The sequence below is a fragment of the Misgurnus anguillicaudatus genome, chromosome 22, assembly GCF_027580225.2.
Source record: "Misgurnus anguillicaudatus chromosome 22, ASM2758022v2, whole genome shotgun sequence".
In the NCBI taxonomy this organism is placed as follows: Eukaryota; Metazoa; Chordata; class Actinopteri; order Cypriniformes; family Cobitidae; genus Misgurnus; species Misgurnus anguillicaudatus.
This window is the reverse complement of record NC_073358.2, coordinates 9,857,907-10,108,877: the sequence shown is the minus strand read 5'-3', so window position 1 is coordinate 10,108,877 and position 250,971 is coordinate 9,857,907. Positions and strand designations below refer to the sequence as shown.

General features: G+C 37.7%; 10 protein-coding genes across 15 annotated transcripts; 3 read left to right on the top strand and 7 right to left on the bottom strand.

Moving 5' to 3' along the window:
* The first annotated feature begins 18,254 nt into the window (after positions 1-18,254).
* mtif3 (mitochondrial translational initiation factor 3) lies at positions 18,255-21,579 on the top strand. Its single transcript, XM_055200837.2, has 3 exons — positions 18,255-18,731; positions 19,399-19,547; positions 20,917-21,579. Exons 1-3 carry the CDS (start codon positions 18,284-18,286, stop codon positions 21,130-21,132), a joined length of 813 nt encoding a protein of 270 aa, XP_055056812.2. The 5' UTR covers positions 18,255-18,283; the 3' UTR covers positions 21,133-21,579.
* On the bottom strand, positions 20,773-28,405 carry gtf3aa (general transcription factor IIIAa). The gene is made up of 8 exons (XM_073860313.1): positions 28,178-28,405; positions 27,643-27,840; positions 25,469-25,557; positions 25,299-25,372; positions 25,131-25,210; positions 24,810-25,040; positions 21,632-21,682; positions 20,773-21,548 (listed from the first exon to the last, which is right to left on the bottom strand). The coding sequence occupies exons 1-8, from the start codon at positions 28,292-28,294 to the stop codon at positions 21,225-21,227; spliced, it is 1,164 nt and encodes a 387-aa protein (XP_073716414.1). The 5' UTR covers positions 28,295-28,405; the 3' UTR covers positions 20,773-21,224.
* Positions 28,406-33,270: 4,865 nt separating this feature from the next.
* Positions 33,271-45,593, bottom strand: wasf3a (WASP family member 3a). Its single transcript, XM_055200826.2, has 9 exons — positions 45,456-45,593; positions 43,740-43,888; positions 39,845-39,979; positions 39,353-39,506; positions 39,141-39,258; positions 36,833-37,008; positions 36,452-36,706; positions 35,959-36,215; positions 33,271-34,339 (listed from the first exon to the last, which is right to left on the bottom strand). The coding sequence occupies exons 2-9, from the start codon at positions 43,870-43,872 to the stop codon at positions 34,182-34,184; spliced, it is 1,386 nt and encodes a 461-aa protein (XP_055056801.2). The 5' UTR covers positions 43,873-43,888; positions 45,456-45,593; the 3' UTR covers positions 33,271-34,181.
* An 851-nt stretch (positions 45,594-46,444) lies between these two features.
* On the bottom strand, positions 46,445-62,628 carry rnf167 (ring finger protein 167). Its single transcript, XM_055200827.2, has 10 exons — positions 62,383-62,628; positions 57,668-57,780; positions 57,329-57,406; positions 57,072-57,212; positions 56,772-56,859; positions 55,032-55,122; positions 53,427-53,532; positions 50,249-50,342; positions 48,110-48,190; positions 46,445-47,992 (listed from the first exon to the last, which is right to left on the bottom strand). Exons 2-10 carry the CDS (start codon positions 57,755-57,757, stop codon positions 47,556-47,558), a joined length of 1,206 nt encoding a protein of 401 aa, XP_055056802.1. The 5' UTR covers positions 57,758-57,780; positions 62,383-62,628; the 3' UTR covers positions 46,445-47,555.
* Positions 62,629-63,517: 889 nt separating this feature from the next.
* On the bottom strand, positions 63,518-70,212 carry spag7 (sperm associated antigen 7). The gene is made up of 7 exons (XM_055200825.2): positions 70,057-70,212; positions 69,182-69,249; positions 68,853-68,941; positions 64,628-64,712; positions 64,425-64,514; positions 64,169-64,325; positions 63,518-64,080 (listed from the first exon to the last, which is right to left on the bottom strand). The coding sequence occupies exons 1-7, from the start codon at positions 70,139-70,141 to the stop codon at positions 63,962-63,964; spliced, it is 693 nt and encodes a 230-aa protein (XP_055056800.1). The 5' UTR covers positions 70,142-70,212; the 3' UTR covers positions 63,518-63,961.
* A 669-nt stretch (positions 70,213-70,881) lies between these two features.
* slc25a11 (solute carrier family 25 member 11) lies at positions 70,882-79,115 on the bottom strand. The gene is made up of 8 exons (XM_055200824.2): positions 78,901-79,115; positions 76,987-77,139; positions 76,551-76,757; positions 76,325-76,415; positions 73,231-73,321; positions 72,994-73,093; positions 72,773-72,824; positions 70,882-71,751 (listed from the first exon to the last, which is right to left on the bottom strand). The coding sequence occupies exons 1-8, from the start codon at positions 78,975-78,977 to the stop codon at positions 71,596-71,598; spliced, it is 927 nt and encodes a 308-aa protein (XP_055056799.1). The 5' UTR covers positions 78,978-79,115; the 3' UTR covers positions 70,882-71,595.
* Positions 79,116-81,700: 2,585 nt separating this feature from the next.
* On the bottom strand, positions 81,701-140,081 carry LOC129441075 (voltage-gated potassium channel subunit beta-3). Of its 3 annotated transcripts, none has more exons than XM_073860933.1 (14): positions 139,293-140,081; positions 109,170-109,213; positions 106,697-106,734; positions 106,490-106,569; positions 103,532-103,576; positions 102,824-102,868; positions 95,831-95,874; positions 95,668-95,754; positions 95,492-95,577; positions 95,288-95,408; positions 91,596-91,690; positions 90,864-90,984; positions 89,328-89,416; positions 81,701-87,898 (listed from the first exon to the last, which is right to left on the bottom strand). In XM_073860933.1, exons 1-14 carry the CDS (start codon positions 139,580-139,582, stop codon positions 87,809-87,811), a joined length of 1,275 nt encoding a protein of 424 aa, XP_073717034.1. In that variant the 5' UTR covers positions 139,583-140,081; the 3' UTR covers positions 81,701-87,808. The 3 variants fall into 3 exon arrangements, with proteins under 3 accessions (XP_073717034.1, XP_055056793.1, XP_055056791.1); XM_055200818.2 differs by lacking the exon at positions 139,293-140,081 and adding an exon at positions 126,428-127,596; XM_055200816.2 differs by lacking the exon at positions 139,293-140,081 and adding an exon at positions 126,428-127,768 and having other exon boundaries at positions 95,492-95,754.
* Positions 140,082-148,650: 8,569 nt separating this feature from the next.
* On the bottom strand, positions 148,651-202,708 carry kif1ca (kinesin family member 1C, a). Its single transcript, XM_073860932.1, has 24 exons — positions 202,186-202,708; positions 187,234-187,364; positions 183,001-183,077; positions 181,316-181,495; positions 181,076-181,141; positions 180,744-180,922; positions 178,267-178,378; positions 177,019-177,096; positions 176,871-176,936; positions 171,379-171,457; positions 169,255-169,333; positions 169,029-169,177; positions 168,612-168,772; positions 166,243-166,322; positions 165,827-165,902; positions 165,655-165,734; positions 164,997-165,091; positions 156,487-156,570; positions 156,113-156,293; positions 155,954-156,026; positions 155,661-155,759; positions 152,295-152,465; positions 151,814-152,185; positions 148,651-151,267 (listed from the first exon to the last, which is right to left on the bottom strand). The coding sequence occupies exons 2-24, from the start codon at positions 187,334-187,336 to the stop codon at positions 150,380-150,382; spliced, it is 3,528 nt and encodes a 1,175-aa protein (XP_073717033.1). The 5' UTR covers positions 187,337-187,364; positions 202,186-202,708; the 3' UTR covers positions 148,651-150,379.
* Positions 202,709-203,016: 308 nt separating this feature from the next.
* Positions 203,017-206,380, top strand: LOC129441077 (uncharacterized). 2 transcript variants are annotated; one of them, XM_055200823.2, is made up of 6 exons: positions 203,017-203,219; positions 203,301-203,393; positions 203,508-203,571; positions 203,803-203,966; positions 204,071-204,167; positions 205,822-206,380. In XM_055200823.2, the coding sequence occupies exons 1-6, from the start codon at positions 203,197-203,199 to the stop codon at positions 206,020-206,022; spliced, it is 642 nt and encodes a 213-aa protein (XP_055056798.2). In that variant the 5' UTR covers positions 203,017-203,196; the 3' UTR covers positions 206,023-206,380. The 2 variants fall into 2 exon arrangements, with proteins under 2 accessions (XP_055056798.2, XP_055056797.2); XM_055200822.2 differs by having other exon boundaries at positions 203,023-203,219; positions 203,505-203,571.
* A 614-nt stretch (positions 206,381-206,994) lies between these two features.
* On the top strand, positions 206,995-210,733 carry tnfsf13 (TNF superfamily member 13). 3 transcript variants are annotated; one of them, XM_055200819.2, is made up of 6 exons: positions 206,995-207,418; positions 207,972-208,077; positions 208,151-208,201; positions 210,174-210,292; positions 210,362-210,500; positions 210,611-210,733. In XM_055200819.2, exons 1-6 carry the CDS (start codon positions 207,218-207,220, stop codon positions 210,718-210,720), a joined length of 726 nt encoding a protein of 241 aa, XP_055056794.2. In that variant the 5' UTR covers positions 206,995-207,217; the 3' UTR covers positions 210,721-210,733. The 3 variants fall into 3 exon arrangements, with proteins under 3 accessions (XP_055056794.2, XP_055056795.2, XP_055056796.2); XM_055200820.2 differs by having other exon boundaries at positions 206,996-207,418; positions 208,154-208,201; XM_055200821.2 differs by lacking the exon at positions 207,972-208,077 and having other exon boundaries at positions 206,997-207,422.
* The last annotated feature ends 40,238 nt before the right edge of the window (positions 210,734-250,971 follow it).

The window sequence follows — 250,971 nt, the reverse complement described above, 5'->3', positions numbered from 1 at the left end:
CCTTATTTTGAATTTGCGCCCCTCGGATGAGCAGTCACGAGCCGCCACTGTGGATCTGTGATCCTGAAGCAGGGTTCCCACGGGTCCTTGAAATCCTTGAAAGTTTGTGAATCTGGGGGAAATAATTCAAGGCCCTGGAAAGTTTTTGAAAATATACATACATTGATACGGGTCATTGAAAGTGCTTGAATCTATTTTATGCAAGAAGTTTTCTGGGAAAAAAATCCATATTATTCCTTGTGTAGTGTAGGATAATATCATCAAATGTCTAGCCTTTTAAGCACACATGCTAAAATGTTCGCTATAAATGCTTATATCTTCTGTATGTGAATGTTAATTCATACCAAAATGCTTTTTTGCATAGTTGTGTTTGACACATCAAAACGTCTTGGGTTATGTATGTAACTGTTGTTCCCTGAGAAGGGAACGAGACGCTGCATCTCCCTTGCCATACTTCCTGCATCCCTGTAACGCCGTCTTTGGCAATATTTCAGATAGTGATATACTTCCTGGCTCCTGCGTTACCCCGTCTTTGTTGTTAAGCCTCATCATTGGTTGAATTTAATATACACATTCAGACGCACTTACCCCTGGAAGTGTCCCCAAAGTGTCACCGCAGTGAAGCACCGCAAGTTCCTTTGGAAGGGAACTGTAACAATGTATCTTAAAAAGTAACACAATGTAACCTTGCTTTCACTTGAAATGTGTCCCCAAATTTAGTCCTTGAATTTGAGGGTATTGGACCTGGAAAGTCCTTGAAAGGTCCTTGAATTTGAAATTAACTAAGGTGTGGGAACCCTGCTGAAGGGGTCTGACTGTATATTAGGGATGTGCAAATTGATGCTGCAGTATCGATAAATCAATGCCTAGAAGTTAATCGTTAGTGTTCCTGTGTGTTTGACAATACACATTGATCTGTCTGCAACTGCGTAGGCCGAGTGATGTGCCATTCAACAGGCGCATTTGTGTGCACACAAACACTTTCAGCATCATGGCTGAAAGGAAGCGCAGCATGGTGTGGTGTTACTTTTCAGACACAGAAAAAAATAATGCAACACAGAAGTATAAAGGTCACTTAAAGGGATAGTTCGGCCAAAAATGATATTAAACCCATGATTTACTCACCCCAAAGCCATCCGAAATGCATATGTCTAATAGCCTGGGTTTCCCAATGCTGCCTTGTGCGCGAATTTATTCACGCTGCAAGTTTAGCATGGAAACTATGGCCCCCTTTTGCCCCTGAAATAGGGAACCAATCACAGAACGGGGAGGGGGCAGCAAGACGATGACTACGTCTATGCGACACACTGAAGCAGTTTGTTATTTGTTACAAACCAACAAACCAACAGACGCAAAGTTACATTTCAATGCAGCCTTAGACAGTGTTTTAAGTAGTTTTGAACGCAAGTTTATTTAAAAAAGAGCAACTTTTGGCATTAAACACTTTCATATCCAAGAACGATGTTTGTATATGGCAAGACGTGATAACCACAAAGTTTTATAGGACCAACCTGCTAGGCATCGTCGTCAACAAAGTACAATTAACTTATAAATGGTAAGTTGTATTTATTAATATCATATTGTCATTATGCCTGTACTGTGGTTGCCACTAAATTGTGTTGCTTTTCAATATCAATATACAGCTACCGGTTTAGTTGCATAGCTTTCAGCTGTGTGCACACGCACCAATAAAAAGTTGTTTACGTTTGAATTGATGACGCTCTACATACGTCATCTGGTATAATTGAAACGATTGGCTATGAGCTACGTACAGATGCATTTGATAGACATTCGTAGCGCCCAATAAACGGCTCTGGGCATTCGTAAACCATGCCTCAAAATCGAGAAAATGAGCATAGGGTTCCCAGACCACGTCTCATTCTCTATGAGACTGGTCTGGTGTTAGCCAGGCTATATGTCCATCATTTTTCAGATGAACACGTTTTCAGTTGTTTTAGAAAATGTCTTATATCTTCCAGCTGTTAAACAGTAAAGTTACGGGGTCCAGCTCCTTAAAGACTAAAAAAATGTGCATACATCCTTCCCCAAAGAAATCCAAACGGCTCCAGGATGATAAACAAAGGTCTTCTGAGGGTAATACGCGTGTTGTTGTTGTAGAAATGTCCATATTTAAAACTTTATAAACGAAAATAACTAGCTTTTGGTAGCGCCGCCATCTTCATCTCCTCTGTATTCAGGAGGGAGTATTAGTGTAGTGTACACACTTGTCTTAGTGACGTATGACAAATGCGGAGGGCAGGGGCACAAAGCAGCAGTGAAACCTCCATAAACTGCGTACGCTCTCATCTTGAATGCGGACACGACTAAGATGGCGGCGCTACCGGATGGCGGCTATCGACTAAGGCGCTATCAAAAAACTGAAGGACACAGTAATATTTCATTAATGAAATGAAGTTTATTGGATGAACAGAAAATATGCATCAAAATGAAATTAGACAGGTGCATAAATTTGGGCACCCTTGCCATTTTGTTGATTTGAATACCTGTAACCATTAGCACTGATTAATTGGAACATAAGAAAAGGTATTTAAGGTGGCCAATTGCAAGTTGTTGTTCTCTTTGACTTTCCTCTGACGAGTGGCAACATGGAGGCCTCAAAACAACTCTCAAAGAAAACAAAGATTGTTCAACATTATGGTGTAGGGGAAGGCTACAAAAAGTTTTCGCAGAGATATAAGCTGTCAGTGTCCACTGTGAGGAATAGTGAGGAAATGGAAGACCCCAGGCACAGTTCTTGTTAAGACCAGAAGTGGCAGGCCACGTAAAGTATTTGAGAGGCAAAGCCGAAGAATGGTGAGAACGGTCAAAAACAGCCCACAGACCACCTCCAAAGACATAACATCAACTTGCTGCAGATGGTGTCACTGTAAACAGTCCAACAATTCAGCGCACTTTGATGTGAAAGAAGTCTTTTCTGCACACACGCCACAAACGGAATCGCTTGAGGTATGCAAACACACATTTGGACAAGCCAGCTTCATTTTGAAATAAGGTGCTGTGGACTGATGAAACAAAGATTGAGTTATTTGGTCATAACAGGGGGTGGCAAAAGAACACAGCGTTCCAAGAAAAACATTTGCTACCCACAGTAAAATTTGGTGGAGGTTCCATCATGCTCTGGGGCTGTGTGGCCATTGCCAGTATACCAGGAATCTGGTTAAAGTTGAGGGTTGCAGGGATTCCACTCAATATCAGCAGATTCTTGAGAATAATGGTGAGGAATCAGTCACAAAGTTGAAGTTGAAGACAACAACCCAAAACACTGCTCAAAATCTACTCGGGCATTTATGCAGAACAAGTACATTCTGATATGATCTGGAATGGCCATCCCAGTCCCCAGACCTGAATATCATTGAACATCTGTGGGGTGATTTGAAGCGGCTGTCCATGCTTGAAAAACCATCAAACCTAACTGAACTGGAGATGTTTGTAAGGAGGAATCATCGAAAATACATTCATCCAGAATCCAGACACTCATTACAGGTTATATGAAGCGTCTATAGGCTGTTATTTCTGCTAAAGTAGGCTCTACTAAATACTGATTTTTCTGTTGGGGTGCCAAAATGTATGCACCTAATTTCGTTTTGATGCATATTGCACATTTTCTATTAATCCAATAAACCTAATTTCACTACTGAAATATTACAGTGTCCTTCAGTTATTTGATAGATCAAAATGAAATTGCTCACCCAAACATGTATAAATGAAAATTATGGGAATTATCAGGGGTGCCCAAACTTTTGCATACAACTGTAATTCCAAATTAAGGCTTAAGAGAACAAGTCTAGTATCATTTGCTTGGTTTGACAAGATCCATTGTATAAACTTCAAATTGCTTCATGCAATTAAATGCAGCTAGGGTTAAAATGTTAAATTCACTCGATTTTAAATGGTTTTATGTAAAATCGTCATAACATTCAAATCTAATGCTTTGGTCCAGTGGGCGATTAATATGTTAGAATCGTTTTTGTTCAGCTTTAATGTGACACCAGAGCAGCACTTTGGTTTTAAAATGCAGTTTTGTTAAGTAGCAGGTCAGTCCTGTTGACTGAGAGTTGCATTTGGGAAGTTTAAATAGAGTTGTTTAAAAAGTATTATTAGAGAATGGTTACACAACACATAGCTCACAAGAGTCCCAACATTAGCAAAGCACTCATATCAGTGAGTCATAAAGAATGAGCAGTCCCTATGTACTTGACTACACATGTACACACACGTAAGCACACACACACACACGTATACACACACACACACACACAGTCAGGCATACATGGTTTATGGAGACAATTCCATAGACGCAATGCATTTAAAACTGTAAAAACTGTTTATTCTATTCCGGTAACCTACCCCAGTCCCTAACCCCAACCATCACAAAAACCTGTTGGCGGCCTTTAATCTATGAGAAAGTACCATTTAGTATGTTTTAAGCTGTTCAGTTTAGCATTATAAACATGTCATTTATACACTATTCATGTCCACGTAAACCACATACAGTGGTGTGAAAAAGGGTTTGCCCCCTCCAGATTTCTTATGTTTTTGCATATTTTTCACACTTTAACATTTCAGATCACCGAACAAAATTAATTATTAGTCAGAAATAACACAAGTGAACACAACATGCAGTTTTTAAATGAAGGGTTTTTTTATTATGAAGGGAAAACAAAATCCAAAACTACATGGCCCTGTGTGTAAATGTGCTTGCCCTCTAAAACCTAATAACTGGTCACTTGCAATGAGTCTGTTAAAGTGCTGTAAAGGATTTTTGGCTCACTCATCTTTGTAAAATTGTTGTAATTCAGCCACATTGGAGGGTTTTCGATCATGAACCACCTTTTTAAGGTCATGCCACAGCATCTCAATAGGATTGAGGTCAGGACTTTGACTAGGCCACTCCAAAGTCTTAATTTTGTTTTTCTTCAGCCATTTGGAGGTGGACTTTCTGGTGTGTTTTGGATCATTGTCCTGCCGCAGAACCCAAGGTCGCTTCAGCTTGGAGGACAGGTTTGGTATTTTGCACTTGGGGCCCTGTTTTCGGATTGTTTGTGGTGGGATGGAACGGTTTTGGCTGAAGTTTCGACATATGCGGCTGCCCCGAGAATTTGCAGATGTTTGTTGTTTCAGCACCCACCTCTACAATGGATGTATAGGTGCACTGGAACAATCCTTCCTAAAATGCATTAACCTTTCGTTTACAAAGACGTGAATCTCGCCGAGTGGTCAGGGGTTTTCACTGATATGCTCACACAAAAATCGCTGCAAAAGATGCTTTCCAACGCCTCACACCCGTATATTGTTACGTTGAGAGCTTGAATAATAGACACTCCAGCCCAGTTGGTGGCGATAATCCGCCTTTGCCAATTGCAAGAATACAAACAAAATTCCCGGCGCGGAGTAATACCGTACCTCACAGCACATCTAATTCAAGTCAATGGAGTTGGCAAAAACTACGTTAAAACCTGTTGGAGTGCGTATTTTGCAGCGATTTTTGTGTGGGCGTGTCGGTGAACACTCCTGGCCACTCGGTGAGTTTCACGTCTTTGTAAACGAAAGTTCAATGCATTTTAGGAAGGATCGCTCCTGTGCACCTATACATCCATTGTAGAGGTGGAAGGTGAAACAACAAACACCCGAACACTCTCGGGGCAGCCACACATGTCCAAACCTCAGTCAAAACCATTCTATTTCATCATAAACAATCTGAAAACAGGGCTTTAAGTGTAAAATACGGAACTTGTCCTTTAAGGTCACGAACAGATGGCCGGATGTCACGGAGTGACTTTAAGCCGGCGAAACCAAAATGGCGGAAATAGTTCCACCCGGACCAAATTCACTGTAACACCTGGCTGGTTCCGGCCGACTCTGGGCAACACAAATCAAGCGCTACTGTGATCAGGTGTGCTTAGTAAGCGTGGCGACTGGTGATTGGGCATTGTAAAGAAGAGGAGGCACATAAATAAGACGTCAGGAAAACCAAAAGGGAGAGTTTATTCCGGCAAGCATTGTGGGTGAGACGGAAGTGGTCGGTGTGTTTTGGAGAGACGTGTCGATGTGGATTTGCAGGCTGGGCAAAAACAAGATGGAGAATTGGGCTGAAATAGAGACGAAGCTAAGTGTTAAATCCTTTATTCATTCCGAAGTGATTGTTATTGATGTGACTGTGTACGTTGGAAGGACACAGGAAACGGATCTAAGGGGAGAAATTAGCACCGAAGCATTTGGTATACGCGAGAACTCGGTTGCATGGGACATCTGCGAGAAAGAGGGAAGTACCCAGTAGTTAAAGGGACAGTGTGTTACATTGTGATTCGTTCTGCTGTTGCCTTGCCATTTGCATGAGTGCTAACACTGTTACTTCAGTTTATCTTTGTTTATTGAAAAGTGTTGGAACCGATTGAGAAGAGGAAGGAGGGGCTCAAGGATCGTGGCCTCGACGTTTACATATGGTTGTCCTCTGCCCCAGTCATTCGACTATTTCAGGACTACAGGCCCGGCCAAACGTTGTGACGCTGACCCTATATCACTGTGAGTGTGGGGAGTGCTGTGAGTCTTTTTGAAGTGTGTACACTTGGAAAATTTAGTCCTGTGCTGTTGTCAGTGTCTTCAGTGATAACCTCTTAGGCTGAAGAAAGAGCCCTGTGATAGCAGAGTGGATTGGTGACGTTGGGAGGCTGCTTTATACACGTAGACGACTGAGACCTGTTGACCTCTTTCCCCACCTGGTGGTGGCATTTCGACTGTACCAAGTAAGTATTTGTGTGAACATTGTGTTTAATACCGAAGAGCTTGTGATTACCTGCTGTGTGGGAAAAGTGTACTTGCTGTCTGTGTGTATAACTATACACTTGTGAGTGAGTGTTTCCAGATGTTAGCCCATGTCCAATTTTCTTGCCCCGCTGTCTGAAGGGAAGGAGATTTGAAGCGGTCAGTCTCATTTTGGCAGTACGTTGTATGACACGAACCCGTACCTCAACCTACCTACCTTTGAGGTACCAACAGTGGACATGCTAGTCCAAATACGGCAGCAGCATCGGCCTGTGCCTCCATCTGCCCCTTTCCTGCCTGAAACAAAGAGGTGTTGTATCTCTCCCTGTATGTTTACTGGAGTGTTATTATTGTTGAAGGAAATTTGTGTGTTCTCTGCTGCCAGTCTGCAGATCTGAGCCAAGGGCTCTGTGTCGTCGTGGGACTGTTCCACTGCCTGCTGGGAAGTCAACGGCTAAGTGTTCATCAGAAGTCTGTCCTAGTGAGGAAGACTAGAAGTTTGCTGTGTGCCTACACGTCTTCTCCAACCACCTGAGCCTTGAAGGGCTAAAGCCCTGTGCCTGCCCACTTGTCCGTAAGTCAAACGCATTCAAAGCCAAGAGCCCAGTGTACTCGCCTGTATACCTCCCTGTACGCCCAAAGCCAAGAGCCTAGTGTACTCACCTGTATACTTACCTGTACGCCCAAAGCCAAGAGCCCAGTGTACTCACCTGTATACCCCTACTGCCCAAAGCCAAGAGCCCAGTGTAGTCACCTGTATACTTACCTGTACGCCCAAAGCCAAGAGCCCAGTGTACTCACCTGTATACCTCCCTGTACGCCCAAAGCCAAGAGCCCAGTGTACTCACCTGTATACTTACCTGTATGCCCAAAGCCAAGAGCCCAGTGTACTCACCTGTATACTTACCTGTACGCCCAAAGCCAAGAGCCCAGTGTACTCACCTGTATACTTACCTGTACGCCCAAAGCCAAGAGCCCAGTGTACTCACCTGTATACTTACCTGTACGCCCAAAGCCAAGAGCCCAGTGTACTCACCTGTATACCTCCCTGTACACCCCATTCCAAGAGCCCAGTGTACTCACCTGTATACCTCCCTGTACGCCTAAAGCTCCAAGCCCAGTGTACTCACTAAGGAAGATTTACCTGCTGGTCCCCGTGAGAGTCAGAAGCGACTCCGATCCCAATTCACAAGTTCCAGAACCCTACTTATTTTTTAGAACCCTTCCCCTCCCCTCACTCTTCTTTTAATTTAATACATTTTGTTATATTTTATCCCTTCTCTTCTGTTTGGTCATTGGGGCATTTTGGGACCTCCTCGGGGTGGAAACTGAGGGAGGAGCGTGACTCACGAGAGAGGTGGTCCGCTCCGACCTGTGACACGGACATTGTCCTTCAGGATTTTTTTGGTAGACAGCAGAATTCATAGTTCCATTTATCACAGCAAGTCTTCCAGGTCCTGAAGCAGCAAAACAGCTCCAGACCATCACACTACCAGCACCATATTTTACTGTTGGTATGATATTCTTTTTCTGAAATGCTGTTACTTTTATGCCAGACATTATGGGACACATACCTTCCAAAAAGTTTAACTTTTGTCTTGTCAGTCCACAGCGTATTTTCCCAAAAGTCTTGGGGATCATCAAGATGGTTCGTAGCAAAACTGAGACGAGTCTTTTTTTTGCTCAGCAGTGTTTTTTTGCCTAGCCTCTTTCTTATGGTGGAGTCATGAACATTGACCTTAACTTGAGGCAAGTAAGGCCTGCAGTTCTTCGGATGTTGTTGTGATGTCTTTTGTGACCTCTTGGATGAGGCGACGTTGCACTCTTGGGGTAATTTTGGTCAACCGATGACTCCTGGGAAGGTTCTCCACTGTTCCATGTTTTTGCCATTTGTGGATAATGGCTCCCACTTTAGTACCAAAGCTTTAGAAATTGCTTTATAACCTTTCCCAGACTGATAGATCTCAATTACTTATTTTCTTATGTGTTTCTGAATATTTTTGGATCTCTGCATAATGTGTAGCTTTTGAGAATCTTTTGGTCTACTTCACTTTGTCAGGCAGGTCCTATTTAAGTGATTTCTTAATTGCGAAACAGGTGTGGCAAAAATCAGGTATGGGTGTAGCTAAAGAAACTGAACTCAGGTATGAAAAACCACAGTTAAGTTGTGTTTTAACCGAGGGGGCACTTTTTCACTAAGGGCCATGTAGTTTAATAATAAAAAACATCACTTAAAAACTGCTTAATGTGTTCACTTGTGTTATCTTTAATATTGAAATTTGTTTGATTATCTGAAACATGAAAGTGTGACAAACATGCAAAAACATGAGAAATCTAGAGGGGGGGCAACACTTTCACACCACTATATACCAACCCACGCACAGTCACACACACACACACACACACACAAACAATCAGATACACAGAGACACATACAGGATCAGTACTTCACTATCTTATTGCAGAGTGTGATGCAAAAATAGTGAAATGACTTTCCTTGTATTTGACGTCACCTGTTGTTTACTTTTGACATTACACTTATTTATAGCAGACTTTTTATATGAATTAGTCTACTAATGAGGAAGCATTTACCCTTAAGGAAGCACAGTGTATAAAGCTTTGTTTATAAGTTGTAGGAGTACGGATGCTAGAAGAGAACAGCATGGAAGGGGAGAGGGTTTTAAAATAGTAAATTGTTAGCTGTGTTAAAGTCAAACTGAGAAAGGTTAAGTATTAGTCACATGATGCTGTCATTTCGAAATCTATTTAGCGATTAGCTATTTTCATGTTGACTTTAAAGCTGTATCCTAACAGGGGTTTAGTCAGTTTTGGAATGGTTGTGTCATTGATCCAGATATTTAATCATGTTGCTCTGTTTATACTGTAATGTGTATCAATAAATACATTTTAATAAGATTGAAAACTAAAATATATGCATTGTAAAAAATGTAATTATTTTTTTAAGTTGCTGTGCAAGTCATTTCATTTTTATGCAATAGGCAGATGCTTTTATCCAAAGCAACTTATAGTACAGTCTTCCCTGGGTTCGAACCCAAGACATTTTTGCGCTGCTATTAAAATGTTCTACCACTGAGCTATACAGGAGCATTTCAACTTGCTATTTTAAATTTTGCCTAGTAAAGAGTTATAACTTAGAAATACTTGTTGATTGTTTAACTGGATTTGATATGTGTAACGTTGGAAGAAGGCAGGTAGAGTTAACAGACCCATACGCAGGCAAACTTTAACTTAAACCTTAAACTAGATACAAAGAAACCAAGGAACACAAAAAATAACAGGAACTAAACCAACCACACATGACAACGACTGACAAAGGACAACTGAAACACTGGGGCTATTTATACGCAAGGGTAAATGAGGTACACCTGGGAAACAATAACACAGAGACCAATGAAACGAAACAAATACAAAAGACTACAAAACATGGATGACAATACAGAACTTCAAAATAAGAGACTCCAGACAGAGCTGTGACAATATAACATAAAAAATATTTGTTGATATAACTTTGAATCACATAATATTTTACAGTGTGGAGAATTCTTAATACCTGTGTTCTATATTGTTGTAACACATAAAAAAGGTGCTGCGTAATATAACTTTTAAAACAAGTTATATGCTTGTGTTTTATTTTAACCTCCTAAGAACCGAGCTTTGGTTTGTCTTTTTTTTATTTCTTCCAGCTCTTTTGGGTAGGAAGAACCAATAAATATAATAACCAAATATTTTTCTTTGAACATGAAACAGTGTAATTGTCTATGTTTGTGTACCACAGGTTCCAGTTACACAGAATTAAGTATTATGGTTAAAAAAAAGTGATGTACGAGGTTAAGGACATGTCTGAAAGACCTTCCAAAATATGCTCATTTATTTGCAATTGCATGTTGGTTTTATCATACTGATGTCTGTAAATTTGAACTTTGAATTACTTACAATGTTGGTGTGATATAATTACTAATACCACAAAATATTACAGAATGTATAATATCTGAAAGAACAGTTTTATTACTACAAAAGATGAACAATAATTTATCAATTAAAACAGTATATATTAAATATATTATAAATTAAAATAACATACTGGAAATATTTTTTATTTCACAGATTTAAATAAAGTTATGATTTTTTTATCTATTTTAAAATTGCATCACAAATTAATTTGTGATGGACTGGCCACCAGTAGGGTATTTTTCATCCTTTAGTTATATATTAATTATTGCAAATTGTATTCCAGTGCTGGTAATAAATGAATATCAACAAAAAATATTTTTAAATGGTTACTTTATTACAGAAATATTTTTCTTCATGCTGTAAGGATTAACCTCATTTTAACCCTCATTTGGGGTCTTGTGGTTGCTGGTTTCCACTCGTTGTGAATACAGAATTAACTAGATAATAAGCACTATTACTGAATCTGTATTAGGATTCAATGGATGGGTAATTAGATTAATTAAATACTTCGTTTTTACATCTTGTGCTTGACAGACCTATAATCAAAGAAGTGGTCGAATATAAAAAAGCATTAATGGAGAAACATTATTTAAGGTTAATCTTTTTAAAAGCTTAGTTTTTATCATTAACCAAAATAATGAAATACAAGCAGTTTTTGCAACAATATCTTGCATGTGCTATAAACATAAAAATGCATAACCAATTGTAAATTCTATATTTACATATGTTTTGTTTTTCCGTCTGTCTCTTGTACGCATTTACTGTAAAGCTGCTTTACAACTTCTATAAAGCGCTATAGATATAGCTGAATTGGTCTGTTCTGTATGTAACTGAAATACATTGCCGTGAATGTTGCTGCGTCGCCCCCTGTTGATGCGTAAAAGCAACCGCTATTTCCAACACATGAATCTGACCCATAAGCTCTCCTGTGCTCTAATGTCATTTTAAATTATAGGGGAAAAAGGTCCAACATCCCTGAATCCGCCGCGTCAGAGCGCTAACAGCACTGAAATACACACTTGACAGTTCTCATCCACATATACTGCAGCAAAGATATCTGATAGCATCTGCAATATACTTGTGTGTGGATGTGTGCGTCAGTATGCATGTGTGTGTGTTTGTGTGAGCGCATAACTGCACAAGAAGGCGGCGCGCGTGTGCATGTGTTTGTCTGTCAGTCTTTGCACAAGCACTTGAAGAAGAGAGAAATGTGATTGGCCATTAGAAACATAAAAGGGAAACAAGGGCAGTAATGAATTTGGGGAAAATGAAGCGTAATGGCAGTGGCATTACTCGTGTTCCATATAACAAATTATTTGAAATTTGACAAGCACACCAATTTAACTCCTTATGTCCACCGGGAGCTCCTGTGCGCTTCGCCATAGCGAGACAATTTCGCCTCATTTTCCTATTTATAACAATAGCACCAGCCATTAAGACAAATTAATGTCATTATCAAGTCCCTATGAAAATGACAACTACCGGCGTTTCGAGCAGCTTTAGTGGCCATTCACCATAATGAAATCCGCTGTACGGCTGCTGAAAAGAAACACTCCAAGTAATTATTTTCTAGTAGCTTGTTTGTCCGCCGGCCGCTCGTTTGCTTTCAGCTCAATTATCGGTGCGCGCGATGGCGCGGAGGCGCGGAGAGCGCGGCGCGGGCCGCTGAGCGAGAGGCCTAATTGGCCAATTACCGTCCCGTTCCAGAGCTTTTAGCGAGCGCTGAGTGGGGAGAGCGAGCACGCGGCCCGGGGCTCTCCACACGCCCGCAGGTACGCACACACGCGCGCACTCGGACCTCTTACCTACACACAGACCTCCGAAACGCGCACGTATGTCAAAGTGCGTTTCGAAAATAACATTACTGTTTTCTCTAAGCTGGTTTTAACTGGTTTTTCGTGGTGGGTCAGCTGGTCTTCTGACCAGAAGGCAAAGCCAATTTAAAACCAGCCTGCTAAACCAGTTTAACCAACCAGTTTAGGCCGGTTTTAGATGTTTTTTAACAGGGTTGTAAAAGTAATGTTATTAAAGATGATATTTAAATGTATGCTTGTTAGTTGGGCTGTAAATTTCAGATCTACAAAAACACACGTGAACACATTTTTGTGTAAATCCTGTGTGAAAAAGTTTTTTTGTAAGAGTTGGAAAGATGAAATTACACACTTTTGGGTTGAACCCAGGAAACACACACCGATAAAATATAGCTTTTGTAAAGTCGCTTTGGATAAAAGCGTGCCAAATGCGTAAATGTAATTCTAGTATGCATGTTACAGAACAGTACATGAAGTGTTTAAATAGAAGTAATGGAGGAGTGTTAGAATATGGAGTCATGAAGTAAGTGGTGTTCATGTTTTTTGTTAGCAATCTGACAAATCTATAACTCAAAGTAGCCTAACTAGTCTAGAACTGTTACGTCCTAACATCAAGCACTCACCCCCTCTTTATTAACTCCTTCTGTCACTGATACATGTTATATTCACATAATTATTTATTTGTTTACCAACCATTTTCTCTCATCCTCTCACGCTCTCTCTCTCGATCAGAGAGCGTGTGTTAATTAATCACTCTTTCAGATCATTCGCTGTCTAAAGTGGCTCCAGAAGCAGAAGCCATTAGGTAGAAAGCCCCGCTATCTGCATCTCCACACACACACAGGCCCACATTTATTAAAGTGAAATTCATCCTGTAATTACCCGCCTCCACATTGCCCCACGTTTGCCACTCACCTCCATCATCAACACCTGCCCGATGCGACACCTCGTGCCATTTCCCATCATGCCACAGGGCCAATTAGACCTCGCGGACCAAACAGCCGCCGAGAGCCGGCTAATTATGTTAATACAAAAAAAATCACTCCCACTGAACAAGGATCATTATGTAAAAATAACAGCTAATGAAACATTACCTTTGATTTTATTTGGATTAAAACAGTTAGAGGGACACTGGAGCGACGGGGTAAATCACAGCGTGTCGAAAGTGCGACGCTGGTGGGCGGCACAAGATAAAAACATCTTTTGTTTTTTTTATTTCAGGATACATAACTGAAAAAAGTGAAAACATACCAAATGCCAAACATTCACCTAAAAAAAAAAAAAAACAAACTAGACATTTGCATCTAGACAGATCACTCAGACCAGGGGTGTCCACTCCTGCTCCTGGAGGGCCGGTGTCTCTGCAGAGTTTTATTCCAACCCTAATCAAACACACCTGATCCAGCTAATCAAGGTCTTACTAGGCAGACTAGATACTTTGAGGCAGGTGTGTTGAGGGAAGTTTTAGCTAAACTCTGCAGGACACAGGCCCTCCAGGACCGACTTTGGACACCCCTGACTCAGACTAATGAGGGCTGCATCCGAAAACTCAAGGCAGTGACTCGTTGCCTCGCTGCCTCATGAGGAAATGACTTCAGAGTAGGGTGGCCATTTGTGCCAGTTCCGCCGGACACGTCCCGAACATGTGTTCAGGTGCGTTCTCCGAAAGTCGCGTTGCTTAGACCGCATACATCATCGAGGTTCTCACATTTCAGTTAAAATACATTAGAAAATTAAGATTTATTTCTTTTAAGACATACAATCATTGTAGTTTCATTCTTACCTTGAAATGTAACGGTTGCTTTTCTGAAATTAAACCCGAAATATTAAACATTGGTGACGTATGCGGTCGACCAACGCGACTTCCGGAGAACGAACTCCAAAAACATGTTTGGGACGTGTCCGGCAGAACTGGCACGAATGGCCACCCTACTTCGGAGGCATGAAGGCAGCTCAGAGAAAGACTTTCAGACACACTTCAAAGGCAGCATGTTTGAAATATAAACAGAGAGCGCCTTTGTGATAACTAATCACATATTTGAAAACTACGACTACTAATCACATATTTGAAATGCAATTAAAAGGTGTAAAATCTACCTTTATTTACACTAATTTTTGCTCCAGTCGCTTCATTGGCCGCCATTTTATTTTTTCGAACTCGACCAGGCTCGACCAATCACATTCTTATTGTACGCCCACAAATAGGTATCTCAGGAGACAGGAAGTAAACCTAACATTGAATTCGGACATGCCTTGATGCCTTCCTGCCTTGGAAAGCTGCCTCAGAAGGCAGAAATTGTGAGTTTTCGGATGCAGCCGTAGCCTACTTATAGACGGTTTCATCGGACGCACGTGCGATGATGTGATACTGGTCGGAACTTTACTTCCGGTTTCAGTTTTTTTAATGGTCTGACTTGCTAAACTGAACTCTTGAACAAATACCTCGTCGAAAATATCAAATGTTTTGGTTTCCTATGTAATCTACGTATTGTTTATTTTGCTTGTAAATAAACTATTTTTAAAGTACTTTGTTGTTATTTATTCTTAGCGGAGTTTACCGAAAGTTATGTGAGGACCACGCAAGTCGCTTGTTTATGTTGTTACTGCTGAAACTGTCTATAAGGCTGTGACGTATTTAACGTTAAAATCATAAACACACCGCAAAAAGCCACATAATGAGGTGTTATTTATGTCCGAAGTTCAAAACCTTATCCATGAACAATACGAATGCTAGCCTTGGATATCTTAAGAAGTGAATCTCTTTAGCTTTAGACATGTCACTCAAGCCACTGTTTATAGTTCAACAAAGACATGCTCCATGAAAAGCCTTCTTTACACAACACCTACAAAGATAAACCTCAAAAAGAAGACACTGTTCAGCCTAGTCAGTCTTATTCATTGAGAAGGTGTGACCACCACGCAGGGTGACCATTAGAAGAAACAGTATCTTGCACTAATGAGCAAACTAGTCGGTTTATAAATGCTCTTTCTGCGAGCGCATCTTTCTCTGGGCGCAGTCAACCGTGTACAATCATCCACCTGCTGCCTACAGACCGCACGTTTTTGTCAGCCATCTCCTTTGCAGCGAAAGTTCTTTCTCCAAACGATCGGGGTTCGCGCCCTAAGGTCTCGCATTCTGAATGGACTGGAAGTTCATCATTATGCACTTTAGCTTTGTTTAATTTTGTCCCGGGATGATGGCCTCGCAACTTCTAAAGTTAGTTTTATTTCATTTTGTATCACATTTTAAGGTGAAAGTAGATGATGTAATAAACAAATAAAACAATTAAATGTATTTTTTTACCTTATAGTTACAGCTTCATGGCGTCATTAAACCCCTAATAAATAAAGAACAGTCCCATTACTGTTCTCCTTTATATTTCCTCTCATTTTGTCTTTTCTTTATATCCCTGTCTTCTCTTTGAAACTCAAACCATGTCGATGTGAACACACACCAGTCGCCTCCGCCGTGACCTGTGACCTCACTCTCTTTGCACTTCCTGTGCCGAGCTCTCTGATGGAGGAGCGCTGTCGGTGCACCTGCGTGCGGATGGGCAGGTGACAGAGGAATTCTGGACTCTTTTAGAAACGTAGCAGCTTTTCCCTGACACGAAGGTTAAAGCCATTGAGAACAGCAAAAGATTAGAGGCTCTTTGTAGCAGTCAGAGTTAAACAAATTAATCTATTGCTGCTCAGCTGACTGTAAAATCTCTAGAATTACTGTTTCTATGCAGCTACGGCCCGGGTCGACCCACGCTGCCTTTCCCACAATGTCTAAAACACATATTAGAAAGCCTTTACAAAGTTTTTGTCTGCTTTTTAGGATTAGGTATATTGAAAGAGCTTAATTGTGTGGGTTTTTAAAGACGTTTGCAAAATGCATGAGTAAATAAAAATTGTCCGTATTGTTTCTTTGAACATTACTTATGTTGGCTTTAATTTAGTTAATTGCTACATAATGCCAGTGTGGAAAAGAAACACAATGGGAATAAATAAAAATAACTTTTTGTGATTGTGTCTGGATTTTTATTCAAATAGAGATTTGGGAAACAGCAAGCTTTATATCTATAGGACACAGTATAAAGAGAAGCGGTGAGCTTTATGGTGGAGGTCAAATTGTGTCAACTCGAGTTAAACACAGACGAGTGCACTGAAACTGACCCACGTGATCTCTAAATTCAATCTTAATATAGATGTCATGCGATTCAAAATGACTACATTTATTTATTTATCATTACAAAACAAACGGAATTAGAACATTTTTCAATATTTTTTAATTCTGACCTGATCTCCTGAAAACGTACTTTATTGATTTCTAGGCTAAATAATCAGGGAAACTTTAAAAAATATACACTCATAATATTTATCCAGTATTATAATAACACTATATGACCAGTTAGTATAAAAACTAATAAAACAAATCTTAATAAAATAGTGATGGGAAGGATCAGATCGTCCTATTTTGTATATTTTTTTCTTTTTTATTAACATTATGCCAGTAACAATTGACATTTGAGAACATATTATACAATAATAAGAACAAACACTCTGTTATGAGGGATTTATAATAATAACAAAATAATAAAAATAAATAATAATAATAATAAATAAAGAAAGGGGGTAGGAAAGTTCATCAAAAGATTTTATCTCAAATTACAGGTGATTCAAAACCTTATTTAAAATCTGGTATGATTTAACTGTTTTTTTGTTTTTCTTTAATTTACATAGGGATTCAGTTAAACTTTTTAATTCGGAGCAAAACCTATTTTGGATATATTCATAGATATTGGATATATTGCGCAACAAATGCGTCGGCTGTGGATGACGTCATTTGCGTGCGTCGGGGTTTTTTCTGAAAAGTCTTTTGACTTCACATTGCAGGATTGTTTATTTTCAAAGCTACAATTCATATGGGATTGGTTTTGATTTTATTGTCGAAACCTTTTGACTGATATTGCTTCGCATATTTTGTCTTCATAAGCTGTTCCGTTTTTTCTTTAACGTAAGTATCTGTGTTCAGTTTGCTGTTTATGCATAAATTCAGTTTGATTCAAGTTCAAAGACAGCAAAATAATAATTTAATGTTTTTATTAGATGTTACTGTATATGATTCCAATGGCACATTGTTTATTCACACGGATGTTATCTCATACGTAGATATTGTGTATTAATAGTCACAAATTAGTCTCACAACGTCAAAATCATGTTTAGGTTTAAAAACGATAATTTATATTTTTCTATTATTTGGCATTGTAAATAAATTAAATATATAACACGATTATAAAGTGCATCTTTTTATTCATATGGATATGAAGTGTATTTACTAGTCATTTGATCAATGATAGCAAATCCCAGAAAGGTTTTACTTATTTGCATTGACCAAACAGATGGAATGACCAATATAATAAAATCAATGACTTCTAAGAAAACGTGACGTAGGGGAATTCGAGCAATATTTTTGTGAGAAAATGGTTATGCAAAAAAAGGTTTTTGTAATTTTGTAAAACAAATTAATATATGTATAATGTATGTTATGGTATAGACACAATGTTACTAAAAATATTAGCCTGTTTGGGTAAATATTGCATATTTTGTATTCTTAGTTGTTCATTTTTTTCCTCAGTGCACATTTGCAGTAATTATGTATCTAAATTATAGTAAATGATAAATCCATATTAAATGACAGTCATCATAAACACCTGCCACTGTCTTTAACGATGTCTTTAGGTTTCCTGAGGTTTATTTTGGGTCGTGTTCCTCTTCGACCCATCAGCCACATCATCTTCCCTTCATCGGCTGTCAGACCTGCATGGAGTCATCATCACGCGCTCTCACCCTTGCTGCGCGTCTCCTTCTGCACAGATGCTGAAAATCTCGATGTGGCCGATCACCCGAAGGAAACGAAAAAGCTGGACCCACGAGCACGGGTGACTTTTGGCAGTGTGGGTAGAAAGATCAATCAGCGCCACATACGATTATTGGGTGAGGAGGGTGAGGAACTGGGCACGCTGCACCGTGCCGAAGTGATTCGAATGATGGACGAAACGGGACTGAAGCTTGTCGCGGTTAACGACAATTCTGATCCTCCGGTATACAGACTGATGAGAGGCAAACAGATTCATGAAGAGCAGCTAAAACTCAGAGAGATGCAGAAAGCGAAGACGGGTAAAGAAATACACACACGCTTCAGATCCTGTTTCATAAAGGAATACAAATTATTTTATTACTGGAATACAAATGATTGGATATTTTACAGAGGAAGTTTTGAGAAAGGACCGGTCGTTTTAGTGATCATCTTTAAAGGTGCAGTGTGTAATTTTTTTAGAAGGATATCTTGACAGAAATGCAAAATAATATACAAAACTATATTATCAGTGGTGTATAAAGACCTTTCATAATGAACTGTTATGTGTTTATTACCTTAGAACGAGACCTTTTTATCTACATACAAAGAGGGTCCCCTTACATGGAAGTCGCCATTTTGTGCCGACATTTTTCTACAGAAGCCCTTAACGGACAGTTTTTTACTAAGTTGTCTCCGACGATGATGTGTTTGTCCAGTGGCAGCTACGGTAGCCTCTTTCTGTGTTTCAAAAGCAATGGACTAAGCAGTTGGTTGTAATTCGCAACCTCACCGCTAGATCCTGCTAAAATTTACACACTGCACCTTTAATTCATTTTAGATTGGAATGTTGCCGTTTTTAAAACTAATGGAGAAATGTTAACTTTTTTATATATAAAATATTTTTAATGTTCAGTTTAACGTCATTCATCTTATGTGGTAAACTTCACCTTCCTATATACCACTTTGATGATGTTTATGTATTTGCAGGTCCTGTCCAATCAAAGGAGCTGAATTTCTCCTCTGATATTTCCCAGCATGATTTGGACACTAAACTGCGTCAGGTTGTCAGCTGGTTGGAGAAGAAGAATCACGTCAGACTCACAATCAAAGCGAGAAGTGGCAGCGAAACACCGCTGGTATGACATCAATTCACAATGGTTTCTACTTTATAGATATAAACAGTATATACAGTTGTTGCTACGTACATATTTTGAGACGTTGAGTCATTATTTGAAGAGTTTGGTTCCAAAACGCAATAAACGGCATTTTGGAAAAAAAAAATGAGTTACTGCCAAAATCAGTATTATATCAGGTCAGTAGTTAAAAGTAAATTCTTAATTTTACGCAAAATCCAATATCCGCTGTGTTATTCTGTCATCCCTTTTTTCACAAAATGCGATAAACGCCACACCTCCTTTTTTACAGAACACAATAAATCCGCTCCAGAAATTACAGCGTACCATTCACGCAATGTAAACAAACAATGGCCGAGCGCTGAGTACATAGAGTCCTAGTTTTCCTCATCTACTTTGTACTTCGTGATCAACAAACAAAACAAAATAATACTTTAATGGCATTGATAAACCTGTGATGTTTTTCTGTGACAGGAAAGAAACGTAAGCCATCAACATCTAATAATATCCGCGAGATGCACTCGGGAGACGGGTGCTTGTTCTCCCGACAGCATCATGCTAACACATTGACCGAAGGGGATCTTATGAAAAACTTTCCATTATTTTACTCAAAGTCCACGAAAATCGAGCAGGACCAAAACAATTTAACTGTTACAGCTGATCGCTGTGAAAAATGCTAAGCGACGACGTCAAGTATAACCGCAGCAATGACAGTGTTCTTAATATGACAAAGTGTTTTTATTAATGCCATTAATGCTTATTTTTTTATCAGTGTGTACAACTGTTCAACTAAATGAATATAAAATGACAAAGATGAATGCACATTTAATTGAATAGATTTCTAGCATTTTGAAAAAAAAAACTCATGGATTTATTGCATTTTGTGGAAAAAAGAATTCGTTTTTATAATAAATCTTTGAAAATCAAGTTATGGATTTGAATTTTTTATGTTTTTATAACCTAAAGATGCTATGTGTAAGTTTGTAACAGAAAATAGTGGTTTTCATCTTGTCACTTTCTTGGTATAGAAAACATGTTTTTACCGAAATTTGTCAAAATGGATTTATTGCATTTTGGAACCAAACTCTTCATTTACACTACAGACTAACCAAAAGAAATTGGTAGGGAGTAATTGCTCAAAATCCATCCATCAACATAAGCAGCAACAAAAATATGAGATTACTAAATGTAGAGGTTGACTTTAATAAAAAAAATCTAAACACATAAGTGGCAGCAATTTTTTTGTATTTATTAACCAAATAAATACTGTTAAATGGTTCTTTGAAACCTAACACTGAACAACTACACAATAGTATTCGTGGTATAAACAAACAGTTTAAATTTTGTTATATTTGTTCATTTCCTTCAACAGGATAAAGTGCTGACACAGATGGTAGAGAAGATATCATTGCCGGTCGGTTTCGTATCTAAACCCACCGTTGTCCGTGGAGGACGGGCTGCCATGTGTGTCCTTCGCCTCGCCTCTGCCAAAGAACTGCGACAGAAAGCGACTGAGACTTCAAACAAGCAAGACTTGGAGAAACCAAAAACACCTTTAACCTCAACGACAGAGAAATCAAAAGACTGAAAATGTTTAAATAAAAGTTTCATATTTTGCAAAGGTATGATCCTTTTAACTGGCAAAGAATTTGTATTGGGTCGAAATAAAGACGTCGGAGTCTATAACAAGAACGGCTCCAAAAAGTGGACCACCGGACGTGCAGTGTCACTGAACTCAGAACAGATGGATTTTGATTGGTTGACAACACTCTTAGATGTAAGCGGCTGTAAATCACAACTTTTTGATTCTGTGAGGTCTGATTTTTGGGTTGTATGACTTTCGGATGCGGGCGTATCTAAATCACGAACTATTTGAAGATCTAGTGACTGTCCAGCCTGTGACAATGATGTCTCGCCTGATTCTAACGTTTGCGTTGAATGTTTCTTGTCTGGTTTGTGACCACTTAGACGGGACGCCAGAGAGCGTTTTGGGTGGGGCTTTTTCTGAAAGACAATAAAGAGATTTCGTTAAAAACATTTTGGCAATGATCAGATCAATATAGCAGCGTAAATTATTATATTCATACCTGTTTCTTCTTTTCAGGATCATGAACAACAGTATGGCGCAGTAAACTTTGCTGAGGGTGAAAATGTGCCAAAACTTAGTAAAGCGACAGTTTTTACGCCAAACCAGTTTATGCATTAAAAATGTGAGCAAAGTTTCAAAAATCTTCATTCTCCTATTTAATGTAAGCTTTCAAGCAGACCCGGACAGTAACGGAGTACATTTACTTGAGTACAGTACTTAAGTACAATTTTGAGGGATCTGTACTTTACTCGAGTATCATTTTTGGGGAGTACTCATGACTTTACTCAAGTACATTTGAGAGGCAAATATTGTACTCTTTACTCCACGATATTTCTATCCATAACTGTAAGTACCTGTTACTTCTAAAAAAAAACGAAAAAAAGAAAAGTCTCAGAAACCCTCAATTTGTTGTTTCCCTTTTCTCAAACGTGATTGGATTGTGCAGGCGCCACTGATTGGGATAGCCTATCAGCAATCATCTTTAGCTTTCACCCAAAGTCACCATAGTCAGATTTAGATAAGAGACGAAACCATGGAGGTAACGATGGATGAAGACAATCAGGTCCATTCCGGGAATTTGCCAAGTTACCCGTGGCCCCACCTCGCCATTCTATTCAATTTAGAGTGAACGAAGCGAGATGTGTGTCTCCTCTTCCTGATTGGTGTCAGATTTGACCTCAGAGCTCTATCATTTGCTGTACAGCTGTCAATCATCTCACGTGTTTCAATGTGCACTATGGCAGTAGTAATGCAATATTTTAAAACGTACTCTTGATACTCAAGTATGTTTAAAAACAAGTAACTTTTTACTTGAGTAGACATCTGACTGCAGTACTTTTACTTGTACTTGAGTAAAATTTAACAAGTGGTATCTGTACTCTTACTCAAGTAATGAAGCTGTGTACTCTGTCCGCCTCTGCTTTCAAGTCTCAACACCAGACCATACCCATTGTTTTAAAGAAACAGTCTCTGTCATACTGAATGGTCAATGCAGTCTTAAAGGAACACGCCAACTTTTTGGGACTTTGGCTTGTTCACCGTATCCCCCAGAGTTAGATAAGTCCATGCTTACCTTTTTCATCTCTGTGCATCCCGTAAATGTTGGCGTTATTTTGTCACTTATTGAAAGCAGTATGCTAGCTGGAGCCATTTACTTCCAGTCTTTGTGCTAAGCTAGGCTAGCGGTGGGTGCGTCAGACAGTGTTGCGGCATGCAAGGAGATGAAAAAGGTATGCATGGACTCATCTAAAGCAGGTCGCACACCGACCACGCAGCTCAGCGTCAAGTCACGTCTAGGACAATTCGGAGGTATCGTAAACCGGCTTCGTCAGATAACGTCTACTTCAAAATGCAAAATATATGTTAGCAGCCAATATTAATCGTTAATGTTTTGTTACAAATATGATGTTATTTAATGTTAAACTATGTGAGTGGCGCGACAGGGATTTGAGCAACTTCCTGAGTCGTAGCTGGGCGGCGCCACCTGTCTGCGCCGGTGTGTGAGTATACTCATAGAAAGCAATGTGTTCAAGTTTTTTAGAACGGCACTGAGCTGTGCGGCCGGTGTGCGACCCCCTTAACTCTGGGGGATACGAGGAAAGGGCTAGAATCCCAAAAGGTCGGAGTGTTCCTTTAAATATATGACCAACAGTACTTCACTTTAACATTTATTTGGCTGGCAAATCTATTAATTCCTGTACAAAGTCTTGTTTTAACACCAATAAAAGTATTAAAATCATTCAGTAAAATAGTATTACCTTGTCTCACACCACCAGCTGAGTCAGATATTATCCATACTTTACAATACATTTTATAAGGTCTATGCATATGTTAAATAATATTAAAGGGATAGTTTAGCCAAAAATAAAAATTACCCCATGATTTACTCACTCTCGCCGTCCTCAATGTATATGTTTATTTATTCACATGAACACAATTGGAGTTATATAAGAAAATGTTCTGGCTAGCTTTTTAATGGTAGTAAATGGTGCTTCTGATTTGAAGTCCAAAAAGTGTACTATAAAGTATTTTAGTAGAGTGCGTTTCCAGCATAGGACGAGACTTAGTGGAGATGAGACGGGAGAAAAGAGACACTACGTCCTACGTTGAAAACGCGTTGGTCGTTACCAGAAGCTAGTTACTTATTTTAGTTTATAAAGTTTTAAATATTGCCCTCAAAAGGCCTTTATTAACCCCCTAGAGCCATGAGGATTAAGTCTATGAAGGATGGATGGACTTTTTGGCCTTCAAATCAGAAGCACCATTTACTACCATTATAAAGCTTGGAACAGCCAGGACATTTTCTAGTATAACTCCGATTGTGTCTGAAAAAGGATAATCTCACATACATTGACGATGGCTTGAGGGTGAGTTAATCATAGTGTAATTTCCATTTTTTTTGTTTTTATAAAGATTAATAAAGAGATTTAATATGTGTCATGTAGGGCAGTGGTTCTCAAACTGGGGGCCGGGGCCCCCAGGGGGGCCGCGAGATGGTGCCAGGGGGGCCCCAGTTTTATGACATTTCATAAAATACATTAATTTATCATGAATTCTGTGTAATTAAACCTAAAAAAATATAAGGCTACTAACCAACAGAATTACTTTGTATACTTTAATATGTTTTGTCTTATTAAAATGTTACGTTTTAGAACAAATTTGTTATAAAAAAAAAATTTGGGGGGCCGCGAAGGAATGCACCATATACAAGGGGGGCCGCACGCTGAAAAAGTTTGAGAACCACTGATGTAGGGACCGAAAATTCTTTCCCCAAACGGTTGCAACAAAACCAAATGCACACAATTATCGACAATGTCATTTTATTGAAACAGTATAGTAGAATTGGTCCTCAAAGAAATTACAGGAATAGACAAACTTGTTTATCATTTCTATATTTTTGGCCATATTTTGTAGAAAACACCTTTAATGTAAAGCTACTAGCAAAGGAATGACACTTAAAGGAAAAGTTCACCCCAAAATCAAAATTATATTATTCGCCCTCGAGCCATATTAGGTATTTATGACTTTCATTTTTCAGTCAAACACAATCAGAGTTATATTAGATAGTATCCTGTCTCTTTTCAGCTTCATAATGGCATTGGATAGTGCCCCATTTCTGAAGCTCCAAAAAGTGCATCCATCAAAAAATGAGTTTGCTCTTTAAGCTGAATATTTACCTTCATTGAAAAGGATTTGCCACAGTCAGGGTGGGGGCAGACGAACGACCGCTGCTCTTCGTGAAATGACAAAATGTGACTTTGGAGGTTAAAGGCAGTCGTGTACGAGCGCGTGCATCCTTGTCTGGGACAGTGGAACACCAGACGCTCTCCAGTGTGAACTTGCTGATGTTGCCGCAAGAACCAGATGTCCCGAAACGTTTTCTTACACTCGTCACACTGTATCCTGACTAAATACACAAACATAAATACTCTCATTCTGTCACTGTATGAGGTCACATACAAATCTAAGATGTCTATCTCCTAAAACCTCATGCTTACCTTATGAATTTTCGTGTGTTTCGTCATCTCTGTCCAGGTCTTTGCCACAAACGTGCAGCCCTCGGACGTACACGAATAACCTGCAAAGTTGATGCATTTTTTTAAGCTGTAGATAGATATACTATAAAAGTGTCAACTGCAGTATGCAAAAACAAGCAAAACATTTACCCTGGTGCACTTTCTCATGCCGCTTCAGTTTACCAGACTGTGAAAAGCGTCTTTCGCAACCTTCATACGAACATCTGCAGTATGTAGAGTACATCAGACAAAGAAAATCAGACGTTCTGATCTGTGTGCTAATGTGAATTAATAAGCAAAGTAACCGTAAATAGTCTTACTGGTACGGCAAGAGGAGGGTGTGCGTACACTCGTGAGTCTTCAGCTGGTTATTTTTCTTGAACGTTTTGCCACATCCTTCATATGTACACTGAAAGAATAAATTTAAGACAATCATTTACATGTAACCCTTACAAAAACATTACATGGTGTTGGTACCATGATATATTGACGGTATCAGTATTGAATGATAAATCATGCATCATGCAATATGGCAAGCCAATGTCCTCAACTGCTGTGTTAAATAGCTAATAACATTATTTGCTGCTTGTTAAATCAATGACAGGTAAGGATTAGTCCATTTTCTTAAAAAGAAAAATCCAGATAATTTACTCACCACCATGTCATCCAAAATGTCGATGTCTTTCTTTGTTCAGTCGAAAAGAAATTATGTTTTTTTGAGGAAAACATTCCAGGATTTTTCTTATTTTAATGGACCTTAATGGACCCCAACACTCTGTTTTTTTCAACAGAGTTTCAAAGGACTCTAAACCAGGGTTTCCCGCAGCATATTTCAGTTAAGGCGGCCCGCCTAAGCTTGGAAACCCTACCGCCTTAACAAGATCGTCCAAAAAAAATTTGCTGCAAAAGGCCGTCAAGTGCATCTCGGAGAATAGCGCGTACGCGCATCAAACCGAGAGCGGGGACGCGCGCCACACGGCCGAAATGAGAAAGACTTGGTCTGGACAGTCACTGTCTGGAGGATAACTTGCCAGTTGATAAAACATCTCATAGAATAGCGCAGACGCGCTACACACCGCGAGCGTGCACACGCACCACACGGCCGAAATGAGAAAGACGTGGTCAGGACCGTCACTGTCTGGAGGATAACTAGCCAGTTGATAAAACATCTCATAGAATAGCGCAGTAGTTAGCTACTGTAAGTTAAAGTAAGTTAGCTGGTGAATTTGTTGTTTGAGCAACCTGCTAGGGTTTCAAGTGCCTGTTGATTAGATATAATTGTTGAGTGCTCTTGCTCACTTTATTTATGTGCATTATTTACATGCTACAGTTACACTCCTTTAAGATAATGTAATTAATAGCGCAAAAATTTAAAAAACTGATTATTTCCTATCTATCATCGTTCGCCAAACGTTCTACAACATCTGCTTTCGATTGTGTTTATTAACCCTTTAGTGTCACTTCATCATGCAGCTATTCCTGTTTGAGGTAAAAACATTTAATTCATTTATAATCTAGTATGTGTTCATTTTTTGTCATAGTTTCTTCAAAATGAAGTTTTATATGAGTGTTTTAAAAATAAATATTTTATTTTTTATTTTATAAAAATATTTTAATTTTCATCATGACGCATACGCCCCGCCTATTTTATGTAAACGTTCCTAAACGAGGCATTAGGGTCTTATCTAGTGGAACAATTGTCATCTTTGACAAGAAAAATAAAAAATATGCACTTTTAAACCACAACTTCTCGTCTATCTCTGGTCCTGTGATGCGCCAGCGCGAACTCACGCAATACGTCATCACGTCAAGAGGTCACGGATTACATATGTGAAACTTCGCCCTAGTGTTTACAAGTGTGGAGAAAGAGGACCGTTCCGACATTGTTGTATGTGGAATGATACTAATTAATGTCTTTGTGTCCGTTTATTGTTTAAAATGGTCCACAAATATGCGTTTCACATATGTAACACGTGACCTGTCTACATCACTACGCAATTACGTAAGGTCGCGCTGGCCCACCACAGGACCGGAGACAGACGAGAAGTTGTGGTTTAAAAGTGCATATTTTTTATTTTCTTGTCGAAAATGACAACAGTTTCACTACATAAGACCCTTATGCCTCGTTTGGGAACGCTTAGAGTCCTTTGAAACTCCGTTGAAAAAAACTGTTAAGTGTTAAGTGTTGGGGTCCATTGAAGTCCATTAAAATGAGAAAAATCCTGGAATGTTTTCCTCAAAAAAAACATAATTTCTTCTCGACTGAACAAAGAAAGACATGAACATTTTGGATGACATCGTGGTGACTAAATTATTTGGATTTTTTAAAGAAAATTGACTAATCCTTTAAGGGGCGGGGCATTCTCGTTCCAGAGAGGATCTGATTGGTCAAGCTTCTGTGTTAAGTCCTCAGTTTAGTAGTCAGAGGAGAAAAAACGCATGACAATTTGTGTTACCTATTTTTAATATTGTGAATGTGTTAACATTTACTTACTACGTATTGTTTTGTCTCTTGTCTGTGAATACGTGAAATGTGCTTCTTCAAGTTGGTGTTTGTGGTGAATCCTGCATTGCATCCTTCCTCTGCGCATTTGTAAGGTCTTTCTCCGGTGTGTGTCAGCGTATGACGAGCAAGGTGATGACTCGTACAGAATGATTTACTGCAACCACTGAACTCGCAATGAAAAGGTCTCTGCAAAACAAAGTATTAGGTCAAAACGTGACGAACTGCAAAGCAATGCATAACATGTCAAAAATATACATATATTTTAATAAAATGAATAACAATGTATGACGTTGACGTCAAAACCTGTCAAACTCCAAAACAATGCATAATGTCATAACGTAAACGTACCAAAATGTATCGCGTTTTAAAATGATATGCTGTCAAACACAAGCGACATTGTCTGTTTGATGTAACTATTGCACATTCAGATAATAAAGGATTGAGTAGTAAAACGTGAATCTGTCATTTGTGATGCAAGTTATCACGCAGTTCATTCTCACGCGTGCCTGGCCTAGTAACTCACCACTCCTGTATGTTTACATAGATGCGCTTCTAGTTTCCATACTTTGTTGTACGCCGCGTGACAGTCAGGAAAAGAGCATATAAACGATCCGCTAGGCTTATTATTCGTTTCATCCATTGTCAAATCTACACATTGAATAAAAACCTGAGCCTGAAGGATCACATGTGCGATGCGGCAGCAATGGATGCCCGGTGACGTCACTCTCTACGCGTGCAGTTATGGAACGCCGACGAGGCCAAAAGCCTTTGAACAATGAAGCGTCCTATTTCAAAGGCAGGAAGGACTGTGCATGTTGCATTTTACATATGTATGTTTAAGGCTGGTTCATTTAGCCTTAAACAGCAATGCTATAAAACTGAATTAAAATTTCCGTCTTTGTTTTAAAAAGACATATAAAACTGAATTTAAATTTCCGTCTTTGTTTTAAAAAGACAGAAACCTGTCTGCTGTGTCCTGATTATGGAGGACGAAAAATGACTTAAGTGTATGTAAATAAATAAATGAATAAATACATAAATGGAGGACGAAAAAGGACTTAAATGTATATAAAGAAATAGATGAATAAATACATAAATAAATAAATAAATAAATGTAGAAATACACTTTTAAATAAAAAGGTATAAATAAATAAAAAATTAAATGCAGGAATAAATAAATGTAGAAATACATGAATAAATAAATACATACATAAATAAGTAATTATTTAAATGCATAAATACATGAATTAATAAATACATAAATAAATATAGAAATAAATGTAGTGGTGCAAAAATAATACGATTAAAAGTTGATACTTTTGACAAAACATTTTTTTTATGTCTGCATTTAATTAATTACTTATTTATATCTGCATTTATGTATTTATTCCTTTATTTATTTCTGCATTTCTACATTTATTTATTTATTTCTGCATTTATTTATTCATTCCTTTATTTATTTCTGTATTTCTATATTTATTTATTTTTTCTGCATTTAATTAATTACATATTTATTCCTGCATTTATTTTTTATTTATTTATTTCTACATTTATTTATGCATTTATTTATTTCTTTATTTATTTATTATAATTTAAGTAATTTTATCAGGCGTAACAAATTAAGTTAAACCATTTTAACTTGTTTTTATCAGTTATGTCAACTAATCACAAGTGAAAACATTACAACAACATTAAAATATTACATTGAATTGACTTGACAAAACAAGTTGTCTTAACTTTATGCATTTTTTAACAGTGTAAGCATCTTATGTGTTTTTATTAGGCTACTTTAACTCATTCAAATAAATTAAGTGATTTCAACGTTTTTATAAGTTACAGCAACCTCAAAATATAAACTAGTAAGTTGAAAGGCCACAACTTTAATAGATCGATGTCAATCATAATACACAGAGATTAATAAGAAACAGGGCAATCCCAAAGATCACTCTAGGTTTATTTTTGTCACTATCATTGTCATTGGTTAACATCCAGCTAATACAATCCAATAATATACCACAGGAAGCACACAACCGGTGTTGCTCCTGAATACCTTCAGTGCTTTGACAGAGTAACAGTACCTGGTTGATAACACAGGAGTAAATCAAGAATTGGATATATTCCTCAACTGGATTCCCAATATGTCTCCATCATTAACTTCACCACCCTTATGCATCCCAGTTCTGCACCACCACCTCAAGCATATAGGTGCAGGAGAATTTAGGGGGATTGTTGGAAGCTTACTGAGAGGCACTGTAAACATGCGACTGAAGAGTAGACCCTCATCCCTCTGCAAGGACCACAGGGGCTGGGATAATCACATTAGCGAAGATGGGAAATAGACAGTGGCGTGAAAGCCTGGAGTGCAATGGCACGACTAATCCAGTTACTGCCGGGAGAGAAAAGAGCGACGCTGGTTCTCCGCAGAGGCTGAGAAAAACTCTGCTTTCCCAGGAGTGAGTTCACCTGTATGGTAACACAGAAAAGTTGGCTCTTTTGATGCCTATTACAAGCAGAAAATTGGCACTTGGCACGTACCACCGCACCATACCAACTCATCGTGCCACCCTCCCCGACACCCTGTATTTTGTCAATGCATAAACAAAACAATGGAGAGACATTCCATGAGATTCTCTTTAATTCCCCGATGGTGAAGACATCCCCCCAGTGGGACTCTTGTATGTGGAAAGAAAAAGGGAGGGGCACAATTGCTAAAACACAGGATCAGATCTGTTTATGGCTCCTGGTCCCGAGTTCAACCTTATTACAAACATAAAGAAAGTTTGGGACAATAGGATGCACTCTGTAAAACAAATATCCTTCCTAATAAACTGGCAGATGGACTGTTTTAGAATGACAAGACATTTCACGGGTCAACAGGTTGGGATTTAGTGCCTGTATTTCCTCCTTCATCTCTAGTGCCCGGAATAAGGATGCCTTGGTGTCCCTGACAACGGTGGGAAAACAAAATGTCAGATCTTATCAGTCAAGTCTTTAATCCCTTTAGTTCATTCTGCGTGTCTCTTGTCTCAGTGTACTGCTGTATTGGTGTAGGGATTAAGCTGAGTGGTTAAACAGTGATTTAATGAACTCTGCATGGCTGGATGTCACACTTAAACCGCTATCGCAAACAAATAGGGTCGATGGGAAATTTTCTGGGCCATGTGGAAACAGGTATGAGAGCTTTTGAGGGTTTGGGTTTTCTAATTCTACTAAAAAACTATTTTGAATGCATGAAAATAGAAGAGTCAGAGTGTGAGAAAAAAATCTTCTCTGGATAAAACAGATGGACCACCAGGTGCTGAGTGTATGACACAGACAGAAAAGAAAACAACACAAGAAAGAAATGCATCCACTACTAGAATGATTTTTTTTTTAAATAAACAACACTGTGCTACAATATTACATTACGCATGAATGTAAAATTAAACAACAGTGAAAATAATCTTTTATGTAAGAAGGACCAATTGACAATAAACACAATGAGAAGTGGAATTTTAAACACAAATAAAATTTGACATTTGACATATCGACTTCTTTGCAGGCATTTGGCTATGGAAACGTTTTTTTAAATTTCCTTTGGTGTGTAAGTGTGTATTAGTACATGTTAACGATATACAAAAGATACAAACCCCAAAGTAAACAATGACGCGAGTTATCGTCTCCAACGTAAATCTCTTTTCTTGGACTACAACAAAGACACAGATTGTAGGAAACAGTTTACTTCCTGGGATTGGTGATGTAGACAAGACCGACATTATCATAATTCCTCCCGCTTCGGACTCAGCCTGTAAGTTAACTCCTGTTAGCATTGTATTGTGAGCGAATCTTTCAAACATGGTAACGAGCGTCAAATTTCCGGAGGTATTCCGGCCAATCACAACATACAGATTAGGTGGCCAATCAGGGACATGGAGCTTTTCAAATTCATGCGTTTCAGGAAGAGAGAGAAATCTGGAGCTACAAAAGGAAGTGCTAAGGATTTTGGGCCCCATGAAAAGAATCTTGACAGGGCCCCCAACACAGCTGAGACTTTTTTCATATTAATTTACATAAAATCATGCGCTTTTATGGTATTTTGACTACCAATGGGGTGAGCAAATTTTTCTTGAATTTAGTGTTTAAGAAAAATGTTCAAGATTTTTTGCTTACTCCATTGGCAAATTTTTTTTTGCTTGTTTTATGCACAAAATCCCTTAAATGTAATATTTTTGGTCTAAAAACTAGACTTATTTTCTTGGGTCGTTTTGCTCCTCATGAAAAAGCATTTTTATTTAAGAAATTTTAGAAATTTTTACTGAAAACAAGACAAAAATACTAAGAATTTTTTCTTGAAAATAATTTTTTGCAGTGTGGTAATTATCTTTAACACTAGAACGAACAAGGCGTCATTTTGACCGTTTGAAATTTGCATAGTCAATAACTTTGTCTAAATAAATCACGTGCATAAATAAACGTGCTTACTTGTCGAAAAGTGCCGTAGGCTACGATCATTGTCACGAACGGGCGGTCCACTAACAATTTAGGCCTACTTACAAACCCACCTTTTCTTGTGAAAAATTGGGTAATATAATGTCGACCCTTTGCCTCTTTCACTTCTTATTTTTTTCTCTTTACGTTTTTGACTTCCAGATTTTTGAGGCATATTCACTTCCTTGTCAGTCAAGTTGATATTCTGCCAGCACTATAAGTGAAGTCAAGCTGTGTTGCCTGGATTATACAATTTGGGCGGACTGAACCATTTTATGACAATTGAGGGGGGGGGGAAGGGGCCCACAGACGTTTGTGTTTCCTAAACAAGTAAATTTTTTTGATACCAGGAAACAGCAAATAGAATAATTTAAAGTTAGTAATTTTTTACTATTAAATTTTTTTAGCACCACAATTTTGGGGGCTTCTCTGGGCCCCCTCTTACTCGTGTGCCCCGAGAATCATCCTTGTTTACCCCCCCCCCCTTACAGCACCCCTGACGGTATGTGAAAAATTATGTGTTTTTAACCATAAACAATGCGAACATATTGTATTATACTAAATACACAAAATACAATTTTTTAAGCAATTAAATAGGTGCTCTTTAAAAGGTTGTAATGCCTCCCATAGTTTTCAAGTTTCAGATCAGCAAGATCTCTGATAATGGATATCTAAACACACTTGACTTTGTCCTAAAGAACCAGCTATAATATAAGCAAAGCCACTTATTTATGCTACGCCAAAATATATTTATTTATAAATATTTAATAAACTGTATATTTGGCTTGTGTTGGTAGTAATATTAAAACTTTACATATCTGTGTCATTTTCTATCTCTTTAAACATATACAAAATATACAAAGAGGATGACCCAGTGACCATTTGCCATCACTGTCAATGAAATTGTATGATTGAGGTCTGCATATGTTCAAATTTTCTGTATCGACTTCTCTTGTGTGCTGTTTTTGATGTAAATGTATGTATGACCCGTGTGTTTAAAGTGACACATGTTTGCATTTGGCAACTTTAATCCAAAACGTTTTAAAGTAGTTATGTTGAGTTATCAAAGACAACAAATATTATTATGTAAGCTTGACGAAATGTGTTGTGGGTGTACAGGTGGCCTGAAAATAACATCTTGTCTAGGAATTTCAGGTGTTTAAATTGTTTTATTAGACAGGAAAAGAGAAAATGTCAAACACAACATACTTCTCTGGCTCATAAAAAAGCAAACACTTAGTACTGACGAACAAAGACAAAACTGATTTAAGGTTAATAAATAATTATCAATTACATAACCAGATCACATCATGATTGTGCTATGGTTTTATAAAATGATGACAAGAAATGTAGGGCGGGACTTAATTTTGTTCACCGAGAACTGATTGGATGGTTGGAAGTTCGGTCACGTTGCTAATGGCTAATCGCTGCGATCTTTACAAGAAGTAAAGAGAGATCTTTCGAGGACGGAAGAAGATGAACATTTTTGATTAAAGATTACGAGGGCACATGAATTAAAAAAATAAATAATGAATGATACATCATTTATATAAACACTACAATATAACATATAAAAATAAGAATAGTACATTTTGATTTCATGGCGGCTTTGAATCATAAAAGCTCTTTTAAATTTGAATGAGTTTTCTAAATTATTTAAGTTTTCTATACTCAGGGGTTGCAGATTTGAAGTAAATAATTTTGCAGATAATTTGACATTATGTCACTCTGGCTAAAGAGTGACAGTACATACAAATTATAAATTTTTATCAGTATATACATGTGTTCCCTCTGAATCAAACCTTGTGACCATTGCTAACCAATGCTCTATCAGTTGAGCTACATTTAAAAGATCAGCCTTTAAAATACCAGCTTCCTGCAATATGGCCATTTGGCCCTTTTAGTACACCATACAGATGGTCACTTAGTCTGTTCGTAGCTCCTCTTTCTATTGCATAAACATGTATTGTCAATGTGTGGGAGAACCTGCATTTATATTAAAGATAAAGTTTTCTGTCTGTTATTTACACACAGTTTGCATTGGTAAAATAAAACAATTGTCAGTCAGACCAGTCGTGCTCATCGAGGTCCGAGTCGCCATCTGAGTCACTGTAATCTACGGCAATGCGACGAGACAGAATCATGGCCACATCGTTCCCCACCGGCTCTCTTTCAGCCCAATGTTTCTGCTGTTCCTGAACCTTTTTCAACTGGATACCTGATTACAAAAAAAATTATAACACATCACACTCTTGTTTGATATTGAAGACATACAATGAGCATCAATGATTACATTTAATTATTGTACAAAAGTGGATAAAGGTTACTGACACCAGCAAGTCAGAAAAAAGCCAAATAGTCAAAATAGGAGTAAGGGGGCGTGCACACCAAAGCTTTTACGCCCGTGGCCGGCGCATGTTTTTAATTGTTTCCAATGGAAGCTTGGCATTTTTCAAATAAGCCAGCAGTTAGCGTTTATTTTTTTCATGCTGAAAGCCGGTGCTCAGCGTTTTTTCGGCACTCAGCTCTGAGTGCCTAGAGTTGAAAGAGATTAAATTTTGGGTAAAAAACGCTCCGCTCGTGAATGTCAGTTCTCACACAGTCGTCCAATCACAGTAGAGGAGGGGTGGGACAAGTATCACAACAACCAACCAGCTCACAGCTCAAGTATGATAGCTACTAAAGCTAAAGAAAGCTGGGGCTCAGCTGAAAAACAGCTGGCATTCGGCGTTTAAAAAAGCTTTAGTGTGTCCCGCCCCTAACTGCAGAAGCACAGAATCATAAGTTCAGCTCGTCAATGTCAGTTCTCACACGCCCGTCCAATCAGAGTGGAGAAGGGGCGGGACAAATATCACAACAACCAACCGGCGCATTGTACAACCAAAGCGCACATCTGAAGATAGCTGGCAGTCGGCAGTCTGAGGCCGGAAGTGGGCGGAGTAGCAGTGTGGGCCTGCTTAATTCAATTGATTTTTATTTTATTTATTTTTTAGTTTGAATTTTGTATTTTAATTAATCATATTTATTTGGAACAGGTACAGCTAGTGTGTTATGCTTTTGCTATTTGAGAGGGAAAAACACTTTATTAAAATGAATAATTGTTGTTTTTTCACTCCACTATGGAATTGTTCTTTGAGAAACTATGAAAAGTTTTTTTTTAGTTGTGAATTTGAGTGTTAAAAATGCTTTTTTCAATTAATCAAATGTTCAAATCCTCAAGCTTTGTTTTTATTATTATTATACTATTTTTATTTAAGATTTGTGTTCAATTTATATTGTTAATCATTTATAACACAACAAAACAAATAATGATAAATGAAGAGTTTCGTTGCAAAACGAGATAACTCTGTTTTTTCAGAAATCTTGTTTTTTGGTTGTGCATTCCAATCAATATCAATTCAACTGCAGTTGGTTTGTTTTGATTTAAACCTTCATAACTTAAAATACAGCTAAGTAGCACCATAAAACAAAATAATAACATGATAACATAATAATAAACATGTTTTGACAAAAATGTAAAAAAATGGATTCATCTCGTTTTGCAACAAAACTCTTCAAATATAGATAATAAACTATGCATTTAACTTTAAAATATACTTTCAATTAAATATTTTTTAATAAATTGCTTGATAGTAACGGGGATTCACGACATGTCATGATGTATGGTTCAGCGTTTCTGCAGTTGGTTCGTATTAAAATAGTCTGTTGCTTGTACATCATTATTCAAAATGGCAAAGTCTTTCAATGATTTGCTAAACACATTGTACACTAAAAATTAATAAATCAGCAAAGAAGTCACGTGTTTAAATGTTTATATGTACAAAACACATCCCTTACCCATTCTTATTGCAGAGAGGAGGTCACTGCGACCGTCAGTAGCAGGTTGCACGGTCAGTGTATTTGTATGTGAAGGTACAGGAGGAGCTGGAGGCGGTGATAGACCTTCAGAAGGAGGGGCAGGTGGAAAAGGATAACGTACGGTTGTGGCGATTGGTCTGGGAGGAGGTGGAGCTGGACCTGCAGGAGGTGCAGGTGGAATAATGGGACCCACCGGAGGAGACAGTGGCCCTGAACTGGCGTAACACTCCATAAGACTAAAGAAGAGACAGACAGTGAGAAACAAGGATCTTATGTATGGAAATGTTTCCATATGCTTCAACACGCGCATGTGTATCCAAGTGAACAAAAAACACTGAAATAACTCTCTGGAGGCGTTGCAAACATTGGTGCTTAGTGTTGTTACTTTCCTAAAGGGACTTTGACAGCTCAAGGGAAAACTTTGTGAGACCGATCCTATTTGTTTACAAAAGCAGAGAAACACATTTTTTACCCATAATCTGATGGAGGGAGAGTGATGTTTCCATTGACTCCATGTTCAGAAGGCAGATGCTGTTGAGTAGCCGGGTGTGTTTGATCGAGCGGATTCACAGCTGAACCTGTACACAACCCGACAGCACCACCGATGCTATGGTACTCATGCTCGATGGAGGACGCCGCAGTCTCCACCCATGGATTGGTATGACCAGGCCGCGATCCAGCGTGACTTACTGGAACTGGATAGCCAAGGTTGGGTGGATCATGTGATCTGTTATAAAGAAGGAAAGATGATGTAGTAATCTAACATTTTAAGGTACCTCCCAGCGTGTTACCAAATACAAAATGTTATTTTTGCCCGGATTCAATAAAAGTAAAGTGTAGCATATAAACAAACCTTCCCTCTATAGACAGCACACCATCAGATGATTTGACTCTGTGATGATGATGACGATGATTCGGACGCAGCTCTTTATCATGCCCCATCATGATCCATTCCTGTCTACGGTTATTAGGTTTACGCACATTTTTAATCTCTCGTGGCAGCGTCCCATCGACACAACGTTTCTGTTCCTGTGTAATGATAATAACAGACTGAGGTGAAGTAATACTGTATTGTCCCGCATATAAGACAACATTTTTTTCACTTAAAGGGACACTCCACTTTTTTTTGAAAATATGCTAATTTTCCATCTACCCTAGAGTTAAACATTTGATTTTTACCGTTTTAGTATCCATTCAGTAGCCTGGGTGCCAGCCGAATTTAGCTCCGCCGACAACATTGTAGGCTTGGGGAAATTCGGTCTGGACCAATCAAATTGTCAAGGGAGGGCTTTATACAATGATGGACAGATGATCAACAGTAACGTAATCAACCATGTCACCAAAGAGCGCTTGTGTTGAATCCATTTACAACAACGATGGCTACCGCTGGAGAATTGAGATATGAATATTCTGTCATCGAGTCTGTTTTAGAAGTTATCGACAGCGCATTGATTTTAAAAGAGGAACAGAGAAACGCGTTCAATACATTTGTTGTTGATGTTTTTGCCGTCCCTCACTTGGGTATCGGCAAAAGTTTAATTTATCAGCTGTCTCCGATGGTCGCTAAGAAGATGGAACACAATGAAAATGGGCAACTCGGCGTGCACAACAACGTGAATATAACTAACGTCGTTGCCAGCTCCTTTTCGAAAGCCCGTGGATGAAGTTCATCTAACTTACAAATGGTAAGAGATAGTCTGACTGTATGACTTAGTAAATAACTCACAATGTTGTGATATGAATGAAATGTTATAAACATAGTAGGTGTCGATGTACGTTCGCTAACTTAGTATAATCATAATGTTAGTGTCATTGTAGCGAAATAACTAGCAGTTCGGTCAGGCTGCAAAAGACGCCATTTCAACATATGTCGCACACTGGGTTGCTCTGATTGGTTATAGGTCTATCCAATTGAGTGCAGAGGCATTTTTTGTCCTGGTTCGGTTTAAACACGCTCTATAATCACAGACCAACGGAGCGGTTTCAGACTCAAATTCTGACTAGAATTGAATATGACAACGTCAGGCTATCCATTCAGCCGATTACCACTTTTAGCATAGCTTAGCATAATCCATAGAATCTCATTAGACCATTAGCATCGTGCTCAAAAATGACCAAAGAGTTTCAATATTTTTCCTATTTAAAACTTGACTCTTCTGTAGTTACATTGTGTACTAAGACCGACGGAAAATTAAAAAGTTGCATTTTTTAGGCAGATGAGGCTAGGAACTATACTCTCATTCTGGTGTAATAATCAAGGACTTTGCTGCCGTAACATGGCTATGATATTACACAGCAGCCAAAAATAGTCCCCTTAGTATCTTTCAATAGCAGGGGACCATTTTCAGGCACTACACAATACCATTGCGCCTCCTGCAGCCATGTTACTACAGCAAAGTCCTTGATTATTGTGCCAGAATGAGAGTATAGTTCCTAGCCATATCTCCCTAGAAAATCGCAACTTTTAATTTTCTGTTGGTCTTAGTACACAATGTAACTACAGAAGAGTCAAATTTTTAATAGGAAAAATATTGAAACTCTTTGGTTATCTTTTAGCGTGATGCTAATGGTCTAATCAGATTCAATGAATTGTGCTAAGCTATGCTAAAAGTGGTACTGCCAGACCAGGAGATCGGCTGAATGGATTCTAAAACAGTAAGAATCAAATGTTTAACTCTAGGGGAGCTGGAAAATGAGCATATTTTCAAAAAAAGTGGTGTCCATTAAAGAGCTGAACTGAAACTGCAAGCCATTGAGGTCCACTAAAGTCCACTATATGGAAAAGAAATCTGGAATGTTTTGAAAGTGGAGTATTCCTTTAACGAATGTGGGGAACCAAACTGGTCCCCTTTGACTTATGAAAACTATTTTCAAAGTTTCTTTAAAAAAGAAAATAGTATTTTTCCAAAAGGTACACTTTGAAATGTAGAGATCAACTTACTACTTACTAAGGATGAGGAGCATCAAAGTTCACTTTCAATCTTTGACATGATCCTACTCAGTCAGTATTAAAGATATCAAGGTTATATTTTCACAGAATGTTCTTTACATTATGTAGGATAATTTTAATGTAGTAAAAAATCACTCTAGCACGGTGATACATGTAGACTTCATTTACAAATCTTGAATTCAAAATTTGTAGAGCAAACATGTCATTTTACCCTCTGTTTTTGCTTCTCTTTTCTCTTGTCCTCTGTGTCCTGAAGCATTTTTTCCTTCCACAGGTCAAAGAAGTACGAGGGATCCGTGTAGAACTTCAGTCCATCAATGTTGTCATCCCTACGAAGGGCAACATAAAACAATATGCAACTTAACATTCAGTTGTACCGCTTTATATTACCTGTCTTAAAATGTTTAAGATAAAAGCAGACACCTGTAGGCAGTGAGGATGTCGAGGGGTGGGGGTCTATCACAGCTGTCATAAATCTCTGCCATGGGCTTTGGAACGCTGCTCTTTGTCACCACCTGTTGGTCCTGAACGGTAGAGCTCTTAAAAGCTTTGCACATGTTAATGTCCTGGAGGGAAACTGGGTGTGTATGTGTGAGAGAGAGAGTGAGAGAGAGAGAGAGAGAGTGAGAGAGAGAGACAGAGAATCATTTTAATTCTACGTTTTAGATACAAAGGTGTTTTTGTCTGGGATGTGTCAGAAATATTCTTTGTTATAATTAACCTGTCCCTGACAAAACAATGACACTGATATATGTTTAGATATGTCAGAGCGAGATGTTTTAAACTAAAACATACATTTTAGTCAGTTTTTTTATTGGTCCATTTAATGCACCATTCATGTATGTTCATGCATGTTTGCCTACATATAGTACAGTTTTGAAATACAGGTACGTGACACGCAACATTCAACCTGACCTTCCTCCACACTGGAGTCTAGTTGAGTGACTTTGATAGCGAGTCGATTGATGCGGTCCTGTAGGCCATTAGCGCGCACATAAAAGGTGTTGGCTTCATTGAAGAGTTCACTGAACACATCCTCTGCATGTTTACCTTGTACATGAGAAAGACAAAAGATCAGAGATAAATCCTTCTCTTTAACTTCATTCTCTTTCATTTTAATCTCTCTCTCTCTCTATGGGGACAGATTGTACAGCTCTATATTTGTGCAGCAGCTATATATATACCTTTAAACACAAGCTTCTCACTCACTAAATTACATTTCAGACTGAAATATACTTGCAAAATGCTAAATAGAGAATGCAAAAGTTAAATACAACTACAATGCCTTTATAAACACAACAATGAAAAGGTGGATGAGGAGGAAGAGTATGAGGAAGAGATGGTGGACGAGGAGGAAGAGTATGAGGAAGAGATGATTGATGAAGAGGAAGAGAACGAAGAAGAGTATGAGGAAGAGATGGTGGATGAGGAGAAAGAGAATGAGGACAAGAAGGTGGATGAAGAGGAAGAGTATGAGGAAGAGCTGGTGGACGAGGAGGAAGAGTATGAGGAAGAGATGATGGATTAAGAGGAAGAGTATGAGAAAGAGATGGTGGATGAGGAGAAAGAGAATGAGGACGAGAAGGTGGATGAAGAGGAAGAGTATGAGGAAGAAATGGTGGACGAGGAGGAAGAGTATGAGGAAGAGATGGTGGATTAAGAGGAAGAGTATGAGAAAGAGATGGTGGATGAGGAGAAAGCGTATGAAAAAGAGATGGTGGATGAGAAGAAAGAGTATTAGGAAGAGATGGTGGATGAGGAAGAAGAGTATGAACAAGAGGTGGTGGATGAGGAGGAAGAGTATGAACAAGAGGTGGTGGATGAGGAGGAAGAGTATGAGGAAGAGATAGTGGATGAGGAGGAAGAGTATGAGGACAAGATGGTGGATGAGGAGGAAGAGTATGAGGACAAGATGGTGGATGAGGAGGAAGAGTATGAGGAAGAGACAGTGGATGAGGAGGAAGTAAATGTGGAAGAGTTGGTGGATGAGGAGGAAGAGTATAAAGAAGAGACGGTGGATGAGGAAGAAGAGTATGAAGAAGGAGATGGTGGATGGGAAGGAAGAGTATGTAGAAGAGACGATGGATGAGGAGGAAGAGTATGAAGAAGAGACAGCGGATGAGGAGGAAGTATATGAGGAAGAGATGGTGGATGCGGAGGAAGAGTATGAAGAAGAGATGGTGGTTGAGGAGGAAGAGTATGAAGAAGAGATGGTGGATTAGGAGGAAGAGAATAAGGAAGAGAATGAGGAAGAAATGGTGGATGAGGAGGAAGAGTATGAAGAAGAGATGGTGGATGAGTAGGAAGAGAATAAGGAAGAGATGGTGGATGAGGAGGAAGAGTATGAAGAAGAGATGGTGGATGAGGAGGAAGAGAATAAGAAACAGATGGTGGATGAGCAGGAAGAGTATGAGTAAGAGATGGTGGAGGTGAAGGAAGAGTATGAAGAAGAGACAGTGGATGAGGAGGAAGAGTATGAAGAAGGAGATGGTGGATGGGAAGGAAGAGTATGAGAAGAGAAGGTGAATGCGGTGGAAGAGTATGAAGAAGAGACGGTGGATGATGAGGAAGAGTATAATGAAGAGATGGTGGAAGAGGAGGAAGAGTATTAAGAAGAGATGGTGTATGAGGAGGATGAGAATAAGAAAGAGATGGTGGATGAGGATGAAGATGAAGAGTATGAAGAAGAGACGGTGGATGAGGCGGAAGAGTATGAAGAAGAGACGGTGGATGAGGAAGAAGAGTATGAAGACGGAGTTGGTGGATGAGGAAGAAGAGTATGAAGAAGAGATGGTGGATGGGAAGGAAGAGTATGAAGAAGAGACGGTGGATGAGGAGGAAGAGTATGAGAAGAGATGGTGAATGGGGAGGAAGAGTATGAAGAAGAGACAGTGGATAAGGAGGAAGAGTATGAGTAAGAGATGACAGATGGGAAGGAAGAGTATGAGAAGAGACGGTGAATGTGGTGAGGAAGAGTATGAAGAAGAGACAGTGGATGAGGAGGAAGAGTATGAAGAAGGAGATGGTGGATGGGAAGGAAGAGTATGAGAAGAGATGGTGGATGCGGAGGAAGAGTATGAAGAAGAGATGGTGGAGGAAGAGGAAGAGTATAAAGAAGAGATGGTGGATGAGGAGGAAGAGTATGAAGAAGGAGATGGTGGATGGGAAGGAAAAGTATGAGAAGAGATGGTGGATGCGGAGGAAGAGTATGAAGAAGAGATGGTGGATGAAGAGGAAGAGTATAAAGAAGAGACGGTGGATGAGGAGGAAGAGTATGAGGAAGAGATGGTGGATGCGGAGGAAGAATTTGAAGAAGAGATGGTGGATGAAGAGTATAGAGAAGAGATGGTGGATGAGGAGGAAGAGAATGATGAAGATATGGTGGATGCGGAGGAAGAGTATAAAGAAGAGATGGTGGATGAGGAGGAAGAGTATGAAGAAGAGATGGTGGATGAGGAGGAAGAGTATGAAGAAGAGACAGTGGATGAGGAGGAAGTATATGAGGAAGAGATGGTGGATGCGGAGGACGAGGACGAGTATGAAGAAGAGATGGTGGATGAGGAGGAAGAGTATAAAGAAGACATGGTGGATGAGGAGGAAGAGAATAAGGAAAAGAATGAGGAAGAAATGGTGGATGGGAAGGAAGAGTATGAAGAAGAGACGGTGGATGAGGAGGAAAAGTATGAAGAAGAGACGGTGAATGAGGAAGAAGAGTATGAAGAAGGAGTTGGTGGATGAGGAAGAAGAGTATGAAGAAGAGGTGTTGGATGGGAGGGAAGAGTATAAAGAAGAGACGGTGGATGAGGAGGAAGAGTATGAGGAAGAAATGGTGGATGAGGAGGAAGAGTATGAAGAAGAGATGGTGGAGCGGGAGGAAGAGAATGAGGAAGAAATGGTGGATGAGGAGGAAGAGAATAAGGAAGAGAATGAGGAAAAAATGGGGGATAAGGAGGAAGAGTATGAAGAAGAGATGGTGGATGAGGAGGAAGAGAATAAGGAAGAGATGGTGGATGAGGAGGAAGAGTATGAAGAAGAAATGGTGGATGAGAAGGAAGAGTATGAGAAGAGATGGTGGATGAGGATGAAGAGTATGAGGAAGAGATGGTGGATGGGAAGGAAGAGTATGAAGAAGAGACGGTGGATGAGGAGGAAGAGTATGAATAAGAAATGGTGGATGAGGAGGAAGAGAATAAGAAAGAGATGGTGGATGAGGATGAAGAGTATGAGGAAGAGATGGTGGATGAGGAGGAAGAGTATGAAGAAGAGACAGTGGATGAGGAGGAAGAGTATGAAGAAGGAGATGGTGGATGGGAAGGAAGAGTATGAGAAGAGACGTGGATGAGGAGGAAGAGTATAAAGAAGAGATGGTGGAAGAGTATGAAGAGTATGAAAAAGAGATGGTGTATGAGGAGGATGAGAATAAGAAAGAGATGGTGGATGAGGATGAAGAGTATGAGGAAGAGATGGTGGATGGGAAGCAAGAGTATGAAGAAGAGCCGGTGGATGAGGAGGAAGAGTATAAAGAAGAGATTGTGGATGAGGAGGAAGAAAATAAGGAAGAGATGGTGGATGCGGAGGAAGAATATGAAGAAGAGATGGTGGATGAGTAGGAAGAGAATAAGGAAGAGATGGTGGATGAGGAGAAAGAGTATGAGGACAAATTGGTGGATGAGGATCCTAATATATATCTTGATCAAATCATATATGTCCAAATATAAATAATTCTGTATATACATTTTCAGTTACATGCTGACATTTTTTTTATTTCTGTATGGAAGTCTTTATTCTTGTTTTCTCATATAGGTCTTACTGAGACTGCTGAGTTGTCGTATAATAGTTGAAAGGGTGTTGTTGGACACACACTCCAGCTCATTGCTGATGTTTTCAGGTAAAGATCCTTTACACAGGTTCTGTGGTTCAATGTTTCTCTTTATCATCGGCATGACTTCGCCTGAGCTCCTGTAAACAAACATATAAACCCATGACTGCAGAAGTAAAAAGTTTGCTGTTTGGGTGCATGCTAACATCATTTGGGTACAATGATGATTAGCAGAACTAAATTCTACTGTGTTTCCAGATAGAAGTTCAGTATGTATTGCATTTCTCTTTTTTTAATATAGTTCTTGTTGGGCAACTTTTGTGGCTTCTAAATTTACACATAACATAAGTAAATAATCCTGAATGAAATCCTGTGAGAGGCAAAACGATGAGAGAGATGCAACAGAAAATGGAGAGTTCAGATGTAAAAGCCTTTAAAGGTCACATTCTTCATGATCCCATTTTTTAAGCCCTAGTTAGTGTGTAATGTTGCTATGATAGCATAAATAATTATGCTTCTCAAATAGTTATATTGTGCTATACACACTAACTGTGCCCTCTTGGGTAAATGGGTACAGTATAGAGTATATCACAGGGTGTAGAAGTATATTGATCTTTTTTTAACTATTACAATCATCACATTTGAGATACAATCTTGCAGAGAGGTTATGGTTGGAGCTAAACTCTGCCACACTTGACAAAGAGCTTTGTTCATGCCTACCTGACACAATTTAAACTGTTAAATCTATTATCTGAATAAATGATCAAAAACCATTCTCAACCCTGCCTAACCATTGTGGATTCGGAAGGGAATAGTTGAGACTTTCCCAAATAATCCTGGCCACTGGGAATCACAGGTGGCCAGTCCATCACAGGGGTTACATATATTTTATTTTTTTTAGGATTACTTCAAAGCTTACATGTTATGTTGGTTTTATCCTGTACTATTCACACACATGCTAGGTGACTTTCTGTCACCAGAAGATTACGTATAGGCGGAGTTTCTCTCAGGATTAAGTTATTAGAAACACACATACAGAGAGAGCACTGTGATCTGTTTTACAGCAGATCTCTTAGTCACACTATCTCTCATAAGACATCTGACATAACTCACATCTGTCTTATTTTAACGTTAACGTTTGAGGTTTTCATCTATTGTATAAATTAAACAGGTTATGTTTCAGGATATGTTGAGAGGAAGTGTAACCGGTCTCTGTTAGGAACCAATCAGCAGGCAGGAATGTGGAAAGCTTTATTAGAGCAAAAGGAAATCAATGTTTTTCATTTCATTATGAACTACACTGCAGAAACACACTGTCAGTCCTGTCATAGCCTACTAACGATATGTTAAATAAATAAATGAGGAGGAACGTTCTGGTCCAATTTTGAAACACTGCATGTTGGTAAGAAGATAGGATAAAAAAATAAACTAAAATAGTAAGTCATAGTCATTTTTCTATTTTGTATTAAGTACAATAAAGTAGCACGTAAGTAAAAAAAATAAGATTAATATTTAGTACTGTGGTAAAGTTAGGCTGCATAAGGAAACCAAGGGCACCAAACTCTAAAACGCAGATTTACAATTAATTATATTCACTACACAGTATAAGAGTTTATTATAAAAGACCGTTAATCTCTTAACCTCGGACCTAAACTAAAAAACAATGTAGACGGTTTTTCAAATGTATATCAAAACACTTTTGCTTACCAGAAGTCGCTTAAATGCAGAAGATGATACGCACCGTCGCTCTCCTCTGCCGTTATTGATGTGTACTAGGGTGGGATTACAATGTTGATGGACAGGCCCGTGAACCAATCAGATTTCAACAATCGGGATTTTATTCTCGGATTATAATGGTGAGAACCAATAAGATTTATGCATTACAGTAAACACGCAGTTACAGGGTTACATTATATAGAAATTGATAAAAAAAATACGGATGGTTGATAAAAGTGTTATGAAGGTAAGTACAAACGTGTGTTTTCTGACTAGTTTTGTACTAGCTGGATTTTAACTTTTGTCAATTTTTTCGTGAATTCTGTGACTTTTATTTTGTAAACTAAAACTTTTAACATTTTATACTTCTAATTTAAGCAAATAAAAGCAATACAATCACAATGGCAAACATGAAGGCATCTATAACAAAACTGTGGACTTGTCCTCCTAGTGGGTTTATTTCATAAATGTTGAGTCAGGATGTATTGTCATATTTTGTTACAATGCAATCTGTTACATATGTTACATTATCTGTTCTCTGATTATTTTTGTCTCTACCCATCGACATGTAATACAAAAAACCATATAAAAATCCATGTGGTAGATTACCTGCTATTTAATTTGATCTACTTAAAATGTCTTGATACACAAATGTTATAAACAATAATATTACTTTACCCAGTATATTTTCTCAACTGGTCCTGTGATTTACACTCATAACTGTCTCATAACAGATGTCAAATCTTTGTTTTGGTCTGGGCTGAATTTTCTGACTCCTCCTCCTCATAGTCCCATAATAACACAGACATTCAGATCAATATCTCAATGTCATTCAGATGAAGGGCAGAACTAAATGTTAACAAAGGTTTTGGTACATACAAGCTCTTGTGTGGAAGAATTGTAATTTTGTTTCTTTTTTTTAACAACAAGGTTTCAACTCTGAGGCAAAAATGAACAAAATACAACAAATGGACACGGTAAAGAGGTAAAATTGACTTTATGGCACAAAGTGCATCAATAGTACAGTCTTAAATCAATCTTGAATAAAGTCTATTAGTATGTAGAACTCAATGAATACATATAGCTGATTTACATGATGAATGGGGGAAAAATAGGCACAGGTTCTTTTAGTTCATACAAAAAAGTTTTCTTATTTACTTGTGATGAAACATAAAATCAAACATGACTGTAAAAAATGAATAGAAGAAGTATAACATTGCCATTAAGTCTATACACTGTCAGTGTGTGAATAAAGCAAAGTAAAAGCAGCTAGTATGGTAAACGTCTATATGAAACATAGTGTGACGGTCTGTGACTTTGTTGGTGAGGATCTGACTAATGCACAAGTTAATAAAAAAGACCATTAAAATTAATTGGTTAAACTCAGACGTCTGCAGTGGTCTTTGTGTGATTTCTTTATGTACAGGAAATAAAACTCTGGACTTACAAATTGGTAGCCTGTCCATATTGCACTTAATGGTGACCAGAAAAACCACCAACTTAAAGGAATGGCTCACCAAAAAAAAAAAAAAAGAAATCTAAGCTTATTACTCACATCAACATTGCTATTTAAGTGGATTTACTGATTTCCGCTTCTCAACATTTTGCCGTGCTTCTGCATATTCAAACTAGACATGTCACATTATGGTAGGTATTAAAACAATGATACCAAACATTATTGGTTGGTCCCGTGTAGGATCGAGACAATGCCGATGTTTAAATAGCAAAAACGTAAGGGCAAAAAATGTCTCCCTTTGTGTTTGAGATTTGAAACAACATGATTGTGACTAAATAACTGCGTATTAGATTAATATTGCGTTACACCTCTATTTGAACATGGGCTCAATTTTGGAAAAATACTTCAATGTGAAACTATAAATTTGTTGCACATCTGCAATGTAGTGTCGCTCACACAGTCACACTAGCTACCTAAAAAGTATTACGGGTCACAGTGATATCGGAGCTGGGCGTTAATTTGAACTGATTCAGCTCCTAACTGCGTAAAACATTTATTTGTTGCGAAAAAACACAACCCAGTAACACCCAGAGCGGCCGAGATAAAGGGTTTAATCAATTCCTCCCCAATACCTCTTAAACTTCCACAGCACCTCTTCCAATAAGCTCTGTGGTGTCATTATCTGTTGGGTGACCCTCCTCATTCTCGGTACCTTTGTCTGTGTCCTCTATAGGCGAGTAGTATCCATCATAGCCCACGACGGGCAAGTCGTGCTGCGGGGTCTGCTGCAGGCACTGTGCAGCGGTCGCTACAGTGGAGGAGTAATTGGGAGGCGGGGTGGGGGTGGAGGAAGAGGAAGGGGACCCAGGGTAAGAGGGACGAAGCAGGGGCGTGCGTTCAGAATCTGCCTCGCTTATTGTTCCTTCCTCTTCAGCTTGCCGTGGCGCCGTCTCTTCTTCGGAATCTGAGGATTCGGAGTACTCCGGGTTGGAACGGGTTACCCTCTGCTTACACACGGGGCAGGTTTTCTTCGTTTTGGTAAGCCAGGGGTCCACACACCTGCAGTGGTAAGCTAAAGGATGGGAGCAAAATAATGAATTGATAAAAATCTGTAAACATCAACAGAAAAATAAGTAAAAACAAATGTCACATGTGATCAAATAGACAGAAGGTCCAGTCGCTCGGTTACCGTGTGAACACGGCAGAACTCTCAATTTGTCCCCTTCTTCATATTCATCCAGGCAAATGGCACAAACGTCATAGTTATCACCTGAGAAAACACGGTCCAAAAAACAACGACAAAGAAGAATCAATCAGAATTTGTTAGTTATAATCTATAATATACTTAAAGGACACCTATTATGCTCAGTTTAACAAGAGCTAATACAAGTCTCAGGTGTGCCCAAAACATGTCTGTAAGGTTTTAGCTCAAAATACCACACAGATAATTTATTATAGCATGTCCAAAATCCTCCTATTTGGGTGGGAGCAAAAAAAGGTTGTTTCATGGGTGTACCTTAAAATGCAAATGAGCTACAGCTCCTTACTCCCTTACCAACAGACAGTGAGCACTTTTAGTTCAAATAGAACTGAACTGTGTCAATACAGTCTGAGACAATAGTATCTCACTATTGATATATGGCTGAAAGCGTACAACTCGCTGAGAATGGAAACTATGGTAATGCAGGACTGTCAGTCAGTGGCTGTGGGCGGGGCTTTACCAGTGTGACATCACATAAACAAGAGAATCAAAACGACATGCCTAATGAGACTGGTTTGGTTTAATGGGGTTTAAAAAAGGAGTGGATTTTTTTATTGTAAGGAGGTTGTGCCCACACATTGCCAACACACATCTATGTCTAAACACCTTGTGAAAAGAAGATTTTGCATAATAGGTGCTCTTTAATTGCACAACTTTCACAGCAGTTGTGTTGTACACACAAAGAAGCAGCAAAAACTCAAGCTGTCCATTTTTGGACACATGTATTGGTTTACATACAAACAAAAATGATTTTTATGCAACTGTGAGCACTTATTTGATTAATTTCCTTTAAATATGTAATGCATGGGTCTCATAACATTAATATGAATCATAGACTGTAAAAAAAAGATGGACGATGCCCGTTCGCTCTTCCATTGGTGAAAAGTGAAGGCGCCAGTGTCCCGATACGGCGCTGACATTTTTGGTCTCGAGTCGGCGCAGTAGCGATTTCGGGACCAGTCCTGCGCAGTAGTGAGTAGGAAAGGGCGATTTATAGTCGTGCGTAGGTTCTACGCCGTAGCTAGGCTATCCGTAGCCTGTGCGTAGCTCTGCGTATCCTGACGCGCACCTCACAAAAAATTTAACAGCGTCAGATCTACGCGGACCGCAAGCGCTGTGATTGGTCCACCAGAACCCCTCCCGTCAGGTAAAAAAAACTGCTTCATAGGTATTTCCGTTTGTGTAAAGAATATAATAACCGGTCCGTGCATGAAGGCGCCGGCATGGCGCGTTCACTTGCATTGCATTGTTAACTAGAATGCACCTCATCATAAATGAATAAAACTCAGCGTAGGCCTATATGTCTCATACATTTGCATTAAATATCTTTGCTGCATTTGTTCTAGAACAGACAAGGGTACCTGCCTTGGCCGGTGCGTCTTTTACGCATTCTGAAGGTGCCCGTTTTTCCCATTAGTTTTATCGTGTTGCAGTCTATTAGGCAGCATTCCGCAAAAGATGGGCTTAGATTTGGAAATACATTACATCTACATGATGATCATCCTCTGTCTTTATTATTGTTAGCACTGCCTCAAACTAAAGCGCAGTCTCTTTGGAGATGTCATTTTCTTAAATGAGCCGCGGCAATTTTCAAATGAGCTTCACAAATGCCTTTATTTTCCCCTTGTACCTAAACCATTTCGTAACTAAGCAGCATTTGTCCTCCGATTTGGCGCCGCGTTTGCGGGACTCATGTTTTGCGCTGTAGGGGATTTAAAAAAAGTGTTGTGAGCTGTGTGTGTGTGTGAGCCAGAGACAGAGAGCGCAGAGAGATGCGACAGAGTTGCGAAATTGCAGGCTCGAAATGGTTATTTTAAATAGCGTAGCACATTTTAAACTAATAGGCCTATCGGTTAACCGGTTTCAACCGGCTAATGAGGCTCGGTGGCCGGTAAAGAAAATGTTTCGTTTTCGCCATCCCTAGTATGTAGGTTTTGCAAATCTTTAACATGTACTAATACACACTTAAACACCAAAGAAAATTTTAAAACGTGAATCGGACAATAGGTGCTCTTTAAAATGTAACCAGGACATTACTGATTTAAAGCATTGTTTGCCGTGGCTCACCTTTAACAAACTTGTGAGTGGGAATCTTCTTCAGCTGCTCCTTGGAGAGTCTGTTTTTCCGGAGTCTCTTCCTGTGCTGAACACACCTCACAATCTAAACAACACAAACATTATCAGTCCCATTGAATATACAGCCTGCAGTATTTAGACACACACTTCTAATGAATCTGCCAATTTCAGCAACTCGGGTCAAAATTTATCTCCCAAATGCATTCTAAAGAAATCTGTGCTTTCAACTTCACTGAAACAGTTTGTTAAGGGGACTTTCTGTGCCAAAATGACAGCACTCTTGTGAACAAAGTGAGGTCCATGTAGTAATGATTTCAAAGCTTGGTCTTCATGCACCCAAACTGCACAACTTTAGAATGAACCAGAACTATGAGCCAGACCTCATCGCCCAAATTCATAGCTTGACCTCGCTGTATACACAGAAGCCACCGAGACAGGTTTGTCATTCTGTGCCATGAATGTCATTCAATGGCAACCACGATCACCTATTATGAACCTGCATTGCCTTACAAAAGTGAATATATCAAACTGTATCAATGAGCTCGTTTACATGCACACCAATAATGCGGTTATAATGGGATTTTGGCAATACTGTGATTATACTTTACCTCATGTAAACGCAATGCTTCGATAAAAATAATGCGATTAAGCTCATAATCGCAGTAAGTATCGCATTAAAAGAGGTGGCGTACGTCGTTTTTAATCACAGCATGCGTCCATGTAAACACTTTAATCGCATTTATACCGCACTACCTGAAGTGCGCGCGTGTTTTAGTCACGCACCTTAACCACAAAATTTTAAACTTGACATTAGGAAGTTTTACATGAACTCTGCCAACACGACTCGCTGTCAGCAGTCTGCCTTCATTCAGAAACAGCTAAAAATACCACGACAGCAGTGTATAAAACCTTTAAGGGACATTATAACGATAATTATAACGATAAATATATTAGTGACCACATCATAATGATAACTTCATGCTAATTCGCTCAACGAGCGCGGCATTACCCTATATTGGATATTTCTTTTAATAAAAACTTTTTTGCAATTGTTTACATGTCACTGAATATGTACATATGCTGTTCTTGTTGCATTTACACAGCGGGAAACCAGCAGATGTCCTCGACCCTAGAAAGCAACGAATGAGCTTTCTACTGCATTTTAAGTGCGCGTGCACTTAAAGTTCAAATAGATTTGATTGGCTGTCAATGGTTTATCGTTCATCATGTGCCAAAATCGCTATCGTTATAGTTGTTGTGTGAACTCTGCTATTATCTATAATATAAAACGATTTTTAAAACTATATTTTTATATCGTTTTAATGTGAACGCCCTTTACAGGCACTGTCATATTTATATCTTCATCACGGCACCGGATAATGAAATCTATAACAATGTGTTTGTCATTTAACATAAGTAAATTAAATCAGTGGACCATATATGTGAGTTCATCATTTGTGCTCTGCATTGGGCTATGTGTGAATAATCAGAAAATAAAAACTGCATGTAAACCGGAGTGAAGAGGTTAGCTCCAGTCATGTAAACATCTTACTGCGATTAAGACCTTACTCGCATTATTGGAAATAATCGCATTATTGGTGTGCATGTAAACGAGCTGAATGTTCTGAGAAAAAGGTGTGATTTATAATGAGGTCTCTTATATAACAAAGTTGTGATGACATTTCCAACATGCTTCAGTGAACCGAGCACAGAAAATAACAGTGTGTGACATATGACATATTTCTATAAACAAAGACATTATACATAATAATTTCACTAATTTAAAGCTTGTTTAAACTAATCTGGCCCATTCAAAGAAGTAGAAATATGTTACATGGACTAAACTATATCTAACTACTAGGGATGCTCCGATCGATCGGCCGCAGATCGGTAACTTATCGGCCGATAACGGCATTAAATGACTCGATCGGTCCTCGTTAAATTTGCCGATCTCGTGAACCGATCTTTCTGTTTACTTTTGTCTGTCATGATATGGCTCCTCAATGCGGCTGCACGTAGAGACCATTTTTACGCAGTGAGAGCATTTTTATAACCCGTGGCTGATGAGCGACGTGTAGATTTGCATTTCTCTCTTTGCCTTTACAGAGATATGTGTATTTTCTATGAGGACGCTGTCCGGTCCTAACATCGCGACCCGTCTTCACATCCCCATCAAACAGCGTATACAACACATATCTATCGCGGACAATTGCATCCTGTCAAAAGTTTATTATTTGTATGCGTTTTAAAGTTTTGAGCGTTTAAACTTTAATTTTCCTCAAAGCTGCTCTCGTCTGCATACAGCCGCCGCGCGCACACACAGCAGCCTGTCATCAGTGCACGTGAACAGAGCGATCTCTTTACAGAGATATGTGTATTTTAGCGAGGACGCGGTCCGGTCCTAATATCGCGACCCGTCTTCACATCCCTATCAAACAGCGTATACAACACATATCTATCGCGGACAATTGCATCCTCATGTCCAAAGTTTATTATTTGCATGCGTTTTAAAGTTTTGAGCGTTTAAACTTTAATTTTCCTCACAGCTGCTCTTGTCTGCATACACCCGCCGCGCGCACACACAGCAGCCTGTCATCAGTGCACGTGAACAGAGCGATCTCTGTCAAGTCTTAAAGCTACAGTAACCTAATTAATCTCTCAATAAAATCACTCTCTGCTCTTGACTAAAGAACTGTTGTACTTCATACGAATGCGTGTATATTTAATTCATACAGTAAAGACTGTTAACTGTTTTATTTTCATTAGTTTTTACAGACATAAGCCTTTTTGAAGGCATATTAAATTTCTCTTTGCAGAAGAAATATTTGTTGTGCTAATTTATTTGATTCTCTATTAAAACAATAATATACCTAATTACTGCAAGTAATATAACAAAGGCAACATCTGTGGTTTTACTTTATCTAGAAAAAATGTTAAAAGTTACAGTCATCAAAGAGCTTGCATATTAGCTTGAAAATCGGTATCGGCATTGGTATCGGCCGATCACGAAGACAACAAATCGGTGATCGGTATCGGCCTGCAAAAATCCTGATCGGAGCATCCCTACTAACTACAAAACATAATTGTTACTTAAAAACTAAAATAATGCTCAAGACTTCCATTTCAATAATTTGCACACGAATTAATGCACATAAGTACATGTACTGACCAGTATAATAACCATGACGAGGATGATCATGCCCACCACTCCGGTGAAGGGAATGAGATAATACGAGATAGGGAAGGAGAACTCTGGTTTGAGAATCACGTAAGCCCTGCAGCGGAGAGAAAGCCCTGAAAATGCTCATCATGTACTTTAAAGGACACCTATTATGCCTATTTTATAAGATGTAATACAAGTCTCAGGTGTGCCTAGAATGTGCCTGTGAAGTTTTAACTGAAAATACCCAACACATCATTTATTAAAGCATGTCCAAAATACCCCTATGTGGGGAGCAAAAAGCACTGCTACAGCTCCTTACTACCTTACCAACAGACAGTGAGCAACTTTCGGCTAAAATACATCTGTTTCCTGTGAATACAGTCTGAGACAATAATATATTTAGCTGCATTAGCGCAACAAAATGCTAACAAATTCAAATTAACAATTCAGTAGCTATGGGTGGGGCTTTATCAGTGTGACATCACATTAAAGGACAAGTTTGGTATATTACACTTAAAGCCCTGTTTTCAGAATGTTTATGATGAAATAGAACGGTTTTGACTGAAATTTGGACATATGATGCTGGCCCGAGAATTTTCGGGTGTTTGTTCTATCACCTCCCACCTCTACAATGGCTGTATAGGTGCACTGGAACAATCCTTGCTAAAATGCATTAAACCTTTGTTTACAAAGACGTGAAACTCACTGAGTGGTCAGGGGTGTTCACTGATATGCTCACACAAAAATCGCCGCAAAAGACGCTCTCCAACAGGTTTTATCATAGTTTTTGTCCAACTCCATTGATTTGTATTAGATGTGCTGTGAGGTACGATATAACTCCGAGCCGGGAACGTTGTTTGTATTCTTGCAATTGGCAAAGGCGGATTATCGCCACCAACTGGGCTGGTGCATCTATTATTCAAGCTCTCAACGGAAGAATGTACAAGTGTGAGGCGTTTGGAAAAATAGGTCCACAAGTTTACAACGAATGCTAAAACACCTGTTGGAAAGTATCTTTTGCAGCGATTTTTGTGTGAGCATATCAGTGAACACCCCTGACCACTCGGTGAGTTTCACGTCTTTGTAAACAAAAGTTTTATGCATTTTAGGAAGGATTGTTTCAGTGCACCTATGCAGCCATTGTTGAGGTGGGAGGCGATAGAACAAACACCCGAAAACTCCCGGGCCAGCACCACACGTCCAAATCCCAGTCAAAACCACTCCACCTCATCACAAACAATCTAAAAACAGGGCTCCAAGTGCAAAACACCGAACCTGTCCCTTAACAAGAAAATCAAAACAGCATTTCCAATACGACTGCTTTGGTTTAATGGGGATTAAAAAAGAATGAGAAGCTGGATTATTTTTATTATAGGGTTGTTGTGTTCACACACTGCCAACATACATTTATGTACAAACACCTTGTAAAAATTTATTTTGCATAATAGGTGCCCTTTAACTGAATTTAAATGTAACTTATACACCACCAGCTGGAGACTTGTATCCTCAAAAGTAATGATTTCGTAAACTATTGTAATATAAATTGTGTCCGTGAATTTATTTCTTTATTATAAATTCTTTTTGTTGTGTAAGAGTGCATGTTATTCTCACCCTTTCTCTGGCATGATAAAGGTGTGCAGTATTTCAGAGGCGTAGAAGCTCGTGAACACAGAGGGAATATGGATCTCATCAGCAATAGTGTCTAAAAAAAAAAAAACATCAGACATTGCTGGTCAAATGCTTGCTACGTGTATGAAATCTCTGCAGAATTCAAACATGTGACTCTACAGCCCTATTTACACAGAGATTCCAGAAAATATGCAGATAATGTTTCGGGGATTTGTCCCGGAATGTGTGATTTTGGTTTATTTACACTGCCAGTGATTTCCTAGATCTGTGCAACCCCACACACATCCCCAAAAAATAGTATAAGGACACGTGACATCGTGGTGTATTGTAAATATAATTGTGCACTTGGTGGATTTTTTTGCATCTTAAAATGTCCACCGTGTAGATTTTAAACAGTGTCTAGCAGTGAGATTGCAAACAACGGCTCAGTCCACACCTCACCGCTCCCCTTTGAAATGCATAGAGAAGCTACAGTAGCCACCACAGGACAAACATATCATCATCTGAGACAAAGTAGTAACAAAACGCACTCTATAGAGCAGTTTGTCCGTTTAGGGCTACTGTAGAAACATGGGGCTGCGAAACGGCGACTTACATGTAAGGGACCCGAGATGTATGTAAAAAACGGCTCATTCTAATCTAATAAAAACGATACAGTTCATTTTGTAAGGTCTTTATACAGCACTGATAATAGTTATGTATATTATATTGCATTTCTGTCAAGAGATCCTTTTAAAAGGAACTCAATGCACCTTTAAATTTGCTTATGATCCGCGATTTCTCTTAAGAGACCACACTTTCGATCATAAACTAGTGCATTGCCTACTGCTCCATAAAAGGGTCAGTTCATCACAGAATTAAAATTTTGTCATTAATTACCCTCGCGTTGTTCACACAAGGGGCATTTTGGGACTGATTCCAATAATGTTACTAAGATCCCATTCTGGAATCAATTACGAGACATGTTTGCACAAAATTTTGCCCTGTGGAAATTTTCCAGGATCAACATGGTGTGTGGTAGGGGTTTAGTTCTCCACCACCCTAAATCTGCTGCTTATCTGTATTCATTCATTCATTAAAGCAACACTATGTAGTTTTTCAACCTTTAAATAATGTCTCTAAAATTATTTCAGTGATATAACAACTCTTAAAGGCGGAGTCCATGATGTTTGAAAGCCAATGTTGATATTTGAAATCACCTAAACAAACACGCCCCTACCCCAATAGAATCTGGACCTTCTGTTGATAGACCCGCCCCACACATACGCAACCCGGCATTTGATTTGATTGGCTATAAGTGTGTTTTGGTAGTCGGCCCGTCTTCTTTTCCAAAGCGTTTTTCAAACATCGTGGACTCCGCCTTTAACTGGACAAATTCTACTGCTGCTGCAACCTGAGCAGCCTCCTAGCTGCTACAAGCACACTCGGAAAGTCGAGGTGGAGGGTAGAGCACACAGCCCCGCCCCTCCCCCTGCCTGCAGAAGAGTGTCTGATACCAGGCACTGTTGCACTATTCAACCACATGGGGGAGCCGTAAGTCATTTTACATGGAAACTACATAGTGTTGCTTTAAATATTTTATTCATCACTCATCTCCATGAGTAAATCCCACAGATGTGCCTCACAGTCTAATGTACAGATTCAGTGTGTGCAAGCTTATGACTTTTTAACAAACATAAATGAAACAAACAAAACATCAATGCAAGTGTGTGCATCTCTTACCATTGCTATAGTTCATACTAAGCAGTGAATTCGAGTTCACGTTGTGCACAATGGCTGCACTAAAACCAGCCTGCTGTGCGTGTAGTACCTAAACAGTAGATAAACATGAACTTTAATCACTCCATTTGTTATTCATTACATATTCTGCAGTCAAATATACATGACTTTTATAACACATGAAAGGTCATAATTACCATTTGACCGTCTGATTTGACTTTTTTATGTCAGGTTTCAATCATTTCTATGAACTATAGCTATATTTTTAGTTTTTAATAATGGAAAATATGGTAAAACATTAACCTTGATATCAAAGTTACATTCAAAGCGGCGAATGAGGACGATGTAATGTGTAGTGCTGTTAGGATCTGAGGGTGTTGGGGATACAGGAGGAGGATCTATGGGGGTACAGGCGTTGTGAGGTTGAGCTTCAATGAGCACACCCTGAGAGAGATAGCGAGAAAGAGAGAGGGACAAAGAAATATTGATATATAAATTGCACTCTCTTTATAATTTAAATAATAAAAAAAAACAATCATCTAATTGGAGACAATCATTACCTTAACTCCATCCGTTGGGAGAGAAGGACCAAAGAGAGCAGGCATATCTTCAAACAGCATTGAGGCATTACTGTAATGCTGCATGGATCAACACAGAGGAGATCAGCATCCAATGGGCAGACAAATCAAAAATCCAAGAAAAATCCAAAATTAACCTTATAAATTTTTTAACCCATTCAAATCATCTGTCCCAGTGTCCCCGCCCCCATGAAAATATATTGAAGGGCTTTAAAAGTTATAGGGTACTTTAACACTGTGCTTTCTGTCTTTTCATGTCAAAACAAATGTTTTCCACTATAAAAAGATGAAAACTATTAAACTCAGAAAACAGCTACTTACAGCGTAGATATACGCATGTCCAGGAGAGGGCATCAGAGTGCAGAAGACGACAAAGACCAATACACCCAGTCCAGTCCCCATATACACCATTATAATTTATACTGGCTGAAGACCTACACACAAGAAAAAGCATGTTTTACAAAATGTATCACTAATTACAAAAACAAACAACTTCTTGAGACAAATGATCAATATATTTCATGCATTTAAATCATAAATGTAGAAAGCAAGGGATAATCCCTTGTCTATATCTGTATTACAAATTAGCAAGTGTAACTTACATTTTTATTGTTATTTAATACATTTGACTGTCTTTAGCTGCGAAACCCTACAGATGCATGCAATCTTTTTTTGGCACACACCTCTAAAAAAATCCACTTCTTTGGACAAGACAAATCTTCTTTGGCAAAATCACTAAAGATGAAACTAAAAATATTGCAAAAAATAAAAGTGATTAAAAATTAAACCCGAGGCCGACCCGAGCGGGTTTGGGTCTAAAAGTATCACAGGTGCTACTACGGACACAGTTTGGGTATAATATTAGCGGCATCGGCTCTCTGGTAATTTAAAATTAATATGTTTTGGGTAAACGGACCGAAGTCGAACACCCAAACTATTATAAGGGTTGTCTCGGGTCGGGTCTTTCTTGAAAAAAAATTATTTATGCATGTCATTTAAAAAGTGATTCGGTTCGGGTACATTCCTTTGGACCCGGAAAGACTTCTAGTCCAATTCCTTACAAGGGACACGAGTCACCCTATTCATCTTCCATGCACCTAGAGCACTGCTTCCCAATCCTGGTTCTCGAGTACCCCCCTCCCAGAAAGTTTTAGATGTCTTCTTATTTAACACACCTGATTCAACACGTCAGCCTCCTTCCAGAATGGTTAACACGTCTCCCTAACAAACTGATGAGTTGAATCAGGTGTGTTAAATAAGGAGAAATCTAAAACATTCTGGGAGGGGGTACTTGAGGACCAGGATAGAGGGTATGTGACGTGACGTCACCTTCAGCAAAAGTGCCTGCGGTTACGCCCACTGAGTGGCAAAAGACAGAGCGGCAGCATTTGTGTACAGTGTGAATGTGAAATCAGCAAAAACACGGGGAAAACGTTTCTAAATGGGAAACAGCTGTTGTGCGATAGACTTTACTAACAGATTAACAAGAATTTGGAGCTATCGTTTTACAGACTGCCAAAAAACACCGAAAGGAGAAGTAAATTGATGATTCATGCCAACGTCCACAGACCACAGGTGGGTTGACAAGTTGTTAGGGTCACTATCAAGCAGAGGTTTTACTTTCTACTTAAAAGTATTTTTTTAAGTATTTGTATTTTATTCGTGTTTCTCTTTGAAAAACATACATTCCAAAGCATATTATAATAATTTTTACTCTATTACATTTCATAAATACAAGTTTTAGTTTTACATTTAATATTTAACTACATTAACGTACCTTTACTCAAGTAAAATTACACAATTTTAATGTAATTAGGTATTAAATAAATTTTAAAGCAACACTATGTATTTTTTTTTTACCTTTAAAGTCGCAATGAAATTGAAATGAAAAACTATATATATTTTTTTTATATTGTGGTATTATTAACAAATGACTTATCTGTCAGCTTAATAATTTTTTTTAAATTCGTGTGTGCTCATAATTTTTAATCAAAAATGCAAATCTCCTCCCCTCCTAAAAACGATCTCTCTTCACTTCCGGTCAAAAGTATGGCAGGTGGGCGGGGTCCGGGAGAAGATCGCAGCGATTAGCAATTAGCAACACGACACAACTTCAAACGATCCAATCAGATCTCGATGGACAAATTCAAATCCAGCCCTGCCTTATTTCATCTCAAAAGCCATTTCATTCGGATATACGTCACCACGGGGAAAATAAGGCAATCGCTACTTCCGTTTCATGGCGACTTTAAATAATGTCTCTAAAATTATTTCAGTGATAGAACAACTTTAAACTGGACAAATTGTACTGTTGCTGCAACCTGAGCAGCCTCCTAGCTGCTACAAGCACACTCTGAAAGTGGCGGTGGAGGGTAGAGCACACAGCCCCGCCCCTCCCCCTCCCTGCAGAAGAGTGTCTGATATCAGGCACGGTTGCGCTTTTCAACCACATGGGGGAGCTGTAAGTCATTTTTACATGGAAACTACATAGTGTTGCTTTAATATGCAATATTAAAGAATACACAATATGATTCTATGCTTTAGAATGTAGTGAAGTAAATTTTTCCCAATACAAATACCCTAATAAAGCACAGATGCTTGGAAAATGTAACAATGTAACTAAGTATTGTCCACCTCTGATATCAAGTCCAACTAAATTCAATTTAAGCTGATAATAGTCAGTTTTACTGGCATTTTCGCAGCAGCGTGTATGAAAACCAGCCATTTTGTTGCACGTTTGGCACTCAACAGGGCGAGTTCCAGCGTGGTCACGTGGAAAAGTGACGTCAATACATACCCTCTATTGGGAAGCATTGACTTAGAGGACTTTGCTGAAAAATTGACTTGCCATTTAGCGGATTCTGCCAACAAAACCGTATTTTTAAATGGCCTAAGGCCAGGATTAAGCAGATTTGAACTTAGCATTTGATGAACATACACATCAAGAGCATTCGGTTAATATCAAGAAGTCATTTTTGACAGAGGTGGCGTTTAGTGGGTTTTGCATCTAAGCTCTTTATTTATTTATTATGTGTTAATGTTTTCATGTTTCTAAGGCTTTTTTAGTATGTCTGGAGAACGGATGAAATTAACCATGACTCTTATAAGCACAACCGATTTCAATTCTTGCTAAACTGAGGAAACTGTTATTTCAATGACTCATGAGCCCCTTTAAGGAAGTGAAACTAACCAGTAGTGTTGAACAATAAACCGATTTTGGAAAGGTGCCGCAAAACCCTACTTTTAAGAATGATACTTTTCCTCATTTTATTAGTAGACACTTTAAGAATGACTGCCTACAAATAAGAGCCGTATTTCCTGTTTTTGATAAGTCATGTGACAACATATACTGTATTTGGCAACACTTTAATAACAATGACTTAATAATGAACAGGACTTCTACAGTATTTATTGATCTTTGCTAACCTTAAAATCTATATAGCATAATATATAAATATATATATTTTAAAGGAGTCATAGCGTGCATAGCTGCTGGGGTGTGTCACAGTATTAAACATGTTCAGATGAGATTTCCATCAGCTGAACAGACACCGACAAGTCTGATTTTGTATACCGAATACTGTCATGTCAAACTGTCTGATATTTTTACTCTCCTCCAATCATAATACAAAAGTTACCTTCCTGAACATTGAATAAATCAGACTCAAAAGATTCAAATGCTTATAATCGGTCATAACATTTCTATTCATAAATCTACAATTGTGGTACTGCAAACACCAGCCGGTGAATGTTATCAATAATAAAGTAAATACAGTTTATCTTTTATCTAGGGCAAACAAACGCTGGTTAATAAAAGTTTAATTTTAAATTCAAAGTGAGTTTGAATTTCTATAACTGTTGTTGGGTTTTCATAAAAATAGTATTGAACCACAAACTAAGCATCTGTTTTAAAGTAAGGGGGAAATCCAGGTTTTTATTTCTGTAACAAAGTAAGTTTATCACTTTTATATCGTAATGGCTTATTTATTTTGTTAATAATGAATAATGGTAATTATTATTAAAAAGTGTAAAATTAGTTTATTAATCTGTGGTAAAATTTCCTCAGCACATCCGTGAAGACTCGTCTTTGTTTTTTATGTTTTGACATTCAAAGATGTTTTACTATTTAAAAGCTGCACAAACGGTTTTAAATCAAGGCTTAAAATATCAAAATCTAAAAATAAATATTAGTAGTAAAACTTTGTAGTAGTGTGTAGCTTTTGCACTTTTAAAAGTACACTGCTACAGGTGAATGGTGTAATTTAGTAACTTATTTAGCTATAATTGAAAAATCTAATTGAGTAAATATTTATGTTTTTAATCAGATTAGTCAATTAACCATAAAAAAATTGGTTGATTAATTGATTATGAAAATAATCATTAGTTGCAGGCAGCCCTACATTTAAACACAATATAAATAAATTAAACACCACACAAATGTGGATTTGTAGATGCTAAACAGCAAATGTTATGTATACATCATTGAATACTTTCCCATTGTAACACATAATATATTTCCAAAACACATATTAACTACCACAATACTGTGTGTTAGTGTTGACTGCACCTGTCAAGTTATTTTTTTGGCAGAAAGTGCATGTTCATTAATATTTTTGCCACAATTAATGTAAACAAAAAGGCAAAAAAAACGTAAATTTGATGTTAAATCGATGTTATTATTATCTTTGCTGGCGCTGACGCAGCACGCACGTTAACCTCATAAACCAGCTAAACAAGTAGTGTTATCTAACAATCCGTGTCGCTATACAATTCACAAATAAAACTTCACGATAACTAATAATAATTAGCTTTCGTATGAAATTTGTAACGTTAAGTTATCTGACAGACAAAAATAAACCCCCAATCCATTACATGAACCCATAATCCTATCTTAAAAAACAATGCTTTCCGTTCTCAACTTTATCACATGGTTACTGAAACGACCAACACGAACCAAAATAGCTTAAATGCCACGGTGTCGTGTGTTTTGTAATGCAGAAATGTGATTTAAGTGTTTTGTAATTGTCTTTACTTACTGTACACAGGAAAGTCTGCTAGCTGGATTAGCACTTGTGATGCTAGTCTCGTAAATTACCCGCGTCTCGCTTTATTACAAGCGTGCTCACTGTATCACGGCGATTAGTTTCCTTAAAGTTCCTTCCCGTAACGTATCGATCTGTATCGGAAACCGCTCACTGTGATGGTCTGATTTGGCCCTTCCTGAAATAACGACCATCTGTTTGTTTACGGTTCTGTGAGGACGGCGAAAATCGCGAGAATAGCTGTTATCGCGATGCCACGCGTGAGCCATCTAGAGGTTCATGATGGAACTGCAAATCATATAGGGATTTTTTTTTAAAAAACAACGTTAAAAAATATTACAAATTGAAATGAATATATTAAAAATATAATATAATACAAATGCTTCAGTTAACACACAATAAAATTGATAAAGGTTAAAGAGATAGTTTACCCAAAAATAAAAATTCTGTCATCATTTACTCATCCACATGTTGTTTTAAAACCTGTATAAATCTCTTTTTTCTGATGAACACAAAAGATGATATTTTAAGAAATAATGGTAAACACACAGCATATAGTGTCCATTGAATGGTAGACACACAATAGTGTCCATTGACTTCCATAGTAGGAATACTATTATAAACATATGATGGAATTTAATGGGTACCGTCAACTGTGCGCTTTCCATCATTTATCAAAATATTTTCTTCATAATTCATCACAATACTTCTAAAATATTTTTCCTACTATGGAAGTCAATGGACACTATGCTGTGTGTTTACCATCATTTCTCAAAATATCTTTTGTTTTCATCAGAAAAAAGAAATGAATACAGGTTTAGAACATCATGAGGATGAGTAAATTATGACAGAATTTTCATTTTTGGGTGAACTATCCCTTTAAGGATACAAAAAGATGGGAACTTTCTAAGTCTTCAAGTCAATTCAGATTTTAAATTAACAATTTTCACAGGTTTTATTTCGTCCCAATGGTTTTCCGATATTACTGTGACCCAAATTAAGGGAAACCTATTAAACAATACAACAAAATATTATATAAGCAGATACAGCCCAAATCTGCAAAACGACACTCGTGAACACCCGCACATAACACACAATAGTCTTCAAATTTATTTAAAACAAACATCGATTAAATGAAACTGCTAGTTTATTGAAACAATTTCACAATTTAAAATGCACAAGACACGGATTAAAATAGCAATGGAGTTACATCATAACTACCACAGTTATGGGAAGACAATAAATATCTTGACAATAGAAAACAACGCCAATATCAACAAAACTAAAACATTCTAATTAAGAATTGCATTTAAACATAAAACTAGTAGAAACCAGGCCAAAATACAGGGGAATTCATACAACTGCAAACCCTAAATTTCTATATATGCTAATAATAATCTCTACATGAAGGATAGAGTCAAAAGCCTTATACACAGTGGACGTATACAGTTATACAGTTATGTGCATAATTATTCACCTTTACCAGACACCCCAGGTAAAGTTTTGTTCATGTAAAACACTGTCGAGTTAATCTTCAACAGTGTGGTCTCTATGACACACACGCACACCTCATTCACACATTGCTGCTACTGCCCGCTGCGTCTTCTTCATCTTTCTTTAGCCGTTTTTTGGCTCTGATTTCGTTCATGGCTTCCTCGATGGAGCGGGTGTCCCTTTTATTGGCCACAGGAACTATAGGGATAAGAGTAAACAAATGAGATGAAAAGTGAAGGCAAATTTACGCCTGAGTGGAAGTGAAGACCGGATGTTAAATACGCACCACAGCCGTATGTGCTGTTCGCTTGAAGCGTGTGTGCAGCGTCTTTAGCGGCAGATGTACCAATCAGATGGCTGTATTTGTCTCTGTAGTTTGAATTGGGTGAGGCAGGCCTTTTCTGAGCATGACTGGCTGATTCCATCTCCAATGCAGCTTGCTCCTGTGGAAAGAGCCAAAAAAAGTATTATAATCGAAGAGCTCAGAACCAATACGCTCTGACATTTTTTCTTAAAAATTAGGATTTTTATCAGACTCTCACCTTAAGCCTGCGTCTCTCTTCGGCTTTCTGTGGATTCCACTCCTCGCCTTTACGATACGCCTCCAGTTCCTCATCTAATGGTGCAAACTCCTTCATAACCAGACACACACAATCAAACTTCCAATAAATCAATAATACAAAGGAAAAATACAGCATGCTTAAACAGTAAACTTGTTTACTTCTGGCAGGAAGTAGCCCGTTACCTTTTTAAACAGCATGACGTATCTGCTTTCTTCTTCCTCACCAAATGAGAAAGATGTCAAGCCAGCCACCTCTGCCACATCATGCCTAGGACAGATGAAGAGGTTAGCATGAATTGTACAATTAATATAAAAAAGGAATAAGTGGAAAAGTGAAGTGTGTCATTTTGCACTATTAGCAGCAACACAGAGCTTGCATCCACTTCTCTGTGCATTAGGGATGGCACGATTATCAATATAATATTGAACCGTTTGGTACGACCTCAACAGTCAAATACATGCATATAAATTGTGGTTTTCTGGTTTATGTGTCCAAATCCATCTGTTTAATCATTCCTTGCGCATCTGTTTGTGTGTGCCTTCCCGCAATATCAAGTCACTATGGGCTACAGACGGCTAACTGTGCTTGCGATGCGTGTGCCAGATTTCACACACTGCCATGGTAAGCGGAGAAGAGAGACACCAATGCAAGGTTGCACGGCTGTCTTTATTTATTTATTCTTTATGCCATTCAAGCATCTATGGCTATATTCATGGCGAGAACCAGCTAATCTATAAACTGATTCGGGGAGGGGCAATTTGGTATCTCTAATTCACCCAACTTGCATGTTTTTTGCCTGTGGAAGGAAACCGGAGTAAACCCACGCTGACACAGGAAGAACATGCAAAAATCAGGGTATGTATTAAACCGTGGACCATGTATTGTTGCAAAAGTATTTTTATCAGGGCTTTGAACCAGATTTTTTCCCAATTGGTTCGTTCCGAACAGAAACAGTATTTTAACGCTTCCGGTTTTCGGTTCAACCCTAAAATTTATGTTCCTGAACCGGTTAGAACAAAAAAATAAAGTTTCAATACCGGTTAATAACGTTCCACGGCAGCTGTCGGACAGACAAATAAATAGGCTGATCATTAAGACATTAAACTTAAATTATTAGTCTACATAATTTTCTGTAAGTCTCTATCCTGTCATCATACATTAAAAAGGCTACATTATGTAAGCGGCATAACTATAATTCTGACATGCCTACATTTGTTGAGTGCACTTAAACACGAGCACACACACAGACGGAGGGGGAATTCCAAACGGCGCTTCGGGAAGAAGATGCAGCATAAACAGTCGTTCCACATAAAGTGAAAATTACGTTGTTTTTCAGTGCTTTATTCGCCAAATGTATTTTAATGGACTACAGTATGCGACACAGTAGCGCAACTCTCTCTCAAGTTTATACATCAAGAGTTCTGATCTTTGAAGGGCAAAGGGATAATCACGTTTGATTGGAGTTAAACCAGACACATTCAACCGCATGTGCGTCTGTGCGTACAGAAAATTGCTCACTTTATCACCTTTTTGTGGTTAAATTGTTTAAAATCACTTAAGTGTTAACATTTGCAAGCCTTTGAAACATGTGCAAATGATCAACTTTCACCCTATTTAAATTTGCGTATTAATCCGTGAATCGCATGCGAGCCGAACCGTGGGTCATAATCTGTACAGATCACGGATTAACTGGGATTCCGTTACACCACTAATTACTATTAAAAAAAAAAGATCTTGAGATACTTGGTAGCCTACAATATTTACCTCTTATGATTGAGCATTAGAGACTTGGACTTGAGTAGGCAACTTGCTGTGAAGTGAACTTCACATAGTATTGCACAGAAATCTCGTCGAAGAACGAAACAAATACCGGTATTAACCGGTTACCATTATTTTAAATAAACTATTCTGCTCCCAAACATATATTTTTGAAAGTTTCTGGTTTCGTTTCTGTTCTTGCAAAACATCAAAAGTTTTTGGTTTTCGTTCCTTGAACCGGTTCAAAGCCTTGATTTTTATTGAGAAAACAACACACATATTTTCAACTTTTTTGGGGGGTCAATGGCATTTCATGCATTCTGACTTATTAATACAGTTGGTTTCCTCATGTTAGACAAATGCAAAAGGTCAAAAAAAGCAGTTAGACGTGTTACAGTATTTCTGTGCTGAATGTACTTCGCCAGGGTTCGACAAGTTTCAGAAAGTTTTTTTCCAAATACGGTCCAGCTGAAGTTTCATAGCATATAGCTTACCCCTATAAGCTTTATGGCCATTTTCCCCGGAAAACCACGCCCACACGTCAATCAGCGGGAGAGCAAGAACCATATTTGTTTCGAATCAAGACTCAACAATGGCACGAAAGAAGAAGTGTGTTTTTGGATGTAAGGAGAAGAAAGCCAGCATTATGGAAACAATGGATATAGTTTGTTTATCCGGGGTGGCATCGATGTTTTGCGTGTGTGTTTGTTTAATGCTGGATTTCATTGAAAAGTCCCAACCAGGTCATGAGTTGCATGCGGTAAGTAAGACTTTTTGTGTTTTGTTGGAAATAGGCGCGTAAGTGCATATATATAAACAACACAAACATGTAGTGAATCATAAGTTATTCAGTTAGTGTTGTATAAAGTGTTGACTCGAAACTCACTCCTCCTGCAGTTCGTTACTCCTCCTTCCAATTTTTTTCATACGTTATTGGAAAGAATCGGTAAAGCTAATCTGCCTATAAATCAGATGAAACTAAATACTATTCGGCAGGGCCGTGCACAGACATTTTGAGGGGCAGTGGCCCAAACCAAAAAGGGGGCACAATTTATATGGTTTTAACAATATGATGTGTTATAGATTAGTATAAAATAATATAAGTGATTATAATGGAAAATAGACTTTATAACAAGATTTAGAGTGTGACAAAACTTCTTAATATTCTATATGATTTACATGCTGAAGCTTTGAATCCATGTTTGCAATTTTAAACAGCTTTTGAAGCCTCCCTTTCAACTCTTTTTTTAAAAACATTGTTTTTTATTTTTCGTCGACAAAGTGTGCCAACAACAGCAAATGTGGTGTTATTTATATTAGATCTCATCGGGTACATTACACATTAGACAATCACTGTAATTCTAAAAATGTTTTCTAAGTTGTTAGCACTTTAAGAAGACCGAGAGCAAATCATTACCCACAGAAGTACGAAAACATAGGAAAGCCGAGAGAGAGGTCATCCATATTTTTATTTTTGCTGCTTGTTTTCTCATGATCTCGAGATAACAAAAATTGTTTTCTCTATCCAGACATAATAATCCAAATGCCATAATGTAATTTCCTGTCCATAATATTTCATTTATTTTGAAGTGGACTGCTGATGCATAAGTCTTCGCCGTTACCACGCGTAGCTAATCGCCGATAGACTTAATAAATAAATAAAGTTTGATGTTCGTGAATTTAGGGACCATCTCTAAAGTGCACTGTACACGTTTCTATCTTCAATAGTATTTAACAGTTTATTTGAATAAATATAAAACATCTAAAAAAAAAGTGTGCATTATAGTTGACAACCACGAACACTTTACAGTTGGTTTTGTGACTGTTTGTTGAATTTAAGTTATTCCATTTTAATGCTGTTTAAAGTAGAAACGTATATGGGGTTACTTTAAAGACGGTCCCTAAATTCACCGCGCTATCAAATGGTCAATTATTGGCAAATCTGTTTCATCTTGAGCAAATCCCTGATCTAAGTAAAATCTAATTTGTTCATCCATGCTAATTTAGCTAAATATGCTTTTGGTGTCTAAAAATTATGTTCTATTGAGTACACGTAAGCTTTAATCACATCACAAGAATACAACTTTTGTTATGTCGAGATCACGAGAAAATTAAGTAGTGATCACGAAAATACAATCAAGCAAAAATAAATATAGAACACGACCTCTCTCGGCTTCAAACTACCAAATTACTAATTGAGCAGCTCAACAACTGAGGTAATGTAATGAATCTACCTGTTAATACAACAAACTGTCGTCTTCGCCCTTCAAAGAGTGGACACAGAATGTGGGAGATGCTGCGGAGCGGGTGGGAAATCACGAAGTGGATTACCAGAAACAGTGGATCTTTAGACGAGCGGTAACAGAACACTTTGACTGGGGTTGGCGAGAGGGGCACCTCAGCCGATTAGGGCAGAAGGGCAGTTGCTCTAGCCACCTGGCCACCCCCCTGTGCACGGCCCTGCTATTCGGACCTATAAAGGATGGAACTACTCTGTAGGTACTCCAGATTAACATCAGATACGCAGAAACAGCGTGTGTTATGGACACACTATAACTCTAACAATTTTTAACTCTAACAACAATTTTTCTGGAGGACACTGAATTAAATAAAATAAAAAATGAGATCGGTAATAGACGTTGAACTTACAGTATGCTTCGCTCAATCTTGCCCATAGGGTCATACTTCTTCTTCTGCATTGTGCTGTCCTGAATGAAGTCTGACACCTCCTTCTCCATCTAAAAAGGCATACTTCTTTTCATAAATGAAAGCTTACTATGTCAAATTATCTTATAATAAACTACTTTCCGATTTAATTAAATTCAGAGCGAGAGTATAAACTTTTCTACAATTATCACATGTAAACACATTGGGAATATTCAGGAAGAGACATAAATGAAACAACACAGCATTACTCCAAATTGATACATTCTCCCTTCTGTACTGTAAAACAAAGTGGGAGGGAGAGAAAGTCGAACCTTTTTCCGAAACTCTGCTTTTTTTCTCTTCTCATGCTCCTCCATCTTCTTCAGCCTGGCTGCTTGTTCTGTATTATAAAAGGTAAGTCAAGAGTGAACACTATCCATTCCTAACAGCCACAACATGTTATTAATCTTAAGTTTTCAATTTATTGTCACATTATTGACACGGGTCACATCATTTCACTCAATGAGTGAACATTTTGTGTGGATAACAGACAGTCCTAGCAGCAGCAATGCAGTTTGAAGAGTGTGACATATAGCTGATGTATCGCATATAAAGGTATGGAAAGGTATGGGAATAAAATATATTGATTGAAAGAAGAAGAAAAATCATCATATTGTATTCAGAATTGTATTCTTTATAATAAGCTTATTTTATTGCAGCACTACATTTGTTGCTGAATATTTAAATTTGGGGTTAATACTTATTTTGAAGTTTTTATTATAAAATAATATTCATTGCGCCTTTAGCTGTATAAAAGACAAATCAACAAACCAGCTGTGACGTCATGGGGGTTTTTAACAGCAAATGATCAGCTAAATTACGATTATTAAATAATTTATTTATTATTAAATTAAATTGCCCGATGTCCAATTAACACCATACTTTGTTTTGTATAAAACTGTATAATGCTATGCTCTGTTTCTTATGTTCTTTTACTAAAAAAAAAAAATCAGCTAAATTACGAATATGCATGCACGCATTTATTACTTCTCGTGTGGTGATTGGTTGTTTTCATTACACATTTTGTGCCGCAGGGGGCGCTCGGATAATCGTCACGTTTCACTTAAACATCTACGCGCCTGCCCGAATTCACATTCAAAACCGCAATGCGTTGTATTTGTTGGTTTTAAAGTTAGGATTTATCTACCTTTGGCTTTCCGCCTGCTTTCCTGGTTGTGAACGGTTGGTGGTTTTTCCATCGAGCTCAAGATCGAGCCCAGGAGGTCCGCCATCTTTGGACTGACTGAACCTCACCGGAAATTCACTCCTCAAATTGCATTGTGGGAAATGTCGTCAGACCGCCACCAAAATGACGTCATCACGACGTCCCATGGACATATTCACTATAAAACATTATTTATTGACCGCGTTTAATTCTCAGACTGTCAGAGGACGTATTAATAATAACGAAACAAAAAATAAGTGACAATGATCATGTTTAGAGCCACAGAATATAAGTAGGCAAGCCTGTATGAAGGTGTTTGTTTTATAAAATATTAATAACAACACTTTTACCTTGAAGTCATTTTAACTATGTACATCTCGGCTCACTTTTGTGCTCAGAATAACAAAAACTCCACAAACCTGCATATCAGGAAATATTACCCATAAATATATTAAAATATTGTGCTTTGGATATAGATAATTTATTAATTTTTACTTTTCAGATTTCTTTAAAAAAATATTTGTTTGGTTTCATTAATCTCTCAATATTCTCAATGTTTGGTCAATTGTCTACTTAAGGCAAATTTAATATTTATAAAAAAAAGAGTAAAGGGTAGGTTTTATTTAAACCCTAAATTTTTAAATCATTCTGTAATTAAGAATAGGAACACTGTGAGATGGTTCAGCCATGGGATTTATGAACTATGTACTATGATGGTTTTGTGATTCATCAACATCAGTTATGCTGAAATTAACAGCTTTTGATACACCTGTTTGTTTCCAGTTATTATTATATCACCAAAGATCATAAAGTTCTTAATCTCAATCTTTAATACAACAATTAGGAAGAGCCTTGGCCTTTACACTCTTAATTTTCTTTAATATACCGCATTGACCTGTTCATTGTGCTCAACACTGGAAAACATTAACAATTATTTACTGGAAAGCCTCTGTCCTCTATGGGAGAACATACAGTATATTGGATTTGCCGATTTAAGGGTCTACAGAGCTAAATAAGAGTCTACAGTTTGTAATGGGAAATCTTTTGGACCTCCATCCATATCTGACCATACATTCATCTGGCAATGTATAAAACATTTGGTTCAAACCAAGTGGTTGTAACAGTTCAAATCAAAAAAGAATTAAAGACATGTTTCATGATTCAATCATTAATCTTGGTTCAGCTGAAAAACTTTAAAGCTTTTAAGGAAAAGGTTGGGAAGTGGAATTATATAAATAATTCTTTAAAAACAAAATGAGGTTTACAACTGGTGTGAATGATCCTCCCTCACACCATGAAGACAGAAGGGCCAGTTTATGGTTTAGGTCGGTCAGTTACAGTCTGTAATACAGGAGTCCATCACAGTTGCCACCACGACAGTGCACCTGAGCCAGTGTGTATTACCACAAACTCTACTAAAGATGTGAAGTAAAACAGCACAAGGAGAAATGACGTTTGCAGACGAGCATACACGCTGGCTCTGTAGAAATGGATCCTTCTTGTGCCATCCACGGGTGGCTCCTATGAATCGAGGAAATAGATCTTGTAGAACTTGTTCATCTGCTCCAGGAAGATGAAGGTCAGGACTGTGTGTGGCCCCAGGCGAGCGTAATATGGAGTGAAACCCTTCCACAGGCTGAAGAATCCTTCATTCCTGATGACTTTCACCAACACATCCTACACAGAAACAGAGAGAGACGTGAAGAAAACTGATAATACACAATGTTGAACAATATGCAGACTATAAAAAATGAAGTACTCGGATACAAAACCAGCTAAACGCCAATACCGTTAAAAAATTAGATATTGGGTCTCATTCTCTAAGCATGCGTACACATAAATTTGTGCGTACGGATGTTTCCACGAACAAATCGCGATTCAACAAAAACTCGTATCAAAAGGTCCTCTAAATGTATGCAAAAATTTAAGAAAACCTAAAACCACTCATACGCAATAATCATGTACTCCATAATAAAATACTAGGCTACAATTATAATGTTTAATAATGTGTATGATAATGTTGATTATGATGAAATTTACATGATTAGATTTGATAATATTTTCTGTATTATATATTATTATACATGATCTATATTATCTGAGTAAATTAAGGTTGGGGGCGTACATCGTGACTGTAACGTCACAGTTGATGTTATGTTGAGATTGGCCTGTTTTTTGCGTGCACAAGGTTTACATGAGGAGGAGGAAACGATGACCTTTGAGACTCACGATACGTCATTACCACGTACAGAACTCCTATTATTAATCTATGCCTAGGTAAATACATTTTACATTCTACGGCACCTTTAAACATTCGTACGCCAAATCAGTCTCATCGCTTAGCAAACAGTACAGGCACTTCAGTGGGATCAACAGTAAAAATGCACAATATTTGCCCAATAATATTAATAAAAAGCATTTTAGATGATTGTATTGTATCATATTTACACATGGCCCAAAACTATAATTCAGAGGTGTTGATAACTCATTACAGATGGCAAAAGAGTTTTACAACACCAAATGTCAGTGCAAATGAAGTACATTTACAAATGTCTATGGGCCTTCTCTAAGGTAGGAGGTTTGAAACTTAATCCCCATGTAAGTGTGACGGCTCTGAAAGGTCACAACTCAGCTGTCTGAGATCAGTTTCTTAAAATGGTCAGTATCGGGAAAGTGGAGAACGTTAAAAAGAACATACCAATCCATTCTTGTACTCAGGTTTGCCGTCAATCATTCTCATGTTCTGAATTCTTTCGAAAAGAGAAATACATTAGCATTAATAACTTTTACTGCTGTATATTGGCCATTTGTGACATCAGTATGCATTAGTGACAGGCCAATACCTTGAATGCACTTTAAGTTCATTTGGGTAAAAGCATCTACCGAATGATTAAATGTAAATGAGAACGTTAAGGGTACCTGGTCTTTACAATGTCAACTGGCATGGATGCAGCTGTGGTGACCAGTCCACTGATCATACTGGCACAGAAATGACACAAGATATCATCTCTGAAATAACCTGCACATACACAGAGAGAGAGTGTAAATCAACAAAACTGATTTAATCATTAGTGTAAAGCAGCGGACATGTGAGCTGGATTTTACAACAGGCCTGATACAGCAAGACTAACTGATAAGATAAAAGAGAGTGCGTACCAGTGTCCAGGAGACCTTGTTTGGACTGGGAGTATGAAGCAAGTTGTGCTGCGTTCACTACAACGGCTCTGGCCATGGTGGGTATGCAACCCTTGATCAGAAACAAACACAGTTTCACAATCCTACACACAGAACAGAATGTGCACAGGACTTTACAGTGCCTTATCGTAACAAACTTGTGTATACAAATAAAACCGCACACATAAAATCGTAATAAATCTCATATCACACATAAACTAAAACAAGTTTATATGTTTATTTAACATCAGAAGTGAATAAAGCGTGTAAGCTAACACAGCAAGGTCATGTGACCACACCATTAGAACATCATAGGGCTGTAACGGATCACAAAACTCACAGTTCGGATCACATTATGGTTTTTGAGGCATTTTTCGAATTAGCAAAAAAAAGATTTTCAAAAATCTAATAACAAATAAAGAAATTACAAAACATTTATAAAAAATTACAAAGTTGCACATTAAGTAAGGTCTAAAATTAGCATTAGGTACAGAAATCGAATTAAATGAATAATAACACTGTCTTTATTGAACAAATGTAATATTATTATTATTTTTAGGGCCACAGAAATGATTTACTCTCTCTTGGGTTGTTTGATTAACATTAATGACACAGACTTAAGTAGGTTAAATGAGGTTATTGTCTCTTTAAGAACAAATAAGCACAGAATGGTTTCTGACTCTATAATTCACTTAAGACATAAACAAATGTTTTTATTAAAAAAAAGAATACTGTGAGCTAATTTTGTCAAGAACCGAAAGATTTTATGTTGGCTTAATTTTTGAAATGCGTCTCTCCGTATATGCACTACTGAGTGCACTTAAACATGTGCACACGCAGGCGGAGGGCGAATACTAAACGGCACTTCAGAAAGAAGATGCAGCATAAACGGTCGGACCGGACACATTTAAAGGCGGAGTCCATGATGTTTGAAAGCCAATGTTGATATTTGAAATCACCTAAACAAACACGCCCCTACCCCAATAGAATCTGGACCTTCTGTTGATAGACCCGCCCCACACATACGCAACCCGGCATTTGATTTGATTTGATTGGCTATAAGTGTGTTTTGGTAGTCGGCCCGTCTCCTTTTCCAAACTGTTTTTCAAACATCGTGGACTCCGCCTTTAACCGCATGTGCGTACAGAAAATCTGCTCCCTTTAGCGCCTTTCTGCGGTTAAATTGTTAGAAACATGTGCAAATGATAAGCTTTCCCTATTTAAATTTGAATATTAATCCGCGAATAGCATGTGAGCCGAACCGCAAGTCAACAACTGCGATCCGTCACAGCACTGGAACATCAGTATACTAATGTTGCGTACTCGCAAACTATTTGTGAGAAATAGTGTGCAGCATGCAATTATTGTATAATCCAACTACTCTTATATTATGATCCATACTCTGTGATTTTAAAACACAAACCAGTGCACATTTACTTTGGTATTTAAATGATGTCATACCATGGACTACTATTGTTTAACTCTTTCCCCGCCAGCATTTTAAAAAAAGTTGCCAGCCAGTCCCAGCATTTTTTATGATTAGTCCCTTTCACACATACAGCCTTTACTGGTAAATTGCAGTTAACAGGTAAACCTTTCCGGTAAATCAGTGCTCCCAATTTACCAGTAAGAAAGGTTGTAAGATTACCAGTAATTTACCGGTAAGCGCTATGTGTGAACGAAAAATATAGGATTACCGGCATTTAGAACGGACGACGTCAGACCACGCTGACAGTTTCGGGGCAATCATAATGTTTTAATACAGATGACGCGTTTACCCCCGCACTGTTCCCAGTTTCCACACACACGCTGCTTAAAAGTCGAGCACACCTGAAGTTTACGTCCACATTTCTTTACCAAAGTTGTTTAAAACAGCTTACCACATACTTGCCGAATTGCCGACGTCCTTAGTACGCCCTCTGTGAAGCCTAAAGTGCAAACAGTACTATTGTTTAAAACGCATTTTCGGTTTGACGTCGCCTCATGCAATGTTGTTTGGTCATGAGCAACTTCGCGACTGTCAGAGTTTACCACAGACGTGAAAACAACAAAATATGGACCGTGGATATGAACGACGTGGATTGTTTACAAATACAACTCGCCGCGCGCCACAGGTACTTCCGCTTTCTCAACGAATTTACCGGTATTTTGATACTGATGTGTGAATGATGTCTTACTGGTAAAAAGACGGAATGTCACTGTGTGTTTGAACAAAACATTTTTGTATTTACTGGTAAATTCATTCTGGTAAATTCATGGTAATTTATCAGAATTACTGTGTGAGAGGCTATTTTCACAAAAGTTCCGGAAAACTTTTTTCTTTAAATATATAAACATACAATATATCAAACGAAAAAACAGACCCTCTGCTTTCAAACAACAAACATTGGTTTGTTCTCTTTTTATTACCTCTCAAATATGGGTAGGTTTCTTAAAAAATACCACATTTTGAGCAAAACGCTAAAATAATTGCATGTTGTAAAGCAGTGGTTTTCAAACTGGGGGCCGCAAGATGTTGCCAGGGGGGCCCTAGTTTTATGACATTTTATTAAATACATTAGTTTATCATGAATTCTGTGTAATTAAACCTAAAAAAATTGGCTACTAACCAAAAGCACTACTTTTTTGTATAATTTAATGTTTTTTTTTTTTATTAAAATGTTGAGTTTTATAACAGTTTTTTGTCACAAATTTTCTTTGGGGGGGCCGCGAAGGAATGCACGTACACAAGGGGGGCCGCACGCTGAAAAAGTTTGGGAACCACTGTTGTAAAGGACTTTTGTTAGAGATTAGATTCAGAGCTATGATCAAAACATACAAAGAGTTTTTACTGTTTTTGGATCAGTGGATGCTACATCGTTTTATAAGTTGGATAATAGTGGAAATATGGATTGCCGTAAAACTGGCAGGGAAACGTTTTCTTAATGAGTTACGAAATAACTCATCAATGGCGGGGAAAGAGTTAAAAAATCTTTTAGAGTAAATAAAACATTAAAATAATAAAAAATAAAAAAACATTGTATAATTTTTTTTCAATAACCCATGACTATATACTTATAAATATATCACCACATACCCTCCAAAGTGTGGTGACTCCTTCTTCCCTGGTGATCCTGATGAGGGCATTGAAGACATTCGTGTAACCCCTCCTTTGATCTGGAGGCAATCTGGGAAGGGATTTTTTGATATTTTACTCCAAAACATTAGGTAAAAAAAAACATGTTAAGACTTTCTTGTCATCAAAAACTGCTAAATAAAAGATCCTAAATTCAACGCTTCAGATTAAACGGTTTCATTCATACCGTCCATCGGCTGTCATCCGAATAAGCGCCACCTCAGCCGGAGTCCCAACAAACGCCCCCGTCGCACCGGCGGTCATGCCAATCAGAGCCTTCATAAAGAAATTAGGAGGTGTCCCATCTGCTTTAGACATGCGCTCAAACAGGACTGTGTAGATGCCCAAGCGAGTGGTGGTGTAGGTGGCCTGTCTCAACAAACCCGCTGAAAGTCTTCACCAGAACATGTGTGATCAAAAAGACACGAGAACAAAAATAACATGCAGTTAAGATCTAGTTTTTCCCATCCACCACAAATAAAATTTATCTTTAAAAAAATAATAAAACGTATTTGTAAATGAATTAATCTGTTCCACTCTTGCCTTCCATCATCATACTTTATCTATAGTTTCTCAGTTAACTTATCATATCACTATGGTAGGCCTACGTCTCACTTTCTTACCCGGTGTAGATGCCACGTACACCCTCGTTGCGAAGGATGCTGCCCACGGCATGAAAACTTGTCTTGTACTCGCGAGCCTTGGATCCCTGACCGCTGAGCTGCATCCGATTCTTTACGAGATCTAACGGCTGCACAAACACAGTCGCCCCCATCCTAAGAATCAAAAACAATGTTGATTGGTTTATACATGCATTATAATCCAGCAAATATTAATAAAGATTTGCAAATTAACTTCTTACAAGATAAGGCAAAAGATAAATTGCCTGTTTTTTTTCCAGAACATAAAAAACACCAAAAGCTGTTCCCAATATATTTAAAGATTATGGGCAAATTAGCATTAGGGCGCAAATTTAAAAAAAAGCACAGATGCAAGTGGAAATTTCTGCAGTCGTACACACGTCATGACTTATCATGAGAAAACAAAATTATGTTGTAGTTGCATAACATCGGTTAATGAAAATGCTGTCATTTCGCAATTGTCTTTTTGTTGTTGTTGTTGTTTATTAAATAACAAAAGTTTTGCGCAAATCTACTGTCACTCATGTTGTCGGAAGCCGCCAAGCTTGAAATGAATGAGAATGGGCCGCACCACCGTTGCTAGTCGATGGCGGTGTGCATGCAGCATAAGACATGTTTCTTTGGGTGTTAAATAGTGCCGCAAATACCAATAAATTGATGAGCGCAAACCTTAGCAAATCACTTTGTGTGATTTATTAAAATACTTTCCTCCCATAAATTTTGCATCTAAAAGGAAACATCTACAAATGCTTCTCAGAGTCAATGTGTTTGGGTGCATATTTGTTTTGTTTTATCAAAACACTTAAAAACACCCATCGTGCATCGTCAAAACACTCTTTTAGGATTCAAAATCTGTGTCTGTATTTAAAGGGATAGTTCACCCAAACACATTGATAGTTCATCATTTACTCACTTTCACATTGTTACAAACATGTATAAATTTCTTTGTTCTGATGAACACAAAGGAAGATACCTTAAGGAATGTCCGCCACAAAACCAATCAGAGGCCCCATTGACAAAAATAATTCTATGAAAGTCAATGGGGCCTCTGATCGTTTGGTTACAAATATTCCTCAAAATATCTTCCTACATCCTAACATTTTGTCTTTCTAACAATATTTCTGTGTTTTATACATAGTTTGTATAGTTCTGACAAAAATATTGCTTGATTTAAATTATGATACCTGCTAGTGCTAATAATAGCTAGCGCTAATAATAGCTAGCTTACATTTTCTTCACATATTGGGTCACAGAGATTTCACATCAAGGCATAATCTACTAGTCTTCTAGCAATTCTCTGTCAACAAGTAGGTTAGATTGGGACACATTGAAATGACTGTCAAAAACTTACCCTATTTACCTGAAGTTAGTTACCCTACAGTATAATTAAAATGCAACAAAAAACAATAATAAATGCATTCGTAAGAAATACATTTTTAATGTGGCATTCACATAAGACAACGAAAAATCCTAAAAATGAAGCCCTTTGACATCAGTGACATTGATTTGAGAAGGAAGACTCAATTTTATATCATCAAACAGGAACCGTAATACTGACAAAATAAATTGTTTTGTGTCAATGTAGGAATCGTTTTAAATAATCAAAAATTGTTTACAAATGATGAAGTAATATGGACAAGAATATCACACACAGAGCTGCGCGAGTCCGTGACATTTAGGCAGAAGTTCAGATTGACGCGAGGCTTTCCCCGGGCCTGCACCTTCATTCACAACAAAACTGACATTTATAGAAAAAACCTGGCCATACCGCATGGCAAACTCCGCACGTTAACCATCTCATTCAGTAATAAACCCCTTAACAATGACAGTTTTATTTAATCCCATCATGCATCAGAAAGCACCGCTGTATGAACGCACGCGCAGCTGCATACGTACCCGGCCAAGCCGCCGAAGAGGAATTTAATAGATTTGGGCGATGTCTTGGGTCTACTCGTGCCAGCTGCGGCTGCCATGGCTGCGGGATTTGTCGCGTATTCTGTAGGACACCTTCACTTCACCGCTTCGTTCCGATGCGACGCGGCAGACACCGCAGCAACTCACTACAGCAAGGTGACTCACCGGGGCCGCGCACGTCAAACGCGACGGCCTTGGACCAATAGCATGTAAGCGTTTACTCACGGGGTCGAGCACGTAGGTGACGCGTAATATGACGTATCTCTCGTAAGGCAAAAATTTTATTAAGGTAGGTTATATTTTTTCTCCGTTTGAAAAACATTGAAGCAAAACGCATTGGATTTCCACGTGAAATTTGTGAAGGGAAGTTTATTTATTTTGTTTTCCTGTTTGTAATATATTTATTCAAAAATACCATATTATAAACTAAACTTAAAGTGATTATTATCTTGTTTATTGATTATAATGTGACTGGGAGTAAAGAAAAAAATATATTCTAGGCTGTGTTGTAACAGAAATTTTCATTGCATTATTAAAAAGTGTCGTTGTCCTGTTTTATAGATGGTTTCATCATCAGATCTTTACGTGTGTTGTCACGATGGCCGGAACTTAACTTCCGGTCTCTGTTTGTTTAATGGTCTGACTAGTGGCTAAACTCTCTGGAACAAATACCTCGTCAAAAATAAGAAATGTTTTGGTTTCCTAAAGACAAGATGGCAATCATGGATCATCGGTAGTTAACATTGTATACTTGATATAGTACACATTGTCATTTTAGTTTAGGCCTACCGGAAATTACATTTGTTCCACAAAGTTGTTACTGCTGAAACCATCTAACATTATACCATGTTGGGCGTTTTAGAATGTCCCTGCCTTTATTGTTAAACCGAATCTGATTGGTTAAAGCTAAAATGTTCTACCCAGACCCCTCTAGACCATAGACTGTAAAAAAAAGATGGACGACGCACTGTCCTCAAAACGGGCCGATGTCTTCCTTGTTCTATAGAGAGTTTTCACCGACGTCACGTTCTGGGCGGTAACCCAGATGCGCGGCCATTGTGGAGGCACTCGGTGAAAAAACTGAACGGAGTACAATGGAGTATTGTGCACTTTGGATACTTTCAGTGAATGTAGATATGTAGGAAACGCGTCCAAGATGCAACGGCATATAGGGAAGGACTTGGACCACAAGAAAAGGCACGATATTTCGAGAAATTACAATTTATAGGCAGTGCAGATCCTTACGAGTTAGCTCCCTCTTCTAGGATCCGTGACGACCCGGCGATTCTTCCTTCAGTTGCATATACCGATATAGTTAACTGGTTTTCATGCCGAGCTCATATGTCAATGTCAGCTTTATTTATGTAAAAAATTTAAATCAGTGTCCTACCAAAGTGCTTTACAGTAAAATAAGCACACAGTAAAACAATAAAAGCAATAATTGTTTTTACAATTTACTATTAAAAATATTATTATCATTACAATAGAAAATTTGTTATGAGCAATTAAGCACAATGGCATTAAGGCATTGCAGCGCAAATTTTAGTTGTGTTTAAGTAAATTTTGTGCAAACACTAAAAGTACATATTAAAAACTCTTTAAATAAAATACAACAAGTAGAAGCATAATTGTTTTATACTTTATGGACTTCAATCATATTTCTAATATAATACTACTATTTTTCCTGAGCTTTGCCAACCACAAGCGCCTCCTCTGATAATTTCTTGCATTCCTTTCCCTCGTTTTAATAACTTGGAAGTCAATAATATTCCAAATGTTTTTCTCAATCTGTCCTATTGGTACAACCTCAAACACGGCAATAATTAATCATTTTCCTTGACGATGTTCGGGATATACATCAGTGCCTGTTCTCTGTTGTGATGCGGAGTGCCTCCAATATGGCGTCTTCCGCTCTGATGACGCGTCGTGAAAACCCTCTATAAAGTCCCTTCTTTAGAAATACTTAACGAGTTCTAAATTGTGTAGTTTGTTTAGTGTGTTGTGATTCGATAGCAGCTTAGCTTGCCGTTAGCTTAGCTGGCGTATTCATGTGGGCGGAGTCCAGCCAAAAACTTCTACTGACGTAATTAAAGCAGGAGAGGGCTGCAGTCCAAACCGGCCATTCACTGTAGGTGAAGAAGACAAAGGCTTTAAGAAGACAAATTCTGTTAAAGAAAATATATCGCCTGGCAGTGAACTCTGAGATTTATCATTTTACGGGTATTATTCATGCTATCACAGCAACACCACACCCCAACCAGGGTTTAAAAAATGGGATCAGGAAGAACGTGACCTTTAATAAATAATAATGCTTTTTATTTCCAATGCGCTTTTCTTAGACCCAAAGCACTTTCTATGATTTAGTGATTTGTATTCTACAGTTGCTTAATGCAGTCCAACACAACCAGCACCAACACTGCAATGCACAATGCATATGTGCTTTGTTATTCCTACTGCCGCATGGACTCTTAGAAACTATGCTTAATATCAAGTTTCTCCCTAATTGTCAGGTGTTGGGTTAAAATGGGTTATTTAAGCACATTGTTCTGTTTGTGAGAACTTTCTGTGAATATATAATATTAATGTCTTTAATATTGACTGACTAAGATCATGTCAAACATTAAAATCAATGATTGAAATCAAACTTTGATGCTCCTAAACTCATCATTAAATTATGAGACGTCCAGGATTACAAAGTATGTCGTAGGTTATTTTGCAGCATTCCTGAACACATATGTTTGTGAAATTGTGTGTGTAACATAAATTACACTTTGGACAACAGTTTTCTTCACACATTTTAAAGGCAAGCAAGATACATTCAGTACAGGGCTTGTTTCTTGTTTGTTTGTTGTTTTTTTCTTTTTCAAGTTGCATGACAGTAAATTTTAACATATTCAGGCAAAATTACCATATGAGGGAGTGCACTAAATGTATATATACATTAGTTCAATATAACTAATGATAGTTTAGTCTTGCTAATGATTATACATGTTGATAAAAAATATCATTTTAAAGCCTTTCCTTTCTAACAGATTAAACTATTACCAAAATATTTCAAGAACCAACTCAGATACAATACTTACATAAGTTCATTGAGCAATATAAATAGAAAGATACATAAGAATCAGTGTCGTAAAGAGAACAAAGAATAATGAGCTTGAATTACAAGTAAAGGGACTTATGTTAGCCCATGTAAAAGTGGTCCTTCTTCTGACCCAGGATCAGTTTGACCATTAAAAAAAATCAGAATTTCTTTCTATCATTCATAAAAACTCAAATACATATAACTGAGAGTAATGCCAATGTGATCTTATGGCAATTCATACGTATTTTACGAGGTGGCTAAATTGTATTAATTCGTACGACCACATTTGTACATTTTTGTATGATTTGCATTGACCTCTGTGATGTTTTTGCATGATTAACTTTGTGCGAATTCATACGAATTAGCCAATATGTACAAACGATCAGGCTGGTAATGCTTAGTTGACAAATTTATCTCAAATCCACACTGTAAATATTCCTTGTTGCACTTACATTCTCAAGTTCAATCAATTTGAAATTACAAATAGCTTCAACTTTCTTGACTAGTGAGGAGTTGAAATAACTTCTAAGCTAACTCAACTTTATTTGTATCATTTATAGCAACTCCTCGCTAGTCAATAAAGCTGAAATGAATTGTAAATTCAAGATGATTAAACTCCAAAATCTAAGTGCAACAAAGAATTTTTTCCAGTGCACATTAAACAGAAATGGCCAACACAATCTCATGGTAATTCGTACGTATGAGGTGGCTAATTCATAGTATTTTGTACGACCACATTCGTATGTTTTTCATTTGCTTTGCCCCTGTGATGTTGGGGTTAGGGGGTGTGGTTAGGGGAGGGGATATCTAATAATTGTACCTAATCACTTCGTACTAATTCATACAAATTAGCAAACTCGTAAAATACTCACAAATTGCCATGAGATCAGCCTGATGATGGCAGAACTGATCTCAGTTCAATGAAGGTCTAATACTGTCTGTAAATAAAGATTGAAAAAGTAAGTGTTTGTGCTGCCTTAAAGGGATAGTTCACCCAAAAATAAAAATTCTGTCATCATTTACTCATCCTCATGTTGTTCTAAACCTAAATTTGATGAACACAAAAGAAGATATTTTGAATTTTGTACTTCCATAGTAGGAAAAAATATTTTGGAAGTATTGTGATAAATGATGAAAAATATATTTTGATAAATGATGTAAGTACAGTTTATGGTACCCATTGACTTCCATAGTAGGAAAAAATATTTTGAAAGCATTGTGATAAATGATGAAAAATATATTTTGATAAATGATGGTAAGTTCACAGCTGATTGTAACCACTGACTTCCATAGTAGGAAAAAAATATTTTTTGCAAGTATTGTGATAAATTATGAAAAATATGTTTTGATAAATGATGGTAAGCACATGGCTGATTGTAACCATTGACTTCAATAGTAGGAAAAAATATTTTGGAAGTATTGTGATAAACTATGAAAAATATATTTTGATAAATGATGGTAAGCACATGGCAGATTGTAACCATTGACTTCCATAGTAGGAAAAAATATTTTGGAAGTATTTTAATAAATTATGAAATATATATTTTGATAAATGATGTAAGCACACAGTTGATGGTGCCCATTGAATTCCATTGTATTTTTTATTGCTACTATGGAAGTCAATGGCCACAATCAGTTGTGCGCCTAGCATCATGTATTAAAATTCTTCTTTTGTGTTCATCAAAAAAAAAAAAAAAAATTCATACAGATTTAGAGGATGAAATTTTCCTTTAATTTTTTTGTTAATTTATGTTAGTTATTAGTCTAAAAATGCTGAATTAAAGGTGCAGTGTGTAATTTTTAGAAGGATCTCTTGACAGAAATGCAAAATAATATACAAAACTATATTATCAGGGGTGTACAAAGACCTTTCATAATGAACCGTTATGTGTTTATTACCTTAGAACGAGACCTTTTTATCAACATACAAAGAGGGTCCCCTTACATGGAAGTCTCCATTTTGTGCCGCCATTTTTCTACAGAAGCCCTTAACTGACTTTTTTTTTACTAAGTTGTCTCCGACTATGACATGTTTGTCCGGTGGCAGCTACCATAGCTTCTCTATGTGTTTCAAAAGCAAGGGGTGAGCAGTGGACTAAGCCGTTGGTTGCAATTCGCAACCTCACCACTAGATGCCACTAAAATGTACACACTGCACCTTTAGTAAAAAAAATTAATACCGCACAAACACATACTTTTTTATAGTGTACCTGCTTACTGTGTTCAACTGTGTGTGTCTCAAGAAGTCCTAGTCCTTGTTCACACAGTACATAAATCTGATTTTGCTTTTTAGAAACTTTCCCCACGTCACTTTGTATCTGATGAAATGTGAACTCTATTTTTTAAGCCCGGGATACACTGCACGATTTTTGGCTGTTCAAGACGAAAGAATGCCATTGTGAAACAATTGTCGCGATTTCTGTGATTGTGGCTCTTTATTGGTTGTCCTATTTCGTACAGTGAGAGAGTTTCAAAGACGGCCATTTCGCGGTCTTGCGACCAAAGTTAGCCTACGATAGTTTTCTGACAATGTCAGAAATTCAGCATGATCAAAGCACAGTGTGTTTGCTGCTACGACCTGCTGACCTGTATTTGTTTACCAGTAGTGCATGCTGATGAAGTTGCAGCCTATGATTCAATGTGTTTTATCATCGTACCCAAGTTTAAACGCTCCATGTCGCACAGTGTTATGAGGTAATGATCTTATAGGATGGCAAAAATCGGCAAGTATCCCAGGCTTTAGACAATGCAGTAAATTTCCTGTGTATCTAAATATCTTATTGTTTAGTACTATGCATCTTTAACTAAACAGAACACACACATACAAAAAAAAAAAAGATTTTTGTTGCTCGTCTAAACAAAGTCTAAGCGTAGATATGTAATACTGTAAATTGGTCAACCTTGTTTTGTGGCGCTGCACAATTGTGATATACATCATTCGCTAAATGAAATTTTCAAAAAGGGATTCATTCAATCCAGTCAGGAGTCTCATCTGTGCCTGTCTGAAATCATGGAACGACACAAACACACAAATATGTGAAGTGCTTCACTTTTCATTGTCACAGACGCAGTGTGTGTCACGGTTCTGTCATGTGTTCATGTCTTTTATTATGTAGTTCTGTTTCATGTTCATGTCTTTTATTTTAAAAGTGTTCATTGTCATGGTTGTCTCTTGTTCCCGATGTATCATGTTCTGATTGGTTTCTTGTCTGTATATATATAGCCCTCATGTTTCTTGTTCTTGATCATGCTCGTTGTTTCATGCTTCATGTTTTGTTTTATTAAAGTCTCATCTCATGTTTGGACATGAAACAGAGCTACATAATAAAAGACATGAACAATGAACAGAACAATAAACACATGACAGAACCGTGAAAATGTGTGTGTGTGTGCATATGTGTGTCAAATACACAGCAATACTAGCACAGTTCTCTGGTCATGTTAACCATCATGACTATTAGGACCCATGATCTTAAAATTATGACTCTGTCCACTTAGTGCAAAGGATGCTGAACACAGAAGCCAAGCTTCACACGCAAACACATGATGCCTCGCAAAAGTATTCAAACCCAGTTCTCTTATTTTCCTGTAAGCAAATTTTTGACAAAGCACTGAAATCATTCAAATGATTATTTGTGACATTTTTATGAACCCCCTGGCGCCGTGTGGATTATTTCTGGTAAGGATGGATGGACTTTTTTGGGTTTCAAATCAGAAGCACCATTTACTACCATTATAAAGCTTGGAACAACCAGGACATTTTCTAATATAACTCATATTGTTTTTGTCTGAAAAAGATAATCATATACATCGAGGATGGCTTGATGGTGAGTAAACTGTGGGGTAATTTAAATGTTTGACTGAATTATCCCTTTAGGTAAGCAATAGTTGAGGCCATGCTGTATCATGAATAAGTCACGCCTGAAGGGCGTTGTTATGCTGCGTTTACTGTGGGTTTACACCAGATGCGAGTTCAAGGATTTGCGCGAGTAGATTGCATACAAAGTCAATGCAAAGATGCGATCAGACGCGTCCTCGCGTGGGGCAATGGGAATGACACGATATGGGCGACGCGTTTGCCGTGAAAACACGCGCTATTCGCCTCAAACGCGTCTTCATTCAAGTTGAAAATATTCAACTTGAGCGAAAAATTCGCATGACACGCAGTTAAATCCCGCGAGTAATCTAGAGCGAGCAACGCGATGTGATGGCACGCTTTGCGTTTGGTGCAAACCCACAGTTACACCAGATGCGAGTTCAACGATTTGCGTGAGTAGATTACATACAAAGTCAATGCAAAGACGCGATCAGACGCGTCCTCGCGTGGGGCGATGCGAATGACGCAATATGGGCGGCGCGTTTGCCGTGAAAACACGCGCTATTCGCCTCAAACTCGTCTTCGCACAAGTTGAAAATATTCAACTCGAGCGAAAAATTCTCATGACACGAAGTTATATCCCACGAGTAATCTAGAGCGAGCAACGTGATGTTACACCAGCCGCGGTAGAGGCATGAAGCGCGAGTGATTTCAATGTTAAGTCAATGTGAAGACGCGTATGAGGCGTTTGGCATGGCGAGGAAGATGCGATTTTGCCTCGTTCGCGCAAAGTATGCGCGAATGGTGCTTTTTGTGTATTTTGCGTTTGCCGCGAATTGCCGGTTGACGCCCCAGTTGAAAAATTTTAACTTTGGCGGAATTTCGCGCCGCGTTAACCAATCAGGAGCCTGCTTGCTGCTGTGGCGGCAGCCCCACCCGGATCACTCATTCAACCTGAAGGAACGCTTGTACAGAATGTTTGACATTGCGAGCCCAGACAGCAAATTACAGACGGATATGCCGAGTTCGGTGTGGATTCGGCCCGAACTCGTCTGCTGTCTGGGGTGCTGTGCAGTGATACACAGACTCGTTGAGTGCAGCTGTCATGAATAAATTCACAGCTTTCGACCAATCAGAATCAAGGACTGCAACTAACTGTTATATCAAATGAAACACATGACACATGCTTATTTAATAAATAGAGAATTGGCTTTGAACCTGTTTGTGAGGCATCATATACACACTCGCACTTCCCTCCTACAACTGCACACATTTCTCTTAAAGGGACAGGTGCACCATTGTAAACACAAGGAGAGATGGAAAGGAGAGAAACGGAGGAAGACTTGTGATGTTGAGACTTGTTGCTGTCACACGCCGATGTGTCCGCATACTCCTCCGCACTTTGACGGGTACCGCGACGTCCCCACGAATGTGGTGAGCACCTTTCGTAAACATCTGGCTACGTTGAGCGTCTGACACGCCGTCCACCCGGCGAGACGTGGCGTCCGAGTTTTGAGTAGCTCAGGTGCAACACCAGCGATAAAGAGTTTGTGTCACCTCATGCACGCATACAAACTTTCGTTCGTGCCTCACGTCATACGCACTCTCTCATAACAGCTCGTCCGATGAAAACCTGGTGGAAAAACAAGGACAGGGACGAGAGGGGTCATGGAAACTTTCCATCGCCTCTTTCATTTCCTGGTTTTGCAAGACTTTCTCCTTCAAGACAGAAACGTCAGCGTATCCAAATAAAGAAAGATGACGTTTGTGCGGCCGTTTCAGAGTTTGCACGTCTTATTTGTCGGTATGTTCAGATATTTGAGTAGGGTTACAGAGAGCAGTGCGGTATGGGCTGGAAGCATGTTGCAGAAGGCATGCAGGTGTTGTAATATACGGGAGAGCAGAGAAGCCATGGGACGCCGCGTTCAGTCTTTTCTCCATCGCTTGCTTTTTCTGGCTGTATGTGGTTCGGTAATCATCTCGTTCCTTCACGCGCGTGACTCTTTCTTGGAGTGAGGCTTGTTTCCCAGGAGTGCGTCGATCTCACCTATGGTCTGAGGATTCATTTGAGACAGAATCTATGGACGACAGACAAAAATGTTATCACTGCATTTGCGTGTGTTTGTGTAAGAGTGTATATTTGTGTGCGTGTGTGTATATAATAGTGAGTATGTATACATGCATGTAAGTGTGTACAGTTGTGGGTCATATAATTAGAATATCATCAAAAAGTTGATTTATTTCACCAATTCCATTCAAAAAGTGAAACTTGTATATTATATTCATTCATTACACACAGACACTCGATCAGTCTGTGGCACTGCTCAGGTGTTATGAGAGCCCAGGTTGCTCTGATAGTGGCCTTCAGCTCTTGTTGGGTCTGGCATATCGCATCTTCCTCTTCACAATACCCCATTGATATTCTATGGGGATAAGGTCAGGCGAGTTTGCTGGCCATTTAAGAACAGGGATACCATGGTCCTTAAACCAGGTTCTGGTAGCTTTCTTTGGCACTGTGTGCAGGTGCCCAGTCCTGTTGGGAAATGAAATCTGCATCTCCATAAAGTTGGTCAGCAACAGAAAGCATGAAGTGCTCTAAAACTTCCTGGTATACGGCTGCGTTGCCCTTGGACCTCAGAAAACACAGTGGACCAACACCAGCAGATGACATGACACCCCAAACCATCATTGACTGTAGAAACTTTACACTGGACCACAAGCAACGTGGATTGTGTGCCTATCCTCTATTCCTCCAGACTCTGGTACCCTGATTTCCAATTAAATTTACTTTCATCAAAGAATATAACTTTGGACCACTCAGCAGTACTCTAGTCCTTTTTAAAGGCGAGATGCTTTTGACGCTGTCTGTTGTTCTGTTGACACAAGGAATGCGTCAGCTGAACCCATACGTCTGTGCGTAGTGGTTCTTGAAGCACTGACTCCAGCTGCAGTCCACTCTTTGTGAATCTCCCCCATGTTTTTGAATGGGCTTTGTTTGACAATCCTCTCCAGGGTGCAGTTATCCCCCTTGCTTGTACACTTTTTGCTACCACATCTTTTCCTTCCCTTCGCCTCTCTATTAATGTGCTTGGACACAGTGATCTGTGAACAGCCAGCCACTTTTGTAATGACCTTTTGTGTCTTGCCCTTCTTGTGCAAGGTGTCAATGGTCATCTTTTGGACAACTGTCAAGTCAGCAGTCTTCCCCATGATTGTGTAGTCTACAGAACTAGACTGAGAGACCATTTAAAGGCCTTTGGAGGTGTTTTGAGTTAATTAGCTGATGAACTTTTTCACAATATTCACATTTTCTGAGATACTGAATTTGGGATTTTCCTTAGTTGTCATAATCATCAAAATAAAAAAGGAATAAACATTTTAAATATATCAGTCTGTGTGTAATAAATGAATATAATATACAAGTTTCACTTTTTGAATGAAATTAGTGAAATAAATCAACTTTTTTATGATATTCTACTAATATGACCACCACAGTATGTTTGTTACCCGCATTGCTCCAAGGTTTTCAAGAAGTTGGTCTGTGTTGGAGACACCAAGAAGTACAGAACTGACTCCCTCACTACGTAAGCACCATGCTGTTTGAGAGATATCACATTATTTTCATATTGCACAAGTAAGTGTCATGGTAATCTTAATTTATGCAAAAACAAAGTGCAGAAAATATGCGTTAACTGTAAATTGGCCTTAAGAAGCAACATCACTTTTTATTTTGCACTATATATACTTTTTGTTTTAACTTTGCATATTTGCATTATTAATATTTAATTGATTAAAGTTCTTTGATTCTCACACATTTATTCTTTCTATAGAGGTTAGCATGGTGCAGATGACAAGCACCAGGGCTGCCCGCACTCACGCATTCAGCGTGAGACTCACACAATTGACCCTCTTTTCACGCCACACATCCATTTTCTCAGGCAAGCTCGTGCCCACCACTGAGATCCCTGTGGTGTGTAAAAGTCATGAAATGATTGCCTAATATGCCTAACTGTCAATACTGTACAACCCTTATCTCTATCTGACCCGCCTCAATCAGCAGATAAAAGCGCTTGTCAATGTCAAAACAAACTGAGGTGATGGCCAATAAAATCAAAGAAGGTGGAGTTAAGGGCCATTCACACTTTAATGCTAACTATAAACGGTTTCAGCAGTAACAACATAAAAAACTAAGAAAAATGCAAAGAATCAATAACAATAGAGACATTTTTATGAGTAGTTTATTTCTGATAAAAAGCTAAATAAAAAAGTAGATTACCTTAGTTCAAATCATAGCTAAAGCGTATTAAAAACTAAATTGAGCTAACGTTACTGTGTAAAATGTGTACTATATAGTGTATACAGACCCTCCCTTCACATAGCGACAATTCCAACACAGAAATAGCAAAAAACAAACACTATTATAAAATAAGTCGTTTGGCAAATGGTTACTTTAGTAAAGAACATATATAATATTTTTATTCATTAAAGGACAAGTTTGGAATTTTACACTTAATGCCCTGTTTTCAGATTGTTTTATGATGAAATAAAACGGTTTTGACTGAAATTTCGACATATGCGGCTGCCCCGAGAATTTTCAGGTGTTTGTTGTTTACCTCCCACCTCTAGAATGTGTGTATAGGTGCACAGGAACAATCCTTCCTAAAATGCATTAAACTTTCATTTACGAAGACGTGAAACTCACCGAGTGGTCAGGGGTGTTCACTGATATGCTCACACAAAAATCGCTGCAAAAGATGCTTTCCAAGGGCTTTAAGTGTAAAATACTGAACTTGTCCTTTAAAAATTATTTAGTAATTAATATTATTAATAATAATTGAATAGATGTCAACCCTCTATGCACCCTCGCCCCAGTAAATATCAGTCCAAGCTGAACTCAAAAGTTGCCAGCCCTGCAAAAACTGAACAATACTGCAGTCCAAACATCAAAGTTAACACTACCATGTGTATTGTTTACACAAAGTCTGTAAAGATAATCTTCTGTAAAGCATGTAAAGTATGAACGTGTAACTTAAAAATTCTCACCAATCGCGAGCTGAGCAGGAGTGCAGCCGAGCCTGTCGGCCACCAGGTGGAGCTCTTTAATTTTTGCCAGTTGTCTGCGTCCTTCTTCACTGTTTACTCGCTCTTTCAGCCACTGATAACCCTGACACACACACACACACACAATTTTTCAATTCAATTAAATTTTATTTATATAGCGCTTTTCACAATTGGTGATTGTTTCAAAGCAGCTTTACATTAATAGAAGCAGTGGAAAGCACAGAAAATCGACACAACATAATACACAGTAGCACAAGCAGCTAAATTTGCTGCGACTATGAATCAACATTGTAAGCATGCGTATTACTAATGTAACGTAAAGAAGAGGATGCTAAGTTAAGCCCAAGAAGGCTGCCTCCCTGGGTTGAAAACCCCGTAGGAGAAAAAAAACCCAGACTTTTTAGCCGGGGAATTAAAAAAAGTCCTAGGAGGTAAAAACCCTTGGGAGATATATATATACATAGAAACGGATAAGGAGATTAAGCGGAGGTTAAGCGGGTTCTGCCGGTGGTCGTTGGTCAGGCATCAGCTGGGTATCACGTTGAAGGTCAGCCAGTAGATCAGAGGTGTGCCGACTTTCACACACACACACACACACACACACACACACACACACACACACACACACACACACACACACACACACACACACACACACACACACACACACACACACACACACACGTTCATCTTATACACGTTACTGTAACTTACTTTTATTGAGGCCCGTGAACAGTCTGGGACGCCATCGCTGTATTTTCCTGTGATGAGTCCGCATGCGAGAGGAGACCAGGTCATTGCACCGACACCTGACATACACAAGTGAATAATAATTAAATCCAGATAAATCAGCTCAAAGTTTCTGTAGCACTAACCACAAAACCATGGTTCAGGCCTCTTTTGCAGATTAAATGTAACTCTACACTCTTGCCTCTTTTTTGCTGATCTATAAATATGCGAATTAGTCCCTGCCTCTACTCAATCGTACAACTCGGACCATAGATATGAATATGGAAATGAGTCCCCGCCTCCACTGTTTTGCACAACCTTGGACCATAGATATATATATATATGTCAATAGATGCTACATTTGGCAGTTTTAGACACATAACTGCTAAATCCGGTTTCAGGCAATGCATACGTGAACTGCACGTTTGCAGCACTAATATTTTTAGCGACGATGTTAAAAGGTTAGAAAATCTATGCGGGATCCATACATAATATCTACGACTCATAGTACTGATCCACTCGTTCAACTGTGATGATGTGACTGGTTGCAAGTTCGTGACATAGGAAAACCGAGGCGATTTCAAACCGCAGTTTTATGGAAGAAATACTCTGCAATGGTGTTGAATGATAAACTTGCACATGACTTGTCTTAAAGGTGCAGTGTGTACATTTTTGCGGCATCTAGTGGTGAGGTTGCGCATTGCAACCAATGGCTCAGTCCAATGCTCAACCCTCGCTTTTGAAACGCATAGAGGAGCTACGTTAGCCACCACCAGCCAAACATGTCATCGTCAGAGACAACTTAGTAAAAAAAAGTTTGTCCGTTAAGGGCTTCTGTAGAATCATGGAGGCACAAAATGGTGACTTCCATATTTGGGGACCCTCTGTGTATGTAGATAAAAACATCTCATTCTAAGGTAATAAAAACATAAAGGTGCATTATGAAAGTTCTTTGTACACCCCTGATCATATAGTTTTGTATAATATTTTTCATTTATGTCAAAAGATCCTTCTAAAAATTACACACTGCACCTTTAAAGCATATTAAAAACACGACATAGACATATAATAAGGTGACCAGACGTCCCCATTTTCCGGGGACAGTCCCATTTTTTGGTCATCAAGTTATCATCAATCAATATATGAAAACAGTCAAAGTTATCGGGGGTTAAGATACTAACTACTCATGTTAAATTAAAGTAATTAAAGTAAACCAATGAAGTGAACTGATCACAGCATAGTACTGAGCATTTGTTTTGTGTATAGGCTAAATAGGTAATAATGTTAATTTTGCATTATTCTTTCTGTTTTTCACGTTTACAGTGTTATGAAATAAGCTGAAGTAGTACCTTAGAGGTACATTTTGATGAGATAAGTCTCTGTTGATTGTATAAAAGAGGGGAAAAATGTAGGCTACAGAAACACTGCAAAAAAATAGGTTCTTATAGTGTTTTTCTCTTGTTTTCAATCCAAATATCAAACATTCTTAAATCAGAATGCATTTTCTTGATGGGCAAAATGACCTAATAAAATAAATCTAATTTTAGACCAAAAATATCAAATTTGTGCTTAAAACAAGCAAAAAAGGAATAAATAAAAATAAATCTGCCAACACTTCATTCAAGAAAAAATTTCTTACCCCATTGGCAGATTTTTGCATGTTTTAAGCACAAATTCACTTCAATGTATTATTTTTTGTCTTAGAGCTATAGGGGATTTTGCTTATCAAGAAAATGCATCTTGATTTAAGAATATCTAGATATTTGTACTAAAAACAAGACAAAAATACTATTAAGTAAGAGGTAACCAAGTAAGTCATTTTTTGCAATAAACCCACAACAATAAAAAGAAGAAAACTTTGAAAAAATGTTTTGTCCCCATTTTTTAATTCATAGATAATAACAAATGAGATTTTAATGATATTTTGACCAATGAACTTGGAAATGTCCCCAGTTTTTTTTTTTTTTTTTTAAATCTGGTCACCTTAACATATAAACAACAAGAAGCATGCTAGACTGACACATTTTAATAAATAATCCGCAATATATATTCATACACCGATCATCTTTAACATTATGGCCACCTGCTTAATATTGTGTAGGTCCCCCTTTGGCCACCAAAACAGGCCAGACCCGGTGATGTACAGTACGGACTCCACTAGACCTTTCTATCAGAACATTTGTTGGATCAGACCACACTGGCCAGCCTTCGCTCCCGACATGCATCAATGAGCCGGTCCACCGCTTTTCCTTTCTTGGACCACTTTTGATAGGTGGGTGATTCTCACGAAACCATTGAAACACCAACGCACTAATGATTTTAGCTTGCACAATGTGTGATTTCAACATAAGAATTTATAATTGGAAATTTTATCTCATTTTCTGCTGAAATTCTCATTACCGCAATGTGTCCGGCTGTGTTTGAACATGCGTTATGTTGTAATTTAATCAAATTAACACAAAAATATTAAGAAAAAAAATAAATGGATGTTTTGCTAGACTACTTTAGATGACAGAAAAAATATTTACAGAATATTCATGTATAATAATAATAATGCCTGATGTTCTCATCCTCCGCAACACTTTTTGAGAACAGTTTAAGCACACATACAGAATTTTAATAAAGTTTGATTTTGAGTGACCAAGCACATGGACCAGTTACTTCAAGATGGCTATCAGGTAAGATCATTTTTTTACAGTTAATTTGAAATATTGTCTTGTCAGAATGCTTACACGACATTTTGATTATCATTACCACAACAGATGATTATTAAATGTTAATTTAATTAATAGAAGCATAATACTTTGATTTTAAATGCATGTGCAGAATCTCCAAATTATGTTCTTTCAGGTTTGTCATGTCATTTTGAAAATATGTCAGTGTTGATATTTTCTGACTGTTGCGGTAATGAGATTTTTTAGGACTCATTTTTAAAATTATGTTACAAAAAGTGTTAAATGATAAGTAAAAGTTTTTAAATTAATGTTCCCATTTACTCCAGACTTTGTTTTTCAATGTCTGGTGGGTAAAAAAGTAAATTTAAGCAATTTTTACATTTTCATGCTTGACATTTTTAAAACCAAGTTTTCGTGAGAATCACCCAGGTACTGACCACTGCAGAAAGGGAACAGCCCACAAGAACTGCAGTTTTGGAGATGCTTTGACCCAGTAGTCTAGCCATCACAATCTGGCCCTTGTCAAAGTCGCTCAGATCATTAAGCTTGCCCATTTTTCCTGCTTCTAACACATCAACTACACTTGTCCTACACAACGACGGGTCAGGGCTGTTTTGGTGGGTAAAGGGGGACGTACACAATATTAGGCAGGTGGCCATAATGTTATGGCTGATCAGTGTAACTTATTCTGTTCACAACCATCCCAAAATGCATTGCACTGAATTCTATACACATGTTTAAACAAGATGATGCAACGGGTTTATAGAAATCTTCTTTAGACTCTATTCAGTCAATATGAAAAGGATCTAAAATACAAAGCCATTGGAATCAACCGAGGTGAGGTATTTGGATTACTGCCCATGTAGAGCCTTTAAGTTCAGTGATGCATTTCAATTTAGCTGCTATGAGACAGCGAGGCAGCTAATAAGGTCTAATAAGTGCACCGCACTGCTTTAAATACAGCCAACAACCTTTCAACTTTGAGTAACTTTGTTTACTTACCGATCTTGTGGTAAAGCTCCGGAAGCTGGACCTCTACTTTATCCCTCTGAAAGTAATGATACTCGGCCTGCTCGCATACAGGTGGGATCAGGTTAAACTGTCTGGCTACAGAGTACGCCTCCTAAACGCACGAAAACACAAACATATTCAACTGGATGAAAATTGTACAACTTGGACACATTTGAACTTGAAAGTCAAACGCACCATTATCTCCATGGCACTCCAGCGTGACGTACCCCAGTACATGGCCATACCCTGGTTTATAACAAATGTCATTGCCCGTACCACTTCTGTGAAACACACAATAATTCTCTCGATGAGGCATGTGAAACGCATTTTGCATTCATACTGTAACAAAGGGCATGAAAGAAATGAAAGACCTTCCATGGGACTGTTTACATCACTTCGATTGGCAAAGACGATATCCACGTAATCCAGCTGTAGTCGAGACAGAGAACCTCGTAGCCCTGCGGATACATCACTGTCACCATCAGCATATTGAATACTGTCAGAGTCGTATTGAGATATAACACAGCATTTTACCTTCTATGATGTGTTTTCTTGACAGGCCTCTTTCTGTCTCCGCCCTATGGATTATCATAGAAATGTCATATAGGGTTAAAGGTCATATAAAATGCCCATTTTTAAAAGATGCAATATAAGTCTCAGGTGTGCCCAGAATGTGTCTGTGAAGTTTTAGCTTAAAATACCCCACAGATAATTTATTATAGCATGTCAAAAATGCTCCTATTTGGGTGCATCATGTGTCTTGTCAAAATAAGTGCCTGTTGCAGACGCATCTAAAGGGTTTATGATAAAAAAGATGCTCGCATTTGCCAGATACTCACATAATCTCATGCGTAATCTACTGTTAAGGGAGTGTCTTGCGTGTATTTTGTGAACGTGAGCATTTCTTTTATCATAAACGGTTTTGACGCGTGTGCAGCAGGCACTTATTTTGACAAAACACGTGATGCACATGGTTCACATGATGCAACAAACACATATATTGAAAACACGAGCAACACGCATATGACAATCCGAAAACGTATTTTGAATTTGCGCCCCTCGGAAAAGCAGTCACACCCTTAAATGCCCTTTAAATGATGGAGTCTGAACAGTGTCTTAAGTGTTCAAAAAACTACAAATATACATTATCTAAATAAGCTTATGTTTAATATTAAAATAATTTCAATAAGCACTCAACAATCCCTTATGAAAATTAAGCAGTAACAGTTAAAAATTCCTATTTCAAAAGCATTCCAGGATCATTCAAGAAATGTCTGGAATTCATGCAATGTTAAATCTGTGATCTGAGTATGTGTGTGTGTGTGTGGGGGGGGGGGGGTATTTTGACACTTTTCTGAAATGCTTTGATTTACACATACAGTTGTGGACAAAAATATTGGCACCCTTGGTAAATATGAGCAAAAAAGCTGTGAAAATGCATTTACAATGTTTCTCCTTTTGAGCTTTAATTATAAAAATGATTTAATCACAGAAATACAATTTTTTATTGAAGTAAAATAATTGGAATTTATTTACATAATTAAATATATTTTTCTCGAATAATGTTTTTCACCACTGTTTTTCGTCTCTGGACACAATTATTGGCACCCCTAGACATTTTTACAGGTAAAAAATCTCAAAGTATATCCACACTGCTATTAAAGAGCCAGTAAGATGCCAATTTTAAGCATCCTTTCAATGTTTATAAGTCCCGGACAACAAGTTTAAATGCATGCAAGGTCAAAAAACACTGTAATTTTCTCAAAATCTAAATTTTAAATTACCCCATTTCTCAGAGATCCCCAAACGATTCGTGTGAAGGCGTTCAACGACTCAGTCTGCCTAAACCCCACCTTTCAGTAGCCTACACTGTTCTGATTGGTCAACTGACAGAGTCTCCGCACAGACCGCAGATCAGTGGCACAGACCAACAATAGTGCAACATGACTTACTGAGAAGACATTATCGACATCATTCATCATTAATCCAAGCAATAAAAACGACAATAGAAACTAACATTTTACACTCATTTAAGCATTTATTTAAGCTAACCGGGTCATAGCAAAACCGTAAGTTAGCATGCGTTAGCCGCTTGCTAACGTGACTCTCTGACAGTATATTAAGAGTTTAAACAACGACATCGTTCATCATTAATCCAAGTAATAAACACGACGATAGAAACGAACATTTTACACTCATTTAAGCATTTATGTTAGCTAACCAGGTCATAGCAAAACCGTAAGTGAGCATGCGTTAGCTGCTTTCTAACGTGACTCTCTGACAGTATATTAAGAGTTTAAACAACGACATCGTTCATCATTAATCCAAGCAATAAAAACGACGATAGAAACTAACATTTTACACTCATTTAAGCATTTATTTAAGCTAACCGGGTCATGGCAAAACCGTAAGTGAGCATGTGTTAGCCGCTTGCTAACGTGACTCTCTGACAGTATATTAAGAGTTTAAACAACGACATCGTTCATCATTAATCCAAGCAATAAAAACGACGATAGAAACTATCATTTTACACTCATTTAAGCATTTATTTAAGCTAACCGGGTTATAGCAAAACCTTAAGTGAGCATGCGTTAGCCGCTTGCTAACGAGACTCTCTGACAGTATATTAAGAGTTTAAACAACGACATCATTCATCATTAATCCAAGCAATAAAAACGACAATAGAAACTAACATTTTACACTCATTTAAGCATTTATTTAAGCTAACTGGGTCAAAGCAAAATCGTAAGTGAGCATGCGTTAGCCGCTTGCTAACGTGACTCTCTGACAGTATATTAAGAGTCTAAACAACGACATCATTCATCATTAATCCAAGCAATAAAAACGCAATAGAAACTAACATTTTACACTCATTTAAGCATTTATGTAAGCTAACCGGGTCATAGCAAAAGTGTAAGTGAGCATGCGTTAGCCGCTTGCTAACGTGACTCTCTGACAGTATATTAAGAATTTAAACAACGACATCATTCATCATTAATCCAAGCAATAAAAACGACGATAGAAACTAACATTTTACACTCATTTAAGCATTTATTTAAGCTAACCGGGTCATAGCAAAACCGTAAGTGAGCATGTGTTAGCCGCTTGCTAACGTGACTCTCTGACAGTATATTAAGAGTTTAAACAACGACATCGTTCATCATTACTCCAAGCAATAAAAACGACGATAGAAACTAACATTTTACACTCATTTAATCATTTATGTAAGCTAACCAGGTCATAGCAAGACCGTAAGTGATCATGTGTTAGCCGCTTGCTAACTTGACTCTCTGACAGTATATTAAGAGTTTAAACAACGACATCATTCATCATTAATCCAAGCAATAAAAACGACGATAGAAACTAACATTTTACACTCCTTTAAGCATTTATTTAAGCTAACCGGGTCATAGCAAAACTGTAAGTGAGCATGTGTTAACCACTTGCTAACGTGACTCTCTGACAGTATATTAAGAGTTTAAACAACGACATCATTCATCATTAATCCAAGCAATAAAAACGACGATAGAAACTAACATTTAACACTCATTTAAGCATTTATTTAAGCTAACCGGGTCATAGCAAAACCGTAAGTGGGCATGTGTTAGCCACTTGCTAACGTGACTCTCTGACAGTATATTAAGAGTTTAAACAACGACATCATTCATCATTAATCCAAGCAATAAAAACGACGATAGAAACTAACATTTTACACTCATTTAAGCATTTATTTAAGCTAACCGGGTCATAGCAAAACCGTAAGTGAGCATGTGTTAGCCGCTTGCTAACGTGACTCTCTGACAGTATATTAAGAATTTAAACAACGACATCATTCATCATTAATCCAAGCAATAAAAACGACGATAGAAACTAACATTTTACACTCATTTAAGCATTTATTTAAGCTAACCGGGTCATAGCAAAACCGTAAGTGAGCATGTGTTAGCCGCTTGCTAACATGACTCTCTGACAGTATATTAAGAGTTTAAACAACGACATCATTCATCATTAATCCAAGCAATAAAAACGACGATAGAAACTAACATTTTACACTCATTTAAGCATTTATTTAAGCTAACCGGGTCATAGCAAAACCGTAAGTGAGCATGTGTTAGCCGCTTGCTAACGTGACTCTCTGACAGTATATTAAGAATTTAAACAACGACATCATTCATCATTAATCCAAGCAATAAAAACGACGATAGAAACTAACATTTTACACTCATTTAAGCATTTATGTAAGCTAACCGTGTCATAGCAAAACCATAAGTGAGCATGCGTTAGCCGTTTGCTAACGTGACTTTCTGACAATATATTAAGAGTTGAAACAACGACATCATTCATCATTAATCCAAGCAATAAAAACGAAGATAGAAACTAACATTTTACACTCATTTAAGCATTTATGTAAGCTAACCAGGTCATAGCAAGACCGTAAGTGAGCATGTGTTAGCCGCTTGCTAACGTGACTCTCTGACAGTATATTAAGAGTTTAAACAACGACATCGTTCATCATTAATCCAAGCAATAAAAACGACGATAGAAACTAACATTTTACACTCATTTAAGCATTTATGTAAGCTAACCAGGTCATAGCAAGACCGTAAGTGAGCATGTGTTAGCCGCTTGCTAACGTGACTCTCTGACAGTATATTAAGAGTTTAAACAACGACATCATTCATCATTAATCCAAGCAATAAAAACGACGATAGAAACTAACATTTTACACTCCTTTAAGCATTTATTTAAGCTAACCGGGTCATAGCAAAACTGTAAGTGAGCATGTGTTAACCACTTGCTAACGTGACTCTCTGACAGTATATTAAGAGTTTAAACAACGACATCATTCATCATTAATCCAAGCAATAAAAACGACGATAGAAACTAACATTTAACACTCATTTAAGCATTTATTTAAGCTAACCGGGTCATAGCAAAACCGTAAGTGGGCATGTGTTAGCCACTTGCTAACGTGACTCTCTGACAGTATATTAAGAGTTTAAACAACGACATCATTCATCATTAATCCAAGCAATAAAAACGACGATAGAAACTAACATTTTACACTCATTTAAGCATTTATTTAAGCTAACCGGGTCATAGCAAAACCGTAAGTGAGCATGTGTTAGCCACTTGCTAACGTGACTCTCTGACAGTATATTAAGAGTTTAAACAAGGACATCATTCATCATTAATCCAAGCAATAAAAATGACGACAGAAACGAACATTTTACACTCATTTAAGCATTTATGTAAACTAACCGGGTCATAGCAAAACCGTAAGTGCAGCATACGTTAGCCACTTGCTAACGTGACTCTCTGACAGTATATTAAGAGTTTAAACAACGACATCGTTCATCATTAATCCAAGCAATAAAAACGACGATAGAAACTAACATTTTACACTCATTTAAGCATTTATTTAAGTTAACCGGGTCATAGCAAAACCGTAAGTGAGCATGTGTTAGCCGCTTGCTAACGTGACTCTCTGACAGTATATTAAGAGTTTAAACAACGACATCGTTCATCATTAATCCAAGCAATAAAAACGACGATAGAAACTAACATTTTACACATTTAAGCAAGTATGTAAACTAACCTGGTCATAGCAAAACCGTAAGCAAGCATGCGTTAGCCGCTTTCTACCGTGACTCTCTGACAGTATATTAAGAGTTTAAACAACGTCATCATTCATCATTAATCCAAGCAATAAAAACGATGACAGGAACTAACATTTTACACTCATTTAAGAATTTATGTAAGCTAACCGGGTCATAGCAAAACCGTAAGTGAGCATGCGTTAGCCGTTTGCTAACGTGACTCTCTAACAATATATTAAGAGTTGAAACAACGACATCATTCATCATTAATCCAAGCAATAAAAACGAAGATAGAAACTAACATTTTACTCATTTAAGCATTTATGTAAGCTAACCGGGTCATAGCAAAACCATAAGTGAGCATGGGCTAGCCACATGCTAACATGACTCTCTGATGGAATATTAAGAGTTTAAACAATGACATCATTCATCATTAATCCAAGCAATAAAAACGACGATAGAAACAAACAATTTACACTCATTTAAGCATTTATGTAAGCTAACCGGGTCATAGCAAACCGTAAGTGCACATGCGCTAGCCGCTTGCTAACATGACTCTCTGACAGTATATTAAGAGTTTAAACAAGGACATCATTCATCATTAATCCAAGCAACAAAAACGACGATAGAAACTAACATTTTACACTCATTTAAGCATTTATGTAAGTTAACCGGGTCATAGCAAAACCGTAAGTGAGCAACCGTTTATTAATCGGGCACTTTTTGGTTCAACTACTTTGCACATTGTTTACATTGATTGACAGCTACATGACACACTGCAATACAGGACAATTTTCGATTTTGGATCTGTGTGGCTCTTTAAAATTTTCACGGGAATAAAAATATTAAGTAGCACAAAACCCAAATCCCCTTCTATCATCACAATGAGTACACCCAAAGACTACAGTTCTGATGTTCAGCTAAAGATTGTTAAGCTACACAAAGTGGAAAGTGGCTTTAGGGAAATATAGTTAAAAAAATTAAAATCTATTTCCACAATTAGGGCAATAATGAAGACGATTTTATCGACTGGAGATGTTGCAAAGCTGCTGAAAGAGGATGTGTGTCTATATCATCTTTATGCTCAGCAAGGAGAATCATTTGAGTGGCCAAAGACTCTCCAAGGATCACAGATGGAGAACTTCAAAAATCATTTGAATCTTGGGGTCAGAAAGCTTAAAAAACTAAAGGAAAATTGCACCACCATCAGCACAAGTTGTTTGAGAGACAGTTTAAGAAACAAATCCTATTAAAACGTGCTCCTAATCTTTATAGATGTGAACCTACTTTTATACCAGAAGTCCTGGACATCTTATTCAGATACATGGCGTCATGGATTATATCAAATACCAAGAGATAACTGATAACTGCCCTGACTTGCTCTGCTAGAAATCTTATAATGGGTCATAGTTACATTTTTCATCAAGACATTGGTTCAAAACAAACATTAAAATCAACAAAAATGTAATTAACTAAGCACAAAATCAAGGTTCTGCCATAGCCATCTCAGTTCCTTGACCTGAACAGAAAATGACTGAAGAGAGAGCAGCATATCTGGAGAAATATGGAGAAATAATCTAAGATCACCTGCCATGAATTATTTAACCTCATCAGACATTATAAAAGAGTATTCAAAGAGTATTAAATGAAGGGATTGTGGCCAACGTGTATCTGAGAAAAAAGTTATGATGTGACTCCCCACATTTTTAAATATTTTTCATCAATACATTTTTTTATTGAAGCTCAAAAGGAGAAACATTGTGGATTTATTTTCTCAGCTTTCTTTGCTCATATTTACCATATTTACTTTTCTCCACAACTGTAGATTTAAATATGTAATTTTATTGTAACACAAATAGTTTCTTTTGACACTGACAGATTCATTGTGTTTGTCTGAATGTATTGCACATTATTACTGCATACTCACTGTCCACCCCAGTAGATCTTAGTCGTTACAACGTAACTGGACCGTCTGAAACACATATTTTGAGAAAGATTGGTTATTATACAGAGGACAAGTTTGATCCTGTTTTATACTACTGCAAGGATTTTTTTTTTACTTTTTTGTGGCCAGGGACCCCTTACAGGGGAGAAAAATATCCAAGGACCCCCTTAAAATTCTAACAGTTAGTAAGCATACTCTTTCCTTAAAGCATGATTGTGCATTTTTCCATAGTGATAAACAAAGACACATTTTCTCCTAAATCATGTTAATTCAATTTACGTTTTTAGTAGGGTTGTTTTGTTCAAATGACATTTGGACATTTCAATTATCTTAAAAGCTTTCATAAAATTAACAGTAGCAAGACTGACATGGCTCTTGGATGGCTCCTGTATGCAAATATATCCTTCTTAATAATACAACACAATTATATAATTTATAACAAATTATTTGACAGACCCCTTGCTAAGCATTGAGAACTCTGAGAGCCCCTGCACTACTGAATGTAACCCCCATATAGTGAATAGGCCTACTGTTAATGTTAATAAAGAAAAAACGACTAAATAACTACTATTGCATGTGCAATCATTCATCAGACTGAAAAAAAGGGAAATGTATAGGCAGCTGAATTATTCCTTCATATATTAAAATTGATTTCTCATAAAGTGAGACATTAGAATAAAAACAGGTCACCTCCAGCCTTTCTTTTTAATTATGTTCCCCAGAGTGATTTCAGCCCTACGGGACATAAAGACATAAAATCAGTTTATTTAATTAGTACAAAAGTCATTGTGTTAATTAACATCTCTATATTTCTGTCCAGTTATATCTGTAAAGTCGAAATAAAATGAATCCACACCTCAATGAATGTTTAATTTTAGTCAATAACAGTTCCACAACAATAAAATTAAGACCATGGTCAAGTTTGCAAAAGAGCAGAACTGTAACTCGTGCAAGGTGTGATTCTGAGAAGACGTATACAATTTTGTGCTGAGCTGTTGTTAACACAGATAAACATTATAAAGTGCCTTTCAACGGTAACAGTTAATAATCATTAAAAGGTTAAGGAGGTTGAGGGATGCTGCAATGATTGACAGCAAGTGGATGCTTATATACTCTTCTGGGTAATTAGAGGATTAGAAGGGATTTCCAGAAGATCTTAAGCACCTCATTTCACTGACCACTTATTGAAAAAGTAAAAGACCCCATTGTTAGTTTTTTCAGCAAACCTCACTTAGATTGCAACACGTTTAATGCGAGTAAAACGAGGAGAGAGATATTTGAGAGCGCAGCATAAGAGAAGGGCAACAGAATGAAAATAAATACCCTGTAGGGGGCAAACAATGGCATGAGTGAAGTTATCGCTCATCTCGAATTACAACAAGCCCCGTCTCACTGAAGACATTAATGAAGACAGCTATGACAGACATATCGGCTGAAATCAGACTGATCTGAGCTCTTGGGATGTCTTCATCTGATGCTCAAACTTATTCATGTTGTCATTAAGTCACATTAATTGTGACCTTTTATTGAGATGACTTCACTTTTTTCATGTTTAGCTAGGGTCTCACAGTTAATACTGCTATGTATTAATACGTTATGTATTAATACTGTTACGAATTAACACAAAAATATTTTTGTACGTTTAAATAAATGCTGCTGACGCATATACAATGTAGACGTATTTCTTAGCATTATTATGTTTTTACAGCTACAAAATGTAAAATTTTTGTTATTTAGTTATTGTCTGAAAGCCTTTGTATTTTGTGTTTTATGAAAGAAAGAAAATTGTAGAGGCTTGTGGCAACTGGCAACCTATTATTTAACAATAGTGATTATTAATAGGCCACCCAGATCTTAAGCTACCCAGCAAACAGGGGTCGGACGGCAAGGTTGTCTCCCCCGGCCAAAAGGGGTCGCCGCAGGACGGCACAAATGTTGTATTATTGCTCCGAAATGAACGTCGTCTCCCCGTCCAAAATTAATAAACTAAATGCAAACTAAAATGCATTTATATACGGGTGATTCTCACGAAACCATTGAAACACCACGGCACTAATGATTTTAGCTTTAAAATGTGTAATAAAGTAACATTAAAAAGCATCAGAATTAACACAATACTGTGTTCTACCTTGTACAATGTGTGATTTCAACATAAGAATTTATAATTGTAAATTTTTATCTCATTTTCTGCTGAAATTCTCATTACCGCAATGTGTCCGGCTGTGTTTGAACATGCGTTATGTTGTAATTTAATCAAATTAACACAAAAATATTAAGAAAAAAAATAAATGGATGTTTTGCTAGACTACTTTAGATGACAGAAAAAATATTTACTGAATATTCATGTATAATAATAAAGAAGAAAAATTAGGAAAATGATGTGTCCATGTCTGATGTTCTCATCCTCCGCAACACTTTTTGAGAACAGTTTAAGCACACATACAGAATTTTAATAAAGTTAGATTTTGAGTGACCAAGCACATGGACCAGTTACTTCAAGATGGCTACCAGGTAAGATAATTTTTTTACAGTTAATTTAAAATATTGTCTTGTCAGAATGCTTACACAAAATTTTGATTATCATTTCCGCAACATATGCTTATTAAATGTTAATTTAATTAATAGAAGCATAATACTTTGATTTTAAATGCATGTGCAGAATCTCCAAATTATGTTCTTTCAGGTTTGTCATGTCATTTTGAAAATATGTCAGTGTTGATGTTTTCTGACTGTTGCGGTAATGAGATTTTTTAGGACTAATTTTTTAAATTATGTTACAAAAAGTGTTAAATGATAAGTAAAAGTTTTTAAATTAATGTTCCCATTTACTCCAGACTTTGTTTTTCAATGTCTGGTGGGAAAAAAAGTAAATTGAAGCAATTTTTACATTTTCATGCTTGACATTTTTAAAACCAAGTTTTCGTGAGAATCACCCATATGCTTGTATACATTTGTATATGTCTATATTTGTCTGAGGTTGCGTGTATTAAAAATGTACGGGTTTTATGTATTAAAGATGCAGTGTGTAAATTTTAGCGGCATCTAGTGGTGAAATTGCGAATTGCAACCAACGGCTCAGTCCACTGCTCACCCCTCGCTTTTGAAACGCATAGAGAAGCAGCGGTAGCCACCACCAGACAAACATGTCATCGTCGGAGACAACTTAGTAAAAAAAGTTTGTCCGTTAAGAGCTTTTGTAGAAACATGGTTTTACAAAATGGGGACTTCCACGTAAGGGGACCCTCAGTGTATGTAGATAAAAAGGTCTCGTTCTAAGGTAATAAACACATAACGGTTCATTATGAAAGGTCTTTATACACCACTGATAATATAGTTTTGTATATTATTTTGCATGTCTGTCAAGAGATCCTTCTAAAAATTACACACTGCACCTTTAACGTCCAGAAGCGGACATTTTTAGACGTGCACGGACCATGCAGAAAAGACTTGTGATTCACGGTCAGATGACGTCAAAGACGTTGGTTGGATTTTCATTTTGGAACTATTTTTCAACCATGACGGGACGTGACGGAGGGACGTATTTTCAACGATAATCGGACGTCCAAATGTTTGCTGGGACTTGTCGTGCTGTAGATGGGCAGAAGATCCTAAACAACAGAAATAAAGTACAAGAGATGGGATTCTTACCTGCCTGAAGCGTATACTTCTGCTGTGTCAAACAGATTCACTCCATTCTCATAGGCTATCGTCATTAAACTCTCTGCCATCTGAAACAAGCATACACAAAAAACACACATGCATAAGATGACAGCTGAGATCTTCATTGTGAAATGACAGAGAAAGAAGCCATTATGTGACGCAACAATGTCAAATTAATCGTGATCATCAGTTCACCTCATCAGAGATCTGAGAGCCAAATGTCACCCAGGTGCCTGTAAACAAAAAAAGGTGGTAAAAACACTTTTATAGATAAAGATGCTTCACCCTGCTGTTATGTTCAAATTTTAGCAAGAATTTTTTTTAAAGGTCACGTTCTTTCTGATCCCATTTTTTAAACCCTAGTTAGTGGGTAATGTTGCTATAATAGCATAAATAATACCTGTAAAATGATAAAGCTCAAAGTTCAGTGCCGATATATTTTCTTTAACAGAATTCTACAGCGAACGGCCGGTTTGGACTACAGCCCTCTACTTCCTGCTTTAATGATGTCAGTAGAACAGATTTTGACTAAACTCCGCCCACAGGAATACGTCAGTCGCCAGCTAAGCTAACAGCAAGATAAGCTGCTATCGAATCACAACACACTAAACAAACTACACAATCAGAACTCGATATGTATTTCTGAAGGAGGGACTTCATAGAACAAGGAAGACATCAGCCCGTTTTGAGGACAGTGAAAACAGCGCTATAGACCATTTTACAGCTAATAGCCTGCGCGCGTATTTAGGCAACAGAAGTGGTGTTATTCCCCATTGGTTCTAACGTTTTAGCAACTCATAAAGTTTATTAAAACGGTTTCCCAGCATCAAAATGTCTGGTTGTTGTGTTTAGTTGCACTAATATAATATACGTATATATGTATCTGGCAACTTTATTTTTTGCCATCTGCTAACGTCTTCTTTCCACTCCACTATAGTACACGGATCTGGTAGCTGTGTTGAAAAAGTTGATAAATCAACTTTTTAAAATAACTTTCTCTGTCTGTGTTGCTTCACTGCTAATTCTTGCCATACTTCCGTTGCCTAAATGTGCGCGCATACGCTGCCACGTCATCATTGTGTGCTGTAAAAGGGTCTATACAGATAACTAAATTGTGTGAAAAATACAGTGTTTTTTTACAGGTGAAACATGAACAAATCTTATTTTGCGCACTGTAAACACAATCATAGCTTCAAAAACACAGAAAGAACAGGACCTTTAATGTTGGGGTCAAATTGACCTTAAATAGTTTAATAACTTCAAATTTAAAATAAAATTGTAGGAAAAACTTATTTTTTATATACATAAATTTTTATTTTTTTATGAAAATTTATATTTTGTAGCACATATTTATGGTATATTTAGTAAAAAAATTAAAGTAGTAATGGAAATATAAGATTTATTTTATTTGAGAACAGTTTTACCAGTTTTTATCCACTTTTATCCAATGTGACTAAAAGTAACTTCAAGTCAAAAAGTATCAAGGATAAGTCAAAAAGGAGGTATTTAAAAATACAATTACCATATTTTTCAGACATGTCAAAGTAGCTTTGGGGTCAATTTTGTCAAAAGAACCTGATCTTTTGACGATTGTTAAATTTCAGTTTACAAATTTTATCGTTTTCATTATTACTTCTAATTTGTTTTCTATCACACACATTCCGGCTGTTAGCGATTAGCAATTATTTTACGCGTGATTAATTCTGTTAAAATGAACTATGAAGCTCGCCATTATCTATCGAGTTGTAAAACAGTCCAGGGTTGCCAAGTTTTCACAACAAAACCCGCCCACTTGCTATACTTAAGACTATCCCTATCACAATGGCGTTTCAGATAAGGTTAACCTGTAAAAATCACGCTCTGTGGGTAAAATCTGCGTTTTTGAGTTCATCTGCTAAAATTCACATTCCCGGGGCTAAATATCAGTTTATTGTGTCGCTTCAACCCGTCAAACAACAGTTTTAAAGTAGCCCAAAAAGGACTTGGCAACCCTGATACAGTATATGTTCATGGCCTGCAGGTGGCAATGTTGGCAACACACAGTCAGCCATTGAACAACGTCTTTCATCAGGTAAAAATAGAACAACTTTTCCGCCAAATTAACTTTAACTTAATAATTTAAAAACTTAATACGTTAATACAGTTTACAATTCTATTGTGTATGTATGTATAATGAATGTTACTTTAGTCAATAAATCGCTGGCAAAGCCGATATCAATGATCTGCAATGTCAATTCTATGTCAAGACTAAATCATTATCTGATGAAAAATGGTCTAAACATGCTCCCTAGCTCTCATTGGGGCACTTAGTACCCTTTAAAAAGCTCTTAATATGTACCATTTTGGTATAGATATGAATGCATTTGGTATCAATATGTACTACATTTAAGTACTAATAATATGAACTCTTTACTTGTAAGGGTACCATTCCAGTGACAGCTGGACAATTTTTTTGTTTTTGTATTCATTTTATAGCTCTATACAGTAAGTCAACAATATAGTTGTGTTTCCATTTGTATTCCTTCCAGGAAATTGCAGGAGAAAGATCTGAGATAAAGCTTATAGAAAATGAAACATAACCGAGAACTTCCATCAGGTGAGCTATGAAATATTTGAGCATTAATGTAATCCTCTGGTAATATAAGACAGAGATGATCGAATTACTCACCGAGACCCAAGCAGGAAACACGCAAACCTGATTTCCCAAGGTTTCTGAGAAAGAGATAGAAAGAAAGTACAGTGAATTTTTTTCATATTTACTGACAACAATACTCTATATATTATATTTGTTCTGCTCTGTTCAACCGCACAGTCATTCATCCTAATTGTCACCGGTGCCACCAAACCGAGCTAAAGCTCTCACTTTAATCAGTTTAATAACCTCATTAAATTAAAATGATTGATTTTTACAGGAGCTTTTAGTTCACGTCTGTAAGATTTAAGTTAATCAATATACGACTGCACTCGCATGTTAACAAAATTAACTTATAGTAGGCATACGCATTTTTTCTCTTAGAGGAAAACAGATCAAAAATCTTGATGACTCATCGCGCACTAAGTAGCTTTTTGCCCACATCGCTCACCACTGACTGGCAGCACATCATGCCCGTGTTGTACCAACTCCTACATTTATTCACTTTAAGTAAAAACAGCTATCTGATACCCCGCTAAAACATCAACCCAGGTCATCAAGTCCAAGTAATCCACTGAATCCCATTTCAGCTTCATCCACGAACCAACAAGACACTGAAGCAGCAATAATTGGATGTGTGTTACAGTTATTTCACTCACGGGCGTATTTAAGAGCTTTATTGTCTTGAAACAAGCAGAGCAGCAATATGATAAAAGACACAAATAATGACTCGTCATCACCGTGATGCTCTGATGTTGAGGGTTAGCAGAGTATGCGATACGGTTGCTAGGGTGTTGCTACTGTATGTGGTTGCCAAGGTACCCTGAATGGTTTATAATATGTTCTACATTTATGGAAGTGACTCCATCATCACTTCTAACCTAAACTTTAGGCTAAAAATGTGTTAAAAGCCAAAAAGATTTATAAAGAAGGTTTACAGACTCTCATCCGAACGACTGCTTACTGTATGTGCCCAACACAATGAGGTGGATTGTCAGCATCTTTAGATCTGTGAAGCTTTGCCGCGCTGTTTCTTCTCCACATCTATTTCTGTGTGCCCAGCCGGTCTATTTTTAGCCATGCAACTGTGCATTTGTTTGTGTCCGGTATGTGTGTGCGATGTGTGAAGATGTGGAACGGGCTACTCATTACACTGACATAGACGTATTACGAGCCAAAACCATGAAGATTTGTTAAATTACTGCCATGAATCATTAATGTTATCTAAAAAAGCAGAGCAAAAATCTATATATCATAGAGAAAGAGAGAGCGAGCGAGAGAGAGCAAAGCAAAGCTCATCCTTGCTGACACACAAATATTTTCTTCACTTTCTCAGTCATCTTTCATTTTAATCTTTTGCAATACACTGCATTACAGCTCTGAATTGTGTACTCATATGAATCAATAAGATGCTGCTCCAAAGCTCAACATGAATATTGCTGCTTAATGTTTACAAGTTTCCTTGCAATACAAATCCATGATTCATTGTACTGTGTATTGTTTTATTATTGGTTATTTTTTATTTTATAGCTCTATATTAACTGTATTTAAACAATTTGTCTTATCTTTTATATTTGAAGAGTTCAGATGCAAAACCCGCTAAGTGGCATGATTTCCTGTTAATGGGCTTTTTTATCAGACTCTTAATGGATTTTGCCTAAAAACCAATGCTATCTCATTACAATTCGTACGTATTTCACGAGGTGGCTAATTCATATTAATTTGTACGACCGTATTCGTACATTTTCGTACGATTTGCCTTGACCCTGTGCGTTTTTGCGCGATTAACTTTGTACGATTTCATATGAATTAACCAACTCTTCAAATATTTGCGAATTCTTGTGAGATCAGGCTGCTAAAACTTGTATTTCCGAATGGCCTGATGGTGGGATTTGACTCGAAAGTATTTGATGATGATGTAAAGTACCTGTAGAGAGCATTCAGTTACAATCATTATCTCATTTCTGATGGAGGTGGCGTTAAGCTGCTTTTGCATCTGAAATCTTCATTTTTATTTCCGCAAAGAAATGTTTCGACAAATTCGTCATTACCTGGGGTATTGTAAATAAGTGAGTACGATGCAATATGAGCAACCTTAAAATATCGCCATTACTGCAGGGAACACACATCGAAACCTAGTGAGCTGCCTACAGTGGAATCATTTATTATAATTTAACGATGTTGCCTCCAGGTTCTTTGTTTAAACTGAATTATAACCCTGGGTTTACACCAGCCGCGTTTGAGGCGTGAAATTTGTGTCAACCGCGTATAGTTTGCTGATTGAACATTTTGAGTTTACTCGCTTCATTCGCGCGTGAAAGCCGCGTGTTAAATTCTAGTCATCGAGACATTCACGCGGAAATTCGCGTCATGTGAGGGGCTTCTGCGACTCTGCTCACTTTCTGTAATCACGTCACTACTAGAGCAAGCTCCTGATTGGTTAACGCTGCACGCTTTTCCTCCCAAGTTCATATTGTTTTACCTCGCGCGTTTCTCGCGGCAAAGCTCAATTTGCGCCATTCACGCGAACTACATGTGCGAATGAGGTGGAATTGCGTATACCAACCACGCCGCGCTAAACGCCTCATTTGCGCCGCAAGACCTCCAGACGCGCGTCAACGCGTCTTAAAATTGAAATTTCTCGCGCTTGACGCCTCTGACGCTGGTGTGAACGCAGCATAAAATGGCATAGAGATGGCAATCCCAGAATGCGTAGTAGATCAACGAAAACAAATCGAAAATCTCAGATGAGGTGACAGAAATATAAATATAATCATATATTGCTAAACATAACCAAATATTTGTGTGCTTTATTTCAGCATCAGGCTGTTACCTTGGCAACACTAACCTAAAATTGTATTAGAATCAGTTGTGAGTTTCCCGTGTTGTGTAACACACAGATTTGATGTCTATGTAGAATATTCAAAATCAGATACTTGCTGAAGTTCAAGGGATCGTTCACCAAAAATTTTAATTCTGTCATAATTTATTTACCGTCAAGTTGTTTCAAACTTGTATAAATGTCTTTGTTTTGCTGACTACAAAAGAGGATATTTTGAAAAATGTTAATAACCTAACAGATCTGGGGCACCATTCACTTTCATAGTATAATTTTTTCCTACTATGTAAGTCAATGGTGCCCCAGATCAAACATTCTTCAAAAATATTTATTTGTATTTGGCAAAACAATAAAATGTATACAGGTTTGAAACAACTTGAAGGTGAGTAAATGATGTTTTTTTTCATTTTCAGTGCACTATCCCTTTCAATGACAGTCAGCATGTTGCCTTAGTAAGCAGCACCCTATGTAGGGAGCTCACTGGGTTTTGGAACAGAGCTCTAGTATCTGGTATAATGATCCTCACTATAGCTATGCAGATAATGATAACGATAATGATAGTGATACTGATCAGTTTTCTATCATAATGCAGTTTGAGATAAATATATGATCAGCACAGATTAAAAAAATATCAGAAATGCAGAGCACAACACCATCCAGAGACACCGCTCTCAGAATACTGCAGTGCACCACAACAGGGTGGAGAGAGAGAGAGACAGAGAAAGGGAGAGAAAGAGAGAGAAAGAGAGAGAGAGAGAGAGAGATGTGGAAATTTGATTCAAGACAGATATAGAACCAGAGCGAAATAATGACAACCACAGAAAAAATTGAGAAAACAAACAGAAGAACAAAGAGGGAAACGTGAAGAAAGAACAATACTGAATAGCGAGAGAGCACAAAATGATGGCCGATATCAGCGCATATTTCTCTACAGTGTGTCTGTCTGCGGGCTGTTAAAAGGCCATTCTGATTAATGTACTTTATAATGAGTTTGTATAGACAATTACTGCACCTGCTGAGAGAGTAAAAAAACAGCAGGGAGGTGCGAGAGTTATGTTTGAAGTGGTAATCGATCATACTAATACTATTTATGTACAGTACTATTCTTGCAGCAGGTATACTTTGCAAATTTTCTGTATGCATGTGTATCTGAGACCAGCTAGTGAGTGAGAGCTGCTGCTTAACCTCACTCCACCTTAAGAGGTGCGACAGATGCTAGAGGTCATGGCCTTTAGCCTCCTTAATAGAGCGTCCAACTCCCATGAGGGACCGAACGCCGGTTCGAGTCCCCCTTGGGGTGGGAGTAACCAGATGAGCTGAGTCATATGCATTACTGGATACCACAATGCAATGCAACCTTTGACTTGACCTTTCATTTTATTAGTCTTACGAATTAAGCTGAAATAATAACAAGATTGACATCATGCCTATATTTATACAATTACACATATTTAAACACGTGACAATGTGACACAGTCTGACAGTAATTAGTAACTAAATTATGAGGTGGCTAATTTTATACTCTCATCTCATTCGTCTGTTTAAAGGTGCCATAGAATAAAAAACTGTATTTACCTAGGAATAGATGAAAAATAAGAGCTCTGTACATGGTAATGGCATATCGTGAGCTTCAAATGCATTTGTTTCCTTATTTTTATGTAAACCTTGTGCATGCAAAAGACAGGCCAATCTCAACATAAGAACAGGCCAATCTCAACATAACACCGACTGCGACGTGACAGTCAAGATGTACACCCCTAACATTAAATTACACATTAGATTAAAGGCGGAGTCCACGATGTTTGAAAAACTCTTTGGAAAAGGAGACGGGCCGACTACCAAAACACACTTATAGCCAATCAGCAGTAAGGAGCGTGTCTTTTTTTTTGTAAGGAGCGTGTCTACTAACCGTCATCGTTGCCTGGGTTGCGTATGTGTGGGGCGGGTCTATCAACAGAAGGTCCAGATTCTATTGGGGTAGGGGTGTGTTTGTTTAGGTGATTTCAAATATCAACATTGGCTTTCAAACATCGTGGACTCCGCCTTTAATTACAATGTTGTTAAAATGCTAAAAACAAAGTTGTGACTGCTCAGTTAGCGCTACATGCTAATTAATGCTATATGCTATATAAATGAGTAGACTATTCTTTAACACATTAATTCAATGCATTCTGTGGCACCTTTAAGTGCAATCTGCATGCTTTTGCCAATGCAATCTCACGGCAATTAGTATGTAATTTACAAGCTAGCTTATTCGTATGATTGCGTACAATCTCATTCCTCTGTTTTAGTACGATCTGCTTTTGCCAATGCAATCTCGTGGCAATTCATATGTATTTTACAAGCTGGCTAATGCATATGATTTTTCGTATTATTTCATTCGTCTTTTCCTAACACAATGCAATGTATTTTACAACGTAGCTAATCTGTATTAAAGGGACACTCCACTTTTTTGGGAAATATGCTAGTTTTTCAGCTCCCCTAGAGTTAAACATTTGATTTTTACAGTTTTGGAATCCATTCAGCTGATCTTGGGGTCTGACGCTACCACTTTTAGCATAGCTTAGATCAATCCATTGAATTTGATACGACCATTAGCATCGCGGCTAAAAATAACCAAAGAGTTTCGATATTTTTCCTATTTAAAACTTGACTCTTCTGTAGTGACATCATGTACTAAGACCAATGGAAGCAAAAGTTGCGATTTTCAAGGCAGATATGGCTAGGAACTAAACTCTCATTCTGGTGAAATAATCAAGGACTTGAATCAAGGAGGCGCAATATTATTACGTAGTGCCTGAAAATAGTCCCCCGCTATTGAAAGATTACTAAGGGGACTATTTTCGGCTACTGCGTAATATTATTGCGCCTCCTGCAGCCATGTTACGGCAGCACAGTCCTTGATTATTACACCAGAAAGAGAGTATTTTTGTGCGACTCACTTTGTACAAATTACTACAAATAAGCCAACCCGTGAAATATGTACAGATTCTTGTGAGATCAGGCTGGCTTTTACACTGTGATGTTTGGGGTAGAGCTTAATTATAGCTTTTTTGTAATAATATTATATGATTTACATTGTACAAATTGATACAATATAACAACCTCAAAATTACAAACAAATTCCTGTGAGATCAGGCTGGACAGTGTTATATCTTTTGAGGCACATTAAGTTGCGGTTTTCAAAATGAGTACAAAATAAAGGTCTAAGAAAAGCTTTTCTACTGTCGCCTAAAGGAAAGACTTTACAACAGCTGTTTACCCAACAACCATGACAAATCCTCCAGCATCCCGACTCAGTACTTTGATTTCGACTCATTTCTTACTAACTTTATTACTAAGTGTCCCAGCAGGGTGTTTAGAGCTCAAATCCTCTATCTCAGACAGCAAAACCAAATCTGCTTCCCTTTATTATACTCAAACATTTTATGAACAGGTGAACTCATAAAATTGAAGAAATATCTCTGTTATGATCTCTTTAATATCCTACTCAGCAGTCATATTAAATGAAGACTTTTGCTCAAGTCTCATGCTTTTTACAGTATGCAGTATGCAGTAAGCAGTAGGGGTGCGCGGGGCACAAACTAATGCAGGGTTAATTGTAACATGGACCGATTACATTGTTGCACAGAGTTGAGCGATTTGTTTTTCTGGTATTGATTTTACGCTGCCAAAAGATGGTCTAGCACTAATTTATGTAAAGGTATAATATTTTTCCATAGCGTTATTGATGAAAGAGTGTTTTGGTGGAATGTAAGTAATTTTTTTCATCATATGTTTTTTTTTCGGTTTCTGAGTTGGGTGTGTAAGATAACAAATCCAATGCTATGTCATATTAATCAGGGTCTTGTTGACTAAAACATCATTTTGAAATATGTCTGCAGCTCTTAGCAACTTTTTGGTTGGCTTGAATCCATATTTTGACCCAGCGGGGTTAATTGTAACGCAGTGTAACGCTGCACGATATGACAGCTAATGCTAACGTTGGCGTAATTCTTGTCGTTGTTTAAATAGGCTACACACGAATGATTGCTGGCTGCCAACAAAATAAATGTGCCTGTCTTATCAAAAATTGTGTGTCAAAATGTATTTTTGTTCATATCTTTAATATTGATTGAATAAGGTCACGTCAAAGATTGATATCATAATGAAATGAATGGCTAAAATCAGACTTTGATTTTCATTATCTCAGAATTTGATTTTGAGACTTTAGTATGGTTATTACTGACTTGGTCACATATAAAACTTTTTTGTCATAATTGTGCTGCTTTTTCTCACATATTTAGACTTTTGTATCTATTTTAGGGTGGCCATTTGTGCCAGTTCCGCCGGACACGTCCCGAACATGTTTTCGGGTTCGTTCTCCGGAAGTCGCGTTGCTCGACCGCATACGTCATCACATTTCAGTTAAAATACATTCGAAAATTAAGATTTATTTCTTTTAAGACATACAATCATTGTAGTTTCATTCTTGCTTTTCTGAAATTAAACCCAAAATATTAAACCTTGATGACGTATGCGGTCGACCACCGCGACCTCCGGAGAACGAACCCGAAAACATGCTCGGGACGCGCCCGGCGGAACCGGCACGAATGGCCAACCTAATCTATTTATAATTGAACTATGGTTAGATGATGGATGAATAGTGTAGATACCTGTTTATTATAGACAGATATATAAACAATATCCACTTTAAGTTTATAGACAAAATAGTATTTAAATATTTGCCTGCAAACTTAATTTTTAGCAAGTGTTACAACAAACCCCCTGCCTGTTACAATGAACCCCACCTATGGGGTAAGCTGGTATGTTTGCACTTCTGTCATGTTTGGTGTAATTGTCCAAGAATGGTATAGAAACAAAATTCAAATAGTCATTTTTTAGCAGAGACGTGTGTGTTGCTTGTGTAAAAATATAATTAATCAAACTCAAATATTTTTTTAATGATTGAGCCAAAACCAAAAGTTTGTGCCCCGCTCTCCCCTACATGTATGTTAGTCTTTCATTCTGATCATAGCCAGAGAAAAAGAGAGATACAGAATTGCTAAATGTAGTTTTACCCAGTGGACTATGAGTGTGAAACTGCAAATGTAAATGTCCTTCATTCGTATTATCTAGGCTAGAAATCATTCACACTTGGCCTGTTTGCATTAGGGGCTGAATCTCCCTCCTGACATAAAAAGATTTGTAATGTAGTAGTCGTATATCTTAATAACAGTATTGTTTGTAAATAACTGCATAAATAAATAAATGCATGTTTGTTGTTTTGTTTTTTTAATGCCAAAATGCCTGTGGCTATTTTATGGCATTATTTTTTACTATATATTTAACTATATTTTGTTCAACTTTGGTTTAAAATATCTTTCAAATTTTACCTGACCACTTGATGTTGTTCCAAACCCACTTTACTTTTAATTTATTTATCCAGATATCCCAAAAAGGCTCCAAAATTTTTAGTCTACATAAAAAAGGAAGAAAGAGTAAACAGTGTTTTTTAAAGAACCATACCATTAACTGCTCTCTCTTCATGATTTTGATCTGTGTATCTTACAGTGACATGTATGTCAGTACACTTGTACAGTATAACACAGCTACTCACATGGTTAACCCAGTTAATAATGGCATCGCTACTGCAATGATACATCAGTAATGGATGACTAACTGTGATGTTGACTCTCACTGGAGGTTTCTGTGTTTCTACAGGATTTCAACCCATAACACATAACAAAAAGAACACATTTTAATATTTGTAAAACAAAAATATTACATAATATTTGTAAATAAATTGATTGCAACCACTTACCTTAGAAAATTTAGTAAATTGAATTAATCATTTTTTTCAGTGAAGGGTGTCATTTTATGTAAATCTTGTGTAATATTTTTGTTTTAAAAATCAGAAAACATAAAAAATAAATCATGAAAAAAGGTATAAATCATTTTTTTAAGCTACATTTAAACAACAACAAAAGAAATTAGAAAGCTAAGATAAAATAAAAAACTTTTGTTTAAATGTGGCTTAAATAAATTGATTGCGCCCACTTACCTTAAAAAAATTGAGTAAATTGAATAAATAATTTTTTGTTCAGTGTTACCCAAAACCCTCTAACTCTAATGCCAGGCGACAATGGTTTTAAAATCAGAAAACATAAAAAATAAATCATGACATCCTAACGCAAACACTAAATCTAACCCTAAACCGAAGCGTCAATGGTTTGAAAATAGTACAAAACAGTTGAGTAACAAATACGTGACAATGACACATAAACAGAAATACGTGATACATTCACGTAAAAAGGCGGACAAACGTGTCAGTGTCACGGAAAAGACAAATTTACGTGACTATGTACATAATTTTGGGGTACAGGGTTGCTTTAAGATAACATTGCCATTGCTGCAGGGAAAGATCCAAGAAGCTTTAATTCCCTTCATACAACAACACAAACCAAATTTGAATCTAAAAACAAAAACATCTGCTATGTAAATCACGTCATAAAGCCACAGTGTATACTTATAACCCAAAAAAAATCTCTACTTCTAATAGTCTCTGTATAGAAGAATGCATTAACATACACACGACTTGTTATCCAGCTTTCTCTCTCTCTCTCTCTCTGTATTCTTTAATCATCTAAAATTCAGACATGTTGGCCAAACGATTCAGTTGTCTTGGATAAGTGTTCGAGGTTTAATGTTAATCTTATTTAAGCAGCATGAGTAGGAGCAGAACGCCAGTCTCTCTGACCCAGTCGATTTATTATTGGCTCTCAGCCCGACCGGGTCTGGACCACTGGCTGTTTATGATGATGTTGAGTAACTGCTTGCCAAACTCGCATTTTATAATAACATATTTCAAATCAGCAATAAAATCAGATGAGATGCAGCAGGAAGTTTATCGTATGCGCAAATAATGCTGAAAATGCATATATGTGGTATGAGCTTAAATTTATGAAAGATAAACCATTATAATGAGTCTAAACAGTGGTGGCCAGTGACTTCTTTTGTCGAGGGCGCTCGATGGGAAGTTTGTAATAACATGTATGTAGCCCGTCATGTGTGTGGTTTGAAATTTCAAAATATGTGTTCTGTGCGTCGAGGTAAACTATGTGCATCACGTGTCTTTTCAAAATAAGTGCCTGCTGCAGACGCGTCTAAAGTGTTTGTGATAAAAGAGACGCTCACGTTTGCAAGATACTCGCATAATCTCATTCGTAATCAGAGTTTCTACCCAGTCTCACAAAGTTTTGTGATATAGTCACGTATTTTTTTTATTCTTTTTTCATGCTATTATCACGAATTTTCACATTTTTTCGTGATCGTATAACGAATTCCTGTTTTCGTGTGATTATCACGTATTGGTTACTCAACTGCTTTTTCCTATTTTAAACCATTGTCGCTTCGGTTTAGGGTTAGATTTGGTGCTTGCATTAGAATCTTTATATATTGGTTTACTATTTTTTCTGATTAATTTTTTTATATGTCGCCTGCGTTAGGGTTAGAGTTGGGTTTGGTTAGGGATGTCATTTTATGTAAATCGAACCCTAAACCGAAGCGACAATGGTAAGAAAATAGGACAAAACAGTTGAGTAACCAATACGTGATAATCACACGAAAACAGGAATTCGTTATACGATCACGAAAAAACACGAAAATTCGTGATAATAGCACGAAAAAAGAATACAAAAAAATACGTGACTATATAACGAAATTTCGTGAGACTGGGCTGAAAGTTTACTGTTAAGAGAGTGTCTTGCGTGTATTTTGTGAACGTGAGCGTCTCTTTTATCATCAATGATTTTGATGCGTGTGCAGGAGGCACATATTTTGACAAAACACGTGATGTACATAGGATCGCTCCACGCACAGAACACATATTTTGAAAACACAAGCAAAACACATGACACTCAGAACACATATTTTGAATAAGCGCCCCTCGGATGAGCAGTCACGAGCCTGGGTCTAAATGTATTCAGCAGATTTTTTTTTCTCTTTACCTCAGATCTTTTGCTTTGATGCTATTTTCTTCACCGCTGTCAATCCCAAAATGCAATGTGACGGTCGGAATACAAACCCTTGCTTAAAATGTGCCGTTTGACTCTTTTATTCGAAATTTGGGACTTAATAGCGTAGATCTGAGGATGAGATATATTTGAATATATGTTTGTTAGGTTCTGTGCCTGGTCATTATTTATATTATTTCATAATTTTGCATAATGCACGACAAGCTCAAAGTGAATAAAAACATGAAAATGCAATTTATCTTTACATTTGTACAGCCACAACAGTTACATTTACCTGCATTCAAAACATTGACTACAAATGAACGTGTGACGTGCGCAAACCTCCATAAACAGTTTGTGAAACTGATCTAACATATGGTGTATGAATAATTATCTGGCATATTTAGGCAAATTTAAAAGGACGTTGCTGTGTAACCTCTGTCTATGACAAGCACAACTGCCACATTCACAGGCGATGAAACATTACATGCATATGTTTCCTAATAGCCTCTTTAATAATGCATAGGAAAGAAGTAGCAGTTATTTAAACATGACAATTAAGAATCATTAACATCATTATCATTGTCATTATGTTGCTATTCTGAGTGCTGTTACACAGTAAGTGTGCTCCTGTGGGTGTGTATACATGCATTACATATGAAAAACTGCATTTGAGTGTGTGCATATATGGCCTTTTTTCATTAGTGAGACTGCAACACACACACACACACACACACACACACACACACACACACACACACACACACACACACACACACACACACACACACACACACACACAGCAGACAACTACTGCAGCACAGTAAGTATATTGAGAACAGTATGTGACTTGTCTATGCAGTAGGAGAACTTGGTTTCTAACAGTGAATCCTGCAGTGCAATGTGTGAAAAATAAAGCAGAATCAATATCAGTGAGTTTTAACATCTCCAGTTCAATCTATCCTCTAACCCATACAACTTTTTGTCCATAGAGTGCCGCAGGGATGACGTATTTTTGTATGCCAACCCGGAAGTGGGAAGCTGGTTCCCTTGACAAAAAGCGCATTAATTTATTCCATAGACATAAAATAAGCTCTGTGTTTAATAAACGATAATTACACTTACACGTTTTGTCCAACAAGATAATCTTCATAGATGAACACAACTTTTATAAATTTTGAAGTCTAAATGCGTTTACTTGAAATATTAGCTAACCTTAGGCTACAAGCGAACTACACCACCGTCTTTCCACATCAACGTTATCACCACCAAGCTTCCGACAGCTATTTCAAACTTTATTAAACTCATTTAAAAACATGTTCAGTTATAAGGAAATACTTTGTGGATGAATGTTTGTTGGGAATTGTGCCCATGTTGCATTGTTTTTGCTTCCCCGACAAAGACGGTAGCCCATGTAGCAACGTGTTAGCAACCACCCTTTTTGAGACACATTCAAGCTTTAAAGTGTCACAAGTGGGGGGGGAGTTTACTGGTGTGTTTTATTTGAAAGAATATGTCATATGTCATTGTGTTAAAGCAGGATCCTATTTTAGAAGTTTAACCAAAACCACATAAAAAACATTAAGTTCGGCGATGGAACCAGAGGTGCTAAATGCTAACTTGCTTCCAGGTTTTGCCCACAAAAATACATCAGTTCGCAAGGTTTGCAACCCAAGTTGTTTGTAATACTTTTATACTGTTGTTTATTGCTGAATTTATGCAATAAAAACCCGTGACTGTAAACTGAAAAAAAATTATTCATTCAATTTACTCAATTGTTTGAATGTAAGTGGTCTCAATCAATTTATTTAAGCTTCAATTAAACAAACAAAAAAATTGAAAAACAAAACAAAAGACTTTTGTTTTAATGTAGCTTAAATAAATTGGTAACACTTTACATTAAGGTTCATTAGTTAACATTAGTTAACATGAACTTATAATGAACTGCACTTATACAGCATTTATAATTTCAACAATTACTAATACTATATTAAAATCTTGTTAACGTTAGTTAATGCACTGTGAACTAAACATGAACAAACAATTAAAAGCTTTATTTCTATTAACTAACATTAACAAAGATTAATAAATACTGTAACAATAAATTGATTGCAACCACTTACCTTTAAAAAATATTTTTTTCAGTGTATTTTTATTTCCGTGTTGTGTTAAAAGTGGTTGAGCTTATAGGGTAGTGGTGGGGTTAGATGCCCCAAACTTTTATCTTTAACCTATAAACCGTTTCATCGGACACACGTGTGGTCCGAACTTTACTTCCAGTTTCGGTTTGTTTAATGGTCTGACTAGTTGCTGAAACTGAACTCTTAAACAAATACCTCATGGAAAATAACAAATGTTTTGGTTTCCTAGGTAATGTACATGTTGTTTATTTTGCTTGTTATATTAAAGCAACACTAAAGAGTTTTTGCTCTTTGCTCCCCCTACAGGTTGGAAGCGGAATTGTCCATTACCACTGTCGTAAATAATTTAGCCTACTGCAGCAAAGCTGGCTCTGATTGGTTTGAAGGTCTGCTGTAAAGCAAGTTTTTGTAGTTTTCACTCGAACTACAGTACCGCGACCCGACGGTTGGAAACTTCTTTAGTGCGCTTTTGGCCGATAGAGGGCTGCAAAGCGAATGTGAAAGGGTTGTTCACCCTGTTTCGAGTGGATGAACGACTGAAACCTTTTTGGAAACGTTATTTTAAGGTAAAAAAAACTCTTTGGTGTTGCTTTAATAAACTACTTTAAACGGATTTTGTTGTTATTTTTTTCTTAGAGGAGTTTACCGGAAGTTACGTGTTTTCCACGAAAACCGCTTGTTTATGTTGTTACTGCTGAAACCGTTTATAAATGTTTATTTATGCTTTTAAAAATGCATACAATTTAATTAGTCTAATCTGACGAATAAGGCAAACAATCTTGAAAAGCTGCTGGCCACTAGAGGGCACTTATTCCTAACACGCAACTGTACGTTGTAATAAGCTACTTGCACAAACAAACTATAAGGTTATTTTTGGAGAAAAAAAATTTGAAAAGTAAAATAATGACATTTACAGTAAAGCCCAAAAAATTGTTAAAAATTAAGACATTTTTAACATTTGTATCTTGTTCTTGAGATTTTTGTCTCTACCCTATCCAAACAATTTTCAAAAATTTTACAAATGTTGAATACACAAATTATATATACATTTCATATATATATATATATATATATACATTTTTGTCTTACTAAATATGATTGCTGAAAATGAGGTCATGGAACAACAATACATCACACTACCACACGAAGGTATGTCATTACATACTGTTAAATTACTATTGTACTTTTTTATAATTTTATAATGATATTTTACATGTTTTTAGTGTACAACAGTAAGCGAATACAGGAAAATTGCCATTTTTTAAGGATGTACAGATGTGAAAAGACAGTTTTTTTTTGTTATGGTTAATAAGCAATATGATGGCTGATATAAATCTGTTTTAAACAGAATGTTTACACTTAGTACAAAAGAATGCTTCAAATATGCATCAGATGTCATGTTGAATTCCAGACAACTCAGATTTGAGATATTTCTTAACGTCTTAATTAAGTAACGTTAAAACATTTAAAGTGTGTCCAGGCATTATTTCCAGGTTGAAGTGGGAAATATCCTCAAACTGTTGTTGTCTGGAAATTAGACTAGTACAACATCCACACACACATACATACACACACAAAATGTATACAAATGCTTTAATTACTAAAGTGTGCAATGAGCCATGTTTTATAAATAACAGCCCTTAGACGGTAAAATATGACCTTTAAAGACTAATAGACATTGGGTCCATTAGTCACAGTGTTTAAACATTAATGGACAACAGGCATTATGTGTGTTACATAATCGCAGTCCGCAGAATAAACCTGCCACTAGTGCACCAAATAAAATTAGTAAAAAAAATTTTTTTTTCGCAATTTCAACCCCTCCAGCATCTTCAGACAGTCCACCTATGAATTATAGTCATCTTCACTGTGACACGATAAAGTATTGAACCTAACAAACATATTTCAGTGGAGAATAATGCTGTCAAATAAATTAAGCTATATGATCAGTGTGCTGGCCAGTAAGAAATAAATCCACATGGAACAGAATGACAGCTATGTGTTTATAATGTATAAAGCATACGTGCCATTGGGCCAATAATGTGAACCAGGCAAAGATGCGAGCAAAACTGCATACAGATACAGTATCCTCAAAGGGGCTGATTCACTGTCTGCCTCTCTTAAGATCCCGTTTGACACACATTCAACTCACATCAATGCACACACACTCAGGTTTTTTTTAAGTGGCTGTCAGTGGGCCCTTATGAATCTTTAAAGGGGTCATATGATGTGATTTCATGTTTCTTTTGTCTTTGGAGTGTTAAAAGCTGTTTGTGCACTGAAAAAATGATTAATTGAATTGAATCCATTTTTTTAAGGTAAGTGGTTGCAATCAATTTATTTAAGCTACATTTTAACAAAAGTTTTATATTTTATTTTACTTTACTAATCTTTTTTGTTTAAATGTAGCTTAAATAAATTGATTGCAACCACTTACCTTAAAAAAAAATTATTAAATTCAATGAATCATTTTTTCAGTGTACACTGAAAAAATGTTTCATTCAATTTACTCAATTTTATTAGAGGCAATTGGTTGCAATAATTTTTATTTAAAGGGGACATTTCACAAGACTTTTTTAAGATGTCAAATAAATCTTTGGTGTCCCGAGAGTACGTATGTGAAGTTCTAGCTTAAAATACCATATAGATAATTTATTATAGCAAAAAATTAAAATTGACACTTTGTAGGTCATCACAAGGGGAGACTTCTGACATCACAAGGGGAGCCAAATTTCAGTGACCTATTTTTTCACATGCTTGCAGAGAATGGTTTACCAAAACAAAGTTAATGAGTTGTTCTTTTTCACATTTTCTAGGTTGATAGAAATTCTAGGTTGAAAAAATGACCCAATTAGCACTTAAACATGGAAAATGTTCCCTTTAAGCTACATTTAAACAAAAGTTTATTTTGTTTTATTTTACCATTTTTTGTTTAAATGTAGCTTAAATAAATTGATTGCAACCACTTACCTTAAAAAAATGGAGTAAATTGAATGAATTATTTTTATTCAGTGTATAGAAGATCTGTAAAATCTCAAACCCAAAAAGATATTCTTTCTAAAAGTAAAAACCCATCCACGCCTTCCTAAAATGCCTCATTCAAACACGCCCACATATCTACATCACTGTGTAGGAAGATTTGCATAACACCGCCCAGGTGTAAAGAAAGAAAGCGCAACTTTTATTCTTGATGTAGTATTCTCGCCACCACCGCCAAGCCATGGAGACGCTGTATTATTCCAAATATGGTAAGGGGCGTAACATTTCCGTCACATGCTTAAGGGTATTTGCCAATCACAACCCACTGGATAGAAAGCCCAGTCTCACGAAATTTCTTTACATCATCACGTAATTTTTTGATTTTCTTTTGTGATATTATCACGAATTTCCGAGTTTTTTCATGATCGTATAACGAATTCCTGTTTTTGTGTGATTTATCACGTATTGGTTTCTTAACTGTTTTGTCCTATTTTCTTACCATTGTCACTTCGGTTTAGGGTTCGATTTACATAAAATTAAATCCCTACCCAAACCAAACTCTAACCCTAACGCCAGGCCACATATAAAAAAATTAATCAGAAAAAATAGTATTAACCAATATATAAAGTGACATTCTAATGCAAGCACCAAATCTAACCCTAAACCGAAGCAACAATGGTTTAAAGATAGGAAAAAGCAGTTAAGTAACCAATACGTTATAATCACACAAAAATAGGAATTCGTTATACGATCACGAAAACACACGGAAATTTGTGATAATATCACGAAAAAATAATCAAAAAATTAAGTGACTATATCACGAAACTTCGTGAGACTGGGTAGGGATAGCAGGCCAATCAGAGCACACAGCGTTTTTTAAAACGATGAGCTTTGTTTGATAAAGGCAGGGCATAGAGGAGCAACAATAATGTACGTTATGTGGAAATTAATATTTTTTTGAACACCAAATACACAAAATAATGCTCTTTTTTAGCAACGTCATGACCCCTTTAAAAAGCTCATAAAACATCATCCCATAAAGAATACACCAGTCACATGTGGTGTTACACACAAACGCCGAATAAAAAACATTTTCAATAGTTTTCCATGTCATTTTTTTACCCTGATGTTTAAATTATCATGATATGTCATTGTTTACAGCAAAGTAAAAAAATGGATTTCTATCTGGATTGAATATGAGAAAGACTAGTTGTATGTGTTTCTTTATGCTTGGCGGGAAAAATGGTCCTGTGGAATTATATGAAAGTTCCTTTAAAATATTTTGCAACACCTCAAAACCTCACACACCTCCACCTGTCTAGCCCCGCCCTTTCTCCTTACCTGTATTTCATGCTACTGTGTCGTCCAATAGCCTCTTTCATGTGGGCATGGCCTTGAGGTAAAGGGCGGGGTCCCATCGTATCCCGTAATTTGACGGAGCTCTGAGGGGCATAGTTGCCGTTTCCTCCTTGTCCGCTCCCTCTTTCCCCTCCGCCCCCTCCACTGCTGCTGCCCCCTGGTGGAGGGGCAGTTCGCAGGCCACACAGCCGATCCTCGCTGCGGCTCTTTAGATTGTGCTCTGTACAGGCAAATGATACCTGCATCCTGACCAGTGTTCACACAACTGCAGCCACTGTGTGCTTGAGTTTATCACAATGAATGCCAAGAGAATGTAACAGATAGAGTGATGCACAGGGCAAACCAGCACTAAAGTCAGGTCTTGCACCTGCTGGCATTAACGCGCAGCTGTTGCGCGGATGGCACGCGTCCAAACGCGATAGGGTCCGTGTTTGTGTCGCCAGGTGAAAGTCACGACTGGCCGCGGTCTGTTGCGCGCAGAGTCAGCCTATGCCTTCGCCCACTGCACTTCTCCAATACCCCGATGGACGCAATGTAAAGACGCTCGCTGTCGGCGCGTCGCGGCATTCCTCTGCAGAATCCGGGTGGTCTCTCTGCGCGAGGCGGGGGGATCTCCTTGCGATGCGGAACCGCCACCCATCCACGCCGGGTTTCCACCAACGTGATGCGCAACAGCCGGTGCCGCTTCACCAAATAACACCCGAGCCGGGCGATCTAGCGTTCACCCGCGCCGTGCCATCCCATCGTCGGTCTATAGCCGGACTGAGAGCGATTCACACACATGCACGCACCTGTTCTGGAAACGGTCACTATCTGACAGACAGTGCGCTTTTACGCGATCTCCACACGGCGCTGTTCTCCTGACGCGTAATTATTGCCATGGTGACCATCGCAGGCGATCAAAGAAGAGTTTGACAGCTCCGCATCGCCCATATTCCATAGTCACGCTATGTGGGTTGTGTCACATTACATGCAGTTGGCGAAATGTAGCATATTTTTACGCGTCCACGACGACATGCCGTCGATGGAAATGCGAAGTTAAAGAGAGAATCCTGTCAGTGCGACAGAGCCATCAAACGAAATGCTGCCAACTCAAAACCCAAACCTAATGTGAACCCCCACCCACCATCTCTCTCTCTCTCTCTCTCTCTCTCTCTCTCTCTCTCTCTCGAAATTCCATTGTGATTAATGTGTGAATTGAGCAGGACCACTGCGGAATAATTACGTTGCAGTTTTTTAAATAAAATATGTTTTGTACACTGAGGAATATTAATATGACTTCATCTAAACCACAATTGCAGTACGACACATGCTGTATACAATGACACACAGATTCCTGTAATTTTAAAGGTTATGGATACTAGTGAAAAATTGCTAAAGACTTCCTATTGAATTTTCTATCAGAATTATTAAAGACCCATCCTTAAGCATTCTTTTTTAAATTTTTAATCCAAGTAGAGTCTGTTGCTGGATGCAAGAAACCCCTTTAACTTACGACAATTAGAACTAAAGGTTTTACTTAAACTTAAAGGGATAGTCACCCTCAAAATTGACACACCCTAAAGTTGTTACTAACCTTCTTTTTTTGCTGAATACAAAGCAGCTATTCTGACGTTTGTATAAAGTAAATAAATCTATGGAAGTGAATGGTGCCCCAGATATTTTTAGTTAATTGTTATCTTAATATCTAACAAAATATACAAAATATCTTTATTTGTGTTCAGCAAAACAATTTATACAGGTTTGGAACAACTTGATGGTTAGTAAATGATGACAACATTTTCATTTTTGGTGAACTATCCCTTTAAGGGGTTTCTTGAAACTGGGCCCTACTGTATGCTATCAGTGCATCTATCAAAATATCCAAGACACACCAAACTGCAAGAGATTTATGCAATGTCAAGCAAAAATCCTTGTGATGAGTGCACAATAAAAATGCACTTTCAACTCACAAAACAGTTTCGGCCAAAGTTCACTCTAAAAATGTCTGGGTTATTTTGTCCCATAATGGGCAAGTATTGGACAGAAAAAATGACCCTGTGCTGGGTTAAAAATAACCCAATGTTGGGTTATTGTTATGCAACCATGGGGTATAATAACCCAGCAGTTGGGTTAAAATAACCCAGCATTGGATCCATTTTAACCCAGCACGTGTTCTGTCCAATATTTACCCATTATGGGTCAGAAATAACCCAGCCATTTTAGAGTGTTAGAACTAAAGTCCTATAGACCAGTGGTTTTCAAACTGGGGGCCGCGAGATTGTGCCGGGGGGCCCCAGTGTTATGACATTTTATGAAGTACATTAATTTATCATGAATTCTGTGTAATTAAACCTAAAAAAAATAAGGGTACTAACCAAAAGCACGACTTTTTGTATAATTGAATGTTTTTTTATTAAAATGTTGAGTTTTAGAACAGTTTTTTGTCACAAATTTTCTTTGGGGGTCCGCGAAGGAATGCACCGTACACAAGGGGGGCCGCACGCTGCAAATGTTTGGGAACCACTGCTATAGACTGTTTCATCCGATGCACACGCGTTGCCGCGGTTACGCTGCTGAACCGAGTGAACTTCCGGTCTGTATTTATTTATCAGTCTAGCTAGTGGCTAAACTGATACTGAAACAAAGACAAGCATGAATCAGAACTGTGCAGAGATGTTTGGCAGCCAGGCAAGAGTTCAAGGACCTGAAGCTAACATTCCATCCTTTAATTCAAAAACATTAGCTCAGTGTAATAGTTGATAGGCATTAGATATGATATATGAATGAAGGTAATTTATCCGTAATTTATTTCCATTGTTTTTAGAAATAAACTACTGTAAAACGACTCTTGTTGTTGTTATTGATTTTAAGTCAACGGAAGTTGCGTTTAGTCCACAAAAGCCAGTTGTTTTTGTTGTTGCTGCTGCAATCGACAATCGTCCATAGTAAAACCACAAATTATTATTTAGCGCACACTTTAATCATCCTCGTTTATGCCTCTTATTTATTCCCTAATGTAAACATAGGCACAGCATCAGTTGTTTCAGGAGGAAGGGCTTTGCACTGCATAATATATCTTGTAAGTCTTTTTACATTTTGACAAATGATGTCTAATTGACTCACACTGGAAGTGGACTTGCATTTGTACGCTGTCATGCAGCTAACATATTTTTCCAAGCTGTACTGGATGCATCAGGGTGCACAGAGACTACAGCCAGCCAATCAGAACGAGGCAATGCAGAGGAGGCAGCCAGTGACGGTGCAGCCTTGCTGTGTGGTGAACATGGGGGGGAATGAACAAATCTGCTCTCATCAGAGAACATCTGTACACAATACAGAGCCAGAGAGAGAGAGAGAGAGAGAGAGAGAGAGAGAGAGAGAGAGAGAGAGAGGAATTGCATATAAATACAATGATTGCTGTCCATGGTGCTAAAATGCATTTAAAAATCGCTAGTCAGCATAAATTAAACTTATAAGACTCGATAAGCCTTGACACAGCATAAGATGATACCATATACCCTCAATATGATTACAAGAGCCAATCTCCTATTTGATAGAGTCATGCTAGTGGAAAATATCACAGCTGGGAAAGTAAGTCCCGCCTTACAGTTAGTAGAGCCGTTGACTTGTTTGTTTACTCTACATCCACTACCAATCAGCCTGAAAGATTAATCTTTTGTGTGATTCAAACTAAAGAATTACTGGTTCAACAACTCAATGCACCTCGATGACCACAGCTAAACAGATATGACGACATCATGCACCACAGCGATCAATTCTTCAAACACACTTAATCATTAATCTTATCAAAATCAGTTTGTACTAAACAGTGTATGTAAATAATCTAGTCAGTTTACTCTATTAATACACACCAGCTGAGAGGCGATTCATTAAATATTTTGTTTCATTTGTATCAATAAATGTTTCGTGATTTTTGTTACAGTCATCTTTGGCTGCTTGTGGGCCTAAGAAATTTTTTTTATTGAAACTGTTTTATCAGAGACTCTCACATTATGATATAACTTTTTTGAAACCTGGGTGGGGGTTCCTGTAGCTTAGTAATCAAACATTGTGTTAGCAGTGCAAAAGGTTGTGGGTTTGATCCCAGGACACTGAAAAAAATTTATAGCCTAAAGGTGCAATGACTTTTGAAGGATCTCTTGACAGAAATGCAACGTACATAATATATTGTCAGTGGTGTATAAAGACCTTACATAATGAACTGTATTGTGTTTATTACCTTAGAATGAGCCGTTTTTACCTACATATACCGCGAGCCCTCTTACATGGGTGATTCTCACAAAACCATTGAAACACCACGGCACTAATGATTTTAGCTTAAAATGTGTAATATAGTAACATTAAAAAGCATCAGAATTAACACAATACTGTGTTCTACCTTGCACAATGTGTGATTTCAACATAAGAATTTATAATTGTAAATTTTTTCTCATTTTCTGCTGAAATTCTCATTACCGCAATGTGTCCGGCTGTGTTTGAACATGCGTTATGTTGTAATTTAATTAAATTAACACAAAAATATTAAGAAAAAAAATAAATGGATGTTTTACTAGACTACTTTAGATGACAGAAAAAATATTTACTGAATATTCATGTATAATAATAATGAATAAAAATTAGTAAATTGTTGTGTCCATGCCTGTTGTTCTCATCCTCCGCAACACTTTTTGAGAACAGTTTAAGCACACATACAGAATTTTAATAAAGTTTGATTTTGAGTGACCAAGCACATGGACCAGTTACTTCAAGATGGCTACCAGGTAAGATCATTTTTATACAGTTAATTTGAAATATTGTCTTGTCAGAATGCTTACACAAAATTTTGATTATCATTACCGCAACAGATGCTTATTAAATGTTAATTTAATGAATAGAAGTATAATACTTTGATTTTAAATGCATGTGCAGAATCTCCAAATTATGTTCTTTCAGGTTTGTCATGTCATTTTGAAAATATGTCAGTGTTGATGTTTTCTGACTGTTGCGGTAATGAGATTTTTTAGGACTAATTTTTTAAATTATGTTACAAAAAGTGTTAAATGATAAGTAAAAGTTTTTAAATTAATGTTCCCATTTACTCCAGACTTTGTTTTTCAATGTCTGGTGGGAAAAAAAGTAAATTTAAGCAATTTTTACATTTTCATTCTTGACATTTTTAAAACCAAGTTTTCGTGAGAATCACCCACATGGAAGTCACCGTCATGTTTCTTCAGTAGCCCTAAACAGACAAACTGCTCTAAAAAATGCATTTCGTCCCTACGTTGTGTCAGACGATGTTGTGTTTGTCATGTGGTGGCTACCGTAGCTTCTCTTTGCGTTTCGAAATTGACATTGGTTGCAATTCCCAATCTCCCCGTTAAAAACCCACGTCTGCCAAATGCATAAATGTAAATGTAAACCTGTATTTTGTATTGTAAGTGGCGTGCTATACAAATAAAAGTTAAATGGAATAAATATTTATAATATATCTAATACATATATAATATATAATATATTTATAATACGTTTTCTTTAATGTTACCCGATTTTAATAAATGATTTAAAAATGATTATTAGCACATGTGTGAGTTAAAGAGTCCTTCCTCATTCAAGTAAACATAAGCAACGGACAGGAAATTATAAATATAGATTTTGGGTAGATATAGATAACCCTGATACCCAGCTGGTGGATTTGAATGTTGTCCAAGGATCCACAAGGTTGTTGATCTTGAAAATGGTCGCATTTATGCTTTTGTGTCCAAAGGAACCATATTATAAGGTGATAAATACTATATAAATAAATCATGTTGTCAAAGCAATGTTTACAAAACCTGCCTAGCGTAAGCGAAACATTCTCAGGGGTAAGCAAAATGTTTAAGCTGCTTTTATCCAAAGTAACTTCCAGTGCATTTAAGGTATACATTTTTTATCAGTATGAGTGTTCTCTGGGATCGAACCAATGACATGACGCAATGCTCAACCAATTAAACTACACAATCCATTAAAGGGACACTCCACTTTTGAAAATAGGCTCATTTTTTTTTAAATAGGCTCGATCTCTGTAACTTTTAGCATAGCTTGGCATAGTCCATTGAATCTGATTGGACCATTGGCATCGCGCTAAAAAATAACCAGGGTGTTTCGATGTTTTTCCTATTTGAAACTTGACTCTTCTGTAGTTACATCGTGTACTAGGACCGACGGAGAATTGAAGGTTGTGATTTTCTACGTAATAATCAAGGACTTTGCTGCTGTAACATGGATGCAGCAGCCGCAATGATATTACGCAACGCCCGAAAATAGTCCCCTGCTATTGAAAGTAACCAAGGAGGCACTGCGTAATATTATTGGTACAGCAGCAAAGTCCTTGATTATTACACCAGAATGGATTCCAAAACGGTAAAAATCAAATGTTTAACTCTAGGGGAGATAGAAAATTAGCCTATTTTCAAAAAAGTGGAGTGTCCCTTTAAAAATAATCTTCTCAAGTGAAAGCAATTCCTTTCATCTACTCCAGTTTTATCAGATTGAATGTACAGCGTGTTTAGCTTGAATGTGTGTTATGTAGAATCAGATCATGAACCACCTGGTTTTTGATTTAGGCCATATGGCGGTTAAAGGCGGTTAAAAAGAGAGTCTGCCCTCTTATTTGCCTGAAAGGTGTGTCCCACTAAACGCATAATTGAGTCATAAGCACAGAAATTAATTCATTGATGAAAAACGTATAAAGTAGGTCTGGAAAGATAGCGTTAAGGGATTTATCTGAGCACAATAGAAGTTCTGTTCTAATTTCATTAAGATTCAAGAGATTGGAAAACAGTTAATTTCACATTTGCTTGCAGTAGATCGGTTGCACTGCCTCTAGTGTTCAGAATGAGAACTGCATCTTAATTATTTATGGACGTAAGGATATGTTTTTCAACAGAGGAAACCTGGAAACAGATCTGTCCTCCCCCTGGAGAGACAAAGCTTTTAAGTGCCTCCATCTGGAGAAAACGCAATAAAAGCATAAGCACACATGCACACACAGTCGCTCTTACAGCAATATTCAGACAAATCTAAAGAGTGTCTGTTGTTCCTATTCCCGTCTTCAAATCACTGTACATGGACTCATTTGTCCATCTTACATCTCTGTGTATTAATTTTCTCTTATTTGTTATAATATTTGAAAATGTCACATAATTCAAAAGAGCACATTCACACGGGTCCACAAAATATTATTTAGAAGATTAGAGATGGACAAAATGTATACAAAACACTCAACATAATTTTATTCATAATAAAACTGCACTTTGTTTGGTATTTACACTCTTAAAAATAAAGATGCTTCACAATGCCATAGAAGAACCTTATCTGTCTAAATGGTTCTTTAAAGCAGTGGTTTTCAAACTGGGGGCCGCGAGATGGTGCCAGGGGGGCCCCAGTTTTATGACATTTTATGAAATACATTAATTTATCATGAATTCTGTGTAATTAAACCTAAAAAATAGGCTACTAACCAAAAGCACTAATTTTTTGTACAATTTAATGGGTTTTTTTTAAGTAAAATGTTGATTTTTAGAACGTTTTTATTGTCACAAATTTTCTTTGGGGGGCCGCGAAGGAACGCACCGTACACAAGGGGGGCCGCACGCTGAAAAAGTTTGGGAACCACTGCTTTAAAGCACCTTTACCCTCTGAAGAATGTTTCTGTTTCCCAAAGGTTCTTTAAGGTGAAAATAGTTCTTCAGATTACAAAATGTCTTATAGAAATGGTTCTTTAAAGAACCTTTGCCAAGTGGTTCTCCGTGAAACCAAAAAAATTGTGATTTTATGGCATCAATGAGAAGAACCTTTTAAACACCTTTATTTTTAGGAGTGTACAGTTGAGTAAGATTATTTACACAGTTACCGCACATTCTTTGGTACCCATTGACTTCCATAGCAGGAAAAACTAATACTATTGAAGTCAATGGGTACCGCCAACTGTGTGCTTACCATTATTTATCAAACTTATTTTGTTTGGGTTCAACAAAATAAACTCATGCATGTTTAGAACAACATGAAGGTGAGTTAATGATGACAGTATTTCATTTTTGGGTGAACTATCCCTTTAAGAGTCATGGAAAAAAAAGTCTGAACTGGCTGATATGATTTTATCTTTTGGACAGTCTTTAAGGATTAAAGGATAAAGTAGCTTATAGCTTATTTATCTTTTATCATTCCCCATTTTATCACACTCTTAGAAAAAAGGAACAAAAATTGTCTCTGAGACGGTACCTTGGAAAAAGGTCGTAATATATCTTTTTTTTTTTGAGGTACAAAAGTGTACTTTTTGAAAAGGTACCGCCCCAGCGACAACTTTTGTACCTTCTTGTATCTTTTTTCTAGGAGTGCAGGAGCTTGCGTATTATTTTTTAATGGCTCACTGATCTCTACAGTTTAAAAAGAAATCTAACATTACATGGATTTTACATCATTGATATCTGTAGCAGAACCAATGCAGTATGATTTGCACACCAACTGCAACACAATACAGTTATGAACTGAAATAATGAGAAATATCAACACTGATACTTAAAAACCCACAAACGTAAGATGAAACTTGAATTTTGCCCAAAGAAAAAGTGGTGCACATACACTCACCTAAAGGATTATTAGGAACACCTGTTCAATTTCTCATTAATGCAATTATCTAATCAACCAATCACATGGCAGTTGCTTAAATGCATTTAGGTGTGTGGTCCTGGTCAAGACAATCTCCTGAACTCCAAACTGAATGCCAGAATGAAAAAGAAAGGTGATTTTAAGCAATTTTGAGAGTGGCATGGTTGTTGGTGCTAAACGGGCCGATCTGAATATTTCACAATCTGCTCAGATACTGGGATTTTCACACACAAACATTTCTAGGGTTTACAAAGAATGGTGTGAAAAGGGAAAAACATCCAGTATGCGGGAGTCCTGTGGGAAAAAATGCCTTGTTGATGCTAGAGGTCAGAGGAGAATGGGCTGACTTACCACTGTGTTACCACTGTGCAGGCTGTGCAGAACTCAACATGACAATGAGTTCACTGTACTTAAATAGCCCCCACAGTCACCAGACCTCAACCCAATAGACCATCTTTGGGATGTGGTGGGACGGGAGCTTTGTGCCCTGAATGTGCATCCCACAAAATCTCCATCAACTGCAAGAGGCTATCCTATCAATATGGGCCAACATTTCTAAAGAATGCTTTCAGCACCTTGTTGAATCAATGCCACATAGAATTAAGGCAGTTCTAAAGGTGAAAGTGGGTCAAACACAGTGTTAGTATGGTGTTCCTAATAATCCTTTAGGTGAGGTGTATTTTCCAATTCACTTTGGTGTGTATAAATACATGTTAATAAAGTTACATAACTTCTATGTGAATATTAAAGAACAATTTAACATACTATTTCAATGCATTCTTTGGCACCTTTAAGCAATCAGGTAACTGGCAACCGAGCTGTCAAAAATACACTATTGGGTAAATTGCCAGTGGGCAGGATCACACAGATCAAAACAAAAACAGACAATCCTGACCGGCAACAGCATTGTTTTTCAGAAAAACGGATACGTGAAATTAGCATGTTTTCTTAAAAATCTAGAATTAAAGTGCACCTATTTCATTGCTAAAAATGTTTTTTTTTGTGTGTGTGTGTGTGTGTGTATTTGGTATAATACAATGTTTTCACGTGATTTCCAGGATTTTTCTCCATATAGTGGACTTTAGTAGACGTCAACAGTTTGCAGTTTCAATGCAGCTTCAAAGGACTCTAAACATTCCCAACCGAGGCATAAGGGTCTTATAGCAAAATGATTGTCATCCTTGCAAAAAAAAAGTACTTTAAAACCACTTATTGTCATCTTGCACTAGCCGTGTGATGCGCCAGCGCGACCTTACGTATTACTTAATCACGTTGAAAGGTCACATTTTACATATGTGAAACGCACACTTGCAGACTTATTTTGTGTATTTGGTATAGACCCCTTCATGGTTCACGTCACAGGCTGTTCCCACTGCGCATGTCGGGGTCAGAAAAGTCATTACAGCAGATTCAGTTGCGTATTATTCGGTATCGTCAAAAATGCCTACTTACGTCGTGGGCTGTGAAAATCGCACCAGGTCTTCCGTTAAGTTTTCGCGAGTCATGCAGAATCTCAAAAACAAAAAAATACAACATCTGCGTCTGCAAGCAATTAACGTGCAGACTGGGACAATGCAAAGATCAAAGAGGCTTGTGTTTGTAGTGCTCACTTCATTTGAGGTAAGTCATCATTTTTCAGCACTGTTAGATTAAATTATAAAGCCTAAATGGTATGAACAGTTCGACCCCGTGCTGCGCGCGCACCCGATAGTCATTCAATGTTTACAAACCTTGAAGGGGTCTATAATACAATGTGTTTACGTGGTTTATGGTTCGACAAACCAGGGCTCCAGACTGCCCCCAAATGGTGGCATTTTGCCCCTAAAATTTGAGAGTGTGCCCCTGAATTTTACATCCAGTTGCACATGTGCAACCAGTAAATTTGACCTTATTTTCCAAAAGTGCACAATAAAATGTGACACTGAATTTGAAACAGCACATTGTATTTTCTGCATCTATCATCAAGTATTATTAGTAAAACAGTGGAAATTAGAAGAAATGTGAATATTTGGTTAGCTTGTTGATTTACGGTGTGTGCCCCTAAATTTTCTGGTTGCACCCCTAAAATTTTCAGTTGGGGGCCACTGTGCTCCTAGTTAAAACTGTTAGTCTGGAGCCCTGCAAACACATTATTTTCCACATACGGTACATTTTTGTAGCTCCAGATTTCCCTCTTTTCCTTTAACACGATGATTTTGTACAAAACTTATTGATTTGAAAAGTTCAGTGTCCCTAATTGGCCAGCTAATCTGTATGTTGTGATTGGCCTGAATACCTCTGACGTCAGCTGGAAATGTTACGCTCCTTACCATGTTTGAAAGATTCGCTCACAATGCAATGCTAATAGGAGTTAACTTACAGGCTGAGTCCAAGCGGGAGGAATTATGATAATGTCTACGTCACCAATCCCAGGAAGTAAACTGTTGCCTAAAATCCGTGTGTTTGTTGTAGGGATGCACCGAATCCAGATTTTTTAGGTTCGGCCGAATCCCGAATCCACCGTTTAAGATTCGGCCGAATCCGAAACCGAATACCGAATCCTACTCGCATCCTTATTCCAACACAGTAAAACACATTAATGAAGTAAAAAACATCCACAGCAGTGTATTTTTCATTTTATTTAATTTTAACTGTACATTATGCCAGGATGACAAGTTGGAAAAACTATTTTGACAATTACCATAAGCCTATGCATAATGAAAGCGATGCGTTGCGACACGCTCGTTTTTCCAATAAGCAAGCAGCTCCGCGCTGAAAACTATTTTTAACTTTGAGTGAGAAGCTCCGCTCGTCAATGTCACAGTCTTCACACGGCCGTCCAATTACAGTGGAGGAGGGGCGGGACATTACCACAGCAACCAACCGGCTCACAGCTGAAGCATCACAGCTACCAAGCGCTCGGCTGAAAAACAGCTGGCATTTGGGGTCCTCAAGGCGTTTTCAGCGGTGTTTAAAAGTTTTGGTGTGTCCAGCTGACCGAAAGAAAAAGCTCATCTCCACGTCAGCACCCGATGTGTGTAATCAACGGCTGCGTGACGTCGACCAGCGTAGCGCAAGCCTAGGGTTCGGTTCGGTGGAAAAAAAAATCTAGGATTCGGCCGAACCCGAACCCCGCCAAAAAGCCCAGTATTCGGCCGAATCCGAAACCGAATCCTGGATTCGGTGCATCCCTAGTTTGTTGTAGTCCAAGAAAAGAGATTTACAATGGAGATGATAACTCGTGTCATCGTTTCCTTCGGGGTTTTTACCTTTTGCATATCGTTAACATGTACTAATACACACTTACACACCAAAGGAAATGTAAAATTGTGAATCGGATAATTGGTGCTCTAAATAAAACGTTTTTTTATTTAGTACAGTCAAAAACCTACATATAGCTCCTTTAAAGAATATTTTGGTACCACACAGTCTGACAAAAACTCTTTTTTTAAAATCTGCACTGATCTGTACTAAAATAATCTGTCAAAATCTTTCATACCTGACACCAGCAAACCCATAGAGGACCTTACTCACGCACGCACGCAAGCACACACACACACACACACACACACACACACATTCTGGTTTCCATGTTTTTTGGGGACATTCCATAGACGTAATGCATTTTATACTGTACAAACTGTATATTTTATTCCCCTTACCTACCCCATTCCCTAACCCCAAACATCACTGAAAACTTTCTGCTACTTCACATTTTCAAGAAACATCATTCTGTTTGATTTATAAGCTTGTTTCCTCATTGGGACATCAAAATGTCCCCACAAGGTCACAAAAACACTGGTATTCCTATCTTTGTGGGGACAATTGGGCCCCACAACGTGATAATTACCAGGTACACACACACACACACACACACACACACACACACACACACACACACACACACACACACACACACACACACACACACACAGTGTTCTTTTGGGCTATATGAGGACACTGCAGCCCTCAAGTCAGTGAACCTTAAGCACGGCCAGCAGTTCCCATAGCAACCTGCATGAATAGATTTACCTGGGGACACCTGGTCCTTATGGGAACTGGTGTAAAAATTATAAGAGTTTTAGGGTTTAATTTCCAGGAATTGCACATATGCATAAAAATGTATAGCATCAATGCACTCTCACTTTGGATGAGTGTCTGCCAAATGTGTGTAAATGCTATAATGTCTTGTGTTATTTTTTGATTGTATGCAAAATGCAGTATGCATCCTCGCACTCACCGGTATAACATGGCTTGTTTCTCTGACTGACAGTCATTGATGCTGAGGCCATACTCTCTCAGGTAAAGCTCGAGTCGCCGCCGCTCAACCAATCGGTGTGCCGCCTCCAAAATCTGAGAGGCCAGGGCATCCGTTTCTTGTTTCTGTGCCTTCCCACGGCCTTGCACAACCCCTCTGTTCCCAAAGTTGCCCCCTGCCCCTGATGAGGCTTTAGGCTTCTTGTTGATCCCATACAGATCCTCTACAGAGAATTTACCCCCCTTACCCCCGCGACCCCCAAACATTGCCATTATTGAGAACCAACACGACAGAAAGTTGCAGATAACGTGTCCGATTTGAGCTCCCAGTTGAGAGTGTTTAGAGACGCTTCAGCTGACAGGACTAAAAATAAAAAGATTAGAAGAAAATAAAAAAAATCTTCATGTAGGTAAGATCAAAAATATTGTTATTTAGAGAGCAAAATAAGCACTGAAATATAGAAAAAATAAAAAATAGGTCAGTTTCAGGATCTGTTTCATTTATCAATGCTGGAAAAGTGCTGAAACATCTGTGAATATAAAAAAAACACAAAACACAACGTTTGAAGAAGTTTCTTCTGACCCGTCTGAGATAATCATACGGCCGCGGACAAAACTGAAATCCCAAATTTAGCAAATATCCAAAAATTTTCTTTCTTGCAGTCGATTTCTCTTGGAATGACAGACAGCAGGGGATTTGAAATGATGTCACTTGGATTAAAATACACACACATACACACTTGGATTAATGCATAAACAGCTTGGATTGGACCTGATTATTAAAAAACCTTTGATGAAACCAACCAGGTCAGCTCTCTCTCATTCAACAGCTTAAACTAAACCAAAACAGACTGACCAGAAAAAATCCAAACTAAATCAGAGACTCCTAATAAAAATGTGATATCAGGCCTTCAGAAATCAGAGACTTTCAAAAGAGTTTTGGTAAATAAAAATAATTTCGTGGATTACAAAATTGGTAAAAGCCTTAATATAAAGCGTGTCAGAAATATTTATGTAGAATAATCTATTTTGCCATTTTTCTTTTCCTAAATTTGACCCTGGACCACAAAACCAGTCACATTGGTCAATTTTTTGGAGATTTATACATTATTTGAAAGTTGAATATGCTTTTTTATTCAATTCCATTGATGTACGGTATGGTTTGTTAGGATAGGACATAAAACTATTTGAAAAACTGGAATCTAAAGGGGATCGCACACTGGCCGCGCAGCTCAGCGCCGTGCAGCGCCGCGCTGTTCTAAAAAAATGTTACACATTGTTTTCTATGAGTGTACGCACACCGGCGCCGCCTGTCCCTGTCGTGCCACACAGCGCCACTCACACAGTTTAACATTAAATAACATCATATTTGTCCCAAATCATTAACAACTAACATTGGCTGCTAATGATATTTTGCATTTTGAAGTAGACGCTATCTGACGAAGCTTGCGCTATTTAATGGGCACTTCCGGTTTACAATACCTCCGAGTTCTCCTAGGCGCGACGCGGCGCTGCACGGCGCTGAGCTGTGCGGCCGGTGTGCGATCCCCTTAAGAGTGCAAAAAAATCACCATATTGAGAAAGGCCTTTAAAGTTGACCAAATTAAGTCATTAGCAAGACATATTAGTGAGGATAAATACATTTTTTATATATTTATGGTAGGAAATCATGAAACATGATCTTTACTAAATAAAAAGAGATCATTTTAATGTATTGTTGGCTATAGATGGGTTGCAGGTTTACAAACATGACAGGGTGCGCGCGCATCCAGGAGGCAGAAAGCCCGCTTGGTGAGCTGATCCGCTACTGCCAGTGGCGTAGCCACGAGGGGGCCTGGGTGGGCCTTGGCCCCCTCATTTACATGTCCGCCCCCCTCAGATTTCCAATTGCTTAAGATAAAATAAGAAAATGTTGATTTCTTAGTCTGATTGATAAATTGACCAATCAAAATGCTGCGCAGTAAAATGCAGCTATTTTCAAACTTGATCGGATTAGCTCATGTCACCCGTTGTTGTGCGAAAATACGCTGTATATATATATATATATATATATATATATATTAGGGGTGGAACAATACATGTATTCGTTTCGAACCGAATCGGTGCGGGGGTCACGGTTCGGTGCATGAATTTAAACGGAGAATACAAGGTATGAAAATTAAAAAAAACTTGCGTGCAAAATAATAAATGTAATGCGGAACTACTGTTAGTTCCGCGGGTTCTTTATGGACAGCTAATCTGTTGCCCCGCTTTAGCTCTGAAGCTCTGATTGGCGCCGATGCAGCCGAGCTCCGCCTATGTATGCGCTCTATCAGAGACCGTCTACATTCTGGCACTCTGCAGTTTTTTGTCAGGTTCACGGTCCAGTGAGTGAAATAGCAGCGACAGCGAGTATGGCAAATGGTGGTGAGGATCCGCCGGCCCCTTTAAGATCGCAAGTTTGGCAAAACTTCAGTTTTCCAGTCAGTTACAATAGTACAGGCGAGAGAGTGGTGGAAAAGACGAGGACTGTGCGTCGGCGTTGTTCAGCAGTTGTTAGGTATGTGAGTGGAAATACATCTAATCAGGGCTCTCAAGTCTCACGCATTCACCTTGACAAACACGCATTTCAGTCAGTTCAAATGCCACACTTTGTATTTCTCACGCTGAGAAGTAGGAGATAAATTGTCCTGCTATATACAACAGGCATACGCAGGGCAGTTCTGTCGAGTTCAGCTGCTTTCAGTTTTTTAAGTGTGCTAAACTTTACGCAGCGCCATCAGCGTCAGAGTACCGCGAGAAATCTTGCGGAGGAGGCTGATTTCAAATCGCTCTCGCGTTACTCTGACGTCATCCACTTGTCGTTTCTTGCAGCGCCTCGTGAAGTCGTACACACCTATTAATTCATCCTACAAGCCTATTTTTTGTTCTTTAGTACATTAATATGAAATAAGGCCAAAAATGTAATTTTGTAATTTAAAAATGTATTTAGGTAACACTTGTAATACATTTGAACCCCTATTTGTATGAAAGATGAGTACAAGATTACTTAAAGTGGTATATATTTTTGAAATACGAGATAGTATGTTAAATGCATTTCATTTCAGTTCATATTCATGACATCTTAAAATAACACTGATAAGGACACCTATGTTTTTAAGATTAGCTTTAAAAAAATGCCTTCTTCATTTTTGTTTTGCTTTTTTCCTCCATTGTACCGAAAGCGAATCGAACCGTGAAGCCTGAACCGAGGTACGAACCGAACCGGGACTTGTGTGTACCGTTCCACCCCTAAATATATATATATATATATATATATATATATATATATATATATATATATATATATATATATATATATATATATATATATATATATATATTTGCCCCCTCATTTTAAGATAGGACCCCCCAAAAATCTAATTCTGGCTACGCCCCTGGCTACTGCAACAACCTGAAGCGTTCTTTATTGTTTGTATATAAATAAAACTTGATTTTAGTTGGATCTGTTTTTCTGTCTTTATTTTTGCAGTGTTACTGTGATACATGTATGAATTATAATGTTAGGCTAACGTAATAGTCGCATCTACTGGTATGTTAACATCAGGCACCCAGCACTGGCTCTGTTGGTACTATTTTCCACGCAACAACTCCTTGGCATTTTGACTTACAGACACCGCTACTAGCCTACAACACAACGCACGTCTCTTCTTTCTGCCTCTCGGTTGCGCGCGCAACCAGTTAATGACGTCGCCGTGCAACCCGTCTATTGCTACAAATATACCCATGTTACTTAAGACTTGCAGAATGTCAATGAATTTTAAAAATCCAAATTTTACACCAAGTCCACTGTCTCTATATCAGAGGTCTGATACAGGCACACACACATGAGACATGACAGCAGAGACTGAACTGACCTTCATCCATCCACTGGTAAAGGGTTGGATTATCAGAGATTAAACTCTTTCCTAAGAGACTCTGATTGACTGCAGACCCTCTGGCCACAAATGTTGTGTTTCATATCCTCTCTCATTCAATCAATCATCAATCAATCAATATCTCTCTCTCAATTTCTCTCAAACTTCTGCCAGGGCCAAATAAGGGACTCTCTCAAACCTTCTACCCGTTTAATTTTGGGGAATTAAAAGAACACATATAGAAACGCATATAGAAATGTTGCTCCAGGTCCAACAAGGATGCTAAAAAACAGAAAATAAAACATTAATATAATAATAATGTAAAAGAGGTTTCACCTGCATTCTGGTGACAGAATTTTTTTGAACTTCCTCTACACGGTGGACCCTGTACTGGGTCCAATATTACTTATTATGACTTAATATAAAAATATTCGTTTAAAGGAGCGGTGAATTTGTTGATTTTATTGTTTATACTGTTGTCTGAGGTCTACTTATGATGTTCACGTGGTTTTTACATTAAAAATCATCAAAAGCAATAAGTAATATAGGCTATTTTGTAACATGGACTAGTGGCTCTCTGAAGAAATGGTTTGTTCCTAATGTTATGTTCCGAGCCTCCGAGTTAAGTTATCCAGCGTCTGTGTTCTTCCCAGACGGTTCTTCCACAACCGAACACTCCGCTTCCATGGTTACTCATAACAGATCACCGTGTCAAAATAAAAGTCTTTCAGAAAAAATGTATTTAAAAGTAATTTTGGTTACATTTGGCAATCTTTAAAGACACGTTTACTGATTGTTGAGACACTGCATGGTTTGCTTTGCCCCTGGCCCACACGTGTGTCATGCAAATCTGTGGGCGGGGCTACAAAAGTGCCGTTGTATTTGGGTTTGGGTTGTATTTGGGGAGTGTCATTTAATATTCACATTTTTTTATATTTTTCAAAAATGACAAACATGGGCAAGTCGTATCATATGAAAACTCTCATTCTCAGGAATAATCATCTATCCAACAATCGTTGAATGAATAATGAGGTAAAAAATTGTCTTTTGTAAACGTATGTGAAACTTGAAATGCCTCAGATAGCACAGATAGCCACAAATGCTACACCATCTTTTATCTTAGGTCCTACTCTACAAAATGAGTCCATTCACAGCATTTTCTTTGTTTGTGTGCATGAATAATCCCTTGCTATTTATTATATGTTCAAAGTACTTTTATATGAAAATGTATTTTCACACCCTTCAGTAAAATAAGAATAACTTTTGAATTTGACATGCTAAAGAGATCATTCTTTTTTTGGCTGTTTACTGTCTGCTGCTGGTAACAACCAGAACTGTCTGCAGTCTGCTAGAGCACACAGAACCAGAGTTATACACTATCAAAGACAGTATTTACAACATAAAAAAGCATTATATGAAAAACAACATAAATAACAATATTTGTCGCAAACAGCAGCTTTTTATGTAACTTCAGATGGTTTTCTGTAAAATGATATAAAGATATTGCATTTATTCCACTGTATGGGGACACTTCAAATATTTTTAGGCGGAAAATGTATACAAAAAGGGTATTATTCTTCCCTTTATTTGGAGTAGAATAACTTTTGCATAGATTATGATCAATTTTCCTCTGTAAACTGACATTTGCTGGAATCAAACAAAACTGTCTGCACAGGACCACTCAGGGCCAGAGTTATACACTTTTAAATACAGACTTTAGGGGGAAAAAACATCAAAAAGCACCTTTTAATTTTTGTGTTTATTAGAGGACTGACAACACATACAACCATGTTTAACACTTTCAACAAAGTTTTATATAATTTCAAACGGTTTCCTGTATGTACACCTTTGCATGTGGGTATGGGAAGCTTTTGAAATTGGGTAGGCCAAATCCAGGCGGAAATCCCCAAAATAGCCTCTGTGCTTAAGAGGTTAAGCAATTTTTATAAGCAAAATTTAAAACGTTTCCAGAAACTCTGCACGGCACCTTCCACTACATTAACAAACAAACAGCACTCTAGGACACTAAACATAAATAAAACCCATCAGTGTACTTTAGCTCTACACTTAGTTAAAATCAATGACTGAAATGCAGGACGTGGTTGAAAAGTTTACTCAGTCTTGTGTAGCATCAGCAGTTCCATCAATCCATGAACACAGTTTTGCACCCTCATTGAGATTTCATAGCCTAATGCAGCGGTTCTTAAACAGTGCATCCCTCCTCTCCCCAAAGTAAAAAAATTAAACATAAAACAACCTCAAACTTATAGAATTTGAATGAAACAAAACAAAGATTAAATGAAACAATTTAGTGCTTTTGGTTGCTAGCTATATTTTTCTGAGGTTTGATTACTTTGATGTATTTTATAAAATGTCTTAAAACTGCATGGGGCCCAGCTGGCACCATCTTGCGCCCCCAGTTTGAAAACCACTAGCCTAATGCATGAAAATAAGATTATGTCTTGTTCTTATATACTGTTTGTAAATATGCATCACTCTAATATCCGTTGTTCTGTAATAAATCCATGCATAACAATAATAATTTTACAATAATGTGAAATACTTTCACTATTAAGGTTTATATTATGAGGACGTGTCAGTGTAGGGCTTTGTGAGACTCATACAGAGAGCACAAATAAATACCGAGCAACTTTACGGGCTGCTTTGACCCCTGAGAAAACATTCATCTATTTTTATCTCCAGCAGACTGTACCATGTCATAAAAGATCCTGTTTGCAAAAACAAGAGACGTCCATATAACACACATAATAACACACAGTCTGAGTATGATCAAATGTAGGTCATATACTTTAAAGCGTGTAAAAATGCACAGCCACATTAACAGACAACTAGACAGCTTACACACACACATAAACGAGTAAAAGAGTCATAATGTGTGGTGACAGAAAGACCCTGCACAGACGTTAAGAGAAACTGTGATGGGTTATCATGTTACACCAAAGGAAAAAAAAGATGAATAAATCTAATGTTTTGACATATGCCACACAGATGCAATTTCATCATTGCTCACATGCATGAATGCACGCAAACACACACACGCAATTGTCTGCAGATTCAGTGTTTTTCATGCTACAGACATAAATGACTTTTATAATGGGTTTGCCATAGTATTCAGATTCTGTGATGCTTTGACATTAATGTTTTATACTAATTTCAGACTCATGCATTGTTTTCCTAATATATCTTTAAACCAAACCATATTTTATAAAGGTTCACTCAAAAAGCTTGACTATTTAAACTAAATATTGTGGTATTGTATGCTTAGTGTTAAACATTGAGAGGCGACAGATTTGGGAAGCCTTTTATGCCAAAGATGGGATGCCCCAAAAATTGATAATCCTTACTCAGTTTATCAATTTAATAGATTTTCTGTCAAACATAACTAATTTGTGACTCTGGACCACAAAAGTTATAAGACTATTTTCTATTTATTGAGATTTAAATAATCTGAAAGTTGAATAAATACACTTTCCAGTGATGTATGGAGGATGGGACAATATTTGGCCTATTTGAAAATCTGAGGGCGCAAATGTTTTTGGGAAAATCATCTTTAAAGGGACACTTTTTGAAAATATGCTTATTTTCCAGCACCCCTAGAGTTGAACATTTGATTTTTACCTTTTTTGGAATCCATTCAGCTGATCTACTGGTCTGGCGGTACCACTTTTAGCATAGCTTAGCATAATCCATTGAATCTGATTAGACCATTAGCGTCATGCTCAAAAATAACCAAAGAGTTTCGATATTTTTCTATTTAAAACTTGACTCTACTGAAGTTACATTGTGTACTAAGAACGATGTAAAATTAAAAGTTGCGATTTTCTAGGCCGATATGGCTAGGAACTATACTCTAGGGGAGCTGGAAAATTAGCCTATATTTCAAAAATGGAGTGTCCCTTTGAAGTTGTCCAAATGAAGTCCTTAGCAACACCATATATTATATATATATATATATATATATATATATATATATATATATATATATATTTATATACAGTGAGGTAAATAAGTATTTGAACACCCTGCTATTTTGCAAGTTCTCCCACTTAGAAATTACAGAGGTCAAACGTTTCCTGTAGTTTTTATACCAGGTTTGCACACACTGCATGAGGGATTTTGGCCCACTCCTCCACGCAGATCTTCTCTAGATCAGTCAGGTTTCTGGCCTGTTGCTGAGGAACACAGAGTTTGAGCTTCCTCCAAAGATTATCTATTGGGTTTAGGTCTGGAGACTGGCTAGGCCACGCCAGAACCTTGATATGCTTCTTACAGAGCCACTCCTTGGTTATCCTGGCTCTGTGATTCGAGTCATTGTCATGTTGGAAGACCCAGCCTTGACCCATCTTCAATGCTCTAACTGAGGGAAGGAGGTTGTTCCCCAAAATCTTGCAATACATGGTCCCAGTCATCCTCTCCTTAATACAGTGCAGTCGCCCTGTCCCATGTGCAGAAGAACACCCCCAAAGCTTGATGCTACCACCCCCATGCTTCACAGCAAGGATGGTGTTCTTGAGATGGTACTCATCATTCTTGTTCCTCCAAACACGTTTAGTGGAATTATGACCAAAAAGTTCTATTTTGGTCTCATCTGACCACATGACTTTCTCCCATGACTCCTCTGGATCATCCAAATGGTCATTGGCAAACTTAAGATGGGCCTGGACATGTGCTGGTTTAAGCAGGGGAACCTTCCGTGCCATTTCAAACCATGACGTCTTATGTGTATTACCAACAGTAACCTTGGAAACGGTGGTCCCAGCTCTTTTCAGGTCATTGACCAACTCCTCCCGTGTAGTTTCCGAGCTGATTTCTCACCTTTCTTAGGATCATTGAGACCCCACGAGGTAGCCCTTTCCAGCCTTGTGGAGGTATACAATTTTGTCTCTATTGTCTTTGAACAGCTCTTTGGTCTTGGCCATGTTAGTAGTTGGATTCTTACTGATTGTATGGGGTGCACAGGTGTCTTTAAGCAGCTAACGACCTCAAACAGGTCCATCTAATTTAGGATGATAAATGGAGTGGAGGTGGACATTTTAAAGGCAGACTAACAGGTCTTTGAGGGTCAGAATTCATGCTGATAGACATGTCTTCAAATACTTATTTGCAGCTGTATCATACAAATAAATAGTTTAAAAATCATACATTGTGATTTCTGGATTTTTTTTAGATTATGTCTCTCACAGTGGACATGCACCTACGATGACAATTTCAGACCCCTCCATGATTTCTAGGTAGGAGAACTTGCAAAATAGCAGGGTGTTCAAATTACTTATTTTCCTCACTGTACATTTACATTAGGGAATTTACCAAATATTCTCAAGGAACATCTATACTTAATATCCTAATGATTTTTGGCAAAAAGTCTATAATTTGACCAATATATTTGGGTATATGGCATTAATGAAATACAATTGACACACCAGGTAAACTTGTAAGATTTTTTTATTATTCCAAATGAAGATCATTTTCAGAAATTCAGGAATAACACTGTCTTGACACATGAATCCAGCAACATCTTTGTCTTTTTACATTAGAAGTGAAACACAGCAAAAAGGGACAAAAATCATAGCCAAACCATATTATGTTTAAATCAGCTGTGAGGAGCTGAATTTTTACTATAGACAGAGTGATAAAGCAGATGGTAATGATGGCATAACATTAACAATGCCAAGGTCATTGATTGAATTGTCAATTTGTATAAAACATCTTGCATATGAGTTAATGTACTGTATAGGAATTGCATCTCTAAAAGCCCAATTACACAATTATATCCAATTGTAACAGGTGACGGATTATGTGAGCCCCAGAGTCTTCTGTGCATTTTGTCGGTGCGCAACCCAGGCAACGATGTCAGTTAATAGACACGCACCTTACTGCTGATTGGCTACAAGTGTGTTTTGGTACTCGGCCCGACTCCCTTTCCAAAGTGTTTTTCAAAAATCATGCACCCCGCCTTTAATAGAATTCATGATTTCTAGTCGCTTTATTTTGAAAAATCACCATTGGCGTGATTTTGTGGATGTGAATTGTTGCTTAAGTTATGCTATGTGAGGACAAGGTTAAACACAAATAAACACACAACAACAGGTTACCTACACCAATTGCACTCAAGAGAGAGCATGTCTTTCTTTAAACCCCGAACTAGAACAGACACGAACCTTAAAAGTGCATTGTGTAGATTTTTAGCGGCATCTATTGGTGAGATTGTGAATTGCAACCAACGCCTCAATCCACAGCTCACACCTCCCTTGCGAAACGCATAGAGAAGCTACAGTAGCTGCCACAGGACAAACACGTCATCGTCTGAAACAACGTAGTGACAGGACGCGTTCTGTAGAGCAGTTTGTCTGTGTACTGTAGAAACATGGCAGCGATTTTCATGTACGGTGTATGTAGATATAAACGACTCATTACAAGGTAATAAAAGCACTAGAGTTCATTTTATAAGGTCTTTATACACTACTGATAATATAGGTGTGTATATAATATTGCATTTCTGTCAAGAGATTCTTCTAAAAGTTACACAATACACCTTTAAGATCCAACAATAATAAAGTACATAAATGATTAAGAAGATATTGGGTAAAATTTGTATAAATATAACAGCATCAAAAACAGCTACAAACCCGAAGGCTTTAAGGCCTCTAAATTCTTTGGCATTTCAGCAGGCACAAAGTTAAACCAATATCCAGCAGATCTTTCCAAATGTACAAAATTTGTCAAGCAAGATGCTTTACAAAATATAACAGAGACATTGCAATGCATTGTGCGTTATTAAAAATTCAGCCGAACTCAAACACACACCCTTCAATGTAAAATCTACGTACGGATATATACACATTACTGTACGTATGCGCATGAAAACATCACTTATAAAGCACTGTAAGTACAGGTATACAACTGCGATATGTACATAATATAGGTACATACATATTTTTCCTAAAAATGCTTATGGTATAAAAACTTTTGAAGTAAAAATTGTTCTCCCTTGCTTTTGCTCCAGCATGAACTCTTTCACAACAAACCACGGCAAAACTGAGAAGTAAAAATAGTTGTTGTCCAAATCTGGAGGAAAAATACTTCAATTCCTTGAATAAAAATAACTACTATAACAAAATCATTCATTACACTGACTCCCGTGTACATCAATAAATCAGCTCTCCATAGGTGTACTGCTCTCCATAGTAGACGGTGCATTAGGATTGCCCTGAAATCCATATCGGGTCACGTCGGGAGGGTTGTCCAGCTGATGAGAAGTTTGGTAATGGTTGTACTGCGAGTTGGGGTGTTTGTAGAAACCTTGCCTGCTTTGGTGCTGATTGTTTTGATGAGATTCATTACTAACACACTGGTCGGGTGGAAAATTCGGACTGGACCAGGAGTAGCGCGGCCTTCCCTGCTTGTGGGTCGAGCCGCTGTCTCTACGTTCGACATTCCCGTCCTGCTCATTGGTCAGATATTCGTCGAACGGGTTCCGCCCTCTGTTTCGCGACCTTTGCCTGTTGCCGCGGTTACCGTAGCCTCTGTTGCCATGGTTACGGCGCTGTTGGTGATGACTGTTGGACCACTGGCCCATGTTTGGGGATGGAGAGGATTGGAAAGTGTGAACCGAATCGGTTTCCGGAAACGACTGATCGTTTCCTCTTTCGACCTGACTCGCAGACGGGCCCCAGATGAAGCCCCGGTGCTGAGGATTATTTTTAAAGGGAAACTGTAGCTTCCTCTCTTGAGGCGGCAGGAATCGACCGGTGCCTGGCAAGAAAGGCCCGTTTGGGTTACGAGGGGTTTGAGAGGAATTGAACGATTGATTTTGGAAGCGAGATGTACTGAACGGGTTGTGTCCTGACGGAGGGGTGTTGTTTGACTGATAACCAGTTCCTCTTCGACGTTTAGGGTCGTGATACTTGTCCGGGTACTGCCAGCGATGGCGACCCCGCCGATACACGGAATCCTCATCACGTCTGTTGCTGCCCGGTGTCTCTTGGTCTTCTCCGCTAGCTCCACCTACTGTGATAATGTCTTCATCATCATCATTCTCCCCCTGAAAAAAACCCCAAAAGAAAACTTTAAGTGATAAAGCTTTGATCTATAACCTTTTTTAGCATTTACTGATACCTGTTGATGTGGATGCAGCATCACACAAAATAGCATAGCTTAGCATAATCCATTGAATCTGATTAGACCATTAGCATCACGCTAAAAAATAACCAAAGAGTTTCAATATTTTGCCCTATTTAAAACTTGACTCTGCTGATGTTACATCGTGTATTAAGACCGACGGAAAATTAAAAGTTGCGATTTTCTAGGCAGAGTTTTAAATAGGAAAAATATCGTAACTCTTTGGTTATTTTTTAGCGCGATGCTAATGGTATAATCAGATTCAATGGATTGTGCTAAGCTATGATAAAAGTGCTAGTGCCAGACCTGGAGATCAGCTGAATGAATACCAAAACAGTAAAAATCAAATGTTTAACTCTAGGGGAGCTGGAAAATGAGCATATTTTCTAAAAAGTGGAGTGTCCCTTTAAGAGTTGGGAACCTGATACTTGTCTGTAAAGCTGTTGAATGATAAATGTGCGATTATTACCTGCACATCTACGGGTAATATCTTCTCCATCTTCACCATGCGATCCCTTAGAGATCGGATCTCCTCATCCTTCATATTATTCTGCAGCTTGACCTCCTGCAGTATATCAGTCAGTTTATCGATATGAGCCTTCAGCTCACCCATATCCGTCTTCCCTCTCCCATTCCCGACCGCCGCTCCCGTCGCCCTCTCGTCTCTGTCTCCCTCCTCCTCGCCAATGCCCACAGTCTCACACACGTCTTTGGCCACGTTCTTCCAGCTCTCTCTCTCCTGAGGGTCTTTCTGGCCGTACGTCCGACAGAGCTCCTTCATCCTGACGATGGCCAAGGCCTCGATCTCTTGTCGCGTATGCCGGAAATCGCCGAGTGCCACCTCGAGAGAAAAAATAAAGCAATAATTAAGCTTGCTGTTTTGAGTTTTGATTGTTTTATCTACTCTGTGCGTCTGTTTCCAAGCAGATTGAAGGTTGTGTTTGATATACCTCATAGCAGATCTCTTTCACAGCCTGCGTGCGAAGCTCTTCCAGACTGAGTTTGTGTTTGGATTCGTGTGCGGTGGGCAAACGACGTCGCTGTGGGATCTGATAGACACGCAGAGGTTCTCTCCTCTTACCACTGCTGGGCAAACCGCACTTTTTTACTATAGACTGCATCTGTAAAACAACAATCATTACATATTAATAAACATTTCTTAATGTTCTTAATATGCTTATTTTGTGGTAAAAGTGATATAAAAACAACAAGGTACTGAAGGCGGTGCTACATTGTGCAGAATGAACGGTTTTTAAAATGTTACCACATAACAAAAAAGTTACATTTTATTTTATGGTGCCACTGTTAGGGTGTAAAGGTTTGTTTATACCCCACAAAGAATCAATAACAATGGGGTCTTTTTAGAATAGTTTATTTTGGAAAACACGCAAAATAAATAACAACTAGATTACCTTAGTTTAAATCATAGCTCATCCAAGGGGCGCAAATTTAAAATGTGTGTTTGGAGTGTCATGTGTGTTGCTTGTGTTTTTTAAAAGATGTGTTTGTTGCGTCATGTGAACCATGTGCATCGTGTTTTTTTTATTTTAAATAAGTGCCTGCTGCACACGTGTCAAAATCATTTATGATAAAAGAGACGCTCACCTTCACAAAATACACACAAGACACTCCCTTAAGAGTGTTAGTGTTACCTAAAGAATTACATTAAAAATAAGCATGTAGTAAACATTTAATGTAAAAATGCTAGATATTGATATTAATCTAATGCTCTCGTCACGTATTATTATGTATTATAACACTTTTGTTTGTAGAATATGTTAACATTAAAAAAATATAAGTAAAAGTGAATTTTACATTTTAATTTAATTTCTGTCACTATTATTGCATGAGCATTAATTAAAAACCTTTTAAAATTTGTATTTGCAGTTTCTTTTACGCGTTTTCCTTTTTAATTTCTTGCTTCGAGATAGTAGTGTAGTAAAAATGAAAAGTCAAATCATCAATTTCATTTTTTTTTTTACAAAAGATGCATTATCTCCTTGAAAATTAATGATTTTATTTGATTTTCAATTTTGACACATATTTTGCCTACTGTTTTCTATTATGAAACGGTAAACTTAAATTTTCATTTTTTTATTTATTAATTTATTTAAAATCGACAGAAAAAACGTTCATAATTACGGACTATGTTTTTGAAGATAATTGCGGTAATTTTGTAAATATGTTCGCTCAAGTGCAGGAAAATGTTAACTATTTGCGGTTACATGCACTTTGGATGTACTCGCACATTAATCTTCTCAAATAACGCGCAAGTAGCACAATGGCATCTTCTTTTATTGAATATATAAATGTGCAACTTGGAAACAGATGGATACAAATGTCTAAATATGTGAGAAAAAGCAGGACAATTCTGACAATTTTTTTTTATATGTGACCCAGTCTGTAATAACCATACTACAGTTTTAAAATCAAATTCTGAGATAATGAGCATCAAAGTCTGATTTTAGCCATTCATTTCATTATGATTTCTATCTTTGACGTGACCTTATTCAATCAATATTAAAGATATGAACAAAAATAAATTTGACACACCATTTTTGATAAGACAGGCACATTTATTTTGTTGCCAGCCGGCAATCATTCTTCTGTAGCCTATTTAAAACAACAGCAAGAATTACGCTACCGTTAGTGGTTTTCATATCTTAAGTGCTGAGGGGTTTGTTGTAACACAGCGTTACAATTCACCCCGCTGGGTCAAAATATTTTCAAGCCCACCAAAAAAGTTGCTAAGAGCTGCAGACATATTTCAAAACGATGCTATGTTTTAGTCAACAAGACACTGACTAATATTACATAGCATTGGATTTGTATTTTACACACCCAACTTAGAAATCGAAAAAACGTTGAAAAAATGTACTTACATGCCACCAAAACACTCGTTCACCAATAACTCTCTGTAAAAACATTATACATTTCCAATAATTTGCGGGAGATCTTCTTTTGGCAGCGTGGAAAAAATACCGAAAACCAAAACGCTTAACCTTGTGCAACAATGTAAACAGTCCATGTTACAACTAACCCCGCATTAGTTTTTGCCCCCCGCACCCCTACTTATTGTCAAGCCCTGTTTTATTAAAGTAATAAGGCTGTGATATATTATGCATATATTCACAGTTGGAGGATGAGAGCATGGGCAATGTAAAGCAGAGTAGATAATAGCAGAAATATGGATTGCTGTAAAAACTCATCATTGGCAGGGAAGCGCTTTCTCTTTACTTGACAAAATAACTTGTTAATGGCAGGGAAAGAGTTAAATATGCGTGCTGAATTAAATGTTCTGGATGTGCATGAGACAGCATGCTAGTTTGACAAACATATAATCTACACAGTTTTCTGCTCTTTTACCTTCTTGATTCTCATTACCTTCACTGCAAAAGACACAATGCAGTTCCTTTATAAACTGACCGCTCAAATGAATTGGATGTGCTCGCACATGAATCTTCGCAAATAGTGCGTAAGTAACGCACTGGCATCTTCTTTTATTAAATATATAAATGGCCAAGACCTCAAAACACGTAGCCCGATCGCTGGCCCCGGGCCATCAGCTATACTTATTGTCAAGCCCTGTTTTATTAAAGTAATAAGGCTGTGATATATTATGCATATATTCACAGTTGGAGGATGAGGGTGTGGGCAATGTAAAGCAGAGTGTTACCGCAAAATAAAAAAAAACATACAATTTGAATAAATATTACATTTAACCAGGGGTTACTAGGGGTTAGTATTTGTTATCTAGGGGGGAGGGGCTCTCCAATGGGTAACATGTTTAATACTGATGACAGCACAGCCATTGGTGTGTTTCAGTGACATGATGGACCTCAGGTTGTATGAAGTTTAAACTTATAGGCATAAGATACCCACAATATATTTTTTTATTAATTGTATGCTCATTTAGTCACAGCTTTTTGCATTCTGTAACAATAATACACAACCCATAAAATTAAGAATAATATTTATTCTTGTGTGTGTAACTTTTTAATTTAAGGCAGTTAAAGTATCAGTAGTCTGAAGGTGTGTTATATAAATACAGTAAAGTTACAGACTGCATTAGATTACAGAATAGTACAGAGAGACTGCAGTCATTAATGTTGAACAGCGTCTGTCTGACCTTCACGTGTCAAGCTCTCAATGACACAGACATTTACTGCGGTAAATGGCAGAGTAATACTCCCACAGCGACAGACTCTGAGTGCCATTAACCACGTTGTGTGTGCGAGTCAAGGCAAAATCAAATGATAATATTGAATGCTGTGGTTTATAGAGTACAAAATGTTCAGCGCGTGTTTGTGTCTGACCTTGTTGGCTGGCAATTTCTCTCGGAGAGATGAGATGAGTCTCCAGCTCTCCTCACAGGAACGTTTATCCGAGTCGTCCCCGCTGTCCGAGTCTGCATACTACACACAAAGAGTGTGATTAAATGAAGTATATACACATACTGTACAGTGTATATTGTGTTCTGTATATAATGTGAGATTGTTTTCTGGGTCAATGTTCTTGAGAAGCATGCAAGATTTTCACCCATCATTACACTTGCATATACGTTGATGTGCCATTGAAGTGATTTGATTTGATGTGTAAGTTTTCTAACCAGTCTCTGTTGTTCAAGGAGTTGGTCGGCCTCCTCTTTCTCCTTACGGTATTGATTCTCAAGATCCTGCAGTCTAAGAGAGACAGTATAAATGGGTTTATGTAGTTTCAGAATGATAAACGCTTACATTTTTAGATTCAGTACAGAGATTAGTTTCACCTCTTCTCCATCTCTTGTTTGATGTCAATGCCCTGTTTCTCCAGCAGTTCTTCCTGTGCGTAGCTCCAGTCCACCGGCTCCCCCTGCTGTTCCTGTGTAGCACTGCGCTCTCTCTCCAGTCTGGCCTGCTCAGGGTGGTTAAATCTAAACACGTGGTTCTTTCCCATCACTATACGATTACCTGCAACAATAGCACGAAAAAAAATTTTTTATGCATCTGTCTGTTTTTATCTAGGGAAATACAATGTCTAGATCATGAGCACATCTACACCTGGTATTAAGATGTGAAAACGCACGTGATTGATTTTGTGGTGTTTGTGCTCTTAACGCATCTTAAAACCAGGTGTAAATGTGCTCAATAACATTAACGTTACCTTGTTTCAGCACGACTCCCTCAGTTATTCTCTTTCCATTGACGTACGTTTCTGCCCCAACTAATGGCTCCAGGGTTACAACCACTGCACAGACACAAACACAGTTACAAACAATACATATTACTATTATGTGACAAAAACATTTTTAAAAGTGTCAAATAATACCAGCCATCTTAGGCAAAACCACATTAAAGCCACAATATGTAAGATTTTTGTAATAAAATATCCAAAAACAACTTGTTATTCCAAAATTTCCCAAAGATTTATAATTCCGATTTTAAATAAGCGTCCGCGCTATTCTTAGTTTCAGTTAAAAAACGTATGGCAACACGAGTGGACAAATGTTCATGATAAAATAACGTGATTAAATGTACAAGTAAAAACATTTCATTCATTACCTCATCCGTGAACATGATTAGCAAATTCCATACATCTCTAGATGGCGAAAAAATCTCCCATCATTCCAATCTCCTTCATAACATCATTAATGTGCATGCAAAAATGCGCTATTGGGCGTAGTTGGACGCTTGAACATTGAGTTGTCTCGCTTCATTCGCACGTGAAATTCTAGAAATTCAAGACATTCACGCGTAAATTCGCGCCATGGCTCCTGCGACTCCGCTCGCTTCCTGTAATCACGTCACTAATATAGCAAGCTCTTGATTGGTTAAAACTGCGCAATTTTTCAACTCGCACGTTTCCCGTGGCAACGCTCAATTCGCGCGTACTGCGCCGCAGGATGCCTATTCGTGTCTTTGCATTGACTTAACATGTAAATCACTTGTGCTTAGAGATCGACCGATATATCTGTTTTCCGATATTTTCCCCGATATTTGAGCATTTTCCGATGATCGGATATCTGTTTTGTAATATCGGATTGACCGATAAACGAGAGAATTGAGAATTGCGCGCTGGACGCATCTGAGGAGAGGAGCTCACAGCAGCAGCAGCGTGCACAGCAAATATGACGGCGGAGTGACGCGACTTCATTAAAAGGACTTTGAGTATACTTACTTTGCATATGAGGCATTTATAACACATCTTATTTCTGCATTAATGTATGTTATGTTAAATAAGTTGATATTAAAAGCAATGTATGCAGCTTGTCCAAGAATAGAGACGAACTCACAGTCACGCTGGCTGATCCATAAAATCCGGTCCCAATAACGACGTAGCTTTGCATGAATAAAACAGCCATGAATTAATGCTTTGTGGAATGAAAAACGCTAAATTAAATTCGTTTTTCTGTTATTTTTATGCTTATCATTAGCATCGTAAAATCACGTTCATATTGCTAATCACTTAACGTTACCGGAGGCTAAAGCACATCTACCACTTTTAACAAGATTTACCCTAAGTAAGTTATATTGAAATTTACCAGATAAACATTATTTTGCTAAAATATCTAAATAAATGTCTGTGGGTATTAATTAATTATTTATTACCTCCGCAAAGCGGTCACAGTTTGATACAGTTATTAATGCGTGAGTAAATGCATAGATAAACAGCTCTGTCAACAGCCATTTCATAAGCTAAAACAACTAAATAATTATTATTCTGACATCAAATAACATTACCAGTTAAGAAATGTAATGATATATAAGCCGTTTTGTTTGTTACTTTCCTGAATGTATTATTCCAGTCAGTGATATTATTTGTAAAAACTCTTTGCTAACTACTGGTTGGATTGCTAAAGGCTACAGGTTGCTGGTCAAAACAACAATATTATATCCCAAAAAAGGCACTTAATCCACCTATTTTACTCTATAAACTATGTACAAGCAGCCAACTCCGCTATACTTTTCTCTCTCCCGCTCCGTTACCTGCGCAGCGTGAACTTTGGATCAGTCCATTTCTGACGAAATGATAGGGGTGTTTGGAATAGTCCATTTATTGGGAATATAGTTTCTACATTATTCATTAAATTAATATTATTCTTCACTCTTTCAGACCCCTCTATTTATTACTTTGTATGCAAAGAGGGAGTGATTATGATGATGATTATTATTATAAGGGTTTGTTCAGTTCAGTCGTGTTGTAGTAATTATGTCAAAAACAGAAGTATAACAGTAAATAAAAATCGGTTCAGCATATCGGTTATCGGGCACATAAGCATCCAAATATTTGTTATCGGCATCGGTTTAAAAAAATGAGTATCGGTCGATCTCTACTTGTGCTTGCCGCCTCTTCCGTGTCTGGTGTGAACGCACAGCTAAGCTTCGCCTTTGTTATTAGGTTATTGTGTAATAGTGACATCTAGTGTTAAAAATCCTACATATTGTGGCTTTAAATATATTACATTTAACTAGTTTCATATTACGATTGTCACAAACTGCGTTTTCATTACCCTTTAAATTAAGCAAATTGACATTACGAATTGAAAATACGGCAGATGTTACGCTTGCGAGGTAGTTTTTCAGGCAATTCGGTTAAGGTGTATTTCGCAAAACTGCAATGGAAACGCAGTTTATTCGCATTTTCAGGTCTCTGATGCAAGTAAGTCACGTGGTCCTAAATCCTCCCAGAAACACCTCAATAAGTGCCTGCTCCCAAGTATAACACGCTTTCCTTGCCAATAATGTTTGGATAACAATTCTACATCTCTTTGATTTAAAATAATGTACTACTACCTACAAGAAACACTTATACGTTGCCACACCTAAACCCTAAGGGGCTTTCCTTGGCATTAATGTTTGGATAATACTCTTACGTTTTATGTTAACCCTCATGTGTTGTTGGGGCCATTTTTGCAATTTTTTTGTCTTAATTTGGCCACAACTTTCTCTGTGTTTCAGCAAATGGAATGATTTTTGGTGACAAATCTTATATTTACACATATTTTAAGAAAATGCTTTGAAATTTTTCAAAAACGTAACAATATACCGTGGACAAATTTACTACCCTTACGTGTTGTTAGCGGCCAAAAAAGGCCACTAAATTAAACTGCTGTAAAAATTTATCAGATTCATTTTTTTTTCAATTTTTTTTTGCATAAATCTGTTAATCAACCTCAGTACTGATCAAAACTACCAAATGTTTGCAAAAATTCCATGATTTTGACTCTTTTATTGCCAAGTTTATGGGTGGTGTCACTAATTTGGGGAAAAAAAACACACAAAATGACCGATTTTCAATATAAAAAGTGAATGTGGACTGGATTTTCTTTTACCTTTTTTACGGTCTTGGGCGTGTCAGGGACTGGTGGGGGCATTGGCTTTGATGCATTTTTGGTTTTTGTGCAGCATCAGATTTAATTTTTTTTCTCCCTCGTTTGTGGTTTGTGGCCATTTTTTCCCCATTGACTTCCATTATAACAATATTTTTTGATTGAAGAGCCATGACACCTTATTACCACGCATTCTTGGTTCTTTGTGGTTTTACCTTTTGCGGGGAGGTGGGGTTTGTCATTTTTGCTGTTGGTCACCATGTGGCACCATTGACCCTTTAGTGGCCTGTGCAGGAAACAGAGCTTCAATTCTGGGTTGTGCATTGAGTTATATGGAGTATAACAGCATATTAGAGAGCGAGAGAGAGAGTGTGTGTGTGTGTGTGTGTGTGTGTGTGTGTGTGTGTGTGTGTGTGTGTGTGTGTGTGTGTGCGTGCGTGCGTGCGTGCGTGCGTGCGTGCGTGCGTGCTTGCATGTGTGTGCGTCTGTGTGAAAAAATCTGTAAAAAATCTTCTCTGAATCAGATTTATGAACAACATTTATTATGAACCAAAATGCAAAAACAACTTCAAAATATAGCTGCAAGCAGCAATGGCGGGCCCTCGCAGTTTTTTTTACCGCTACACGGTGCGTCCGAGAAAACTATGCACGGTGGGAAATGGAATCAAGTGGGTAAAATATCAGTGGGCTATTTAATGTTGTTTCTGAGCCATTTGGGGACTGTAGGTAAAAGAAACCCCACATTTTAGACAAACAGGTGCACTAGTGAGCCACTTAAGAGACACGCCTATGTCTGACCTTTTTGTCAACACTTAACAGCCGAAAACTCTGATGTGTGCAGAGATGTATAGTAACGAAGTAGAACTACTTCACTACTGTACTTAAGTACTAAAAGGCAGTATCTGTACTCTACTGAAGTATTATTTTTTTCTCCTACTTCCACTTTTACTTCAGTACATATTTTCGATGAGTTTAATACTTTTACTCCAATACATTTTTTATGTGCTGCATAGTTACTCGTTACACTCAAATGTTACGAATCATTCCAAACCCACATTATCACTGCCGGAGCGGTGATACACGTTAGAAACACACACAGATTGTGGTCTAAACCAATAGGAGATAGTGAAGAGCGGACCCCTCCCTCCCTCTCACTCACAAATATGAGCCGCGGTTGTGGACAAATGTGAAGTGAAGAGAGAACCAAAGTGCACGAGAGAGACCGATAGAGAGAGAGAATTCGCGAGAAAGGGCGAGTGTGCGCGAAAGAAGGAAACCTAAATACATTGAAACACCTTTTACCTTTACCTATTACCATTACATCGACTAATATTTTATTAATTCTGAATTTTCTATTGCCATATTAGTTAAATTAATCTGAACATTCCTGTCCTTGTACTCCTGCTACAGCCAAAGCAATTGTGAGTGTCCTTTAGCTTAAACATTTGAAATAATATAAACAATATTATATTCAAACTTTTGACTGTTTTCTTTAATAACTAAATTACACAATACTTGTACTTTTACTTTCAGTACTTGAGTAGTATATTTTAAAATAAACTACTTGCAATACTTAAGTACAAAACATGTTTAATACTTCAGTACTTCCACTTAAGTGGTGTGCTCACTTTTTTGATAGAGCACTTGTACTTTTACTCAAGTCTGGGTCCCTAGTACTTTATACATCTCTGGATGTGTGTGCCAAATTTAAAGTTCAACTAAGCACGCCAAGAGCCTTAAACATGCCTGAAATTAAAGTAAAGTTTGACGCGTTGCCATGGGAACAGCGTTCGAGATGTCTAAAATTCCTTCGCAATTTATCATCTACAATGTCTCGGCATCATGTTGACCACTTCTGGTGTCAATCGCATGAATCCCATACGAGGAGTATTTAAAGGTTCACAGCATGTAACTGTCAGCCTTAAATATGTGTAAAAATGAAAGTAAAGTTTGATGCATTGCCATGGGAACAGCGTTTGAGATATTAAAAATCCCTTCGCAATTTATCATCTACAATGTCTCGGCATCATGTTGACCACTTCTCGTGTCAATCGCATGAAAATCCTAGAAGGAGTATTTAAAAGTTAACTGTATGCAACTGAAAGGCTTAAATATGCCTTTAAAATGAAAGTAAAGTTTGACAGGTTGCCATGGGAACAGCGTTTGAGATATCAAAAATCCCTTCGCAATTTATCATCTACAATGTCTCGGCGTCATGTTGACCACTTCTCGTGTAAATCGCATGAAAATCCTAGGAGTATTTAAAAGTTAACTGTATAAAACTGAAAGGCTTAAGTATGCCTTTAAAATGAAAGTAAAGTTTGACGCGTTGCCATGGGAATAGCGTTTGAGATATCAAAAATCCCTTCGCAATTTATCATCTACAATGTCTCGGCATTATGGTGACCACTTTTGGTGTCAATCGCATGAAAATCCTAGAAGGAGTATTTAAAAGAACATTGCATGGAACTTTCAAAAAAATCCAGCTTTGTGACTGACACACTTCCTGGCGCCTGCTGGTGGCGCTATACCCGGGAGTCACAATAGGCACATCGATGCGATCGGAATCTTCAGGTGAACAAACACCCCACGTGTCATTACAATAAGACATTTTTTGCCTTAGATATTAGACACTTCCTGTTTCTCTGATTTCGCCACAACTTTGTCGGCTCGCCACGGCAGAACCGTTCGAGATATCAAAAATCCCTTCGCAATTTAGCAAGTACAATGTCTCGACATCATGTTCACCACTTTTGGTGTCAATCGCATGCATCCTCTAGGAGGAGTATTCAAAAGTTCAACACATGCATTTTTTAAACAATCCAAAATAGCTGACTTCCTGTTGGGCGGAGCTTAAATGTTAGAGGGCGAAAGTTGTTCGGGTCGATGAGATCTATATGCGTACCAACTCTTGTACATGTGCGTAAATTTTTGCACGATCTGTGCCCCAAGGTTTGTTTTTGCATTACAGGGGGCGCTACAGAGCTCCCTTGCCACGCCCGAGTTCCAGCCTTTGCCGGGTCCTAATGGCCGACGACTCTGACATCTCTGCCAATTTTCAAGAGTTTTTGAGTATGTTAAGGCCCCCAAATTGCCCCGAAACGTAAAAAAAAAAAAAAAAAAAAAAAAATAATAAATCTGAGCAAAAACAATAGGGCTTCGCACCTACGGTGCAGGCCATTCTGGCCTGCTCCTCGGTGCTCGGGCCCTAATAAACTGAACAATGAAGCAAGAGTAGAGGATGGATGGGGAACTAAACAATCAAACAAATTTTTAGTGTGTATATGTGTACGTGTGTGTGTTCAGTCTTTTCAGCAGGACTTGCAGCATATTACTTGGTGCTCTCTGCAAGTGTGTCTATCACAATGGATACAAGTGCTGACTGTTCTTTTTTTTGTTCTGTACACCACTTGCATGTTCCCCTCTTCACTCCTGAGCTGCTGGTGCCTGCTGGTGTCTGTGGATTTGTGTCTAGGGGACAGCTACAGGAGAAAAAAATCCCTCTCACCAGTGCAGCACTAACTGGTGCGCGAGGGTGGTCCTCTCTCCTCAATACTAACACACACACACACACACACACACACACACACACACACACACACACACACACACACACACACACACACACACACACACACAATGGTGTTATAGTCCATATAACTCAATGTACAAACCAGAAATTAAGCTCTGTTTTTTTGCACAGGCTACTAAAGGGTTAATGGTGCCACGCGGTGATCAACAGCAAAAATGACAAACTCCACCTCCCCGCACAAGGAAAAGCCACAAAGAATCAAGAATGCATGGCAACAAGGCGTCACGGCTCCGCAATCAAAAAATGCTGCCAAAATGGAAGTCAATGGGGAAAAAATGGCCACAAACAACAAATGAGGGAGAAAAAAATGAAATCCGATGCTGCACAAAAACAAAAAATGCATCAAAGCCAATGTTTTTGCCAATCTTTGGCATGCCCAAGACTGTGAAAAGGGTGAAAAAAAATCCAGTCCACGATCACTTTTTGTGTTGAGGGTCGGTGATTTTGTGTTTTTTTTTTTCTCAAATCAGTGGCATCACTTATGAGCTTGGCAGTTAAGGAGTTGAATTATGACATTTTTGGGAACATTTGGTGGTTTTGATCATTTCTGAGGTTGATTAAGAGATTTATGCAAAAAAAATTGAAAAAAATATTAATCTGATACATTTTTACAGCCATTTAATTTAGTGGCCATTTTTGGCCGCTAACAACACGAAAGGGTAGTGAATTGGAACAAGGCACAAGGGTTAAAAGTAATGCCTAGTGTGGTGGATGTGATATTAGTAAACCTACCAACATCAGTCGACGTGATGTTTGAAATGATGAGCGAGAGAATAAACTACATTTTAGGTCCCATATCATCGGTTAATGGAAACGTAGTCATTTCGAAATACTCTTTTGTCGACATTTATAAAACAACGTTAAAGTTTTGCGCAAATCTGGAATGGAAACACAACTACAATCCAGTCTTGTGTTTCCCCAGTCCATGTCTTTTATTTTGAAGTATTGTCTTTGTCTACCATGTTTGTAGTCCTTTGTAGTTCTTTGTTCAATTGGTCCTTATCTGATTGTTTCCCAGATGTGTCTTGTTATCTCCTGTGCATTTATAGCCCTAGTGTTTCAGTTGTCCTTTGTCAGTCTTTGTCGATGTAATGATTTGGTTTTGGTGCTTGGTTTTTGTTACTATGTCTTTGGATTATCTTGTTTATGTTTTTCGAGTTTAATTACTAAAGTTGAACTGTTTTTGGATCTGCTGTCTCTGCTTGCCTTCATCAATGTTACAACGATACTATTTTTTTACGCATTTTGAAAGTCGCATAAATCGTATAGTATCAATAAATATTGACGGTACTTAACTCATTCCCCGCCAACTCTTTCCCCACCAGTGCCAGCATTTTTTAGAATTTTCACAAAAGTTTAACGGCTTCCTGAAAATTTTATTTTTTAAATATATTTAAAAATATATTTTAAATACACAAACTGCTTTAAAAAACAAGTTTCATCCTTTCTTCATGCGTTCTCTTTTTATCAACTCTCAAATATGGGTAGGTTTCTTCAAAAATACAAAATTTTTAACAAAAAGCTGTGATAATTGCATTGTTGTAAAGGACTTTTGTTAGAGATCAAAACATACACAGAGTTTTTACTGTTTTGGACCTATGCATGCTTTAGTGTTTTATAAGGTGGGTAAGAGCACCACCTAGTAGAGTTCAAAGAGTTGAATACGCGTGCTGAATGCAATTTTCTGGATGTGCATGAGACAGCATGCTAACCCGACAAACATATAATCTACACATTTTTCTGCACTCTTACCTTCTTGATTCTCATTGACGTCACTGCAAAAAACACAATGCAGTTCCTTTATAAACTGACCGCTCAGACGAATATCCACATCCTCCTGACCGACCCTGAACACAAACACACACAGGTGTGAGATACACAATACTGTAAACACTACTGTAATCTACAGTGACTGCAAAAAAACCACGCCACAACAGAAAATAGTTCTGTAGCATGTCTATCTTTAATGGTGCTGTGTGTCGATTTGTAGCGGCATCTAGTGGTGAGATTGCAAACTGCGAAATGCATAGAGGAGCTACGATAGCTGTCACAGGACAAACATATCATCATTTAAGAGAATGTAGTGAGAAAACGCTCTCTGTAGAGCAGTTTGTCCATTTAGGGCTACTGTAGAAACATGGCGGTGACTTCCATGTTAAGGAGACCTGTTGTGTATGTTAATAAAACGGCTCATTTAAAGATAATAAAAACAATCCACTTCATTATATTAGGTTTTTATACACCACTGAAATTTTTTAAATAAAATAAAAGATATTTTCCTAAATTTACACAATGCATAAATAAAATAAAATAAATGCCACTTTTTAGATTTTGTGCCAAAAAACTTTTGGGGTCACTGTACATGGAAATAAAAAAAAAAAAAAAAATGTAAACAGCTACATGCGGTCACCTGGTGACTCCATCTTTAATGTAGTAGATCAGACACTCGGACATCAGCGGATCTTCATTCAGATTCACCAGGTGAGGCGTCTGGAAAAATAAAAACACATGCTTAAACATCTGGACATATCTCAGGCCTTTGGGAGAAAACTGAGTGTGTTGTGTACGAGTGACAGACTTACTTTTTTGGGTGAGAAGACGCCCACTGTTCCTCCGTCCTCCCTCACAGACACGCCCATCTCAGCCAACAGTGACTCCCTAAAGTGTCATCAAAACTTCTTAATAATCTTATAATAATGTAAAATCTTTATAAATCATGTTGGTATTTAAATCATGTTATACAACAAAAATGGCTGTACTCAGATCATTTATAATAATATTAAGCTTTCTTAGCACCAACTACTCGTTTAGGCATCACTTTATTTCTCATTAGACTGATACAAACCGGTTCCAGTGTTAGATTCTGAGAATGCTCTTGGCATTTTGGCGTGTCATACAGATGAGATGATGTGTGACTATCTATGTCACCCAGTCTGAGACAGATGCATTGTTATAACCAAAAGTAACACAATTCTTCATGGATTGTGTGTGCATTCACCTCTCTTGTCGTATAGATTCTGTTTTTCTGAGTTTCTCCTCCCAGGTTTCGTTTAACTCTGCAATTATCTTCTCAGTTTCCTGTTAGACAGACACGAAACAATGCAAATGAGATTTGAAAAACTTGGTCTACGTTTACAAATGTAAAGGTGCGCTGAATGCTGCATCTCACAATGCATTGTGCTTGACCTGATCTTTTCAATCTGATAAATTAACTATAAAATTAGTTTTCTTATTGACTTCACTATTTAACATACATATTTCACTATTTAAAATGGGTGTCAGTCAATCGCAGGCAACTCAGGAAGATGGGCACATTTAAGTAACAGGACTGAAAGTAACCGGACACTTTTTAAAACAGCATTTTAAAAAAATGAATTACCAACAAAATCAGTATTGTATCTGGTACGTTTTAAAAAGTAAGTTCTTAATTTTACACAAAATCTGATATACGCTGTGTCATTCTGTTATATTTTCTCCCTTTTTTCTACAAAACGAGACAAATGCCAGTCCTCCTTCTCTGCAGAATGCAATAAATCCGCTCCACAAATCACGAGGCACCATTCCACGCATTGTAAACTATAATAGCGGCACATCCTGAATCCTAGTTTTCCTCATCTACTTTGTACTTCGTGATCAATAAACAAACAAAAACTAAATAATAATTTGATGGCATTGATATACCCGTTTTGGTTTTTTGTGGCTTTGAATAAACATACGCCATCAAAATCAAATAATTTACGTGAGAGGCACTCAGGCGAAGGAAAAATGGCGGCTGTTGTTATTCTCACACGACAGCATCAAGCTTCTCTCATGCTAACACACTGACCCCAGGGGATCTTATAAAAAACTTCATATTATTTTACTTAAAGTCAACGGAAATCGAGCAGGGCCAAAACATTTTACAGCTGATTGCTGTCGAAAAAGTTCAGCGACGACGTCCCAAGTATAACCGCAGCAATGACAGTGTTCTTAATATGACTAAGTAAATGTTTTGATTAATGCCATTAATGTTTATTTTTTTATCAGTGTATACCACTAGTCAACTAAATGAACATAACATGGCAAAGATTAATGCACTTTTATATATTGATCCAATAAATGTATAGCGTCTTTTAAAAAAACTTCATGGATTTAATGCATTTTGCGAAAAAAATTAATAATTTTTTATAATAAATCTTTGAAAATCAAATTATGGATTTGAATTTTTTATGTTATATAACCTAAAGATGCTATGTGAAAGTTTGTAACAGAAAATAGTGCTTTTCATCTTGTCACTTTCTTGTTATAGAAAACACATTTTAACCGAAATTACGTCAAAATTGATTCATTGCGTTTTGAAACCAAACTCTTCATATATCAGCGCCATTGTTTTGTCCCAAGATGCACACCAGTATTGTATTTTTATAAGGTATGTTTGTAAAAACTACTTAAATGTGCTAATATAACTAAGGCCTAGTAGTCCAGGATTAATCTAAACCCTGTCCGGGAAACCGCCCCTAAATGTTTAAAATCAGTATATAGGAAGATTGAAGAAACATGCATACTATTCATCACACATACTGACTTTCGCTTACGGTACTATATAGTAGGAAAGTATGTGATTCTTCCGTTTAGAGCTTGAATAATAGACACTCCAGCCCAGTTGGTGGCGATAATCCGCCTTTGCCAATTGCAAGAATACAAAGGGGTCCCCGGCGCGGAGTAATACCTCACAGCACATCTAATACAAGTCAATGGAGTTGGCAAAAACTACGATAAAACCTGTTGGAAAGCATCTTTTGCAGCGATTTTTGAGTGAGCATATCAGTGAACACCCCTGACCACTCGGTGAGTTTCACGTCTTTGTAAACGAAAGTTTAATGCATTTTAGGAAGGATTGTTTCAGTGCACCTATAAACCCATTGTAGAGGTGGGAGGTGAAACAACAAACACCCGAAAATTCTCGGGGCAGCCGCATATGTCAAAATTTCAGTCAAAACCGTTCTATTTCATCATTACTAATCTGAAAACAGGGCTTTAAGTGTAAAATACCGAACTTGTCCTTTAAAGTAAACTATTTCTCTTTCTGTGTAAGAGGACCCTCTTAGAACGGATGTGTTAAAAACAACATGATTTCACGGAAAGTCACGTTATAGTCACGCATAATTTGATTAATTTATTCATGTCCATGGCAAAAAAATTCAAATTTTTAATGTCTTTTTCGTGACACTTGCACGAATTTCTATAAATATTTTCTCGTGTCCGTGGCACGACTTTCTTTTTCATGTCATTTTATGTATTGTTTTCTCTTTTTTTTCTATTTTTAAATCATTGTTGCTTGTTCCTTGGTTCTGTCCAGATGTTGTGCAGGCTAGCCCCGCCTAATACCTGGAGTCTCTCAGCGGCTTCCTCTTTACTGATGACCTCAGTGGGACTTGTGGGCATCACGCCCTCCATCAGTGTATCCGTTGTAGCCTGATCATATGAGAGGGCTGGCTGATTCAGTGCACCCGATGGGCCTGCCAAAGCCGGATGGCCCGCATCAGATCCTGCGACAGAGAAAGAGTGGGAGTTTTAGGTGGATGATGTCATCTAGACTTAATAATATTTGAACCGTGTTCACCAGTGACTGTATGATGTTAAGATTCATCTTTTCACACTGAGGAAAATCAAGAGACTCATACGCAACTATTACATTAGATACAAACAATCTATTGGAATACTTGAGTATGAGTCTCTTGGATCCAAAATGGCAAATTTCGCAGAAAGGTGACAAATTTGCATCCCTGTGTCTTGTGTGTTTACCTGAGGCAGTGATGAGGTTACTAAGTCCCTGAGACAGGAGGAGCTCTTTCAGTCTGTTTACCTCCTCCTTCAGCTCCCGGACCAGACGAGCATTTGGATCCTCATTGACCACAGCGTTACATTTGATTTGCTTTGCTCTGTCGGCATACCTGCAGCAAACACAGTGCATTGAGAGTCTTACAGTATTTAGATGAGAATGTGCCTCTAATGTACAGCTGTTCTTTACCTGAGAGTGCTAAGCGTTTCCTCATAATTAATATCTGCCGGACTTAAAGCAGCAATCATGGCCGTGCGAGAGTTTCCACCTTTAAAAACACAAAATTCACCATTGCTTGAGGAAAAACAACAGGAAACAACATGTGAAATAAAAATGTCATGCCAGTATCGGGCACGATACCGAGCTTGTGTTCTCGTGCTCCAATGGATTTTACTTCATAGATATAATTTTCTGATATCTCTATTATACTGTTGTCAGTTGGCTCTGTTTTTTTGTCTAGACACAAACGCTGCTGTATGGTATTGGCTTTAGGTATCTGACCATTTTAAAGCAACACTATGTAGAATGGCTTACAGCTCCCCCATGTGGTTGAAAAGCGCAACAGTGCCTGGTATCAGACAATCTTCTGCAGGCAGGGGGAGGGGCGGGGCTGTGTGCTCTACCCTCCACCGCCACTTTCAGAGTGTGCTTGTAGCAGCTAGGAGGCTGCTCAGGTTGCAGCAACAGTACAATTTGTCCAGTTAAAAGTTGTTCTATCACTGAAATAATTTTAGAGACATTATTTAAAGGTAAAAAAACTACATAGTGTTGCTTTAAAGCATTATTCCACTTTCAGAAAAAAATCCTGATTTACTCACCCCATGTCATCCAGGATGTTTATGTCTTTCTTTGTTCAGTAGAAAATAAATTAAGTTTTTGAGGAAAACATTCCAGGATTTTTCTCCAAAAAGTGGACGTCAACAGTTTGCAGTTTCAATGCAGCTTCAAAGGGCTCTGGACGATCCCAGCCGAGGCATGGGGGTCTTATCTAGCGAAACAATTGTCATTTTTGCAAAAAAAGTACTTTTAAACCACATCTTCTCGTCTTGCACTAGCCGTGTGATGCGCCAGCGTGACCTTGCGTATTATGTAATCACGTTGAAATGTCACACTTTACTAGTTGTGGCACAGTTCACAAAGCCCACGGTTCAGTTCGTATCATGGTTTTAGGGTCACAGTTTTCGGTTCTGTACGGTTCTTCTTCTTGTTTTTTCTTTTAACCGTTAACACTCCAGAACTGTACTTCAGCATATGATATATAGCTTAATTATCCACAATTTAGGATACAGTATTAACAAAATTGTTATATCATGTAATCATGCACAAACTGAATTGCACTTGACTTTAAGCACATTATTGGGACCATCTCTGAGGAAAGCTAGGCGAAACATATGTGCCCTTTTAGCATACAAAGATTAAACTGAAGAATTAACTTGCATTTATCAAACTGCCAACTTTAGTGTAGCTTTAAGCCTTGTACTCAAACACAAGCGCAAGGGTGCGCGCGGCAAAAATGATGTCAATGCGAAGTGGGCGGTAGTGCACGCTGAGTCCCGAGACCCCATTTCGCTTGGCGGTGTGCACGTCAAATTTTGTAACTTTGCGTGCAGCTCCGCAACCCAAGAAGCATGAGTTCCAGGCGAATCTAGCCGAGCATGACGTCTCATCACGCCAGCACCCAGTCTGTGCGTTGAGTATAAACACCTCCTCAAACGGAGGCTCGCGCTGTGGAGCCAGACGAAAGTATACAAGGTTTCAGGTAACATACGGGCACGAGGCTACATTGCGCATGCGTCGAACCGTGTGACTAGCCTGGTGCAACCAGACTCTCGTACATTCATTTCATTCGTACAGAGAGTCTGGCCACGCTCCATTGCAAAGCGTTACTTCCGTTAAGGAGGGTCCTCTGTTAAAGTTTAAAACTATTGGATCTGCCTAGAGTCACTCTGAATCTGCCATAACCAATCGCTAACATTTGGTTGTGACGTATGTCACTCAGTCTGGCGCACAACCTCAACGTCTGCATTCTTAGCCACCCCCCGCTGTTCGCTGATTGGACCTGCAGATTTTTGCCGGAGAAAACGAAACTCTACAGAGCAGTCCCAGACGTTGTTCTGAAGCGAAATGAAAATTAAGCAGAAGAACGTAGGAGGGCGGAGCCAGGCTACCGTGTGACACACACACCCTCCGGACCGAGACAAGCGAACTGAACAGTTTGAATGTTTTTTCATGTATCGTGCCACCTCTACACTTTACATATGTGAAACGCACACTTTAATGAGTACACAAGCTCAGTAAAACGGCAAGACTTACCTAAATTCTCCCTCAATAGCCATGTGAGCACCGAGTCCCTGTAAGGTATGAAGTCTGAACGTCTCTTCTTTGTGCTTTGCTGTGGACAAGAGTGCGCAACTGTTACACTTCAGCAAAAACTCAAGGAATAATTCACCTAAATATGAAAATGATACCATAATTTACTCGCCCACATGCCATCTCAGATGTATATGACTTTCTTCCTTTTGTTAGACACAAAAAACACATATGCATGTTTATCGCTCTTGTTTGTATGCTTACAATTCTACAATACATACTGATCACTATTTAAGCTGAAATATGGATCGTTGTAAGTCACAAATTTATCATTTTGCTTTAGAAGACATTTATTTTAACCCCTTGGAGCTGTGTGGATTACTTCTGTAGGTACATTCACATTATAAGCGACTTTGTCGCTGTGTGTCGCTTGTCTCTTTTAAAGACACACTTTGCAGTTATTTTACCTTAATATAACAGCTTCAAAGTTATTTCGGTGGTAAACAAAGTCATAGTAGGGCGAATCATCCTCCGGTTGAAGCTCGGGGAGGACGCCGCTACCAAAACCAGCAATGCAAGCTTGAGAGAACCGCCCCTGACAAATCTCACGAGAATCACGACTTGCTTTACGGCAACGACGTCACACACGTTAGGCTTGTTCGACTTTGTGTGGCGCTGCAAGAATCGACCGCCGGATGACGTCAAAGTACCGCAAGAATGATCCGAGACGGCACTTTGACGTCATCTGGCGGTCGATTCTTGCAGCGCTGCATGAAGTCGATCAAGCCCATAACAACAACTACACGCGCGAATTTGAGACGTGAGGCTAAACGATTTAAAAGTTAAGAAAACGTGTTCGGAAGCGAGTAGGAAAAGGAAAAGAGAATCTGACCGCGTTAGGAACCGACAAGAGTCCCACTCGGTCAGGTTTTTACTCATTGGCGTGAGCTAAAAGACAGCACTGGAGGGATGCTGATCTGGCGATCTTGTTGATGGACTGGTAAGTAAATCTCTCATTTGTAAACTTGTTTGCGGTCTATGTTGTATGTTGTTGCGCTTGCGTTTCTAAATCTGGTTGTCATAAACACATGAGTACCGTCCCCTCCAGTAACTGACGAGAGACGGATGACGTGAACTCCACTGCTTCGTTCTCATTAGTAGTCGCTCTCGAAAGTCGCTCATAATTTGCATAAAGTTAAACATATCTTAACTATGACATGCGACTGGACACGCCCCATGCAGTTGACATCCTGTCACTCATGTCGCCGGAAGTCGCTAAGCTTCCATGGAAATCAATGAGATTGCGTCGCTCTGCTACTGCTAGTCGCTGCTAATCTGAATGCAGCTTGTGAAGGATGGATAGACTTTTTTAGCGTTGAAATCAGAAGCACCATTTACTACCATTATAAAGCTTAGAACAACCAGGACATTTATGAATATAACTCCGATTACATCACATCGAAAATGGCTTGAGGCGAGTAAATCATGGGGTAATTTTAATTTTTGGCTGAACTATACATGATGGCATCTTAATAGAAAATTCTTTTTTTGTGTTCACCTAAAGAAATTAAAGTGCCCATATTATGAAAAACTCACTTTTTCTGGGTTTTGGGGTGTTTATTTGTGTCTCTGATGCTCCCACACGCATACAAACTTGGAAAAAAATCCATCCATGCTGTTTTGAGTGAGATACAGGTTTCTGAATGTCCTCTGCCTAAAGTCTCAGATTGCACGAGTTCAAACTCGGTTCCGTTGTGACGTAACTAGCCGTTTCGTCACATTCAGTTTGAATTTTATCGCCCACCACCCCACTCGCAGGTCTCCACCCACCAGGTAGCTAGAGAGCACAGAGAGCAGTCACTTCGCTGATACCCTCTGTGCTGTTATCATGTCTCACGGAAATAACAGCGCTTTTTGGATATTATGGATTATACTCCCGCCTACTTTTAAAAACAAAGTTTTAACGCGTGGTTATTGGAACCCGGAGTAATCTTATATACAGCATGTTACGACGCAAATAGTCAGACGTTCATGCGAAATCTAATGTAAACAACAGACTATGTATCTATATTTCACGGATTATACGCATTTGTGGACAAAAATGGTCATTGGATGTATTTTATTGGACTTTCATGGATCATTTACACATCTGAAACAGACTGGATTCGATTTGCGATCGTTGTATCAACATAAAAGGTAAGAAGTCACGTTATATTTTGCATGTTGTCATCTTCTGTCACAAAATACTACATTTATGATGCCAGAGCATCTGTATCTCAAAACAGAGATCATACATTGATGCTAATCCCGTAAATTATACCTTTTAAATGTATAGTGATGTTAAAATTGTTTGTAGACAGTAACTGTTAGGCTATATAGATATTTTTGCAGGCTAGATCGTTTACAGCGTGGTTTCGAAAGTAAAAAAAATTTTAACGGCTTTATTTTACAATTCTACATTAACTAAGTAATAGTGCTTTGCCAAACTAAAAGTTTTTTGCCAAACTAACCGAGACCGGGCCTTACCGCCCCGGCTTTTCTGACGAGGCTAACCCACGAGCCTCTTATAACTTTACGGTCCGGACCTCCCGCTAGCTTCTAGCAATTAGCACGCAGTCCACAAGCAGTATACATCCTCCGCCGGGTCTTAATTTCTGTAATTTGCAAAAATAATGCGTTTGAAAATGTTTTATAACGGGAATATGTTAGCATTGTCCAGGGAAAACAAGTGCATTGTTGAGACTGCTACATCACAATTGACTCTGGAATCTTTGTGTGTCATGATGAGTTTGACCCACCGAGACCGGGCCTTATCGCCCCGGCTTTTCTGACGAGGCTAACCCCCGAGCCTCTTATAACTTTACGGTCCGGACCTCCCGCTAGCTTCTAGCAATTAGCAGGCGGTCCACAAGCAGTATACATCCCCCGCCGGGTCTTAATTTCTGTAATTTGCGAAAATAATGCGTTTGAAAATGTTTTATAACGGGAATATGTTAGCATTGTCCAGGGAAAACGAGTTTATTGTTGAGACTGCCACATCACAATTGACTCTGGAATGTGTCATGAGTTTCTTCTCCTGTAGTGTACTTATTAGTGATACTTTTCTGCATGATTTGTCTGTTGGCAACATAAACCGTTAATAATAATAATTAGTGTTGGGCGATATGCCCTATTTTCAGATCGTCCTATCGTCAGCCTGTGAGATCGGCGATACACGATATTATCGGGGGGCGGGGCAGTAATTTACTAATTTTTTGTATTTGTTAATTTTTTACTCATTAAAACAAGTCACTTGATGGGTGGACAAAAAAAAAACAAGAGCAACACCGTCATGACCGCAACCTTCTTAAACCTGATGCCATTAATGAGAGCGCGTCATTAAAACCCTAACAATGATTACGTAATAACTGTAAAAACATGCATCTGCGCACGCACACACACGTGCGCGCACATACAAACAATTCAATGCATTGGTTTAGTGCTGTTGCAGTAGACTACACGTGTCAAGCAGTGGTGCTCTCATGAGGTGCCTTTTTAAACGCATCGGTCCAGCGGAACGGGATCATATTTTAAACACAATCATATATTAAACACGAGGGACGTGTTGCTACAACTCCTTGAAATGCATATCATAAACAGGATTAATACCTAATAATCTAACTTCGGACAGAGCGCAGCTCTCTGCATGTACGCGAGAGTTTTAGAGAGAGGCGCTAATATGCAGCGGGTCATATTTTAAACAAAAAAGTTTGCCTCAGCTCGCATGAAACGCATTAAACTGAACAAATACATAAGGATTACTACTTTAGTTTATGTTTAGACTTCGGACAGACGCGAGAGCGCGTGCACGTGAGGCAGAGAGAAGGGCAGCTGCTCAAGACGCGGCGCGCTGGATTTAGTGCTAGAAGGAGACCAAGACGCGCGCATTAAGTGCAGGTACGTGCAAGAAGGAATTCTCTCTTTACAAGCTCTCCACGTAAAGTGAAGCCCACAAACCCTCATGTGAGGAAAAGCATGCATTGTGGGTGTTAATATAAAACTATGATGATAATAATAATAATAACCATTCACCAACTATCGTCTTGACTATCGCCATGAAAGCCTGCCATTGGCGATATGTCTGAAGATCGTCGATACACGATACTATCGTCTATCGGCACAACCCTAATAATAATATATAAAATAATAACACAGTATGGTCTGTAGTGCTCACGATATCACTATGCACGCGCACATGACGTTAGTAGTGGGGCGTGATCAAAGGAGCAGCAGCTCATAAATATGTAATGACCAACTCAAAACGGCACAATCTGAAATGCCCTGAAACAGAGGCTACTAGAGATGGGTAACAATCTTTTCCTACAAGCTATTTCGAGCAAATAACTTTTGAAACATGCTTTATGGAACTCATACACCCATTTAACTTGTGGAAAAGCTGTCATAAGATGGGCACTTTACGTCACATTCATCTAAAATGGCATGAGGTCAATTAGGAGTCATTTTTGAGTAAGCAAATCTTTTAAAATAAGAGAAATAGTGAAAAGAAGACACAGAATGTAAAACAATGTAATGAGCTTCATTAAAGGTAGGGTAACACATTTTGAAAAATGCTAACAGTAGCCGCAATGAAATCCCGATCCCACCCTCAAGTCAAATCGCCATCCAAAGTCACGCCTCTTTCAAAACACATGAACACGCACAGATCAGACGGTCACATCTTATGACTCATTCAGCAGTGAGAAAACTTTGCAGTACAAAGTCGAATAACACTTCCAAAATAACCAAATAACTGGTTTACATCAGAATTAGTTTAAGCACACTTTCGGCTGTGTAGACGTAGTAACTATATCGTTACGCTAATCCGTAAACGAACACAAATTTCATAAGCAACTCAATGTTTCATCAAAGTAGAATATCTGAATCCATCTTAATACAAACATATCGTGTACCTACCTTACCAAAATAAACAGTGCAACGACCCTTTCAGACCCTTTGCGTCCTGCAGCTGTTTCATCTCGTGGTAAAGCAGTAAAGTTACAGATGTTCATTTGGGTTTTTGCTCTTGCTGATCCAGGCAGTTTTTGCTGTTGTTGTTATAAAAGACGTCTTTCGTTGTGTGCCTCCTGTGTAGGTTGTCAATTCAGCAGAAAATGTTGCTGTTCTTACTGTTTACAGACAGGAGGTGAGCGCACGTGAATGCGCCGATGACCTATGGTGTCTGCGTGGACTCGCTGCGCGGAGGGCATTCAAATTACGCTTACGTATAAGGGACATAAATGGGAACGTCCGTTCGGACCGAAATCTATGATTTGTTGAACATTTTTTGGTCCTACGCCTTTCACAGATGACATAAATTTCTACAAATACATTTAAACAACTTAACACAGTGATTGCTATCAGGATGTAAGGGGACTTTTAACCAGCATAACAAAAAATGTTTCAGGATCAAATCTGTTACCCTACCTTTAAGGTTTAAATAAAAATACTTCTCTTACCATATCTGCCAGGGCCGAGATGACTTTTCCCAGTGTTGTGAGAGATTTATTAATATTGGCTCCTTCCTACAAAACATACACATGTCAGACTGCCTTTTTGCATGATTTAACCCTTTAACTGTAAAGCAGAATGATACAGGACACTGACCTTTAACCTCATGCCTTTAGCTCCAGATGAGTCCGCTCTCTCACTTCCAGCCAGATCAACCAAACTGATCTTACTCACCTGAAACCAACCAGATATAAATAAAATGAACACGATGAAAGTACATCTTAACCACAACAATCTTATATATATATATAAATTTATACACCTCTCCTTTTTTGAAAATATGCTCATTTTCCAGCTCCCTAGAGTTAAACATTTGAGTTTTACCATTTTGGAATCCATTCAGCCGATCTTCGGGTCTGGCCGTACCACTTTTAGCATAGCTTAGCATAATCCATTCAATCTGATTAGATCATTTAGCATCACGCTCAAAAAATAACCAAAGAGTTTCTATATTGTTCCTATTTAACACTTGACTCCTATGTAGTTACATCGTGTACTAAGACCGACAGAAAATTAAAAGTTGTGATTTCTAGGGCGATATGGTTACGAACTATACTCTCAAACTCAACATTTAATTTTCGATCAGTCTTAGTAAACAATGTAACTACAGAAGAGTCAAGTTTTAAATCTGAAAAATATTGAAACTCTTTGGTTATTTTTGAGCACGATGCTAATGGTCTAATCAGATTCAATGGATTATGCTAAGCTATGCTAAAAGTGGTACCGCCAGACACGGAGATCAGCTGAATGGATTTCAAAACGGTAAAAAAAAATGTTTAACCCTAGGGGAGCTGGAAAATGAGCATATTTTCAAAAAAAGTGGAATGTCCCTTTTAATATGTATCATACGGTATCAAAAAATATGTTAATATCATTTTAACTTCATTTTTTACACTGGTATTGGCAGGTGATGTATAGCAAAGTCTCTTTAGGGTAGTCGCACCACTAGGCGGCCATGTTTGCAATGCCTTTGGGGAGTTATTTCAGTCATGCAATACTAAAATCCTACATAAATAGGGAAAGACAGATATCTCTAAAATCGTGTATTAAAATCACAATTGAAAAACATAATGATTTGTTCTTTTATCTCAAAGGTGAGACCTTTGTGACCATTCTGAGCATTGCACTGCCCTCTATTCATAGTAAAAGGAGTGCTTAATCTTGTTATCCGATATCTTTGTGTATAGTAGATTGCACTCCGAGATACAACATGTCATGCAGGGGGTGCTTAGATTAAATAATGCACTTTTTGACAAATGTAATAGATCACGTGCAGAAATAGTATGAACAGTACAGTATGCTATTTCAAACACCCCCAACAAGTGTCTTTTAACACACACACACCTTTTCAGTGTCCAGGTTGGTCATGTTGTCATGTCGGCGCTGTGTGAAGAGGATGGTAAAGACTGCATGAGAACGACTGCTGGTCTCGTTCATGTTAGTAGCAGCAACCGTCCTTTAAATGACAGACAAGATACAGTTTGAAAAAAAAATGCAAAAAACATTACAGCTCCTTATGCAAAGACAGTTATGAGTAAATCATTCATACGTCGACTCCCTTGAGTGTCCACACTGTGGAGCTATAAATCATTGCTGTGTTTGTTCGATCACCTGAACAACACATGACGTGTGTTTATCTAATCTGCTGTCTGATTACAGTAACACATTACAATGTCCACAAAACCGAATGTCTTTGTTTCTGCAAAATATTTTACCTTCTGCCTGTTAAGATTCAGGCCCTTGGGTCCCTTCACAAAATGTGAACAATTGCAGTACATAAAACAAAGCAAAATGTTTCATTCTCAGCATTTTCACAAGAGTTTCAAGTTTACAGGTTGTGGATATTGTATAGAGTAATTTCTGAAATGCTTTACGCATAGGCAAGGGTCTGCGAACGGTGCATGACACAAATTTTGTCATCAGAACAGTGTGCGTGCACTGCCGGATTTTTAGAAACACGTGCACTTTTTATGCATAAAGTGAGCATGCGCATACAAGAGAATGTAGTATGTAGCCCAAGAAATGCATTGCATTTTGTCGCAATACGCACAACCGGCGCAACGTCTTAGAATGTCTCTGAACAGGTTCACGCCCACTTTTGGGGGAAATCAGACTAGACCTTCCATTGACTTCCATTCAAAATAGCGGAACAAAGCAACCTTCGTACACAGCCGGCAGACGTAAATAACTTATGAAATCACTCAGATTAAACATGTTGAGTAATTATCTGTCCACCCTGCCTGCCATAGAGCGCGAAAGATACATTAACATATTTAATTTGGTCAATATAAAAACATGTCTCTTTCATTCTCCCAGCATCAAATTTGTGTAACAACACTCCCTATTGGCCAGAGGTGTCTTACCCGGACATTTACTCGTACCTCATCGAGTCAACAGGGAAGCAAGTGAATGATTTTACTTCGTATTTGAAAGTTACTTCGTATTTATTTATTATGTCTTTATATTTAGAGTAATGAGTGCACTTTTCCGTCATACAACTAACTGGCTTAGCGATATTTCCACTGGATGGCGTTGTTACACAAATTTGACGCTGTGAGAATGAAAGGGACATGTTTTTATATTGACCAAATTAAAGGTAGGGTAACACATTTTGAAAAATGCTAACGGTAGCCGCCTAGCAATGAAATCCCGATCCCACCCTCAAGTCAAATCGCCATCCAAAGTCACGCCTCTTTCAAAATACATGAACATGCACAGATCAGACGGTCACATCTCATGTCTCATTCAGCAGTGAGACAACTTTGCAGTACAAAGTCGAATAACACTTCCAAAATAACCAAACAACTGGTTTACATCAGAATTAGTTTAAGCACACGTTCGGTTGTGTAGACGTAGTAACTATATCGTTACGCTAATCCGTAAACGAACACAAATTTCATAAGCAACACAATGTTTCATCAAAGTAGAATATCTGAATCCATCTCAAAACAAACATATCGCGTACCTACCTTACCAAAATAAACTGTGCAACGACCCTTTCAGACCCTTTGCAGCTCCTGCAGCTGTTTGCATCTCGTGGTAAAGCAGTAAAGTTACTGATGTTAATTTGGGTTTTTGCTCTTGCTACTCCAGGCAGTTTTTGCTGTTGTTGTTATAAAAGATGCCTTTAGTTTTGTGCCTCCTGTGTAGGTTGTCGATTGAGCAGAAAAGTTTGCTGTTCTCACTGTTTACAGGCAGGAGGTGAGCGCACGTGAACGCGCCGATGACGTATGGTGTCTGCGTGGACTCGCTGCGCGGTGGGCATTCAAATTATGCTTACGTATGAGGGACAAAAATGGAAACGTCCGTTCAGACCGAAATCTATGATTTGTTGAACATTTTTTGGTTCTACGCCTTTCACAGATAACATAAATTTCTACAAATAAATTTAAACAACTTAACACAGTGATTGCTATCAGGATGTAAGGAGACTTTTAACCAGCATAACAAAAAATGTTTCAGGATCAAATCTGTTACCCTACCTTTAAATGTGTTAATGTATCTTTCGGGCTCTATGGCAGGCAGGGTGGACAGATAAATACTCGACATGTTTAATCTGAGTGATTTCATAAGTTATTTACGCCTGCCGGCTGTGTAAAAACGTTGCTTTGTTCCGCTATTTTGAATGGAAGCCAATGGAAGGGCTGCTTTTTTATCCCCCAAAAAGGGGCGGTGACGAAATTTACAGTCAAGTTCCCGGATGTGCCGGTAGTCCGTATGCACATGCGGTGATGTCTGTGTATGCGTACAAGTCAAATAAACGATTCTTTGCAATTCTGTGCATTTGACCATGCGTGTATGTTCTCCAGGCTTAATAATACCTGGCTTTGTTGCCAGTGTCCATAAGGTCAGCAATATCACTGTAGTTGGTGACAGCCATTTTGGAGAGGTCTTCTACGTACGGTCCCATTATAGGATGTTCTCTCACCCGCAGGGACCCCCGGCTCTTTGGGTTCAACAGGTCTCGTACCCGCTCGCAATAAATCTCCATGTACGAGACCTACCAAGAAAAAACATTTCTTTAAATCACATGATATTAAAGTAGCAATCCGTTTGCCTCTCTGTCGCCATCTCTGTTTAAAACATAAAATTGCAGGTCACTTTACTTATCTTTACATGTAAACAACTGAAAAACAGAGGAACACAGACATACCTCTACAGAATAGGACAGGTCAGGATCAGTGTTAGATGCTGTTTGTCTAAATAAATCTTCACACATCTATGGGACAAATCATATGTGCAGATAAGACAGGCATAAGAGTAAAACAACTGTAATGTTTATACACACACACACACACACACACACACACACACACACACACACACACACACACACACACACACACACACACACACACACAATATTGTACCATGTTTCTTTTCATTTAAATACCTGTGGTATAATGCCTTGCTGCCCAGGTTCCTGTTTTCCCATCATTGTGTATGATTTTCCAGCTCCAGTTTGTCCATAAGCGAAGATACACACATTATAACCCTCAAAGGCATGAAGCAACATCTCTTCTCCAATGTCTTCGTACACCTTTCTCTGAGAGGCGAAGGATGGATCCTCCTCCTGTAACAAGTGAAAGAAAGACACACATCTTTAGATAAGCTCGGTTCATGTATGCGTCCCGTTTTTATGCATGCAAGGGTCCACGTACAATGCATTTGACGCATGTTTCGTCATTGTACGTGTAAAAATTTTGTACATGTAAGTCGCACACGCGCGTACAGGAGAATGTAGTATGTAGCACAGGAAATGCATTGCATTTTGTTGCAATACATCCGTGTCGAATGTCTGTGTACACGTCAAATAAACTCGCACGTCAAATGCTTTGCAAGGCACGTACGTTCACGTACACGCTGTCTCAATTCACTAAATGTTTGCTTTACTAACAAGTTCATTGGGTCTCATTCACTAATAATTGCGTAAGTTTTTTGTATTTATACGCACACTTGAACTTCTCACAAAAACTTTCTACTTAATTTATAACACGTGCGTACGCACAATGAATTTGTTCTTATACTTGTTCTTACGTTAGTAAAGTTAAAATGTTCCACATGAGCCGCCGCATGCACGAGGTTGGTAATTTGCATAAAACACGTCCAACCAGATCCGTATAAGGTCTTTTTCGCGGTGCAGCACTGCTCCACAGAAGCAATGAAGCAAAAGAGCTCGAAAAGAAATCCATGATCATATTTATTATCAGTAATATTCTGTTTTGTTTTACATTTCTTTTTACAGTATTGGATGCGTTAACAAATAAGACATTTAATTAATATGACAGAGACGCACATCTGTATCTAAAATAAAACAGACAGGAGATCAAGTGATTGACGTTTGGGCTTCTCATTACATTTACATGACATTTACATTAGATATTAAGCCGACGCTTTCATATAGATTTAAAAAGTGAGGAAGGAAAGCGTAAAGATTTGTCATTACGTGCATCTTCTTTATATGTGTAGAAAAAATAATAGGCTATAATAACGTATAATATAATGTATATAATAATAATATAGATAATGTTTATAATAACATATCATACAGAAAATATTATAATATAAAATATAATAATGTAAATGACTGTTATATATCAACATTATTAGAAACATTATAATTATAGCCTAGTATTTGATTATTACGTGATTATTGCGTACATGGGGTTTTAGTTTTTTTTCTGTACATTTAGAAGAAATTTTTATACAAAAGTTTTTGTTGAATCATGATTTGTTCGTATGCACATCTCATGCACAATTTGTGCGTACGCATGCTTAGTCAATGAGACCCAGTGTTTGCTGTGAGAAACAAATTTTTCAACGTATTTTAGTTTTAATAAAAATTGCTCATTTATAAACATTTTTCTTTATTGGAAAAAATCAAAAGAAAAGCAGTACAGTGTCATCCCCTTCTATAACACATGGAGTTGAGGATACATTTAGCTAAAACAAATTCACAAATGCCAACTCAATAATATGGATCACACACTTTTTTCCACAGTATTTTCTACAATAGCCATAAATTATGCATAATCAGGCCTTGGTCAGAAAGTGATGTTTAAAGTGACAGAAGCTTACCGAGCTATGAGACCAGTACGAGTAGTCAAACGTGAAGTTTTTGGGTGCATCCTTGGGTTGTTTAGGATTAGCAATACCTGTAACATAAACATTTACAGCACATGAGATTAACACACAATGCTGAGAACATTTATTGGTAAATGAAGAATAGCATCTCGGTCTGTTAAGTTGGTGCACCTAAAAGCTTCTTGTATCATTGACTACAAAGTTGTATCAAAACTACAAAGTTTTATGGTTTTCTGCACTGTTGTAAGTCAATCTGGATAAAAGCGTCTGCTAAATGTAAATGTAAGTCCCGTGAGAAGAGATGTTAGAAGGAAACCAAAGGGTGGAGAAAAGCTGCTGGGTAACAATAGAGCAGAGCTCACATACAGGCCTGTGTTTATGCTGGAGGGGCATCAAAGCAAACAGACTGCCAGCCGACAGTCAAGCGTGGGAGAGAGAGAGAGAGAAAGAGAAAGAGAGACAGATAGTTGATATATCTAGGGGCATCTCTTCAAGGTTATAGTAAGGTACAGATTGAGATGGTAATGTTGCACAGAAGAGAGCAGGAATGTGAGGTCTGGCAGGCAACACTGCGATCGTCAGGATTTTATAGCGGTTTATGACTGTGGTTGAGAAGGCGTGTGTTTCCCAACCCGCAGATATTTCCCTATATGGGAGGAGACGCTGGTGTATTTTGGGATATTATCACGGTAATAAGAGTTCACTGTACAACTTAAATCCCAAAAGGCCATTTACTGAAACTTAAATGCAGAAGTTGTTCATTCAGAAAACTCTAACAAATCAGATCATGAAGGCCCAGATTTACACGTCACCTATCTAGTGTTCATCCATGTTGTTGTAAGATAAAGGACCCTGGAGGAGGCAGATGACACTACCACTACAGCTGCTATTAAACTAACAAGATGAGAGCAATAGCTGTATGATAATCTTGACTAACTTGACATTAACCACAGGCATTAAAACTTAAAATAAAAAGAAGTTTCACCACCTTAGAATTTAGCAATAGTTTATCCCAGAATTAACATTTTGTTATTAATTACCCACCGTCATGTTGTTTCACACTCGTAAGACTTGTTTATTTTCATAACACAAATTAGGATATTTCTGATGAAATCCTAGAGCTTTCTGAACCCCCATAGACAGCAAAACGCAAATTACAACTTTCAAGACCCACAAAGGCGACATCATTAAAATAGTTTATGTGACTACAGTGGTTTAGTCTTCATTTCACAAAGTGACAAAAAATACTTTTGGTTAGGGCTGCACGATTTGGGTAATTTTTCCCATTGCGGTTATTGATGCTAATATTGCGATTACGATTATAATAAATGGTATCATGAGTCAACTTGATGGGTTTTAAGGAAAATCCACACACAGTTTAGTGATAATGCTAAAATGTGTATTTGTAAAACTAGAAATGTTTTCGTATTGCCACGTGATGTAGCAACTGCTCAGTGTCAGTAATCCTAAATCCAAAATACCGCCATACAACAGACGTAGAGTTTTTTTTAGCTACCAGATCACTGTCAACCTCCTCTGCATCCATCTTCACTCTGGTAAAAGTGACGACGCATGACGCACACCACACACGTGCATGCCATGCACTGCCTTTTTGTTCATTTTTCTTTCTTTTTTTAAACAGCAAGGAAAATCATCAAACTGTTATCAGAAAGTTTGTGTTAACAAGTCCACACATTTATTTATTTAATATAATTGCAACATTTTGCTGTCATATAATCGCACATGCTCGCGATTGCGATTGCGATGCGATTAATTGTGCAGCACTACTTTTGGTGCTCAAATGGTCAATTCTTGGTACTTATAAATGAACACCCATAGATATACAGCGGGGAAAATATGTATTTGACACATCAGCATTTTTATCTGTGAGGGGATTTCTAAGAGGGCTATTGACACAAAATTTCCACAAGATGTAGCCATCAAGACAAATATTGAATTCATACAAAGAACATTTAAGTATACAAGTTGAGTCATAATAAATAAAGTGAAATGACACAGGGAATAAGTATTAAACGCACTTTATTTAATACTTTGTAGAAAAGGCTTTGTTGGTGATTACAGCTTCTAGATTCCTCTTTTATGGAGGGACCAGTCGTCTGCATTGCTCAGGAGCAATTCTGGCCCATTCTTCCACACAAATGGTCTTTAAATCTTGAAGGTTCCTTGGGCCTCTTTTATGAACTTTGATCCTCAGTTCTCTCCATAGATTTTCTACTGAATTTAAGTCAGGTGATTGACTGACCACTTCATTATTTTCTTGGCCTTGTGTCTGGGATCATTGTCTTGCTGAAATGTAAACCCTCTTTTCATTTTCAGCTTTCTGGTAGATGGCAGCAGATTTTTATCCAGAATGTCCCTGTACATTTCTCCACAATAATATGAAGTTGGCCAGTACCCCTTGCTGTAAAGCAGCCCCAACGATGACCATTTCACCCCCAAACTTAACTGTTGGTATGGTGTTCTTGGGGTGGTGGGCAGTGCCATTTCTTCTCCAAACATGATGTGTAGAATGACTGCCCAAAAGTTCAATTGACCATACTATAGTCTCCCAATAATCCACAGGCTTCTCCAAATGCTCTTTCGCAAACTTTAACCGACCCTCAGCATGATTTTTGTTAAGCAATGGAGTCTTGTGCGGTGAGCGTGCATGGATATCATGGCGTTTCAGTGCATTGCTTATAGTTTTCTTTGAAACAATAGTACTTGCTGATGAAAGGTCTTCCTGAAGTTCTGCCCGAGTGGTTCTTGGCTCTTGGAGAACTCTCCTGATTATTCTTTGGACTCTTCGGACAGGGATCTTACGTTGAGCACCTGATCATGGCCGGTTTATGGTGAAGTGATGCTCTTTCCAATTTTCATTCAGCATTCTGGAAATGTGCCTATAACCATTCCACCATTCAATGATAAGTTTATGAAGATCTTGAGAGAGTTCTTTGCTTTTACCCATCATGAAGTATTTCCTGTGTGCCTCCTGGGTAATAAGAAGTCTTTATAGACCATCAATTAGGACTAAAGCAGCTGATATCAATTAGTACTGATAGGGGGCAGGGGTTCTCTCTCAATACTGACAGATTTCAGGTGATCTCCTGGCTTTCTATGCCATTTTGCACCTTGTTCTCTTCATGTGTTCAATACTTACTGCCTGTGTCATTTCACTTTATTTATTATGACCCAACTTGTATACTTAAAATGTTTTGATTTCTTTCTATGAATTCAATATTTGGCTTGATGGCAACATCTGGTGGAAATTTTGTGTCATTAACCCACTTTGAAATCCCCTTATTGATAAAATTTTCCTGCTGAATATGCAGCACAGATGACCTATTAAAGGTATAGTTCACCCAAAAATGAAAATTCTGTCATCATTTACTCACTTTCTCATGTTGTTACAAACCTGTATAAATATTTTTTTGTAACCTAACTGTTTGTAAGCCCCATTCACTTCCATAGTATTCTTTTTTCTACTATGGAAGTGAATGGGGCTCATGAACGGTTTTGGTTACAAACATTCCCCAAAATATCCTCCTTCGTGTTATTCAGAACAAAGACATTTATACAGGTATGTAACAACATGAGAAGTGAGTCAATGATGACAAAACTGTTATTTTTAGGTGAACTATCCCTGGACTCGATAGAGTTAGAGTCGCATCGATATAGTCGCATCTATAAATAAATATGTCTACTGTATTGTGGACACAGACGTCGGTGTTTAACCCATGCATGAGCTGCTTTCGTAAATACACATCGGAGATTGACTCCATGTATTGTAGTCACATGGTCAATTTTACTGATGTGTTTTGAGCTCCCGTATTTTATAAAAAATATTTTAATTTGTGTTATGAAGATGAACAAGAAGATGAACGGGTGTGGAGCGACATGGTTACTGAGGATTAACATACATGTGTTTAACATCTTTTTAATTAAAATGAGCACAAAATAAACATAATCAGAGTAGTTTAACTATACATCAGCTATTTAAAGTGTCCGTAAGATAAACCAGAAAGTTAAATGTTGGAAGGTGTCGTAAAACAGTGCCATACATTGTACAGCCATACTGTGTGCAGTAAAGCAAAGCTTAAGATTCCCAAACATAAAGCTCTACTGATGACAGTAACAATACAATTAATGAAAAAGAATGCTGTTTGTAAAGCTTACATTGTGGTAAGTGACTGTTTAGTTAGAAAGTTAAGCAACGTTTGATCTTACATGTGCTCTTGTCCTGCATCTGAATCACACACTTCGCTCCTCTGTTGGTTTCGCGGTTGTTGAACGGTCGTACCCGCACTGCCACCTTCACCGATGACGCCATGGCAACCACCTGTCAGTTGACCCAGCACCTGGCAAAGAAGATGAATATTAATGCTCAGAGTTCACAAAGGCTATTGTATTCATTACTATTCATAACGCATGACTCATGAGATGTTTAGATTAATGTACAGGTTAACCTATCTGACAAAACATGCTCCTATGTTTACAGTGTTCTTCAGAGCAATACAACATAAGTACAAAGGATAGATGAAAACATTGGCATGTATTTGGAAATTGGTAGACTATTAGCAAAAACTAATTTAAAATATGCATTTGTGTTTCCTAAGTGTTGAATTTACAAACCATTTTTTTTTAAATATTGGACTGGTTTGGTTTTACCTACAGTATCACAGTAAGTGCAACTCATGTATTAGTTAAAATAACCCATCACCAATGCCAATCAAATGTATTTATATAGATCATTTTAAAGTGTTGCATTGTTTCAAAGCATTTTAATCTTGCTTTTGTAACACTTCAGTTGAATGGTCTGGATCAGCCCAGTATTACAAGAACCCGACAGTGGAGAGTCCTTGAAGGTTAAATGATTGGTGCCTTAAAAAAATCTGGCACATGAAAGAATATAGGCCACTGTTCGAACAGAAAGATTTTATCTTCGTCCAATATTGGCCCTCGTCCAACACTTCATGGATTTCATCACATGTTCCCAGGCTGGTTTAAAGTGTGGCGTCTATAGTGAGGAGGAGACTCTGGCCGGCAGCCAATGGGTCGTGTGCTGTCAGCTTGAAAGCATTGAAAATTACCTCAGGATAATAATTAAACACTTTACTACAACAGAAACATGACAGACTACAACACATGATAATTACCGCTGTACCACTACAACAAAGATAGAATAAAGCACGCATGGGCAAACAATTGAGAAAAATACTGCTTGTTCTGACAAACCTGACTCACAAAGACCAGTCGCACATGATGATGGTATTTTGCCATCACGCTGCTCCAGTTAACACACTGTGGCCCAACTAAAAAACAGCACAGTTTACTAGGGATTCACCCTGAAGTTCCTTCAGGGTAGTAGTCACGCCACTAGGCGGCCAAGTCTGAAACGCCACCAGGCAGTTATTTAAGTCATGCAAGACTAAATTCCTATCGACTTAAATGGGGAAAGGCAGATATATCAAAATTTGCATGCTAAAATCACAATTAAACAACATATTTCTGACCAACAATTAAACCTGACATCAACTGTACCATAACTATTGCTCAGATTGTGCTCAAAAAAACCTTGCGCACAGATTGGCAAGTGTCTCATGAGACTATGTACAGTGATGAGAATCACCAGTCTTGATTGATGATTGGTTCTTTTGACTGGAAGGCGGGACTTGCGTTGCCAGAGCAGCCATATTGAGAGTTTCATTGTACTCTTTTAAAGGAAAACACGAAGTTTTTCAATATTTTACTATGTTCTTACCTCAACTTAGACATATTAATACATACCTATCTTTTTCAATGCGTGCACTTAATCTTTGTACTGCGTGTTGTGAATGTGTTAGCATTTAGCCTAACCCCATTCATTCCTTAGGATCCAAACAGGCATGAATTTAGAAGCTACCAAACACTTTCATGTTTTCCCTATTTAAAGACTGTTACATATAGTTACAGAGTAAGTATGGTGGTGGCACAAAATAAAACGTGGCGATTTTTTAAGCGGGTAAAAAATGAGAACTATATTGCAGAGGTGGGGGACTCGAGTCACATGACTTGATTCACAATTTTCAGGACTTGCGACTTGCTTGACTTAAGTATGAAAATGACTTGACTTTGACTTGAGAACAAGTTACTTGAGACTTGACTTGACGTGGAAGACTGGACAATGACTTGAACTTATAATAAACAAACAGTAATAAAATTCATTAAAATAAAAAATATTATTGTGACATCAGTACCACTAATCAGCGTCTGCGCCTTTAACACTAAACAATTCAAACCGCACCAAACATGGCAGACAGTAACGTTAGTCGAGCTCCACAGATGCAAAATATGCAATGCAAAAATATCTGACAGGACAACCACAACGTCAAGAATCATAAGGTAAGAAAGTTATCTCTTATAGTCAGTTTCACTCTATAACGATTACTAATGTAATAAATTAATCTTTCCTGTTTGTCACAATTTGGCCTTGGTTGCATATTATGCTTTTTCTTATTAGAAATGTGACCATTATCCTTACTAAACGTCTCGTAAATATGGGGAATTTGGAAACAAATTTAAATACAGTAGGGAAAGTTTATCATTTGCACGTGTTCCAAAGGCTTGCAAATGTTTACATTCAAGTGATTTTAAACAGTTTAACCAGAAAAAGACGATAAAGTGAGCAATTTTCTGTAACTACGAGCAGACGCACGTGCAGTTGAATGTGTCTGGTCCAGCTCCAGTCAAAATTGATCATCCCTACACCATTCAAAGATCAGAACACTTGATGTGTATACTACAGAGGGAGTTGCGCTACTGTCTCTCACACTGTAGTCTATTAAAATACATTTGGCAACAGAGCACTGAAAAACTAAAAATTTGTCCTCCGTTTGTGTTTGCGCGCATGTTTAAATGCCCTTAATAGTGCACACACGAGAGAGACGCGTTTCAATAAACAAGCAAACATACAATTTTTCTGTTCTTGACAGGGCACATACAAACAAAATGATCTCCACACAGTATTCTTTTTCTAATACAACATTTGTTTATGTCTTAGGTTTATGTATAGATTAGAGGCAGCAACCAGTCTGTGGTTCTCTTAAAGAGACAGTAACCTCAATTAACCTATGTCATTAATGTTAATCAAACAACCCAAGACCAAGAGAAAATCAATTCTGTAGCTCAAAAAATTATAATTATATTTCATTCATACAATTAAGACAGTGTTTTTATTCATTTGATTCGATTTCTTTACCTAATGCTAATTTAAGACCGAAAAAAATGTAGCCCTATTTATTTTAGTACTGTGACTTGACTTGAAACTTATCAGGACTCGACTTGCTTAGGGTGAACCCTTGACTTGACTTGCTTGATTTATCTGAACTGTGACTTGAGCCTTGACTTGAGCCTTGACTTGAGACTTGCTTGGACTTGACCATGTGTGACTTGGCCCCACCTCTGCTATGTTGTATGGTGGAAGAACATTTAGTTTGCAGCCCTTCGCCCTCAGGCGCAGTAATATTGACGGACGTTTGAGTGAGAAAGGGAGTAGTCAGGAGTGATGATGTTACTGCGCCCGAGGTCGAAGTGTTTGGTGGCTTTAAAATTCATCCCTGTTTGGATCCTAAGCAATGAATGGAGATATGCTAAATGCTAACACATTAACGACACGCTGTACAAGGATTAAAGCAACACTATGTAGTTTCCATGTAAAAATGACTTACAGCTCCCCCATGTGGTTGAAAAGCGCAACAGTGCCTGGTATAAGACACTCTTCTGCAGGCAGGGGGAGGAGCGGGGCTATGTTTCCTACCCTCCACCGCCACTTTCAGAGTGTGCTTGTAGCAGCTAGGAGGCTGCTCAGGTTGCAGCAACAGTACAATTTGTCCAGTTAAAAGTTGAAGAGTTTGGTTCCAAAACGCAACAAATCCATTTTGACAAATTTTGGTAAAAACGTGTTTTCTATACCAAGAAAGTGACAAGATGAAAACAACTATTTTCTGTTACAAACTTTCACATAGCATCTTTAGGTTATAAAAACATAAAAAATTCAAATCCATAAGTTGATTTTCAAAGATTTATTATAAAAACGGATTATTTTTTTCCACAAAATGCAATAAATCCATGACAAGTTTTTATTCAAAATGCTATAAATCTATTGAATCAATAGCCTATATAAATGTGCATTCATCTTTGCCATGTTATATTCATTTAGTTGACTAGTTGTACACACTAATTAAAAATATAAACATTAATGTTATTAATCAAAACACTTACTTTGTCATATTAAGAACCCTGTCATTGCGGTTACTTGACGTCTTCGCTTAACGTCTTTCACAGCGATCAGCTGTAAAATGTTTTTGGTCCTGCTCGATTTTCGTTGACTTTGAGTAAAATTATGGAAAGTTTTTCATAAGATCCTCTGGGGTCAATGTATTAGCATGAGAAGCTTGATGCTGTCGGGAGAACAAGCACCCGTCTCCCGAGTGCCTCTCAGGGAAATTATTAGATGTTGATGGCTTACATTTCTTTCCCATCACAGAAAACCATCACAGGTTTATCAATGCAATTAAAGTATTATTTTGTTTTGTTTGTTGATCACAAAGTACAAAGTAGATGAGGAAAACTAGGACTCCATGTACTCAGCGCGCCGCCATGTTTGTTTACATTGCGTGAATGGTGCGGTGTGGGATTTATTGCGTTCTGTAAAAAAGGGGGAGTGGCGTTTATCGCATTTTGGAAAAAAAGGGAGAAAAGATGACAGAATAAAACGGCGGATATTGGATTTTGCGTAAAATTAAGAATTTACTTTTAACTACTGACCTGATATAATGCTGATTTTGGCAGTAACTCATTTTTTTCAAAAATGGCGTTTATCGCGTTTTGGAACCAAACTCTTCAGTTGTTCTATCACTGAAATAATTTTAGAGACATTATTTAAAGGTAAAAAACTACATAGTGTTGCTTTAAGTGCACGCATTGAAAAAAGATAGGTATCTTTGTATTAATTAATGTATTAATTTGTCTAAGTTGAGTTAATAACATAGTACAATATTGAAAAACGGTGGTGTTTTCCTTTAAGGAGTGCTCAATCTTGTTATCCGATATCTTTGGATTTACCAATAGTAAACATTTTGGCTGAAACAAATTAAACAATACAAAAATAATTCAACTTCCCCAAAAATGCCTTTACCATATTTCATATAAAACCAAAAAGAGCATTTATTAATACATTTATTTCAACATTAACTAATAACTTAAAAAAAAAAAACACGTGAACAATGCACAATGAAGTAACATGAACAAACAATGAATAATTGTATTCACGTTTCCTAACATTAATGAAGATAAATGCATAAAATTATGTTGCTAATGAAAAAGACATTAATGTAAAATAACTTTAATATCAGAATTTATATTTTGCATATAAAATAAAGCACATTTTATTAGAAGTAGAATATTACCATTAGACATACATTGTGTACCCCCACAAAATACTTTTACCGACTATCCTGTGTTCATATAAGTGTAAGCACACATGCATGTTACCATTGTAAACACATTCCAGTATATTTCAGGCATTAGCTGTTTGGTATGAGGGGTGGTATCCAGTTAGCCATGCACCCCGTGGGACTCAGTGTATGTCTACAGTTGTATATATAGTTTCAGTACTTAAACATGTATTTTGTTAATATTCCGTGTGAAAATAATGCTACAATAAGAATAGGGGTGTCCAGCACATATTAAATGTGCGAAAACAGTACAATGTTATTTCTTGCTATTGTATGTCTTGGTAAATGTATGTCTGGCACTCTGTATTACAATGCAAATGTCAGTAAGAGCAGGGGCTACACCCTTTAGCTCAGACGACATAAACACACTGTGACACAGTGCACATAACAATCATAGCTTACATTACACACATATCACTGCCTTATGCAAGCGCAGCAGGTGACTGTCGGCCATGGATTGCATCTATAATTTCAGACGTGACATTCTTGAGGCAAATTACACACCGCAGGATTTATTCTCCTGCTTTCATGTGCACGGGTCATTGCAAGACTCTAGACACATACAGAGGCTGTGAAGACCTGTGAATTCAATGTTCTCACATGCTGGCTACTGAGATCCAGTGTAGTGGTTACTGGTTAAATATTTGTTTGCCTATGTCTACAGCTCATTTGAATGTTAAATCAATAGACGTTACAGTGAAGGCCTTCCAAAGCCAGTATCCATGAGGATACACGTTGGTTTTGCTTCGGACCAGATTTTTGTGCCCAAACACACCACCATACTAAAATTCTAAATAGGACAGAACAAACACGGTAGTAGAATTAGCCATAGTACCAAGATACAGATGTGTGATGTCAACAATAATATGGAAACTTTTGCTGCATGCATTGTTATATATTTTGCATTGATTTTTCTCTGCAATGTCAAACAACTACCACTTACAATTTTAAAATAAACACAGGCCTATAAGATGTAGCTCCTTTGATAGAGCATTGCATTAGCAGTAGGGATGCAAAACGATTAATCGTGACTTATTAGTTGCAGAATAAAAGTTTTTGTTTACATCATAAATGTGTGTGTGTGTACGCACGGTGTGTAATAATTATGTATATATAAATAAATATGCACAATAATTTTAGGAATATATTAAGAATTTATAATTATACATAATATAAATTATAATACATAAATATTTCTTAAATATATACTTGCATGTGTGTGTATTATATATGCACATTATTATACACAGTACTAGGGATGCAAAACGATTAATCGCAATTAATCTATTGCAGAATAAAGTTTTTCTTTACAATATATATTTGTGTGAACTGTGAATAATTATGTATATGAATATGCACACATGCATGTATAATTTTAATATATAAATTATACATAAACATACAAATGTATACGCATGTAACATTTCTTAAAGGAACAGTATGTAGGATTGTGGCCAAAACGGGTATTGCAATCACAAAACTTGTGTCTAAAACCAGTACTGCAATCACACAACTGGTGGCCAATACACAAAATGACAACATAAACATCAGTTAAGGGCTGCAACTCCACTTTTTAAATGACAATATCCTGGCCGGACCACTGTTGTCAGTGATATAAGTATTTGAAATGAAAATGATTTCTTAATGTCTAGTGACATATTAGGGGCATTTTATGATTAATTGATATAAATTTCATACATACTGTTCCTTTAAATATATACATGCATGTGTGTGCATTTTATAAAAAGTTATTTTACACAGTTCACACACATATACAGTTGTGTTCAAAATTATTCAACCCCCCAATGCTGTTAAGGGTTTTAGGGAATTTAGTGTACATTTGTAATTGCATTCAGAATGAAATCCTACAATGACTTCTTAAAGAACCATATGCAACTAAAATGACATCAATTGGTTTTGTAATATAGTAGTAAATGTTTCTTTTGTGAATTCTTCATTGACACAATTATTCAACCCCTTAAAGAACTACCACTCTGAAGAACAGAGGTTCATTGAAGTGTTTTCAATCAGGTATTGAAAACACCTGTGGATTTCAGGGAACAGCAATAAAGCCTAATAAGCACCAATTAGGCAGCTTTAAAATGACTGTGATACTCAACTCCTTCTAAACATTTACTGGTGTGGTTACAAACATGGTGAAGTCAAAAGAATGGTCCAGGAAGACAAGAGAAGAGGTGATTAATCTTCACAGGAAGGGCAATGGCTATAAGAAGATTGCAAAGATGTTAAACATACCAAGAGACACCATAGGAAGCATCATTCGCAAATTCAAGGCAAAGGGCACTGTTGAAACGCTTCCTGGTCGTGGCAGAAAAAATATGCTAACTGCGACTGCTGTGCGCTATCTGAAGCGTAGAGTGGAAAAAAGTCCCTGTGTGACTGCTGAGGAACTGAGAAAAGATTTGTCAGATGTGGGTACTGAAGTTTCTGCTCAGACAATACGGCGCACCCTGCGTACTGAAGGCCTCCATGCCAGAACTCCCAGGCGCACCCCCTTGCTGTCTCCAAAGAATAAGAAGAGTCGACTGCAGTATGCCAAAAGTCATGTGGACAAACCACAGAAGTTTTGGGATAGTGTTCTGTGGACTGATGAAACAAAATTAGAACTGTTTGGGCCCATGGATCAACGCTATGTTTGGAGGAGGAAAAACAAGGCCTATGAAGGAAAGAACACCTTGCCTACTGTGACGCATGGTGGGGGGGTCAATCATGCTTTGGGGCTGTTTTGCTTCTGCAGGTACAGGGAAACTTCAGGGTGTGCAAGGTACCATGAATTCTCTTCAGTACCAGGAGATATTGGATGACAATGTGTTGCAGTCCGTCACAAACCTGAGGCTTGGGAGACGTTGGACCTTTCAACAGGACAATGATCCCAAGCATACCTCCAAATCCACTAGAGCATGGTTGCAGAAAAAAGGCTGGAACATTTTGAAGTGGCCATCGCAGTCACCAGACTTAAATCCGATTGAGAACCTCTGGTGGGACTTAAAGAAAGCAGTTGCAGTGCGCAAGCCTAAGAATGTGACTGAACTGGAGGCTTTTGCCCATGATGAATGGGCGAAGATACCCGTAGATCGCTGCAAGACACTTGTGTCAAGCTATGCTTCACGTTTAAAAGCTGTTTGAACTGTAAAAGGATGTTGTACTAAGTACTACGATTGAATGTCACTTGGGGGTTGAATAAAACTGATAATGATGTGAGCACAGAAAAGACATTTGTGGTTATTTCATTATAAATGTTATGTTATATTTGTCTGACCTACACATGCCTCTTTGATGTAATTGTAAGCAGGATGACTGAATGATCAAAATCAATGTCAAACCGGCCAAAACAATCAATTTCAGTTGGGGTTGAATAATTTTGAACACAACTGTATGATGTAAACAAAACTTTTAATCTGCTATAGATTAATCGTGATTCGACTCCTAGGGAGCAGACAATGATAAAACGTATATCTTGAATGCACTGTAAGGCATGTTGTATAAAAGCATATGAAAAAGTATGTCTGTGTACTGTCAAATAAATTAATGCTCACATAACACACCGTTTTTGCCATTCTAATGGTAATCTTGGTTACCTAGAGTAGTATTTCAACCCTCATATGTCCAAAGAGTCATTTGTGTTGTCAGATTATTAAAAAGGCAGAACGGCCATTCCTTTTTTTCTGGAGAAAGACGATGTACGGTGGGCGGAGCTAAAGAGTTAAGATTGCGCAGCCTTTGGATACTAATCTAACAGCTGTGACATCGATGGAAATTAAACTTAATTTAAAAACTTCTTGATATGTTCTTTTGCATTTGCCCGTTTAAAAGGTGTAAATGTCGTAAGTGCAGTAAAATGCCAACTGAGGTGAAAAATGTTTGCTGTTTTTCATGTCGTTTACATGCACATATGTGCCGATTGCAAATAAAACACGTGAGATTTTCTGGAGGTAAAAGGCCATAAAAAGAATATGGGGTCAATCAGCTATAACAGATACTCCAGTTTGAAAAAACTTTCCGAAACTTGTAGGAAAAAGAAGCGCGAGTTTCTCTCCGTCCCAAGCTCAACTGATTTTTTGACACTTTGCTTATGTTTAGCATGAGAGTTACAACTCTTAAACTGTGTTAAGAAGTCAGAATGCATGAAATAGCATTACTACCCCCCCCCCTTTAAAATGACATACAAAATACAATTTCTGACAAAGAGCTTACTTCAGAAATATTGGCCTTGCTGCCAGTTAGAAGGGTACCACTCCCTGTTTCATGACCTTTTGCTCACTTTTACATTTCCTTTTTGGCACAGTGTTTCAGAAGCGCTTGCTACTTTACCGTTGGTCACGTTTTATGATTTATGAAACAAATTGAGGTGAAATCTGTAGCACAGAATCAAATCACGGCACAACACTCGGCTGCTTAAACAAACAGGTCGGGGTCAAAGGTGGCTGCTGATAAAAGAAAAATGCTGATTCAAGAACAGTTCCGTGTTAGTACTGAACTTTAAAAATAACTTTTTTTATTTACTTATGTTTTAAGGGTACGTGAAGATAGAAGTTTGTTTTGGGGTGAACCTACCATACATTCTACCATCGAACAGAAAAGCAGACATTGGAGACCGTCCAAATTACTACTTCATAATGAAAGTGAATGGAGACTGGAACTGTCAAGGTTCATGTTACATATTACAAGTTAAGGGGTTCAGTGCTAATGCTCATCATGGTAAGTTAATCCTGCTTCCTGGAAAACCTTACTACTACAAGAGTGCCATAAATCGCGACAGGTCAAAACCTGGCCGTAACAGCATCTCTGATTGGTTGGGTGTGTCTCAAAATGACACACAAACAATGCTGGCAAGCTTTGCAACCTACGAGTGCTTTTTAGAAAACCAGGCTCTGTTTTGACTTGGTATTAGGATGCGTTTTCTTCTATCCAATCACTTTGTACTGATAACTTTGAGGGGATGGTCTATGGGCGAGTCATTGAAACATGAGATTATCACTACGTGTGTTATTGGTAAACTTTTGGATGTAGTGTCATTTCACCGTAATCAGGGGCGGAGTGGGACAAAAAAAAATCTACCGGGAAATTTCGTATACCACCGGCCCTCCGTGGTAAAAAAAAAGGTCTTGTATTTGTAGTAAAACTACGGTAATACAAATCGTAATCAATCTGCAAAAAAAAAAACTTTTTCATAATAATAATAAAATCATCAAATCATGGATAATTTTCCTAAATGAGTAACTATACAAAATGATACCTGTTTGAAAGACGGAGATGCGCACCCGTCAATCAGCTATTACATAACAGAGCGAGGCTAGAGATGAACGTGCTCATAAAGGGAAGTAATATGGAATACTTTCTTTACATCTTTGAAAAACTGTAAGAATTTTTCCTTTAAATATCATTTTTGTCATACAAAGTTTTGAAAGATAATAATGTTTTTATCCACTGTTATTGCTCGTTCATTTTAACGTGTTTGGCGCATTTACCTCAGAGTTTATTTCAGTTATTTAGCTGTTTTTCTGGTAGTAACAATACAATTTACATGCCAATCCTAATTCCTTGTCTTTTTATTTATTTCATTATACTGTTATATTAAGTTATTATATTTATTGCCATATAAGACGTTCATTGCCGTTATATACGCTCGACTATTCAAATCATATGCGGAATAATGTGTGCATCTTTGAATAACTGTAAGAGTACAGTTAATCCTTTTGAGAAATAATAATGTTGTGAGGATATATATTGCCATTGAATACTGTCGTTTATAATATGAAAATCACATAGTAGGAAATATATAATGTGATACTGCAAAGTTACCCTTCTTATTTTTATTTATTATATAGCCATATGGATACAAACATTTGCAAATGTGCTAATTTGATCCATTTATGTACTGACCATCAAGCTAGAGATTTTAAACATCCTTAATCCACACTTACTATCAAATAGTCTATCTGCTTGATGGATCAATCCGACCGCATGTGTACTCTAATAAACAGGCATTCGGCGGCGCGGCTTTTTACATCAAAGGCCGACAGGCTATGCCATTTGGGGAGAGCCGTTCAATGATCTCCCTATATTTTTAAAAATCCTAAACATGGTTGGACCTGCCGAACAGGTTGAGCACTTTTATGTTGAGCAAAGAGGCTGCACAGTTTGACCAGCGGGAAGCGGCCGCACATCAAGCCGCCAGACGGGGTTGCTATACCTCGCAATGTATAACTATTATCAGACCGACCCCTTGCAGCCTCAAAACACTACCGGCCCATCGGGAAATGTCCCGACTCTCCCGATGGCCACTCCGCCACTGACCGTAATTCATTGAGAAGCATATATAACCCAATATTTAGTATCTTCCACTTGTGATCCCATCGACCAAAATGGATTTTAAAGGGGACATTTCACAATACTTTTAAAGATGTCAAATAAATCTTTGGTGTCCCCGGAGTACATGTGAAGTTTTAGCTCAAAATACCATATAGATAATTTATTATAACATGTTAAAATTGCCACTTTTTAGCTGTGAGCAAAAATGTGCAGTTTTTGGGGTTTATCCCCTTCTGAAATCACAGGGGATACTCTTCTAAACAAAGAAACTCTAAATTGATCCAGAGGCAACTGATTAAAGTTTGCAAATATTTGACAGTTTGGAATTTACAGCGCACTGCCAAGTAGACTGATGATGTTTTAGATTGTTTGACTAAGCCAAGTATGCAATCGCTGAAGTATGTTGCCATGTGATGGATTCATGTCATGTAATTAATGTAATTAACCTTCGGCCAGACTCTGTGTTTGGACAGGAGCCATGAGACAGAAAGAATAAGAGAGACAAAGAGAGACGGATGGCTAAAATGAGGAAGACAGAAACAGCATACCTTTGTGAGCCTGAGGAATGTTGGTCTGTCATTAAGTGTCTATGTGTATGTGTACCTTGTAATAAAAGTCACTAAAACCCAGCAGCTACATTGCAGAATACAGACGTGCAAACACTTTTCAATTAAGGTGCAAGAGACCGCGGTGAGAAAAAATAAATTAATAAGAAAAGAGTACTTCAAGTCCATGACAGCACCCATAGGTTTGTGAAGAGCTTTTTGAAGCCAATAGTTGCATCACTCGTGGATAACCGAAAATGGGTAAAAAGGCGGGACGTGGGTAAAGCTGAAGTGGCTGGTTGCTGAAACCACGCAAGCCTAGCTCGACAATAGTGACAGCAGTGGCAGTTCACCCATCACTCAAGTGGCCACACCCTTAATTATGCAGAACTTTAATGAATAATATAATTTACATGGAGGTCTATGATAATTGGAGCCAGACTCTAGCGGCCAGTTAATGGATTGCAGTTTAAGTCACTTCCATGTTGGCTTCACGATAGAGATCGGAAGGTTGCACTTTGTTTTCAACCCAGGGTTGGGTCAAAAAGGACAAACACAATCTTTTGGGATGCCATTTAAATTATGCTGGGTTGTTTCATCCCACTGTTGGAACATTTTCTCTAAGATAATTTAACCCAATGTTAAATGTCAGGCCTGGAACTAAAATTCAAAAATATTATTTTCCCTTCCTTAAGGTACATTCACATTATAAGCGACTAGCAGTAGCAGAGCGACACGATCCCATTGATTTCAATGTAAGCTCGGCGACACCAGTGACAGTGACCGTTAACTTTATGCAAATTATGAGCGACATTCGGGAGCGACTACCAATGAGAACAAAGCAGTGGAGTTCACGTCATCCATCTCTCGTCAGTTACTGGGGTTCAATTCAATTAAATTTGATTTCTTTAGCGCTTTTCACAATTGTTAATTGTTTCAAAGCAGCTTTACATGAATAGATGTAGGGGAAAACACAGAATAATAGCAGAATACAGCGGCTAAGAATAAACCGTACAAGCGAGCGTAGTAATATAACGTATACAGGAAAGTGCTAAGTTAAGCCAATGTTGGGATTAAAAAACCCCTAGGAGAAAAACCCTGTGGGAAAACTTCTAGGAGGAGAAAAACCCTTGAGAGAGATGACATTACTCATTTGTTTATGATAACCAGATATAGAAACGCCTCTTTTGAAAGAGAAGAGTGACACACAGCGATAAAGTCGCTTATAATGTGAATGTACCTTAAACCTCAGGAATGTTTTGACAGCAATAAAAAAGATACTTCTGATATTTAAGCTATTAAGGGCTTATTATAGTTGTGCTTAGGTCCTACAACGTAGCCGTTACGACACAGGCTATGCGTCGTTTTTCATACTGTATTATAGGGCTGCACGATAAGTCGCGTGCGATACCACGCGCATCACGTCGGTGGTGCCGGTTCCTTGATTGGTGTTGGATCGCCAACAGCTGCTTTCAGATGGCGCGACATTAACTGCACAGAGCCGTAGTTCCCTGACAAGCTGGGCCATATCGCATACATATCGCAGGCGATACGTCCGCGATAATTAACGCGAGATTGCCCCGATTGTCGGTGAGCTGTGGCTCTGTGTAGTTGGGGCTGCTCCATCTGAAAACAGCTGATGGCGATTTAATACTAATCAAGGAACCGGCATTACTGACGTGATGCGCGTGACAAACACATGCGATTTATCGTGCAGCCCTACTGTATTATATATACAGTACATGTATATACTTTTGCGTTGTTGTTTGTGTCGACGTGCAAACACACATTCAGATCGCTGGTAGGCAGTATCCAGGCATATAACCCATAGTAGCAGCGCAACTGCCAAAGAAGCAGCAGATTGGCTCGTAAACCCATAAACGAAGAAGCAGCTTGTATTATTTGAAAAGACCAGCAGTGATGGGGGTAAATAGACAGCGACTTTTGTTGCAGTTTAAGTTAAATCCCTTCTCAACTTGGCCCATCTTTGTTCATTGCATTAAGAAATGCCTATAAAAAGGAATGCGATGCAAATATTTTTGTTCTAGTTCTAGTGGACCAATCATAGCGCTTCCACGATCCGCGTAGAATGGACGCGGTGTTACATTTTTGGTGAGGTGCGCATCAGGCTACGAACAGCCTACACACATAGCTACACCATGGAATTTACACATGACTATAAATTACACTTTATACTGAATTTATAATTCATAGAGTATCTGAAGTACCATTCAGTGATACTGTATCTTAACCTAATACCTTTAAAATTGACTTAACAAAAAGTGGTTAATTTAAAACACAGTTTCCATTGGGAATTTTACTATTCCCAAATTCAATATAATAAAAAGCTCTTCTATGACCTAACATTTTAGCATTTTAAACTTGTATAGCTCTCCCTATGATGACTCTTTAACTGTCCACCATTGACACTTCATTCAAATACAATACAAATACAATATCCAATGGGACTCTGGGAAACAAATTTTTTTTTAATTCCTGAAGAAATACCAGGTCATTCAGCAATACTTAATATATTTACATATTATATAAAAATATAAATGGGAGGTGTGAACACATTGCTGTTGGATATTGGAGTAAAACACACACTTGTATGGACAGTTTCAGAGGTTAAAAGATTCATAAACGTACTACCAATGATGAGGTTCCATCTTTAGGATTGACTGCTATGACAGAAACTTCAGCGGCATTCCTATCATAATTATGGCCATAAAGATAATCCAGAAAAATACAGTGAGACAGATCAGTGTGTGTGTGTTCGTAAAAACAAGCAGATTTAAAACACTTACTCGTTTCGGATAGTTACTTCCAGTCACCAAGTCGTGAAATAAAATCCAACGTTTAAAGGAATCCGCTTTATTTTTTAAATAGATTGTTGTGCTTTTATCTGATGAAAGAGCGGCTCGAGTTTCTCCACCTGCTGGATCACACGACGACCAGCTGCACCAAAAAGTTGGGTGGAAGTTTTTCCGTTCAGTGAAAATCCCACGGACTTAATACAAAAACAACAAAAACTTGTCAAAAATATACAAAACGTTAATCCTTCTCCGAACCGAATATAAAAAACCCAAACATAAATGGGATCCGCATGTGTATGACTATCCCAAATCTCAGCTGGGTCTCACCAACACAAAAGCTCAAAAGCAGAGGAGACATCCACGTCGAATAAATACAACGATATTTTGATCAATAACAAAGTTGTTTCGGACTATTTGAGGTATTGACAGATCCCACTCAATGAAGATAGATGAGTTTAAAAGTCACCGGTATGTGAAAGTTTGGAGCACTGCTCCGTCACTCTTCCCAAAGATCAGTGCGTGACGTCAGCGGGATCGGAGACAAGTTAAAAGTCCTGCTGGCCTGTTTACTGTATTGTTGTATTATTTTGACTATGTTTACCTTGTTCATTTAGTAAAAAAAAATTCATTTAACTGTACTACTATCCTTTTCTTCTTTGCGTACATCTATGCTTATTGCACTGTTCGTATTATATAATATTATTGCATAATATTTGAGATGTCATGTCATGTGTTTGTTCATGTTTATATTTACAAAAAGTCCCGTTCGCCTTCTCCTAATAAAGTTATAGACCTAAATCAACTGCACACCCTAAGAAGCATATTGTTGCGTTTTTATCTATACGTTTTATGTACAAAAGTACTGTCTCGAAATAATCATAGAGAGTTATTTCTACACTGTCACGCGCTGTCATGTATGATGGCGCGCGCTACAAAACTTATTCTCTCATAGCTGACGATCTTCAAACAGTTTGAAGGGATAAAGGCACAAAGGCAACTGAAATGGAGTTTTCGTCGTTTGCAAAGTAAGAGATTGTTTCTGTAATAAACCTTTGTTATTATTAGGTTGGTATTGGGTAGAAATGTTGCGATGGTGTCCTCTTCAGGGAATCGAGGGAAGTGAATCGTCGTTACAGTGAGGAGTCCGAGTTAACGTTACCTGAGGAGACTCACTGGGCGACAGAAGTCCGACTACCATGGTAAAAATACTCATTCACCAGCCCTATCCTATTACACAAGTGTAGCAACGACCCTGTAATATATGAAACGGTGAAAGTTTGCACATATATGAGCTGTTTGTGCTTGTTTAGCAGTGAAGGATTTGAATCTTTTCATGCGTCACTACTAAATATGGATACAAATGTAACTGCAGGAATGGTGAGTGCACGATGTCTGTCATAACCTAAAAGTATGAAAGACAATTAATAAAGTTAACATCAATCAAAGCACTAGTATGTAATTGGAGTAGGGTATTTTTTGTACCATGATATTACCACATAATACAAAACTTTTGCATTTGCCAGATGCTTTAGTCACTTATAGTGCATTTTTGTCAATATGTAAATGAGTTCCCTGGAAAATGAACCCATGACCTTTGCACTCATGCAGGTGGGCAGACATAATGCTGCGAATGTAAGCCTGACCCATGAGATGCTGCCACGGCCTTCACAGCTGATGGGCAAAAGGAGGAGAGATCAGATTTTCCAGAGACATACCGCAAGTGTCCTGCAGCATATAGGGGACCTGAGGACAAGACAGCGCCATATAAATGCGTGAGAAAGAAAAGGATTGTGGGAAGAAAATAAAGAAGAGTAGTGTATCACTGGCATGAAAATTAAGAGTTTATGATAGATGGGTCTGTTTTGTTGTGTTTCAGGTTAAAAGGGGACAGATGGTGGGGCGCCACAGAGACCAAAGTGGAACAGGAAGTCAAGGAAGGCAGGACTGAACAGCATCCTGGTCTTACAACTGATGTCAGTCTCAGTGCGGTGTTAATTTAAAGGAAAACACCACCATTTTGCAATATTTTAATATGTTCCTACCCGGCTTAGACGAATTAATACATCCCTAGTTTGCAGCACTTTGACATTGGCGCGCAGTAACATCATCACTCCCCTTCTCACTGCCCTTACGAAAATTAACCAGTAATAGTTTTTTTTGTGGTAAAATTGTAGTAACCATGGTATTTTGGTGTATTTATTACTATCAACAAAACCATATTTTTAATACAGTAACCATTTTGTAACTATGGTTTTTGAAAATCATGGTTGTCTTGTGGTAACCCTGGTTAATTTTCAAAAGGGTGAGTTTGAGCAAGGGGGGGAGTTCACAGGAGTGATGATGTTGCTGCGCCAGAGGTCGAAGTGCTGCAAACTAAGTGCTCTTCCGCCTTACAGTATAGTTCTCATTTTTTATCCACTTAAAAAATTGCCACGTTTTATTTTGTGCCACCATACTTACTCGTGTAACTACTCATGTACATGTAACAGTCTTTAAACGTGGAAGTGTTCTAAATTCATCCCTGTTTGGATCCTAAGGAATTAATGGGGCTAGGCTAAATGCTAAAAAGATATGTATGTATTAATTTGTCTAAGTTGAGGTGGGAACATAGTAAAATATTGAAAAACTGTGTGTTTTCCTTTAAGTCTTAAAACATGCAAGGCATTTGCCATTGTCGAGCCACTCAGGAATTTCTTCTGGTTTTAATATATCATTTATTTAACTTTTACTTCTTCAAATTCAATAACAACTCTGCATTTGGTTTGCTATACATTGGTTCATATTCAGAAATTAAAAATGACAGTTGCCAAAAATTTTATTATATCCTTTGTTTAGAGGAACATGCCGACTTTTTGGGATTTTGGCTTGTTCAGCGTATCCCCCAGAGTTAGATAAGTCCATACATTAGTTTTTCATCTCCGTGCGTACCGTAACTCTTTCTGACGCACCCACACTAGCCTAGCTTAGCACAAAGACTGGAAGTAAATAGCTCCAGCTGGCTTGCTGCTCCCGATACGTGACAAGGTGGCACCATAGTTTTCCTGTTTATATGTTGTGATTTCTATAGTATGAATACTGGGAACTGTATTCTCAGAGGGCGAGGCGCTGCTACTTGGGCGGAGTTATTAGTGCAACTTTGAGCGAACTCTCTGCTCCTCACCACAAGGCTTCTCGGGTGCTGCGAGCAAATCACTCCGCCCAAGTAGCGGTGCTTCGCCGTCTGAGAATATAGTTCCCAGTATGTATACGGTTAAAAGATGGCTGTGTCTCATATGACCTTGTTATTTGTACACGCTGTGACTATACAAATCACAACATATAAATGGAAAGGTGTTGGCGTTGTTTGTTGCTTGTTGGGAGCGGTGTGCTGGCTGGAGCCGTTCGCTTTCAGTCTTTGTGCTGGGCTGGGCTGGTGGTGGGTGCGTCAGACAGAGTTACGGCACGCAGGGAAATGAAAAGGGTATGTATGCACTTATCTAACTCTGGGGGATACGGGGAATAAGATAAAATCCTAAATAGTTAGTGTGTTCCTTTAAGTCATGTTTTTTTTTTAATTGGGCTGCGTATAATATAACTATACTTGATAAACAAACCCTTTGTGGTTAGAAGTGTGACTTTCTCCTTTAGTTCTTCTTCACAGGATGTGAGCAGGTGCTTAACCTGGCTCCTGGAGGAAACCCCATGATGTCATTTGTTGAGGGAACAGCTCACAGATCGTTCACGATGACCCCTGCTTGTGCCACAGCGAATTCTGGGAGCTCTGCTGAAATCCTCATCAGAAGTGATTATGATGAAATGCTGTTCCAAAAAATAGACTTTTATCATTGAAAAGCACAAGTCCTATAGTCCCGGCCTGTTTTAAACTTTATAGACAAGTTCTATATTTGACCATTTTTTTTCTTTGGAAATATGTTTATTTATGTACTCACAATTGCTGTAATGGTTATAAATGTTTACTGAGCATTCAGTTAATGAAAAGTTCTTAATGTTCTGTGAGAAAAAAATATATTTAATAGATTTTATGATGTTTGAATATATATTTAAGAAGAAAATTCAAAGACTTGTGCGCTGACATTGCTTCTGTGAAACCACAGATGATCTCAATACCAAAAAAGTCACCAATGTCCTGTTCCTGTTTCTATTCATAAACAAAATGTGTAATAAATAAAAGAAACATACATTTAAATGATTGTACTGACTCATACATTATTAAGAGTATTAGCAGTCACCCACAAAATGTTTTTGTTACAAATTTGTAATTAAAAAGCAATTTGGCCTTCATGTTTAAAGGTTTTCTAAACTTAATCCCAGTTCGGACTGCAGAAATGAGTAAAAATAAAGGAACAATAAAAAAGGGGCTTTCCCAGGTAAAAATGAGTATACTTCAATAATGTACTTGAAGTGCTCTATTTTTGTGCACTAATTCTTCTTTGATACTTCTCTTTGTATAAAAATTGTATTTAGTTACCACTTGTAGTACATAAATACATTTTTAAAATACATTTTTAGCACATTTTAGTATATTCACGTTGTCTAAAACTAGCACGAATTGTACGTCTTTTAGAGAAGTGTAAAAAGGAAGTGTTCTTATTCACCTGGGTTAGTCAGGAAAAAAATTGGGTTAGGCAGCTGCTTATAAGCTTGAGATGACTGACAGGTCAGAATCATTAGACTCCTCCCATATTTACGTTTAAACCGTACCAAAACAAACATAAATTTGTCTTCTCGTGCATCTATGTCACTTTATTTGATATCGTTAACGTTTATTTTATTCACAGCTCCTATTTGCTCTCGTTTTTTTTTGGCTCCTATTTTTTTATCCCCTGGTTGAATACAATAAAAATGTGGATCAACCAATCATAAGGCACACTGATTAAACGCTGGGAAAATCCAGAGCTTTAATCCTTTAGGATTTTGAATCACATCCTTTAGAATGTGGGTGTGTTTTTTCCACCCGCAGATTTCTAAAGAAAGTTGCGAAAACGAAAGTTAACTGATCGTATCCCATCACACATATACATCTATGATGATCATTCCCGCTGCTGCTTCAGTCCGCAAGTTAAACGTGTTCAAATGGTTTCTTTTGTGCACCTGTGTGCTTGTGATGTACATCCAATGGACTCATATATGGATGCTCAGGAGTGAAATGGCTGAGATAAAGCATCGCTTCAGGCCTCGTGACGTATCAGAGATGGACGGTGGGATGTGTTGCGCGTGCTGCGGGGTAGGTGAGTGGTTTATTGTTTAATGCATCGTCTGTCTTTCAGACTGTCTGCTTTAATATGTCACTTAATCTCTCATTTCCCAAATATGTTACTGTACACTGTCAGGAAAAATTGTCAAGGAGTGGTCCCAAGTTGTCACTGGGGCAGTGCCCTTTAAAAAGCTCCTTAAATTAACCATGTTTTTGTGGTAAAAGTGTAGTACATTTTTGGGGGGTATTATTTACTATTAACCATGGTAACTACAGTACATGAATTAACTACAGTGACCATAACTATTGTTTTTGAAAACCATAGTTATTTTGTGGTAACCATGGTTTTACTACAGTAACCATGGATTTTGGGTTTAACTGTAGTAAACGCACGGTTAATTTTGTAAGGGTAGGTACAGATATGTATACATGTGGTACTTTGAGGTACTTATATGCGCTTAAGGTGCCAATATGTAACTCTTAAGGCACTAATATGAACTCTTTAGGTGCAAAGGTGTACTTATTGAAAGGGTACCACCCCAGTGACAGCTAGGGACCACTTTTTGACCATTTTGTCTGACAGTGTAAGATGAACGGGTATCACAGATTTAAAGAGACAAACACACACACAGACATAAGGAACAAGAGAGACGTGACCGGAGAGAAGAAACGGAGACAGAGACGGCACAGTGAGTTTCTCTCTCTCGCTCTCTCTCTCTCTCTTATTTTGTTTCAATTTATACAAGTTGTCTTTTCTTTTAGCAGAGCATCACACATTTCTTCATCTTGTTCCTGTGTCATCTCAGTCTTACAGTGAGTTTTTTATGTCATTGTTCACAAACATCTTTGCCGAAACCCTAAACCTTATCCTACAATCTCATTGGTTGATAAAATGTCCTACTTGTTGAAATCACACGGGGTGTTACATTTTTATTTTTAGATTGCATTTAATTGTAAACACAAAAGATGTTTTTAATATGCTTGGTCCAGAAGGTCACATTTAAGTGCACTCCAGGGCTTGGAACCAAATTTTTTCCCAATTGGTTCGTTCCGAACAGAAACAGTATTTTAACGTTTTCGTTTCAACCCTAAAATTGAGGTTCCTGAACCGGTTAGAACAAAAAAATAAAGTTCCCGAACCGGTTAATAACGTTCATACGTCAGCTGTGGGACGTACAAATAAGTAGGCTGATCATTAGGACATTAAACTTAAATTATTAGTCTACATAATTTTCCTTAAGTCTCTAGTCATCAAACATTATAAAAGGCAACATTATGTAAGTGGGATAACTGTAATTCTGACATGCCTACATTTGTCAACATTATACATTTATTAAGACAAGGACAATTTCGTTTATTGGCAAACAACTTAAAGGTGCAGTGTGTAATTTTTAGAAGGATCTTTTGACAGAAATGCAAAATAATATACAAAACTATATTATCAGGGGTGTATAAAGACCTTTCATAATGAACCGTTATGTTTTTATTACCTTAGAATGAGACATTTTTATCTACATACACAGAGGGTCCCCTTACATGGAAGTCGCCATTTTGAGCCGCCATTTTTCTACAGAAGCCCTTAACGGACAATTTTTTTTACTAGTGGCGGCTTTTTTACTAGTGTCCAGTGGCGGCTACCGTAGCTTCTCTATGTGTTTCAAAAGCGAAGGGTGAGCCGTGGACTTAGCAGTTGGTTGCAATTCGCAACCTCACCACTAGATCCCACTAAAATTTACACACTGCACCTTTAAACAAATGTTTTTATTAGAAAAAGAATACTGTGGTATTTCGAGATCATTTTGTTTGTGTGTGTCTTGTCAAGAACAGAAAGATTGCTCGCTTGCTTTTTGAAACGCGTCTCTCCGTGTATGCACTTTTGAGTGCACTTAAACACGCGCGCACACAGTTGGAGGACAAATTTCAAACGGTGCTCCACATAAAGTAAAAATTACGTTGTTTATCAGTGCTTTATTTTCCAAATGTATTTTAATGGACTACAGTATGAGACACAGTACAACTCTCTCTTAAGTTTATACATCAAGAGTTCTGATCTTTGAAGGGCATAGGGATAATCACGTTTGATTGGAGTTGGACCAGACACATTCAACCACAAGTGCGTCTGTGCGTACAGAAAATTGCTCACTTTAGCGCCTTTTTGTGGTCAAATTGTTTAAAATCACTGAAGTGTTAACATTTGCAAGCCTTTGAAACACGTGCAAATGATCAACTTTCACCCTATTTAAATGTGCGTATTAATCCGTGAATCGGATGCGAGCCGAACCGTGGGTCGTGATCTATACGGATCATGGATCAACTGCGATCCGTTACACCACTAATTAGTATTAATTAAAAAACCAAACATCTTGAGATATTTGGTAGCCTGAAATATGTACCTCTTATGATTGAGCATTAGAGACTTGGGCTTGAGTAGGCTACTTGCTGGTGGCAAGCTTCTCATTTCTCTGATGAGTCAACGACGACTGAAAGTGAACTTTACCGAGTCATATTGCACAGAAATCTTGCCAAAGAACGGAAAAAATTACGATGTTAACCAGTTACCATGATTTTAAATATATATTGTGTTCCGGAACATATATTTTTGGAAAGTTTCTGGTTTCGTTTCTGTTCCATGCAAAACATCAAGTTTCTGGTTTTCGTTTTTGTTCCGTGAACCGGTTCAAAGCCTTGCTTTTAAGTACAATAGCATATAGATTTGACATGTATGCTTGACATGAATAAATGTTTTTTTCTCAGAGATCTCACGTACTTCTCATTTATTTCTCAGATGATGATGACCTCACTGTCCTGTCTTGGGCGGTTGGGCGGAGCAGAGGTAACGGGCTCCAAGTGTCAGGTGACACAGTAACCGTGGTAACCGAGGGTACTTACTTCATTTACAGTCAGGTAGGTCATGTTTGGTTCTGGTATAACTGTATGATTTATTTACAGATAGTAACCTGTTACCCACCACAGGTCCTTCATAAACATACCACCAGTGTTATGGGTCACGTGGTCACAAAGAAGCTTAAAGGGGCGGAGTCTAAGCTAATGAAGTGTCTGAAGAGCATCCCCATCAATGTCAGCCAACCACTCAACACGTGCTACACTGCTGGTAAGACAACAGGACAGTAAAGTACAGAGATAACATGTAAATGACCCCATATTGTACTCACGCTTAAGCCATCCTAGATGTATATGACTTTCTGTGTGTTTCTGTGAAAGGCATTCACTTTCTGGAGTCTGGATCAACGCTTCAACTCTCCGTTCCTCGCACAGCAGCAGAACTCATCCTAACAGCTCACGCGACATTCATGGGCATTCTCAACATATAACAATTTCTTATGACCTGCTGTGTCCTTGTGTGCTATTTTTTAAATGAATGCCTCTCTATTATAATGCAAGACATTCATGCATAAATGTGGCTATAGCATACAAATACTTCTGGGGCCACTTTATGCTGTCTGTATACCTAATACTCAAACAATTGCGGCTACCTTACAAGTTTTTAAGTGGTGCATTAGTGACACCTTGTGGTCAATTGAAACACATTAGAAATTGTACGTTTTTCAAATGGTTATGAAAAGTCATTTGTGCTCCATATTAACCTGTTTGTATGATATATGTCTGTAACTTATATCAAACGTCTGTATAGATTACATGCAAAAATGGTTGGAAACAGCTTAAAAATACAATATGGACAGCAATACCAAGATGTCCTTGTTTATACTCTAAGTGCCTTGCAAAATAGCACAAACGATATTTGATTCATAGCACCATCACCATCTGATACTGTACTATGACATCACAATAGTAAAGGTGTGTCCTTATCAGATTTTGGCATGCATTTTCAATGAACATATTACAGTAATATATTATAAAATAAGCACTTTTAAAGAGTTTACATGTTACAAGTAAATAACACAAGCTTTTGAATTTACTTCATTTCTATTTTAAATGTATTGATTCATGTTATTTATGTGTTAAGACCTTTCCACACAGCAGCTCGTCATTGCATCAGCTTTCACTTAAATTCTGTTCCTTATCCATCAGGAAAACCCGGCAGGCATCAGACTCACTCTTGAGAATGTCTGTTTTTAACTAAACTATCTAAATTGCTTTAACACAATAGTTATCTAACCACCAAATGACAAAGCCAACAGTCTCCATAGGTTATTTAATGTTTCAGAGGCGTGTTTGCGTGCCTGTAATACTAAAGTAAACTCATTGTCAGGAAATATGTCTGAGGAAACATTTGGTCTCTAGTGTCATTGAATAAAATCACTTTTACGAAACTCTCAGCCTCAGACACTGTGATGTGCCCTTTAAACTTTTCCCACAATTTCCCTAGATAACCTTCCGGCCGAAGGTTATCTGACGGAATTGTTCACAAAAAGATTAAATTGTATGCTGCTGAACTCAGAAAAACTGTTTGGGCCAACAGAAATACATCATACTTACTTAGAAATACACTTACAATGGCCCTAAAAAAGTACTGCACACTTACTGTAAACCAAAGCTTATGATAGTGCTTTTGACAATAATACATATAATAAATTAATACATATATTTGAAAATTATAATTTTTTGCTATATGAGTTAAATAGTATATAAGTTGAAATATATTTAAAAATATAAATTAAAATGGCCTATATATATATATATATATATATATATATATATATATATATATATATATATATATATATATATATATATATATATATTTTATGAAACATGTTTTCAAAAATTATTTTTAACCAATATATTTTTGGCCATTTTGTATATTTTAAAATATAAATAAATAAATATATATTACTGTGCAAATGTCTTAGGCCACCATGCCAGAATTAGATTTATTAGAATACATCCAGAAAAAACAGGAAATGTGTATATAGTAGTAAAAACTGTATAAAAATGTTTGTTGTAAACTGATGTGTCAAGTTTTTAGGGTAAACTTCCCTTCCACTTGAGCAATAGAAGGAAACTGCAGGATCTCTTAAAGGTGCAGTGTGTAATTTTTAGAAGGATCTCTTGACAGAAATGCTAAATAATATACAAAACTATATTATCAGGGTTGTATAAAGAGGTGTAAAATTTTATATTTTATACATACTTATACATTGTATACTTATACTTTCTACGATTTATACAAACCTTTATATTTTGAAAAATATATTTTTTGGCTATATGGGTTGTGAAATTAGAAATGTATTTGTTTCCCCTGAAATATATATGAAAGCATATATGTTAATATATGAATGTTAATACAAAATATATTTAGCATATAGCACAAGAATTAGCACAATAATTTTTTTGCCGTATGCACTGCAAAACCTAAACGTCAACTCAACTCAAACCATTTAAGTAAAGTGGTTGCATTAGTTTTGAAGCACATACATTTGAGTACTGTGAACTTAAACAAATTGAGTCATTTGCAGTTATGCTGTCATACCCAAGTTCACACTACTTAAATATTAGTGCATAACTGCACATGACTCAAGTTCACAGTACTTAAATTTATGTGTTTTAAAACTGAAATGGTCTAATGCAACCGGTTTACTTAAATGGTTTGAGTTGAGTTAACTGTTAGGTTTTACAGTGTGGGAAAAATAAAGACGAATTAAGTATTTGGACATTTTCTGCTTTTCAAACATAAGTGATCATACTGTAGTTACAGTAATGTGTTGACATAGTGGCTTACAAATATAAACTAAAATCACATCGTTCCAGTTGCTTTAAAGTAATTGTAAAGTTAAGTTCCAAGTGCAGATGTCTCACAGATGTAATATGTTGGGTCTGCAAAAGAGATTAGTGTACAAATACTCTTTGGCACCACATTATGTAAAGAGGCAGGATGCTTCAGTAGGACATTGTGTGTGTGTGTGTGTGTGTGTGTGTGTGTGTGTGTGTGTGTGTGTGTGTGTGTGTGTGTGTGTGTGTGTGTGTGTGTGTGTGTGCGTGCGTGCGTGCGTGCGTGCGTGCGTGCGTGCGTGCGTGCGTGCGTGCGTGTGTGTGTGTGTTTCATTGCTCCGTGTTCATACAGTAGTTTCCTCAATTCTTGTTCCAGCATGCAGAGGTCAGAAAAGCCCCCGCTCAACAGATTAAAACATAAATACTGAGGGAAAAAAGAAACGTTGCCCTCTTCCTCCCATTTTTGGTCTTGGCATTCTGGGTAACCTTTATTGTCTGACAGGGTCAGCTTTGTGGTTTCTCTGGCTCTTCACACACTTGCATGCACACGGCTTGTCGTCTGCTGGCTCTGGACAGGATGACTGTGTTTGTCATTATTCACAAGAGCTGTCGTTATACATTCAGAAATTCACTGAAGAAAATTTCTCAGTTAATGCCAAGTGTCTGTTAATGTAAATATATACTTTATTGCATTATTTTTATTTATTAAAATTAACTTAAACTGCTAGCTGTTTTTAAATTGAATTTATATTAATATATATATATATATATATATATATATATATATATATATATATATATATATATATATATATATATATATATATATATATATATATATATATATATATATATATATATATATATATATATATATATATATAAATATATATATATTAATATGATTCAAAATCGATTCTCAAAGGCCACAAATCGATTTAATTTTTTTCATATTTATTTCGGCAAACATTGAACGTAAACTTTAACGTTAAACAAATTACTAGTCTTCTCCACTAGATGTCACCCTCTTTATGCCCTCTTTTGTAACTCGATGTTACCAAGGAGCAAGAGGCAACCTGTCATTAATTTATTCAGTGCTTAAAATGGTGGTTTCAGGTGCTTCGTCGACGTTGATGCCACCTTCAAATAAAAAGTCAGAGGTACGGAAGCATTTTAGATTTCGCAAGCAAGACTACAACAGGTTGAGACCTGGTGACTGTGGTTGCCATTTTAGTACAGTGAACTCATTGTCATGTTCTAGAAACCAGTTCGAAATGATTCGAGCTTTGTGACATGGTGCATTATCTTGCTGGAAGTAGCCATCAGAGGAAGAGTATATTGTGGTCATAAAGTATGGACATGGTCAGAAACAATGCTCAGGTAAGCTGTGGCATTTAAATGATGCCCAATTGGCACTAAGGGGCCTATAGTGTGCCAAGAAAACATCCCCCACAACATTACACCACCAGCCTGCACAGTGGTAACAAGGCATGATGGATCCATGTTCTCATTCGGTTTACACCAAATTCTGATACCATCTGAATGTCTCAACAGAAATTGAGACTCATCAGACCAGGCAAAATTTTTCCAGTCTTCAACTGTCCAATTTTGGTGAGCTTGTGCAAATTGTAGCCTCTTTTTTCTATTTGTAGTGGAGATGAGTGGTACACGGTGGGGTCTTCTGCTGTTGTAGCCCATCCACCTCAAGGTTGTGCGTGTTGTGGCTTCACAAATGCTTTGCTGCATACCTCGGTTGTATTTCAGTCAAAGTTGCTCTTCTATCAGCTTGAATCAGTCGGCCCATTCTCCTCTGACCTCTTGCATCAACGAGGCATTTTCACCCACAGGACTGCCGCATACTGGATGTTTTTCCCTTTTCACACCATTTTTTTGTAAACCCTAGAAATGGTTGTGCTTGAAAATCCCAGTAACTGAGCAGATTGTGAAATACTTAAATAAATATTTATTTATTTATATATTTATTACAGTATTGATTGTCTGACCTATCCAGGTGTGAGTTTGTCTCTCTTTCCTTAATAAAGTACACTAAACATACATTGACCCAGATGAAGCATGTCTCTGTTCACACACACACACACACACACACACACACACACACACACACACACACACACACACACACACACACACACACACACACACACACACACACACACACACACACAGCTTACAGTAGTACGATGTAGTGAAAAATGGTCATGGCCTTGGTGTGTTTCCCACAGAGAGAAGTGTTACGGGTATTTTTGCTTTTCCAGCACTCAGCAGAAAAGCAGACAATAGGAATATAGAGGGGGAGAGGTGAATGTAACGCACACCGTTATTCATCAGTCTAGATTCAGACACAATCATCCTCTGTTTTTCCATGACTACAGCACAAATCTAAATACAAATATTCAGACGTCATTTAGGACAGAAAAACAACCAGCGAGATCTCTATCTCAATTGTTCCTTTAAGAGACAAGGCAACTATAATACAGAACTGAGAAGTCCATCAAGTCTCCGGAGCAATAAAACTCTCATGTAAAACCTCTCAAATAAGACAACACAACCAAGCACTACCATCATTTACACACTAGGTGGCACTTTATGCTCTCTCTCTCTCTCTCTCTCTCTCTCTCTCTCTCTCTCTCTCTCTCTCTCTCTCTCTCTCTCTCTCTCTCTCTCTCTCTCTCTCGGTTCGGAGCTGAAGATAATAAATTGTTCCTCTGCACTCGTTTCTCCGAGGATTGTGGTCTGAAGTCCAATCCAATAGAAATGATGGCAGCCATATTCAGCCATGTGTCCTGAAGGATAAACAAACTACAGCATAGAAGATAGATGCAGAAAGTTACACAAGCACTTGTGTCTAAAACTATAATAATATAAACAGTAAGACCTGCAAAAACACTAAAGAATAGCATTTACTATAGTAAACTGCATTCAAGTGTAGCATACAATAGTACATTATAGCAATCAATACACCTTGTTGTTCTGTAGTATTAACTATAATAAATTGATAAACTGCATTTAATACTTTAGTATACTTTTATATGGTAAGGTACAAATATAGTAATATATAACAAATACTACAGTATTTTAATGTGAGGATGGATTCTCAATGCCAGTGTGATGCTGTGTGATTACATAAGCGTGTTAGCCTACTATATGGTTGCTAGGGTGTTCTCGGTGGTTGCTAAGGCTTTGCTAGATAATTGTAAAAGATCTACTTGCAAGTATCCACAATAAGAACTCTGGGGTTTGTTCAAATCCCTTAACCTAATTATAAGCAAAAGTAATAACCCCAGCAAGCATCTAGCAATTATAGAGTTGCTGCAATGAATTATCCACCGAAGAAGAAATCAAACACGACAATGATGGCGTGAAAATCACTGTACTTAGCAACACTACATCACATATTAAATGTTTATGTTTCATGCCGGGAACTTCTCAAACCGAGCCATGTGTTTCCAATAAGTGTTCCGTAAGCGAGAGATTTTTGGATAGAAAATGTCAAGTGGGAAATGTGTGCGTACGTATTGGGTACGTATGCGCATCCAATAGGGTTTAGTAGCCTGTATGCATCAGATTATTCTTGTAGTAAATGGAAACATGTTGGCTCTGATCATGAGTAAAAATGAGCAAACAGCATATTTTAAAGTGACTTCACATGAGCACTATGCTTACTAAGTAGGTCGCTCACTAGCCAACAGAGCACATTTATATGCATATCAGATATCTGGCAACCAACTGTTCAGAGTCCTCACACACATGCACTTTTACAGAATATCATTGTTTTTACTGTACTGTCATGTGTTTCCGAAAGCATACCTGACCTTATGATTCACATACAGTGTCACCAAAAACAAGTAATGGCAGCTTAAAGGGACAGTTTACAAAAAATCTGTTTTTTTATACACAGATGTTCTTCTAAATTAAATATTGAATTAATTAAAGACCTTGAATGAATGATTGTATATGAAAAATGTCTCCAACTAGGTATAAAAATATTTACAGGATTTTAGAGTTTTCTGAGCACAGTGTAATACGTGTAACATTTGTATGAACAAAAATGTTATACATATAATCTATTACCACTATATTTAACCATCTGTTTATTTCTCCTTAACCCCTGATGATGAAGTACAGACATGAAGAAAAATAACAGTCTATACTCATGTTTACTATTTTAGATAATGGACAAAGCAGGACACATGTTTTTGCGAGACAACGTACTTCGTAGGAATTCTGTGAATTAAAATGCACAAACCAGAAGCAATAATACCCAACAAATGGAGAAGGGATGGTCACTCAAAAAAAATCTAATGTTTATTTTATTTTAATTTTCATATGCACAAACAACATTATAGATGTGACACTTTTTTCATTTATGGATCATGTGACGATACTAAAACCGTCACTTAACCAAACTATGTAAAAAAAAAATGTAAACCGTTAAATGTTAAAAAAATGTAAAACTTAAAGTCTTAACCTTTTTCAATTGAAGGCCCTATATTGTCCTCTACTAAATGTAAAGGCCCTCCCACTGATAGTTTCTATCCAATAAAATATAATAGAGACGTGGTATTGAACATACATTACATAATAAACAAACGCTAAGAAATATCATGATTTTTAGTTGCTTTAGCTTATTTAAATATTTGTTTTGTCTTATTCAGAATAATTTTAGGTCATAATGAACTTTATTCAGGACCCCGGTTGAAATAAAAATGGGTTGAAAAAATGGGTGTTTTTCATTTCATTTCAGAGAATTGTTTCTAACCTACGGAGCCCCTAAGGGGACATGGAGCAAAAATTAAATAAAGTTTAGTTTCTCACATAAAACTATCGCGCCCTCATATAAAACTATCGCGCCCTCACGTGAAACTATCGCGCCCTCATGTGAAACTTTCGCGTGCTCACGTGAAACTTTCTTGTGCTCATGTGAAACTTTCGCATGCTCACGTGAAACTTTCGCGTGTGCACCTGAAACTAGCGCGTTTAGTTTCGAAAGCTCATTTGAAACTTTCACGTGTGCACGTGAAACTATCGCACGTGAAACTTTTGCGTGAGCATGCGATAGTTTCATGTGAGGGCGCGATAGTTTCACGTGGGGGTGAGATAGTTTCACGTGAGGGTGCAATAGTTTCACTTGAGGGCGCAATAGTTTTAGGTGAGTAACTAAACTATCGCGTGGACACGTGAAACTACCGCGTTTAGTTTCGCATGCTCATTTGAACCTTTAGTGTGCACGTGAAACTATCGCATGTGAAACTTTCGCGTGAGCGCGCGATAGTTTCATGTGAGTGCGTGATAGTTTCACGTGAGGGCGTGATAGTTTCACGTGAGCGCGGGATAGTTTCACGTGAGCGCGGGATAGTTTTACGTGAGCGCGGGATAGTTTCACGTGAGCGCGGGATAGTTTCACGTGAGCACGCGATAGTTTCACGTGAGCACGCGATAGTTTCACGTGAGCGCGTAAAAAAAATCTACACATGAAGGTTTTGCGTGAGCACATGAAAGTTTCCCTGTGAGCACATAAAGGTTTCATGTTAGCACATGAAACTAAACTTTAGATTTTTTTACTCCAATGTCACCTAAGGGGCTTGGTACCAAACACATTCAAATGTAATGTATTGCTGTAACACATTACACAGACAGTCAGCTAGGTAGTACTGAATTGTGAAGTTACGCCGTTAAACAGTTTTTTCACATTTCTTTGTTCAGGATTTTTTTTGGGCGGGGCTAAACAATCACCCCCTAAAACAATTGTGGGAATCTTGCCGACACTCTTAAATGGTTGTGATAAAACAACACATTTGGTGTCTACTTAAGGACAAAATGCACATTTAATCTTGTGTTGTCCCTTTAATTTATTTGAACACAAAATCAGAACATAATGTGTTAAAATAACACATAATGGGGCAGTTCCTTACGGAGCCTCTAAGGGGACATGGAGAATTTTTTTTATAAAGTTTAGTTTCGCGTGCGCACGTGAAACTATCGCGTTTAGTTTCATGCACACACGTGAAACTATCGCGTGCGCACGTGAAAGCGAAAGTTTCATGTGCGCACGCGAAAGTTTCAAGTGCGTACGCGAAAGTTTCACGTGCATACGCGGAAGTTTCACGTGCATACGCAAAAGTTTCACGTGCGCGCGCAAAACTAAACTTTTTAAAAAAATATTCTGCACATGAAGGTTTCACGTGAGCACATGAGACTAAACTTTAGATTTTTTTACTCATGTCACCTTAGGGGCTACGCAGACAGGGATTAGACTAGTCCTAAAATAAAATAAATGTAAGAGCTGTCCAAACTGAAAACAACTTGCACTGGCATATCTTAAAATACATCAGTTCCCTTTATATTTTGCCTCAAAATGCACAGAAGTAATGTTTTTGTAAGGCATGTTTGTTATAAATAAAATAAGACCTAGTCCTGGTTTAAGATAATCCCTGTCCGTGAACCCCCCCCCCAATGTGTTAAATAGCATAAGACAAAACAACATGTAAAAAATGAACAATGCATTTTTCCAAGATTTTGATAACATTTTGTACTTGGAGTATTTTTTAATCATTCAAATTTGGTTTGGTGGTTAATAACACATTTTTCCGGTGTGACAATCTGAAAATACATTTAATATTGGACTTTACACAGACAAAGACCTTGTATTCACACAACTAAGTATTGATGTGAGATATAAGTACGGTTGATAAAAACTTTATTTTTTCATGGTAAGGTTGAGATTTGCATGGAACTGCTCCTCTGCTTTTATTGAACTGTATTGAACACTGAACAGTTAAAAGACATCACCGGAAGCTATAAAAACATTTAAAGTACAAATTTTTACTTGGAAACTGTCTAGACCCTTTTGAACTCGCTAATGGTCATGCATACATGACCAGCTTTTACCAGTCATAATCACGTTTAAATGGGCTTTCCATCAGAGTATGGAGACAGGACCAGACCGTGTGGAGACTTTTACATATACAGTTATTGAAAACAGATCTCATATAGTTGATGGATTTTAAAGGCGAAGATGACAATGACCGCAGGGCGGTTAGCTGATCTCTGTTCAGTTTTACAGCCCATCATATTTCATGTAGCAACAGAGATGTTTGTAATTACGCGTGCGTGATAAAGCGAGAGGTATCTGCAGCTTTGTTCATGATTTAAAGTTCAACACGCTGGAAGATGACAGCGGCTGGAAAACGATCCTGTCGGCACGGGGATGGCTTCTTTCTTTCTCCCTCCATTCTTCCAGAACATTCCTCTGCCCTCTCCAAATCCCCCATTTCCCGCTTTCTTCCTCCACTGGGATATTTTCTAGGTCAACAACAGCTAAGCGAAAACAATACATACTTTAATAACTGTCAATTAAAGCTTATGAACACAATAGGAGTTCGGCACTCCCTTGAGAGGTAAAGTTAGTCCTGTACAGGAAGACGTTTGAGTACCGACATCATGTCTGATCCACATTGTAGTTTATTCTGCCCAAGTTCCTCTCAACAACATTAAAGGTAAAAGACGCTTTGGGTATCCGCAGCATGTGAACCTGACTGTAAATAAAAATCTGACAAGCATACATTTGCATTAATCTTTATTTTTAGGGATGCACCGATATAATATTTCTGTGCCGATACGATATTCGGTTACTTATCATCCAATTCAAACTAATCACACGTGTATTTCTGTACTACCAGGATACAATCTGCCTTGTTTTTAAACAATTGACGGATGTCCGATAGTGGAATTTTTATTTTCATATGCTGATACCGATAGCTGATATATCGGTGCATCACTAGTTATTTTATGTTCTTAAAGGGGATATTTCACAAGACTTTTTCAAGATGTCAAATAAATCTTTGGTGAAGTTTTAGCTCAAATTATAGATAATTTATTATAACATGTTAAAATTGCCATTTTGTAGGTGTGAGCAAAAAATTTGCCGTTTTGGGTGTGTCCTTTAAAATGCAAATCAGCTAATCTGCACTAAATGACAGTGGTGTGGTTGTGTACTGCAGATTAAGGGGCGTATTATCCCCTTCTGACATCACAAGGGGAGCCAAATTTGAATGACCTACATGCTTGCGGAGAATGGTTTACCAAAACTAAGTTACTGGGTTGATCATTTTCACATTTTCAAGGTGATAGCAGCCCCGGGGAACCAGTTAAACATGGAAAAGTCAGATTTTTATGATATGTCCCCTTTAAAGGGCACTGCGGGATAAAGGAAGCAGTTCTTGAATATTTTTTCCCAAATTAAAAGGGCAATGGAAGTAACTTTCAAAAAATATTTTTACCTCAGATGTTCAAAGTGAGGTAGATCATGATTTATTTTAAATCTGTGGTTTGTGTTTAGAGGAAATGTGTAAACAGAAAAATACCTCATACATCAATAATAAAACAATGGAGGGGTAAATTCAGTTCATCATAAGCAACATTGCTGAAATCACGGCAGTTTAAACACACAGCGGCTCTCACAATAATATTTACATCAGCAAGTGCGGTCGAATTGTGAACATCCAGTTCCTTATAAACAATCATCAAGCAATATCTCATTGTTTATTAACAATAAAGATCAAAAGGGTCATGTGTTTGATTATTTGGGATAAAGATATTATAAATGTATTATAAATGCTTTACTTTACACACCAAAAAACATAGTCACAGTTATATGTGTTTACCTAGATATACATAGTTCAGCACTGCATATCATTTATATAATATTCCATTGTAAAAAAAAAGTTGTTTTAACTTAAAAAAAGTAGGTTACCAGGTTGCTTTAAAATTCAATCAAAATATTAGTTGACACAATTTTTACCAAAGCTTTTTAGGTTAACTAATATTTTGAAGTCGAATTAACTCTAAATTTAAATGCAACCAGGTAACTTACGTTTTTAAGTTGAACCAACTTTTATTACAGTGTGCCGATCTTCTGATCATCAGAATTCTGCCCCAAGCCTATTCAAACACACACTCTCAGAAAAAGGTACAGTATACATAAATGGGACGGGACCTTTTCAAAAAGTACAGTTTTGTACCAAAAAGGTGCATATTGGTACCAAAAATGTATGTACAGACACTGCAAAAAAATACTTTCTTACTTAGTATTGTTGCCTTGGTTTTAGTAGAAATATAAAAAAAATTCTTAAATCAAGATGTATTTTCTTGAGAAGCAAAATGACCTAAGAAAATAAGTCTAGTTTTTAGACAACAAATATACAATTTAAGTGAATTTGTGCTTAAACAAGCAATGGGGTGAGAACATTTTGCTTGAATTAAGTGTTTATGAAAAAAAGAAATCTTATTTTAAGATATTTTTTCTCACCCCATTGGCAGATATTTTGCACAAATGAACTTAAATTTGATATTATTTTCTCAGGTCATTTTGCTCATCAAGAAAATACAAATGTATGAAAATGGTATATATTGGGAAATTTTAAAAAGGTACTGTCCTAGTGAACCTAAGTGCACCTGCACCAATCAATGAAGCTTTTCATGGCTATCTAAAAATGTACAGGCAGGTGTGTTGACTCAGGGTTGAAACTAAAGCCGTGGTCACACTAGACTTTCATCCCATTAACTTCTATTCATATGCATGCAAATGTGACAGATCAGAAACACAAGCTCGTGTAAGGATATTTCACATGAATATCACGTGGAGTATTTTAGTACAAAACCGGTATGTCACTTTGTGACCTTTCTCTCTACTAAAAAGCACAAATGGACAAAGCCAAGTATCATATTGATGAGCTGCTCCCCACCCACTCTTCACAGCACTGTCCGACAAACACTCGCATGCTCAAAGTCTAGTGTTAAAACATGCAGGACGGTAAACTTCCAGGAACCGGGTTGGTGACCCTATCAGATTTAATTAGATGTTTAACACAACACACTGTAAAAATTATTTCCTGCCCTAAATTTCTTTGTCGAATCAACTCAGACAAGTCATGTCAACTTACTATTATTCATCTTGACAAGAGATGAGTTGCTTCAACATATAAAATGAAGTTGACTTTTATAAGTTATAACAACTCATCTTTAGTTATAACAACTCATCTCTTTTCAAGATAAATAATAGTAAGTTGAAATGACTTGCAAATCTGAGTTGATTCAACAAAAAATTAAGGCAGCAAAGAATTTTTTACAGTGCAGGTTTGATTATTGCTTCAGCTGACTTTACTGTAAAGTTTCATGTGCAGTACAATGCTGACGATAAACTATTGGCACAACAGAATATAAAAATTTTTAAAATTCCCCTGAAAATAACAGATCTTTAAAAAAAACCAAACCCAGATGTACATCACATTGTAAAAAAAATGCAGCATGAAATTAAAACAACTTGGTTCAACTTACTATTTTAAGTTTTGACTTAAAACAAGTATATTTTGACTATAAAAACAAGTAAAAATTGTTTCATTTGTTAAGTTAAAGTAACAAAAATATATGTTGATTTGACAAAAATGCTGGCACAAGCAAAGCAAAGGCACACACGCACACGCGCGCACACACACACACACACACACACACACACACACACACACACACGTCAGTTCTGTGTTTGGCAGAAACCCATTACATTATTGTTTGTGATTTCCTGGTCTGGTGATTGGCTGCAGATGTGAACAAAACTACACACTGAATTACATGTAACACAAAACACACACAGGATAATCCTTACATACAAACAAATGCTCATTTTACACACAAATAAACACAGACATTTCTTATTACTATAATCTTCAACACCTCTCCTCAGCAAAATCCACAATAATCCTCTCTCTCTCTCCACCATCCCTCTCTCTCTCTCTCTCCACATGGACTCACATTCCTCCTCTATGACCAAAATCCCTCGCTCTTTTCCAGAAGCCAAAACAGACTTCATAAAATTCTCAAAAACTTTTTTTCAGTTTGAAAGAAAAAGAAATACACTTTTGCGGTTTTCCATGTCTGTTAGCATTGAGGTCAGGGTGAAAGGATGAAAAACAGCAGATACACTATACAGCATTCATATCTTTGACATATCTTTTGTTAAATCTGATTTAAAAAAATGTGTAACTATGTCCCAGATACATTTCTTACACATTGTAGTGTATACCTGATGTTTCTTTTTTTTTGTGGGGTCTCTGCCCCTTTAAATTTCTGACCCAATTCCTGTTATCATATTGTATATGTATTTACTGTATTGTTCCTTATACAGTATCATGTGATGGCTTTCTTTTCATGTTTTCATTTGTTAAAAGCTATATTTTAAATTTTATTCATACAAAGTTCAAAATCTCTCGCTTTTATGTTTAGAAACACACAGAAAAGAAGAAGAGATAATGAAGTATGATATAACATAATGAGCACATGCAAAATCTCCCATTTATGTTTGTATAAATGTTGAATTCTTGAAATCATTGCAGCTCTCTCTTTCTCTTGCCGTTGTTTTGCCTCTTCATCCATCACTCGCTCTCGTGGTCCGAACCCATCGGACCGCCCGCTGAGAGCATCACCCATTAACTCTGAGTGTAATGAGAAAGAGATGAGCTGTTATCTTCTACAGTCTCTCTGTTATAAACACCGGCCTGATGTCCGTGAGGCTGCAGATGTAATCTGCTGAAGATGGCATCTTTGTTCCTTTGTTTGTGTAAAAATGAAACGGTTTAGGGGAGTGTGTCTGGATTTAATGAGGCTCTTTGGTGTTTCTGTAATAGGAAAGTGGATAATTTAATGACATTTAGATTTCCTGAGAGAAACCAAGAGGGATTTTTGTCTTCAAAAGCACACAGAAATGGCTCGATGAGCACACTTTTCTCGTCTGTGTTGATGTGTTTCCTGTTGAATCAGGAAGCTGAACCCGGACGTGTTAAAAGACTCAAAGTTCATAACCTTCTTGGCAGCTTTTCCTGTGGGAAAATCATGTAAAGTGATTTTACAAACAAATGCATGACTGCTCTTTAATGTCCATAAAGATGCTTTAGAAAACAAGTTATAGAAGTTGTGGGGCTTACTGGCGCTGGTAACCAACTGCTACCCAATTGATTTACTGTAGATCAGGGGTCTCAAGGGCTATAACAATGGATAAAACAATCTGGAGGGCTACTTTTTTGATATAGTCTACTCAAACCTTTTTTGTTTTACTCGTTTTTTAAATTTTATTTACTTGTTGATATGTTTTATCATTGTTTAAAATGTTAAAAGTATATGTTAAAAACATGTAATAAATAAATATTAAAATTTAGGCTATTTATAGAATGTGCTTTTGCGGGCAACTCACAGACTCCGTGCGGGCAACCGTTTGTAGCAGGAAAGGAGAGATGAACACTTAGAAATTAACCAGTAATAATGTTTGGTAGACTTTTACAATTTTGTTTTATTTTTTGCTTTGAAATTTTCAGGGGACCCCTAAAAACCTTTGGGAGGCCCTCTGGGGTCCCTTCATGAAAAAAAAACTTGTGTATCCCTGTCGACATAATAAGGGGAAATGAGAAAATTAGGAACAGGATATAACGCATGCTGGTTTTGAACTCATGGCTTAAGCATAACATTTGTTTATGTATTGCAGGGATTTTCAAACTTCTTTGTCAGCTGGACCCCTTTAACCTAAATTATTTACTGCAGGCTACTTGAAGTACTCCCTGAGATTTTAATTAAAAATTTCAATAATTAAATAGCACATTTGCGTGTTTAACTTTTAATTTTTTAATTTATTTTTTTATTTTAAAATAATTTATTTACATTTTATGATTTAATTGTAATTAACTGTTTTTCAATCACCATGGGTTCATGAACCCCAGTTTGGGAAACCCTATCGGGTGATTCTCGCAAAATTAGACTTATGAGGTGTCATGAAACATTTTGATAAAAAGTAAATGCAAAAGAGTATCAAAATAAGAAGCATACAGTTACCAACATCTCTTCACATACTATTTAGCACATGATTTCAAGTGACATCATACAAACCAATTTTGTAGTTTTTTTTCCAAATTTAAGGGAGAATTTTCATTACCACAACGTGTCCATGACTGGATTTGGGTTCTTTGACATGGAAATATTTATAATTAAAAAACCTTTAAAAAGAAAAAGTTTCAGTGCATGTTATACTATAAACATTTACAGTAAGGAAACATGTGGTATTTGGTGATCATTGGTAAATGTAAGACAATAAAAAGGAATATAAATGTGTCTCAAGAAAAATGTTCTCATCCTCCCCAACAATTTTCAATCATTGCCCTCAATGAACTAACATTTTCAAATAAAAAAAACTGTGACACTTAAGATGGCTACCAGGTAAGCAGTTCTTATTTTTTCTCTCCTGGTAAAAGTTGAAATTTTGTTTGTCATAGTACCAGACAACTTTTTAGTTCTCATTACCGAAACATAAATGCATATATTTAATGTAATATAATGTTGCGGTAATGATAATTTTTGATAATGATAATCTAAAAAATTTAAATAATTTAATAGGAAATATGTTTTACATCCTCTAAAAATAATGGTTATAGTAAGTTCAGACCTTAATCTTATATGTCCAAAAAAATGGCTTCGAGAGCTTTTTAAAATTTCTGATGCTGGACACGGATTTCGTGAGAATGGACACTGGATTTCGTGAGAATCACCCTATCACAATAATCTGCACTCACTGCTCCCTGCATCCAACACTATTGGACATAATTTCTCTTCTTTTATATGACTGTTATGCTGTCCCATCACGCCAGAAGTCAATTTTTGGCCTCCAACGTCGAATCTGCTTTCGGCTTATTGTTTCATTTCAGTCGCAGCGCAGGAAATGTTCCCATTCTGATTTCACAGAGCGCCATTTGCAATTTTGTGTTGACAATTCGAGCACGACCGAGGAAGTTTACGCACTTTTGTTAGTGAGTAACAAGAGGTCCGGCTGCGTTCCTCGGCATGTTTGTTCAGGGTTGACGGGCACACAAACATAGCAGCTCGGTCTGACAGATAATCTATAGTTAAAAGCAGCCTGCACCGGTCATTACACACACACTGGGCCGTGTGTTTGTGCCTCGGTTTCACTTCAATAGCCATATCGCTCGATTTGGGTACATCCTAAAACATCCCCTCTCAATTCTATTTCAATTTTACTCCACGCAGGGAACACCGGCTCAATTATCGGATGTAATTTGCTGTAAAAACAAGAGGAGGCAGAGGGGAAGAGAAGTACAATAAGAGGAGGGAGCGGAAAGGAAGAAATTAAAGACTCGCTTTAGTCGCTCCTCTTGAGTCTTCATGGCTCACTGCTTTGATGAAAACGTGACTGTTATTACTAATCTAGATAACTAGATGAAAGTTTTATTTTTGTTTTCCACAAAAAATGATGCAGCTTGGTGTGTCAGGTCATTTGCTGTAGCTCACATACAAACATGCGAAGTTCAAATCCAATACACGTGCACTGACTGCTTAAGCTCTGACTATAAAGTGAAATTTAAGGATGTATGTAAACGCAGACGCATGAAGGCTAATTTCACGCGTCATTGCTTCGTAAATGTGTCAAATCACAATTCATAATGCCACGCACTTAAGCGTTGTATTGTCAGTATTGACCTTTTTCGAAAACCGATGATGTATTTCTTCAATAATTAACATCTACCAAGTTTTTCATTAAATAAAAGTAAATATAAGTTTATATCACCATGCATAGCATTTTATGACCCTGTAAATGAACAGCCAACAGACTCTAACATTTCTTTTGTGATTATTCTTTGTTTTTTTAAAGGGACACTCCACTTTTTTTAAAAAATTGGCTCATTTTCCAGCTCCCATAGTTAAACATTTGATTTTTACCATTTTGGAATCCATTCAGCTGATCTCCGGGTCTGGCGATACGACTTTTAGCATTGCTTAGCATAATCTATTGAATCTGATTAGACCGTTAGCATAGCGTTCAAAAATATCCAAAGAGTTTTAATATTTTTCAGATTTTAAACTTTTCTAGTTACATTGTGTACTAAGACTGACGTAAAATGGAAAGTTGCGATATTCTAGGCAGATATGTCTAGGAACTATACTCTCATTCTGGCGTAATAATCAAGGACTTTGCTGATGTAACATGGGTGCAGCAGGCGCAATGATATTACGCAGCGCCCGAAAATAGTCACCCTGGTAACTTTCAATAGCAGGGGACTATTTTCGGGCTCTGCAAAACAACTATAACCGTTGTGTTATGTATGCCAGGGCAATAGTTGGTGATGTCATGCAATGTTTGAATATGTGATGCGCATAATGTCACCGCTATCATGAATTGCATTTTTGTTGTTTACACTGAGAGGATAATGGTGTCATCAAAAACTTTCCCAGTTTTCAAAAGTTTGCATTTTTTAATGCTGAGTTTACACCAAACTCATTTCAAGCGTCAAAATCGTGTCTACTGCGCCTAGTTTGCAGCTTGAACAGTTTAAATGCATTCGCGTGTCTAGAGCGAGGTAGCTCTAGTAGTAAGCATTTGATGCGCATCAGAGGCAAAATCCGCTTCTTGTGTGAGGGGCAAGTGCTATGCGGTTGTCTGTTTGCAAGATGGCTGATGTTGTTTGTTCTTTTATCGAGAGAGTTACCGGTTTGTATTTGGTAACCTTACTATAGGGGGGAAATAAACGGGGCGGGTTGATAAACGTCACGTGACTCAAAAGTGAAATGTGTATTACAACTTACCAGATTGCCCGATGTTCTCACTGACACTATTCCAAGCAAGGTCCTTTTATTCCTGTCTCTACAGAAATAAGAACTTGTGTCATATAGCTCCGGGTGACTGCTTACGGACAATATCAACTCCGGGCGGGGCTGCCTCCACAGCAGCAAGCAGGCTCCTGATTGGTTAACGTGGCGCGAAATTCCGCCAAAGTTCAAATTTTTCAACTCGGGCATCAGCTGGGAATTCGAGTCAAACACAAAATGCACAAAAAGCACCATTCACGCGTACAGTGCGTACTTCACACAGCGCTTATTTCGCGCCTTTCGCACGAGCTAGACGCGCGAATGAGGTGGAAACGCGTCTTCTGCGCTGGCGCCAAACGCCTCATCCGCGCCGCAGGACCTCCAGACGCGCATCAACGCGTCTTCACTTTGACTTAACATTGAAATCACTCGCGCTTCACACCTCTACCGCGGTTGGTGTAAACGCAGCATAAGACTTCCAAAATGCTGTTGTCCTGTAAATTAGTTGGTTAGTTGAAAATGGTCCCCTTAGTTTTTCTTTTTTTCTTTTTTTTTGTCAGGATGTCACCTTGAAGGAAGGGGGAAAACCAAACAAAGTTTCACCACAGGCTCGCCACAGCAATGAAACGCATGCTGACCGAACGTTCAAGTAAAAACACACACATTCATTAAAGAGACAAACAACCAAAGACACAACAAACACTCTTCCTCTCTCTCTCCCTGTCTTCTGGCCTTCCCCCACGAGTGTGTCGATTTCCTGAACTTTGTCCTCGACCTTTTCACAAACTCTTCAAACTGCCTCTGTGGAATGCGTTTTCTCATATTTGGTCTGAAGCTCTCCGTTTCCCCTCTCACCCTCCGACAGAGTGCACGGAGGTGGCGGAAAAGAAATCACACACACAAACGCGCATACACACAGAAATTGGACATGGATTCCCCACGGAGAAGACCAATATTTTCATTTGACGACAGGTCAGTCAGCTGTGAGAGGATGCTGAGATGGAAGACGGCTCCTGCAGGTTCTGGTCGCGGGTGTGAACTCTCTTCTTGCTCTGTGTACAAACATTTTACGGATCGACGCTGTAGGCAACAGAAAGCCTTTTATCATGGGTGAAGAACATTTGATCCCAAACCCCAGCAGCGATCAGCTTTAATAATCTGCCATCTAGATGAATCAGTATTATAATTCATTGACAAATTAATTGATTTTAAAGGAATAGTTGGGCCAAAAATTTAAATTGCCATATGATTTACTCACCCTCAAGCCATCCTCGATGTATGTGATCTTTTTTTTAGACGAACACGATTGGAGTTATATTAGAAAATGTCCTGGCTGTAATGGTGCTTCTAATATGAAGGCCAAATAAGTCCATCAATTCTTTACAGAAGTAATCCAAACGCCTCCAGGGGGTTAATAAAGGCCTTCTGTGGGTAATCAATGGAATTTTGTGTTTAAAACTTTACAAGCTAAAATAACTAGCTTCCAGTAATGACTGAAATGCATTCACGAAAGAGTGCATTTCCAAAAATGTTATTTTAAACAGTCTCTTTATGGCGAAGGTAATTGACTCAAACTTGGACCATGAAAAAAAAGGATCCTTTCTATTGGAATAAATAGGAATGCTAATGGTATCTTCATACATTATAAAAACATTATGTAGTTTGAAAACGGTGGGCATGAAATGGTTCAACCAGATCCCAGCATGCACACTAAGCTCAGTGCCAATCAAAGTTAATCAACGTCTAGACAGACTGATTGCCTGAACTCTCTTACATGGAACTCAAATGTGTATTAAAGCCAAAGAAATGACAGGTCAATCGCATACTGGACTTAGCCGTTGATTTTTTCAATACTGCACTTGGGTAAAATCTTTTATTCAATACACCAGAACCAGTCCCAGTATTCTTTAGAGATCACAAATTACCTTGAATTCTTTCTGTAAATTAAAAATCCCCTGTGTAGATTGTAACGGCATCTAGCGGTGAGACTGTGAATTGCAACAAATGGCTCAGTCCACAGCTCACCCCTCCTTTCGAAACACATAGAGAGCTACGGTAGCCGCCACAGGACAAACACGTCATCGTCTAAGTGTGGGTTCACACCAAAAGTGAGTTCAACGATTTGCACGAGTAGATTACATACCAAGTCAATGCAAAGACACAATCAGACGCGTCCTCGCGTGGGGCGATGCGAATCATGCGATATGGGCGACGCGTTTGCCGCGAAAACACGCGCTATTCGCCTCAAACGCGTCTGCGCTGAAGTTGAAAATATTTAACTTGAGCGAAAAATTTGCATGACACGAAGTTAAATCCCACGAGTAATCTAGAGCGAGTAACGCGTTTGGTGTGTACGTAGCATAAGACAACTTAGGCCCTCTGTCTCGTGGCTTTAAGGGTGCACTCACATTATCCAAACCAAACCATGCCCCAGCGCAATTGTCACCCCTCCCTACTCCCCCAGAAGCATGCACTCACACTGTACTTTCATCGATCTGAGCCGGGGTGCGCTTTTGTCATTAGGATGCGATTGTTTTGAAAAAAGCAGGAAGTAGAGCGCTCTCTTAACACTTGAACCCATCGTAATGTTAACTCTGTGTTTTTTATTCAATATACGGGCATGCGGCACATCGTTGGAAAGCTTAGACTTTAGGGATTCCATTAAGCGCACACACAAAGCATAATATGATTTTTAGTAGTCATAAAACTGTAATCTAGTTTTTAGTTACCTGAACCGGGCGGCCCCGATTTAGGATATTTACTTACCTTCAAAATCTTCCCTTTATCCGCTTCGGTGAAATTGTCCAAAACAAATTGTTCATAAATCCCCAAAAGTCCAAGGAAATGGAATATCCAAGCCTTTTAATCCAAAATGATTTGTTCATCTCACAATCTTGACGTTTCTGACCGAATTACGATATAAATAGTGTATACAATTAGTTCACTAACGGAATCTCACTTTTCATTCACGATTTATAATGAATATATTCGGATGTCACGTTTATTGTGCAACGTCTGAGGAACAAATACGCCCCCTTGTGGAATTTCAGCTGTTCCATAAGAGGCTAACCGGTTACCATTATTTTAAATTAGGGATGCACCGATACTACTTTTTCCATCTCCGATCCGATTCCGATACCCGAATTCTGAGTATCGGCCGATTCCGATACCTGCCGATCCGATACTACTGTATTTTTCTTGAGCAATTTAAATTACACACACACACAAACACACACACACACACACACACACACACACACACACACACACACACACACACTATATAAATGTGTATAGTGCTTTCTGCTAAATCTAGCATAATATTATTATATTTTTATAATTATAATTATATAATTATATATAATTATAATTTTAAAGTAAAAAACCAAAAATTTAAAATGATTTACAAGTTACAAGAACATTAGTAATTATATTAACCATGGCAGTGTTTAGGAGAAAATAAAATAGGCACGTTTGATCAAATAAGTTTTCCTTAATTGCGCAAAACGTCACAGTAAAAAAGCTTTAATGTGCAGATGGTTATTTTGGGAATTATGCACTTAACCGGACCTTTTATGCACATTTCGGGTGCAGAATTGATGCGCCTAAATCATACTGAGTGCGCATTCTGCGCAATACTGTGCTTCCTGGGTGCAGCATTGATGCTCTAGAAGCGTCCTCACACTCACATGGGAATCCTCGCACCGCAATGGAAAGTTACATTCATAACTATTACAACAAAGAGATTAGAGGCATCGTGTGCTCAGCACATACTGAATTGCATCCATCTAACAGCTTACTGAGACTTTATAAAATCAGATCTTTAAAACAGACTACAGTTATTGAGTGTTCGTGTGTTGAATGACGCGTTTCATCCGTCCGCTTTACCTGTGCATTAACTCAGCACATAGTGAATTGCATCCATCCAACAGCTTACTGAGACTTTATAAAATCAGATCTTTAATAAAGCCTAACGTTACAGTTATCTTGTGTGTGTGCGTGTGTTGAATGACGCGTTTTCATCCATCCGCTTCTCATCAGTGGATTAACTCAGTTTGCATGTAAGTTACAGTGTTTCTGTGAACATTAATATCTTGATTCTTTAAATGTGCGTATGTTCCTTCACATGAAGCTATTGAGTGTAAGATGACTTTGATTATAGTACATAAAACGTTTATGGTGCTTTTATAATACTTTGTCGTTTTAATCGCTTGTCAGTGACAACCATGCGTAACGCGCAGTATCGGAACTGGATCGGTCCTGTAAGTCCGATATCCGATCCAGCAAAAAAGGCCGGATCGGCCCCGATACCGATCCAGAATATCGGATCGGTGCATCCCTATTTTAAATAAACAATTCTGTTCCGGAACATATATTTTTTTAAAGTTTCTGGTTTCGTTTCTGTTCCTTGAAAAACATAAAAAGTTTCTGGTTTTCGTTCCATGAACCGGTTCAAAGCCTTGGTCACGTGTGGGACATTCACGTAACGCTGCTGCGCGCATGAAAAGGTTTTTATGGAGGCAGATGAAGGTGAGTGGGCATGCAATTGACGTCTCTCCTTTTGAATCGCGCTCAGGCGCGAATGTGCTCACACCATAGCCCAAGTGAACCGCACTTTTCATGCTATGAAACAACACAATACTTATCATGGGTTTAAAATAAAATATCATCAAAGAAATATTATCTTCAAAAATAATTCAATACTTAACATTAATTAGAGAAATTCTGGTAGACCAGAGGTCACTTGTTATTCTATTTTTGATTTAGATCTACTCGGAGTTTTATTTTTATTTTCATTTTTCTTTTTGTGTCAATTGTTTATTTTAAATGTGTGTAGTGTGTAGATGTAATTATGTAATGTAGTAAATGTATTGTCACATGAAAAGTTTATAGGACCCCAGGAAGAATAGCTTTTAGCTTATGCTGAAGCTAATGGGGATCCAAATAAAAACAAACAAAACAAACAAACTCCAGCCTACCTCTGCAACTCGGCTGGGACGCGATTAACCAAGGGGCTGTTTACACTTGGTATTAAGATGTGTTTTCATCACTTGGATCACAAGTGGACGAGAGAGACACATTACGTTTACACCTGGTATTTAAATCTGTCTCTTTTGTCCACTTTCGAACGCTTCTGTCCTGAATACTGTGAGGGGTCGGTCTGTCGAGACGGTGGGCGACTCTCTCCGCTGTCATTTAAGTGATGATGAGTTTATACGGACGAGAACTAATATTATGTCGGAGTCCACTGCTTGTCTTGTAAGTTAACATGCTGCACAGTGTTTTGTACATTTCAGCGCAATTGATGAAATAGGATCGCGCAACTTTCACACACTTGAAAAATGAAACTGCGGAGATCAGCCGCTTTAGTTTTATCAATGAAAGGCTAAAAATAACGTGGTACACTGTGAAAAGCCGAAAAGACGTAAAACATTGTGTTTAGTACCTCAGATTAGATAAATGGGCGGAGAGAAGGCGGCCGCGTGTGGCTGTTCGAAATACATTCAACCACAATGGTTTCGACTACCTCTGAATGTGGTTGAAAGTGGACAAGCTCAAAACGTTTTGAACATCGTTTACACCTGGCATTAACGTCGTCCACTTGTGATCCGATCGATGAAACTGCATGTTAATGCCAAGTGTAAACAGCCTCCAAGAGTGATCGCACTAGTCAAACTAACCAGGCTTTGGAGGCTTTGGTTTGGATAGTGTGAATACATCCTAAATTGCGTGTGTACACACTGATGGGCAACTTCTCTTCCTATTTCTGGCGTGATGCTTAAGTCTTTCCCAAAATACGACTCTGGTGCATCCTCGTGGACTTGCGTCAATGGTACCCAAGGTCTGCACTACGTGACATCATCAAAGTGACTCTGAGGAAGTCCACAAGTCTGAAGTGTGCCATTTGGGACAGGGACTTATGGCGCTTTTCCACGGTTTAGTGTAGTTTAGTTTGGGTCAGGTCAGTTCACCTCACTTTGGCGTGGTTAGCTTTTCCATCGAGTTTAGTATCACTTCACAGTGGGAGGGATTATAGGCGTGTCGATTTGTGCTGCCTACTGCTGTGACATCATACAAGTGAGAGCGTTGTTGTTCATTCCTATACATTTATTTATTTCTCAGTCTGCCACAAAAATAAAATTGGCCACAACAAATAGTTGTTTGCACATCGCGTTTTATAACTACCTCTGTCTCACATGACAGTTTCTGTCATCCCCATACAAAACAACTTTTCTGTCTTTGACTGCTCTTACAAGAACGTGGGTCTCCTCGGCTGTGAACTGCTCCTGGCGTGCACCTGGTAAATCCGTCATAATAATAGCAACCCGCCATGGAACTTGCGCACTTGCGTTTAAAGGGAATGTTGGATGACGTTCTGATTGGTTTATTTGACGTTACGCCCAAACTACACCTATGAATAATGAACCTACTACAGATCAACCCCTTATTGATTTGCGCCTGGCGCAAGAGTTATTTCTCCCGCTGGGAAAATAGCAACAGCGCCAAGATCCGCCCACAAAGTCACTTAGTATCTTTCAATAGCAGGGGACTATTTTCGGGCACTGCGTAAAATAATTTCTTTGTTACGGCAAAGTACTTGATTATAACAGCAAAATGAGAGTATAGTTTCTAGCCATATCTGCCTAGAAAATCGCAACTTTTAATTTTAATCTTAGTACACAATTTAACTATAGAAGGGTCAAGTTTTAAATTGGAAAAATATCGAAACTCTTTGGTTATTTTTTTATGCTAATTGTCTAATCAGATTTAATAGATTGTGCTAAGCTATGCTAAAAGTGGTAACGCCAGACCCGAAGATCGGCTAAATGGATTCCAAAACAGTAAAAATCAAATGTTTAACTCTAGGGGAGCTGGAAAATTAGCCCTTTTTTCAAAAAAAGTGGATTGTCTCTTTAAGCAACGAGAGAAACTGACATGATAGTGAAGTTCATGTTACAGAATCAACCCCATTTGGAAAGGAGCCCAAGCAAGTTATAACATTTTCCACAAGGTCAAATTTTCAAAAGGTGTCCTTCACTGTCCGAGCAAAGACAGATGTCCATTGGAGATGCAGATAACAGCTATTTTCTCTATGCTTATGTGTCTGTGCCTGCTCATCCATCAATCACTTTCATCCAAAAATTTCCATGTTCTGCTCAGTGAAGTTTTTGATATAAAGCAGCACCTCAGATCTTTTCCATCTCCACGTCCCTAAACTCTAAACTCGCTCTTCAAACGAAATGAAATCTACACTGATAATCATCTCTTATTGAGTTCTTGATTTCAAGAATAAAAACTTTCCTTTACGTATCATGGCAGTTTAGGTTTGACATTATTCGTGGAAAATACCATTGGTCCTTTGGTTTATCAAAACTTGGTTTGTTCTTAACACAAACCGTATGGATATTATGCGCTTGACAGACTCTGAACTGTCAATGTATGGAGAAAAACTGCATTAAAATTATTTTCCTGTTGCTCAGAAGAAATACCATCATATATGTTTGGACTGAAGTGAATGTGAAGAATAATAACACAATTCCTACATTTTATTCTCTACTTTGTTTACTTACATGCACCACTACGCTCTCATATGCGATGCCTGCAGCTTCTAGTGATTGTAACAATATTTTTCTGCCGTGTTTGTAGGATTCACAGGGAGCTTGTGTTTAATGAGCCGCTCATCTGACATCAGGCACAAGTTTGGAAATAGTGATGCACACGACACAGTGTTATATACAGCCTCTCACTATATTCTGTCTCTAAATGTGTGTCTTCAGAGCTACAATACTGGTCACCTGCATCTGGCAAAAGTGTAGGAATGATTTGAAAACTATATAAACCATGTCTGCTATTGAATATAATTTGGTGATGTAACATTTGCCCAGCAGTCTTTGTTGAAAATGCTAGGCATAGTATATTGCATTCGATCAGTTCGCAGCAGAGGAGACTTTTTATAGCTGGGTCTTAAAGCCGTCAGTTTATGCTGCTGGCTGCAATTTTTTCTTGTCACATCTGCAAAACTTATATAATTCACCAACTTTTCTCATAGTAAAGTACAAAGCAAGTCATATCCAATTTTTTCAGGAATATAAAAACTTTGCAGGATTTAATACCCAGGGGCTGCAAAGTTGAGCGGTTTTGAACTCCCGGCGACTGGTATTAAACGCAGAGCGTTTACAGTGCCTTGCCAGCTGCCACCGTTTTTAAAAACACGGTGCTTCCATTGGAAACAAATAAAAATTCATACATATTTTACGAGTTGGCTATTTTGCATAAATACGTACAAAGTTAATCATGCAAAAATGTACAATTATCATAAAAACCAATAACAAAACCCCACCCCTAACTCCAACATCACAGGGGCAGAGGACAATATAAAAAAATGTACGAATGTGGTCATATGAATTAATATTAATTAACCACCTTGTAAAATACGTATGAATTGCCATGAGAGAGTGCTGTGAAAAATATACTGACCTCAGGAAAAACCAACATGATCTCACGGCAAGTTGTGATTTAATTAATTTAATTAATTTATTCGTGTCTTTTTAATGTCACTCAGCACGATTTCCTATAAATAGTTCTGTGTCATTTTATGTATTGTTTTCTCTTTTTGTTTTTTTCCTATTTTTAAATTATTGTCGCTTGGGGTTGGGTTAGATTTGGGGTTTGGGTTACACTCTCAGAAATAAAGGTACAAAAGTTGTCACTGGGACAGTACCCCTTCAAAAAGGTACACCTTTTTACCCAAAGAGTGCATATTAGTACTTCAAAGGTACATATTGGTAGTTCAAAGATACATATATGTACCTTAATAGTACATATTAGGACCTTTTTTAAAGGGTACTGACCCAGTGACAGCTTTGTACCTTTATTTTTGACAGTGTAGGATGTACTTTTATGTATTGGTTTCTACATGTTTATCTTTTGCTTTTAAAACTATTCTCATCTGGAGTTGGGGTTTGGGTTAGGATGTCTAAAAATGTAACAAAAAGTGATTCCACACCGGACGCGCAGCTCAGCACCGCGCAGGGCCGCGTGGAGTCGCATCTAGGACAACTCGGCGGTATCGTAAACCGGAAGTGCACATTAAATAGCGCAAGCTTAGTCAGATAGCGTCTACTTCAAAATGCAAAATATACGTTAAATATACGCAGCCAATGTTAATCGTTGGTGATTTGGGACAAATATGATGTTATTTAATGTTAAACTATGTGAGTGATGCTCTGTGGTGCGACAGGGATTTGAGCAACTTCCTGAGTCAAAGCTGGGCTATGCGGACAGGCGCCACCTGTTGGCGCCGGTGTGCGTAAAGTCGTGCCACTGACACGAAAAACAATTTATAGAAATTAGTGCAAGTGACACAAAAAAGACATTCGTGCTCAAGGCACGAATAAAGCAAAATTTCGTGCCATGGACAAAAAAAAAATTTATAAATTTTTTGTGACTATAGACGATTTCATCGGACGCACGTGATACACGTCTGGATCCGAACCTTACTTCCGGTTTCGTTTTTTTAATGGTCTGACTAGTTGCTAAACTGCTCTTGAACAAATGCCTCGTCAAAAACAACAAATGTTTTGGTTTCCTAGGTAATCTATGTGTTGTTTATTTGCTTGTTATATAAATAAACTACGTTTAAAGAACTTTGTTGTTATTTATTCTTAGCAGAAGTTACGTGCGGACCGCGATAGCCGCTTGTTTATGTTGTTACTGCTGAAACCGTCTATAACACGACTTCCGTGAGATCGTCTGCGAAAAACGCTAAGGCCTTATGGGGTGTACACACCAAACAAAAATTCAACGATTTGCGCGAGTGGATTACATACAATGTCAATATAAAGATGTTAATAGACGGAAATTCGTGTGGGGCGATGCGAATGACGCGAATTGGGTGCCGCGATTGGAACTCAAGCTAAAAATTTGCTGACCCAATGTTAAATCCAGCAAGATATATTGAGCAAGGAATGTGATACCAATACACGCTTCGAGTTTTGTGTGTATACGCCATTATTGTAGAGCTAACTGTATTCCCTGTTTCCATGGTAACAGCTGCCTTCCTAGTTGGTCGATCTCTCTGTTGAATTATGGGTAGTGTAGTGTAGCACACTGTATATTTCTTAAAGAATTTTGCTAATAAATAAGCCTTCTGGTTTATATTTGTTTAAATGTATACCATCGCTTATAAACCTCTGAGCTCAGATGGTAGCTTGTGGTTTATCTTGTGTATGTTATCATAAAAAAATCAATTTCCGAACACAACCGAACATCACTTCATATCATCTGTATGATTGCATCTTCAGCTCGAGCTGCCCTCGAAATCAGATTGGCACTTAAAAAAGTGCACAGCGTTCTTTATACCTGACACTCGGAGACTTGTAAACATTTCTATATTTAGCTGCCGGCTCTGCGGACGTTCACAGTGATGTATGTGTTGCGTTCATAAAACGGGACATTTGTTTGCACGAAAATTCTCTTTTCGAGAAAAAATCTGAAACAGAAAGCAGACTAAGGCATCTTCATGGATGAACAGAGCTCAAAGTGCTGAAGAGTGATAAACATGAACTGCAGGAGGCTGAAGGTGTCCAGACTGCCTGCGATGTGTCGTTGCTTACAGAAGTTTCATGCTTTTCCACTTTACAGCTCCCTCTGTACAAATAAACCATTAAAGTGAACTGTCGTGTTGCATTCTGGTAAGTTGAAGGGGCATAGGAATGATCTGAAAAGTGAACCTCACATTATGACCCTTATCAGTGTGGATGCATGTGAAATAAGTGATGTACTAAAATTTATTTTCTGTAAAGCTGATTTGCAATGCAATGCAAGATTGTAAATTGTAAGGTAAATGAGTTCTAGTCATACTGTGCGCTCATTACATAATGCTTGGTCGTCATTCAATGTGACCGGCTATAGTTTACAGTAGGTGTGGTTGACTTACTGTACACATTTTTGCCACAATCTAAACACTAACCTTTGAAAAAGAAGAGTATATTTACACTTGACCTATTTTGAGATGTTTTCTAATAAACAAACATTTGGTTTATAACATTTCACACATTTCAAAAGAAGCCTGTGCTGTTTTAGTCATGTATCTTTTGGTGCAGTAACTGTATATACGTTCTCTAAACAACATTATTCAGTTCAGCTAATTGTCCTGTACAGTATATGTGCTTAAGTGTCTCTTTGCAATAAACATAAACATTGACAAGTGCCTCTAAGTTGTCGACAAACTGCAAAGCATGAATAAAAAAAGGGAGTGAAAGAAAGAGAGAGAGACTATAGGGTTTCACTCGCCCCACAAACGGCTGAGAAAATGTTTTTAGTAGAAAAGAAAAACACCTCTATAGGCTAACAGAAAATTTACTTTACTTCAGAAGCTATTTCTTACTGTCATGGTAATGAAAGGCAGATGATGATGATCCAACATCTCAACACTGCAGTGAAGGAAAGAGCGAAAGAAGATTAATAAAAAGATTAGTTGTGACATTTATCCAAAATTGCACATTGGTCATGTTGTGTTTCCATGTTAAATAAACGTAATGACTTTTTTACTGTTCATACTGTATATTCATACATTTCCCCTATAACCCAACCCCTAAACCTAAAACTACATAACAGTATAAATAAACACCATTTAGTTTGATGTATATGCTGCTCCCCTCATGGGTATTAAACAAAATGTCCCCACAAGGTTAAAATTAAGGGACATTTGGTCCTCACACCATAGGGATTAACAGGACCACACACACCCAAACACACACCAACAGATATCCCATCAGGGATTTGGGGTTTATTGCTATAAGGGGCTTCAATTAGATAAACAATGATGAAGTCATTACAGTCAATTACTGTAATCGCTTACTGCAGCGTTCCAATGGGAACACACAAGACTGAATAGACACAGAGAAAGAGAAAGTCTGGAAAACATTGAGGAAACAGGGCAATCTAGGGTGCTAAGAGTAATATTTTGATAAGAAAATTTTAGGGGAGTAGTTGACAATTTTACATCCTTAAAGAGTCAGCGTGTTCTCAGTTTTCTCTTTTGAGTCCTGCTAAAAAAAACTAACATTGTACAAACTAAAAAGTAATACTTCACAGTAGATACCTTTCCATTGCAGATTTGCGCAAAACTAGCATACTTTTCTAAATGTCGACAAAAGACTATTGCAAAATGACGACGTTAGGCAGCTACAGATACACTATTTATACATATTGTGTCATTTAATGTATGCACTGTAAAAATACTGGGTTATTTTTAATCCAGCATTGGGTCAACAGGAGACACCCAACCATTTTAACCTATACGCTGGTTTGTTTCAACCTATTGTTGGGTCAAATGAAAAGTTTTCAGGGTTAATTTGACCAAACACAGGGTTGAAAATAACCCTGTATTTTTTAACCAAATGATAATAATAAATGTGATTAAAAAGCACCATAGTCTTGGGTTCACACCAGATGCAAGTTTAACAATTTGCACAAATAGGTTACATACAAAGTCAATGCAAAGATGCGACCTGACGCTACCTCGCGTGGGGCGATGCAAATGATGCGAAATGGGTGGCGTGTTAGCCGTGAAAACATGCGCTATTCGCCTCAAACGCGTATTCCCCAAGTTGAAAATATTGACCTCGAGCAAAAAATTCGCATGACACAAAGTTAAATACCGCGAGTAATCTAGAGCGAGTAACGCGATGCCCAGCGTTTGGTGTGTAGATAGCATTAATGTTCAGGAGCCTTTGAAACAAGAGTGTGATAAACAGACTAAAATGCAAAAATAAACATAAATTGCATTTATATTCTCAAAAAGGTCATTATGGACATCATTGTCATTAGATCATGATCACACACAGTGAATTATCATCACATTGTCAGAGGCGCCGTAAGGGGGGGGAAAGTTAGGACGATTCTAAGGGCCCATGAACTTTTGAGAGCCCCAGCCAAGGACTATGCCGCACACGCAACCCCCTTAAGCTGAGCCCTCTTAGCTCCGCCCCGTCTTTACTCTGCGTTTTAGCGCCGTCTTCAATCCATGATCTCACAGTGCGCGTGAACTTCAGAAGAGAACAAGGTGTGTGTATTTACTGCTATTTGCTATGATATCTGCATATGTGTGCTTCCTTACTATGAATGCAGTTTGCACAATGTGACGCTGGAGCAATACAATGCAGTTTTCTTTCCACTGTAAAGTCTTCGCTCTTTTCACCACAGTTTAAAAATAAACAAGGTGATTTACGTTCCCTGTTTTGTGTTATGATTCTAACGCGAACTCAGCCCTTATAAGCTGTTTTAATTAACGTAGCCCGTATAAGCTAATTAACATAAACTAGAAATGCGATCGGTTACACACTCCAATGTTTTGTAACGCAATATGCAAGTAAGTATTTTTATGCAGTCATGAATCGAGTTGATTGTGATAAAACTGAAATGCAACTAAGGCTAAACTAGTCCAGTTATGTTTATTAAAGCTTCTCAACTTGCAACAGGTTTAAAGGTCACGTTCTTCCTGATACCATTTTTTAAACCCTAGTTAGTGTGTAATGTTGCTATGATAGCATAAATAATACCTGTAAAATGAATCTGTCGTAATCTGCTATAGCTGTCATTCATTTCATTTAGAGTCCCGTTGATTAAAAAACAGTCTGAAGAATCATTTAATAACAGTATAGCTGTTTTCTCGAGTTCACGGTTTCAATGATCTGTCGTTATTTTTGCTTTACTGAAGCTGCTGGTGTGTGAAACTTGTTCTTCACCTTATAAATAATGCTAATAATTATAATACAAGCTTTGGTCAAGCATTGTTGACCCAGTCTTATTTGAGGCAGAATGTAAATGTATAGAAAAGATGCATTGTTGTTGTTCGCCATTTTTAAATGTTATTCGTGTGTACTGTAACAGCTCAAGTATACAGTATGTCACTGAGACTGCCTGTGAAAATCAGACTAAAGTCTAAAATATTATTTTGAGATAAAAAGCATCACAGTTTAATTTCAAGCATTAATTTTACTATGATTTCAATCGCTGACATGACATTACTCAGTCAATATTAAAGACATCAAGTTTATATTTTCACAAAATGTTCTTTACATTATATAGGATGATTTTATGTGGAAAACAGTAAATCACAAATAAATACTTCAGCTGGGTTTTCACAGGCATGGTCACATTTATCTTTAATCTTCAAGAATGTTGCATTTTCTCTGAATATTTGATTTAATGTACTGTATTTTTCAATTAAATTTACATTGCACAATAAATTATCTTAGCTGCAGACATTTTAGGTATCTATAAATACTGATAATTGTGGTCAAAACAATAGCAAAATAAATAGTTCTGTATTATTAAATTACAAAGATTTTGAATAGCTACAGTAGGTTGGATTGTATGTTTGGTGCGAAATGGGTATGGTGGGGGCCCGACCCCCTATTTTTTCATAGGGCCCAAAAGTGCTAGCGGCACCCCTGTACATTGTACATTACATTATATTGTACTACTCCTCATAAAATATAAAATATATCTTAAAATAAGCATATGTTTTCAAATACCATGAGAGTTAGTAAAAGATGACAGACTTTTAATTACTGGTGAAATAAACCAGTGTAAAGTGATTCATGTCTAAACCCTTTGGCTGCTAGTCCAACTTATCAAGCACATAGAGCAGTTAATGACTGTCAATGACCGGCCTGGAGGTTCTCCAACCTTTATAAACCTCGTAAAACCGACAACGAATGTAATCTAGTTTTAGATGGATTTTCCAGCAGTGAAGAGAGGAAAGAGTGTTTTATTTGGAAAACCCTAAACCAAATCCAAAGTAAAAGCACAGAAGAGAGGAAGTCATCCTGGCACTAATGCTTACATCTGCCAGTGTGTGTAAATGTAAGTTTCTTTAAAGGAAATGAGCCCTAATGTGATACACAAACACACACACAAACACACACACACACACACACACACACACACACACACACACACACACATCTGGTGATGACGGAGAAGAAGGGCTTCTATGAGAGGGATCCAGTCTCTCATACATTAATAACATGAACAATATTTATCTTGGCTTATTATTCATGAGAGAGACATTACTGAAGGGAAGCCATTATAAGCTATCACTTATTCTCTCTCTTTAACACAAACAAACACACAAAATACAAAATAATTATAAAGTCATTGGTATCTCTGTGCATTAGGGATTATGTGTGTATGTAATAGCTCTCTAAGGATGACTGAAACATTTATAACAGTATTTCACCACACATCAGACATGTCTAAACATTTGGAGTTTCACAGGTTTTGACGAACAAATGCATTCGCAAGTACATGCATTTGACCTTATTCCAGGTAACATTTAGTAACTTACATTATGTTCATTGAAGTTATACAAGCTAATATGTAAGTTATATAAGTTTTGTGTGTCATGGGAACAAGCAATGGTTCTCAAACTTTTTCGATGTGGGAAATTAGACAAACAAACCCCCCCCCCAAAGAAAATCCATGACGAAAAACATTTTCTTTGGTGCAAAAGGTACATACCCCAAAGTAAACGATGACGCAATGATATTACAGAGCGCCTGAAAATAGTCCTCTTGGTAACTTTCAATAGCAGGGGACTATTTTTGGGCACTGTGTAATATCATTGCGCCTCCTGCAGCCATGTTACGGCAGTAAAGTCCTTGATTATTAGAATGAGAGTATAGTCCTAGTCCTAGAAAATCGCAACTTTTAAATTTTTTTTGGTCTTCTCTTAGTACATGATGTAACTACAGAAAAGTCAAGTTTTAAATAGGAAAAACATTGAAACTCTTTGGTTATTTTTTAGCAAGATGCTAATGGTCTAATCAGATTCAATGGGTTATGCTAAGCTATGCTAAAAGTGTTACCGCCAGACCCGGAGATCAGCTGAATGGATTCCAAAACTGTTCAAATCAAATGTTTAAATCTAGTGGAGCTGGAAACAAGCATATTTTCAAAAAAAAGTGGAGTGTCCCTTTAAGAACAACTGAGCTACAATAGATACTGGGGCTGTAACAATTAATCATGCAAATGCGCGTTTTCTCAATGAATTAATTAGAATTAATAAAGGTGAAATCCGGGCACATCCAAAAGCCAGGGGGCGCTCTCCTGCAGAAATTCCAATTGTGCCACAGAAGAAGTAGCATTACAAAAGCTTTTCCAGGAAATGTCTACAGGAAATATCGCCGTTCGTCAGATTGTTTCAGGTATTTTCATGATAATTAAGCAATATCGCTTGAGTAGGAGTGTGATATAGCTCTATATCATCACGGCTGTGATTAGGCATAGTTTGAAAAAAGAAAACTAGAAAACAACAACAACGGAGTTATTTTAAAAGCCTCTTTGTTTGGGAAATACTTTCTTCCGCCACGGATTTGAGGGCGGCCAGAATGACAGGTAACACTTTCGGCTGCTTTGAATCTCATAATAACTCAATAGACGGAGTAGCCGTTTCTTTATATTACCGTTTCTTGGTCACAAAGTGTAGTTTTAAGATTAGTTCAGTCGAGAATATATATGTATTATATTTAAATCTGCAGTCGATTAGTAAAGATAGCGCCTGTTTGAACGTTTGCTTAGTAAGATTCGGTGCGGTGCGTATGAGAACCAGAGCATGAGCGGACGTCAGTGTCCACTCACCCCGCTGACCACCGCCCTCTCTGGGCTACATCTCTGACAGGGATTCCCTGGCTCTGATGTTGGCCCTGTCTGTGTTATGGTCTAAAATGAGATCAAATCAGCAGTATTTGTTGTCATGATCAAACTATTACTTGGTTTCTTATTCATATTTAGTGTCTTTTGTTTGTTATTGATTTGGCGCGGGGTAAAAGTTAATAAAACTATACTATATAATGTTACTATTGCTTTCCCATTTAATCTTAACGCGATACGAGCACTCGCTTGTTATTAGACTTTGTTCTTGTCAGTACTATATAAAACTGTTTTTTATAAGTGTCAGAGAGATGTTTTTGCATGCTGCTTATAAATATATCAGTGGTGATATCTCATAACGTGTTTTAATAGTCACGTCACGATAAAATAAATGATCAATTCCACATTTAACAGCGGTGCTTGCCTGCAGTTCCACAGTGTTTTTGCGTTCTGAGGAGAGAGATCGCTCCAGAAAAAAATTATTGTTTACATTCCTCTTTCCAAGTGTTAATCGTCCACACGATGTGACAAGACATTACTCCCATTAAGTTTAACGTAACATCCAAGATTGCTGATCTTTTACGGAATAATCAGCTCCGATTGGGATTCACACACTGATTTACGTGCTAGTGAACTAATGAGACACACGGAGAGTGTTTAAAAACAGCGTCTGTGCATGTGTGTGTCCGTGTGTGCGTGCAGTTTTTCCAGTCAGACATGAGCCTGTTTAAAGGACCTCCATTCACTAATACTAAAATGACCAGTGGGTGGCGGAATGATACGAAATGGTGAAGCGGTTACTTTGCCGTTATCAGTAGAATATCGCACGCCTCTTAGCCAATCAGATTCAAGAACTGTTGTATAAAAAAGAATATTTTGAATGATTTTGTTTAACGAGTGTTGCTTTTTTAAATGCACGTTATAAACGACTCCGACTCATAATGATTTTAGATTAATAAGGACTTCTTATTGACCAAAACGCCATAGTACACGCACAAGCTGCGCATGAAACACAAAATCACAGCCTTGCGATTCAGAATCGATTTTAGACCGGTCTTTTTAATGGAACATGCGATTTATCGTTACAGCCTTAAAAGATACAGATTATACAGATGAAATATGAAGTGTTTATTATTGTTTAAAATGAATTATTTTGAATGAATTTTACTTTTTAGTGTACTGCTCCCCATTTTATTTTGTTTATGTCAATTTTTAACCATTATGCCATTTTATTTGTTAATTTGATTTATTCAAATTATTTTCTTTATTTTTTTTAATTTCATGCAATTTCTCGTACCAAACTTTTTACTGGCATTTTTGAACTTTTTTTTTTTTACTTCAGTTTACATATTTTCCTGCATTTTGCATTTCTTAAGTGACAATGTGAATAGGTAAAACACATTTAATTTAAAACTTTAAAATAAAGAAATAAAGAGGAACGGAGAGAGAAAGACAAAAATAATGCTTAAAGAAAACAAGATTACAGATCTGCTAAGGATTCAACCCCCCCCCCCCCCCCAGTAAAAGACAGAAAGGTCAACTATGTGCCCTAATACCAATATAAGGATGAATGAGGTTGTTAAGGGAATCTCTCTCTCTCTCTCTCTCTCTCTCTCTCTCTCTCTCTCTCTCTCTCTCTCTCTCTGTGTGTGTGTGCGCGTGTGTGTGTGGAAATTCAATCCAATGACATTATTAACATTCAGAGTTGAAGAAGAAAAGGCCTCTGGAGGAAGCTGGTGCATCATAATGGTGCGGTGCAGAAAGAGAGGAATTCCTCCTCATTGGCATCAGCTCCATCTTAACAGAGAAGAATGCATTTACTGCAGTGATCTGAGGTGGACCAGTGTCTCGTGAGACACAGGACAGAAGGAAACAGACAGAAACCTTCATACAGAACATCAGGAGAATGAGGGTGAACAAAAGCAATGGCAGCTGAAGCATTTAGCACTCTTTTCACCTCAATGCAATATGTCAAGCAAATCCTATTCAGTCCACGAACTTTCTGCTGATGAGGCCAGCAAAGTTTGTCAATGTGTTACCACACACAACATCAGAGAGGAACTTCATTGATCATTCAACTGCTTATTAGAGACATGCTTGAACTTTGATCGTTTAAATATCCAATAAATTAAGGATGTGTTCATTTCTCTATATGAGAATGTTCCTAACAATAAACTTTGTAAACAGGATCAAAGGGTTGAGCAGACACTTGCAATAATAAAATACTCAAATCCCTTTACTGTCCGAAACCAGGAGAGACAGCTGAGTAAACACATCAGAAACGAATCTCTTAACATCTGAATACAATAAAAGCCCCCGATTCAGTGAACTTTATACTAAATGTATGCAAACAGACACCAACATGTGTTACCTACAACGATAGCTACCATTAAAGACGAAGCATTCGAAATACAAATGTTTCAGGTAAATGCTAAATAAACGTACTGTGTTTGTATGTGAATGGGTAATAATGCGGCACAGCTTGGAAGCTGTGTTATTTTCAAAAACAATACTGTAGTCTCCTCTGTGCGTGTGAGCTAAGATAAACCTGGTTCCTATTACTCTGGAAAAAGGAGAACGGGGGTAAAGGAGAGGACACACACACACACACACACACACAAATGGTGTCATGGGGCCCAATAAGCTTGCAAAGGTCAGAATATCCATAATTCACTTGGTGCAACTCACACATGTGAAAATATATTGAGAAAAAAACTCCCAACCAATCACTGCAGAGAATCAGAGCCGATCATTTATAAACTCACACCCATCCAGATAACAGCTGGCCAGAAGTCTTTCAGCTCAAATCCTTTTCAACAAAATGTCTTCCACAAAATAAAGCACAACACACTCCCACCAGAAAAATGCTTCAAGAAACAATAAGGTGCAAAAGTCTGAGACTACAATAAACGAAAACACCTTCAGATTAGTTTTTTTGTGAACCGAACATTTTTATAACAAATTAAATTATCAGCTTACAATTTCAGTAACAACGTTTAATTTAATATATAACTTTACTTTTGCTTTAATGGCAGCATGCCCTTGAACTGCCAGAAAACCAGATGATCTTTATTATCCAACTGAACTAAGAAAAGAAATCTGACCTGATCTACAAAAAAAGGTAACACGGCCAACAAATCTAATTCTTTTCCAGATTTGTGACTTGCAATCTTGCGGAAACTTCCATGCATTTTCTCTATTTTTAATATTTTTAATCCTATACTGTAAAAAATATGTTTGCACTTACATTTTTATTGCATTGATGAGTTGCTGTAACTAAAGTTAAATTAGCTTAATTATTTCAAGATTAAAATTGAAATACCTTGTAAATCCAAGTTTATAATACTTTTTATAATAAGAAAGAAGGAGGGAGAGAGGTAAAAGTTGCACTATATGGATAACAATAATCTTTTCCCATGGGGGTTTGACACATGCCTCTTGTGTAGGCTATATGGGTTAAAAAATGACTCACAAAGCCTGTGATCTATACAAACAGACTTCGAATCTCACTCGCTTCACACACACATGAACCTAACACAAATGTCACTAACTGAAAGACAAACGGTTATATTGTAAGCAGATGTTGAAAAATCAAAACCAAATGATCCGTCCATGAACATGTGTAAATGTAGACACGCACACACATGCATTACATCATGAGTTAACATGTGTCACTACCTAATGATCAAAATTAAACAGACAGACACACGGACAGATGGATGCTCGACATCCTGATCAAATGAAGTCATTAAAGGCCTGCAGATTTCAGCTCATTGCACTCTTGGCCCGATTACTCCTCTATCACTAAATCCAATTAACTGTTTGTAATTGTATCATGAGGACTATGTGTGTTGTCGTGCGCTTCATCACACTTATTTCCAAATGGAACAAACCTCTTCTTTTTCACCCAGACTTCGACGTGACCCTCGGAAAAGTCCATTTGTCTTTGCTGAAGTAATTTAAAAGAACCAAAACAAGGCAGTAAATCAGCTTTAATAAGGAGGGATGAATTTTTAAAGAGCGACCGAGTCATCTGGTCATCTTGCGGTCACTATTCTCAGTGTTTTCAGAGCAGTTTTAAGAGTTTATGGTAAATAAGTGGCAGTCTAGAATAATGATAAACAAACAAAGAGACGAACGAAAGAGAGCAAGAGAAAACAAAGTGCAACAGTTACGAACCACTGCAACTGTTTATCTTTTTCATTTCTCCGTGGTAAATGAAAACAAGTTCATTTAAGAGTTTCAAACTCATAAATCAAACTAACCAGTTTCTAGATTTATAACTACATTGCAAACATTTATTTTAAGTAAAAGAATGCGAGGATGAGGTCAAAAGACTGTGATACAAGACTGTGTATTTACGGTGCTTTAAGAGGACACAAACTACACAAATTCCTAAAGATTTTTTTATCAAACTTATAATATTTATCATAAATTGATACCAATCCTTAGGTTCCTAATAAGAGCAATTAAGATTTTTGTAGAAATGTAAAGATGTTAGAATTGAAAAAAAAAAGGAAAAAAAAATTAACAAAATAAAAACTAAGAAAAAATTCAGAGTTTTATATACACATATATAAAATGTGGTAAATCAGGAAAAAATGAACCATGTTTTTTGTGGTAACATGTTATTTTTTAGTTTTAACTGTATAACTAATGTTAAATTTTCGTAAGGGCAATGTGTTTCACATTAAATGATACCAAACACAGTCATGGGGCGGTTTCCCGGACAGGGATTAGACTAGTCCTAGACTAAAATAAATGTAAAGGAGGTCCAAACTGAAAACAACTTGCACTGACATATTCACTTAGTATATGCAATATCCTTATTTTCTTGTTCCTAAAAATTTCAGTGAAGTCGGACGTAGATCATTTCAGTATAAAGCTCCTTTTGACTGTAATAATCTTCCTGTTTCTTTGAGATTTACTACCTCGCTTAACCACTTTAGGCTTTGTTATTTTCTTATCTTCAAATCACTTGTTCATGTTTATTTATTTTTCTATTTATTTTTATTGTTATTATTTGTTATAGTAATTATATAATATTATATAATATTATATTATATTTATTTATTTTGACGATTTTTTTTTATAAATCTGTCTTTTGTTGATGTTACTGATGTATGATGCTGAGCTTTTGTATTTCAATTGTGGTTTGTGGGGGTGGGGGACGATTTTTATTTTTAATATTATTGTTTTGTATATTTGTAGTGTGTGTTTGTTTCGTAAGGTTGTTGAGTTTTGTTTTGTGTTGTATTATTTTGTTTGTGTTTTTGGGACCCCCTTGAAAATGAGTTTTGCCTCAAAATGCACGCCAGTAATGTTTTTAGTAAGGTATGTTTGTTAAAAAGAGTTATATTTCCTAATTAAACAAAGTCTGTTAAGTTATTCCCTGTCTGGAAAACCACCCAATAAATGTTCAAAACAAACAAGAAGAGATGTTTTAATCGATATTTTGAACAGACATCATGGGAGCAGTTTGAATAGAAAGTGTGACAGGCTGAATATACTGTATGTATATTGTGTAATCCTACCCAGAAATCGACTTGCGTTGGAATAATGTGTAGAAATCA

Excerpts from the sequence above, each read along its gene's own strand:
- mtif3 (XM_055200837.2), top strand. The coding sequence starts at position 18,284 with ATGTCTTTAGGTTTCCTGAGGTTTATTTTGGGTCGTGTTCCTCTTCGA. Across the intron at positions 18,732-19,398 it reads GATGCAGAAAGCGAAGACGG|GTCCTGTCCAATCAAAGGAG; the intron begins GTAAAGAAATAC and ends ATGTATTTGCAG. Across the intron at positions 19,548-20,916 it reads GTGGCAGCGAAACACCGCTG|GATAAAGTGCTGACACAGAT; the intron begins GTATGACATCAA and ends TTCCTTCAACAG.
- gtf3aa (XM_073860313.1), bottom strand. The coding sequence starts at position 28,294 with ATGGATGAAACGAATAATAAGCCTAGCGGATCGTTTATATGCTCTTTT. Across the intron at positions 25,211-25,298 it reads GCATGAGAAAGTGCACCAGG|GTTATTCGTGTACGTCCGAG; the intron begins GTAAATGTTTTG and ends TCAACTTTGCAG. Across the intron at positions 25,041-25,130 it reads AACACACGAAAATTCATAAG|GTCAGGATACAGTGTGACGA; the intron begins GTAAGCATGAGG and ends TTTGTGTATTTA.
- wasf3a (XM_055200826.2), bottom strand. The coding sequence starts at position 43,872 with ATGCCGATGATAAAGAGAAACATTGAACCACAGAACCTGTGTAAAGGA. Across the intron at positions 39,507-39,844 it reads AGACTCCAGTGTGGAGGAAG|TTTCCCTCCAGGACATTAAC; the intron begins GTCAGGTTGAAT and ends ATACACACCCAG. Across the intron at positions 36,216-36,451 it reads CTCCCTCCATCAGATTATGG|TCTTATGGAGTGTTACGCCA; the intron begins GTAAAAAATGTG and ends TCTCTTCTTTAG.
- rnf167 (XM_055200827.2), bottom strand. The coding sequence starts at position 57,757 with ATGGTGTATATGGGGACTGGACTGGGTGTATTGGTCTTTGTCGTCTTC. Across the intron at positions 57,407-57,667 it reads GACATGCGTATATCTACGCT|CATTACAGTAATGCCTCAAT; the intron begins GTAAGTAGCTGT and ends TGATCCATGCAG. Across the intron at positions 53,533-55,031 it reads TTTATCATGCCAGAGAAAGG|GGCTTACGTGATTCTCAAAC; the intron begins GTGAGAATAACA and ends TCTCCGCTGCAG.
- spag7 (XM_055200825.2), bottom strand. The coding sequence starts at position 70,141 with ATGGCGGACCTCCTGGGCTCGATCTTGAGCTCGATGGAAAAACCACCA. Across the intron at positions 64,713-68,852 it reads AAGATTGAGCGAAGCATACT|GCATGATGTGGCAGAGGTGG; the intron begins GTAAGTTCAACG and ends CATCTGTCCTAG. Across the intron at positions 64,515-64,627 it reads ACGTCATGCTGTTTAAAAAG|GAGTTTGCACCATTAGATGA; the intron begins GTAACGGGCTAC and ends CTGGTTATGAAG.
- slc25a11 (XM_055200824.2), bottom strand. The coding sequence starts at position 78,977 with ATGGCAGCCGCAGCTGGCACGAGTAGACCCAAGACATCGCCCAAATCT. Across the intron at positions 73,322-76,324 it reads GAGTCACCACACTTTGGAGG|GGTTGCATACCCACCATGGC; the intron begins GTATGTGGTGAT and ends TTTCTGATCAAG. Across the intron at positions 72,825-72,993 it reads GTTGACATTGTAAAGACCAG|AATTCAGAACATGAGAATGA; the intron begins GTACCCTTAACG and ends TCTTTTCGAAAG.
- LOC129441075 (XM_055200816.2), bottom strand. The coding sequence starts at position 126,690 with ATGCAGGTATCATTTGCCTGTACAGAGCACAATCTAAAGAGCCGCAGC. Across the intron at positions 102,869-103,531 it reads ATTAAAAAGAAAGGCTGGAG|ACGGTCCAGTTACGTTGTAA; the intron begins GTGACCTGTTTT and ends TATGTGTTTCAG. Across the intron at positions 95,755-95,830 it reads AAGAAAACACATCATAGAAG|GGCTACGAGGTTCTCTGTCT; the intron begins GTAAAATGCTGT and ends ATGTATCCGCAG.
- kif1ca (XM_073860932.1), bottom strand. The coding sequence starts at position 187,336 with ATGGCGTCATCGGTGAAGGTGGCAGTGCGGGTACGACCGTTCAACAAC. Across the intron at positions 165,903-166,242 it reads GAATCTATACGACAAGAGAG|GGAGTCACTGTTGGCTGAGA; the intron begins GTGAATGCACAC and ends ATGACACTTTAG. Across the intron at positions 152,466-155,660 it reads AGAAATTGCCAGCCAACAAG|ATGCAGTCTATAGTAAAAAA; the intron begins GTCAGACACAAA and ends GTTGTTTTACAG.
- LOC129441077 (XM_055200822.2), top strand. The coding sequence starts at position 203,197 with ATGGAGTTTTCGTCGTTTGCAAA. Across the intron at positions 203,220-203,300 it reads GAGTTTTCGTCGTTTGCAAA|GGAATCGAGGGAAGTGAATC; the intron begins GTAAGAGATTGT and ends TGTCCTCTTCAG. Across the intron at positions 203,572-203,802 it reads CAAATGTAACTGCAGGAATG|GTGGGCAGACATAATGCTGC; the intron begins GTGAGTGCACGA and ends GCACTCATGCAG.
- tnfsf13 (XM_055200819.2), top strand. The coding sequence starts at position 207,218 with ATGATGATCATTCCCGCTGCTGCTTCAGTCCGCAAGTTAAACGTGTTC. Across the intron at positions 208,078-208,150 it reads ACGGAGACAGAGACGGCACA|CAGAGCATCACACATTTCTT; the intron begins GTGAGTTTCTCT and ends CTTTTCTTTTAG. Across the intron at positions 208,202-210,173 it reads TGTGTCATCTCAGTCTTACA|ATGATGATGACCTCACTGTC; the intron begins GTGAGTTTTTTA and ends TTTATTTCTCAG.